We start from the raw sequence: 288,358 nt of genomic DNA on the forward strand, positions 1-288,358 counted from the left end.
CATTGTTAGTCTCTTTTTCTAATATGATCCTTTCAGGTTATACATTTTACTCTAAATACAGCTTTAGCTACATCCCACAAGCTTTCATATGGTTACATTTTCAGTTTTTTAGGTGTAAATGTTCCTCATTGTCATGATTATTTCCTCTTTGTGAAATCATTAGTGCTGGTTACTGACATGTCCAGCTCTCCTCTTTGGTCAGGTCCCTATCCCAAAGTCAGCCATGGCAATGGAGGTCCTTTGGCCAACATAAGATGAGTGGAAGTAATGGGTGTCATTTTGGGGCAGAAAATTTTAACAGCCACATACTCTCCCCTCCACTACAGCAACTGATTCCATGCCAGGTGGCAGAAGCTCAATCAGCTTGGGTCTCAGAGTGAGGAAAATGGGGAACAGAGCTCCCAGCTGACTTACACGAGAAATGTACCATAAATGGGAAGTAAACCTCCATTGCTTTAAGATCTTGAGATATTTTAGGTCTGTGCATTATTGTGGCATAATTTACACTAATCTGACTCTACCACAGTCAACAGAAGTATTTTTCCTTCTCTCTTTCTGATTTTCAAATGTATAGAGTAGTTCCGAGTATCCTTTATTTTTCAAGTTTATACCTTATTGGAGAATGGTCAGAGAATATATCCTATATGATACTAAGTCTTTGGTATTTGATGAGATTTCCTTTGTGGGCTAGAAAACCATTGGTTCTGGGGTTGTATATGTGTGGTGCTAGTGGTAAAGATCCTGCCTGCCAATGCAGGAGACATAAGAAACACAGGTTCGATCGCTGGATCAGGATCAGAATCAGAATCTGCCTTGTAACACGGTCCAGATGATTTGTATGGACCTTGAAATTTGAGAAGCCCTCGACTAGGGAACAGCAGCTTCCCAGGTGGTGCTAGTGGTAAAGAACCCGCCTGCCAGTGTAGCTAAACGTTAAGAGTTGAGGGTTTGATCCCTGGGTCAGGAAGATCCCCTGGAGGAGGTCACAGCAACCCACCCCAGTATTCTTGGCTGGAGAATCCCATGGACGGAGGAGCCTAACAGGCTACAGTCCATAGAGTTGCACAGAGTTGGACACAACTGAAGCAACATAGCAGTTGTTCAAACCTTCAATATCTTTACTAGTTTCTGACTTTAAATCTATCAATTACTGAGAGATGTTTTTATAAACCTAAAACCTACGGATTTTCAAGTTTTCCTTTATAAATCAATCGATTTCTGCATTAAATTATGTGCAAACAAGAGGTGAATTATTTATGTTTGAAATAAAGTTAACTTCTTTAATAACGCATTTTGTCTTAAAATCTATTTTTCAAAGTGGTTGCTTCTGAAATTACCACTGCCTGGGGTATCACTGCCTTGAGGTCACGTCATATAATGATGTCTCAGCTGGGCAGGTGTGGCAGGCACATCCAGGACCATTCATATTGATAAATTCAAGTTCTAAATCCATGTGCAACAGGCCTCTCTTCCTTGTCATTTTTCTGTACTAAGGGTTGATTTTTCTCTAGTTCCCTTGAGTGACAGTAAAACTCTTTGGCAGTTTCAGCTTTAGGAAAGGGAATTAGTTCCAGTTCTTCAGCTCAGGCAGGCTCACCATGGGCTCCTCTCCCATCCCTACATCCCTACATGTAGCCACAGCATCAGCCCATAATCTTTCTCCTTTGGTTTTCACAGCCCCGCCCACTTCTCCCCCTTAGGACTTTATTTACTGTAACTAGTACTTTTAAGAGTTTTCCATTGGGAGGATGTTAGGTTATTTACTAGTGCCAGCAGAACTAGAAGTTGCCTTAATTATATTTTATAACTCTGTGTCCATAACACTTTTGCCTTTCTAAGATCAGTAGGCTGAAAGCAGGATTTCTGATAGGATAGAGAAAAGAGAACTGTATTCCTCTCATTTGGAGGATCTTTTTAGTCTATCACCTCCAAAAAAGAGGACAATAATTACTATCACACCCTAATTTTTTTTCTCTTTATGTTTTCCCTGTCCCTCTGTTTTTCCCTGGAGGCAAAAACTAGAAATAGGAGCTTCAGAGAGCTCAGAAGGTTAAACAGTGAAAGAATACTTCTGATGATAGCAACAGAATTCTTTCATTGAATTGACATTTATTAACATTTAAATAGGGCTTTCATGGTGGCTCAGTGGTAATGAACGTGCCTGCCAATGCAAGAGATACACGTCTGATCCCTAGGTCAGGAAGATCCCCTGGAGATAGGAATGGCTACCCACTCCAGTATTCTTGCCTAGAGAATTCCATGGACAGAGGAGCCTGGCTGGCTACAGATTTAAATAAGCCAGGGCCTGAACAAATGCTTTACACACGTTCTTTCATTGAACCTAGAAACCTTACGAGCTACTGGACCTGAAGATGCTAAGCAATCTGCTCGGGTCCACACACTGATGTGGTAAAGGTCCCAGTTTTAGTCATCTGAAGCCAGAGCCTGCCATGGCCTGCACTCTTCCTCCAACGTTCCAATTTGAATGTTGAAATTGCTATTCTTTACTTAATACCCCTTTATCTTCTTACCCCAACACAACATCTGCTTAACCTTTTCATTCCTTCCCTTGTTAGAACGGCAAAGGAATATGATGCAAATACAGGTTTCTGGAGGATAACTCTTGACTGCACTGCAAGACCCAATTCAGGTGACACCTCCTCCAGGAGGTTTTCGTGATTGCCTGCAGGGTAGTTCAGTAACCTTTCTGGGGTTCCTGTAAGCATGCAAACTACAGTTATTTTATTTTTATGAGCCTTTCCTATTGGTCTATGATCCTCCTGTCTGTTGAGACAGTCACCTGCTCTTTTTTGTATCTCAAGCACATAGCACAGGTCCTGGCACATAGGAGACACTTGGTAAACATTTGATGAGTGAATGAATGAATGAATGAAAATTATCTTTCAGGGAAATGTATATATATTTATATTTTAGCTAAATATATTTCCAAAGATGTAGATGTTTATTATTCTTTAAAAAAATTGATTCTCCTCATGTCCTGAAAACATTCAACAATCTCTCTAGAGATGCATATTTTTCTGATTTATATGTTAAGTCTGTTTCAAAATTGCTAAGGTGTCGCAAGAGAAGTGTGGATGTACCTAGAGTCTATGACCTTACTCAGTGCAGTGTTTTCCCAGGCCTGGGGTGGTCTGCGGCCTCCTGGCTTCAGTTCTTCCTACGTGTCTTCCATCCAGTTCTGAGGAACATTCTGTTTTGCCCTGTGCCCAAGGAGTGCTCTCCCCTATTGTGACAGCATGACAACCAGATGGTGCTTCCTCTGTGGGTGGCCACTCCAGGAAACCCTGGGAGTTTTTGCAAACTGATGCATTTATCCTGAAAGCAGCGTTTTGGCATCTTTGTATTCTCTCTGTTCCAAAAGGCAACTTTCACGCGAATGCCCTTCTTTAAAAAAATGGAACAAACCCAGGCACAGGTATAAATCCACCTGCCCATGGCTGACCCTGCAGGCAACTTTGCTTCCCACTCATTAAAGGTTTCCCACTTATTAAAGGTGATGAACCGTCTGGTTTTCTCAGAAATCGCATCAAGATGTCTCAGTCACCCAACTTCTATTAAACCATGCCACGCTTCGTGCGCCAACGCCTGGCTGGAACCGTTCCTTTTCTGGAAAAAAAAAAAAGAAAAGAAAAACCACATATACTCAGGAACTCAGTTCTTCTTAATTGGCCCCAGATGGGATGTGTTAGTATCCCTCCTCTCATTCCATCATAAATCCTTGTAATTAAATAACAAATACTTATTACTCTTGCGCACGCAGAAGCCAGAAGCAGCTTTTCTCAGCATAGGAAAACAAGGGGTGAGAGCTGAGAAGACAGGGATGAGCAAAGTGGTAGTTTTTTCACACTCAGGTGAAGCAGAAAGGTTACAGTTAAGGTGAGCACAGCAGGCTTGTCTGAGGAAGCTCCCTGATCTTAAGTTTCTGCTCTGTTGGTTGAGCAGAGAAAAGAAAGCTGCACGGTTAACAGCATAGACCTTGGTCAGACAGACCTTGCTTTGAACCCTATCTCTGCCACCGTGTAGTTGCTGTGTGAGGTGAGGCAAACCACCTAACCTCTCTGAACTCCAGTCTGCTCATCAACAGAATGATGAAAAGAATTCTTCCTACATCGCAGGGTTGTTACAAACATTTAAATAAGAAATCCGTTAGGCCATAGGCACAGTCTTCTCCAGCACTACAATTCCAAAGTATCAATTCTTTGAACTGGAGAAGATTCTTGAGAGTCCCTTGGACAGAAAGGAGATCAAACCAGTCCATTCTAAAAGAAATCAACCCTGAATATTCATTGGAAGGAACTGATGCTGAAGCAGAAGCTCCAGTACTTTGACCACCTGATGCAAAGAGCACACTCATTGGAAAAGACCCTGATGCTGGGAATGATTGAGGGCAAGAGGAGAAGAGGAGAGACAGAGGATGATATGGTTGGATGGTATCACTGACTCAACGAACATGAGTTTGAGCAAACTGAGGGAGATAGTGAAGGACAGGGAAGCCTGGCGTGCCACAGTTCATGGGGTTGCAAAGAGTCAGGCATGACTCGGTGATTGAACAACAACAACAGTTGGCACAGTACTTGTGCCAACAATAGGCACAGTAGTTGAAACATAGTAACTATAATTAATCATCCCATGCAATAAAAGCTATTGTTATTATTATTTAAGGAAAACAGAACCAGTTCCATATAAAGAGGACATGGACGATTTTGTGAATCTGCACGAATTCACACGAAGTGAATTTGCAGTTCAGAGCCCACAGACCAAAATAGTTTCTCATCCATGGTCTTATCCTGATGCCTATCCCTCCCCACTAAAGAACCACCACCTAAGGGCCTTTTTAAGACATACGTGTGACTAGATTAAGAAATTATGAGGACTTTCCTGTGGTCCAGTGGTTAAGAATCTGCCTTCCAATACAATCTCTGGTCAGAGAACTAAGATCCTACAAGCCACAGGGCAACTAAGCCCGTGTACCGCAACTACAGAGCCCATGTGCCGCAACCAAGACCCAAGACAGCCAAATAAATAAATATTCAAAAAATGTGAAGCTGAGGCAGGCAGATAAAGCAAGAGCTATTTTACACATTATAAAGGAGTTCTTAAGGGGACCAAAACTCATTAATTAATGGCCAGGGTCGCATTGGATAGAGCTGGCTGCTGAGAGAGAGGACAGGCAAATTTCGATGAGGGAAAAGGGCCAGAAAGAGGTAATGAATGGCTCAAGGCACAGAAAATACTGTAAAGGGGAAACTTAGGAGATTAAGTCACCTGTGGACCATACAATTAAAAGGGTAGAAAGGTGCTGAAAGGGCACTTGGAAGGGAAGACTGGAGTCCAACTTGGCCAAGATAAAAACTTTGCTTTAGGTGAGAACTCAAGAAAAGATAAATATTTTGGAAACTGGAGCCATTTCTAAGATTCCTATCGAATGATCTGATTGTGTAAAAATTCATGAGTAAACATGAATCCTCATCCTGTATTTCATTTCAGGCTTAAGTCAGGCTGCATTTAAGAAAGAAATGCAGGAAATCTTAAGCCCCTGTAGTGAAATGAACTAAAGTCCTGATAAGCAGTGCCCCGGTATACCGCAGCCCATCCAATCTCTGGACCTCGCCCCAAGTTTATTCCTCAAGTCAGGAGCTGGAGGCTACTCTTCTGCAGGAAGAACTACCACAGGAAAAGAGAACTACCAAGCCCCCGGCCTGAACAATTCAGCTGCCCAACAATATGTATTGTGTTCATATTCTATTCAAGACAAAGGAATTATTCCCAGTGAGTAAAACTGGGTTAGTAGGTAAAAGCTATTTGGAGGTGACTTGATCCAATACCAGCAGAGGCATCTTAACAGTAAGAAATGTTCAAAGTCAGGCTACAAAGTATTATGATTTCCATCAACAAATGTGTCTCAAGCAGAGGCTGGCTTGTAGAAATTCAGATTTTAAAGTGGAAATTGGAATCAACGAATTTAAATGTCCCAGCTCTATAAAATAGAAGGTGTGGCCTCTAGTTACAACAAACTTACAGTTTAACCAAGAAAGGAGAAATTGTGGAACTGTTAGCAGATCCAGACTGAAGGTCTAAAAACTCAGGACAGTAATTCCTAAAAGGAGCTCTCCAGGGAATATTCAAGACAAACCTGAAATTCCTTCCCACCTGAAGAAAATTCATTCCTCTGCAGAAGCAATAATTAGACTGGACTCCTGGTAGTGAGGATAAAGATGAAGTACACATTTGATTCATAGTCAGAGAAATTAGTCTACAAACTCTCAGGCAGTGCCCACCAGATTCTTACTTAAATGAAGTACAGAGCCTAATGCTTGCCAATAAAAAAATAATAATAACCTCAGATAAACAGGAGCTTTGCCATCTCGTGAGAAAAATCAGATCCGCTTGGATTCTGTCTTCTGTGTTTGTGCACACTACGAATCTATTGTCAGTATTTGACTTTGCAAGAAATTAGAATTCCAAGTTGTGGCTTTCCAAACTTAAGTTTTAAGTCAGAAGATGGAATCTGTGACCTCATGATTTCTCAGGGGGGTTGAAATCATTACTTATTCATTCTTTATTTCTGACAGTGTCTAAGGAGTAGAAAAAGCATTCTTACTCCTCCTAAGATGCATCAGCTTGAAACAGGAGCTAGAGATAAAAGTTAACTAGGGCCTTGTTACTCAGCATGGTCCACAGACCAGCAGTCTTGGTATCACCAGCTTCTCCCACCTTCATCCCCATCTCCAGGTCTGCTGAATCAGAATCTGCCTTGCACCACAGTCCAGGTGATTTGTGAAATTTGAGAAGCCCTCAACTAAGGAACAGCAGTTTCCCAGGTGGCGCTAGTGGTAAAGAACCCGCCTGCCAGTGCAGGTAGACATAAGAGACGTGCGTTCAATCCCTGGGTGGGGAAGATCCCCTGGAGGAGGGCACAGCAACCCACCCCAGTATTCTTGGCTGGAGAATCCCATGGACAGAGGAGCCTGGCAGACTACAGTCCATGGGGTTGCACAGAGTCAGACATGACTGAAGGGACTTAACACGTTCTCATGCAACTAGGAAACAGTGATTCTGTTGCCCACTTTCTGACCTTCACTATCTGAAAGCTTTAAGAAGAAACAGTGGCCTCTGGAAAACAAAAAAGGGAGAAAATTACTCCTCTTGTAATCATTAATGGAATAATTGATCAAGTCACTTATATTGTTATAGCAAATTTCCTACACTGCTAACATGGTACAGTTGTGCTTGAAGTGGGCTGGCAGAAACTGGTTTGTTCTGACCCAAATCAGCTGATTAGTCTCAGCTTGTTATTAGACTTCAGTGGAAAGGATAGAAAAACCTCCAACATGGGCTTCAAAAAGGAAAGGCAGCTGTTTCTCATTCATTCTGCAATGAATGAGCCTATAACAGGGCTTCATCCTTTATAACCTGCAGTCTCCTGCCTCCCAGTCAGCAGAGAGGAATGCCTTCTGGCGAGGGTTACCCCTGAGATGTCAAGAGTCACAGTGAGAGCTTGGGTGTGCCAGCAAAGGGGAGCTTTTTAAGCCTTCAGGTAATAGAAGTATACAAAACAAAAGTAAAGTGTTTCCTAGAACCCTTCCTCAATTCCAAAAGGCCACAGGTTGCAGCCTTTAGGTCTAACAGAAGTTTTTCAGGAGGAATGATGAATACTCCTTATGTAAGTCACAGACATGCCCCCGTTTTTAAAATGTAAAGTTGGGGAAGTCAGAATTTGTAGGAGTACATCTCAGAATCCAGAGGATGTAGTAGACCAGTCCTTGACAATTTGATTGGCCAGGTTTGCTCATGGATATTAGTAAATCAGTCTTTAGATGGCTCCCTGCAAGTGTATATGGTGTTCATCATTTTCTGCAGGCATCTGTTTTGCTGTGAGACTGAAATACAACCCAAAGAACTGCTAAGAAAGAGAAATATCAAGACTCTACTTTCTCCAAAGAAATCTCGATTAAAAATTAGGTAAGTCTCAGAGTTTCACGCTCCTGCAAAACTTTGATTTTTGTGAACTAGGGTCTGAGTCTGGTCACGGTGATGAAGAAAGACCGGCTGACCATGGGTGTGTATGTGTGGGAATGGTCAGAAGCAGAGAGAGAAACTGAGGTCCTAAAAGGGAACAAAAATTGTCCCGCAAACACAGTGAGTCAATGAAATTCTGATTCCCTTAAGATGTAAGGTCCGTGTCTTTCCCTCTATCGTACCTCCTCCTTCAAGCCATCCTAGGTTTTCTGGTGGCCAACACTCAAATTCCTTAAATGAGTATGAGTCCTCTCTCTCTCTAGCCCCAGCCTGGAGAAAAGCGCAATTAAGAACTGCAAGGAGTACCATCAGGAAATCCAGAGTCAGAGTTCTCAGTGCTGCCAAAGTTAGACAATGCACTTCCCCATCCTGCCTGTACAAAATCCTCAACCAGCCACCGCCACATGGCACAGAATGTACAATGAGTCACTTTGCTGCTCAGGGAAAAGCACTTTCTTCCTATGGCCCTTTTGAAAGTTTTCTACCTTTTTTTTTAAAAAAAACTTTCCAATTGATTGTGGAAAACCTCTGTGTTTATGTAAAAACTTAATTTACAAAAGAAGAAGTCAGAAGGAAGAATCTTTAATGTTGAGTAGGGACTTCCTGGCAGTCTGCTGGTTAAGACTTCGCCGACCAATGCAGGGGGTGTGGGTTCAGTCCCTCGTCGGGGAGCTAAGACCCCACATGCCTCTTGGCCAAAAAAGCAAAACATAAAATAAAAGCAATATTGTAACAAATCCAATAAAACTTAAAAGGTCCACCTCAAAAAAAAATCTTAAAAGTAGAAAGAAAAATATGTCACCATAAGCCCTGGTCACATTTGCTTTTATAGGCATTTATCTGCATTTTTAAAAAGAAAAGGAAAAATCTAAGTGGCTATTTATAAAGGGCAAAAGCTTTTGGAAGAATTCCTCATAGAGGTCTCAGGCTTTCCTGGAGACACATCACTGGTTTTTCTTTCCCCTGAATCCTAAAGCTCCCTCTAGTGACCAAGAACTCAACACCGTCTACAGGTGGGGGAGAATAAACGTTTCTCTAAAGCCTCTTGCTTGCTCTTGATTTCACCTGGAAGTTTCTATGGCAGTTTATACATGCATCTCATCATTTGCCAAGAAATGGGAGGAACTATACATGTTCTTTCCCCCCGTTTAATAGATAAGTAAACTGAGGCTCAAGACTTGTACAAGGTCCTTGGCTGATAATAAGAGGACTTGGGCTCCAATTCCAGTTTCCTGGGTTCTGCTGCTCTCCTCGCGTTCTGGAACAATTGTGTAAACTTATACATGAATATTCTCCTAGAAAGCACTCACGGAAACACTTTCAGGGATTTATAGCAGTGATTCTAGACTGCCTGGATCCTTTGAGAACCTGATGTGAGCTATGGGCCCATACCTACACATTTTTCCATACAACATCAAGAAATCTCTGGACCACCCTAAAGGGTATCCACTGACCTTCTAGGACCCCAAGGACCCCATGTTAAGAAGCCATCGACATTACCTGGGTATAATCTTGAGCTATCGAGAACTCAAGGAGTATGAACTTTGACGTTCTTGACTCTTTCCCTTCATTGTTTTCCATGCTCATCCAGTTATCACTTCAGCACTGTTCAGAGTATTTAAGAGGATTGAAAAAAATTTGCTAACATTTAAGGAAAAGCCTGCGGATGCTGCCATCAATGCATTCTAACATTCCCACAGGCATGCCTGGGATTAGTGGCAAACTGAGATGTTTCTAGGAAAGTAGCAATTTGAAAGCATTTTTTTTTTAATATAAGAGCATACCACAGTCTTACCGGCTGGCTCTGTGGAGAGTCTAAACAAGCAACATGGTAAATACATGAAGAGCTTTTGTCAGTGAACAAAAACCAGTACTGCCTCCAAATTATTAACTCTTTTCATCCTGGCATTTCTAATGACTTTGGAGAAGGCTGAATGAACAGTGATGGTTTTCGTGTTCACTTAAGTCTTTCCACTTAAGCTCCAGGAGGGTGGAGACCATGTCTCTATTGATCATATTCCCAACATCCAACATGGCCCCAACCTCATACACACTCAGCAGATAGTTATTGAATGAATACATGAGTGGTCCTCATTGAGTCAGTCCCTCTGGGAAACTGCTCATTTCCCTCCCTAATGAATCAGTGGCCTCTGGTGTCCTGAGACATTCCCTAGAACACTCCACACAGGCAACCTCAGGCTCCAGATACTTGGCTGCTCTTAGGAAAATTCTGTTCTCTATTCTGGGACCTACACCCACAGGCTAGACTGGGCTACAGACAAACCTAAGCAATAATAACAGCTTCCCACCTTAACCCTTCTAGAAAAGGTGTCACAGTTTTTAATCAGCACTTCTATATGTAATATCCATAAAATATTAGGTTTGCTGTGCTAATTGCTTGTTATTAATATGCATTAAAACAAAAGCAAAACTATTAAAATGAAAAAACCTTTGCATTAAAACAAACTCATAACTATTACAGTCTTAAAAATGACTCTACCTTTGTACTCAAGAAAATTGCCTTCAAGTGTCATCAGTTGCATAGCTGCTCCACTTTGTGCAAGACCATCCTAAGCCTTCACTGCCCTCCCCAGCCCTTCTACACAAACCTCCCCTTTCATTCCCAGAAGGCTCCCCCACCTCCTACTTTCTTAAAAAGGGTCCATCAGACTTGAATTCCATCAAGCATCTCCTCGGACCTTCCCACTCCACACACACCCCTGAGATCACACTGTCCGCTCTCATCCTTGCTTCTTCCTGCTTTGCTCCCAGAGGAGGAGTCGCCCTTCTTTCTGCCCACTTGTGTGCCGAAGCCCATCCCAATGCATTGCCTCAAGGATCTTACCCACAGATTACCTTCACTTTTGCTAATATCTAAATTATTCTAATTTGTGAAGTGCAGCATGTGTTCAGAAGCACATAAGCGTATCTCTTCAGGTTAAACAGTAAAATACAAGAATGTGTGTGCTTTATCACTTGGGTTAACAGAGTACCTAGTACCTTCAAACATGTGCTGTGTCTCCATTATCTCTCTCTGCCATTCAAGAGTCCGCTCTGGCTTTTCTTTTTATGGTTTTAATGCCTACCTGTGTGTGTATGTATGTAGACTTAAGCAACGTATTACTTAAGTTTTGCTTAGGTTTAAATTTTATGTAAATAGAACCATACTAATTTATATTCTGTGACTCACTTCTTGTATTCAATATTCTGTTGAGATTTACCCATTTTGGTGTGCATAGTGATAGCTATTTATTTTTGCTTCTTGTTTATTTCATGACTAATCTTCAAGGTTCCTTCATTTTTATTTCTGAGGAATATTCCATTACATGCCTAATCTACAGTTTATTGCATCTCTGTTGTTGGGTATCTGAGCTGTTTTCAGATATTGTTTTTATTGTGTTATTATAAGCACAATTAATATTATTTTTATTAATATTTTAATTTTAATAATATTTTAATTAATATTAATATGTGCGTCCTATCACATATTAAGTATCTTTTTAGTGGCTTTCAAAAAATTTTAACATGACTCCTAAAAAAGACATTTTATAACATACCCTGAAATAATTAATGGAATAAAAATCCCTACTATGAGCAATCCAAGAAATCCACAAAACGATCCATAACCTATCAGCAACGCATTCTGATTATTTCTATTCTGTTCTGTTTAATTCTGTCATATTCTCTAGGTTTCTTTTTGTTTGTTTGTTTTAAAAGAACTGGTTCACCCACCAATGTGATCTGAGCTTGATCAAGAAAAATTAAAACTGCATTATGACATACACCTAGGAGTAACTGCTGGGTTGCAAAGCACGTACAGGTTTCAACTTTCCTATGTAATGATAAACCATGTTCCAATGGCACTTTCTCAGTTTATAGACCAGTAGGACATGTAAATTACATTGTTCCCTGCCCTTCCTAATTTGGTGACAAGTGTATTTTTAAAAAATGTTTTCTAACTTCATGGTAGCTCATTGTGGTTTTATTTTGCATTTCCAAGATAACTAATGAGACACAGCATATTTTCCTATACCAGTTGACAATTTGTGTTTCTTCTTCCATGAAATGCCAGTTTATATATTTTGGTGACTTTTCTATTAGGATTTTTTGTTGTCATTCAGTCGCTCAGTCATGTCTGACTCTTTGCCACCCCATGGACTGCAGCACACCAGGCTTCACTGTCCTTCACAGGCTCCTGGAGCTTGCTCAAACTCATGTCCATTGAGTCGGTGATGCCATCCAACCATCTTGTCCTCTGGCATCCCCTTTTCCTCCTGCCTTCAATCTTTCCCGGCATCAGGGTCTTTTCTAATGAGTCAACTCTTCTCATCTGGTGGCCAAAATATTGTAGCTTCAGCATCAGTCCTTCCAATGAATATCCAGGGTTAATTTCCTTGCAGTCCAAGGGACTCACAAGAGTCTTCTACAACACCACAGTTTAAAAGCATCAATTCTTCTCCATTCAGCCTTCTTTATGGTTCAACTCTCACATCCATACATGACTGTTGGAAAAACTATAGCTTTGACTAGATGGACCTTTGTTGGCAAAGTAATGTCTCTGCTTTTTAATATGCTGTCTAAGTTGTTCATAGCTTTTCTTCCAAGGAGCAAGCGTCTTTTAATTTTATGGGTGCAGTCACCAGCTGCAGTCATTTTGGAGCCCAAGAAAATAGTCTGTCATTGTTTCCATTGTTTCCTCATCTATTTGTCATGAAGAGATGGGACTGGAAGCCACGATCTTAGTTTTTTGAATGTTGAGTTTTAAGCCAGCTTTTTCACTCTCCTCTTTCACCTTCATCAAGAGGCTCTTTAGTTCCTCTTTGCTGTCTGCCATAAGGGTGGTATCATCTGCATATCTGAGATTATTGATAGTTCTCCCACAATCTTGATTCCAGCGTGTGCTTCATCCAGCCCAGTATTTCCCATTGATGTCAAATAAGCAGGGTGACAATATACAGCCTTGACGTACTCCTTTCCCAATTTGGAACCAGTCTGTTGCATGTCCAGTTCTAACTGTTGCTTCTTGACCTATATACAGAAGTCTCAGGAGATAGGTAGAGTGGTCTGGTATTTCCATCTCTTTAAGAATTTTCCACAGTTTGTTGTGATCCACACAGTCAAAGGCTTTAGTGTAGTCAATGAAACAGAAGTAGATGTTTTAGAGTGTATCTATTAGGATACCTATACCGTATATAGTCCCTATATTTTTGAGGTGCTGATCATTTGTTGGAGATGAGTTCACAATATCATCTCCCACTCCATGGCTTGTCTTTTGACTTTCTTTAATGTGTGTTTTTTGTTGAACCAAAGTTATGTGATATACTTGAATCTATCAATCTTTTCCTTTATGATCTGCATTTTTAATGTCTTAAGATTTCCTTCTGTATCAAGAAATTGTATAAAATTACATAGGCTTCTAAACATTCTATTCACAGTTAAGTCTTTTATCACTAAAAGCTGATTTTCAGCATGGTACAAGGCAGTGAACCCATTTTAATTTCTTAATCTTCATGAATTGTACCATCGACATGCATTGAATTGTTGATCTTTTACTCAGCAGTCTGCAATGATTTCATCAAGAATCAAACTTGCATGCATGATTGGTTTGTTTCTAGAGTCTATTCTGACCCACGGATCTGTTTATACAGTATCTTGATCATTAGAGCTTTAGTCCTAAATCTGGTAAGGCAAGCCCTGCCACATCTTTTTCTTTATAAGTTTCTAATCTATTTTGGAACTTGTTTCTCTTCCACATCATTTTCGACTTGCTGTTTCAGCTTTCTCATAAAACCCATTTGGATTTTGATTGGAATTATATTGAATCTACCAATAAATCTGGAGTAACCTGGCAACTTTACAGCTCTGAGTTTTTCTATTCAAGATTATGGTATATCTCTCCCTTCACATAGGTTGTCTTTAATGATATTCGATAGTGTTTTACCATTTCCTCCATGAAAGGGTTTATATTCCTTAGAAGTGTATACTTTATGTTGACATTATAAAAAGGCAACTAACTGATCACTGCTGAGTAATTAGAAATGTATCTGGCTTTCCTATATTGACACCATATTCAGCCACTTTGCCTTACTCTCATTAAGTAAAATGATTTCTGTAGAAACTTTTAGAATTATTTAAAATCAGTAACGATCCTTTTTCTTTCTAGTCTTTGTAATCGTTATTTCTTTTTCCTATTTTCCCTACTGGCCTGGATATGCAGCGGATTCAGGTGCTAGTCAACCTCGGTTTTCTTCCTAATCTTAAGGAAATACTTTTAACATTCCATCATAAAATGCTTTTGCTTTAATGTTTTTGTAGTTGCCCTTATCAAATTGTTTCTTTCTGTAGTAAGAGTTATTATTTCAGCTGTCATGTCTGATGATCCTTATTTGTGGCTCATCTTTTCCGTGTGTGTGTGTGTATGTGTTTTATCTTAAGATACTACTGAAGCATAGTTGAGATCAACTAAACTGCACATATTTAAGATGTACAATTTGATCGATTTTGACATATGTATAAGTTGACCCTGAACAGCACAGGGGTTCAGGTGCTGACCTTCCACTCAGTTGAAAAACACCAATAACTTATAGTTGACTCTCCATGTCCATGGTTCCTCATCTGTGGATTTAACCAATCATGCATTGGTGCAGTACTATAGAATTTACTGTTGGAAAAACAAATGGATCCATGCAGGTTCAAGTTCAAGGGTCCACTGTATACATCTGTGAAGCATCATCACAATCAAAATGGTGAACACATCCATTACCTCCACCCCCAGATTTTCTTCTGAATCTTTGTGAATCCTCCCTCAAAACTTCCCTGCCAGGCTTCCCTGGTGGCACAGTGGATAAGAAGCCACCTGCCAGTGCAGGGGACATGGGTTGGACCCCTGGTCCAGGAAGATCTCACATGCCATGGAGCAACAAAGCCTGTACGCCACAACTACTGAACCTGTGCTCTAGAGCCCATGCGCTGCAGCTACTGAAGCCCACAGGCCGCGAGCCTGTGCTCTGCAACAAGAGAAGCCTGTGCCCTGCAACTACAGAGTAGCCCTTGGGCAGCAATGAAGACCCGATGCAACCACAAATTTAAAAAATAAATTATAAAAAAAAATCTTCCCTGCCAATTCACACCCCTATCTCCAAACAACTACTTATTTTTGTCAGTAATGATTAGCTTGCATTTCCTAGAAGTTTGCGTAAATGAAATTGTACTGTGTGTATTCTTTTGGGTCTGGCTCCATTCGCTCGGTATATTGTGACGCATCCACAGTGTACATCTATAATGTATTCTCCTTTTATTACTGAGGAGTGTTCCATTGTATGATACACCACACTTATTTATTATACAATGATGGACATTGATTTATTTCCAGGTTTTGACTATTAAATCTTCCTTAGTCTTCTTCTGGGGTGCAATTATAATAAGTTACTTGGAAACTATTTGATTCTGTTGGTCTTGCTTTTGAGTTTTGCTTTGTGAGACTACAAAAGCATTCATTCTTGGACTAATTGTGTCCAAGTTTTCTAATTGTGCCCATTTTTGTGTCCAGTTTTACAGAGGCAAAACTCTTCTGAGTACCTTCCCAGATGGCTAGGATTACAAGGCTTGGACTCTGGTGGAATCAGGAAGTATTATCAGCACTAGGTGAGCCTTGGGGACTGTATCCCCTAATCATTGTAGGTGGCTCTTTCCCCAGCATCAGTTAGTTTGCTCACAGGCATGCACTAATCAGTACTTATCTGAAAACTTTAGGAGGACTCTCTGCAGACCTCCAGAGTCCTCCTTCTGCACAGCTCTCCCCTCTTCTGGGCTTCCCTGATGGCTCAGTGGGTAAAGAATCCTCCTGCAACACAGGAGATGCAGGTTTGATCCCTGGGTCGTGAAGATCCCCTGAAGGAAATGGCAACCCACTGCTGTATTCTTGCCTGGAAAATCCCAGAGGAGCCTGGTGGGCTATGGTCCGAAGAGTTGCGAAGAGTTGGACGTGACTGAGCGACTAACCACCCCCCCCTCTAGTATGCTGCCATGTGATGTCCGTCACCTTGACCTCCCCAGACCTCCAGTTCTACCTCCTCACCCCAAGCCAACCACTGCCCTCACCCTGGGTTCACATCCATGTACCTAGGCCGGGCATTGTTTTCTGGCAGTAATTGAAGCAAACACAGGGCTTAGCTAGCTTGTTTCCCATCTACTGGAGATCACTGTCTTTCACTGACTAATTCCAAAGTCTGGAAAACTGTTGTTTCTTTTTTTTTTCCTATTTTTTTTTTTCAGTTATTCAGATGGGAGACTATCTCAGGCCCCCGTTACTCCATCTTGACCAGAAGCAAAAGTCTTGAATTGGTGTCCTTATGTATTTTCTGACTTGTAACTGTGAGCTGCAAATTTTCCCTAGAACTTTGGGAGTTGATTTAGGGCTGATTTCCTTCAGAAAGGAGTTACATTGCTTTTGTGAGCAACTTGGAAAACACTACAAGTTAAGGACTATTTTAAAATTAACTTCTTCGAGTTGTGCAAACAGGTATGTACTCACAAATTCTCAGGGTGGTATTATCCACTTCCACTCAATGCAACTGTTGAGAGAAGAAAGAAAATACCTCTTTGTACATGGCAAGATTCATCTTTTGCTCACTCACACAGAGTTTTCGCCTTTGGTGTCTACATCTACACATGTTTCTTCTGGGAATGCTGCATGGGCAGGACCTAGATGTCCTGCCCTGTGCCCCACATCCCATGCAGCCATCAAAACAGAAACCCTGGTATCACCAAGGTTCAGAAAACCTCAAGACAAAAGCCAGAATTGGGGCAGGTTTATCAGCCAGAGTTCCTCCTTTCATGTTGTTTCAGGTGCTTGTAGGTTCCCCCCAGTTTCATGTCAGTTCAGCAGTTTCTTTTGAAAATTTTCAGTCTTGAATTTTAGCTATTTCAGTTTCAGAATGTCTATTCTGACATGCCGATGGACTCAGGACATCTCCAGTAAAATTGATCTTTCGCAAATCAACTAAATGATGACCTCCACCTACCAAATCCAGTAGACATTTTGATTTATGATCTTACTTAACCAATGTGTAATAGCTGGCACTTCTGATCATTCTCTGATCATTCTCTCTTCTTTGGCTTCTTTTATGTCATTTCTCCTAATTCTGTTTCTGCCTCCCAATCATTCCTTCTCATTGGATCCTCTTCCTCTGTTTATTTAATACCCTGCAAAGGTTTTTTTTTTTTTTTTCCTGGTTTTTCTCCTTGTGGCATCATCCTTTGCCAAGCCTCATGAACCATATGCCATACACCAGGTGTCAAGCCCAGAACCACACTTCCTCTCTTCCTCCCTTGTAAGTAAAAGCCCCGTTTTTATCTGGTACTATACTGCTCAGAATGACTTATTTCTCAGTCTTCCTAGCATTTAAACAGAGCCATGTGACTAAGTGATGACCCATGATGTACAAGTGTTGTCTGGCATTTCCAGAAAAACTTCTTGAAGGAAACCAACGTAGGGGTTTATCTCTGTGCTTTGGTCTTTTCTCCATCTTCAGTCTTGAAACATGGGCATAATGATGACTGGAGGCCAGCATCCATCTTGGAACAAGAGGTGACTTTGAGGTTGGAAGCTATGTAGCAAGAGAATAGAGTGGAAAGGTAGGGGCGTAGGTCCCTACTGACCCCGTGGAGCCATACCAGCATAAACCATCCACCTCTGGACTCCTTCTAGAGGACAGAAGTAACCTTCTGTGTTTAATCCTCTGTTATCCTGGAGCACAAGGGGATTGCTACTTGTACTACAGAAGTGCTAAGTGATACTTCTGCCAGCTCTGAAATCCCAGTCACCCTAAATTCTTTTCTTGACTTTCACATCAGACACATTCTGCTGATTCTGACCCCCAAATATCTCTCAAATCTTCCCTTACTTTTCCTTTTATACTACCCAAGTCTGACTTCTAAAGACTCAATGTTTACACGGTGACTATTTTTTTAAATTAATTCTTATTGCAATATAGTTGCTTTACAATTGTGTTTCTACTGTACAGTAAAATGAATCAGCCACACATATACACATATCCCCTCCCTTTTGGACTTGCTTCCCATTCAGGTCACTACAGAGCATTAAGTAGAGTTCCCTGTACTGGATACTATGTTCTCATTAGTTACCTATTTTATACATGGTGTCAATAGTGTCTGCACAGTGACAATTGAAATAAATTTTCTAAAACATAAGCCTGTTGTCTTGGAACCATTTAAAACTTACACAAGTTGATTATCTATGAAATAAAGTCTAACCCCCTTAGCATTGCTTCCTTAGCCCTTCACAGTCAGACCTACCTTCTTTTACTTTCCTTCCCCTTCAGACTTGACTGCCAATAATACATTCTATGGTAGATTCTTGTTTGTTAAATATACCAAGTGGCTCCATGCCTTTATGCCTTTGTCCACATTGTACATGTGGGATGTCTTTCCTCTTTTCCTCACCTGCCTACCTTTTTTTCTTTTAATTTCCAATTTGTATATAAGCTCATTCAGCTGCTATTCTTTGATGCTTGCATCCTTCTTCCCCATTTCTTCCTCCCTGCCATCTCTACATCTTGCACATATTTCTGTCACTACATTATTATGCCATAATTTTTGCTTATGTTTTTACCTTCTATACAAGGAGTCCTGAGGATAGGAAAAATACCCTACTGATCTCTGTGAGCCCAGCAAACAGAATAGTGAAATTCCAAGCTTATAATATTGGTCTAAAACTACACACTGAAGAAATGAAGCTGTTTTATGAAAATTCATAGGAATTGATAATTAAAGCATGATAATTATGAATTCTCAAGAAAAGATGTTTTCTCTAAAAACTGAAGAGCTGGGTCATGGTGTTTTTAATGTCATTGATACAGACAAAAATCACCACTAAGTTGAGTATGGGGCTTCCCCGGTGGCTCACTGGTAAAGAATCCGCCACCATTGCAGGAGACATGGGTTCAATCCCTGGATTAGGAAGATCCCCTGGAAAAAGAAATGGAAACCCACGTCAGTATTCTTGCCTGGAAAATCCCATGGACAGAGGAATGTGGTGGGCTACCGTCTATGGGGTTACAAAACAGTTGGACACAACTTAGCAAATAACAGCAGTAAGATAAGTAAGGTAAAAGCATCTACCTAGAGGAGGTGTTGAATGAATTCTGTGAGCTATGATCATAAAAGATTAGCAAGGTGCTCGGAACACAATAAATGTCCATTGGCTTTAGCTATCATGATTGTGATTATTTTTGATGTGCAATTCTGTCATACGTCATCAAAAAAATTGTCAGTGTTCGAGAAATCTTCATTGGTTAGGAAGACATTTAAGACACTTAATGTGACTGTTGGGAAATTAGTTTCAAAAATGTAAAAAATAGGGACTTTCCTTCCTAAAGAGAGTATATGACATAGCTTCTTGAAGTGGTAGTTATTGTTTGGAAATAAGAAGTAACCATCTATTTGCATGAGACCATTTTGTTGTTGAAATCGAAGCCCTAAAACTAGTTCTGTGACCCACCTTTATTTTTCAACCTGCATGAGAAGCCAAAACGCTGAATCAACTTTAAGAACTCAAACCATATTTCCAAGAAGTTGAGCTTGGGTGTTTGCTTGAGTTTTATATAAATGTATGTATAAACAAAGCAATGTTTTAGCAGGATATGGGAGTAGTGTGCGTGGGAATTTAAACAACAGACACATTGTCTAGGTTTTTTCTGGTATGAGAGATTAAAGGAATGATCATAGCTTCACACATACTGCCTGTTTGTGCAGTAATTATGCTTTACAATTGGTTCTGGTTTCTCCATTAATGCCAAAGATTCTTTTTTAGAATGTGATAAACCTTTCTGGCTCCAGTGTACCAGTTCCAAACATTCCTTGGACTTTTTATGCTTAATGATGGAGTTTTAAAAGCTATACTTTGTATAGCTTTGTATGTGTGTGTGTTGGCTGAGGAGACAGAAAAGGAAAAGAGAAAATGGGTTGCAGAGGACTGACTATATTTTAAAAAGCAACTCACATGGCAGTCATTCATGATCAAAAACGGTAGATTTAAAAAAAAAAACATACAAAAGAAAAACAGTCCCCAAACATAATTTTAAGATACTTATTAAACTCATTTAGACGACAACAAAATCTAGTTACACACAAACGTGGATGCCTGTGTAGGTCTGATTGTTATTCTCCCTACTTTGCCTAGGTTTATCCATTTGACTGTCTCCTATGAGGAAAAAGTAGCAGCAATTGTTTCAACGTATCATTTGCAACAGGATTGAAATTGACTTTGCTCAAAATTAATTTACTTTTTTTTATTTCATTCTGATGCCTAGGTTTAGATTACCCTAAATAGGCCCCATGAATCTTGTAGTTTTCTTACTCTTGTCCTTCTCCAATATAAAGGCATCATGATAAATGGAAAATATTACTGATATTCTGATTCACAGCCAACACTTCCCTTTCTCTAGGTACCAATAACAGTATTTCAGTGCCTATCATATGTTAAGTGTTATGATAGGTATTTTGAAACCCAGTTCAACTATTAACTAGCAAGGTAGTTTCTCTACACTAATGCTTTCTTGAGCATAAAACTGGAGATAATAAAAGTGCTTGCATAAGGAGTTGTATAAATTAACATAAAGTGCTTAGAATAAAGCCTGGTACGTGGTAAACACTCAGTAAATGTTCATCATTATTATTTACTACTATTTATATTCATCTTAAAACCACCTTTAGAAGTAGAAATTATAATCCCATTTTATAGATAAATACATTGAGGCTCAGAAGCTAAGAAATGTGCTCAGTTACTCAGCTGATAAGCCTCAAGGCTGGAATCTGAAATCATTTCTGCATTCCTTTGAAGCCCGTGTTCCACATTATGCTGCCTTGCTCCCTCAATCTAACATTTTATTCTCGCCTTTGGCATACAGTCATAACCCTTCTGTGCCTTAGTTTCCTCATCTGAGGAACAGCAGATATAATAGTGCCTACTTCCCAAGGTTTAGACTAAGCCCTCAGCGAATATTACTACTCTGACATTTGTCCCGGTGATGACATTCCTTTATAAAACTTAGGCTAACTTGAGACTTTCTATGCAAAGTTAAGGAAAAACACATAATTGGTTACACAGTAAAGTGATGGCCAATTTTAACCTCATCTTTTACTCAGTGACATGATCATTATGCTAAAAGTCCTTTTAATCTGCTTAACATTTTATTCCTAAATTTCTCTTTGAACCTCTCTTGGAAGAACCCTAACATCTTTATGTAAGAATAACAGACTCGAACCACCTGAAACAACAAGAGTGGAGACTTTTTTAAAGGGGATCTGTTTGTTCTGGAATACCATGAAAGAAGGCAGCTAATTCAGCAGATTACTAGCTTCAAAGCAGTTCATTTTGACCAGCTTGGAAGCCCAAACACCTCATGGTCAGCATACAAATGTGAATTTAACGACTAGTTTGACAAGTGCACTATAAAAGCTGTATGAAAGAGAAAAGAAGACAGTGAGGGGCCAGGGAATGAGTGAAAGCTTCGTTTTGAAGGGAGTCTAGTTTACGATTGCTAACTTGTTATTTCAACAGCCAGAGTTCATGCGTTCTGCTGTCTAGTCTGGATTAAGCTGTTACTGCTGGTTGGATTCTTTTTTTCTCCCCCTGAAACATGACTTCATCTTTTTTTCTTAAATGGCTAAAAGTATTTCAAATGACATTCTAAAACCCAGAGGACCAAACAGGGCATTCTTCAGAAATAGGCTTGTCAGAACTAAAACTTGTAAACACAAAAATGAAACTGCTATAAGAAATTAAGTACCAAATTTTTCATCAAAGAATTACTTATCATATGTGGCATCATCAGCTCTTGATTATACATGTTAGTGGAGGGGACCAGTGGCCCAGATAATCAAGAAATCATTTATTTGATTTTGGAATGTGGTGCCTTTTTTTTTTCTTTTTTTTTCCCGATCTTGGGTATATCTGGAGTTCTCAGGATTAGAAATGGAAACAAGTGAGGAGGTCACCCTGTTTAACTCAAGGAACCAGGAAAAGCCACCCAGATTCTCGACCTTGAACTTGTCTCCAGCTTTGCTTTCAGTTCTACCAGAAGTTAAGATTTCTTTGCCAGACTACCAACTTTCCCTTTTTCAGCCTGCAATGTTTCTGGCTTATATTTTTTGTTAAGTGAAGGAGAAAATACTGTTTAGGAGTGGAAAAACTTCCCTTTCTAGTGCTAATAGGAAGACCATATGATGTATGAAATAAGAAAAAAAGGTACTGAATGATCTGAAATGGGTTACTGCATTCTGTACCCTCACTTTTCTTCCTGCACAAGCTGATTCTAATGAAGGTGAAATGCGATCCAGGGACAAAGCCCTTAGCCTAATCTTTACGTATTCAGTTCTGTATAAATGACAGCTCCATTTTATTGACTTGAGGTTGAAGGGAGCTTTACTTCTCCTAAATCATATGGCGAATTATCAATCCATAAGAGAAGAATTAAATATAATCCTACAGGAAAAATGTAAACATTTTTGCAGAATAAATGAAAGGCACCATCGCTCTACTAGTGAAACATTTACAAGTGATGTACTTTAAAACTGCAAGATGTCAAAAGGTCACAAGGGAGGAAAACATTGTAATGCAGATGAAAAACACCAGAAAACTCCTGGTTTTTTCAAACAAAAAGCCCTCTCTGCTGCTTGTAGTTATTTCCTTTTATTATCCTAAATGTAACAAACTTGTTTCATTTTAATTACTTGCTACAGAAAGTAATGTATTGTGTCACTTCTGTTTGGTGATCATTTCATTATACTGCTGGATTATTTATTAATGGTTTATTAATTCCCTGACATAAACATCTGCATTATCTGAATGCAATACCTCTCCTTAAGTCATCCCAGAACTTGTTCACAATAGCAATAAATGATGCAGAGTTTTAAAAATATATAAATTGGAAGGTGTCATGCAGTAATACTTCAATTGCATTTTCTGCTTTTGGAAGAGAAAGTAGCATTTAATAATCTAATTATGTCCTAGGCAGTAACTTGTGTTGATCATAGACAGTGGTATTTTTTGATGATTTTATTGTTTCACCTCAGTAATTCTCAGGTTAGTCAGGATTTGTTATGCTTCTAGGATATTAATTCCATGCCATTAAAACTATACAACATCTGTAATGTTCATTTGTAGATTCATGCCAAAAGATTAACTTCCCAAGTATCAAATTGAAATGATCATTCATTAACAATGTGGTTTCATTGTGTATTATCCCTGTATCCAACTTAAGTTCAACTTCAAAATCAACCTGAATTATTCCAAATGAAGGTATTAGCTTCTTACCAAGCATTCCCAGAGGTTCTCAAAATTTACAGTACAGAACACTGGAGTGGGTTACCATTTCCTTCTCCAGGGGATCTTCCCAACCCAGGGATCGAACCCAGGTCTCCTGCATTGTAGGCAGACGCTTTTACTATCTGAGCCACCAGGGAAGTCAGCACATAATACTCCAGGAGAGCTTTTTTAAAATGCAGATTCCTGGGTTCAACCATCAGACTATATTGGTATATACATTCAAGGGTGGGGATTAAGGGTCTCTGTTTTAACCAACACCATAGACAATTCTCATTAAGATGGTTTGCAACACATTTTTAGAATCACCAACTTATACATCTATTACTTGTGAAAAGGAACTTAGTTGCCATACCTATAATACAAAACTGTTTTTCAACTTGCTGTTATTAATCCTAAGGGTAAGTACTACACTGAAATGAATTTAAACACTCTGAAACTTGTTCAACTTAATACTGAGAAGTTAGCCATGCTTAAAGAGACTTTACTTCGTGAGTCACTGCTTCAAATATTTATTACATATGCTCTGCACTGAAGCATATAAAAAATAAACAAACTAGATTCTGTTCAGCAGGGCTTTCTAATCTAGTTAGGGAGGTGAGATACAACCATAAATTACTTAGAGCGCATGATTAAATGGCAAATAAGGGGAATTCAGAGGGGTACTGGGAGTGATTGAAGTGGGGAAAAAAGCCCTTCCCATGAGTAGCAGGGAGGAGAGAGGGTGGTAACACAGACCATGAGGTTAAAGAAAGTCAGAGGAGTGACTATACATTGGAGTGATTATACTCTTGCACTGCTAGAAACACATGACATCTCTGCAATGCATATTTTGCTTCAGAGTTTAGAGATGCCAACCATAATTAAACCCAGATGCACACATCCAGTCACTGCTTACTGTAAAAGGGGAAAAGCTCTAGGCCCAACTTTAAATTTTCTCAAACTGCCCAATTTTTTAATGTCAAAGAAGAAAATAAAAACCCTCATCCTTAATCAATATTTATCAGAGAATGAACAACATTGAGGAAGAAAAGGCCAAGAAGTTTAGTGTAGAGGCAAGTTTTTAAGAAAAATTAAAAGTTTTCATCAATTCAAGTTTTGTGCAAAGAATGTGTAAGAATGGAGGGGAGATGAATATATCCAGCCCCAGGATATAGACCAGAAAAGGTAAATGCAGAAGTCAGTGGGGGCAATGTGAGAACGCAAATCAGTGAAGCAGGCCAGGGTGGGAAGCAACAGGCAATCTGAAGACCTTTGGCTGAAATAACCCTAGTGTCCATAGAAAATATCAAAAAAATTTATTCATTCAAACAAAACCCTAGACACCAACGTTCTTGGCAGCACTACTCATAATATTGTAGTCAAAAGGTTAGAAACAAGCAAGTGTCCATAACAACATAGAGTGGATAAACAAAACCTGGTAGGTCCACACAATGTAGCATTATTCAGCCAGAAGGAAAGGAGTGCTGCTGTATGCTGTAAGACTGAGCAACCTTGCAGAAGTATACTATGCGAAAAAAGCCAGGCATAAAAGGCCGTGTATGACATCATTCCATTTATATGAAATGTCCAGAGCAGGTACATCCAAGAGGACAGAAAGCAGATTGCAGCTGCTGGGGGAAGCAAGTGATGGGGAGTGACTGCTTAACTGGAAAAGTTATACTATGGGGGAGATAAAAAGTTATTTTGGAAATAGAGGCGGTGGTTGCACCATTATGAATTTGGCACACTGTAAATATACTAAAAGAAACTGAATTGTTCACTTTGAAATGATTACTTTTGTCATGTGAGTTTCATCTCTATTTTGAAAGACTTGTATACAACCATAGGCTTCCCTGGTGGCTCAGATGGTAAAAAATCCGCCTGCAATGCAGGAGACCTGGGTTCGATCCCTGGGTTGGAAAGATCTCCTGGAGGAGGGCATGGCAACCCATTCCAGTATTCTTGCCTGGAGAATCCCCATGGACAGAGGAGCCTGGTGGGCTACAGTCCACGGGGTCACAAGGAGATGGACATGACTGAGAGACTAAGCACAGCACAGTATACAACCACAACAACAACCCAGGAACAGTGGCATATCTCATAATAGGCATCTAACTCCGGTTCAGTTCAGTTCAGTCGCCCAGTCATCTCCGACTCTTTGCGACCCCATGAATCTCAGCACACCAGGCCTCCCTGTCTATCACCATCTCCCGGAGTTCACTCAGACTCATGTCCATCAAGTTGGTGATGCCATCCAGCCATCTCATCCTCTGGCGTCCCCTTCTCCTCCTGCCCCTAATCCCTCCCAGCATCAGAGTCTTTTCCAATGAGTCAACTCTTCACATGAGGTGGCCAAAGTACTGGAGTTTCAGCTTTAGCATCATTCCTTCCAAAGAAATCCCAGGGCTGATCTCCTTCAGAATGGACTGGTTGGATCTCCTTGCAGTCCAAGGGACTCTCAAGAGTCTTCTCCAACACCACAGTTCAAAAGCATCAATTCTTTGGTGCTCAGCTTTCTTCACAGTCCAACTCTCACATCCATACATGACCACTGGAAAAACCAATCTAACTCTTAGTCCTTGCCAAATGCTGCCATGTCACAAAGTCTTCTTGGTGCTGTCAGATCTTACCATTTGAAAAATAATAGAAACTCAGACTTTCATATAAAAACTCACTATTTTAAATATTGGCAAGCAATTCAAAAAATTTGAACTGTGCCAGCCAATGAAAACATACCCAGGGCTAAATGCAGTCCATGGGCCACCAATTTGTAAATTCTAGCATTGCCCACTCCAATTTAAATCTGGATATTTTTAATAGTCTATAAACTCACTATATTGTTTCAATATGCAATTAAATATTGTATATTTAATTATTAGAGATGGGTTAATTAAAAAAAATAATTGGGTTTCCTAAATATATATAAAAATATATGTGGACTTTTTTAATAGAAGATACTATAATATAAAAAAATGAACTTTTTTTCTCCCAATGACACCATGAAATTACAGTGCCCTTTCATGTCTTTAATCTGAAATTATGTATTTTTTTCTCTGTGGATGATATTCTGTTGGAAATATTCCAAAAAACAAGTTCTTCTCTGCTCAGCAAAAGCATTATGTTGAATGAAATGCAACCATCCATGTGCACTTAAAAACTGACTTCTTAACCTTGATCATTATTCAATTTGATCTTAGTTCTGTTTGACACATAAATAGAGTAAAGCCCTTATTTTAATAAATTACAGGTATATATGTATGTGTGCTCAGTCATGTCTGACTCTTTGCAACCCCATGGACTGTGTAGCCCACCAAGTTCCTCTGGCCCAGGTATTTATAACTATGTTTAAATGTTCTCCTACCAAATGACAAGCTATTATGTTAAAATTTAAGAATAACAAAGAATACAATATTTATAAGAATAAACCAAAAATTTCAAAAGCTCTGAATTTATAAGTATGAATTTCAGAGGCCACATATATTTTAACTTTTCATGTTAAAACAATTTCAGGTGAGCTTTTCTATATACGCTTCACCCATCTTTTCCTTAGATATAACCACAGTATATTTATCCAACTATTTTAAACATTTATATAACCATGGTACATTTACCAAAACTAAAATATTAACCTTGGTATAATACCATGAACTCAGGAAATCAGCTATAGATTTTATTCAGATTTAGTTCCAAGATCTAATCCAGTTCAGATCAGTCGCTCAGTCATGTCCAACTCTTTGTGACTCCACGTACTGCAGCATGCCAGGCCTCCCTGTCCATCATGAACTCCTGGAGTTTACTCAAAGTCATATCCATTGAGTAGGTGATGCCATCCAACCATCTCATCCTCTGTCATCCCCTTCTCCTCCTGCCCTCAATCTTTCCCAGCATCAGGATCTTTTCAAATGAGTCAGCTCTTTGCATCAGGTGGCCAAAGTATTGGAGTTTCAGCTTCAACATCAGTCCTTCCAATGAACACCCAGGACTGATCTCCTTTAGGATGGACTGGTTGGATCTCCTTGCAGTCCAAGGGACTCTCAAGAGTCTTCTCCAATACCACAGTTCAAAAGCATCAATTCTTTGGCACTCAGCTTTCTTTATAGTCCAACTCTCATATCCATACATGACTACTGGAAAAACCATAGCCTTGACTAGATGGACCTTTGCTGGCAGAGTAATGTCTGCTTTTTAATATGCTGTCTAGGTTGGTCATAACTTTCCTTCCAAGGAGCAAGCATCTTTTAATTTCATGACTGCAGTCACCATCTGCAGTGATTTTGGAGCCCAAAAAATAAAGTCTGCCACTGTTTCCACTGATTCCCCATCTATTTGCCATGAATTGATGGGACCAGATGCCATGATCTTAGTTTTCTGAATGTTGAGCTTTAAGCCAACTTTTTCACTTTCCTCTTCCACTTTCATTAAGAGGCTCTTTAGTTCTTCAATTTCTGCTGTAAGGGTGATGTCATCTGCATATTTGAGGTTATTGATATTTCTCCCAGCAATCTTGATTCCAGCTTGTGCTTCTTCCAGCCCAGCATTTCTCATGATGTACTCTGCATATAAGTTAAATAAGCCAGGTGACAATATACAGCCTTGACCTACTCCTTTTCCTATTCAGAACCAGTCTGTTGTTCCATGTCCAGTTCTAACTGCTGCTTCCTGACCTGCACACAGATTTCTCAAGAGGCAGGTCAGGTGGTCTGGTATTCCCATCTCTTTCAGAATGTCCACAGTTTATTGTGATCCACACAGTCAAAGGCTTTGGCATAGTCAATAAAGCAGAAATAGATGTTTTTCTGGAACTTTCTTGCTTTTTCAATGATCTAGTGGATGTTGGCAATTTGATCTCTGGTTCCTCTGCCTTTTCTAAAACCAGCTTGAACATCTGGAAGTTCATGGTTCACATACTGCTGAGGCCTGGCTTGGAGAATTTTGAGCATTACTTTACTAGCATGTGAGATGAGTGCAATTGTGTGACAGTTTGAGCATTCTTTGGCATTGCGTTTCCTTGGGATTGGAATGAAAACTGACCTTTTCTGGTCCCATGGACACTGCTGAGTTTCCCAAATATGCTGGCATATTGAGTGCAGCACTTTCACAGCATCATCTTTCAGGATTTGGAATAGCTCAACTGGAATTCCATCACCTCCACTAGCTTTGTTTGTAGTGATGCTTTCTAAGGCCCACTTGACTTCACATTCCAGGATGTCTGGCTCTTGGTGAGTAATCACACCACTGTGATTATCTGGGTCGTGAAGATCTTTTTTGTACAGTTCTTCTGTGTATTCTTACCACCTCTTCTTAATATCTTCTGCTTCTATTAGGTTCATATCATTTCTGTCCTTTATCGAGCCCATCTTTGCATGAAATGTTCCCTTGGTATCTCTAATTTTCTTGAAGAGATCTCTAGTCTTTCCCATTCTATTGTTTTCCTCTATTTCTTTGCATTGATCACTGAGGAAGTCTTTCTTACTCAAACGGGTATATCTTTCCTTTTCTCATTTGCTTTTTGCTTCTCTTCTTTTCACAGCCATTTGTAAGTCCTCCTCAGACAGCCATTTTGGTTTTTTGCATTTCTTTTTCTTGGGGATGGTCTTGATCCCTGTCTCCTGTACAATGTCACAAACTTCCGCCCATAGTTCATCAGGCATTCTGTCTATCAAATCTAGTTCTTTAAATCTGTTTGTCACTTCCAGTGTATAATCATAAGGGATTTGATTTAGGTCATACCTGAATGGTCTAATGGTTTTCCCTACTTTTTTCTATTTCAGTCTGAATTTGGCAATAAGGAGTTCATGATCTGAGCCACAGTCAGCTCCCAGTCTTGTTTTTGCTGACTGTATAGATTCTCCATCTTTGGCAGCAAAGAATATAATCAATCTGATTTTTGTATTGACCATCTGGTGATGTCCATGTGTAGAGTCCTCTCTTGTGTTGTTGGATGAGGATGTTTGCTAAGACCAGTGTGTTCTCTTGGCAAAACTATATTAGCCTTTGCCCTGCTTCATTCTGTATTCCAAGGCCAAATTTGCCTGTTACTCCAGGTGTTTCTTCACTTCCTACTTTTGCATTCCAGTCGCCTATAATGAAAGGACATCTCTTTTGGGTGTTAGTTCTAGAAGGTCTTGTAGGTCTTCATAGAACTATTCCACGCCAGCTTCTTCAGCATTACTTGTCAGGGCATACATAGCCTTGGAGTACCATGATATTGAATGGTTTGCCTTGGAAATGAACAGAGATCATTCTGTCATTTTTGAGATTGCATCCAAGTACTGCATTTCAGACTCTTGTTGACTATGAGGGCTACTCCACTTCTTCTAAGGGATTCTTGCCCACAGTAGTATATATAATGGTCATCTGAGTTAAATTCACCCATTTCAGTTCACTGATTCCTAAAATGTTGACGTTCGCCATTGCCATTTCCTGTTTGACCACTTCCAATTTGCCTTGATTCATGGATCTAACATTCCAGGTTCCTATGCAATATTCCCCTTTACAGCATCAGATCTTGCTTCCATCACCAGTCTCATCCACAACTGGATGTTGTTTTTGCTTTGGCTCCATTTCTTCATTCTTTTTGCAGTTATTTCTCCATTGATATCCAGTAGCATATTGGGCACCTACCGCCCTGGGGAGTTCATCTTTCAGTGTCCTACTTTTTGCCTTTTCGTACTGTTCATGGGATTCTCAAGGCAAAAATACTGAAGCGGTTTGCCATTCCCTTCTCCAGTGGACCACATTTTGTCAGAACTCTCCACCATGACCCAAGCATCTTGGGTGGCCGGCATGGCTCATAGTTTCATTGAGTTAGACAAGGCTGTGGTCCATGTGATGAGTTTGGATAGTTTTCTGTGATTGTGGTTTTCAGTCTGTCTGCCCTCTGATGGGGAAGGATAAGAGACTTATGGAAGCTTCCTGATGGGAGAGACTGACTGAGGGGGATACTGGGTCTTGTTCTGATGTTCTGATGGGGCCATGCTAAGTACAATACCATGAACTCAGGAACTCAGCTATAGATTTTATTCAGATTTTTGTTCCAAGATTTAATCCAGGATACTGCAATTGTGTTTAGGCTCCTCTGTCTTTCCTTGTGTTTTATAACTTCAACTGTTTTGAGAAATGGTCAGGTTTTTGTACCATGTCCCTCTATGAAGGTCTGTCCAACATTTTCTCATGAGCAGACTGTAGTTACTGATGTGAGGGGAAAATGCCATAGAGATGAAGTGCCCTTCCAGTTGTCTAGTTGTATCATTATCGAGGAGTCTATGATGTCAATTTATGTCATTACTGGTGATATTAACCTTGATCACTTGATTAAGGTGCGGTCAGATGTCTTTATATTCTCTTCCTCAAAAGTGAGATGCCAAGTCCTGCCCACACTCAGTGGGAAAGGAATTAAACTCTACCTTCTGGAGGGAAGAGTATTAAAATATTTATAACTACTACAGTAATGAATGACGCTTTGTGGGGAGATAGAAGGCAATGGCACCCCACTCCAGTACCCTTGCCTGAAAAATCCCATGGATGGAAGAGGCTGGTAGGCTGCAGTTCAAAGTCAGACACAACTGAGGAATTGCACTTTCACTTTTCAGTTTCATGCATTGGAGAAGGAAATGGCAACCCACTCCAGCGTTCTTGCCTGGAGAACCCCAGGGATGGTGGAGCCTGGTGGGCTGCCATCTATGGGGCATGTACTCTGGGGCATGCACAGAGTTGGACACGACTGAAGCAACTTAGCAGCAGCAGCAGTGTAAAACTATGCAAATATCCTGTTTCTCCTAAAAGTTCATCTGCTGACATTAGCACTCAGCAGTGGATCTTGCCTGTAGCAATTGCTACTGTGGTGTTCTAATGGGGATTTTCTGTTTCCCTCATTCCTTCTACATTTATTAACTGGTGTTCTTTTTCTGTGCTTGTGTGGTCAGTTGTGTCCAACACTTTGCACCCCTTTGGACTGTAGCCCACCAGGTTCCTCTGTCCATGGGATTTTTCAGGTGAGAACACTAGAGTGGGTTGCCATTTTTCCTTCCCTCAGGGAATCTTTCTGATCCAGGGGTTGAATCCATGCCTCCTGCGTCTCCTGCACGGCATGCAGATTCTTTACTTGCTGAGCCACTTTTTAAAACTGAAGTATATTTGATAAATAAGTTATAGGTGTGCAGTATAGTGATTCATAATTTTTAAAGGTTATATTCCATTCCTAGTTATTATAAATAAACAAGCGATTATAGTAAAACCCAGATGCAACTAATAATATATTTCTCTTGTTGTCCCATGTTGTATCCTTGTAGCTTATTTTATGGGCTTCCCTGGTGGCTCATGGAAAAGTGAATAGCTACCCACTCCGGTATTCTGGTCTGGAGAATTCCATGGACTGTATAGTCCATGGGGTCGCAAAGAGTTGGACATGACTGAGCAACTTTCACTTTCACTGGTGGCTCAGATGGTAAAAAATCCTCCTGCAATACAGAGGACCTGGATTTGATTCCTGGGTTGGATAGATACTCTGGAGGAGGGCATGGCAACCCATTCCAATATTCTTGCCTGAAGAATTCCCCATGGACATTGAGCCTGGCAGGCTACAGTCCATGTGGTCGCAAAGAGTCAGACATGACTGAGTGACTAAGCACAACACACAGCTTATTTTATATATAATAGTTTGTACCTCTTACTCCCCTCCCCCTTATAATGCCCCTTCCACTTCCCTCTCCTCAGTGGTAACCAGTAGTTTGTTCTCTATATGTGAGTCTGCTTCTTTTTTGTTATATCCACTAGTTTGTTGTAATTTTTAGATTCCACATGTAGACAAATACCATACACTATTTGTCTTTCTTTGTCTGACTTATTTCACTTGGCATAATATTCTCCAAATCCATCCATGGACACTTAGGTTGCTTCCATATCTTGGCAATTACAAATAATGCTGTTGTGAATACTGGGATGCATATATCTTTTTAATTAGTATTTTTGCTTGCTTCAGATATATACCCAAGAATGGAATTTTGGGTATTATGGAAGTCCTATTTTAAGTTTTTTGAGAGACATCTGTACTGCTTTCCACAGTTGCTACATCAATTTACATTCCCACCAACAGTGTATGAGGGTTTTCCTTTCTCAACATTGTCACCAACATTTGTTATTTGTGTTCTTTTGAGGATAGCTATTTGGACAGGTGTGAGGTGACATACCATTGTGATTTTAACTTGCATTTCCCTGATGATGACTAGTGTTGAGCATCTTTTCATATTCCTGTTGGCTATCTGTATGTCCTCTTTGGAAAAATGTTTATTCATTTCTTTTGCCCATGTTTTGATCAGTTTTTTTTTTTTTCAGTTGTATGGACTATTTACATATTTTGGATATTAACCCCATATTTGTCATATCATTTGCAAATATTTTCTTCATTGGTTGTGTTTTCATTTGGTGATTGTTGCTGTGCAAAAGTTTGTAAGTTTAATTAGGTCCCATTTGTTTATTTTTGCTTTTATTTCCTTTGTTTCAGGATATGGATCCAAAAAATATTGCCACAACTTATGTGAAAGAGTGTCCTGCCTATGTTTTTCCCTAGGAGTTTTATATATCTAGTCTTACACTTAGGTCTTTAATCCATTTTGAGTTTATTTTTGTATATAGTGTTAGAGAATGTTCTATTTTCATTCTTTTACATGTAACTATCCAGTTTTTCCAGCACCTCTTATTGAAGAGACTGTGTTTTCTCCATTGTATATTGTTACCTCCTTTGTCATAGATTAATTTAACTGTAAGTGTATGGGTTTATTTCCAGGCTCTCTCTTCTATTCTGTTGATCTATTAATATGTGTCTGTTTTTGTGCCAGTACCATACTGTTTTGATAACTATAGCTTTGTAGTATAGTTTGAAATTAGGAAACTTGATTCCTACATCTCTGCTCTTCTTTCTCAAGATTGACTCAGCTATTTAGGGCTTTATGTGTTACCATACAAATTTTAAAATTATTTGTTCTTGTTCTGTGAAAAATGCCATTAGTATTTTGATAAGGATTACATTGAATCTGTAGATCTCCTTGGGTAGTATGGTTATTTTAACAATATCAATTCTTGTAATCTAAGAACATGGTATAGCTTTCTATGTGTTTGTGTCATCTTCAATTTCCTTCATCAGTATCTTACAGTTTTCTGAAGATAGGGCTTTTACCTGCTTAGGTAGGCTTGTTCCTAGGTATTTTATTTATTTTGATGTGATGGTAAATGGGACCGTCTCCTTAATTTCTCTGAGAGATTTTTGTTAATGTGTAGAAATGCAACACTGGAGAAGGCAATGGCAACCCACTCTGGTACTCTTGCCTGGAGAATCCTATGGATGGAGGAGCCTGGTAGGCTGGAGTCCATGGCGTCACGAAGCGTCAGACACGACTGAGCAACTTCACTTTCACTTTTCACATTCATGCATTGGAGAAGGAAATGGCCCACTCCAGTGTTCTTGCCTGGAGAATCCCAGGGACGGGAGAGCCTGGTGGGCTGCCGTCTATGGGGTTGCACAGGGTCGGACACGACTGAAGCAACTTAGTAGTAGTAGTAGTAGTAGAAATGCAACACATTTCTATATATTAATTCTATATCCTATGAACTTTACTGAATTAATTGAGTCCTAACAGTTTTCTGTTGACCTCTTAGGAATTTCTAAGTATAGTATCTGCCATCTACAAAAAAGGGCAGTTTTACTCTTTCCAATTTGGATTCCTTTTATTTCTTTCACTTATCTGATTGCTGTGACTAGGACTTCCAAAAATATGTTGAGGCATCTTTGTCTTGTTGCTGATCTTAGAGGGAACATTTTCAGCTTTTCAATATTGAGTATGATGTTAGTTGTGGGTTCCTTATATATGGCTTTTGTTATGTTGAGGTGTATTCCCTCTATGCCCACTTTCTGGAATTTTTATCATAAACAGATGTTGATTTTTTTTGCATCTATTGAAATGATCATATGGGTTGTATTCTTCAACTTATTAATGTGGTGTATCATATTAATTTATTTGCAGACACTGAAAAATCCTTGGATCCCTGAGATAAATCCTACTCAGTCACAGTGTATGAGCTCTTAATGTATTGTTTGATTTGGTTTGCTAATATTTTGTTAAGGATCTCAGCATATACATTCATCAGTTATATTGGCCTATAATTTTCTCTTTTTTTGTATCAGTGGGATACAGATATCATAGAATGAGTTCAGAAATGTTTCTTCCTCTGTAGTTTTTTGGAATAGTGTGAGGAGGATAGGTTTTAACTCTTTTCTAAATGTTTGGTAGAATTCACCTGTGAATCTGGTCCTGGACTTTTGTTGGGAGTTTTTAAAGTACTGATTCAATTTCATTACTGGTAATTGGTTTATTCATATTTTCTATTTCTTTCTGGTACAGTCTTGGGATATTGTACCTTTTGAAGAACTTGTCCATCTCTTCTAGGTTGTCCATTTTATTGGCTTATAGTTGTTCATAATATTGTCTTATCCTTTGTATTTCTGTGGTATTTGTTGTAACTTCTTTTTCATTTCTGATTTCATGGATTTGGGCCCTCCCCCTTTTCTTGATTCTGGCTAAATATTTATCAACTTTATCTTTTCAGAGTTGGCTTTTAGTTTTGTTGACCTTTTCTGTGTATTTTAGCCTCTATTTCAATTTCTGCTCTTATTGTCATGATTTCTTTCCATCTACTAACTCTGGATTTTGTTTGGTCATCTTTCTTCAGTTTCTTAAGGTGTAAGATAATGTTGTTTGAGATTTTGTTTCCCGAGCTAATCTTCCCTCTTAGAACTGCTTTTGTTGCATCCCATATGTTTTGGATCATCGTGTTTTTGTTTTCATTTGTCTCTAGGTATTTTTTAAATTTCTTCTTTGATTTCTTCAGTGACCCATTAGTTGTTCAGTAGCATATTGTTTAGCCTTCATGTGTTGGTGTTTTTTGCAGTTATTTTCTTGTAGTTTATTTCTTGTCTCATAGCATTGTGGGTTAGAAATGATGCTTGGTATGATTTCAGTTTTTGTAAATTTATGGAGGTCTGTTTTGTGGCCTAGCTTGTGTTCTCTCCTGGAGACTGTTTCATATGCACTTGATAAGAATATGTATTCTGCTGCTCTGGGATAGAATGTTCTATTATATATCAATTAATACTGATATATTACCTGATCTAGTGCATCATTTAAGGCAAGAGTCTCATTGATTTTCTGTCTGGATGATCATCCGTCCATTGGTATAAGTGGAGTGTTAAAGTCCCCTACCATTATTGTGTTACTGTTGATTTCCCTTTTATGCTCCTTAATATTTATTTATAATTGGAATTCTTTCATAGGAAGATTTCTCCCCCCTGCACATTTATTTACTTAGTAATCTGTTATGTATATGGATCCTTGGATAATTACTTTGTTCTCCAGATTATAATTCAATGTTATTTTCTATTTACTTTGTTATTTTCTATTTAGTCATTTACTTTGTTCCAGTTTTGGCCGTCAGCAGCTCTTTAAGGCTGGCCCCTGTGTCCTTTTGACATGCTCTCATCTCTTCCTCACCCTTTTACTTTCTAATACTGTATGTTGTTCCAGGCTTCTCTAGTATGTTTCTTGCCCTAGCCCGAGAATCAAATAGCCATTTCTCCAAGGAATTCTGGCTGTTTAAATTTGTTGAATGGCATTTAGAAACCAAGATGGGTGTGTTCACTGCTACTGGGTGCCAGTGCTTCTCAGCCCTCTCAAGGAACAGGGTTGGGAATTACATCTATTGCACTAACCAATACAAACACACCTATCTACATTTATATCTATACCTATTTATTTGTATAGTAAACTCTAATTCTCACCTTCATCCCACTTATTTATCATTCCCTTGTCTACTTCTCTTAAAAAAAAAAAAACAAAAACCTGGCACCTGGCTCTCATTATCTACAATTGCTGGCCTAACCCTGGCAAAGTGTGTTTTTTACATACACTTTGTTTTTACATACAAACCCTATGTAAAGTGTCAAAATTGCCAAACTCTACCCCCAAGAGAAGAAAATTTTACTACTGTTTTTGTACAGTTCTTTTTGTCTTCATCCTTACAGGATCTATGCAAAACATTGTTTTCCAGTTATTTAGGCCAACTCCTTTCTTTCCTTCCACTTCAGAAAAACTCTGTCCTGTGTTTGTAACATAGTTAGATTCATTTGTCACAGTCTGCATTCCATCCTGGATTCCCCTGGTATTCTGAGTTTTTGTGTTTTTATTGCATGCAGTAAAAATTTTTCTTGTGGTGTATAATTCTATGAGTTTTGAAAAATGTATATAGTGATATTATCTAATACCATAGTACTATACAGACCAGGCCCATCATCCTAAAAATTCTGTTGTGCTGTGGGGACAGCATTTTTAATTATTTATCTAGACTCATACCTCTTTAAAAATCAAATATGCAAGTGATTAAAATCACTTTTAGACTAATATTTTTTCACACTATCTTTAGTTTTTTCTACCCAAAGTTGATGTTATACTTTAAGAAATCTCCATTATTTATCAAATTCTAAAATTCTCTCTTGAAGAGACATTAAACCTCAGTTGCTAATGACACATATGGATTAACCAAAGTGCATTCTATAACCCAAGTCCATTTCCCAATGTGCCCAATCCATTCCCCATAGAGTCATTGCAAAACCTTTCCATGGTGAGCCAAAGAAAATCAGAAAAATAGGTACAAAAATAACTTTATAAATTGCAAATACAGTATTTTTTAAAATTCTCCAGTATTTTTTGAAGTTTCCATATTGCTGCTCTTCTTTTGGGCTGAGATTGACAAAAGTTGACTTTAACACAGCTCCCTTTTCTCATAAAATTTTAACAACCATGTTTCTATTTCTGAAAACTGAAATGTGTTCACTACTTTCCTAAATTCTTTAATTTGAAAAAGGAATGAGTGAGGGTGAATCATTTAAAAGAGGTAGAAGTCAGAAGCCAGACAGGTAGAAATGAGGTTAAGTCATGCTTGCTGGTTAAAACTCTATAAGAGGACTTTTTAGAAGCCAAGGCACAGAGAAGTACAGAATGGCTAGCTGGCCTGAATTAGTGACTTGGTTAGTCAACAGACAGGAATCCAGAAAATATTCAATTGTTTAGAATGGGCAAATTAAAAGCACCAAAGAATACTTCTACTCAACCTTTTGCTCCTAAGATGGGTAAAGTAGAATATTTCTACTAGAAATCTTAGACCAGCTAAGATATGAGTAGGGGGAGGAATAACTCCTAGTCCTCAAGTATATCACCTGTCCTCACTGCCTGTTATCTGGGAATTCATGTATACACTTGAGTGGGGATGCATGTAGCGGGTGGTAGAGTGGATTAGAAGAGGTTGTATATAAAATTGTGTGTGCCTGTGTGCATTTTTTCTAAGGACTCATCAGATCTGATGGATTCATCAGATTGTCAAGTTTCTGAGTCATGTAAAAAATGTTAAGAAATACATGGGTTTAAGTTCTGGCTGGAGGGGTTAGGATCTCCATACATGTCTCCAATCTGATTCTTCCTGGGATGCTGCTTCCCAGGAGCAGGTGTGCCACCTGAACTCACAGGAACATCCCAGGATCACTATAGTCTGAGCCTTCCTGGAGAACTGGCCCCACAGTCACTCCCTGCTTCTTCAAACACTCTTGACTCTGATTTTTATAACACCCCTTCTGCAAACCTTCTGTCTCCTGAACTGGCATCTCTTAACCACTTCATGTTTCCTGAAGGCCGAAGTTGTCTGTTAAGTCGCTTCAGTAGCGTCAGATTGTTTGCAACCCTATGAACTGTATCCCTCTAGCTCCTCTGTCCGTGGGATTCTCCAGATAAGAATACTGAAGTGGGTTGCCATTTCCTTCTCCAGGGGATCTTCCCAACTAAGGGATCAAACCCACATCTCTCGTGTCTCCTGCATTTGCAGATGGGTTCTTTACCACTAGCACTGGCCACCTGGGAAGCCCAATGTTGTCTAGTAATGGGTTATCTATCCTTTTTCTTTCTACACTTTTTCCCTTGGAGCATTTATCCATCCTTCTCTTATCCATTTTTCTCCAGCATGTGCTGTAATTTTGTATTTCCATGCTGGGATATTTCCATCTGGATACACTGCACCTTACTCAAGTTCACTAAATGTAAAACAACAATAAAATTCTGTGATTGAATAAAATTACCTTTCAGTCAGTTCAGTTCACTCAGTTGTGTTCAACTCTTTGCGACCCCATGGACTGCAGCACAGCAGACCTCCCTGTCCATCACCAACTCCCAGAGTTTACCCAAACTCATGTCCATTGAGTTGGTGATGCCATCTAACCATCTCATCCTCTGTCATCCCCTTCTCTTCCTGCCTTCAATCTTTCCCAGCATCAGGGTCTTTTCCAATGAGTCAGCTTTTCACATTAGGTGGCGAAAGTATTGGAGTTTCAGCTTCAACATCAGTCCTTCCAATGAACACTCAGGACTGATCTCCTTTAGGACGGACTGGTTGGATCTCCTTGCAGTCCAAGGTTCTCTCAAGAGTCTTCTCCAACACCACAGTTCAAAAGCTCAGCTTTCTTTATAGTCCAACTCTCACCTCCCTACATGACTACTGGGAAAACCATAGCTTTGACTAGATGGACCTTTCTGGCAAAGTACTGTCTCTGCTTTTTAATATTCTGTAAAAGTCTCCCAATATTGATATTTTAAGATTCTAGTTTCTGTTAATTATAATGCCCTATTCTGAATGACTTGGGTTCAATCTGAGTAAATGTCGTCAAAGTATTTTAAGAATTTTAAATCTAGAAAACATACAGAATGGTGAATTGAGACCCCTTAAAACATCTAATGACAGCAAAATATTGCACGATTGAGATAAGTACACAGGGTCCTGGATGATGAAGGAAGGATCCCAACTCAGCCAAACTGGGGGTCAAGGGAAGCTTTGCTGCTATAACCCCAGAGTTGAGATTTAATGGCCACTTTCAAAACTTGAAGTCAGTTTAAGGGACACCATTGCAGAGGAAAGTAAAAGGTGAGGCATTCTTAAAAAAAAAAAAAAAAAAAGTCGGGGTGATGAAATAAGCAAAGGCATAAAAGATGGGAATAACATGGTTTATACTGGGAACTTTCAGAAGTTGGGAGTATAAGGAGTCAAAGTACGAAGGTGAAAGATGAGATAAGGGAGACAGGGCGAGATGAAAAGGTAGTCCTGTAGTCTGTATTAAGAGTTAAACCTCTTGGATGGAAAACACACATCAGGGTGGCGGAAGGGGTTGTTCTTATTGTTCAGTCCCTAAGTCATGTCCAACTCTTTGCAACCCCATGAACTGCAGCACGTCAGGCTTCCCTGCCCCTCACTGTCTCCTGGAGTTTGCCCAAGTTCACTTCTATTGAGTTGGTGATGCTATCCAACCATATCTTCCTCTGTTGTCCTCTTCTCCTCCTGTCCTCAATCTTTCCCAGCATCGGGGAAACATTTTCCAATGGATTGGCTCTCTGCATCAGGTGGCCAAAGTATTGGAGCTTCAGCTTTAGCATCAGTCCTTCCAAAGGGTATTCAGGGTTGATTTCCTTTAGGATCGACTGGTTTGATTTCCTTGCTGTCCAAGGGACTCTCAAGAGACTTCTCCAGTACCACAATTTGAAACCATTTGGAGGTTTTTGATTCAAGTAGTGTTGAAGCAGCTTGAAGGATTTTGACCATTACCTTACTAGCATGGGAGATGAGCACAATTGTGTGGTAGTCTGAACATTCTTGAGCACTGCCCTTCTTTAGGATGGGAATGAAAACTGACTTTTTTCAGTCTTGTGGCCACTGTTGGGTTTCCCAAATTTGCTGACATATTGAGTGTAACACTTTAACAGCATTATCTTTTAGGATTTTAAATAGCTCAGCTGGCATTCCATCACCTCCACTAGTTTTATTGACAGCAATGCTTCCTAAGGCCCGCTTGACTTCAGAAGTCAAGTGGGAAGGGTACAGGGAGAAAAAGCAGTGGTGTGGTGAACATATTCCCCAAAATGCCCACATGGAATGCTTTTCCAATACTCTGACACTCTTCTTCCAGGGGGAACATGTCCAAATAGGTTGCAAATCACCACATACACTGCTTACTGAAGGACATGCCTCATGCGATGAACACTACAGATGCAGTGGTGATGGTGGGAGTTGGAGGCAGTTAAAGGCAATGCTGGAGGTATGAGGGGCCATGGGAGAGCTAGAAGCAGACCTATGACATGGTCAGATTTGCATTTCTGAGAGGTCAACAGTCACTGAGGATAAGATAAACAGGAGGGGATAAGATCACAAGCACTGTGACTAGATCGGAAACTGGTGGGTGCAGTCATCCACTTGAGAAATGACTGGGAGAAGGGATGAGAGACGTCAGATTGGAAAAATACTAAAGACAGTGGTTTCCAAGCTTTTCTTCATATTGGAATCTTTGGGGGAGCTTCAGAAAAAGCTTATGATTTCATTGGTCTGGGATGTGGCCTGGACTTTTTAAAAGCTCCCTGGATGATTCTAATATACAGACACAAGATGGGAACCATTGATTTATGGAGTAAAATCTGCAGAAATCAGTGACCGATTAGACAGAGTTGAGAATGTGGGAGAGGCACGTGAAGGATGGCTGAAGCCTGGGATTCTAGCACTGGACGCCTGCCAGAGCTGGGAGAATAGGACCAAGGCCTGATCCCTACCCGAGCCTCAGTTCGCAATTGAAAGTGCTTTTAGAATACTGTCAAGCATGTCACAATACAGCAATGTTCCTTTTCAATTGTGTTGTGACTGTAACACTTGGGAAAACATTAACTGCCAAGGCCACTCTTCCCACATGCTGGCCCCTCCTGACCGAGCATGGCAGGGGTTCTAAGGCAGATCGGTAACCACAGCTGTGGACTTCTCTGCAGGGCAGTTTGGAGTGGGAGATTCATTGTCCTCACTAAACTTTTCTTAGAACTGCAGTGCAACCAAAGATCCTTCCTTCCCTCTCTCCTCCACAGCGGTCAGACCTACATCATGGTGTGATAGCTGTCCTGGCCAACTCTGAATCCTTCCCTGTTTTCTCTCATAGGCTATTACTCAAATAATCCCTTGCCTAGTTATGTCTTGGTGTCTATTTCTCAGAATCCAAACTAACATAAGATTATAACTTTATTAAATTTTAATTTTTCTCTTTGAATCTTATGAAATACAGGAAACAACTCTCCCTCACTTCAGTCAAAGACAACCTAAACAAGTTTCCAAGGAGCACATTGGCGGCACTTCAAATTTAATTAGGCAAACCAACCTAGCCAGAAAAAAGCCAAGACATACCAAGACTTTCCCTCATCAGAGTCACATGGAAGAGTTCTGCAAAGTCTTAACAAAGAAACCAATTAAAGTCTCCACATCTTGAAATGACTGACATCTCATAAAACATACACGTATCTGAAAGTACTTCTGTAACTTTCAAAGACAAAATGTTTCATAAAGCATTTGCAAAGAATGGCACCACAATGCAGAAAACATCATAGGGAGAATTCCATGAAGAATTCTCAATTATGCAACTTGTTGGAAAATTTGTAGCCTCATATACTGCCAGGAATTATAATGTTACTTCTACCCATAAGTAAGTACATATAAGTAAATGATAATATGAAGCATCTTCCATGTGTCAAACATTGTACAAGGTACTTTACATGGTATACTAATCTTAGCAACCAACTTATGGAGAAAGGATTATTGTTTTTTTTTTTTTTTTTTAAAAAAGAAGAAAAAACTGAAGCTTAGAGGTAGAGATACATCTAGTTCCCGTGGCCTAGGTAGCAGAGCATATATTCAAACTCAGGTGAATCTTGATTGCTCCCTGCAGTCAGGCTGCCTTCTGGCAGAAGTTGGACATAGCCCATAGGAAGGCTCCCTGAAAGCAGTTGTTTCTAGGTCACATTCTAAGAGGGAAGGGACGTTGCCCTCATCATCCTTATCAGGGAATAAGCAGTGACCTAGGTCCATGCTCTAAAAATACAAAAATGAACCACACAGAATAATAGAAGCCTGAAGCAGAAAAGAGCCTTCAAGATCATCTAATGTTAGACAATAAAAGAATCTGAGAATTTCCTCTAGATTATGAGACAGACATCTTTTAGATTTACCTCTGTGAGCACTTCGCATCTCAGCCTGCACCCAGAGGGGAAAGCCCTTGGCTGATGGAGTGGGAGGTACAAATCGGCAGGTGCTGGATGGCTGTTTTGGTAAATTTATTCAAACTAAGGAAACATTCTGCTCCCATGCTACCCTGCATGGCGGCCACCAAAGAGAAACAAAGATGGCTCCAATCTCCTTCTGGCCCTTGGGTGGTTCTCAGGACTCTGGAGACGGTGGCAGGGGACAAGCGCCTCCTTTCTTCCACGTTCCTGTGCTACTTCTATCAGCTTAGAGCACAGGAGTGAGAAGAGGAAGGGAGGTGGCTCTGTGGTTTCAGGGAAAGGAAAGGGCAGTGTTCCTAGCTGACTTTTTTCTCCTGCCCATGAGCTTTCTCCCCACTGACAGATAATTGAGTATTTTCCCTTCTCCAGTGCTCCTACCTCCCCTTCCAATTTTAAGAGGAAATTCAAGATACCACCGCCCTTTCTGAAAAATTTTCTTTCTCAGGCAGGCTGCCACTATCAACAGTAGTAGGTAAATATTCACTATAAAGCTACTTTGTATGGTTGTTTTTTTTTTTTTTTCTCAAGCCAACATATGAATTTAATTTAGAATATTAATGGGCATGGTAAACACTTGAATATATGTTGTGTTTTCTTTTTTGGATAAAAAAAAATTTAGTTTAAGACATAAAGTATAATTTATGAGCATAAACTACTCAAAGCTTTGTTATGCACCTGGGCCATGAGTAGCAGGAGAAGAAAGTCTGAAAGTCCAGTCTTTGAATTGCTAATGAGATCACCAGGGATTTCTTTTTTAAATAAATAGCCCCATCTGTATTCAGATGCTGAGGCCACAGAAGGTGTATTTTTATCATCAAACTTTAAGGTTTACTTACCCATGAAAGTATAAAGATTTTCTTTAGAAATGACTAAGATTTTAGAAATTTCCCTTGTAACTTTGTAGCTGTGTTCATGTATATGAGCCATCTGAAAGTCCCTTTGATGTTCAAAAGCTCTCATTATCACCTGTCTTTGGTCTTGGAAAGAAAGGTTACACATGGAATCACATTGTTCTAAGCCCATTTCTTACTCTCCAGCGCCAACATAATTAAATGCTGAGCCTTGTTTATTCGAGCTACTTATTTGAGACTGCAGTCAAAACTGAGTCTCGGCTTAATCACTTCCTCCTCCTGGTAGTTTTTCCTGACCCCAGTAAAGGTTAGCTTCCTCCGGAGGTAGCCTCGTAGCTTGTGCTTTAGGATAAGGACTGGTTTACCGGTCATCTCCACTAGACTGTAAGCTCTGACAGATTCAAGTTTAGGCCTTGAATTAGGTGCTGACCGCTGCATCCCAGAGTCTAGCAGTGCTAGAAATGCAATGAACACTAGCAGCATGAGCAAACAGAAGGCTCCCCACATTCCATCCGAGCCCGTAGGCAGCATTTTAAAAATAATTTTGTATTTATTTATTGCTGTGCTGGGTCTTCATTGCCATGTGGGCTTTTCTTTAGTTGTGGCAAGTGGGGGCTACTCTTTGCAGTTTGTGGTTTCTCCTTGTAGTGGTGTCTCTCGTCGTGGATCAGGGGCTCCATGGCATTTGGGCTTCAGTAGTTGTGGCACATGGGTTCAATAGTTGCGGTTCCTGGGCTCTAGAGCACAGGCTCAGTAGTTATGGTGCTTAGCTGTTCCAGGGCATGTGGGATCCTCCTGGATCAGGGTTTGAACCTGTGTCTCCTGCATTGGCAGGTGGATTCTTTGCCACTGAGCCACCAGGGAAGCCCCACCACATTTGGTATTATGGAACCATGAACTCTGCCTTAAAACTTCCCTGTCTCACAGTGAGAACACCTCCTTGTACCCTCTTCCCACCTTCCCCATTGATTTCCCAGTGGCTTCTCTTCCTCTTTATATCCAAATCCCTATACTTTCAAAATTGAAGTATAGTTGATGCATAATGTTTTAGGTGTACAATATGGTGATTCACAATTTTTAAAGTTTATATTCCATTTATAGTTATTATGAAATGTATAGTATATCCTGCATACTGTACAATATATCCGTGTAGCTTATTTTATACCTAATAGTTTATTCCTCTTTTTCTTCTCCTCACTTCCCTCTCTTGACTGGTAACCACTAATTTGCTCTCTGAATCTCTGAGTCTCCTTTTTTGTTACAGTTCCTAGTTTGCTGTATATTTTAGCTTCTACACATAAGTGATATCATACAATGTTTCCCTTTCTCTAATTTTACAGCATAGTGCCCCCCAATTTCATTCATGTTGCTACAGGTGACATTTTATTCATTTTTTATGGTTAATAAAAAACACACATTTTTACGTGTGTGTGTATACTGTATTTTTATCCAATCATTGCTTGATGGACACTTAGCTTGCTTCCATATCTTGGCAACTGAAAATAATTCTGCCATGAACACTGGGGTGCATGTTTATTTTTTAATTATTAAATTTAATTTTTTTTTTCAAAAATATATACAAAGGAGTGGAACTGCTGGGTATATTTAGAAATTAATTGTATTTGGAGGGCCCTCCACAGTTTTCTATAGTGGCTGCATCAATTTACATTCCCCAAAACAGTGTCCTAGGGTTCCCTTTTGTCCATATCCCCACCAGTATTTGTCAATTTTGTTCTTTTTGATAAAAGCCATTCGGATGTGATGTGATGTTTTACTGTGGTTTGATCTACACTTTGCTGCAATGTTGACCCTATTCATGTGCATGAATATTTTTGAATACTACGGAACAACGGATTGGTTCAAAATTGGGAAAGGAATACGTCAAGGCTATATATTGTCACCCTGCTTATTTAACTTACATGCAGAGTACATCATGTGAAATGCCAGGATGGATGAAGCCCAAGCTAAAACCAAAACTGCTGGGAGAAATATCAATAACCTCAGATATGCAGATGATACCACCCTTACAACAGAAAGCAAACAGGAACTAAAGAACTTCTTGATGAAGGTAAAAGAGGAGAGCGAAAAAGCTGGCTTAAAACTCAACATTCAAAAAACAAAGATCATAGCACCTGGTCCCATCACTTCATGGCAAATGGATAGGAAAACATGGGAACAGTGACAGATTTTATTTTCTTGAGCTCCAAAATCACTGCAGTGACTGAAGCCATGAAATTAAAAGACGCTTATTCCTTGGAAGAAAAGCTTTTACCAACCTAGATAGCACATTAAAAAGCAGAGACATTACTTTGCCAACAAAGGTCCATATTGTCAAAGCTATGGTTTTTTCCTAATCATGTATGGATGTGAGAGTTGGATCATAAAGAAGGAGTGTTGAAGAATAGATTCTTTTGAACTGTGGTGTTGGAGAAGAGGTTATTGATATTTCTCCCAGCAATCTTGATTCCAGCTTGTGAGTCATCCAACCCAGCATTCCTCAAGATGCACTCTGCATAGAAGTTAAATAAACAGGGTGACAATATACAGCCTTGATGTACTCCTTTCCGAACTTGGAACCAGCCTGTTGTCCCACATCCAGTTCTAACTGTTGCTTCTTGATCTACATACAGATTTCTCAGGAGGCAGGTAAAGTGGTCTAGTATTCCCATCTCTTTAAGAATCTTCCAATTTCTTGTGATTCACACAGTCAAAGGCTTAAGCATAGTCAATGAAAGCAGATGTTTTTCTGGAATTTCCTTGCAAGCTTTTTCTATGATCCAACGATTTTGGCAATTTGATCTCTGGTTCCTCTAAATTCAGCTTGTACATCTAGAAGTTCTTGGTTCAAGTACTGTTGAAGCCTAGCTTGAAGGATTTTGAGCATTACCTTACTAGCATGTGATATGAGTGCAATTAGTGGTAATTTGAACATACTTTGGCATTGCCTTTCTTTGGAACTGGAATAAAAACTGACTTTTTCCAGTCCTGTGGCCATTGCTGAGTTTTCCAAATTTGCTGGCATACCAAGTAGAGCACTTTCACAGCATCATCTTTTAGGATATGAAATAGCTTAGCTGGAATTCCAGCACCTCCACTAGCTTTGTTCATAGTGATGCTTCCTTAAGGCCCACTTGACTTCACACTGCAGGTCTGGTCTAGGTGAGTGATCACACCATCATGGTTATCTGGGTCAATAAGATGTTTTATGCACAGTTCTTCTGTGTATTCTTGCCACCTCTTCTTAATCTCTTCTGCTTCTTTGAGATTGATACCATTTCTGTCTTTTACTGTGCCCATCTTTGCATGAAATGGTCCCTGGTATCTCTAATTCTCTTAAAGATATCTCCCGTCTTTTCCAGTCTATTGTATTCCTCTCTTTGGATTGGTCATTTAAGAAGGCTTTCTTATCTCTCCTTGTTATTCTTTGGAACTCTGCATTCAAATGGGTTTATCTTTCCTTTTCTCCTTTGCCTTTCACTTCTGTTCTTTTCACAGCTATTTGTAAGGCCTCCTCAGACAACCATTTTGCCTTGTGTTTCTTTTTCTTGGGGATAGTTTTGATCACTGCCTGCTGTATAACATTACAAACTTCCATTCATAGTTCTTTAGGCACTCTGTCTATCAGATCTAGTCCCTTGAATCTATTTGTCACTTCCACTGTATAATCATAAGGGATTTGATTTAGGTCATACCTGAATGGTTTAGTGATTTTCTCTACATTTTTCACTTTAAATCTGAATTTGGCAATAAGGAGTTCATGATCTGAGCCACAGTCAACTCCCAGTCTTGTTTTTGCCAACTGTTTGAAGCTTCCCCATCTTTGGCTGCAAAGAATATAATTAATCTGATTTCGGTGTTGACCATCTGGTGATGTCCATGTGTAGAGTTGTCTCTTGCATTGTTGGAAGACAGTGTCTTCTATGATCCATGCGTTCTCTTGGCAAAACTCTATTAGCCTTTGTCCTGCTTCATTTTGTACTCCAAAGTCAAACTGCCTGTTACTCCAGGTATCTCTTGACTTCCTACTTTTGCATTCCAGTCCCCTATGATGAAAAGGACATCTTTTTGTGGTATTAGTTCTAGAAGGTCTTATAGGTCTTCATGCTGCTGCTGCTAAGTTGCTTCAGTCATGTCTGACTGAACCCAGAGATGGCAGCCCATCAGGCTCCTCCATCTATGGGATTTTCCAGGCAAGAGTACTGCAGTGGGGTGCCATTGCCTTCTCCATGTAGGTCTTCATCAGTTCAGTTGCTCAGTCGTGTCTGACTCTTTGCGACCCCATGAGTCGCAGCACGCCAGGCCTCCCTGTCCATCACCAACTCCCGGAGTTCACTCAAACTCACATCCATCAAGTCCGTGATGCCATCCAGCCATCTCATCCTCTGTCATCCCCTTTTCCTCCTGCCCCCAATCCCTCCCAGCATCAGAGTCTTTTCCAATGAGTCAACTCTTCGCATCAGGTGGCCAAAGTACTGGAGTTTCAGCTCTAGTATCATTCCTTCCAAAGAACACCAGGGCTGATCTCCTTTAGAATGGACTGGTTGGATCTCCTTGCAGTCCTAGGTCTTCACAGAACCACTCAATTTCAGCTTCTTCGGCATTAGTGATTGGGGCATAGACTTGGATTACTGTGATGTTGAATGTTTTGCCTTGGAAACAAACCGAAGTCATTCTGCTGTTTTTGAGATTGCATCCAAGTACTGCATTTTGGACTCTTTTGTTGATTATGAGGGCTACTCCATTTCTTCTAAGGGATTCTTGCCCACAGTAGTAGATATAATGGTCATCTGCATGTGAGCTTGTTGATATTTCTCCTGGCAATCTTGATTCCAGCTTGTGAGTTATCCAGCCCAGCATTTCCCATAATGTACTCTGCATATAAGTTAAATAAGCAGGGTGACAGTATACAGCCTTGATGTACTCCTTTCCCAATTTTGAACCAGTCCGTTGTTCCATGTCCAAACTGTTGCTTCTTGACCTACATACAGGTTTCTCAGGAGGCAGGTAAAGTGGTCTGGTATTCCCATCTCTTTAAGAATCTTCCACAGTTTGTTGTGATCCACTCAATTAAAGGCTGTAGCATAGTCAATGAAGCAGTAATAGATGTTTTCCTAGGATTCTCTTACTTCTAGTATGATCCAATGGATGTTGGCAATTTGATCTCTGGTTCCTCTACCTTTTCTAATTTTAGTTTGTACATGTGGAAGTTCCTGGTTCACACGCTTCTGGAGCCTCGCTTGAAGGCCTTTAAGCATGCTAGCATACCTTGCTAGCATGTGAAACGAGTGCAATTGTGCAGCAGTTTGAACTTTCTTTGGCACTGCCTTTCTTTGGGATTTATCCCACTACTCTGTTTTATTTTTTTATAGCACCCAGAGACAAATAATTTGTTTATATATTTTAATATCTGTTTCCTATCACTGTCATATAGTAACTTTTGGGCAGCAGGGATCCTCTCCTATTCACAGATTAACCTTTGACATCTAGAATACTAACTTGCACAGTACTCGGTAAACACTTATCAATGCAATTTGAAGACAGTCTTCACTTTTTGCCCTTAGCACAGCTGTTAATGAAGTTCACCTTAAGTGCTAACAAGTTAACTTATTTTTGATATATCAAGAGTCAAGATTGGTATGTTAACCAAAGTCAGGTACTATGTAAATTAATTATCACTAAAGAAAGAATACTGGTACATCTTATCAGAATTGTCAGCATACAAAAAAAGAAATAAACTTGCATTTTTTGGTACTTCCACTTATTTTACATTGCCACAGTAAGCGTCTATAAATTAGATAAGGTACTGAACATTGAAAAAAATAAGGTACCTTTGAGATAAACAAACATAAAGCCAGGTCTGTAATGCCTGTATTCACGAATTTGCTGATGCTATAGGTTATCTAGATATTTTAGAGCAGTTCCAAAGTAGTAGTAGAAGTCTAAGAGACAGTTTAAAAACCTCAATAGAACTTTCAAATATTGTTAATATAGTTTATAATGCCTATTATACCTAGTATCTTGACTTTAAGAAAAATTGATTCCATTTAAAAACACTAATCTAGTAATCGGTGTATTGATTGAAGAAGTCTTTGATGAACAAAAATGGACTTTCAGTAATAAATGTTTGGCAGTCAAACATCTTTTAAAAATGAACCATTTGGGTTGTAAAACAGGTTATCACAAGTCCACAGGATCAAGTCCAAATTCTGCAGTATACAGAGCCTTTTTACTCTGACCCCTGCTTCTTCCCCAGCTACTTCTCATCACATATTCATGAATGTGGTCAGCCTCATAACCATCTAGAAAATTCCTGCTTATCTTTCACCAACTCAAATGTCACCTTCTCTTTGTAGTTTTTCTTAATCCCTTCTCAAGCTGAACTATCTTCTTTCTGTGTTTCCAGTTGAATTCTGAGCATGATTTTAAGTAAACTGTACTACAGCATTTACTCTGTTTTCCTGGCTAGGTTATAAATGTTTACTGGATAAAATATATCATTCCAATTGCTAAATAAATATGCAAACATCTGCCTCACATGTTCAACTAATATTGGTCAAACTAATACTGACTGAATGAACAGTGTTAGTAGGAGGGTTATATCTAAAAATAGCCTAAATGACTTAATCTGCTGTGTGAAAATAAAGATTTTTTTTAGATAGAACAACCATACCTAAAACCCCCAGGAATACTGGCCTATGTATGCTATTTTTCACATGCAAGGTTATTGCTACCTTGGCAAATTCTACATTCTCAGTACATAGGTGAATTTGGTTGAGTAGAATGATCACCTGGAAGTTGCACTATATCTAAGAGGTTATGAGAAGGATGGTCAGGTCTCTTAAATTTCAGCAACATTTTGACACAATAAACTCGACTGATTCCTCCTAAACTGTTCTCCACTTAGAAGTGAAAAAAAATAAAACAAAACCAAATGAAGATGGCTGAATTGAATGAGCATTCAGCCTGAGTGCTCAATCCTTATGGGGCTCACAGACCTCCATGAGCAAGAAATTTTTTTTAAAGTGCGTTTTTCTAGATTTCTGATGATATGAATACCCTTCAAAAATCCCATTGCTGCTTCCTGGCATTGACCAATACCATTGTAAGGTTAATCACCAAAAACTTGGTAGATGACTAACCTCGCAGAAACATGGAATGTATTCTAAATAGGAATCACTTTTAAATGAACTTACTGAACTTTTATATTGCCACCACAAATTTTCATTTCTTGATGGCCCCCTAAAAAAAGATACAGACTTTTAAAATTTAATAAGAAGGGCTGAGTGCTATTTTAGTAATGTTTTGATCTACTTTCCTTAACAAGTATTTATTAATAAAGATTTATTTCAACTTTAGTAAAACATGACTTAACATTTTACATTAAAAACTAAAACAGACATTTCTAATTTCAAAATTAACAACCTAATTATAATGTGTAAGTATATGTACAGAGTATAGCAAAATATATTAGTGTCCAAAGATTACTACAATCAATTAAGATTGAGAGCCCAAAACAATGTTTATAAATTGTCCTTTCAAAACCCAACCTTTATTTCTCCATTACCAAACATGATTCCAGTTAGTGATTTACAAATATTTATACAGGGAAAAACATACTAAAAGTCATCAACAAAGGCTGTTTTTGATTACTCCGGGATTCTAACTCATTTTAGATTCTTCTAAGAATTATTTTGAGCATACAGTTTAGAAATGCTTGTTTCAATGACTTATTCTTACTATGTTCATAAACACAAACACATAACATGTGTGTATGAAAGAATACACAAAAAATTGTTTTATTGGTATTTAGAGGGTAGTTTTAATATAAGCTAAATATAAACACAATTGTTAGATATTCTGTCACTTGTCTTGCAAAACAATATTCCAAGATCAACCTTGAAGCATATATAAAAATGAAAATGAATAAAATATCATCCTTAATTAACTCTAAGGACTCCATATACAAATGCAAAAATGTGAACTTAACAATAATACATCAAATGTTGAGCTACTAATAGTAGAGCAACAAAACAACAATTTTATATAGCTCCAGGTAAAAGCATGTAATTTCCCACATCTACTATCTTTGTATTTTGCACAGAGTTCCAAGGCAAAGATTGCTTCTAGCTTTATGCATTACCAGAGAGGATGCCCTGTGTGGCTGGCTTATCACAGGCCTTTTAGTCTTCTTTCCTGATAGATCCTTCACTTCTTTGGCAGGAGGCACAGGAATTGGTTTCCATGGAATTGGGTTATAAAAGGCTGGTTCTGGATAAGAATTCCCACTGTAAAAACCTAAAATTATTTAAAAATCAGAATAAAACAAGAAAAACTTTTTGAGATCAAAGGAACTATTTTTAAACTCATAGAAAAACGTTAAAATGTTAAAAGGGCAAAAATATCACTGACAAACCTGACTCATTTAAAACGAACTCAAATATTTTCAAACAATACTTTTCAAATACAGTAATGTTATAGTAAAAGTTAAAATATAAATGATAATTCTGAATATTCAAAGAACATTAATGTTCAAAACTAAAAACTCATACAACATTTCTTCTAAAAAGTTAACTTTAGAACCCTTAAATTAAACAAAATCTTCATTTTCTTATTTCAGTCTGGGAAACTTCTGATTATGTACTAGTTTCCCTAGTTGGACACTAAAGCTTGCAGGAAAAAACGTATGTTGCATATGTAGCTAAAGTGAATCAAGATTGTGGTTCAGAACCACTGAAATTCTAAATCATTGTCACTCAAATTAAGCAGATTTCATACACTCTAGTTTTGTAATTAAGAGCAGTAGGGCATTTGCAGACAACAATGTTTATTATAACACTTATTTAAGCACAAATTTGGTAAAATAATCCATTATTTGGCAATTAAGTTCTAGTCAATACATATATTCCATCCAAGTTTTAACTTTACTATCCAATCGTTTTGTTGAAACCACTACTTATTTCAAACAAGAGAGCAAAATAAAGGAGCAGACTGCTCGGTAGCTGTAGTGGATGACCTCTGTGACATGCAAGAGAGGCCTAAGTCCTGACAGAAGGAATGTGTCATTCGGACACCGGCAACCCACTTTGACTGCATACATATGTCAACACACACTTCAGCACGATGGTCAAAACAAAGTCTGGAATATGTTCTATTGTGTGAACAAAACAGAATGGGAGTATTTTTAATAATAAATCACTTAAAACGAGTGAAGGCAGCTATCAGCAAGGTATGAGCTTCCAACGTGAAGTACAAAGGAAAACACACATTGCCACTTATAATCAGACCAAGCCAAAAAAGCCAACCAGGTCTGTGTCTGGTTCATGTGCCATCTAGTATTCCACCCTGCAAAAATAATGAGCCAAAGACACTGGGAACTCTGCCTCAGAGAGGTTAGAAAAGGGAAAGAAAATGATCCCTTAAATATATCCTGATTAAGGCTTTAAGATCCAAGGAATGTAAAAATTTTACTTATTTCTTAACGTTAGAAATCATTACTTTGCAGTTTTGCCACTGTTGCCTTTAAAATGTATCTGAGTTTAGAGAATGACAACAAATTTGTAGTATCTCCACAGGAACACAGTATGTTATAATCTTCCAGAAAATAGTAATTTGAAAGAAAAATAATTTTTACACACTTCTATTTCTGTCAAAAGGAAACATAATGTATAATATTCGCTCCTGCAAGCCATATTTATGTAAGCCACATAACATAAAAACCAACCTGTGAGTTTTCCATTGGCATAACCATAGCTCTTCGCAGCTGGACGAGGTTTATTTTTTGCATTTTCCAACCATTCCTTAAACTTTTTTTCTGCTATTTCCTTTTTTTCCTGTAATTCAGCCTGCCGTTGTTTTTCTTTTTCCTTAAAATGACAAGACCAAAGAATCTCCAGGGATATTCTGTAACTAAAAGTTCTATTCAGAGTCTACTGACTTGCTCCCCAGTAGCTCCCCATCCCAACGGCTTACTGATCAGAAACACTGAATCATATTTCTATAATTAGAGAGCAAAATTTAACAAGATCAGGGATGTGATATGAAAGTGGCTGCCTCTAAACAATGATATTAAATCCAAGAAGAAAAAAGCAATTTGTTCTTTTAAAATAGAACAGTAATTTACAATAATGTAATAAAGCTTTCCATAAAAGTACACTGAATAATATTTAAAAGCATAAACAACAGCAAAAAGCTTGCACCTGACTGCAGGAGTATCAATAGGCTTATTAATATTTATCAGTCTAAGAAAATCACAAATGCATATTCATTTATGAAGCTTAATCATAATATAACAAGTAGGGATAGCTACATGTATTTGTATTATGCTAAGATAATGCCAATTTTCCATTAGAAATTCTTTACACAATATAGTTGGCACATATAAACACCAAGTTGTGTATTCTAACTGATCACCTTAGCAAAATTACCTTTTCTTTCTTCTTCTTTTCACATTCTTCAGCATTTTTTTTCTTTAACCATTCTTGATATTTTTCCTTTGCTTTTTCTTGTAAATGTTCTTTCTCCAGTTCCTTTGCTGCTTTTTCTTTCATTTCCTTATTAATTTTTTGTTCCCTTTCTTTTCTTTTCTTAAATAAAAATGAAGGAATTTTCATTGGAATCTGTAATCATTCTTATACAAGGAAAGTGTTACAGACAGTAATTTTCTAAAAACAGTGGTAACATAGTGGTTGACACAATGTGGCTTATGAAAATATATAACACGCATGAACTTACCTGATCAATTTTAGTGTACCAGCTTGAGTGTGTATTTCATGATGGCCTAACAAAGATCTTGTTCAACAAAGTATATTCAGAGCCTGGAACAGTGTTAAGTAAATAGTAGGTGTTCTATAAAGATTTGCTGAATAAATGAGTGAACAGAAATGACAACCTGTTAGACTGTCTTGAATCTTAGTGTTTTTTTTCTATATATATATATTTTATTGAAGTATAGTTGACTTACATGTTTCAAGTGCACAGCAAGGCAATCCAGCTATACATAGACACATATATTATTTTTGAAATTATTTTCCACTGTAGATTATTACAAGATATTGACTATAGTTCCCTGTGCTATACAGTAAACCTTTGTTGCTTATTGCATATCTATTTTTTTAAATTAGAAATCTAGCATTCTAGTCATACGGAGTCAAACAAGTAGAATCAAAATGTCATAAATTTTTCAGTTCAGCAAAAATTTGTAAATTTTCTAAAATACATATAGTATACATATTATTTATATATATATGTATACAAAAGCTTTCCTACTATGCTTGAGAAAGAACATCAAAAAAAAACAGAGAAGAGATGGAGAGATTGGAAAACATAAACTAAATGAAATGGGAGCACTGAATATGAAATAGAAAAAGTGAACAAACTAGATAAAAGATCATCACATAGTCCAGTTGCTTTTAAACATGACTGCTTATTAGAAACATATCTGGAGCTCTGGAGGAAAAAAAAGCAATACCTGGGCATTTGTGTTTTTCAAAAAATGGATAATTCTGATTTTAAAAAGTGACTGCAGGTTTTTCTATTAAATCCTAGTTTTGGTGACATAGAGTTCTATTATTTTTCTGTTGAACAATCATGATACAATGGTATTAAGTGAATAAAAGATACATAATCACAACAGTAAAAGATATTTATCATTTTTCACAATCAATAGCCAGACAAAAAAATAAAAGGTAATTACAACTGCAAGCCACAACAGGAACATGATTAGCTTAACAATATAAAATAATTACATCCATTTGGAGAGTCAAGCAGAACAAAGTGGTAAGTGGAAATGCATACATGCACATGTCTTCCTCCACCCAGCCAGTCTATGTCTTTTGGTTGGTGCATTCAATCCATTTACATTTAAGGTAATTATCAATATGTATGATCCTGTTACAATTTTCTTAATCGTTTTGGGTTTATTTGGTGTAGGTCTTTTCCTTCTCTTGTGTTTCCTGCCTAGAGAAGTTCCTTTAGCATCTGTTGTAAAGCTGGTGTAGTGGGGATAAATTCTCTTAATTTTTGCTTGTCTGGAAAGCTTTTGAATTCTCCATCAAAACTGAATGAGAGTCTTCGTAAGTAGAGTATTCTTGGTTGTAGGTTCTTCCCTTTCATCACTTTAAATATATCATGCTATTCCTTTCTAGCTTATAGCATTTCTGTTGAGAAATCAGCTGATAGCCTAATGAGAGTTCCGTGTATACTGTCATTTTTCCCTTGTTGCTTTTAACATTTTATCTTTGTCTTTTATTTTTGTCAGTCTGATTACTAAGTGTCTTAGTGTGTTCCTCCTTGGGTTTATCCTGCCTGGGCCTCTCTGTGCTTCCTGGACTTGGTTGACTATTTCCTTTCTCACATTACAGAATTTTTCAGCTATTATCTCTTCAAATATATTCTCAGGAACTTTTTCTCTCTTCTACTTCTGGGACCCTTAAAATGTGATTGTTGATGTGTTTAAGGTTGTCCCAGAGGTCTCTTAGGTTGTCTTCATTTCTTTTCATTCTTTTTTTTATATCCTGTTCTGTGGCAATGATTCCCATCATTCTGTCCTCCAGGTCATTCATCCATTCTTCTGCCTCAGTTACTCTGCTGTTGATTCCTTCTAGTGTATTATTTACCTCTATTTGTTTTTTAGTTGTTATAGGTCTTTGGTAAACATTTCTTGCATCTTCTTCATTGTTTTCCCGAGATCCTGGATCATTTTCACTACCATTATTCTGAATTATTTTTCTGGAAGGTTGCCTATCTCCACTTCATTTACTTGCTTTTCTGGGGTTTTATCCTGTCCCTTCACCTGGGACATAACTTTCTGCTTTTTCATAGTGATTAACTTTCTGTAATATGGTTTTTGTTTTAGCTACTGTGGGACTGTGCTTTCTCTGGCTTCTTCTGTCTGCCCTCTGATGGATGAGGCTAAGAGACATGTGTAAGCTTCCTGGATGGGAGGGACTGGCAGTGGGAAAAACTGGGTCTTGCTCTACTGAGCAGGACCTGGCTCAGTAAAGCTTTAATCCAATTATCTGCTGATGGGTCGGGTTGCACTCCCTCCCTGTTAGTTGTTTGGCCTGAGGCGACTCAGCCCTGGGGTCTATGGTAGGGTTAATGGAGAAGTCCAAGAGGGTTTACACCAAGGGGGACGTTCCTGGCCTGCTGCTGCCAGTGCCCCTGTCCCTGGGGTGAGACCCTCCTGACCCAGGCCTCTACAGGAGGCCCTCCAACACTAAGCAGGTATTTTTGATTTAGTCTCCGGTGGGGTCACTGCTCCTTTCCTCTGGCTCTTGGTGCATGCAAGGTTTTGTTCATGCCTTCCAAGACTGGAGTCTGTTTCTCCCAGTCCTGTGGAAATCCCATAATTAAATTCCGCTGACCTTCAAGGCCAGATTCCCTAGGGATTCCCAGTCCCTTTGTCAGATCCTCAGGCTGGGAAGCTTGACGTGGGATTCAGAACCTTCACAACAGTGGGAGAATTTCTTTGGTATTAGTGTTCTCCAGTTTGTGGATCACCCACCTGGCAGGTATGGGATTTGATTTTATTTTGATTGTGCCCTCCCTATCACTCGCTGTGGCTTCTTCTTTGTCTTTTGACGTGGGATATCTGTTTTTGGTGGTTCCAGCATCCTCCTGTTGATGGTTGTTCAACAGCTAGTTGTAATTCTGGGGCTCTTGCAGGAGGAGATGAGTGCACATTCTTCTACTCTGCCACCTTGAACCAGAAGCCTGAATCTTAGCGTTTCTTAATGGATGTTTACCCTCACTCTAAAATAGGAGCCACATAGGTATATATTTCCCAGACAATTTGCCAATATGAATACTTGGATAAATCTTCACCATAAAAGAGTTACAGAGGACCAATTTTAGCCCATTAAATACTGTTATAAGGGCACATACAGACAAATCTCTGGCTAGGCAATTCTTATAAGTCTTACATAGATCAAGGGTTGGCAAATTATGTCCTGCAGGCCAAATATGGTCCATTACCACCTGTATTTATAAATAAAGTTTTATTGAAATGTGGCCACACATATTTATTTACATATTTATTGTCCATGGCTGCTACTGTACCACAACAGCAGGGTTAAATAGTTACAACAGAGACTGTATGGTCCACAAAAACTGAACTTTATTTGACCCTTTGCAGAAAAAAACCTGACATAGATTATAACTGAATATTTTTTCCTTTTCTCACCCAAAGGATAATCTACCAACACAGTGAAATTCTAAATAACCAATAACATGGCTAGCTCTCTTTATCAAAGGTTTAGAAAATAATCTGCAAGGCATAAAGTGTATGTAATATAAATGTCATATATATCACCCTTCATGGAGCAAAGAAATATGAACCAAGAAATTCTTCTCTTGAAAGCATCTTGTAGAATACTTCAATACAAGCAAGTCAAATAAGATCCAAGTAACAAACATCAAGTTATATTCAACATATGTGCAGTGCTGTGCAAGAAAAAGTGAAAGGCACTCAGTCATGTCTGACTCTGTGACTCCATGAACTACACAGTCCAGGGAATTCTCCAGGCCAGAATACTGGAGTGGGTAGCTTTACCCTTCTCCAGGGGATCTTCCCAACCCAGGAATTGAACTCAGGTCTCCTGCATTGCAGACAGATTCTTTACCAGCTGAGCCACAAGGGAAGCCCAGGTATACTGGAGTGGGTAGCCTATACCTTCTCCAGTGGATCTTCCTGACCCAGGAATCAAACCAGGGTCTCCTGCACTGCAGGCGGATTCTTTACCAACTCAGCTATCAGGGAAGCCCCTGTACAAGAAAGGCAGGGGTTAAAAATCAAAGCCCAGGAATCCCTGGCAGCTCAGCGGTTAGAGCTTTGAGCTTTCACTGCTGAGGGTGCAGGTTTAATCCCTGGTTGGGGCACTAAAGATCCCCCAAACCTTGTGGCAAGGCCAAAAAAAGAAAAGAAAATCAAAGCCCATCATTCCCCAAGTTGCTATATTTCCCTATTGTTGGGCAGCCAATACCTGTAAAAGGAAATCCTTTCTTGCTGAGAACTCAATATCCATTAAAATAACACTGGAATTTAACTACTTCCTACAGTCAGAAAATCCACAAGATTAAAAAGGATCTTGCAGCTCTATCGGACTCGTAAGACTCCTCCAGAAGCTCATCAACAAGGAGTCATCCGTCAGAAAAAAAAAAAGGAGTCAACCAGTCTCTACACTATTTTCAATTTTTGACAGCTAACATTTATTCAGTGCTAAGTCTGCCTGTTACTGTTCTGTACATTGTATACATATACACTATGTCAGTTAATTCTTAAAAGCACAATATGAGAAAGATCTCATTTTATAAATGAGGAAACTACGGCACAAAGAAGTTAAGTAATATGCCCAAGGTCACACAAATGGTAAATGAAAGATCACTACAGATCTCTCATATACATATGAGATAACACTGAAAACAATTTATTTTTTGGCCAATAAATCCAATTTAAAAGAGACATTAAAATTCCTGAAAAATACACCACTTTTCAAAACTGATTCAAAAAGAAACAGAGTAACTGAAGTAACTGTTATAAGTAATTCTACTTACTAAAAATAATTCAGAATTTAAAACTTTCATATAACGAGAACTCCAGCTTCCAATAGTGTCACTGTAGATTTTATTACACATTTAAGGAAGAAACAGTACCAATTACCATACAAATTATTTTAAAAAACAGAAAAAAAGAACACAACCAAGCTCATTTTAGGAGTGCAGTATTTCTCTAATATCAAAACCAAATATGAAATAAGAAAATATTAGGAATAAAGCAAAATAACTCCTTTCACCAAAACATGAAATACTTAGGGATATATTTAACAAAAGACATTTAAATATACCTGTACATTGAACTTAAAAAAAAAAGCTGATTGAGATAAATATGACCTAAATAAATAGAAAAGAAAAATCACACTCATAAGTTTATATTATTAAGATAGTAATTTTCTCCAGAATGATCTATGTGTTCAATGCAGTCCCAATAAGTATCAGTCACTATTCAAGCAAGCATGATTAGAGAAATTGATAAGCTAATTCTAAATTGTATATGGAAAGGGTGCAGAGCAAACAAAATAATTCTGAAATAAAGAAAAAAGATGGAAGACTTAGAGTATTTGATTAGAAGAATTTTAAATTAAAAATTACTCTATAAAGCTACAGTAACCAGACAGTGTAGTACTAGCATAGATCAAAGGAACAGAACAGAGTCTAGAAACAGACCCAAACATATTTGCTCAATTAATTTTAAATGAAAGTGCCAAGATAACTGAATAGAGAAAAAGATTATCTTTCAACAGTGTTAGAATAACTGGATATCCATACTCTAAAAAAGTTAACCTTGACCCTTAATGCATGCTATCATTAACATTAACTCAAAATACAAACACAGGCAAATGCTGAAGTTATAAAATCTCTAGAAGAAAATGATGGAGAATATTTTTTACAATCTTGGCATAGGCAAACATTTCTTCAACAGAAAGCAAAACCCACAAACTATAAAAGAAAAAACAGAAATACAGAACCTACCCCAAATTTAAAATTTTTGCTCTTAAAAAAAATACCATTAAAAATTAAATGGAGGAAATATTTACAATACATGTTACAGGACTTAAAGGAATATAAGAAGAACTCTTACAACTTACTATTAAGACACACAAAATGGGCAAAAGTTTAAACACAAACAGAAACTCCACAAGAGACATAGAAATAGTCACCAGTGTTATGGATTGAGATCTGCCCTGCCAAAACGCATATGTTAGAGCTCTAATCCTCAGTGTACTGGTTTTGTTGTGTTTTAATTGGAGTGTAAGTGATTTACAATGTTGTTCAGTGTCAGGTGTACAGCTAAGCGATTCAGCTATACATGTACATACATTGTTTTTAAGATTCTTTTCTCATATAGGTTATCACAGAATTTGAGTATAGTTCTCTGTGTGATACAGTAGGCCCTTGTTATGTATAGTAGCATGTGTATGTTAATTCTAAGAGGCTGATTTACTGTCCCATTCCCCCCAGGTTTTACCTTTGGTAACCATAACTTTGTTTTCAAAACCTGTAAGTCTGTTTCTGTTTAGTAATAAGTTCATTTGTATCTTTTAAAAAAAATTTTGATTCAACATATGAAAATATGTAAATCTCTGCTCCAAGCATGTTGTTTCAAACAGCATTATTTTATTCTTTTTTTGTGACTGAGTAATATTCCATTGTAAACATACCACATCTTCTTTATCCATTCATCTGTCAATCGACATTTAGGTTGCTTCCACATCTTGGCTATTGTAAATAGTGCTGCAATGAACACTGGGGTACATGTACCATTTCAAATTATGATTTTATTCAGACATATGCCCAGGAGTGGGATTGTTGTATCATATAGTTCTATTACTAGTTGTTTTTTTAAGGAACCTCCCATAGTGTTCTCCATAGTGGTTATACCAATGTAGGAGGATTCTCTTTTCTCCACACCCTCTTCAGTATTTATTATTTGTAGACCTTTTGATGATGGCCACTGTGACTCATGTGAGGTGATATCTCATTTGTAGTTTGGATTTGCATTTTTCTGATAATTAGTGATGTTAAGCATCTTTTCCTGTGCTTTTTCACAATCTGTGTATCCTTTTGGGAGAAATGTTACTGGCACAGGTGATTCTCAGGTCTGTGCCCCACCACTTGGGGCCATCTATGTATCTTCTTTCAGTCTGTATGTGTCCCTAGATCTGAAGCAGATCTCTTATAGATAGCATTTATAAGGGTCTTATTTTTGTATCAATTCAGCCTGTCTTTTGGTTGGAGCATTTAATCCATTTACATTTAAGGTAATTATCAATATGTATTAATATGTTCTTATTGCCATTTTGTTAATTGTTTTAGATTAGTTTTTGTAGGTCTTTTTTCTTTCCTTCCTTTTTTGTTCTCTTGTGATATGATGACTAACTTTAGTGTTGTTTGGATTCCTTTTTCTTTTTTGTATATCTCTTGTAAATTTTCAGTTTTTTATTCCCATGAGATTTTGATATAGCAGTCTGTACACATACAAGATTGTTTTATGTTGCTGGTCTTTTAATTTCAAAATGCATTTCCAATATCCTCCATTTGTACTGTCCTCACAATTGCTGGTTATGATATCATATTTGTGTGTGGATGATTTCCTACCTTTACTGCAGTTTGCCTTTACTGGTGAGCTTTCCCATTCATAATTTTGTTTCTAGTTGTTGCCTTTTATTTTTCACCTAGAGAAGTTCCTTTAGCATTTGTTGTAAAGCTGGTTTGGTGGTGCTGACTTCTCTTAAATTTTGCTTGTCTGTAAAACTTTCGATCTCTCCATCAAATCTGAATGACAGCCTTGCTGGGTAGAGTATTCTTGGTTGTAGGTTTTTCCCTTTCATCAATTTAAATATACCATAGCATTCCCTTCTGGCCTGCAGAGTTTCTGCTGAAAAATCAGCTGACAACCTTATGAGGATTCCCTTGTTGCTTTTCCCTTGTTTCTTCTAATATTTTCACTTTGGCTTTAATTTATGTCAGTTTGATTAACAGGTGTCTTGGCATGTTCCTCCTTGGTATAAGCTGCCTGGGACTCTCTGTGCTTCCTGGATTTGAGTGGCTGTTTCCTTCCCATGTTAGGGAAGTTTTCAGCTATTATCTCTTCAAATATTTTCTCAAGCCCTTTCTCTCTTCTCCTTCTGGGACCCTTATGATGCAAATATTCATGCTTTTAATGTTGGCCCAGTGGCCTCTGAGACTGTCCTTTCTTTCATTCTTTTTTCCTTTGCTCTGTTCCACAGGAGTGATTTCCAAGACTCCATCTTCCAGCTCACTAAATTCATTTTTTCCACCTCAATTATTGTGCTACTGATTTCTTCTCTTGTATTTTTCATTCTAGTTATTCTATTTTTCATCTCTGTTCTTTAAATCTTCTTGCTCTTTGTTAAATATCTTTTTGTATCTTCTTAATCTGTGCCTACATTCTTTTTCCAAATTCTGGCATCATCTTTACTATCATTACACTAAATTCTTTTTCAGGTAGGTTGCCTAAATCCATCTAGATATCTTATGGGTTTTTATCTTGGTCCTTCATCTGGAACATATTTCTCTGCTGTCTCATTTTTGTCTAACTTTCTGTGTGTGTAGTCTCCTTTCTGCTGGCTGCAGGATTTTAGCTCTTCTTACTTCTGGTGCCTGCCCACTGGTGGAAAGAGTTGGGTGTGTCTCTCTGGTGAGCAAAGCCTTGTCAAACAGTGTGTTTAGAGGGAGCTGTGAGCTTGGTACAGCTTTAGACAACCTGTCTGCTGATGCGTAGCAATGTGTTCCTATCCTGCTGGCTGTCTGGCCTGAGGCATTCCAGCACTGGAGCCTGTAGGTTGTTGGACAGGGCCAAGTCTTGATGTCAAAATGGTGACCTCTGTGAGAACTCATGCCAATCAATACTCTCTCGGGCCACTGCCTCCAGTGTCCTTGCCCCCAGCTCAGTGATCCATGGCCAACCTTCATACTCTCCAAGACTCACAGGTAGGTCTAGCCCAACCTCTTCTACTTTGTGTTGGATCCCAGTGTATGTGAGCCCTCTAAGAGTGGAGTCTCTGTTTCACTCAGTCCTGTGGAGCTCTTGCCCTCAAGCCTGCTGGTCTTCAAAGCCAAGTGCTCTGGGGGGGTTCCACCTCCTGATGCCAGATCCTCAGCCTCAGGAGCCTAAGATGGGGCTTAGAACTTTCACTTTTGCAAGAGAACCTCTGCAATATAATTATTTTGCAGTTTTTGGGTCTCCCACTCGTGAGGTCACTAAAGTATCTCTCTAATTGTCTTTTTTGGCTTCTTCTATGTCTTTGAATGTAAAATATATTTTTTGGTAGTTTCCAGTCTTCTTTGTCAATGGTTGTTCAGCAGTTTGTTGTGCTTTTGGTGTTTTCGTGAGAGTTCAGTTCAGTTCAGTTCAGTTGCTCAGTCGTGTCCGACTCTTTGTGACCCCATGAACAGCAGCACGCCAGGCCTCCCTGTCCATCACTAACTCCCGGAGTTCACTCAGACTCACGCCCATCGAGTCAGTGATGCCATCCAGCCATCTCATCCTCTGTTGTCCCCTTCTCCTCCTGCCCCCAATCCCTCCCAGCATCAGAGTCTTTTCCAGTGAGTCAGCTCTTCGCATGAGGTGGCCAAAGTATTGGAGTTTCAGCTTTAACATCATTCCTTCCGAAGAAATCCCAGGGCTGATCTCCTTCAGAATGGACTGGTTGGATCTCCTTGCAGTCCAAGGGACTCTCAAGAGTCTTCTCCAACACCACAGTTCAAAAGCATCAGTTCTTTGGCGCTCAGCTTTCTTCACAGTCCAACTCTCACATCCATACATTACCACTGGAAAAACCATAGCCTTGACTAGACAGACCTTTGTTGGCAAAGTAATGTCTCTGCTTTTCAATACGTTATCTAGGTTGGTCATAACTTTCCTTCCAAGGAGTAAGCATCTTTTAATTTCATGGCTGCAGTCACCATCTGCAGTGATTTTGGAGCCCAAAAAAATAAAGTCTGACACTGTTTCCACTGTTTCCCCATCTATTTGCCATGAAGTGATGGGACCAGATGCCATGATCTTCATTTTCTGAATGTTGAGTTTTAAGCCAACTTTTTCATTCTCCTCTTTCACCTTCATCAAGAGGCTTCAGCCCCTAGCCATCTCCTGTATCAACAGAGGAGCATATATTAGGCTGCAGAACACAGGGCAGTGGTGCTGACCTTCTCTGCAGTTTACTCTCCATTTTGCCTTCTACAAACCAGTTGCTGTGCTCTCCTCCTAGGCTTTGAATGTCCCTCTCCATCCAGGCTTATCCCCCGCCAGTGAAGGCTCTCCCCAGGGTATGGAACTCTTTCCTCATTCATAGCTCCCTCCCTGGGGCGCAAGTGTGTCCTGATTCCTTTCCTTTTCTTTTTCCTTTGTCCTACCTGGTCATGTGGAGGTTTTCTTGTCCTTTTGGATGTCTGAGGTCTTCTGCTGGCATTCACTAGATGTTCTTTGTAAATCATTCCACTTACTGATATGTTAATGTTTTTGTGAGAGTAGGTGAGCTCCCCTACTACTCCTCCACAATCTTGATCCCCTGGCCTGATGTTGTACTTTGAGACAGGACTTTTAAGTCACTCAATCTGTGCTATTTTGTTATGACAGCCCCAGTAGACTAGTAGAATAAGCTTATGAAAAGATGCTAAACATCATTAGATCTCAGGAAAATGGAAATTCAAACAATGACATACTGCTGCTACTTAGCCAGTCATGTCTGACTCTCTGTGATCCTATGGAGCCCGCCAGGCTCCTCTGCCCATGGAATTTTCCAGGTAAGAACACTGGAGTGGAGTGCCATTTCTTACTCCAGGGGATCTTCCCGACCCAGGGATTGAACCTGTATTTCCTGCACTTGCAGACAGATTCTTTACTAGTGCCCCCTGGGAAGCCCAATGACATACTACACGTAACAGAATGATTTAAAATGAGAAAGACTGATAATCTGGCAAGGATATGGTACACTTGGAACTGTCAGATATTAGAGGCAGGAATATAAAATGGCAGAAGCACTTTATACGAAATTGCCGATTTTTTTTTTTTTAAACCTAAAAACCTACCATACAACCCAGCAATTCAGTTCCTAGGCATCTACCCAGGAGAAATGAAAGCAAGTATCAACAAAAACACTTGTACGTAAGTGGTCACAGAATTTTACTCATATCTCCAAACTGGAAACAACCTAATTATCCATCAACTAGTGAATGGATACATAATTTGTGATACTGAGCAATAAAAAGGAACAATCTTAATATAAGAAATATTAGCAATTTTTAAAAACAAAAGTAGCCTGGGACTACCCTGCTGGTACAGTGGATAAGAATCTCCCTGCCAATGCAGGGGACACAGGTTTGATCCCTAATCCGGGAGGATTCCACTTGCAGAGAAGTAACTAAGCCCATGTGCCACAACTACTGAGCCTGAGCTCTAAGGCCCATGAGCCACACCCACTGAGCCTGCTAGCCCTAAAGCCCGTGCTCTACAAAAAGAGAAGCGGCCGCAATGAGAAGCCCACACACTGCAGCAGACAGTAGCCCCTGCCTGCCACAACTAGAGAAAGCTCTGCACAGCAACAAAGACAGAACACAACCCAAAATAAAAATATTTTTTTAAAGTAGCCTGATGCTAAGGAATATACATTTAGTGATTCTATTTGAAATTCTAGAAAAGGCAAATCTTATCCATAGGAACAGAAAGCAGACCGATGGCTTCCATAGAGCTGGGGTTAGGTCGGGGGTAGGAAGCAGGGGTTAAATGCAAAGGAGCTCAAGGGAGCTTTTTGGAGTGAAGAAAGAGTTCTCTCTTTTGACTACGGTGCTGGTTTTATAAGTACATATCTTGTCACACCTCATCAAACTTAAAATAGGTGTATTTTATTGTATGTAAATTATAGCTCAATGAAGTTGATTTTAAAACATCAGACAGGCTCTCTGCAGCATTTAAACTACAGAAGAGGGAATGGAATGTCTTTAGTTAGCAAAAGGATACCAGAACAGGCACTCAGAGAGAAGTACCGAGAGGGAATAGCCAGCCACTAAGTGGCTTCAGATTTTCTGGCACTCCAGTTCTACACCACACAGAGCACAACAATACATCTTTTTTTTTTTTTTTAAAGATGGTGCCTTGAGAGAACGTTTGTTTCTTCCAACTAAAGGAAACTAACAAACCTGAATTTCTATTTTGATTCCTTCAATAGTACCTGGCACATAATAAAAGTGTTGAAGGCATCAATGAGAACTGATGACAGTTATCAATCATATGCTTGTTGGCTTGAATTAATTTTTGACATTAAAAAGCAGTTCTTTGGTTTAAAAAAAAAACTTTAAAAATAAATTTAATTTTCAATGAAGGCAAATACCCTTTTACAAAATATGTGGTAACACACAGTAAAAAACAATCTAAAAAATAAATTAGTATGGCAACACAAATATCAGAGTACCAGATGAGATAAGCCCTTTATTTGAAAAAAGCTTTACAAAAAAAGAAACCAGTCACAATAAAAGAAACCAGCTTTGCTAATGGATACATAAATTCTTTTTGTCTGATTTTTTGATAGAACACAGTGAAAATGACTTAGAGAAAATAATGCCACAGATATAGCTAAAATGTGAATGAGGCTGGAGGCAGCAGAGGACCACACACCATGAAATGTAAACAGAGGGGAAAAAAGCTAGATGCCAGACAGGAAGAGAAGAACCAGAAGAGCAGTCTTTACAAATAGAGGTAAATATAACCAAGGTTGAAATAAGAAATCTGAGCGTTCTTAAAGGAAAAAAACTAGAGTATCCTAATTATTCCTTAGCATGCATAAGAATTCTACAGAATAAGTAAATTTAATTTTTATTTCTCAAGGTTCATTTTTAAACTCTTCTCAACCTTATGGAATCTTGCTTTTGCTAATTAGTGATTTATGTCAGGGCAAGCCACCTCCCTCCAAAAGAAAGAAATTTTTTTCTCAAATAATTGGATTAGATCTACCACCACTAATTAAAACAGGGAATGTATCATCCCTACATTCTTAGACAAACAACAACTATGTTTGACTGGCATGGTAAAATGAGCTTAATGGAGTCAGAAGATAAGAGGAGCTTTTAGAGGAGAGAATATACTTATACAATACACACAAAACTGGTTTATAATTATACACTTCAAGAAAGTATCACTCAAGGCTTAGTAGTGGTCATACAGGCTTATTTTGATTTTGGCATTTTTTCACAAAGAACTCTCTTATTGTGTTATGGGATGTAGCAAACTTTAAAAAATAATTTACTTAAGTAAAGAACAACAAATATATTTATGGTTATAACACACACATGTCTAGCCAATTCCTTCTTACAATATTTGGATGAAGAAAGCTATGTAATCTTCAACTTACTGGGGAAGTATTTACTAGGTACTCTTATTAATACCACTAGGCACTACATTCAACAACAGCTAGGAACCAAAAATAATGTAAAACTTTTGGTTTACAATTTCAACATCTAACTGCATTCATGAACCTGGACATTAATAATAAAAGCAGTACCACTCCAAATATGCAAAAACTCACAACAGGAAACAAAGTGACAAGATAAATATTTTTTTAAATTTCTAACTTGTGATCTAATACAAGAATGTATTCAAATTCAAAGGAAGATGATACATTTATTCATTCAATAATTTATCACCTCCAAAATACTATGTATATGTTTGCGTGGTCCTCTCTCCATTCGACCCACCCTGCCCTTCCCCACTGTGTGCACAAGTCTGTTCTCTCTGTATTAGACAGCCAGTGGGAATTTGCTGTGTGGCACTGGGAGCTCAACCTAGCACTCCGTGACAACCCAGGGGGTGGGAGGGGGAGGAAATGGGAGGGAGGTTCACGACGGAGGTGACATATGTATACCTGTGGCTGATTCATGTTGATGTATGGCAGAAAAAGCATTATGTCAGAGCTTATAATAGATAAAAAGTAATACAAAAATAACTCCTTAGTTACAAAACAGAGACTCACAGACAGAGAAGGAACTTATGGTCCCCGGAGGGGAAGAATGGGGGGCAGGGACGTTAGGAAGTTTGGGATGGACATGTACACACTGCTACATTTTAAATGGATAGACAAGGACCTACTGTATAGGGAACAGGGAACTCTGCTCAATGTTATGTGGCAGACTGGATGTGAGGGGAATTTGGGGGAGAATGGATAAATGGATAAATATGTATGGTTGAGTCCCTTCACTGTTCACCAGAAACTACCACAACATTGTTAATCAGCTATACCCCAGTACAAAATAGAAAGTTAAAAAGAGGGGGAACCACCTAAAAAATAACTCCTATCCTGAAGAGTCTTAAAATTACATGAGAAGTGAACACATATGCATAATACAGGCAGCCACAAAATATATATATAACACATGGCAGTGTATGATAAAGTGATGTCAATTAAACAAGGATTCAGAGAATACTTCATGTAGGAAATACTTTCAGTTGGATAACAAAAGGAGGTGAGTGAAAATCGCTCAGTCATTTCCAACTGTTTGTGACCTCATGGACCATGCTCCTCTGTCCATGGGATTCTCCAGGCAAGAATACTGGAGTGGGTTGCCACTTCTTTCAACAGGGGAACTTCCCAACCCAGGGATTGAACACGGGTCTCCTGCACTGCAGGCAGATTCTTTACCATCTGAGCCACCAAAGGTAGGGGGGAAATGTGATGAGATCCCACATTGAGGAGATAATTATTTAAAAAAAAGTGAGAAATAGAACAGAAATGTTCTCAAAAGTTCTTGCGAACACATATTCCTAGGGGCTTGGAGCACAATCCAAAGCCCAATATTTCTTTGAATTCTACTGTGTATTTTAAAAATTCTATAAAATTTATGTTCTATACTATTAAATATCTGTGCTTGCTTTAGCATAAAAATAACATTTTTCTTCTCAATATTTTCCAGCAAAACTAATACACCAAGAAGATGGGCCATGCTTATCCTGAATGTGCTCCCCAAAGATGCCAGTCAGAGGCTGACAGTGTGGAAGGAAGAAGAGCACAGGTGAAGGAGACATGGTTCAGAGCAGAAGGTGTTTACCCAGCCCCGCCAGAACAGTTCACATGCTATTCAGAGGACAGTAGGGAATGACAAAAGATGTGTTTTTGAACTGAGGAATGACATTTGGCTTTTTGGCAAGATTTCTCTGGCAAGGATACAGAGGATGAAGTCAAATCTTGGGTGGCTTTTAAGCATCAAGATACTGATTTATCTGCTGGATAACTGAACAAAGAGGCACAAATCCCTGCCCTTATGGGGCTTACATTCCAGTATGGGAAATAAACAATGAAGTGAAGTGAAAGTCTCTCAGTCATATCCGAATCTGAGACACCACGGACTGTAGCCCACAGGCTCCTCTGTCCATGGAATCTTCAGGCAAGAATACTGGAGTGGGTAGCCGTTCCCTTCTCCAGGGGATATTCCTGACCCAGGGATCCAACACAAGAGAATTCCAATTACGTTTTGGTGACTGAGAAGTTACACTAAGATCAGAAATCAAGGAGTCAGGACGATGGTTCTGTCAGAGGAGAATGGATAAAAATGGGTTGTTTTAGATTTGCAGGCCCAGAGGTGCCTACCTACTGAAGAGATGAAAATCCAAGGCTCTAGGAGGTCAGGTCTGGAGATAGTAGACTTCATGACTACCTGCAACCACATCCAGATGGAAGCCACATGAGGGAAAAGGGAGAGAGCAGACAGCAAAGGACAAAAGATCTGACAGACATCCCTGGTGGGGAGAGGTTGGGGTGGGGCGGAGAGGGGGCAGAAACTAGGTCAGAAAAGGAAGAATCCAAGAGAAAACGAGAAACGCGTAGGAGTGACAGGATGCAGACTACAGATGAGAATATGTGTGTGCCCTTTTTTCTCCTTACCTGTTCATTCTTTTTCTGAACCCATTCCTTGTGCTTCTCTTCAGCAATTATCTTTCTCTTTTCACGGTCTTCCACTTCTTTCTTTTTTTCTAGCTGTTGATTTAATTCCTATAGATTTTATTCAAACAAAAGGCAACATTTAATAGAAGTATTCAACCTTGCATATTAAAAATAAAAGTCTGAGGTTAACCGAATTAAACAAGAATATAGTTTCCTTTATAGAAATACACCATTAGTGACAATAACTTACTTAAGTAACTAGTTTATGATGAAAGGAAAGCACTGGTAAAAAGTATAAGTCATTTTTTAGAAATGCAAATAATTGCTTGGCAGCAAAACACTAGTTTCTTAGACTAAACTTCAGCTAAATTACCCTCATTGAAATCAACTTTCCCACACATAAATTTTGGCATCACTGTATGCTACTGGCAGAAGCTCAAGAGAATTGCAACTTTTTTACAGTTATAAAAAGCTTCTAGATTCTTGATGAAGATAAAGGATAGGAATTAAATAATCCCTAAATTAAACTTTTAATTCAGAGTTATGCCAAAGAAGAAATGTAAAGAAGCCATTCAATTTTTTAAAGGGAGTAAAAAAAAAAAAAAGGATCCAGATTTTCGTTCACTGATTTTATAGCTGTTGGAGTGTAAAACAAAACCACATTCATATCCTAGATTATTTAACTGCCTTGCTGTCACTCGAATCTACACGTTTGGGCATTTCCTCGGGAGAAAGAATGTGGGAAGTATGGCCAAATAAAACTACAAGCTGAATGCCACCACTCTGTCACTCACCAGTTAGATTACTGCATTAGTGGAGAATGCTGTTCAAACTAGACTCCTAGGACTCTACCACCATAATTACCGGTTATTTTTCTTCTCTCTCCTTAGATACCAGCAATCGGATACTTCTACATGTCTTCCACTGGACCTCGCTCCCTATTCCCATGCCTCCCTTTCCCAAGGACCTACCTACCTCAGCAATGGGTGGCAGTGGGAAGGACAATTTTTCAATTGTCAGATAATTCCAGTGCGTTAAATGAAATGAAGATAAAACTTGACACCAAGAACACATCTTACGCCTTTTATAACAACTGGTCTCAGGATACCTGTCTTCCATGATCTCTCATCCCCAAATCCTTCAGCATAGGTAACAACTGTCCTCACTCATTCAGTCTCCCAACTTTTCAACACTGTACTCCCCTACCCCCCAAGTAAAATATCCATCTTGCTTTTTAAAGGATTCTCCATTACCTCTGCAGCTGCTATCCCTTGATTATTCACTTATTTTTTTAACGGAGCACCTACTATAAAGATAGCAGGGATGAAATTCCAGAAGTCTCTGACCTTATCTGATTCTGTATACACAAAAGAATTAAGTGCTGTGTTGTGAGGTACTGTGTAGAATAAGAGCTCAGAAAAGGAAAAGGAAGATGAGAGGAGAGAGTAAGGTCCAAAGTAGTAAAAGAAAAAAAAAAAAGCACCATGAGAGGAACAATGAGGAAATAGCTTGACTACAAGGGGGAGGAGTGAAGACTAGAAAATCAGAGTGTGGTATTAATACTAACTAGACAGGAAAAGGTCTTTTGAGACAGGCAAAGTAAAGTAAACACTGTGGAGTAGGAATACTTGGCAAAGGGAATGATTCAGAACTCTCAATGGTAAAGGCTGAAAACTGCATTTGAAGGGATCAGAACTATTCTGAGGGAGACAGACGAGGAGGTTGTCACAGTATATGAGTTGGAAGGAGATATATATGAGTCTGGACTTGGGTCAGGAAATAAGGGAGGGATATACTTCTATGTATATGTATACACATATATAGAAGTATATCCCATCCCATATATGTATACATATACATAGAAGTATATCCCTCATTTCCTGACCCAAGTCCAGACTCGTATATGTATATACATATATATACATATACATAGACGTATATCTACATATGTATATACATATACATATATGTATATGTATGACAGGCCAGATATAGATTTGACAACCACATTTTCCAAAAAAGTCTTAAATTTTATCGTCAAGAAAAGTAATGATTTAAATATACAACTAAAAATAGGGTTGATTACTTTTATGAACCTTTTCAGATTCTTCATATAATTAAGCTCAAAAGTAAAGAAACAAAAATCAGACTTTGTATTCTGATTTTATGGTTCAAAAATTCTAATGTTGATATAAGAGTTAAAGATGAAGGAAGGGTCAAAAGTCTCTAGAAAATGCTGCCGTTGACCCAAACAGTGCTCTAATCTCAGGGTGTCTGTACAAGCAATTTGCCACCTCAGAATACACATCACATTCTGAGAAACAACCCTCCTTCCAAGGCTGGCCCCTCTCAGAATTTCCCACCCTAAATGCCTCCATCTGTTTACCACCAGAGCAAGTTTCTACCAGACACTGCTGGAGCCTTCTCTCATAAGGCCCTGTGTCGTCTTCTGGTACACCACTGAATTTCAACAGAATTATACATCTTCCCACAGAGTAAACACTTGATTACTGAAAACCAAAATCCAAAGAGGATCCTAAACATGGATTTTTTATTTCAATAACTTTTGCCGACTAAGGTAACAATCAGAAAAACTGAGTTTCTGAGTCTCACCAACTCTATATCCTGCTCTTTTCCTTCATTAAGCACGGATGAATAAAAAGGGCAAAAGCAAGATGGTGGGAAAAAAACAAACCTGGATTATTCACAAATTAGATAACTTTTATAGTTTAGAATAGACTGTACTAAAATGTTAAAGCAAATGTCAAAAACAAAAATTATCCAAAGGCCATAAAGAATTTAGGTCAGTCTGCTAAAGAATTGTTTTTAAATAATAAAAATTTAAGTAAAACTTATATGCCTTACAAAAACAACATACTAGTTTTTCACAATACTAATGTTAAATATTTACTATTTTTATTACTTCAACAGTTAAAATATAAAAAAAAAACTGTAAACATAATTTTGATGTGTTAATCTTACAGGGACATGTGAAACAAATCAAAATGTTGCTAAAATCAAATTTATGAAAGGTGATGAACTTTTTAATGATTTAACTACCTTTAAATTTTAAGAGTTCAAGGAAGACTATATGAAAGCCAGTGTACACTTAAAATTAAATACTGAGTCTGACCCATTTATTTCTAAAATGCACCTTGGTATTGTGGAAAAAACACTTATTAAGTTGGAAGTCAAAAGACCCAGGATCCAGTCCCAGCTTTGTCACTAACTGAAACATTGGCAAAGCTACTCTCTGGCCTTCATCTTTTATTAGGGATCTGAGATGAATTGTTCCTTGTGGTTAAAAATCTGAGATTTTAATGATATGATTTATAAATAAATCAGAGAATACAGTAAATAAGAACAGAAAAGTAAGGAAAGCATGACTTAGAAAATTAAAACAAAAGGAAAGGCATGAAAAAAAAATGTGAATACCACAATAGCTCAAAGTAAGTTTATACCAAAGTGAGTAATTTATCTGTATGTTATGATGTCTCTGGGATGACTGATACAGTTAAGACTCATGCTAACATATTTTAACTGCTTCAGAATTAAGTAATGATGTAGCCATAAGAAACGTCCAGCTACTAAATATATGAAAAGGCTTTAATCTTTTAACCAATTATATTCTGCTACATGCTTATTCACTGAGGTAGGAAATTTTTTTATTCATTATTCTAAACTGTTCTCTTATCTTCAGCAGTTATTATCATCTCCTTTAACACATAACAAACAACTAATTTTTACAAAGTGATTTCTATATATTAGGCCACATCCTGCTGTTCACTTAGTTCCCAAAACACTATGAGGTAAATGTCACTCTCCCCTTTCACTGATAATCCAGCAGAGAAAGGCTAAAGAGCCAAGATCTTAGTTTTGAATCCAGGATGTACGACTCAAGAATTTATGTTTTTAACCACTCTAATATTGTCTAACATCTGTCTAACATCTCTTATAGATGAAGAGACTGAGGTTCAGAGAAGTTAACTTTTCCAAGATCACAGATTTACAACAGCAAGACTAGAATTTCAGCCTAGTTCCATGTTACTCCAAAGCTCAGAGTTTCTTATAATTTCTGTAATTTAATTACATTAATTTATGGTGTGCTGACTTAAAATGGCTTCAAGTGACCCTCCTTTTCTTAGGATAACAAGTGACTTCTAGTGAGGCTGGAGATAAAGCTAAATAACATAAACTGAGCTCCACAATACCACTGATTCACTAGATCAGTGTTTTGCAAAACTGAGATTCTACAATCAATGCATGGGTTATGACTAGCTTTAAAAAAAATTAGAATATTTCCAAGTTCTCCACAAAATTAAGCTATTTCAGATATATACATAAGTGTGTATATATGTATGCATTTGTGTGCAATGAAGAAAAGCAGATTTCTCAGTGTGAACAAATATTTTGAAAGGTACAAAATTAAATAATTCCAGTAGTCATGTATGGATATGAGAATTGAACCATAAAGAAGGCTGAGTGCCGAAGAACTGATGCTTTCAAACTGTGGTGCTGGAGAAGACTTTTGAGAGTCCCTCAGACAACAAGGAGATCAAACCAGTCAATTCCAAAGGAAATCAAGTCCTAAATATTCACTTGAAGGACTGATGCTGAAGCTGAAACTCCAATAGTTTGGCCACCTGATGCGAAGAGCCAATTCATTGGAAAAGACCCTGATGCTGGGAAAAACTGAGGGCAAGAGAGAAGGGGGCAACAGAGAATGAGATGGTTGGATGGTATCACTGACTCAATGGACATGAGTTTGAGCAAACTCAGGGAGAGTGAGGACAGAAGAAGCCTGGCGTGCTGCAGTTCACGGGGTCACAAAGAGTAGGGCTTAGCAACTGAACAACAACAAACTCAACAATGGAATTAGTAACGTTAAAACTTAAGATTGAAGTAAGAAAATTAAGCGTCTGGGGCCTTAACAACAGATGAATTCTGAAAATAAATGAAAAAGCATTAAGAAGGCTATGACTGAGGAGAGTGGCCAAGATGGTGGAGTAGAAAGGCCCTGGGCTCACCTTTTCTCATGAGTACACTCAAAACCACAACTCTATACAGAACAACTGTAGATGAAAAAGGCTGGAACCTAAAGACACAAAGAAGGAACCATAATGAGACAGGTAGGAGGTACAGATTCATATTACCCCCGAGGATGGGCAACCCACAAAGTAGAGAATAAGTATACTGCAGAGGCTCTCACACAGGAATGAGAGTTCTAAGCCCCATGTAAGCCCTGCAGTCCAGCACTGGGAAGACAAGTGCCGAAAGCATTTGGCTTTCAAGGTCAGTGGGCTTACTTGCAGGAGCCCCACAGAACTGGGGGAAAAGAGATTTCATTTTTAAAGGGCACATACAAAATATCATGTACAATGGAACCAGGGCAAAAGCAGTAATTTGAAATTAGCTTGGGCCAGACCTACCTACTGGTCTCGGAGAGTCCTCTAGGCAGGCATGAGGTGGCTGTGACTTACCCTAGGGACACGGACACTGGTGTCAGGCATAGCTGGGGCATTCAGCTGCATGAGCTGATGGCGGCTGCATCTTGGCCCACTATCACCAAGACCTGGGCCCATCCAACAGTTTGCAGGATGCCTTAGGCCAAACAAGTAACTGAACAGAGACACAACCTCACCCACCAACAGGCTGCTTAAAGACTTCCTGAGCTCACAGTCACCACCAGACTAGGCCCTAAACACAGATTTCCTCACCAGGGTGCCAAGAGCTGGGTCTGGGCCCTTTGCACTGGGAAGCTAACATGAGCCTCTCGATCACCCCACACACCAGGAGGGCAGACACCAGAAGCAAAAAACTATAATACCACAGCTTGCACACTGAGTCCAGCAACAGCAGGTCAGACCCTACCCTGGGACCAGCTGGGCACTGGCCCTGCCCACTAGCAGGCCAACAAAACTTGGGACACCCCAGCCCCATATCCAACTGTGTCAGGAACCAGCCTCCAACACCAATCATCTAAAATGAGCTCTGGGATCCCTGGGCCCTGAAACCAGGCTCTAGGACGCAGCTCTGCCTGCAGTGGTCCTGCACTAACCCTAGGATCTGGCTTCACCTGCCAATAGGTGGGCAAGAGCCCCAGAGTCTTCAGGATACTAACTCTAGCCAACAGTGAGCCAGCACTACCCCCAGACTCCCTAGGGTTCTGCAACAGCTGCCTCATGACCAGCTGACACTAACGAGTAGCCAGCAGCATTCACACAAGGCAGTGCCTGGCAACCAACTAGACTAGCAGCCAACCAAGCCTACCAGACCACTCACAGTCAGCCTGCCACAACAGAAGGGCCTATGCAGGTTTATGGCTTAGGTAACAAGAGGAGAGGGCACTGCTGGAACAGGAAAGACATCCCCTACAGAAAGTAGTGACTCCAAAGTCCAAAAAGGTAACAAAGCTGCCACATACACAAAAATACAAATACCAATATAGACAAAATGAGACACCACAGGAGTATGTTCCAGATGAAGGAAAAAGATAAAACCCCAAAAGAAGAACTAAGTGAAGAGGAGACCAGCAATCTACCTGAGAAAAAGTTCACAGTAGGATCATAAAAATGAGGGAAAGAATTGGGAAGAAAATGGATGCACAGAAAGAGAAGTCAGAATTTTTTTAACAAAGAGAAACTATAAAGAACAGCTGAACAGAGGTGAAGAATACAATAATTGAAATAAAAAATACACTAGAAAGAATCAACAGTACACTAAATGATATGGAAAAACGAATTGGTGAGCTGGAAGACTGAGTAGTGAAAATCGCTGCCACCGAACAGACATCTGGGACAGCATCAACATACAAATACTCATATTATAGGGATCACTGGAGGATAAGATAGAAAGGGCCAGAGAAAACATTTGAAGACGTAATAGCTGAAAACTTCCCTAACCTCAGAAAGAAAAATGTCACACAAGCCCAGAAAGTGCAGAGTTGTCCCAATACAGGATAAACCTAGAGGAACACACCAAAACACATTGTAACCAAAATGTCAAATATTAAAGATAGAATATTAAAAGTAGCAAATAACATACAAAGGAACTCCTATAAGGCCATCGGCTGAGTTTTCAGCAGAAACTCTGCAGGCCAGAAGTGAGTGTCATGGTATATTTAAAGTAATGAAAGGCGAAAACCTATAACCAAGAATGCTATACCCAGCAAAGCTCTCATTCAGATTAGATGGCAAAATCAAAAGATCTCCAGTCAAGCAAAAGTTAAGAGAATTCAGCACTACCAAACCAGCATTACAACAAATGTTAAAGAAACTTCTCCAGGCAAAAAAGAAAAGGCCACTACTAGAATCAAGAAAATTAAAAAACGAAAAGCCTCATTGGAAAAGACAAACATACAGTAAAGATAAGAATCCATTCACAAAGTTCGTAGTGAGGTTACAAGACAGGAGTAATAAAGTCATCTGTATCCACAATAAGCAGTTAAGGGATACAAAAAACAATTAGATGTAAAATATTATGTCAACAGCAGTAATCATGAGGGAAGAGTACAAATGCAGGGTTTTTTAAAATGCATTTGCAATTAAGAATTCAGTAACTTAAAAAAGACTGCTATATAAAAACTTCATGGTAACTGCAAACCAAAAATGCATAATAGATATATATGCAAGAAATAAGATGGAATTCAAACAAAACACTAAAACAGTCATCAAATCACAAGGGGGAAAAAGACCTACAAAAACAAAAACAATTAACAAAATGGCAATAAAAACATATATATCAATAGTTACCTTAAATGTAAGTGGATAAAATGCTTCAACCAAAAGACACACAGTGGCTCAATGGATACAAAAACAAGAAGCATACATATGGTAAGACATGACTACATAAGACTCATTTCAGAATCAGAGATGCACACAGACTGAAAGTGAGGTAATGAAAAAACATATTCCACGCAAATGGAAATCAAAAGAGAGCCAGAGCAGCGATACTCACATCAGACAAAACAGGCTTTAAAATTAAAGAGACAAAGAAGGATACTACAAAAGACAAAGAAGGATACTACATTATAATCAAGGGATCAATCCCAGAAGTAAGATATAACAATGGAAAATACATATGCACCCCAAATAGGTGCACCTTAACATAAGGCAACTGTTAACAGCTATAAAAGGAGAAATCACCAGTAACACAATAACAGTGGGGACTTTGAAACTCCACCTACATCACTGGACAGATCATCCAGATGGAAAATCAGTAAGGAAACACAGACCATTAAAGATAAATTAGACCAGACAGCCTTAATTGATATTTATAAAACATCCCTATGAGAGCATCAGACTATACACTCTTCTCAAGGGCACATGGAATATTCTCCAGGGTAGATCACATGCTAGTCCAAAAAGCAAACCTCAGTTAATTTAAGAAAACTGAAATCATATCAAGCATTTTTTCTAGCCACAACACTAAGAGATTAGAAATCAACTATAAGAAAGAAACTGTAAAAAAAAAAAACCACAAATATGTGAAGCATAACAACATGTTACTAAACAACTAATGAATCACTGAATAAATAAAAGAGGAAATTGGGGGGAAAAAAAACCTACAGACAAACAAAAACATGATGATCCAAAACCTCTGAAGCTTTCTACCATAACAAAAGCAGTTGTAAGAGGAAAGTTCATAGCAATACAACTGTACCTCAGGAAACAAGAAAAATCTCAAACAACCTAACCTTACACCTAAAGCAACTGGAGAAAGAACAAGAAACAAAACACAAAGGAAAGAAATTAAACAGATCAGAATAGAAATAAATGAAATAAACATGAAATTGATTAAAAAAAAGATCAATGAAATGAAAAGTTGGTTCTTTGAAAAGATAAAATTGATTTAGCCAGACTCATCAAGAAAATCCCATGGATGGAGGAGCCTCGTGGGCTGCAGTCCATGGGGTCACTAGGAGTCGGACACGACTGAGCAACTTCCCTTTCACTTTTCACTTTCATGCATTGGAGGAGGAAATGGTAACCCACTCCAGTGTTCTTGCCTGGAGAATCCCAGGGACGGGGGAGCCTGGTGGGCTGCCGTCTATGGGGTCACACAGAGTCGGACATGACTGAAGTGACTTAGCAACAGCAGCATCAAGAAAAATGAGAGGGATTTCCCTGGTGGCCCAGCAGCAAAGACTCCGCACTCCCAAAACAGGCAGACTTGCTGGGGGAACTAGATTCCACATGCCGAGTTTATATGCCACAACTTAAGATCCTGTATGCTGAAATAAAGACCTGGCATGCTGAACTGAACTGATGCTGAAATAAATAAATATTTTTTAAGAAGGAAAAAAGAAAAAAAAGAGGGCTGAAGTCAATAAAATTAGAAAAGAAAAAGAAGTCACAACTGACAATACAGAAATACAAAGGACCACAAGAGACTACTATAAGCAACTATATGTCAATAAAATGGACAACCTAGAGAAATGGACAAATTCTTAGGTACAATCTTGCAAGACTGAACCAGAAGAAATAAAACACATGAACAGATCAATCACAAGTACTGAAATTGAAACCATGATTTAAAAACTCCCAACAAACAAAAGTCTGCACAAGATGAATTCACAGGTGAATTCTTTAGTATTAAACATTTGTGGTTGTTTAGTCACTAAGTCATGTCCACCTCTTTTGTGACCCCATGGACTGTAGCCCACCAGGCTCCTCTATCCATGGGATTTCTCAGGCAAGAAAATACTGCAGTAGGTTGCCATTTCCTTCTCCAGAGGATCTTCCCAACACAGGGGTCAAATCCAAGTCTCCTGCATTGGCAGGTGGATTCTTTACCACTGAGCAAACACGTATAAAAAAAGAGTTAAACTAATCCTTCTCAAACTATTCCAAAAAACTGAAGAGGAAGGAACACTCCCAAACTCATTCTATGAGGCCACTGAATATCAAAACTAGACAAAGATACCACCAAAAAATATATTACAAGCCAATATCATTGATGAACATAGATGCAAAATTCTCATCAAAATATAAGCAAACCAAATCCAGCAATACATTAAAAGGATCATGCACCATGATCAAATGAGATTATCCCAGAGATGCAAGAATTTTTCAATAACCACAAATAGTGTGATACACTACATTAACAAATTAAAAACTAACAACCATATTATCTTAATAGATGCAGAAAAATCATTTATAAAATTCAACATTCATTTATGATTAAAAATAACTCTCTAGAAAATGTGTTTAGAGGGAACCTAGCTCAACATACGAAAGGTCATGTATGATAAACCCACAACTAACATCATACTCAACAGTGAAAAGCTGAAAGCATTTCCTTTAAGATTAGAAACAAGATAAGAATGACCACTCTCGTCACTTTTATTCAACAGAGTTTTGGAAGTCCTAGCCATAGTAATCAGAGAAGAAAAAGAAATGAATCCAAACTGGAAAAGAAGTAGTAAAGCTGTCACTGCAGATGACACAAGACCACACACAGAAAACTCTAAAGATGCTACCAGAAAACTACTAGAGCTCAGCAAGGAAGTCAGCAAAGTTGCAGGACACAAAATTAACACACAGAAATCACTTGAATTTCTATGCACTAACAATGAACTATCAGAAAGAAAAATTCAGGAAGCAGTCCCATTTACCATACCATCAAAAAGAAATAACATACCTAGGAGTAAATTCTCCTAAAGAGGCAAAAGACCTTTGCTCTGAAAACTGTAAGAACTTGTTGAAAGAAACTGAAGATGACCCAGAGAGGGGAAGATATAGCAAAAGTATGTTGTTGGATTGGAAGAATCAATATTGACCAAATGTTATACTATCCAAAGCAATCCACAGATTCAATTTAATCCCTATCAAATTATCAATGACACTGTTCACAGAATCACATCAAATAATTTTAAAATTTGTATGGAAATACAAAAGACCCCAAAGAGTCAATGAAATCTTGATAAAGAAAAATGCAGCTAGAGCACTCAGGTTCCTTAACTTCAGACTATACTACAAAGTCACAATAATAAAAACAGTATATTACTGGAACAAAAACAGAACTACAGATCAATGGAACAGGACAGGAATCCAATAAACAAACCCACACACCTATGGTCAATTAATCTATGACAAAGAAAGTCTTTAATATATAATAGAGAAAAAGTCTATTCAGTAAGTGGTGGCAGGAAAACTTGACAGCTACATGTAAAAGAATGAAATTACAACAGTCTCTAACACCATATACAAAAATAAACTCAAAATGGATTAAAGACCTAAATATAAGACTGGATACTATAAAACTCTTAGAGGAAAAGAAAGGCGGTACACTCACTGACATAAACTGCAGCAAGATTTTTTTCAATCCACCTCCTAGAATAATGAAAATAAAAACAAAAAGAAACAAAAAGCACCTAATTAAACTTAAAAGCTTTTGCACAGCAAAGGAAATCATGAACAAAAAGCCAAACAGAATGAGAGAAAATATTTGCCAGCAAATTGACCAACAAGAGATTAATTGCCAAAATATATAAACAGCTCATCTAGTTCAATAACAAAAACTAAATAAACCAATCAAAAAATGAGTGGAAGATCTCAATAGACATTTCTCCAAAAAAGACATGCTATGCTATGCTAAGTCACTTCAGTCGTGTCTGACTCTGTGTGACCCCATAGACGGTAGCCCACCAGGCTCCCCCGTCCCTGGGATTCTCCAGGCAAGAACACTGGAGTGGGTTGCCATTTCCTTCTCCAGAAAAGACATACAGAAGGCCAAAAAAGCACACGAAAAGATATTCAACATCACTAATTATTAGAGAAATGCAAAATCAAAGCTACAATGAGGTATCACCTAACACCAGTTGAAATGGCCATAATCAACAGGCTGACGCATCATCAATAAATGCTGGAGAGGGTGTGGAGAAAAGGAAACCCTCCTACCCTGTTGGTGGAAATGTAAATTGGTACAACTACTATCACAAACAGTATGGAGGTTTCTTAAGAAATAAAAATATAATCATGTGACCTACCAATCCCATTGTTCGGCATATAATCAGAGAAAACCATAATTTACAAAGATACTTGCACCCCAATGTTCACTGTAGCACTATTTACACTAGCCAAGACATGGAAGCAACCTAGATGTCCACTGACAAATGCTGCTGCTGCTGCTAAGTCGCTTCAGTCATGTCCGACTCTGTGCGACCCCATGGACTGCAGCCCACCAGGCTCCTCCGTCCATGGGATTTTCCAGGCAAGAGTACTGGAGTGCCATTGCCTTCTCTGCCACTGATAAATGAATGGATAAAACAAGAGGTAGTACATATACACAATGGGATATTACTCAGCTACATAAAATAATGAAATAATGCCATTTGAAGCAACATGGATGAACCTAGAGATTATAATTCCAAGTGAAGCAAGTTAGACTGAGAAAGACAAATACATGATATCACTTATATGTGGAATCTAATAAAAAAGATGATACAAATGAACTTATTTACAAAACAGAAACAGATTCACAGTCTTTTGAAAACAAACATATGGTTACCAAAGGGGAAAGAATAGGGGGAGGGATAAATTAGGAGACTGGGGTTAACAGTCTCCTAATTTATATACACGCTAGAATATTCAAAATAGCTACCAACAAGCACCTATTGTATAGCACAGGGAAATTTACCCAAAACTGTGCAATAATTTTTACGGGAAAGAATCAGAAAGAGAATGGATATATAGTATAACTAAACCACTTTGCTGTACACTTGAAACTAACACATTGTAAATAAACTATACCCCATAAAAAATAAAGATTAAATTAAAAATTAAGGATCATACACCATAATCAAGTAATACTTTTCCCAGCTATCCAAGGACTTTTTAATATCCACAAATCAATTTGATACACCCCACTAACAAATTAAATTATAAAAGCTTTTTGATCATCTCAGTAGATGAAGAAAAAGCTTCCAATTAAATAAAACATCCTTTTACCAAAAAAAAAAAAAAAAACCTCTCTAGAAACTGGGCATGGAGGGAACATACCTTCAACATAATAAAGGTCATGTATGACAAACCCTTTCATCAAGAGCCTCTTGATGAAAGTCAAAGGGGAGAGTGAAAAAGTTGGCTTAAAACTCAACATTCAAAAAATGAAGATGGTGGCATCTGGGCCCATCACTTCATGGCAAATAGATGGGGAAACAATGGAAACAGTGACAGACTTTATTTTGGGGAGCTTCAAAATCACTGCAGATGGTGACTGCAGCCATGAAATTAAAAGACGTTTGCTCCCTGGAAGAAAAGCTATGACCAACCTAGACAGCATCTTAAAAAGCAGAGACACTACTTTGCCAACAAAGGTCCATCTAGTCAAAGCTATGGTTTTTCCAGTAGTCATGTATGGATGTGAGAGTTGGACTATAAAGAAAGCTGAACGCCAAAGAATTGATGCTTTTGAATTGTGGTGTTGGCGAAGACTCTTGAGAGTCCCTTGGACTGCAAGGAGATCCAACCAGTCCATCCTAAAGAAAATCAGTCCTGAATATTCATTGGAAGGGCTGATGCTAAAGCTGAAACTCCAATATTTTGGCCACATGAAGCAAAGAACTGACTCATTGGAAAAGACCCTGATGCTGGGAAAGACTGAAGGTGGGAGGAGAAGGGGACGCCAGAGGATGAGATGGTTGGATGGCATCACTGACTCAATGGACATGAGTTTGAGCAACCTCTGGGAGTTGGTGATGGACAGGGAAGCTTGGCGTGCTGCAGTATGTGGGGTCACACAGAGTTGGACACGACTGAGCGACGGAACTGAACTGAATGACAAACCCACAGTTAACATCATACAAAACGGTGAAGATCAGGAAGAAAACAAGGATGTCCATTCTCGCTATTTTCATTCAACACAGTTTGGAAGTCCTCGACATAGTAATCAGACAAGAAAATGCAAGAGAAAAAAGGGGAGGGGGATTTGAATTTGAAAGGAAGACATAAACTGTCACTGCAAATGACAAGATACTATACATAGAAAACCCTAAAGATGCTATTATACTGGAAAACTACTAGAGCTCAATGAATTCAGTAAAGCTGTGGACACAAAATTATTATACAAAAGTCTGTTGCATTTCTATACACAAACAAGGAATTAACAGAAAGTGGAATTAAGGAAACAATCTCACTTTCCATCTCATCAGAAAGAATAAAATACCTAGGAATAAGGCTACCTAAGGAGGCAAAAGACCTGTATTCTGGAAAGTATAAGACACTGATGAAAGATACTAAAAGGACACAAACATATTGAAAGATAGACTGTATTCTTTGATTGCAAGAATCAATATTGTTAAAATCACCATATTACCTTAGGGAATCTAGACATTCAATGCAATCCCTATCAAATTACCAGTGGCATTTTTCAAAGAACAACAACAAAATTAAATTCATATAAAAACACAAAAGGCCCTGAATAGCCAACACGATCTTGAGAAAAAAGAACAGAACTCGAGGAATACGCTCCCTGATTGCTGACTATACTACAAAGCCACAGTAATCACAAACAGTATCGCACTGGGACAGAAACAGACTGAGAGCAAGAGAACAGAACAGAGCTGAGAACAAACCAAAACACCTAGAGCCAATTAATTCATGACAAAAGAGGGAAGACTACACAATGAAGAAGACATTTCTTCAATAAACGGTGCTGGGAAAACTGGATACCATCTGTAGATAAATAAAATGAGACCATTCTCTGACACTATATACAAAAATTAACTCAAAATGAATTAAAGACCTAAATGTAAAGCAAGATACTATAAAAACTCTTAGAGGAAAACATAGGTAGATATAAATTGCAGCAATATTTTTTTAGATCCACCTTTTATAGTAATGGAAATACTAAGCAAAATGTAGTCATAAGCAAAAGCAATTGTTTAAACTTAAAACCTTTTGTACACTAAAGTAAATCATACACAAAATGAAAAGACAACCCACAGAATGAGAGAAAATATTTGCACCTGATACAACCAATAAGGGATTCATTTCAAAAATACATAAAAAGCTCACACAGTTTAATATACACAAAAAGAAACAACCAAATCAAAAAATGGGCAGAAAATCTAAACAGACATTCTCCAAAGATATACAGATGGCCAGCAGGTACATGAAAAGATGCTCAACATCATTAATTATAGAAAAATGAAAATTGAAACTACAATAAGGTATAACCTCACATTGATCAGAATGGCCATCATCAAAAAGTCTACAAATAATTAAATGCTAGAGAAGATGTGGAGAAAAAGGAACCCTTCTCCACTGTTGGGAAAAATAGAATTGGTGTCCCCACTATGGAGAACAGTATGGAGGTTCCTTAACTAAAAATCGAGTTGCCAGCAATTCTGCTCCTGTATATACATCCAGAAAAGATGAAAACTCAAATATGAAAAGATAATGCATCCCAATGTTCACAGCAGCACTATTTACAATAGCCAAGACATGGAAGCAACCTAAATTGTTCATCAACACGAGTGGAAAAAGAAGATGTGTGTGTGTGTGTGTGTGTGTGTATATATACACACCAAGGGGATATTACTCAGCCATAAAAATAAATGAAACAATGCCATTTGTAGCAACATGAACAGACCTAGAGATTATCACACTAAGTGAAGACAGACAGACTGAGAAAGACAAATATCGTATGATAACACTTATATGCAGAATCTTGAAAAATGATACAAATGAATATATCGGTCTGGTTAAAAGGTTTACTCAGGTTTTCCATAAAATGTTATGGAAAAATCCAAATGAAATTTTTCGGCCAGCACAATATTTACAAAACAGAAATATACAGAAAACAAATCTATAGTTACCAAAGAGAAAAGCAGGGGGAGGGAAAGATGGGAAGATTAACATTAATAGATACATACTACTATATATAAAATACATAAACAGCAAGGATTTACTATATAACAGAGGCAATTATAGGCAATATCTTATAATAACCTAAGGGCAAAATGGTTGTCTGAGGAAGCCTTACAAATAGCTGAGAAAAGAAGAGAAGCTAAAGGCAAAGGAGAAAGGGAAAGATACACACATTTGAATGCAGAGTTCCAAAGAATAGCAAGGAGAGATAAATAAGAAAGCCTTCCTCAGCAATCAATGCAAAGAAATAGAGGAAAACAACAGAATGGCAAAGACTGGAGATCTCTTCAAGAAAATTAGAGACACCAAGGGAACATTTCATGCAAAGATGGGCACAATAAAGGACAGAAATGGTATGGACCTAACAGAAGCAGAAGATATTAAGAAGAGGTGGCAAGAATACACAGAACTATACATAAAAGATCTTCATGACCCAGATAACCACAATGGTATCACTCACCTAGAGCCAGACATCCTGGAATGTGAGGTCAAGTGGGCCTTAGGAAAGCATCACTATGAACAAAGCTAGTATAGGTGATGGAATTCCATTTGAGCTATTTTAAGTCCTAACAGATGATGCTGTGAAAGTGCTGCACTCAATATGCCAGCAAATTTGGAAAACTCAGCAGTGGCCAACTGACTGGAAAAGGTCAGTTTCCATTCCAATCCCAAGAAAGGCAATGCCAAAGAATGTTCAAACTACCGCACAACTGCAGTCATCTCACACGCTAGTAAAGTAATGCTCAAAATTCTCCAGGACAGGCTTCAACTGTTTGTGAACTTCCAGATGTTCAAACTGGATTTTAAGGCAGAGTAACCAGAGATCAAATTGCCAACATCTGTTACATCATCAAAAAAGCAAGAGAGTTGCAGAAAAACATATATTTCTGCTTTACTGACTACACCAAAGTCTTGGACTGTGTGGAATACAACAAACTGTGGAAAATTCTTACAGAGATGGGAATACCAGACCACCTGATCTGCCTCTTGAGAAATCTGTATGCAGGTCAAAAAGCAACAGGTACAACATAGAACAACAGACTGGTTCCAAATCGGGAAAGGAGTACATCAAGGCTGTATATTGTCACACTGTTTATTTAACTTATACGCAGAGTACATCATGAGAAATGCTGGGCTGGATAAAGCACAAACTGGAATCAAGATTGCTGGGAGAAATATCCATAACCTCAGATATGCAGATGACACCATCCTTCTGGCAGAAAGTGAAGAACTAAAGAGCCTCCTGAGAAAGTGAAAGAGGAGAGTGGAAAAGTTGGCTTAAAGCTCAACATTCAGAAAATTAAGATCATGGCATCCGGTCCCATCACTTCATGGCAAATACACAGGGAAGCAATGGAAACAGTGACAGACTTTATTTTCTTGGACTCCAAAATCACTGCAGATGGTGACTGCAGCCATGAAATTAAAAGATGCTTGCTCCTTGGAAGAAAAGCTATGACCGACCTAGATAGCATATTAAAAAGCAGAGACATAACTTTGCCAACAAAGGTCCATCTAGTCAAGGCTATGGTTTTTCCAGTAGTCATGTATGGATGTGAGAATTGGACTGTAAAGAAAGCTGAGAGCTGAAGAATTGATGCTTTTGAACTGTGGTGTTGGAGAAGACTCTTGAGTGTCCCTTGGACTACAAGGAGATCAAACCAGTCCATCCTAAAGGAAATTAATCCTGAAGATTCATTGGAAGGGCTGATGTTGAAGCTGAAACTCCAATACTTTGGCTATCTGATGCAAAGAAGTAACTTATTGGAAAAGACCCTGATGCTGGGAAAGAATGAAGGTGTGGGGAGAAGGGGATGACAGAGGATGAGATGGTTGGATGGCATCACCGATTCAATGGACATGAGTTTGAGTAAGCTCCGGGAGTTGGTGATGGACAGGGAAGCCTGGCGTGCTGCAGTCCATCGAGTCACACAGAGTCAGACACGACTGAGCAACTGAACCGAAGTGAAAACAGAAAAGAATCTAAAAATGTGTGTGTGTGTGTGTGTGTGTAGAGAGAGAGGCTTCCCAGGTGGCTCAGTGGTGAAGAATCCACCTGCTAGTGGAGGAGATGCAGGAGACATGGGTTTGATCCTTGGGTCAGGAAGATATCCTGGAGGAGGAAATGGCAACTCACTCCAGTATTCTTGCTTGAAAAATCCCGTGGACAGAGGAGCCTGGCATGTTACAGCTCATGGGGTCACAAAGAGTCAAATAACAGAGCAACGGAGCACACACACAGGCATATATACATAAACTGAATCAGCTTGTTATATATCTGAAACTAACACAACATTGTAAATAAACTATATTTCAATTTAAAAGATGGAAAAAAAGACTGTGACTAGCAATGATATCAATAACAATACCAATAAAATCACTAGCTATCCTTACACTTTGTCTCATTTAATCCTCTAAAACATTGTGACCGGGTAGTATTATTTTATCTGTACTGTAGAGATGAGGAAATTGAAGTGTAAAAGTTTAAATAAGCCTATCTGACATCAAACCATAAGGTTTTTCTCAAGTCCTAGCCCTTCTAAGTAGAAACAAGTACTACAGTGTACTTTTCCAGGAATAAATTTGTATTTAGAATACAAAGTATACTTCAATAGGGAAAAAGCTCAATGTACTGGTTTCTACAATTATCTGAATCATGTCAAGAACCTGGCTAGAAAGCCATCACAGAAAGAACAACTAGTTTCAAAACTGAAATGGAAAATGTACTCCAAAAAGATCATGGAGGGCAAAGCTTTAATTCAAGGATTTTTACAGCAATAGGGATACTAATAGATTAGTAGTTGTTTTTATTGCTGTGTTTTTATTTTGCGACCCCATGGACTGTAGCCCACCAGGTTCTTTTGTCCATGGGATTTCCCAGGCAATAATACTGGAGTGGGTATTGTCATTTCCTTCTCTAGGGGATCTTCCCAACCTAGGAATCGAACCCATATCTCCTGCATTGGCAGGTGGATGAGCCACCAGGGAGCCCCTAAGAGATGAGAATAAATTTAAACACACAACAATAGTAAACTGGTTAATTATGTTCTATTATATATATGATACATTTTAAATATATTTTAATAATCAGCCATTTTAAAAGGATATGAAAATATTTAATGATATAGAAACATATTAATAATGTAATAGGCAGAAAAAAACAGGTTACAAAAGAGTGATCATATTTATTAAAAACAAGATATATCCCTCACCACACGCATCCACCTGGTTTCTGTGTTTGGACAGAGAGAATTCAGATAACCTAGATGCTGGAAAATCCTATGGACGGAGGAGCCTGGTGGGCTACAGTCCATGGAGTCGCTAAGAGTTGGACACAACTGAGCAACTTCACTTTCACTTTCATGCATTGGAGAAGGAAATGGCAACCCACTCCAGTGTTCTTGCCTGGAGAATCCCAGGGACGGGGCAGCCTGGTGGGCTGCCGTCTATGGGGTCGCACAGAGTTGGACACGACTGAAGCGACTTAGCAGCAGCAGCAGATACTGGAGGATTTCAAACTACCCAAATCTATTTGGCTGCTAGGTTCTAAATAGCAAACAGTAAGAGTTGAAAGAATGACGGATTCATGTGAAAATGTATTTTTTTGAGTTTGGAGAGGGAGAGTTCAGAGAGAATTAAAAATACAAAAATGCCTAGAAGCAAGGCAGGGAGGTAAAGAGAAACTAAGAAAACCCAAAAGCCCCTCAGATTCCCTTCTCCCAGCATAAACTCACTCTGGGGCACAAGCTCTGAATCGTATAGGGTAGACTTCCTGCCTCTACTTCAGTTTTTATTTCTCTCCTCTCTTAAAAATTGTACCAAATATATGAGGCTGACTGTACCTTAGTTAAACATACATATGGTGACACTCTGTATGAATATATATTTGCACATATGTTTTTAAAAAATTTACAGAGAAGAAAATCTGGAAGGCTACATGCCATACTACTAACAATAGTTTTTAAGGAACAAGGTTGGAGATTTTAATTTCCCTAATTATGCTTAGCTGTATTTTCCAAATGTTCTTATAATCTGGAACACGTATCATTTCTCTAGTAAGCTATAAATACGGATACAGCAAACTGATACCAAAATATGCTAAAACTTTGTCGTGAGGGATAATAACATCCTGATAATAACATTCTGATTTTGACAGCAGCTCAACTTTGTGAGCTTGTGGATTAAATAGAAAAAAGACTGTCTAGTTTTACCTCTAGAGCCTTCTGTTGCAGACGGTCACGTTCTACTTTTTCTTTGCCAACAAACCACACTTCCCACGGTGTCAGGCTGCTTTCTGGTAAGCGCACCTGCTTCTGTTCTTCTTGGTTATCTTCGGATCCAACTGTGCTATTACAAAAGAGAGGATACTACAGACCTTGCACTCAAAACTCTATGACTTAGCAGTCAAAATGATTTAGCTGCACAATAAAAGTAGACTTCCATGATACACTGACAATACTGTGATTTTTTTATATGTAAATATACACTTAAGAAACTAAGAACAAGAGTCCATTGTTTAAATTAGTTTATCCTTTAGACAGCCTCTGAATTCTCTAATCTAAAATCACACCCCGTCCATTTGCCTCAATTACAATAATTTTTTTCATTCTTAAACATCTTATGCTTGGACAACTAATTATAACACATGATCCTAACCAAATCCTGGTGCAGACTTTTCCCTTTTCCTCCTTTAAGTAGTTCACAAAGGAAAGAATACATACATACCTACACAGTGAGGATGGTAATGCCAATGTGGTAACAATTACGTTTTTGGTGTGAAGGGTGGAATTCCGTTTTTGGTGTGAAGGGTGGACAGAGTTCTTTATACCCTCGATTTTTCTGTAAGTTGGAAGTTGTTTTGAAATAAAAAGGTACATAAAGTATATCGCTTTGTGTTCTTTAATGGTTTGGTGGACTCTATTTTGCCAGTTCTCAGACAAAGTGGCCACGATTTCCCCAGAGTTGTCAGTCTGTCTCTTCTGGGTACATGGAAAAGTAACCATTCACTCGAGCTCAACAGAAAAGGGAAAGGGAAGTACTTGTGAGTGCATACATACATACAGAACACAGGACTTGGCCAGGTACAAGACCCCCAAAGGAAAAGGTGAACCATTAGTGCCCATGGAAAGAAAGGCTGTTCAGGACATGAGGCAGCGAGAGAAAGACTAGGTTACTATAGATTCAGCCCCTTTTTGTCTCTTTAACATTTCTGCTTCAGGCAACCAACTGCCTCCCCTATGGCCATGCTCAGCTTTTTCTGCCTCGTAACTTCCATTTACTTGGTGGTGGTGGTGGTTTTTTCCCCTATTTTTGCACTCATTCATGCAATTATGGGATTTGTGTTCTAGTGGGAAAGGAACACTGTTGGTATGTTGTTTACTTCCTATATATCTTTCCTTCTTAGTCTTGCAGAACACTGCCTCATCCTCCCATAGCTTCATCGGTCATGAAGGTGCAGAAGAGGCCCACTCCAGGCATTTCAGGCTAGATCTTACTCCTGAGCTCCAAACTTTTATTTTCTACCATCAGATAGATGGCTTCACTTAAATATCAAACTCAATCAATCCAAAACAAATCTAGTCACCTACCAATCACTCACTACCCTCCTCCCCTAATCCTACCTCAGAGAAGAGTACCAAGACTCACCCAGTTAGCCAAGCCAGAAACACAGATCCTTGACTCCTGCTCCCCAACCACATTTGGTGCCACTCCCTCCCACACCTATACAATTCAGTTCAGTTCAGTCGCTCAGTTGTGTATGACTCTTTGCGACCCCATGGACTGCAGTACGCCAGGCTTCCCTGTCCATCACCAACACCTGGAGCTTGCTCAAACTCATGTCCATCGAGTCAGTGATGCCATCCAACCATCTCATCCTCTGGTGTCCTCTTCTCCTCCTGCCTTCAATCTTTCCAAGCATCAGGGTCTTTTCCAATGAGTCAGTTCTTCCCATCAGGTAGACAAAGTATTGGAGTTTCAGCTTCAGCATCAGTCCTTCCAATGAATATTCAGGACTGATTTCCTTCAGGATGAACTGGTTGGATCTCCTTGCAGTCCAAGGGACTCCTTTAAGAGTCTTTTCCAACACCACAGCTCAAAAGCATCAAATCTTCGGCGCTCAGCTTTCTTTATAGTCCAACTCTCACATCCATACATGACTACTGGAAAAACCATAGCTTTGACTAGATGGACCTTTGTTGGTAATGTCTCTGCTTTTTAATATACTGTTTAGGTTGGTCACAGCTTTTCTTCCAAGGAGCAAACGTCTTTTGATTTCATGGCTGCAATCACCATCTGCAGTGATTTTGGAGCCCAAGAAAATAAAGTCTGTCACTGTTTCCACTGTTTTCCCATCTATTTGCCATGAAGTGATGGGACCAGATGCCATGATCTTAGTTTTCTGAATGTTGAGTTTTAAGCCAGCTTTTTCACTCTCCTCTTTCACTTTTAAGAGGCTCTTTAGTTCTTCTTCGCTTTCTGCCATAAGGGTGGTGTCATCTGAGTATCTAAGGTTCTTGATATTTCTCCGGGCAATCTTGATTCCAGCTTGTGCTTCTTCCAGCCCAGCGTTTCTCATGATGTACTCTACATATAAGTTAAATAAGCAGAGTGACAATATACAGCCTTGCCATACTCCTTTCCCTATTTGGAACCAGTCTGTTGTTCCATGTCCAGTTCTAACTGTTGCTTCTTGACCTGCATATAGATTTCTCAGGAGGCCCAAACTATCAGGGCCCTAACCAAAGGTAAGAGGTAGAGAGGTGGAATAAGGAAAAGTTCTAAACACTTTTCTTTCCTGAAAAGAGGTACTGGATTTTCTGAAGCATTTGAGAACAATCACTGCATCTATCTGTTCTCTAGGAAGTGGGAAATAAGCACGCCTTCAGCAGACGTTTATTGAACACGTCACAGGCATCTGACCTTGCCACCCACAGGCCTGACAACTCCTGCATTTTTTCCAGACCACGTCCTACCAATTGCTTTGAATCAGTGGGGATGAGCTGTGATAAGGTAGGCAGCTAGAGCCCCGGGGTGTTACCAGCTCATTTGGGCTTTGGCTAGGTTTGACATAAATACAACTAGCTCCTCCCATGGTGAGCTCCATTTGGTCAGGGCTTTGGCTCTTGGAAGCTAAAGCAAGGTCTTAGCAGCAGAGCTGCGGATGGCCTCTGGATAGCCATCATTCCCGGGGCTGCTCAATTGGCTACATAGCGCAGTCCTGCTGATTAAGCTCCGGATTTTCCAAAACCTTAGAATTTATTTTAAAAATCACTGGGACCAGGACTCCCTGGTGATCCAGGGGCTAAAACTGTACTCCCAATGTAGGGGACCCAGGTTCAATCCCTGATCAGGGAACTAGATCCCACATGCTGCAACTAAAATCAAAGATCCTTTGGGCCACAACAAAGACCCAGGGCAGCCAAATAAATAATAAATATCCTCCTAAAAAATCACTGGGACCAACTCAGTCCTGAAGAATCTGTACAAAGGCCCACATGAAAATGGACTCCTTTGAAACTGTTTCTTGTTGCTACAAACTGTGTGGACAAGTGGCTTGCTTGCTCACTGTTACTGATCTCCATTCCTACCAATGTACTTACTATTACTTCTCCTTCTTAAGAGACTCACTGTTATAACTGTGTATGTGAGTCACTTCATATGGCCTCATATTCAATTTACTCACCCCAGGTATGCATGCCTTATAGCTACTGGGGCTAAATGGTTGCCTACACATAAAGCATGGATTCTCTGGTCTGTATTTCTTAGATCTCCTGTATAGAAAGTGAAGAGGAACTAAAAAGCCTCTTGATGAAAGTGAAAGAGGAGAGTGAAAAAGTTGGCTTAAAGCTCAACATTCACAAAACTAAGATCATGGCATCTGGTCCCATCACTTCATGGGAAATAGATGGGGTAGATGGGGAAACAGTGGAAACAGTGTCAGACTTTATTTTGCGGGGGCGGGGGGGGGGTCCAAAATCACTGCAGATGGTGATTGCAGCCATGAAATTAAAAGACACTTACTCCTTGGAAGGAAAGTTATGACCAACCTAGATAGCATATTCCAAAGCAGAGACATTACTTTGCCAACAAAGGTCCGTCTAGTCAAAGCTATGGTTTTTCCAGTGGTCGTGTATGGATGTGAGAGTTGGACTGTGAAGAAAGCTGAGTGCCAAAGAACTGATGCTTTTGAACTGTGGTGTTGGAGAAGACTCTTGAGAGTCCCTTGGACTGCAATCCAACCAGTCCATCCTAAAGGAGATCAGTCCTGGGTGTTCATTGGTAGGACTGATGCTGAAGCTGAAACTCCAATACTTGGCCACCTGATGCGAAGAGCTGACTCACTGGAAAACACCCTGATGCTGGGAGGGATTGGGGGCAGGAGAAGGGGACGACAGAGGATGAGATGGCTGGATGGCATCACCGACTCGACGGACATGAGTTTGGGTAAAATCTGGGAGTTGGTGATGGACAGGGAGGCCTGGCATGGTGCGATTCATGGGGTCGCAAAGAGTCAGACACGACTGAGCTACTGAATTGAACTGATACTGCCTTGTAAAGCCTGGCAATCAGAACCTTGTAAATGCTTTCTGAAGTTGACATAATGAGTCTAACTCTGAATGCACCTGCATCACCAAGCCTCTCTAAGAAAAAGATATTCCTGCAGGGATAGGCCCTTTGCTCATATTTCTATATACCCAACAATAGGCATGTAGCATAGGCAAGAGAAAACATGGTCAGTATACCCTGGTACTAGGCCCAGCTCCTCTAATGACTAGGTGGAAGCCTTCGAAGTAGACTTTTTATCTGTCTTCTCAGTCACAGCTTTGTTATCTGTAAAATGAACGGCTTAACCTAGGCTTTAATTCCAAGAGAGTAGAGACCATGCCTGTCTTGTTTATAGGCCCTTACCTGGTGGCTCACACACTAAAGAATCTACTTGCAATGAGGAAGACCTGGGTTCAATCCCTGGGTTGGGAAGATCTCCTGGACGAGGGCATGGCAACCCACTCTAGGATTCTTGCCTGAAGAATCCCCATGGGTAGTGGAGCCTGGTGGGCTACAGTCCATGGGGTCGCAAAGAGTGGGAGACGACTGAGCGACTAAGCACATATAGCACAAACTAAATGTTTGCTGAAAGAACAATTGTAGAAATAAATTTAGATGACTTTAATAATCCCTTTGATTCTAGCATTCAATGGCTTCTACTTTTAGTAACTGCTAAGAGCAGACCTGACATTATCTCTGGATGCTGAAGTCATTGATAACCCCAAAGCTTCAGCTTTTAAGCTATGACATAAAAAGTATACTGCTTACTACAACCTACTTCACCGACAACCAGATTTTTTTCATAATCGCTACAAGTGTTACTAACATGCAGTTAACCACATTTGGGAGTTAAAGATTTGAACCAGAGTTCTAGTGTCCCCACTCTGACTTTTGAGTGTTCATAAAATGCCTGAAACTGTACCAATTTTGTGTGTTTAGTGCTCGCTTCTTGTGTGTTTAGGTGCATTTCTCCGGGGAGGAAGATTGTAGCAACCATCACATACTCAGGAAAAGGGGTTAAGAACGATGGAAAAATCTGTAGTCATGAGTAAGAACCGGCCCAAGACTCTGGGCCAAAAGGAGCAGCACCTGCGGCTGCAAGTGCCCGCGTTACCTTTTGAGAGGGAAGACAGGAGGGTATCTGGTCGCCAGACCAAAGTACTTAGTGGGGTCTAAGGAATCTTGAGGGGGCTGTATCTCGGATTTACCTGGTGCACCCCTGTAACTCCACTCCTCTCAGGCTCTCCACCTTGGCCTCTGAGTCATAAGCATCTTCGTCCACATCTTCCTCCTCCTCCCCGTCACCATCGTCGTTGTCAAATGGGAAGCTCTGGTGGCCGAGGGGAGACAACAGCGACAGGGTGGAATTGCTGCAGCTCAGCGGTGTCGACAGCGAGCACACCTCCACGGCCTCCAGGCCCGTCCCCCCGGGGCCTACCATGAGAACAGGGAAGCCCGAGGAGGGCCGAGACCCGGACCTGCAGTCGGCCATGAAACGGGGTTCGAGAAGGGGAGAAGCAGTCCCCCACCGCCGTGCGGCCCACATCTGGCCCGCCAAGTTCAAACCGGCGGAACGGCGGCGGGGACGTGCTTTCCCAACAGGCCTCGCGCGCGCCGGCGCGGCCAATCCGGGCGGGCGCGGACTTCGCGTTGCCGTGGCGACGCGTGGAGGCCTCCTGGGCTTTGTCCCGGCCTGCAGAGCGTGGCTTCCTGCTCCCGTCAGTCTTCTGGGTGTCCTCCCTCCTTCCCAGCCTGTATCTGCGCTGGTGCTTGTGAATTAACCTCGCAGACGAGGTCCCTGCTCTCGGCTCACAGCCAGGAGGGCCCGTCCGTTGTTTGCTGTGGTTCGTTTGGTACAGAAAATGTGCTGTTACTGAATAAGGCAGATTCTTTAAAGCGGAAAGAGGCAGAAGCCAAAACTACCCCCATATCATTACAAGATCAGGGTGACAAGGATCAGTCACGATTTCTGTCAGCACATGGCCACACACGGCTGTATTTTAGGAAAAGGTGGGGGGCGGGGGGCGAACTTTATCCAAGTTTACAAGTGTATCTAAAGATACACTTCTGGTACAATTTTTCATTATTTTTGGTAGTACCTCGTCTGCCTAGCATCACCTCGGCTTGCTGGCATCTTACAGGAACTTGCTTATTCAGGTGAATATAAACATATATATGTATAAGCCTTTACTTATACAGGGCCTCTCTGAAACATCTAGTGTACTGGGGTCTGTACTAAAAGCCCTGCAGTCCTCACTCTTTCCTAGTGAAGAGTCATACCATTAAAATATCACGTGATATGTATACTATGAGGAATGAAAAAAATTTGTGGGACTTAGAAAGGAGCACTCTCCTCTCAGGGATTGAGGGTGGGGATGAAGGTAGTAAGGGAGAGGTAATAGACACTGAAGTTAGTTGCTTTATTCATGCTAATAAATGGGCTTTGTCCAGCTCATAATGCATATTGCTAGTAGAGATATCACACGATGAAAACAGACAGTGGCTAAAACAGCACAGATTTGTCATTGACCAAGGACTAATACAAAATCTTCAATGACATTTAGATCCCCAAATAATTATATACAGTAGAAATAATAGTAACCAAGGGCGATTTATAGTTAATAAAATACGACATGGTTAAAACCCTTTAAATGGAATGTAAACTTTGTTAAAATTTTCGGTAAAAATGAAAATGGAAGAAAACTGGAGCAATTTAAATGAGTGATGAAATTGATGGAGGAATAAAAATGGCTTGAGTTTTCATTCTCTTACCTAATTATTCAATAGTGTCATGTCTGGTTAAAACCTTTTAGGTAAGGATGTTTAGAATTAATAAATTAATTGATTGATGCAAAACAGTATCACCCTAGGTCACTTTAGGGCTTCATAAGGGAGTAAACTTGAGAAGCTGTTCCCAACAAACATCACCCCATACTACTGAAGCATAGTAGGAAAACAAGTTTCAGTATGAAAGGACCTGGATTTGAATCCATGGTTTTTCTCTTATTTGCTAGGTTTCCCTCAGTAAGTTTCCCTGGAGAAGGAAATGGCCACCCACTCTCATATTCTTGCCTGGGAAATCCCAGGACAGAGGAGCCTGGTGGGCTACAGTCTATGGGGTCACAGAGAGTCAGCCACGACTGAGCAACTAACATACATCACCTAAATAAGCTGTTTGGCCTTTCCAAGTCCTTACTCATTCCTCTGTAAAATAGGGAAATTCTGTAATCTGTTTCCCAGTTATATCATCTTATTCTCAAAACTTCTAGTGCAGAATCAGATAAGAGAAAATGGTAAATGGTAACTTGTGTCATATAAGCTCCAAAACTTTCCCACTGTAACCTCTTACTATGGGAATCTAAAATGTTTTAAACAAATTATGCCCTTTCCTGGATGCCTCAGAATCATTGAATACATGACCAAGTATTGCATTATGTTGTAACAACTCTGGAACTGTGAGGCAAAGAGTCACTAGCTTTGGTGCTTGAACATCATCAAATCCTGTGGTCTCGTTTCTTACAGCACCTTTTCATTACTGGGACTGAGAAACCATAATCAAGTTTGGTAGAATTATATAAAATGTATAAATAAGGTCAAAAGAAGGCCACTCCCTTAAGTTTCAGGATGTTGACTTAGTTACTTCTCTCCTTACTACTCACTTATTTATATATTTATTTTCACTTTCATGGTACATTGGGGATAATTTCTGCTTTTTTGATTGGCACTGTAATCTTGTGTAAGTGAAAAGAGAGACCTTTGCTTGAAAATCTGTTACAAAAGTAACCTTATTACCAGTGAGTGCTAAGGCAATATATTATATACTAAAAACATGTAGTCCTGGACATATTGAAACATTTTCAGATGAAACAAAATGTCTAGGATTTGCTTCAGTGTAATCCAGGGGGCAGAGGGATTCCAGAAGATGAGTGAATGGGATAAAGAAGAAATGACATTTACCACGTGCTCTTGACAACTGCCAAAGTTGGATGATGGGTATGCGCAGTGAGGGCCGAGAGCGTAGGAAGAGGGGTAATTACAGTATTCTACTTTTAGTTATGGAAATTCCAAACATATACTGAAGTTTAAAACAAAAACAAACAAAAACAAAAAAATTAAGGGGAACTGGGTGCTGGTTTGGGCTCTAATTTGCTGTATGGGTCAGATATTCACTTAAATTTCCTTAGGCCTTCTATTTTCCCATCTGTAAAATGAGGGCTTGATAATTATGAATACTGAGTGAGTTCTAAGCACAACAGTCCCTCCTTATCCATGACGGTCCCAAACTCCCAGTGGATGCCTGAAACTGCAGATAGTACCAAACCCTACAAATACCATGTTTTTTCCTACACAGTTTCTTTTTTTTTTTTTACCTTTTTATTTTATATTGAGGTATAGCCAGTTAGCAATGCTGTGATAGTTTCAGGTGAGCAGCGAAGGGACTCAGCCATACATATACACGTATCCATTCTTCTTCAAACTCCCCTCCTATCCAGGCCGCCACATAATATGAAGCAGAGTTCCCTGTGCTATAGAGTAGGTCCTTATCCATTTTAAATATAGCAGTTTTATTTATCAATTAGGCCCAGTAAGAGAATATCCCAAATTACCAGCATCACTATTCTCATGCTTTGGGGACCATTACTTGAACACAAGTGCTGAGAGTCAGAGATGGCTAAGTGACTAACGGACAGCGAACGCTGGACAAGGGACGATTCGTTTCAGAATAGACGAGTGCACGATTTCATCACACTACTCAGAAGGGCACACACTTTAAAACTTATGAGTTTATTTCTAGAATTTTCCACTTTAATTTTCCATTTTTGGACCATGGTGGACTACGGACCACTAAAACTATGGAAAGTGAAACCTCAGATAAGACAAGAAAGGGACGCCTATTGCATTTTGGCAATTGACTGTATCTGGGATATGCAATTTCTTTAAAAAAAATCACATTTTGGCAATTGACTGTATCTGGGATATGCAATTTCTTTAAAAAAATCACGTTTTGGCAATTGACTGTATCTGGGATATGCAATTTCTTTAAAAAAATCACGTTTTGGCAACTGACTGTATCTGGGATATGCAATTTCTTTAAAAAAATCATTTGTTTTTCATGAGTATTGTTCAGCCTTAAGATACAATAAAACCTTACTTCTAAATTTCAGCAAAGTGTTCTCCCAACATTTCTTCTAGAACTCTTAAAAATATTTTACTTCAGTTCACTTAGTTTAACACCAAAACAAATTCATTAATATACCTAGTTATAAATTAAGGCAAAATAGATTGCGTTCCAGAAAGTTTAATGATTCAACACACTGTATACAGTATTTCCTATCATATGTATAACACAGTTTACCACATATTTTCAGTACCTGCTATTCTATTGTTTAAATGAAGGCAATGAAAGTATTCAGTAACAAGACTTTTGAAGAAAAAACTTTTAGCTAGATTTTTTTTACCAAGTTATGATTTAATATTTATCAGATGTGTAAATATACAAACATGATGGCAATTTTAAAAACTTGTGAATAGTTGGCCTTACAAAATTACAACACACTGTAAATAAATCCCTCCCACGTTTTATACAAACTACATGATTTTGATATACAAAGATTCTGTTTTTATTACACTGACAATGTACAACCAAGAGTATTTACAATGCAAAAAGTATATAAACCACAATTTAACATTCTGCTACTGGCAGCCACTATAGTTTAGGAGGTAGCTTTAATTAAACAAAATGAACAGAAGCCACGTTTCCCAACTTGTGTTCTAAAAATAATTTACATAAGATAAAAATTCATTATATGCACATTATATACAGTTTAATTATTAAACTGCAATCTAGCTTAATGTTTTTAGTATCTCATGAACAACTAATATGGCAGTGGATTTGCTATTGATTTAGCATACTGTTCAAAAAAATGTATTGAACATTTGTCACTTTAAGACTCCACATAATGACATGTCAAAAGTCCATAGATGACTATCAAGTACAATTTTTAATTTTTAAAGACACAGGCCTCAGCTTTATGCCTTTTTTTCCCTTAGTGACATATTTGTCTTGTCTCACAAGAACAGTTTCAGAGCTGTTGCACAGGCTCTTGTAAATCAAAGGAAGGGAAAATATATGGTAGCGTCCACATAAGAGCATAGGTTCAGGAGAATCCAGCTCACCAAGAAATAAACGTAAGTGCTTTGTGTCATAATTACTCCCGATTTCTCCCACCTTAGTTGAAACCATTTGCCACAATTTACTTTCTGTACAATTCAAGCTACAGGTAGATCACATACCAACAGAATTGGAAAATACTGATAGAGCCAATGGTATTAGGAAGAGTTTTATCCATGAGAACATTATACTGCTGCTCCTACTGCTGCTAAGTCGCTTCAGTCGTGTCCGACTCTGTGCAACCCAATGGACGGCAGCCCACCAGGCTTCCCCGTCCCTGGGATTTTCCAGGCAAGAACACTGGAGTGGGTTGCCATTTCAATGCATCAAAGTGAAAAGTGAAAGTGAAGTCGCTCAGTCATGTCCGACTCTTTGCGACCCCATGGACTGCAGCCTACCAGGCTCCTCTGTCCATGGGATTTTCCAGGCAAGAGTACTGGAGTGGGGTGCCATTGCCTTCTCCAGGGAGAACATTATACGGAGCCATCACCTCCCTCAGATACTTTTAAAATCCCCTGTTAGTAATTTAGCCAAATCTACTAAAATCACACAGCAATGAGCCCTTTACTTTGTCCTAATAGTATGATCACAAAGCACTGAAGAAAAAATTACTGATTGAAACAAAGCAATGCATAATGACTGAAGACAAATGTGTTCAGTTATTCTTTTAAAATCTAACAGTTGTTAATATTGTTTTAAAAACATCTTCAGGTTTTAGATTTCAATCTCTTACACAAAATTGATGATTCTATTATGTCAGAGATGGATTAGAAAAATGCAAGAATTTAGTGCCTACAGCCACTCTCATGGTCCTGTCTGGGAAACGATTCCCCCCCACCTTCTTTTTTGGCCCTGCAGTAAGTTGTCCTGAGATTAATGATGAAACATTAGGTAAAATTAGCAAGCCTTTTTCTTCAATTATATAAAATCACCATTTAAAATATTCTTAAAAAATATTAACAGCTGTTCTCTATCTTGTGCTTAATTCAGAAACAGGTATAAATTTGCTCCTTATGGATCAGAAAAACCCAACGTTATACTGCTACGATATACATAAAATCTTTTTCAAGTTAACTATTTGTTTCAAATAGACTACACATTGCTTGGACACTGCATTTTGTCATCAATCAATAGTTCAGGCACTTGTCCTTTGCAAAGGTCTGGTTGAAGAAATAACTGCCACCTTTCTCCTTCTTCTAAGTGACACCAGGCAGTGATCACTGAAGTGCTTCCCAGATGAGAGATCAGACTAGGGTTCATTCTTACAAACACTGTGATTTTGGTTGATGGGAGAAACAGTTACCAACACATGGATTCAGTCTTTAACTCTTGGGAGATTGTAAGCATAGCGCACCAAAGGGAATCCTCGACTCTGATAGAAGCAGGCTCTTCCGCAAGCCTGAACCTGGTCAGAACTGTCTGAGACAAAGGAATCTTCTTCATCAGCATAATCAGAGTGGGCAGACTGCGTGCCACAGTCGGACCAATAGCCGTCTGGCCTTTGGCAAGAACCCACTGTCAAGGCAGGACAGCTGTGTGATTTTATTAAGTGTTTGCAGGACACTGGCTTTGTCAACAGGAAGGCTTCGCAGCAGTCACACACAGTCAGGTTGCCCTGCAGATGTGAGTACATGCCGCAGTCATAGTAGAAATCCTGCTCCACACAACCAGCTTGGCTGCTGATGGAAACTGAGGCCGATCCGCTTTTCTTGGAAACATGGCGCTTCAGTAACTTCCAGTCTTCTTTAAACTTTGGGTTGAAGAAGACATAGAGGACTGGATTCAGGCAAGCAGGCAATGGGAAAAATATCAGAGTAACAGACTTCATTATTTCGGGACTGATTGAGACGGCGGTGATCAATGGCGCAAAAGAGAAAAATGCCACGGGGCAGAAAAAGATGCAGTTGGTGAAGATGAGCCAAGCCACATGCTTAATCATGCTAGAGTGTGAGTTCTCAGAAAGGTCTTCTTTTTCCAAGTTGCAGTAGAGTTTAGTGTAGATAATAGCCATTAATAAAAATGCTAGTGAGTTTAACAGCACTAAAGTTACGGTAAACCCTAACGATGGGGTTTCTCCGGTGGGAAATGGCAAGCATAGAGGGGATGCGGAATACTCCCCTCTATGGAAAAGGGGGAAAGAGCCTGCCACTGCGGCCCCCAGAAAAGCCAGAAGGGCAGCAATCCGGAACTGTCTGAGGTGATTGCTTTTCCCATTTTTCATCATATCCTTTGCAGATAAGCTTCTTTCGACGGCTGCTAACATTAGTAAAAATATGGCGCTTTCTGAGGAGAAAACGGCAAGAAACCCAGCTATTTTGCAGCCGCTGCCTATCTCCCACCAAATGCCAAATTCAGCAAATCGGCCCCAGGACACGGCATCCAGAAAAGTTAAGATTCCGGTATAAGCTCCCATGAATAAGTTAGACACAGAAATCAGGCCTATAAACAATTTGGAGGAAGGCACTGATGTACAAGATGCAAATGTTGTTAAAATGACAAGCAGGTTGAAAAACAATGCAACCAAGAAAATGAACCACACAGTAAGACGGATCATCCAACTTCCCAGCAAGTATTCGCAGGGCTTAAAAGCACCTAAAATGAAAGAGAGAAAAGACAGTTTATAAAAGACTATCTTCCATAAGATATGGCTTGAGAAACTAGTAATAGAATAATTAATCTACTACCAAAGTGAATTGACCCAGACTGAAAAGATTATCATTTCTTAGGCATCTAATCACTGGACTAGGCTATTTAAAAATGTATTTTAATATGTTATCTTAATATATATTTATTTTATTAACTACTTGGTAAAGTCATACAGTGATATTTAAAGGAAATTTTTCACTTTTTCTCATACTGAAGTTAATATGCATATCACAGTGACTGGTATGTGAAAGTTACTTCATATGCGGCTTAGAATCAGATACACTAGGGTTTGAGTTTAGGGTTTATAACTTGCTGCTTTTAAGAGGGCAGCTTAAATCTCTATAAATTTCATTTTCCCACGTGTGGATAATAACACCTATTTCATAGCATTGTGTAGCTTAAGTAAAATTACACACACAAGGTACTTAACCAGGCTACTGGGTACATGGTTGGACTTCAAAAAATGTTAGGTCCTTATCTTCTTTCTTCCCAGTTCCTAATATACTTTATACTAATTATATATGATACATATATGTAACATATTTTATACATACTTCTTACAGCCTTCAAAAGCAATCTGATGAAGCAGGCTAAGATAAATATAATTATCCCCATTTTTCATGCAGAGGCTTCAAAGTGTTTGGTAGACCTGATAGAGGTCTTTGAACAAAATAGTACAGTGAGAGCTAAATTACACTGATGTTAACAAATCATGTAAAACTATATCCAATAACACCCTGCATCACTTAAACTAGAACTGCAAGAACTAATTTAGTAGCTGAGTTGCATGTTCTAGCAACTGACTTTGGCATGCTAGTTATGTCCCAAATGACAACTGTTTTATTTAAAGGTTAGTAAAGAAAAAGAAAATGTCTGCAGAGCACAAGAAAATGTGTTTGATACATCCTATAAAGCATCTTTATCACTGAGATAGTCACAGACCTAACATGCCTGAGCTGCACTATTTATATCGATTTGACTGAAGAAACTTATAAAAAAATTTTTTTTTCTAGTTAATTTTTTTATTCCCCCCTCAGGGAAGTGTGAAGAGGAAGCTTTTGCCTTTATCTCTGAATCTGAACTCATCCTTCTATAAGGAACAAGGAGTAGCTCACATGACCCGGGAGAATAGGACACCCTTTGGAAAGTGTTTGACTAGTGGGTGGAATTACTTTCCCTCAAAGGCCTGGGAAGTCGGCTCCACTCCTCTGTCTTGGAAACCTGCTGCCTCCTCCGGTTTTAAAAGAAGGTTCCTGCTCTCTTCACTTCCTGCTACTGTGTCACCACATGGCTGTCTCTGTGTTACTACATCGGAGTGGAGTTGGGGAAATAGGTTTGCCATTCACTCCTATTGCCACCTGGGGAGATGAGCTCAGACCAACTTTCCTCCTGGCTGACCCCCAAAATTTAAACTCTGAAAGAAAGAAATGGAATCTCTGCATGTTCATGTCTAGACCCCCCTTTAATAAAGACTTTCCCTTCCTTAAGTCCAATGCAAAAACCCCAGCAAACAAGTGAGTGAACTACAGCCCTTGACTTCTAACAATCAATACCTTTTATAGATTTTATAAATGATTCTGGTCAACCCCATTCACTCACCTGATTGCTATAAACTTATTCTCTATACCAGGAACTGTGCTAAGTATTAAAAGAACATATACACAGCCTCTGAAGAAGCTCACCAATTCAGTAGTAATCATTAAAGAATTTATAATACTTATGATTCTGAGTTATAAAATTAATGTTCCAAACATCCAGTGTGATTAAATAGGAATCTACTTCATAGCACACAACTTAGCCATCTAAATTTATTTTAACAGTAAAATTATAAATCCATCTCCTCTGATAGATTAGACAGAATATCACAGTCACGACCTAATACTGAATTGTGGTGTCAGTTTAGTAACTCTCCCAAGTCTACTAAAGTTCAGTGAAGTAAAATAGAAAAGTAGACAAGGTTGCATTTAAAAAATAAAAGGATAACACTGAAAGTCCTTATAGACCAGTAACTTCTGGAACTATCCCAGGGTTAAAGTTGCATGAAGAAAGTACCTCTCCATCCTTAATGTGTGTAACCCGCATCTGGGGAGCTTGTTAACACGAAGATTGAGTCATGGGTCTGGCCCGAGATTCTGCAAGAGATGCCTAAGCTCCTGGTATACAGACCACAGGTGAATCAGGTCTTATGAAATCATCTACTCCTACTTTTGTTACAGAAATCACATTTATCCCCGGAAGTTTTAGATACATTTGCCTAATGTTCTTTTAAAGCAAGAAACTGCAGCCAAATGTACTGTGCTTACCTGTCGAAGGTGTGCAGTGTATAATGATTTGACTGTGTTCCTCATTTTCAGCACTGCTGGTGACACCTGCCACATCACTGAGACCTGAACATATAATACAAACTGTTCAATTCAAGCTTCAGGCAGATTAAAAGATTACAACACTTTTCCGGCAGTGTTTTCTCTTGTACATGATATAAGTTCAGTGTGCACCACACTTAATAACATATTAAAGATGTCAGGAACACAGTACACAATAGCCACAGATTTTTCTCCACAGATTTCATATTGATCCTTCACAAACTGATTACAATAACACAGACTTTGATTAATGCTGTAGAGTGCTCTGTTTTTAAAAGTTCATGCACTTGCCTTTATCCTTTGACCCACTGTGGTCTTGCAGGCTGTTATCTTCTGTGTTTGAATGTGTATAAGAGTCACAACCCCAAAATGCACAGCACTGATAAGCATATGGTACAGATAAAGACCTGGAAAAAAATGGCAAAATCTATGCTGAAATACCAACTTCACAGACATGCTTTTGTTTTGTGAAAGGTAAATACTTTAAACTGGTCCTTATCCTCCCTGGACTTAGTTTCCTCATTTGTTGAAAACAAAAGGCTCTAATATCAGGGGACACCATGAGTTTCTCCAGTTAGATAAGGTATGCTTTGAAAAACTGAATTTGAATCAAGCCATCTCTAAAGCTTAATAGCAATACTGCAATTTAAAGAAAAATCTTATCAGACTCCTTTATAAATGAATTAACCACACCCAATGTATCATATGAAACTGGTAGTTTCATTTAAAATTATGCTCCAGTTCGTTTGTGACTTTACCCCATTAAATGAATTCACATTCTCATATAAGTATAATGAAAATATTTATTCTCTTCTCCCACGATAATATTCCCAAGCCCTCTCTCTACTATGTCTAATGAGGTCTCTGCTCTAACTCTGTCTCTATGAAGTATTTCACATTGTATCAGTTTTCTATAGGCTCACAAGTGGCTTCTGCTATCTTGTTGCAGATGATAAATCCCCTTATACCTAAAACCATTCTGATGAAGGGCTATATTATCTCTTTGACAGCATCACAGGCTGCAGTTCATGTTCTCAACAACAATGGAATAGTGCTCTATTTTTTTTCCAAATTTGTGAGGATTGAGGTTGAAAATCTGGGAACCACAGCAAAAAAAAAAAAAAAGAAAAAAACCCAGGATACTCTATAATCTGAAGGCCTACCAAAACTTCCACAAAAAAGAAAAACACACCTGAGATTAACAAAGTCTTTTGCTGCTAAGGCTTCTTTCAGCTTGAAGTTGCCCACAAGTTTCAGTTGATTTAGCCCATTTAGGCCTTCCGTTGGAAATGAAGTTAATTCATTGAAACTTACATCTCTAAAAGGTGAATAAGACTTCAAATTAACTCCTAAAACACAAGTCTGTACATGTATTAACATCATAAATACTAGAGCTTTAAGAAGTTTAGGTGAGGAAAAACCATTTCAGAAGCTGTCACTACATCATAGCAGATTAGCATTTATACAAAGGAGCACTCAACAGAAAAACGATTTGGGTAGGCAATGCTAAAACACAAGTTTCTGTAGACTATTCACTACTTTCATGATATCCTTGCAAGAAACTTACAAGTTCGTTATTGACCCAAGCTTGGCAAAAGCTCTGTCATCAATTTCATGGATCAGGTTTCTACTAAGATCTCTGCAATTATAAAAATAAATTGTTAACTCCTTTCAAATAAACTCAAAATGCAATTACTTTGACTACACTTTAGGATCTGCTGCAGTCATAATAACCCTGATAAAATAACAAAGATCTTTAATCCTGCTCAACAACATTTTTAATATTTATGTTGAACCTCCCCTTCACAACAATCTATTTCTTGGAATGTGTTCCAGGGAGGAGTAATTTCAGTTGGCATCTGTTTCAAAACAGTTGTGAATTTTCTCCTCCTTATCATTCTGGTACCAGTTCAAAAATACGAATGATATGATATAGCTTCTGGTACTATTAACTAGGTGAGGCAAAGCACAGCTCCTGACAAAGCTGAAAATAAAAACAGGCTTAGTGTTGTTTGCATTCTCAAAGGTTAGCGATAAGGCCCTTCGGGAAGACAAAGAATCAATACGCAAACAAGAGCATTCCAGAAGGGCTTCAGATATCATTTTTCCCCCAAGCAGGAAAAAAAAATCCATATCAACACCAGAGCCACATACTACATTCAGGAACACACCCTATGGAATTCTGATATTACAGAATTAATAGAACAGAGAAATAATCTGCAGTCACACTTACAGGGAGCCTTAATGGAAATTTAAAGATAGGATAAATTCATTCCATGACACATCTCCTGGATAACAGGAAAATTCGACAGACTTGGTTCCAAATCATGGCAAAGCAGGGTAGCTTTGCATTGTTGTCACTTATCGGTGCTCTGGAAGTGACTGCATCTGGGAGTCAGTCCCTTTCCCTATGACTGCCCGGACTCACAGGAAGCCTATCTGCCTCAAGGCAAGATCCAGAAACCCAACAACCAATAAAGTATTTTTCTAGTAGAACACGTGTGATTTCTTAATGGGGATCTACCAGAAAGCATGATATATTAGTATCTGTAATTTCAATTCACTGTCAATGTTTCCAAGTTTTTTCTATATTAAGAAAAAGTTTCCTAATTAAGTGTATTGTGTCTTCTGCATTGCATGAAAGCACTGACATGGTTTGTCTTAGTCATCTCTATATTCCCAAGAGCTTAATAGAGTACGAGGCACAAAGATGTCCTCCAATACAAATCACTTTTTAAATGAGTGTGTCTGCTGCATATTAGCTGTGTTTGTCATGATAGACACCAGTACAGGGGTCAGCAAACCTCTTCTGTAGAACACCAGGTAGTAAATATTCTTCACCTCTGGGGGTCACATGGTCTCTACTGCAACTATTTGACTATGCCATAGCATGGTGAAAACAGCTTCAGACAATACTTAACCAAAGGGCATGGCTGTGTTCTAATAAAACTTAGTGGACAGAAACAGTAAGCAGGTTGACTGTAACCACAGGCTATAGTGTGCCCACCCACCGCCTAAAGAGCTGGCAAACTCCATTACTATGACCGGAAAATACACAAGGAGCATTCCTCAAGCTACACACACTATATTCTTTTGACTCACAAATTTCATCAATTAGCTAAGGTTTAAAAAAAAAAAAAAAAAACACTGAAAAGAAATTAAAGTACCACATGGTAAAGTTTGAAAAATAGTATTTATGCATAATAAATCATATTTAAGTATATTTACTAACATGGGAATTGTAATGATATATTAATGTACAGCTTGACAACAATTTTATTTGCCTCTGATAATCATAGAGGAACTTACAGAATCTTTAGGGATGTCAGGCCTTGAAAAGTATCTTCCTTTATTTGGTGGATCTGATTTCGCTGCAAAGAACTAAAAAAAGAATAAGATGAAAGGTAAAAAAAGAAAGAGAGATAAACAAGAGAATTTCTATTTTGAAAAATAACATTTCTTAATTAACTTTTTCGAAGTTTAAATATTCATTCACAAGTAACACTAGTTGATCTTGTTGAAAGTAAAGAGAACTGTTGTTGCCTCATCCGAAGGATGAAAGGACTAGACTAATTGGTATTACGCCCAAAATGAAGCTAACAGTTAAGACACACTACCTAAATTCCTCACCAACCCCACTCAGGAGTGAGAGCAGAAAAACAACACAGTGAGGAAGGACCCAAGACACTATCAGGCTTTCAAAAGATACGGAATAACACTAGTTGCATATGATAAGTGAAAGAAGACAATCTAGAAAAGCTACGTACTGTGATTCCAACTAAATGACATTTTGGAAAAGCCAAAATGATGGAGACAAGGAAAAAAAACAGTAGTTTCCAAATCTTAGGGTGGTGAAATGACTCTGTATAATACTATCATAATTAACACATGTCATTATACATTTGTCCAAATCCACAGAATGTTCAATACCAATTAACCCTAATTAAACTATGTATTCAGGGTGATAAGGATGTGTCAGCGTAGGTTCATAAATTATAACAGAATCCTATTCTAGTGGGGAATGTTGACTCGGGGTAGGCTATGTACAGATGAAGGCGGGGAATACAGGAAATCTCTGAACCTTTTGTTCAATACTGTTGTGAATTTAAAGCTCAAAAAAATAAAGTCTATTAGGAAAAGAAAAAGAAAAAAAAAAGGACCCAAGACAATATAACCATGTCAAGTACTGCAGAAAGGTCAGAGGAAGGAGGAGATGTTCTAAAACATGGGAGTATTAGTTCCTCCCTTTCTTGACCCCTCAGTCAACTCCCACCAGAGCTGTATTATATAGCTACATGGTGGGCATCCACACCTGGACCAGTCTTTGGTTGGTTGGTTCTTCCTACTGCCCTCCTCCCATACAGTCTCACAGACTGCCTGACAGATGGGTGCCCAGCAAGTGCTAGTCACATGAACACACCTTGTGCCACTGAACATTTATTCACAGGAATACCTGATTCATGCATTTCTAAGACCTTAATATGAAAGCCATTTATTTACAATAGGAAAGGCTTAGTGAGTTAACAGTAGACCATAGCAAAAAAAGTAAGTCAAAAACCAACTTACATTTCTTCCAGAGCATGGCAACCATTAAAGCTTGGAAGGTCTTTTATACTATTGTAAGACAAGTCCCTTAAAACAATGCAAATGGAAAATGATCAATTAATTTTATGTTATCAGAATACTATATTAAGACAGCTGTACTCAGAAGCATCAAAAACAATGCTAAGATCTGTTATAAAGAGATATGGCTGAACAAGAAAAGAAACGTTGTTTTCCTTACACTTGAAAGCTTTCCAGAGTACCTTAGAGATAGAACAAGCTTAAAATGGGCAAACTTTGAGTCCATAATATTGAGTATAGACAATATAAAATATTTTAAAACATTAAGAATATAAAATAAATATGAAAAATATAGTACAGGAAATACACAAAAATTAATTATGTTCACTTGGTAGAGATACGGATTTTTTAGTTTATAATTTTATAATATTGTTCTACCATAAATAATGCCCATGTTATTTAATTAAAAAGCTAGACAAGGAGTGGTGTGTGCACTCATATTTTAAAAAATACTTATATTAAATAAAAAATGGGGACTGGTTAGCTCTGTTAATCCCACTGCAGTTTTCCCTCAATGATATCATTGTGCTTGATACTCCATGACACCATTTAATTCTTGCTTGCTTGATCAGTCACTTATTTTGTTAGTATCTCTCACCACTGAACACTTATTAACAACTTAGTAACTTAACTGTTTTTGTGACCTTTTTTCATGTTTTATTTACTTTTAATTTTCAGGGCAGCTTCGAGATTTTGGAAAGCTCCAATGCTTAGCTGGTTTCTGATCCAAGAAAGATTTGGGCTCTTACTTAGGTCATGGTGAAAGAGCAGCATACACAGAGGTAACTACCCTGGGGTAACTAGAATAAGGATGAAGGGTCAGGATAAAAGAAAAGAAAGAGCCTGGTATGTTTTCACTTTATTCAAAGCAGAGTCACAAGATGGGAGTCACATACACATAACTGTAGAACAAAATTCAAATAAACTTTACCTACCCAGGGGGATACCAGAACACCTGCTCATTTCCATGAAGGGAACGAATAAGAAATAATTACACCATAGTGTCACCAAATGAAAACAGTTTATTAAAAATAAAACTCAACCTATGTGAAATACATAAAAGAAAAGCAGGAGACGGGGAGAGGAATCCAACTTACAAAGTCCTAAGCCTCTTCTGTTCCTGGCACAAATTACTGGATATGCTGCTTATCTTCGTACCTGTCAAGGTCCTGTGGGAAAACATTGTTTGTCTAAGAAATGATTCAAGTTGAGATGGTAAACAAAATGCTGTTCTCACAGAGAAAAGTACACATTCACATATTTGCATATGGACTAGAGTCCATGTATCCCACTGCCTCAGTTCAGTTCAGTTCAGTTCAGTCGCTCAGTCGTGTCCGACTCTTTGCGACCCCATGAATCGCAGCACGCCAGGCCTCCCTGTCCATCACCAACTCCCAGAGTTCACCCAGACTCATGTCCATGGAGTCAGTGATACCATCCAGCCATCTCATCCTCTGACTACTCCCTAAAGTGGGGAGAGGAATGAACCCTCTAATGCAGAGAAGTTTTGTGATAAGATGTTCATAGTGTCCAGAGGATAAGCTTGAGTTCTCATGTGGACCAACAGGAAAAAAAACGAATCCATAGTTACAGCTGACCATGGTCACCTGCAAGACTGTCACCCCCTCACACCCAAAATATGTGAAACCAAGTTATTATCCTGCCCCCCAAATCTTGATTCTGTCTACTATTTCAATCAACCTGATTCAATATTCTGAAATTTTCCTTTAATCCCTGCATGATCAGGCCCTTCAAAATGGCTGCTCTCTGTACAATCCCAGCCCAACCAGTACCTGCTTCACCTACATGCTACTCACATAACTGGCCTTCCTACATACTTGCCCCAGGCCTGGGACAGTGAAGGGCGTGCCCCTCTGCTGGTTTCCCTGGTAACTGATGAGCCAACCTGATGTCTATTCCTGTCAATATAACTTGTAATCTCCCCTTCCCCTCCACCACCCTGGGGAGCAAAAACTGCACCATGTCCTGTCAGCTGGGTGCTGGTGGGGTGTTGCTCCAGGATCCTGCTTCAGACATGTAAGCTCCCCCATTCATTAAACCACTGATGTCTCTATTGCTGACTCTGGGCTCTTTCTTCAGTCTTGAAGCTGGGCAAGTGCAGGCCCTAAAGACCTGTGGGGTGCAGCCCAGTAATCCATCTTCCCTTTCTATGTCCCCATCTGCACTCAACCATCAATTTCTATTCTTTATTCTGTAGATCTCAGCATCTGACCCTCTTCATTTTTACGGCTACTACGCAGATCAACGGTGAAATGATGCACACAGGGACGGAGGAATCTCAGGCCACACAGAGGAATTCCAGGGATGGATTGAAGACACAGAACTCTCATAGTCAAATATGCTCACTTAGCGAAGTGGAGTATTCCCATGGCCTCCTTACCATTCTAGCTCTAGTATTCTCTTCTTACCCTCTTCACACCACCTCATCTAACGTTTTTAACATCTCCAAACTGCCATGAGAGTTGAATTTAAATTCCTTAGCTCAATGCTTCCTGACTTCTTTTCTTACATCTTGGCACACATGAAAATTGTAACCTATGCAGCACACTTGTGGTCCTTGTGGCAGAGACCCTAGCCACATCAGACCCCACATGGCTTCTGGAGGGCTGAGGTCATCAAGATCTTATATGCACCTGCAACCTATTCACAGGCCACCCATTGAGAAGCTCTGCCATAACCAAATGTTCAATGTTCAAGGTTTGTCATTTTAAAATTACAAGCCCAACAGTTTTCCAAATTTCTCCATATCATTCCCCATACTATTATAAACAAGTCTAGCTATTTTTGATCATCTGTATGTCATACTTAGGCTTCCTAGATGGCTCAATTGTAGAGAATCTGCCTGCCAATGCAGGAGATAAAGGAAATGCGGGTTCAGTCCCTGGGTGGGGAAGATCCCCTGGAAAAGGAAATGGCAACCCACTCCAGTATTCTTGCCCAAGAAATCCCATGGACAGAGGAGCCTGGTGGACTATAGTCCATGGAGTTACAAAAGAGTTGGACACAACTTAGCAACTGGGCAGGCTATCAGTTCAGTTCAGTCACTCAGTCATGTCGAGCTCTTTATGACCCCATGGACGGCAGCACGCCAGACTTTCCTGTCCATCACTAACTTCCAGAGCTTGCTCAAACTCATGTCCATCAAGTCAGTGATGCCATCCAACCATCTCATCCTCTGTCATCCCCTCCTCCTCCCACCTTCATTCTTTCCCAGCATCAGGGTCTTTCCCAATGAGTCAGTTCTTCGCATAAGGTAGCCAAAGTATTGGAGTTTCAGCTTTAGCATCAGTCCTTCCAATGAATATTCAGGACTTCCTTTAGGATTGACTGGTTTAATCTCCTTGCAGTCCAAGAGACTCTCAAGAGTCTTCTCCAACATCACAGTTCAAAAGCATCAATTCTTCAGCACTCAGTTTTCTTTATAGTCCAGCTCTCGCATCCATACATGACTACTGGAAAAACCATAGCTTTGGCTAGATGGACCTTTGTTGGCAAAGTAATGTCTCTGCTTTTTAATATGCTGTCTAGGTTGGTCATAGCTTTTCTTTCAAGGAGCAAGCATCTTTTAATTTCATGGATGCAGTCACCATCTGCCGTGATTTTGGAGCCCCCAAAAATAAAGTCTCTCACTGTTTCCATTGCTTCCCCATATATTTACCAAGTGATGGCATGCATGCCAAGTAATTTTCAGTATTCCCCATTTCACTAAGGCTTGCTTTTCTAAATAAAAGACCCAGCTCAGTGAAATCTAATTTTGAAACACTTCACCTCTTCCATAAAACCTCTTCTGATAGCTTACATGGACTACTCCAATTCTGAACTCCTAAAGCACTGCTCCTAATCTGGTGCTTACTTACTGCCTTCTATTTTCAGAGACTTTTTCAGATTCTACCTCCACATACTAGGCTATACTCTACCTGAGCTGACTGATTCCAAACCCAATACCATCCATCTCTATGCATGATATTCACAAAGCAAGGATGTAGGAATCAACATTAACTCATTAGTATCACCAAAAAGCACTGGCAACCTACTAGCAGGCCAGTGTGCTGTTATCCTTACACACCCTCGCTTCAGAGAGCCACACTTACAAACTCTCCAGACGGACAGTTCCAGTCAGATTGGGGAACCGCTGCACCATGCTTGCACCACGAATGACTCTTTAAGAAATTGTGAGAGAAAAAGTAATTTAAAATAATGAAGTTTCATAGATAATATTTTAAACTTATTTTTGAACCAGCTTAAAATTATAATACCACTATACCTAAAAAGATTAGTTTCTGAAAATGTGATCATTTTGACCAGGTGTTCATGAATAAATAAGAACCACTGTAAATTTTCGAAACTGTATTTTGGACTTCCACCAAAGGAAAAGAAAATAAAAGATACTGTTTTCTAGAGTTACACTAATAAATTCTAGTTTTCCATTAAAGCAATGGTATAAATATTCAGGTTGTTTTAAAATTTCTATAATACTTACAAGGAATGCAGTTCAGACAAATTGTGAAATGCTGAGTTCCCCACAAAAGAGAGAGGATTATCATACAAATGTCTGTAAAAATAGCCAAAAAAACAGAGTTTCCATGTGTTCACAAAGTTAATATATCTAACAGCCTGAATTTTCATTCTTCATCCAGATGTTTGGCCTTGTACAGACACTGCTTTACATGATTACATACTAAAAGAAAATTTCAAACTACTTACATAGTTTTTAAGAGTGGATTACCATCAAATGCTCCATCAGGGATAACAGAAATAGAATTACTATGAAATAACCTACAAAGATAGAAGAAAAATATTTTGAAATGCTTATTCTCTTGTGAAATAAGTTAAAACCCAAATATCTACTACAATTCAGTAGTATATAAAATATAACTGATAACAACTACATAAAAATTTCAACAATGTGATGAAACCAAATTTTTAATTCCAGCTCATGTTTTTCAGGACCATACCTAATTCTCTCTAAACCCACTGCTTAACCTATTAGTTGGCAGGTCCTTTATATACTTTTAGCTTGCTTCATCCTCAAAGAACTTTAGACTGCAAGAATCTTAGGTACTCTAACCTCAAAATCCCTCTCATCATTGCCTCCATTGAGTTCTTAAGCAACGCATCTCGGAATATTAGCCATCAACTCATGACACACAATCTCAATTACATCATGTGCATTCTTATCTCTGACCTTGACAAATCCAACATCTAAAATGCCCCCTCATCTCTCGTTTATCTGAACATTTCCATTCTTTCAAGTCCAGTCAAATTCCTTCTCTTTGGTGATGTCTTTTCCAATGACCCCAAGCCTCAGTGAGGTCTTTTTCTGGAGTGATTTATTGATCCTATTCATTCAGCACTTATTTCCACCTAGAGACTACTCTTTGTCTGTCTTACATAGTCAGCCTCCCCAATGGGACTAAGACCACAGCTCCTACAAAGCAGAGACTATACATTATGACTTGTTTCACTAGAATCCAGACTTACACAGTAATCTATGCTCAAAACTGTCCAGGTTAGCTGACATAATCCAGGCTGTATCATCGTGTGTGTGTGTATGTGTGTGTGTGTGTGTGTATTATGGAACATGCAATGGAACAATGATGTTCTAAAATCTCACTGGTGTAACATTAAGTTGTGAGTTCTAGGGATATTAAGGCATAGACAGAGGAAAGCAATACTCACAGCTCTTTTAGGCTGGGGAGAGCTTTAATAGCCTGAGGAAATTCCCCCAAATTATTATAGTTCAAGTCCCTAGAAAAAATTGGGAAAATATGTAAGAACACTGAAGAGGGGTCACAATTTATAATATATATATTATATTATATATAATATATATATATAAATATATATACATATTTATATATATTTTTAAATAAATATATATATATATATATTTTAAATATATATATATATTTTAAATCACATCCTCTGGATGGTAATCTTTCTTTGCCAACAACTGTCATTCCATTTAATTAAATTTACACTTTTTCTTAAAATATTGAATACAAAAAAGAATCTTAATTCTTCATTTTTAAACATTTTTTTACAACTTTATTTCACTGAATTTACCATAAAAATATTAGGATTTTACTGTCTTTTTTTATTTTTTAAACTTATTTTTAATTGAAGGATAATGATGCTTTAAGTCAACAACTTTAAAAGTTCAAAGAATTCTCAGAATCACGTATTACTGGTGCATTAAATAAACAAATCACCTGAATGGCAGTTTTCCATAAAATAGAATGTATTGACTATCCATTTATACATGACAATAGCCTGAAACTGAGGTTTCTATTTGAGGTTTAGAGTGAAATTCTGGTATGAGGGTAGCTGACCTCAGCCCTACTATCAGCAGGATAAGAAGGACTCAGATGGGTTCATACAACTACAGTCCTCAAGTAAGTTAAAAATTGTTGAAAAAGCTGCATTAATTAGGAAAGAGAAAAGCCATAGTGATCTGTACTTTTAAAAAATCTTAATTCTGAGTATATTTAAACTTTCATTTCATTTAACCTAGAGAGAATGTTCACATATGATCAGCGACTGATTTCAGAATAAGAGTAAACAAACACTCAGCTCCTTGGAGACCTATTTTATTCTCCTTTACCACACAGAAAAGAGTGGTAAGTTAAAAAATCAACTGGAAAGAAAACATTTAATTTTAATATAATTTGGAATAATATACACAGTTTAGGATCAAAAGGCTGGCCCAGTCTTCTTTTCCACTGGCATTTACATACTTAGGAAAGAAGAACTGGGTTGGTCAGTTCTTCAAGAGTTTCCACTTTCAAATACCCACTGATGTTTATATCCTTTAGTGGTTTAAACAGGAAAGTGAATTAATAAAGTACTAAAAGAATTTAAGTCTTCTCATCGACTGGACAGTTAACCAAAAAGTCAATTAAACAAAATACTGATATTACAAACCCTAAACATTTCAATCAGGTGTTACTTACCCATCTAACTGGGACACTCTCTGAATCATTCACTATACCACAATGGGAAATACTAAAAATCTCCTAACAAAGGCCACTGATAAAATCAAAACAGCAAATACAAAGGTCCTAGTCTTGTTTACACGCAGCTGCATCATGTCATGGTACAGCAGACAGTTCAAACAGCCAGAATTCACTCTAACAACAGAAGCAACAACAAAAGTATCCTAAGCAAAATGGAAACCCTCATTGCATTTAGCAGATAAAGGTTGAGACAGTATTCAAGCCCACTGTTAATTAGCAAAACAGCTGAGATCACGGAGAAAACAAAGAAACAAACCAGCTTTTCCAGAATCAATTTTATAAGGTTCCAAGTTCTGAAACTGTCTATCATACGTTGTAATAGAACCAAAATTTCTGAAAAGGTATATAGCTTGGCAGACTCAGCTGTTTTTACCATGTCCTTTTGTAAGAAATATCAAGCTCATTCTTGTGCAACTTTTTAACCAGAAACCTAGATTAGCTTTCATGACTGTGTTAGCTGAAGGCAAGACTTTAGTTGTACATTAAAACAAATTAATTATTATAGCAAATTAATAATGAGCTGAACTCAAGACCATTACTTTTTTTCTGCAGTGAAATGCCCAACTGCACCATCAACATCCCAAATGTGATTATCCAAAACAGAAATAAACTTACAAGGTCTCCAGGTTATCAAGTCCATCAAAACAGTGTTGACCCAGGCTTTTAATTTTATTGTTATGAAGATGCCTATGGAAAAAAGCATCACAATGACTTTCATGTGACCTAGTGGCAATTATTATCATGTTTAGATGTCTAAACTGGTAGTGCTTAAAGGAATGGTGCAGCCAAGCACTGCAACACTCGACTAATAGAAAACAAACGGCACTGAGTAGGCATCTCTTGATAAACATGGTGTAAACTCAGATTCACTGAACACAGGAGGCCAATGGAAAAGAAGCATCGCTCTAGTGGAGAAGGGTTACACACACGGAAGATTCTTGAGAAGTTACCCATATCCAAACTAAAGTTTTGACGCACTTTTCATTATATGAAGCGAAACTTTGATGAATTCTCCCATGAGGACGTTGGGGAAATGTCAGCTTCATAAGGGAGAACTGGTAACAGATTTTACAAAAAATGCCACTTAATTATGTCCAAGCTTTTGAAGATTAAAAACAACAGAGAATCACATACTCCTTGAATAGACAAGTTGGTAAAGAAACATGAAATATCACTGAAACTTGTTTTCTATGCGCGTCTCCAAAAGAATTCTGCTTCTTTTATCACTGAATGCACAGCTGGGACACAAAAAGCCATACAAGGCTTTGCTGCATGACCCACTTTCTTCTCCTGACTACAAATGGCCATTTAACTTCCAGAGATTCAACTGTTATCATCAGCCATTCATTTTTAAATTATCCTGATCTGTATTTTCAAAAGTCAGCACATGTAATTTTGTAAAAATAGGCAGCTCCTCCAAACACCAGCTCTCCAAGAACACAATTCAGTGAGGTTCCTTCAAAACAATTTTCCACAAGAACTCTGCTTCTGCCCCCAAATTAACACAAATATATGGTGTTAAAAGGGATGGATACTCACAGAACCACCAGGCTGGACAGGTTGGTAAACGCAAAGTCAGGGATGCTGGAGATCTTGTTGAGTGCCAAGGTCAGCGCCTGCAGGGTGGGCAGATTGCTGAGCGGATGCACTGGCACCTCCGTCAAGCTGTTGTCATCCAGCCACAAATGCCGCAACTGAGTGAGTCCCTCAAAGCTGTCCTCGGGCACCGAGGTGATATGGTTGGCATCTAAACGCCTGACAGAAACAACAATCGCCTTCAGCAACGCTTCTAGTGGAATGAGTCAAGCCAAGTCACACAACTACTCAGCGTTCCAAAAAAAATGTTACAAAAATGACCATAGCCACAACATCCTTGATTTCTTTCATTTTACTAGAAGTTCTTCCCAAATCTAATATTTCTAAGACCAGCATGGGAAAGTCAGTTGTTTCCCTTCCTTCATAACAAAGAGATGTGTAAAAATCTGAATTTTTGGCTAAGCGTAATTGTATGGAAGAATGACATGTTTATATATACATATAATATACATTATATACATATATATATATATATGAGGTGTTGTCTTCCGGGCTGCAGTCCTCATTTTGCCCCAAATAAAACTTAAATTGCAATTCTCAAAAAAAGAAAAAGAAAGGAACCATAAATCTCAAGCTTGACTTTTATGTTACAGAATGCACTTATCAAAAATACAGAAAAACAACAAGAAGAAACTAAGCTGAGCAAATAAACTACTTTACTTACAAATATAATATCTGATATTAAATTTAATTTCTATTTTGACTTGGTACCAAAGGGGAAAAAGTAAGAACATAATTAAAAAAAATTTTTTTCTATATCAACAAACCATTTAATTAGATTCTCAACAATCCTTATTACTACCAGGCAAGTTAAAAATATGTGTCACATACCACCAAAGCAACCCTCTCCTCTTCTCTTAGGTATAAGTACATTTGAAAAATTAGTTTGCCAAAATTAACAGATATTAAGAAAAGGGCCAACTATCCATAGAAAAAATTAAACAGTTCCTCTGATCAACGTGTTTGTGGCTTTTGAGTTACTTCGATTTTTCCCCAAATTTTGGAACTAAGGACACTTTACTAATAGGATTATTCATTTTTAAAAGTTAAATCCCCATCTGAAAATCTGAGAAGACTAGTCGTAAATGTTAGTGTTGACACAATCAGGCATAATTGTTGGAATACCTGCTTTTAAACACAAACATAAGCTAGTAATTAATATGTTGAGGAACTGCATGCCCTGGGCAAATCTCAATTTTCTTCACAAATCCCTTGTTGATATATCTTCACCACTTAAATCCATGTCTTAGAGGCTTAGACCTCTTGGTGAAAATTAGTGAACACACACACACACACACACACACACGAAGTGGGTGCAAGGTGAAAATGGCAGCCTGTTTTTGAAGAAATCAGTTTTGGCAGATTTCAAGTTCAGGAAGTTCTGACTTTAGAGTGGTTTTCATGCTTCCAGTTTCTCTACGCTGCTCTAGCTTCAGATCCTGCCATAATTGTCCCTTCCCCTCCAAGTAAGTGCTGAGCCCCTGCTCCCAACTAAGTGCCCCAGATCGAAATGCAGTCTCCTTCCCAAAGGCAGACTGCTCGAGGTCAAAGACCCTTGGTCCTGGCGGGGATCTGATGGAAGCTTCCTTTTTTGGTAGTCAGGATAACTGGAAGAGCACTAAAAAGGAGAGAGCTCCAGAAACTGAGCAGCTGCCTTAAGAATCCACTTAAAAACAAAGAGTTTTAGGCGTGTTTATTCCTTGGAGTTTCTAGAACCTACGCCTTGAGAAAAGACAGGCATCCTTTATGTAACAGACCGGTAATGTGCTGGCTAGAGTTGCTTAGCAGATCCACTTTATTGAGTAGACAGCAGTGTGTTCAAAACACACACATTCACACACACACACATACACACAGATGCACACACTTCACAGACTCAAGGTACTTCTATTTAGGGAGAGAGATATATATTTTGAGTGGAGAGGAGTTAAAGACATTTATTTCACATTCAGACATCTGTACATTTTCTATAAATAAGGTGGAACTGAAATACAACCATACAATTAACCATATAATGTCACTAAATCATACAATTAAATTCTCCTTGTAGCTAATTTGTCTGCAATTCACTCAACACATGTAAACTGAGCATCTTGTTAGGCACAAAAAAGTGAAAATGGTGCACACCACATGCATGAGGAAGAGGCACCCACACTATAACTAACACACTGAAAAATGAGTGCAAAGTGCTTACAAAGTGTTATGAAGTAAATAAACAGGGTACTGAGATAAGGATTAGCAGGGGCTGCAGGGGAGGGTAGCTTCTGAAAACGTACTGAATAGGAAAAGCATCTCTAAGAAGGTACCATAAGCAGATCCAGAGCAAGGGGCCAAGGAAGGTGGGCAAGGAGTGTTTGAGGCAGTGCAAACAGTGAGGGCAGAGGCTCAGTAGCAGAAACCAGCTGGTGTGGTCCCAGCAACTCCCAGAAGGTTCTAGTGACTAGAACACAGCAGGAAGAGAGTGGAGGGACCAGGGAGACCCAGGTGGGATGCAAATGGGGACCAGATGACACAGACCCCTGGAGGCCAGGTGAGGAGTTTGGATTATATTTTAAGCACAAATTGAGATCCCTCCCCAGTTTCTCAGCATTATAATAGTTTAAAAGTGTAAACTGCTTATGTTGTAATAATGAGATAATATTCATTAACATTCACAAAAATAATGAGCAATGCTTCCCACACATACAACACTCCATTGGCCTTAAGTCCTCTCTGTGTTAAGAAAAATAGCTACTAGGGATTGCAATGTACAACATGATAAACATAATCAACCCTGTTGTATGTTATATATGAAAGCTGTCAAGATGGTAAATCCTAAGAGTTCTCATCACAAAGAAAAAACGTTTTTTCTATTTCAAGTGTCTATATTAGATGATGGATTTTCACTAAACTTACTGTGGTATAATTGAGTTGGCCAAAAAGTTGACTCAGAGTTTTCCATAAGATGTATGTTAAGTCAAATCATTATGCTGTACACCTTAAAATTATACAGTGCTGTATGCCAATTATATCTCAATAAAACTGGAAGGAAAAAAGATGTGGCAAAATACTATAAGAAAAGTTGTCCAGGCCTTTTAAACAAAAGTCCAGTGTTATACACACCACTTGGGCTCCTGCCGAATTCTGTGCCACACCCCACCAAAGAAAAGGGTGGTCTTCACTGAGCAAGATAACTAGGTGAGCTCTGAGCTAAGAACAGTAAGGAAACTACCTTCTATGCAAAATAACTATAAACAATAAATGCACAGACACAATTTCCTCTGTTAAAAATTTCCCCAGATTATAAAGTCAGCCATAAAAAATCAAAAGGAAGAACTTTGGGAAAATGGAAATCTTAAATAAAAAGTTAATGAGAAAAAGGATTTGGGGTGACTCAAATGGTTAATCCTTATGCCTCAATTCACATGGGTGTTGGTGGCACACCCATAAATATAATGAGTTTGCACTTACACCAAGATCAACGTTTCTCAGAGAAATGGTCTTAGAAAAGCGTGCATTTGTACCAACGATCTACGCTATTAAAATTCATCATAATTAATAGACCAAAAAAAGAAACAAAAACTAATTCTTTCAACAGTGGCAGTAAATAGCATTAGATATCTCACAAAGTGAAGAGATTATGTGGCGTAAGTTATTTTACCATTTCAGCTCCATTTGGCAAGAGATAACTATTACTTTATTTAAGTGCACTTCAACTGTTAAACAGTTAACAATGTATTGACTGAATTCCCTTACTATTTTTGTCTTTAAAATGTGCTTCTATTCCCTATTCTCAAAAGCCTGTTTTATGTTTAACTGAGACTCAACATAGGTTTTTTCTCTTGCCTTAAATGAAATGACAGTAACAATTCTATGTGTATTTTCTGATGAATGTCTATGCTACCATCAACACTTGTTCAGTATAATCAAAAGCTCCCCCCTTTTCTCTCTACTCCTCATTTACCAATAATATAAACATTAAAGTATTATATTCTGTTACCAGTTTAAAATATTTAAGAAATTTTGTTATGGTAGAAAACCTAGGAAATTTAGTCACTGAAATCCTCTAATAGTCAATATAAGTGAGAATGACTGTAAAGAAAAAATTGTTTTAAATTCTAGTGGAACAAATTCTGACTTGTCATTTTAATATCTGACTCAGGCAATGCTTTAGCCATTTTCATAGCTTCATGGAGGGCTGTTAGGTGAGCTTTTCATTAATATCTACAATTCACTTTCAGCTTTTACGGCCATCATCACCCACTTGAATCAAGCCACTTCTGGTCAATTTCAAGCCCTAATGAACTTTGCTCCTTCTAAGCACTATTTCAAAACCATAAGGAAACCTTTCATGTAATTCAGGTCTGAAGATCAGATTTTCAAACTGACTCAAGTGCTGATAAGACTGTTTTACACCAGGACAGAATTTCAATTGTATCTAACTTGACCACTACACCCACTATGCTAACAAACCCATGAACGTTTCCTTCTTAAATAAAACAGCCCTGACATATAGCTCCTTGTATTTCTGATATACATTAAAAAAAAAAAAAAAAAGCCCCAATGCCTTTATTAAAAAAAATAGTTTAGCTCCTCTCCTTACCCCAACCATCCATCCCAATTTTGGACATAATTTAAACTACGCAATGCACTTGGCCGTGATGAGCACAGTATCCTTGGTTTAAAACATTACTTTAGAGGAAAAACCTACTATTTCTGTGAAAAAATCCTTTAAATCATCTAAATTACCAAAAATGCCATGTGTATTTTAATGCACTTAAGGATGACAAATCAGAAAAAAAAATCTATTTGTGTATTTTCTTGGTAATTTTTCTAACGTTCAAAGATTTTAGCCTTTTCTTTTTCAGCCTTCCAGCTAGACAAAAGGATTGAATATTTTGATCATTAAGTCTTGGGAAATAAGAACAATTCTGTATGAAGGTTCTGAAGGAAAACAAATTCTGAAGAAGCAAAAGAAAATGAGAACTATTTAAAATGTCTAATGAATTCAGATCCAAGGGAGGTGAGATGGGTCTCTTTGTGTACTTCTGTCTGAGGTTAGAAATGGTGTGGAGGCAGTGAAACCACATTCTTTAAAGGAACTCACTCCAATCTATTCACCAAAAGAATCTATTCAGAATCCTATTCAATTAGTTATGACAAATTCTTATATTCCATAACTTGGCATTTGGGTGAAATGAGCTACTTAACAAATTTCTACCTTAAATAAATTTATATTGAAACCAGAACTTAAATGGTCAGTACCCCAGATACCTTTTATGATATTAGATATATTTTAAAGTTTGGCCTTTATAGCATATGCTATGCTTTATTAGTATATATTTTCATTTCCACATTCACTGCCCATTAACTATAAAAATATCTAAAGTCAAAGGTAATCTATAATTTACAATTTCCAGTGATATGCTTTTGGTTCAGTTAAAAATTATTTTATATTAGCCAGTGGAGGGGATGAGCCAGTCAATCATTTTCACCTAAGTCTTCCCTAGCTCACTTGCATTTCTACTAATGCTTACATTCACAGTTATCTCAAAGGGCAATTTAAAAACCTATGGGATAGATTAGTATACAGATATGTGATGTGGTGACAACCTAATTATATAGCCCAGAACACTTAAGTATGGTCTCTACTTCAGTTTTTCATTTAGTGATTCTCAGAACTTGTGTATACACAAGGATGATCGGAGTAAATTTTTTAAAATACAGCTTCTTGGACCCTACCTTTAAAGAGACAATATCGTGACTCTTGGGATACGGCCTAAGAATCTGTATTCTAGCTATATCCCCCTAGTGATTTTGCTGTGGGTGGTCTAAGTGCCACACTTCAAGAAACTAGGCCTTAGTCCCACTGTATTTAGTATTAGGACACGAACTGAAGCAATGCAAATTTGTGTTCATTACTGTAGTAGAATAAGAAACAATGAAATTGCTTGTTATAAAGAATACTTTTTCATTACTTTCAGACCATTCCTTCACCTAGGTAGGCAAGTTTGGTAATCTAGCAATCGAAAGAACAGATGAAATAGTCATCACCATTATTACTATTAATAGATTCTACAAATGTTTATTGAGCAACTTACTACAGGTCATATATTGTTGAAGTGCTTTTCACGCATGAACGTACATGGTAGGTAATAAGCAAACGACTCACAGAGAATTTTAAATAACCTGTCCAACATCACACAGCTAACAGGTGGCAAGAGTGCGGATTCAAAACCAGACAGGCCTGTTCCAGAATTCTAATTAATCTGAACTTATCTGAACTCCTTTTGAGAGCAATATAAATATTCTGACAGATAAATACATGAAGGGCTTCTCTTAATCTTGGGAAAAGATTACAATAACCACATGCTTCAGTTCAGTGCTCCTATCTCTTCTAAAAATCTAGTCCCTGAAGACAGAGAAACCAGATCTTTTAAGTCGGGGATGGGGAGACTGGACGCTAGTCCACAACATGCATTCTAGTTATGAATAAATATTTGTCTATTTAACATAAAGATGGTTGTTTCTTTAGACTCTTCTGTGGGTTTGCACGTTCCAGTGATACTACTGCTGCTCACCTGATCCCCCCACTCTAGGGAGAAGTGGGGTATGCATACCCAAACCACAGAGGCAATGACTCCCGTTCTCCAGGTTCATATACACACACACACACATTTATATGTGAAAGAATGCAAACAAGAATAAAGTTAAGTGCTACATGAAAAAGCTTTTGAAAATAGTGGCTAAACATGGTTAAAACCAAGAGCTGAAATCTTTTTTTTATTGAAGTATGACTGATTTACAATGTTGTGCTACTTTCTGGTATACAAAAAGGTGATTCAGTTATATATATGTATATTTCATATTCATATACATTTCATATATTTTTCCATTGGGCTTCCCAGGTGGCGCTAGTGATAAAGAACCCATCAGCCAATGCAGGAAATGTAAGAGATGCGGGTTAGTTCAGTTCTGTGCTTCTCAATCTTTTCTAAAATCTAGTCCCTGGGTCAGGAAGATCCCCTGGAGGAGGAAATGGCAACCCACTCCAGTATTTTCTTGCCTGGAGAATTCCATGGACAGAGGAGCCTGGTGGACTATGGTCCATAGGGTTGCAAAGAGTTAGATACTACTGAAGCAACTTAGCATGCATGGTTTATTATAGCATATTGAATATAATTCCCTATGCTATACAGCAGGACCTTGTTGTTGAAGAGCTGAAATCTTTAATATTCCACATCAAGCCAACTTTGCCTTGGGAAAAAAAAAAAAAACAAGAAGACAGCACAGGCAATTAAATTGCCGTCCCTTACACGTGTTCAATGTCCACAGATAAAGATCTACAATCACTGTGCTCTGATGATCATTACCACCCGAAACAGAAACCTCTCTGTGGCTGTTTCTTGAGTGTCATGGCACAAGACTCTAGGACTTCAGTACATACACAACTCTGACTCCAAAGAGAGTGTAATCACCTGCCACATGCAACCTTGTAGCTTTCTCCCAGCCTTGGAGATGACAGGATATTTCAAAGGACATTTCCGTAACAGCAGCCAGTCATTCCCATTTTTATCCCCAATGAGAGGGTACATCTCTTCTTTCTCTAGGATTCCAGTTCTGTACATATTTAGCAGCCTGAGTGGTCTCCTAATGATGCAAGGATGCAGAAAACCAAAAAGTTTACTTACAAAGACTGCAAAGAGCTCAGTCCTCGAATGGCTTCGCTGGGTACTGTTTTCAACTGGTTGTTCTGGAGGGTTCTGGAAGGAAAACTTGGGTTAGTGAATAAGAAGCAATTGCGACCATTTTTTCTTAGAAGAATTTAAAACCATTTCTTTAAAATAAAAATCTTTCCAATAGCAAGAAAGGGAGAGGAGTCAAGGTGGAATGCATCCAAGATAAGAAAATTGCCAAAGAGTAAGAGGCATTTGTCATTAAAGCCAGAAATATAGTAGGCTGATTTCTCAAGCCACCTCCTAACACAGACGTGCTGGATCATCTGGGATTGTTTTATCACTCTTTCTCAGAAATTAAGACACCCTAATTAATATTCATCACTGAGGCACCATGAGTGTTAACTGGGACATATAACAGGTTAACTGGGAGGTAAGGACTTTCCTGGCGGCTCAGTGGTAAAGAATCCACCTGTAATGCAGGAGAAGTGGGTTTGGGTCAGGGCGATCCCCTGGAGAAGGAAACGGCAACCCACTCTAGTATTCTTGCTTGGGAAATCATGGACAGAGGAACCTGGTGGGCTACAGTTCACAGGCAAAAGAGTTGGACAGGACTGAGTGACTAAACAACAGCAACGGAGCAAGCAAATCCACTAGAATCCCTAATGCCTGGAATAAAGCATTATTCTAGAAAAATCATCTGGAATAAAAGCAGAGTCCAGAAACATGGACATTAGATAACTACAATCCTGCCCAGAGGACAGCAGATTCTGAACTCTTAGGAACAGTGGCCATGTCCTCAGTGAATACAGGGCTGAGGTAGAAATAAAACTTTGATTATCTAATTATCGCCAACCTGGAGAATGGAGGTATAGACCAGTAGTGAAAATGAAGTCTTTACTATTTTTGCCTAATGCCCTTCCTGGTCACATTAATAAAATGACTACCTGATTAGAATCACCACCACAGAATGGAATGGGAAAAGGCCCATCTAACTCACTGAACCAGAGAGGCTGAGTGACTTACAGACGCTTCCCCAGAGAGGTAGTGGCAAAGTGGGGCTGGTGATCGGTTCACCTGCTCTCCAACCTGCCAACCTCCAAGCTCCTGCTCCCTGCCAGGAATTTACTTCCTGATGCCTCACAGGCTATGTAAATCTTCAGATCAGATCAGATCAGTCGCTCAGTTGTGTCACCTCAGTTCCCTTTAGCTCTAAAATGATTTTTACCATTTGGAGCTCTTGTAAGCTTTTTTGCCTTTAGGGTCAGCAAATTCAAAATTCTTATAGCTATTAATATAATAAGAGCAGAAACAATGCGGGTGGGTGGAGAGAAGTTGAAACAAAGCTTGCCAGTGACGTTTAAATATGATTTTGATTCAGTGCTTTAGCTACACATAAAGCCTAACGTTCAACTGTAATGCACTGGAGTTCAGAATACCTATTATTTAGACGTTAACTTTTGTTATCTAGACCCAAGTTTGCCTAAATCACACTCTAGCCTCCCACACTACCCATTGGCCTGTCCTTAAATCTTTTAATCCTGAACCTAAAGAAACTGTGCTTAACCTAGCTCCAAGCATGTTGACTACGCAGAAAGAAAATACACAGCCAGCTGTGAAACTCTAAAATTGCATTACTTACAGAACTTTGAGTTCTTTCAACCCCGACAAGGCCTTTGGGTGGATAAAAGAAAGGTCGTTGCCAGCCAATCGTCTAGGAAAAAAAAAAAGTAGCAAGAGAAAAATAGTAACTCAGATTCTTAAAATTCAGAACTCACAATAACCCAATCATTACTGAAGCTCTACATTAAACATCTTTCAAACCTAACTGACATTAAACATGGACTTAAACCTTTGCTAAAGCGATCCCAAGGTTCTTCCAATGAGATAAATGCCTCTAGAATTTTTAACTCCAATACAATAATTTAAACAGGCACATTTTTATTCTGGTGAGGTCAAGCAAGCCAAAACACATTAGACCAAATTAAGTTTGCTATTCATGGTCACTCTCTGCAGCTTGCAGTGTTTTCCAAGTGCCTCACAAATACAGAGCCCTGGTATACAGCAGACAGGAGCTTTATACCGATCAGAGCAAGGAGGAATGAATGCCTTCGGGAGGCATCCTGTTACTTCTCCATAACCAAGGGCAGCATATTCCACGCAAAAGAGAAGCAAAAAGTGAAAGTTACTCTAAGCAGAACTTCCCAAACAAAAGCATGTTTAAAAAAGCAAATAAATTTTTTCCTAAGGAAATTTCAAAGTGACATATTTAACTGCGAGTTAAGAGTGAAGTAAGAAAAGGCTAGAATTCCTTGGGTAAGAAAGGCACACACAATTCAGAATGAGCCCCGCAATTTAGACTGAGTCCCACTTTTTCTACCATGTTCCCAGACACTCAGACACGGGAGGAAAAGTTGGATAGAAAACTTCAGGGAAAAGTGAAAAGCAGGACAGCAACTCATGTGAGTAACTTATAAACAGGTGAACTGCAGGTAGATTTAAGCACAGTTGACCCTTGAAACACAGCAGGTTTGAACTGCATGGGTCCCCATCCATGCATTTCTTTTCCAATAGTACATACTACTGTACCACAGAGCCCATGGTTGGTAGAATCCTTGGATGTTGAGGAACCTTGGATAAAGGGTGGGGGTGACTATAAATTATCAGTGGATTTACTCATGCTGTTCAAGGGTCAGCTGTATTGACTTAAAAATGATAGTTATGTGCCCAGATGATTAAACATAGGACTTTTCCAATTTCCTGGTTCCCTCCAGGGCACTCTCCCAAGCAATGAGATTTTATATGTATGATTTTTTTTTTTTTTAATGCTCTCTCCCCTTCACATCTTGGGATCACAGTCATCAAGTCATATTATTTTCTCCTTGACAGGGTCTATTTCTATTATCTTTTCTCTTCTTTCTGTAAACACAGTGCACCACTCCCCCCACCCCCCACCCCCAACCCAGCCTTGGTCAGCAATTCAATCACAAATGAGTGCCTACTCAGCCCCAGGGAAATGACATCCTCTTCTTAGACTTCAGGTTCCCCTCATTTCAATCTGCTCTTAGACACCCTGATTCTAGGACATAACGATGGCTCCTTTACCCTTCGTAAACTTTAAGTCACAGAGATGGGAAACTGTTTTTTAGATGCAATACTCTCTCTTAGAAGTTTTCATCCCAGTTAAAATACAAATAGCCCTGGAAAGGATAACACTTGATCATTTCTTAGTATTAACACAGTAATTGGCATGGAAGATGTGTGTGTGTTGGGGGGAGTGGGAAAGTGAAAGAGGACTCAGAAACCCAAAGAGTGAGTGTGTAGAATTATTTCTTCAGTTGCAAGGACAACCATGCCAGGTTCCCAGGCAGCGCTACAGTTTTAACACAAGGTTCATGCTCCTAAACTAAATCCTCCCTAAGAAGCTGTCTCATCCTGCACAGTTTCTCACAAGGCACCCTAGCACCAGGCTCTAAACTGCATGCCTGTCAAGGGCATTCCTCAATCCAGGCTCACAATAGTTTACTGCAGATCATCAGCCTCATGGCCTTTCACCTCTCAGGTTTCACTATACGGAAAAGAAAAGAAGGGACTGGAGAAGATGGTGTTAAGATTTTTCAAGGCTTGTATTTAAAACTATTCCTGGAGACTTCCCTGGTGGTCCAGTGGTTGAGAATCTGCCTTCCAATGCAGGGGACACAGGTTCGATCCCTGGTTGGGAAACTAAGATCCCACATGCCACAGCTAAGACCCGATGCAGCCAAATAAATGTTTAAAAAATAAAACTATCCCTCCCCAGCAAATGGTCTGAGTTCTGAACTAGCCAGCTTCGCCACTGTATCTTTAAATGCTTCACCTCATGACCTAACCTTTACTTCTTAAATTCCTGACTCCAGTGTGAGTGGTGCCGAGTTTTGCAGTTGTGTCCGTGGACAGTTGTGGGGTCTTTGTGACCCCATGGACTGTAGCCCTTCAGGCTCTTCTATCCACGGAATTCTCCAGGCAAGAATACTGGAGTGGTAGCCATTCCCTTCTTCAGGATATCTTGCTGACCCAGAGATCAAATCCTGCGTCTTGTGTCTCTTGCACTGGCAGGTGGGTTCTGTACCACGAGCACCACCTGTGTCAGTCAGTTCAGTTCAGTCGCTCAGTCACGTCCAACTCTTTGTGACCCCATGAATCGCAGCACGCCAGGCCTCCCTGTCCATCACCAACTCCCGGAGTTCACTCAAACTCACGTCCATTGAGTCAGTGATGCCATCCAGCCATCTCATCCTCTGTCGTCCCCTTCTCCTCCTGCCCCCATCCCTCCCAGCATCAGGGTCTTTCCCAATGAGTCAACTCTTCGCATGAGGTGGCCAAAGTACTGGAGTTTCAGCTTTAGCATCAGTCCTTCCAATGAACACCCAGGACTGATCTCCTTTAGGATGGACTGGTTGGATCTCCTTGCAGTCCAAGGGACTCTCAAGAGTCTTCTCCAACACCACAGTTCAAAAGCATCAATTCTTCAGCACTCAGCTTTCTTCACAGTCCAACTCTCACATCTATACATGACCACTGGAAAAACCATAGCCTTGACCAGATGGACCTTTATTGGCAAAGTAATGTCTCTACTTTTCAATATGCTATCTAGGTTGGTCTTAACTTTCCTTCCAAGGAGTAAGCATCTTTTAATTTCATGGCTGCAATCACCATCTGCAGTGATTTTGGAGCCCAGAAAAATAAAGCCTGACACTGTTTACACTGTTTGCCCATCTATTTCCCATGAAGTGATGGGACCAGATGCCATGATCTTAGTTTTCTGAATGTTGAGCTTTAAGCCAACTTTTTCATTCTCCTTTTTTACTTTCATCAAGAGGCTTTTTAGTTCCTCTTCACTTTCTGCCATAAGGATGGTGTCATTTGCATATCTGAGGTTACTGATATTTCTCCCAGCAATCTTGATTCCAGCTTGTGCTTCTTCCTGTCTTCAAGAAAATTAGAGATACCAAGGGAACATTTCATGCAAAGATGGTCTTGATAAAGGATAGAAATGGTATGGACCTAACAGAAGCAGAAGATATTAAGAAGAGGTGGCAAGAATACACAGAAGAACTGTACGAAAAAAACTGGGAGCTTCACGACCCAGATACTCATGATGGTGTGATCACTCACCTAGAGCCAGACATCCTGGAATGTGAAGTCAAGTGGACCTTAGAAAGCATCACTACGAACAAAGCTAGTGGAGGTGATGGAATTCCAGTTGAGCTATTTCAAATCCTGAAAGATGTGCTGTGAAAGTGCTGCACTGAATATGCCAGCAAATTTTGGAAAACTCAGCAGTGGCCACAGGACTGGAAAAGGTCAGTTTTCATTCCAATCCCTAAGAAAGGCAATGCCAAAGAATGCTCAAACTACCGCACAATTGCACTCATCTTAGTAAAGTAATATTCAAAATTCTCTAAGCCAGGCTTCAGCAGTACATGAACCGTGAACTTCCAGATGTTCAAGCTGGTTTTAGAAAAGGCAGAGGAACCAGAGATCAAATTGCCAACATCCTCTGAATCATGAAAAAGGAACAGAGTTCCAGAAAAACATCTACTTCTGCTTTATTGACTATGCCAAAGCCTTTGACTGTGGATCAATAAACTGTGGAAAATTCTGAAAGAGATGGGAATACCAGACCACCTGACCTGCCTCTTGAGAAACCTGTATGCAAGTCAGGAAGCAACTGTTAGAAATGGACATGGAACAACAGACTGGTTCCAAATAGGAAAAGGAGGACTCAAGGCTGTATATCGTCACCACCTGTGTAACTTCCCTCAAAAACTTCAGTTCTTACCATACACATGCTTTGTGTGGTCATTAAACAGGCTGTCTTCTACTCATTGTTTCTAGCACGTTAGTCTTACAGGCCAAATACAAAAGCTTCTAAGAACAGGTCTTGCATTTCACAATTCTGTCGCCACCCACAAGTGTGTCAACCCAATAGTCAGAAACTGCATTCTCAGCATTTCCTCCCTGAAAACAGATAGCATCCCAGAGCCTACCTTAGTGCAGGCTTAGGACAAGCCCTCTCAGGGGACTTTCTATACCCCAGACTCACAAATTACATTCAACTGATAATCCTCAGAGCTGGAAGGCAGTGTTCAAAAGGTCACACTTTATAAGATCAAATTGGATCATAAGGAATAGAAGGGAGAACAGATTCCATTGTCCCCAGGGTGGCAAGTGACTATTATCTGAAAGATCAGCTTTAAAAAGCTGAGTCCACCAAAAAACAAACACTGTAAACAGACCAAGGCTGTCACAGAATTTTATCTCTAATATTGGTTTTGAATGTTCCCCTATCTATGGGCTTTCCTTGAGGAGTTCAGTCTATTGTATTGAAAAGAGGGGTTTCACAAAGTGTGATTACCTTTACTTGCCAACAGAAAAGAGTGCTGAACCACAATAGCCAAAATATTTGCTTCCCTTTCCCAAGGATCTGCCTCTTTATACTTTATAAACCCTGGGAAAACTAAAGGAGCCTAACCTCCAAAAGCAGGCTACTCACACCACTCTGATTACTTGGTTCCTTACAAGAGTAAACAGATCAAGTGGAGCCTTTGGGAATGCATCTACCCATGTTTACCAAGCAGCTGGGTTAATGAATAATAAACACAGCAGCTTAATAAGGCCTCTGCAGCTTCAGCAACTGTTCCCTCCCAAGTCTCTTTACACGTTGCTTATTTTACGAGCCACTACTTCTTTTTTCCCCCTAGTACTTCTTATAGTAGACACTATGGATGCTTCATGTCCAAAAATTCACCGCTAGGAGAGACCAAAGTGAATAAAGAATGGGGTTAGGGACAAAGTCCCAAACCCTGGAAGGAAAAGCCTACTGTGTCAGGTGCCCACAGTAATTGCAGGCACTGAGTTAGGTGGTTTACATTCTTGTCTTTCAATCTTCTCCGGACAGGGGCCCTACTTCTCTGGGTCCCTGAGAGGTTAGGTGACTTGGCAGAAGTCACACAGCGGGTAAGCAGAGGGGCCAGCATTCCAGTTTTCACAGAGCTGGCTCCAAGGCTTATCTGTGTCCTTCGGCAATTCGATGCCTCTGGTGTGTCACCAAAGGTTGGGAAATAATTCCCAGAAGGTGAAACACAGTGGACCTGGGTGAGTTAATAGCCTTGGTTGAGGATCAACAGCTCTCAGCAGAGCAGAGCTCACAGTAGGGACTGAGGCATCAGGAGCTCAGAACTGCAATTATGGAGGAATTTCCAACAGACCAACGGGGCATCCTCCCCACAGTGGAGATGAGCAGCAGCAAAGTGGGGTAAGATGGGATCCCTGGGTGGCTAAGAGTGGCAGGCAGCAAGCCCTAAACTCATTCTGACTCTTTAGGATACAAAGCACTCTCCACTGTGCTTTTCCTCAGGCAGTAAAGAATCTGCCTGCAATGCAGGAGATACAGAAGACGCGGATTCGACCCCTGGGTCAGGAAGATTCCCTGGAGGAGGAAATGGCAACTCATTTCAGTAATCTTGCCTGGAAAATCTCATGGACAGAGGAGCCCAGCAGGCTACAGTCCAAAGGGTTGCAAAGAGACACAACCGAGCGACGAAGCACACCACAAGCTGAGGACCAAGAGATGGCTGATCTTGAGGAAATATTTGCCACCCACAGCCCTCTGCCAGCAAAGGCCAGCTCCTTCCCTTTCTTGGTCTGCATTGGTCTGTGCCACATCCAACAGTTTTCTCTGTAACTCACTTCATGAGGACCTACTGGCTGGCTCCATAAAATTTTTAATTAGATAAATGATGATACTTGTATCTTTTACTATTATTGTGATGATTATGAAGCGCTAATGGCGCCCCACTCCAGTACTCTCGCCTGGAAAATCCCATGGGCGGAGGAGCCTGGTGGGCTGCAGTCCATGGGGTCGCTAAGAGTCGGACATGACTGAGCGACTTCACTTTCACTTTCCACTTTCATGCATTGGAGAAGGAAATGGCAACCCACTCCAGTGTTCTTGCCTGGAGAATCCCAGGGACGGGGGAGCCTGGTGGGCTGCCGTCTATGGAGTCACACAGAGTCCACACGACTGAAGCGACTTAGTAGTAGTAGTAGTAAAGGGAAAAAAAAAAAACCTCATTATAGCGAGAACATAAGAGTGAAATGAAAAGTGGTACCATTTTCTGCCACTAATGGTGGGCGGTCCCAGACATCACCAACCCTCCTCCCCTCGTCTGCACCCCTTCCCCCCACTGCAGCTCATCAGTCTCCAAAACCCATAGAGAACCCCGTGGAAGGTCTCAATCCATCCATTCTTACCTTCCCTGCTTTGCCACCCGAGTCTAGACCCTCATTTTCTTCCTCCTGGATTACTGCCATGAACCTCCATGAGATTCTTGCCTCAAACCACTTCATTGTAATACTGGGAGATCTAAATCTTAAAAAGCACAACTGAGCATTTCCCCAAATGCTTCTCCCCACTACAACTGAATCAGCTAGACCTTCAGTATGATCCTCTCCTTTCTCACCTTATTCCTGAATGTTCCTTGTATCCTACGTTTTAGCAACACCCTGCTTTCCACCTCAGATCCTCTGTTCATGGCACTGCCTTCATATGAAATACCCACACTCCAGTCTCTGCCAGCTGAAAACCTTATTCATCATCACTGCAAGCTGGATGTTACCATCAGTGTGGAACTATTACGATATTCCCTTTCCTGGATTCCACAGATTATTTTAGACAAAGCTCTCACTGGGTGCATTTTACTTTATTATTATTAAGTTGGTGTATCTCCTTCAACTGTATTTAGGTGCCTTATGGACAGGACTAGGTCATATTCACTTTGGATCCTCTTGTGTGAGACCTTCAATGAAACAGACACTTGGTGTTTGCTCTAATGCCTCAACTAAGCCCCAGTATAAGACCAGATTCAAGAAAAAGGTAACACTGCTACTTTAGGTATGGGGGAAAGCTGACTCATGATCTTGACTTTTCTGCAGGTTTTCTCCTTTTGTTTCATTGCTACTCCCCAACTCCCCTCCAGTCTCCTAAAAGGACAGAACTACTTGGCTTGATCTGAAAGTGCTACAGTAACAATGTTCTTTCTTAACATGTTCTGGTAGTATATTTTCTTAAGCAAAAGGGGTGGACCTTGAATATGAGAACACCAGTCTCCTGATCAACAGTGTTATCTCAACACAGGCTGGGGTTGTACACACGATCACACAGAATTAAAACGAGTCTAGCAGGACTTCCAACGGGGACACGGTCTACCTCAAGGCAACTCCTATTTATTCTGCTTGTTACAACAGTCCCAGAAGCAGAGACTGAGAGGAGAAAGACAGAGAGAGGGTGGAGGAGAGGGAAACAGCAATCCATTAGCCTTCCGCACTCCCATCGGACTTGGAACTGTTCCAGGAAACAGGATACAAGTGGCTCAGCGAATAATGTCTTTCTGAGTCTGTTTTGGGTGCATTTATTATTCATAAGGACCAAGGATTCATGTTAGGGGCTCCTTCTAGGGGAGGCTAGAGTTTGCAATTATATTCTTGATTCTTAATGCACATGCTACATGATATTTTCTATCTGCCAACCCTCCCAGAAGTAGGAAAGCTGGACTGGCCCTGGTTAAATGGACACTGATCCACGGTCATCCATGCCAGAGGGTTCATACCTTCATGAGATGTGCTGAATTAGACTGGGATTTCTTCACTTGGGAAGTGGTTTAAAAGAAACACGAGAGGCGGGTGTGAACTAGAGGGTACGCCAATTGGTGTTATGTCTCTGAGAAGTGCCTGGATTTAGGTTTCTTCTTGTCTGGGACAGAAATGTCATTGTGGCCATTTGGCTGGAATTCCAGCCGGGAAACAGTAGGGTAAGGACTGCACTATCCACACTCACTAGACACATGGACTGAGCTGGGGGAGGGCGGAGAAGGGGTCAGAAGCTTCCAGCAGCTGTTGTGAGGAGCCATGGGGAGGAGTGAGAAGAGGGAGGCAGACCAACTGCAGCAGGAAGGCCCGGGCCTGAGCACACTCTGCACGCAGACAATAGCCAGCCTGGCCCATGGCAATTTCTCTGTCACCTGGTGGACAGGTCCCGGCCGGAGGTTACAGAGCCACAGTCTCCCAGCCACTCGTGTGCCTCCTGCTCCTCTGCAGAGGTGGCCACCAGATGGTCTGACCTTGCGGCAAGTCCTGAGAGAAAACAACTGTGAGCACCACCCTTCCCTTCAGGGGGGCCCCACTGATCTAATCCCCCGAGGCCACGGCTCCTTGCCTCCCTCTACATTTCTTTCCACAGCTACGTGTCCCTACCCGATAGAGCTGCATTCAAAGCCACACACATGACCTCTCGCAGATGGGACCCAAACACCTCCAGGCTGCCCCTCCTGCGATGCCATTAAATTCTCTCAAGTGGGTGGATCTGCATGGCGTCACGCTCCGTGCCAAGTACAACAGACGCAACCACCAGCCCATGACTCTGCCCTCGGAGATGGCGTTTCCAGTTCAACACCGAACTGGGCAAGGAAGGCCACGGGAGAGCATCCAACAGGAGGTGAGCAACCGTCTCCTATTAAATATAATTGGACATCAGCAAGACCCAAAATGTATGCAACAATTTTGAAAGAAAAAAAAAAAAACTTATAATGCATACCTCTAATAAGTCCTTAATTATCTATTTATTTGTATCTTAAGGTATGGGCTCAGAACTCTGCTGGCTCCTGTGAAAAATTAAGAACTCAAGAAGGGGGTGGTGGTGGTGTGGGGGGTGGTGGTAGAGAGTTGCTTTTATTTAAAAAAAAAAAAAAGACCAAACACTGGCAATCTAGTGATTACGACTCCAGTGGTGGGAGCTCGGGCTCAATCCCTGGTTGGGGAACTAAGATCTCATGCTGAGCAGGGTGGCCAAATGTTAAAAAAAAAAAAGAAACAGAGTGTTCCCTGTTAGGGATATTTGGTATCAGTACATCTTAACAAAAACTAACACTTGTGTAACAGTTTACATTGTCATTACCCTACTATGTCGCAGTGGGCCTGCTCTTATTTTTTTTAACAGATGAGAAAAGTGAGCCTCTGTTTCCTCTGTGCTTTGTCTAAATTCCTACGAGCACTGCTAAAGAATGTAAATCTTAGACATTGTATAAGGTAATCAAAATAAAATAATGGAAACTCTAGAAACAGAACCATGTTGCTTTGTGTTATTTTCTACAAATGACTTTCAAAGGACCAAAGTGGCTCTTTTCCTAGTGAATACAGAAGGCCAGCAATTGACTAGCATCCTTGATAGGTCTCCTTGAACATGCTTCCTACCAAGGCTAAACAAACTTTATCTGATACAGTAGAGCAGAGAGTCCTGAACCCACTAATAATGTTTTACCCTATTTCTTCTCATACCAGGGAAGAATTTTATACTTTCATACAACTTTCATGGAAGTATATATAAAAATTAAATGTTTTATAAACATGCCTGTACTAAGAACTCTCATTATGGAAATTCCCAAGGTTTTTACTGTAGTCTTCCTTCACAGAGAAGGGGAAAACTATTTCATATACATATATATATATGTAAAATATTATGTATTTGTGTTTAAATGCACAAAAAGAAAAGCAGCAATGCTTAATCAAAAATAAGCTTGTCCTTGCTAAAACTCAGGCTATAGCCCCTTTAGAACTCCACCATATACTAAAAGAGCTTTATTCAATTCAAAGAAACTTAAGTTATCCTGGCACCCACGACCCTTTTGTATATGCCACTTCCTTGTATAGTCAGTAACCCATAGAAGGCTTTATTTTATAGGCAAATCAATAAAAACCCTGGCAGCAGTGACAATTTCCCGAGCAAAGTTTATCCTGACAACCCAGTCATTTATCTTCTGGCACTAAACACACAAAATATCCACCCATATGAGGAAACATGTTACAGAGTAAGAAAAAAATTTACTGCTAACATAACCAGCAAATACTGACCTTCTACTATAAGCCAAGTACCACAGGTAGGGCAAAGTAAGTACTGAATTTTCCCAAGACATTTCTCATTTCTTTTAAATAAGGATAATTCATTAAACATAAACCTTCAATGGAATGCAGTTTTTATACAGGCTGATAAGGTTTATTACTTCAATAAACTCAAAATAAGAAGAGATCCTTTGTCTTAACCCCTCCCTCAATTTCAGATTCTAAAATGTGGTCACTGTCACCAAAGATCATGTGCAGCAGAACAGTGACCGTAGGTGCTGCACTTGGAGGAGAGTCTGTGGAATCGAATAGACAGGTGTGGACTGACTCACCTGGAACACGAAATAACAAGGCATTCAATCTAGTGCTAAATGGGGAGGAGCAGAGAAGGTGCAAGAGGAATCTGGATAAGGAAGACCAGGGAAGACTTTTTAATAGCAGAAGGGGCTCAAAACAGACTAGATAAAATGAGTAAGATGTGACTAGGAGAGAGAGGAACCACGGCACACACTGTTGGTTGCCTACCAAATACCAGCCCTGCCTTCCTGGCAGAGCTTAGGTTTGTTCAAATGTGACTCACCTCCATGAGTAAATTCTGATTGGTCTTAACCAATCATGCTGAGAAAAGAAAGTACATACATATACTAAGAGAAGAGTTGAGAAGTGTAAACAACAAAATGTTAACCATAGGTATTTCCTACGGTAAGATACAGGTCGTTTTTCCTCCCTTCTCCTTATCTTCCTATGCATCCAGATTTTTAAAAATTGAGTACCCATTAATTTTAGGATTATTTCCTTACAAAGCCAAGTACATCGATGATACAAGTATTTTTAGCATGTCTAACATAATCTTTGATGTATGCATAAAAGCCAACAGGGGCAAATGATGAACAAATTCTGAATTAAAATTCTACTACAGAATAAATCATGGTTGACTAAGAGTGGACAATACATGAAAGAAATGACTTTGCCTATTTCCTTACTGGAAAATTCAATCATGCTCGTAGAATATTAAAGACATTTTCACTTACTTGTAGACAGTATTACTTTTAGTCAAAGAACAAATAATTAGCTTTGATTAAAATAGTTAACGGAGAAGGTGATGGCACCCCACTCCAGTACTCTTGCCTGGAAAATCCCTTGGACGGAGGAGCCCAGTAGGCTGCAGTCCATGGGGTCGCTCAGAGTCGGACAGGACTGAGCTACTTCACTTTCACTTTTCACCTTCATGCATTGGAGAAGGAAATGGCAACCCACTCCAGTATTCTTGCCTGGAGAATCCCAGGGACAGGGGAGCCTGGTGGGCTGCTGTCTATGGGGTCACACAGAGTCGGACACGACTGAAGCGACTTAGTAGCAGCAGCAAAATAGGTAAATGCGCCAGCAAATTGTGGTTTCATTAGCCTCTCTACACTTTCTGAATTCCATGTCAAACACTGTAACAATGAATTGTTGATTCTCCGGCTTGATTTCCCCTAGCTGCTTATGAAATACTAATTTAAACCCCAATTCTGAGTATATCACATGTTCTATCGCCTCTACTTCTAAGCTGCTAAGCACTGAAAGACAAAGGTTCAGAGCCTGTTGGTTCCACTATCAGTTCTTTGGGAGGCTTCTTCCTCACTCCAGGTGGTCCTAGTGGGGATAAGCGGAGGGCCCAGGATGGACCACACCAACCCAAAGAGGAGAGTGGTTCAAGGACAGCACATGGGACAGGTCTGGCCAACTAAAGTCCTCTGGAGATTTTGCTGCTAAAAGCAAAAAGGAAGATTTTACATGCTCATCTCAGATCTCAAGATGCAAAGACTTACGTGGGGCTGTTGAAGGTTATTTTACCCATTATATGGAGACAGGCTAAATACCACAGGAAAGAACAAAATCAAAAACACTAACATAGAGACAACTGAAGCTGAGAAATGGAAAGCATGAGAAAACTCTCACAACTGTGAAACCCCGAGATCCAGGACCATCTGAAGCCAACTCCATCTCTAGACTTCCTAGATCTACCTGAAACAATAAATCCTCTATGATACCTCAGCTGGGGTTCTGTCTCTTACACCCTGTGGACTCCCGTCAGGTAATAGACATATTTCAAACATCATTTTCTCTCTCCAAACCACAAACTACCTACTAGCAGTCCCCAAACGTCTGCTTTAAGGTGAACTTCTTTACCCCAAAGGCACTCTCACAACTCTCAGTAGAGAGGACTCCTAAAAAAAAAAAATTAAATGCAAGGCCTTTTGTTATGATCTGGCTGTAGGCACCTTTCTCCAGCATGTCAATGTTGATCCTTCATTCCTTGTGAAAAACCTCCCCTCCCACAGCTCCCAGAGCACGGTTCTGCCCTAGTTATCCTGCCCCCCTGGCACTTGGTCTTCTTCCCACACCCTGATTCAAGTGTTTCCCAATGAGTTGTCTTTGGCCCTCTTCCCTTTCCTTCTGCCCTCTCTCCTTTGGCAAGCTCTTTCTACCTAATGTTTCCAGTAATCCCCTCAAAATAAAAGACTCTAAAATCTATACCCATGAAACTCCATTCTAGACTCCCCACCCATCCATCTCAAGTCTTGACTCCACATCTGTATTTCCAGATGTCCCTATGCCTCTCTCACCTAAAATCAAGCTGTATATTCAGAACTGCACATACTATCTTCTCTTCTGGACCAATTTGTCTTACTGCATGGCCTTTAGTTTTGTCAAAATACCACCAAATTCCTGGTAATCTACAAGTGAAGTGCTGGACTGGACTTCCCTGGTGGTCCAGTGGTTAAGACTCCTTGCTCCCCAATGCAGGGGGCCGGGTTCAATCCCTAGTCAGGGAACTAGATCCCACAAGCCTCAACCAAGAGTTCGACTGCTGCAACTAAAGATCCCGCATACTGCAACTACAAAAATAAATAAAATAAAAGTGAAGTGTTATTGACAACAACCCCTGCCGTCCCAGCTGAGACGTCCTCTTGAGTCTATTTGCATAACACCTTAGGCCAAGTTTCCTCTTCCCTGTTACTAACTTTCATCTACCTGAGTTCAGAGTCTCATAGTTCTCACCTGGACTACTGCCATTATCATCTTCATCTGCTTCCTTGCACGCACTCAGTCCCAAGCATCCTCCTCTGTGCTACAAGATTACGTTTATATGACAGAAGGTCACGTCTGACCAAGTCATTTCCTAGCTCAAAATTCCATAGCCACACAACACCTGACCCTCCTCCACGAGTCTGCCAAGAAATGTCCTCAGCCTGGCCTTCGACTCCTTTCAAGGTTTCCTTCCCAGAATTTCCTTTCGGAAATCCTTTCTAAAATCAAACCAACAGAAATCCTTTCTAAAATCAAACCAAACCCTGCACTCCTTCTTCCTGTCCCAGTCTATTTCCATATCTTTGCTCATCCTCCTTTTTCCACATCTCCTCATGAATAACTCTGCCATCCCTTGAGGCTCTCTCTACCAATGCCAACTCTTTGATGAGGCCTTCCTTAATCTTTTTTGCTAGAAGTTATTTCCCTTCCTTTCTCCTTTGAACTCCCATCACTCTACTACACCATTCATCTCTCTGGAAGGCAAGAACCTCAGCTGACTTCAGCAATGCACACAGCGCTCTACCTAACACCAGTCTGATGAATCAATGAACTGTCTAATGAAGTCCTTCCTTGTTCTTTTCACATCTACACTGTCAGATGTGGGACTGAAATCAGACCCATTACTAACAGGCTATGTGACCTTGGGACAACCTCAAGAAAAATTCAGCTTCCTCGTCACCAAAATGGGAATATATATAGCCCACAGAGTTTTATGAATTCAAACAAAACAATCTTGCTCTAGGACGACCTGTCTGGTACACAGAAGGTCCAGTAAGTACAGGATCCCTCCCATTTCTCTTCTCACCCTTATAACCGAATCTGAGAGGTCCCCACATCATACACAGGAAATGGTGTGAGTCGGAGAGCACCCATACGCCTCTGTGAGATGACTACACAGTTTCCAACAGCAAATGTAGGGATCTTCACTACCAACTCATCCTACCAAGACACTATAAAGTGGAACAAGAGAATTCCAAGAAAACATTTTGAACTGTCAAATATCACAGTCAAATTTATCAGAAATCACAGGGGGAAATTATTACAGTTGAAAAAGCTTATCTGAGAAGCCTTCATCAAGGGAGTAAACGTTAAGTGAGTCAAATGTTAGTTTGGAAGCAAAGGAAATTCCTTGTAAATACTGGAAGAGAACCGAGTCTGCTACTTTCTAGAGCTCTAGACAACCCAGTAAGACTATTTGAAACTACTTCTGCATCTCAAATACCAAAGGTGATGGGACATAGTGGACATGGCATTGAACTAGGTAGGTCTCATTCTGGCTCGGATGCATGCTAACTGTAGTGCTTGGAACTTGCCACTCATCTACTGTTGAGCCTTGATAGTCGCACCTATAAAATGGTATGGCTAGGCCAGAAAACCTCATTCTAGGAAGATCTCTTTGTTAATAAGTTTTCTGTTCAATGACCTTACTAAGGGATCACCCCACTCCAGTACTCTTGCCTGGAAAATCCCATGGATGGAGGAGCCTGGTAGGCTGCAGTCCATGGGATCGCTAAGAGTCGGACACGACTGGGCAACTTCACGTTCACTTTTCACTTTCATGCTTGGAGAAGGAAACGGCAACCCACTCCAGTGTTCTTGCCTGGAGAATCCCAGGGACGAGGGAGCCTGGTGGGCTGCCGTCTATGGAGTCACACAGAGTCAGACACGACTGAAGTGAGTTAGCTTAGCTTAAGGGATATGTTAGGCAGCCAACCATCTTTGACAGTTAGCTTGGGACATACTTAGCATTGTAGATGAGAGTAAATAGGTGTCCTCTTAGGCTTGCTTCCAATCCTATGCCTCTTGAGACAGTATCACAGCTTAGAAATTAAGACGAAATACTTGAATCAGATCGACATGAATTCAGATCCTGGCTCTGCTATTGACTATATGACCTAGTGAGTTTTTCACCTCTCTAAAGCCTCCTTGTCCACATCTATAACTTAGCATGATGATATATAAGAATCTTGTGAGCAGTAAACTAGATTATATGCTCTAAGTTTTTTAGTACATAAGAAACTCTCAATAAATTTTGGCTGCCATTATTATTGCTACTGAACCCTAAAATAACTTCCTTTTGCCAGGCTTGATTGATTTTAATTATGTGTAGTAACTCAAATAGCGGAGAAGGCAATGGCACCCCACTCCAGTACTCTTGCCTGGAAGGTCCCATGGACTGAAGAGCCTGGTAGGCTGCAGTCCATGGGGTCGCTAAGAGTCAGACACGACTGAGCAACTTACTTTCACTTTTTACTTTCATGCATTGGAGAAGGAAATGGCAACCCACTCCAGTGTTCTTGCCTGGAGAATCCCAGGGACGGGGGAGCCTGGTGGGCTGCCGTCTATGCGGTCGCACAGAGTCGGACACAACTGAAGCGATTTAGCAGCAGCAGCAACTCAAATAGAGACCATAAAACTTAGTTTTAGAAAATCGAAATGGATTAGCAAGACATAGCAACCAGGTGCAACTTGTGGTTCTAAATGTATCCTGAACCACAATTCTACTTTTTTTTTTTGCTAAAGAATATTACTGGATTAGCTATCAAATCTGAATAAGAATTACAGACCAAATAATACATAGGAATCTAGATTTCTGTTTGATAACTGCAGTGCAATTATTTAAACAAATATCCTTGTGTTTTTGGAATAAACAATGCACTATTTAAAAGTAAAGGAGAATTCAACGATTGCAACTTACTTTCAAATGGTTCTGAAAAAAAAGTACACACATTTTATATTGTCTGCATGTACCTGTGTGTGTGTGTGTGTGTGTGTGTGTGTGTTCAACTACTGGCTAAAGTATTTATAACTTTTAATTTTAACCCACTCTTTATTCTCCTGTTGAAATTACTTAGTAGTTCTCTTCTGTAAAGTAATATCTCTACTAGGAATTAACTGTCCTACAGACGCACCTGCCCAAAAAAACAAGTAGTCAGAGAACTAATTTTCACTTTAGCATTGTAAAGAGTTCCAAAGTCCATTTTGAAACAGATAGAACTAGCCTAGTCTTATAGTATGTATTAAACAATAACTGTACAAGTGCCAAAGCTGGCAACAGTCTCCACTGCTGTTGCAACATCTAAGCTCACAGTAACATTCACGGATTTCTCAGTGGGAGCCTATGGAAAGCAGTTGGATACTCCTTCTCCTGTTTCTAATTAAATCAATTTCACAACTCCACATTTCAGCCATTCCCTAAATGGCTACCAATGCCCTGACAGGTCTCAAGGACAGCCAAAATACTATGGCAGCAACGTGTAGTATGGAGGCTTCCCTGGTGGCTCAGAAGTAAAGAATCCATCTGCTAATGCAGGAGACCCGAGAGACCCAGGTTCTATCCCTGGGTTGGGAAGATCCCCTGGAGTAGGAAATGGCAGCCGCCTTCAGTATACTTGCCTGAAAAATTACATGGACAGAGGAGCCTGGTGGGCTACAGTCCATGGGGTCACAAAGAGTCAGATGTGATGGAGTGACTGAGCACACACAGCATCACATCAGACACCAACTTTGTGGATGCTAAATGAATATTTTCCAAAAATTCTGCCTTTCCTTTCACATCACTAACAAAAATCTATAAGGGCCCATTCCAACTCCTATCTCCAAGCCAAACAACCTCTCCCCTAAATACTTCAAGAAAGACAGCAATGTTTAATCGGATTAATGAAATCTACATTACTCATGTCAATGTAGCACTTCATGGTCACAAAGCATTTTTACATAAATAATTCCCTCTTCCCTTTACAATACTACTGTGAAGAGTCCCATTTTAAAGAGTAGGAAATTGAGATGTGAAAATCAATAGACTGTTTCAAGACTACACATTTTATGTAATGAATTTAGGGTTAGATCCTATGTTTTTGGATTCCCAGAGAAAGAGAGGGGGAAAAAAAAAATCAGTGAATGGCATCTAGTCATTCAGGGAAAAAAAATCTTAGTCTCCTCCCTATCACTTACCCTCATACCCAATTCAGCTCCTTCAGGATAAAGTCTAAACTCCTTAGCTTAAAAAGTCCCTTGGTGATCTGGCCTCATCTCCTCACATTTCTCTACCTTTCAATATTTCACATTTCTCTATTTCAGTGGCAATAACTATCATCTTGTGTCCTAACACTTCTGAAATGTCTACCTCCGTGCCTTTGCACATGCTATAAGGTTCTTCCTGGAGTACCCTGACTACCCATCCTCACCCAGCTAATTCTCATGTGTCCTTCAAGACTCAGCTGAAGCTATTCTGGAAAGCCTTTCCCAAATCCTCCAGTCTCAATAAACAGGTTACTTCAGGCTTCCACTGACCCTGTGCACACTAGGACAATCTTCACCATGCCACACCAAGTGTTAGCTCCACTCTTCCCCTGGACCCTTGCTGTCCAAATGAACTTTCTGCAGCGATGGAAACTGTCTACATGGGCACTGTCCATCACAAGAGTCACGAGCCACAGGTGGTTACTGAGCACTTGAAAGATGGCTAGCTCCACTAAAAACTGAGCATTTATTTTAGTTTTAATTATTGTAAGTCTAGATTTAAATAACCATCTGTGGCTAGTGGAAATGGTGCTGGACAGACTGTCAACTCCAAGGACAAAGACCACACTTAACTTGTCTTGGTGTCCCTGACACCCATCAGAGGACCCAGCACAGAGCCGGATTCAGTGTTTGTCGAAAGAACAAGTGAATGCGTAAACATCTATAAACACTTCTTAAGTTGGGAACTGATTCCACCCAATACTCCCAGCATTCTGAATTATCATATAAAATTCAGCCAAACCAGTCACATCATGTAAAGCACACCTCATTAACTATTGTGGAAAAAAAAAAAAAAAAAAGCCCTCAGTAAATCACTCATTTCTGTTCCGGGCACTTCAGCTTCACAATCACTCTTAAATGACTTCCAGATGACTTTTGGACAAAGGGTGATGCTGTTTCTGGAATATTACAATACTCCTGGCAGCATCATTTTGGAATGTCAAACTCTGCTACGGTGTTTTGTAAAGAAAAAACACAGGCTTTTTACCCTGATTCCATTAACATGGAAAAGAAATTCCCTCAAATGCCTGTAAGTATACCCAGCATGTGAAAGACTATTCTGAAGGACTCTTTAAAATTAACCATCAGCACTCCTGACCAAATTCATTTCTGAAATCCTATACAGTATTTGCAGGAGCCATACAGACTTCATAGGATGGGCTTTCTTGCTGCCATAAGCAGAATGTGAAGCGAACAAAACCTCACTACAAAAGACTAGCCATCAAATCCAATTTGGTTCCAATTAAAACTCTCAGTTGACAGAATTTGTGAGCTTGATATATGCTTGGTCATTTGAGAGTTTTATGAAATCCAAGATGCGAACTTCACAAAGCAGAGATTAGCCAGGGTGGACTCCATATCCAGGCGCTCACCACCAATCCCTCCAAGGGGGCTGGCTGCCAGTCAAAGGCACTGACAACGTGGTGTGCACACGTGGTTCACCAGAGCAAGGAGGCTTCTCCACTTCTCGCCCAGTGCGTCTCGTATCTCTGGGGGCGATCCAACAGCTGAACCCATGCTCATGAATGGCCTTTCACTGCGTGATTCCTTCTGTAAAGGGAGACTAATCCTAAAGGCTGAAACTATATGTGAAATGAAAAGAAATAGCTGAGGCATCTTTGAGCTTGATTGGGAGGGTGGGAATTTGGGGGCTTCAAACACACAGCTCACTGCTTTTTCATTCAATGTAAATGTCTAATTAAAAACGAAGAGCTATTTCTTACAAAGGAATTAATTTCATTCAAGGGGGGAAAAAAAAAAAAAAAACAGGCAAAAATAAAGTAAAACATACATTGAAACCTTGTAACCCATGACAACAATTGGTATACAAGCTGCTGCTCCCCGTACCCCACCCCCACCTTAAGCACTTTTAAAATGATGAAATAAATACCAGCCAGCATTTACATTACACTCACCCTGCTTCACGCACTGTCCTAAGTATTTAACATCTATTTTAATTCATTCTGTCTTATCTGCACCTTATAGACAAAGAAACTGAATCGAGGGAGGTTAAATAACTTGACCCAGTTCACAAGCTTGGAAGTGGCAAAGAACCTCTGCCCAACTTCTGCTGTGGGAACATCACGTTCAATTAAGTAGTGTGGGAAGAAAAACTTCTTAACTTCACTAAATCCTTAACTGCTGTTTCAACAGTGTCAGAAACTGGGAGCACAACCTGCCTGTCTTATTTTCGATTCCGAGTCCCCATGTGCAGGGAGGGGCCGACCTAAGATAAGAGAGACAGTCACTGACTTGGATCTAAAACTCAACAGCTGGCTGTAGGGCACAATCCGTAATATGAATTTAGATTCCTTCAGGGCTATAGCTCTTTGATGTTCTTACCATCAAACTGTCACCTTCTTGCCTCTACATATTACATAATCCATTAGCTTAGCTGTTTTTAAAGCCCTCCATTTAACTCAAGTCAACTATGACTTTATTTTTCGTCTGAATTCTTAAAAGCTATTGATCATTGCCAATTCCTATAAAATCTAAAAGTGCTTATTTTGATGATGAACTTTAAATGGTGTGGAGAGAAAAACAAAATGGAGGTTACAGGTGGAAAGAACTTCTCCCTCATGTAAGCTGTTAAATTGGAAATGCGAGATGACACCGCCAAGTTCAGAAACAGGCTTAACGTTAAAGGTGTTCTCAGAGACCCGAAGGATGTTCCATGTCTTCGCCCCTCTCCCAAAGACCACCTGCCCATGTCCAAGGAAAGTTTTCTGCTGGCTCACATTGAGGTCATCTGCTGCATCATGACCCTGAAATGCTGTGGATTATTCTTTACGGTTCTATTGCCCACACAGCAACTCCTGTGGCAATCATGGTAATTACATAGCAGGCTCGTTATCTTGGGAAAGCACTGTAATTAACCTGTGTCACTGCCTCATTCGTAGTCATAACAATTGCAGCAAAAAAGTCCCATGGAAGTAGCATTTTTCATCCTGACTTTCAAAAATAACTTCAGCGATCACATTTCTTAAAAACTCAAGTCTGCTTCCCCCAAAACACATGGTTTCCACTATTCTGAGGCCACTGAACCCAGTTCTCTGAGTGTCCCCTGAGAAACAGCAGACAATCTCTGTTGTGAGAACTTCCAAAGAGAAAAGGAGAAATACTCAAATAAACAAAAAAACAGTTCTCAAAAGAATACTTACAACTCCTCTAGAAAAGGGAAGTTCTTAAATGCATCTTCTGGTAACTGAGTAATGTTATTCATGCTGATATCCCTGGAAAACATAAAGTTAAGAAGATTGTTAATTATGTTATATTATACTTAAAGCACTTAATTCGACGGAAAAATAATTAGGTGATAAAATTTTGAAAAGAAGCAAGAAAAATAAGCATAGAAGACAGACATAGGAATAGTCATAATTTAGCTTCAGAATGCAATGTTAAGAAAACAGAAAAGTTCAATGTTTTATTAAAAATTATACCCCATCATTTATGCTATATCCAGATCCTGGGTTTTTGCCCTTTAAGTATTCTTAGGGGAAAAAATGTCTCCAACTACCCACAGTGAGTGAGCTGGTGTGGCCTTTCAGGGCTCTGGTATTCAAAGTACTGTGTACCTGACAAAAGTAAGCAAACGAATACCCAGAACTTGATAAAAGAGATCTACAGCTACGGTGGCTTCTTAAGCCACTGTCAGGGATAATAAAACAGGTCCTAACTGTACCCCAGTCATATTTTCTGTAAAACCTATAAAAGTCCTCCAGGTAATAGTTGTAAGTAGATTTCATTTTTAGCCTATGAATAGATGCAGGCTGCAAACAAGTGCGTACATGACAGGTATGTGGTCCACTTCCAGTTTTTCCTTAAAGAGACAGCAGCAAGGAGGGTACCCACTCGACAACAGAACTCAACAATTAACTAGTTCAAGCAGCTGAACAAAACACTTTATTAACCATTTTCTTCTTCTCTGACAGCTGTCTTTTGGCCTGGCTTTCTCCTTCCACACTCTGCTTAATCTGGACAGTGTGATACGCAGGTGAAGGCAGCCTCACCAGGGACAGTCCCTGCAGGTTCTGGGTTGCCCGCCTCACCCAGGTCCCCCTGCCTCTTTTGCTGTTGTTGCTGCTGCTTTGTCGCTAAGTCATGTCTGACTCTTTTGCAACCCCGTGGACTATAGCTTGCCAGGCTCCTCTGTCCATGGGATTCTCCAGGCAAAAATACTGGAGTGGGTTGCCATTTCCTCCTCCAGGGGATCTTCCTGACCCAGGGGTCGATATTGCATCTCCTGCATTGGCAGGTGGATTCTTCACCACTCAGCCACCAAGGAAGCCTGCCCCCGCCTGTTTATCTGCTGTTAAACTCTGTGGTTCAGCCCACAGGTCTCTCCTTTCTATAAAGCACGATAAAAATTCACACGTGACTTTCCCATGACTGGATCAGACAAATGGGTCTAAGAAAGTGGAAGAGAAATCAAGCACACAGAAACCAGCTGACAATAATACCACTTTCTTTTCCTTACTCTGATCAGGTAAAATTTTCCTTTAAAGGACACTGAGTATCAACATAGGTCAGTCCCTTCTCCCCACCTTCCCTCTCATCAACAGTTAAAAGTGGAATTTGCTTTCCTTCTTACTAGCCTTTCTCAAGGCATGTTTGGGAAACATTTTGGCTTGGGAATAATAATAACAATGCAGTAGCAAAAACAGCAGGAGCAGCTGACATGTCGCAAATACCGATCAGGGGATAAGACTGCACGTTGATCTCATTCTATGAAGGGGGAAACTGAGGCTTCCTGGGGCAAAATAACCTCCCTGAGGCCACCAGCAAGTGGTATAACAGGACATGTGAGCTCCAGAGCCCAAGATCTTAACTCCAAACTTCGAGTCTTTTAAAACATCATTTGGATCCTGCTACTTCGCTCCAGTGGTAGTCAGGACATAAAGCAAATCCTGAGTCCAACCAAGGTTAAAAAGAGGGGGGGACACTGCCCCCAAGACCTTGGCAAGATAATCAGAGGATCTCAGGAAGAGCGCTTCTGCTTGAAAATAATAATAATAATAATAAAACTATAAATAGCTTTAGCTATTGAAGAAACAAAATTCTGAAAATTCTCTGGAGATGAATCCTCTGACCAAAGGGGTTCACATGCATTCCAAAGTTGTCTATCATTAAAAACAACTCAAATTCTACTAAAGATAATTTATAAGAAAATAAAATTAATACACTTTTCTAGGAATTATTATTTTTAAATACAGGCCCTGATACTAATTTAGTTAACTATTATTATCCCTGGGGAAGGGGAGGGGGGAACCTTTTATTTCTCATAAACACTGGAACAACATACTAGAGAAACAGCACCCCAACAGGGGTCAGAAGGAATATTATTTAATCCTGGGCCATGGTTTGCTTATCTGTAAAATGGTGGGGGTGGGGAGCTGCACTGATGTACTGAGGTGCTTCCTGGCCTGACATATACTTCCATGATTCACTTTTTTTGGTAGTTTTCATGGAGGTGCTCACCCTCCCTGATGAAAATACATGAGGTTCACGGACCCTGGTGGCTCAGAGGGTAAAGCGTCTGCCTGCAATGCAGGAGACCTGAGTTCAATCCCTGGGTCGGGAAGATCACCTGGAGAAGGAAATGGCAACCCACTCCAGTACTCTTGCCTGGAAATCCCATGGATGGAGGAGCCTGGTAGGCTACAGCCCACAGGGTGGCAAAGAGTCAGATAGGACTTCACTTTCACTTTCACCTGATGGAAAAGGCAGCTTTCTGAAAACTGGCCATAAAGCAACATTTAAAGACTCCTGGTTTGTCATTATAAAACAACTGAACCACTTCCACTGGAAACACATTTCAGTTCAGTCACTCAGTTGTGTCCGGCTCTGCGACCCCACGGACCGCAGCACACCAGGCCTCCCTGTCCATCACCAACTCTCGGAGTTTACTCAAACTCATGTCCATTGAGTCGGTGATGCCATCCAACCATCTCATCCTCTGTCACATTTACCTTTAACCAAAACACATTTACCTTTAACCAATAAAATAATTGGTAAGAACACAACAAAACTTTTAATCACATGGAAAAGCAAGCTAATAAGTAAGCAGCGATTCTGCAAAATATCACACAATTTTGGTGTTCTTTAGTCATTCCAATTAACAGGGAAAAGGAGGACAACCATAATTTCTTTATGAAAGGAGGTACTCCATACCATTTCCTCTAAATTTGCATGTGCGTGTGCTCAGTCATGTCTGGCTCTTTGTGACACATGGATTGCAGTCCACCAGGCTCCTCTGTCCGTGGGACTTCCTAGGCAAGAATACTGCAGCAGGTTGCCATTTCCTCCTCCAGAGGATCTTCCCAAACAAGGGATCAAACCCATATCTCCTGCATTGGCAAGTGGATTCTCTTACCACTAAGCCACCTGGGAAGCCCTTCCTCTAAGTTTGGGACACCTGAATTCAGGTGAGCATCACAGCAACAGAAAAACTGACTAACTGCCTCAGCAGAAAAAGACATAATTATAGAAGAATTTACACCACACTCTTCCCTGAATTCCAATTTTGTAAAATGCATACACCTATATAACTCTCTCATTTTTCCCCCCTCAGAGTAACAAGACATAACAGGTAGTTTTGCTGTGAGCTATAAATGCAATTAGTGGGACTCCATATTTACAAACTAATATGTGTTAAACACACTTGGTGAGGGTTTTTTTTTCTCCCAAAGCTTCAGAGTCAGAAGCAACACTTGTTTCCAAACTGATCTGAATTTCACATACTATTTTTTTAGGTGTTTTCCTTCATATTTTCTGGGCCTCACTTACAAAGCATTTGCAAGTAAGGAGGAGAAAAAGAAAAGAAAGGGAGGGGGGACCTGCAAGATATAATCTCCAGAGAAGCTCTGGAAACATGTGGTTACAGAGTATAAGGTGGGTGGGTACTCATTTAAAATAATGAGGGCTAATGGTGATAAACAACCTACAGACAGCCCCAAGAGTAGATTCCAGACCCGACATCACCAGCACCGGCACGAGAGCTCCAGGCTTCGGATGCTGGGGGTGATGACTTAACTGTAACAATTTACAAATGGAAGCCCTAAGCCAATAATTACAAATATATTGGGCTCATGGGCCTATAAATTACTGAAGTACATAAGTAAAAGAAAATGATACAGAAAATTTTTAGCTAGAAGATAACACCCCTAGGTCAGTGCTTTGACATTCATGATGAGCAACACAATCTTGCCAGGAACATCTGTAGTTATACCCGGAGATTTGCAATCCTGGGTTCCTATGAAGAAAATAAGTATAAGGTAGAAAACAAATAATCTTATGAGGTCAGAGACCACCAACTCAAAAGCCTCCAAAGAGTGATTTCAAGAGAAAGGATACTTGGAGCCAACCTGGCATAAACGGAAGGGCACAGGCCTCGAAGATTAAGGCTTTCATATGGATTCACCAGCATTAGCTGTGTGATCTTGGGCAAACTGGTCATCTTTTCTGAGCCCTGGCTTCTTCATTTAGATAAAGGAGGCAGTAGTAACTAAATCCTGTAGCATTCTGTAAAGACCAGAAAATGTCAAGCCACGTTGCTGTTGTTCAGTCAGTAAGTCCAGCCCCATGGACTGTAGCCCACGAGGCTCCTCTGTCTATGGGATTTCCCAGGCAAGAAAACTGCAGTGGGTAGCCACATCCTACTCCAGGGTTTCTTCACGACCCAGGGATCGAACCTGCATCTCCTGCATTGGCAGGAGGATTCTTTACCACTGAGCCACCAGGGGACCCCATGTCAAGTCACATATAAAAAGCTAAATAAGTAACAGGTGTTATGTCCTCCGCTCCTAGAAGCTGTGTGAATCCACTGGACCGAGAGCCAGCAGGCCAAGCACCTCACTGCCTTTGGTGGCCTGCTTCCCCAGAAAAGAAACCACTTTTACACAAGGGAAATACTAAATGGTGCAGAAGGTCTAGAACCTGGAGTTGTTCCTAACTGCAAAACTGGATTCTAAACTCCAGAATTCCAGGAGTCAAAGATGTTGAGATAGAAGAGCCCTTGAGACCAAAGAACTTTGCTTTAAAAAAAGTAAAATGTTGAGGCCTGGTTGACGACAGAGAAGGAAGGGAGACAAGGGAGAGAAGGAGGTAGGAAATTACATCCTCATAGGAAAATTGTTAGAAATACAGGAAAGATAAGAGCCATTTTCAAATGGCTTTGCGCCAGGAGGACTTTGCACCATAAGTGATGAAGCAGGCGATAGAACCCAGAACTTTTACTTAATGGGGGGAAATGCCTGAATATATGTTTTCTATACATACTGGTTCCATAACAGATTTCTTTATAATTTAGGCCTCTCAAGGTATACCAACTGGAACAGGGCATACGCGTATCACACCCAATGTAATAGTCCCCAGTTTTTACAACAGAGATCAAAAATGCCAAAGTACATCACCCCACTAGGAAAATAAAGGTGAAACCTCCAATACCAGCAGTCACCGACTTCAAAATTGACACTGAAACGGTGCAATTGTTTAATTGAAACTCCTAAATCTCCTCAGTGGTTAAACTATCCTTTTTCCACTCATAAAATTCACTAATGCTAAAGCATCTACTGAGTAGAGAGGAACATCAAGTTTCAACAAGATACCTTTTAAAATCCCTGTAAAATGCTCCCGAAGCGAGCCCAACCTGTTTGCTGATGGCCCAGAGAGTACCACCGCGGACTTCGCCACCGCATGCTTGCTGGTCTGGGCCTTTTGCCATAGGGTTATTTAATTTTAAATATACTGTGATTGACCCAATGTTATCTAACTTTGAATAAACCCTCCTATTTGTGTTAGATAAAACTGCACTTTTGCTGCCACGGTGTTAGTAATAACGCAAATATTACCCGGCCAAATGAGAAGTCGATAAATTATGTTTAATAAATTACAAACAGCTTCTACAAAACACACCATTCTCTAAACCGTTCCACAGAAAATGGTGGTGATGTCCTGAAACTCAGCAGACACATGCTGACAATGATAAAGAACTAATACTATTCCAATGACTTTTCGAGGGTCTTGTCATCCACCAGAAGTTTTCAGGCCCACAGATGTCTACTGTGTGAACAAAAATGAAAAACAAACTAAATTTGAAAAACGTCCCTGGTGGGACACACTGGAAGGGAAGGTCTCTTTCACAGAGAAGTGATGTAGACGCACACACACCACCAAGGTTCTAGACAAGGCGTATGAAGAGCTTAATTCCCCCTTTTCCCCTCTCAGTATTTGTTTATCGATTCAGCTGTGCCAGGTCTTAGTTGCAGCACGTGGGATTTGGTTCCCTGACTGGGGGTTGAACCCAGGTCCCACGCATTAGGAGCTCAGTCACGGCCACTGGACCAGCAGCGCAGTCCCAAGTTTAATTTCTTTTCTGACAGGATTCTGAACCTTTGGGCAAGTGCTCTCTTTCACTCACCACTTTTATAACAAAGCAACCAATATTCGCTGTTTTTAAAGCACTGACATACAGAGAAAACCATCAACAATATCAATACCCAGGAATGACCACTGTCCTATTTTATGGGAGATATTACAGGTTCTTTTTCTATGGATGGTATATATTTTCACCAATATGAAATGCTATCATTCTAAATATGTGGATCTCTTGACACTTAGGATTCTTCACTTGCAAAATGGAAAAAAAAAAATTCTCTGAAAATATCTTTTAAGGAAAGTGTATTTAATATATATCTCGATGCTATTTTTTGGCAAGCCATACATCATGAGAGGGATCGCCTTTGCACCCGGAAATCACTGTGCCAAAAAGAAAAGAGATAAGTCTCTTTTCCAGAGACAAAGAGATACACTGTCACCTAGTTAACAAATGTGTACAAAGCACACATGTAAGTGCAAGGCCCTGCACTAGGATGGTGAAGTTTTTATACCAAAAGATAGGTTCACAGTTCTCTTACTTTCTTTCAATTAAAATTCATCAGTCTGCTCTATTCTTACCTGGCTATTACTGCTGAAGACATTGTTGCAAAGTGCAATTAAATTTAACCTTTCTAAAATGCATTCTTGCATTTTGGAAACAATAAGAACAGCTACATATGTGTAAAGATACTGCTCTCTAATTACACTGCAGAAATGGGGCCAAAATAGAATGGGAGCCATTTTAGTCAGAGTTTGCTCTGAGATATTTTTTAACCTTACGTCTTTTCTCACTGCTAGATGGCATGATGGACACCCTTCTGATGCCGTGTAAAATGCTTCCACTCTAATTTTAGGCAGCAGGATAAATTGGCTCCATACTATCTGGCATCTTCCCTGGTGTTTCAAGCATAAGGGCTCAGTGCTTCCCAGCAGAGAGAATCCAAAACGGGATTTCTTGAGCCTTACAAGAGCCTTGCAAGATGTAGAGAAGAATGCTGAATTTGTCTTATAATCATCTACTTTTATGGATGAAAACCCCTTTTAGCATTTTTAAAGACTTTCAAAGCTCCATTGCCACTGTTAAGAATATAATAAAAGACAAAACAAACTGGAAGACAACATTTGCAAAACACATCTGGGATAAAGGACTGTATTTATAACCTGGAAAGAACTCTCAAAAGTCAATAAAAAATCTGATTTTTCAATGGGCAAAAGGTTTGAATAGGCCCTTCACCTATTACACAATGACAAAAGATTACACAAATGGCAAAAAGCATATAAAAAGATGTTCAACATTAGTCGTTCAGTTCAGTTCAGTCGCTCAGTCGTGTCCGACTCTTTGCGACCCCATGAATTGCAGCACGCCAGGCCTCCCTGTCCATCACCAACTCCCGGAGTTCACTCAAAGTTACGTCCATCGAGTCGGTGATGTCATCCAACCATCTCATCCTCTGTCGTCCCCTTCTCCTCCTGCCCCCAATCCCTCCCAGCATCAGAGTCTTTTCCAATGAGTCAACTCTTCACATGAGGTAGCCAAAGTACTGGAGTTTCAGCTTTAGCATCATTCCTTCCAGAGAAATCCCAGGGCTGATCTCCTTCAGAATGGACAGGTTGGATCTCCTTGCAGTCCAAGGGACTCTCAAGAGTCTTCTCCAACACCACAGTTCAAAAGCATCAATTCTTTGGTGCTCAGCTTTCTTTACAGTTCAACTCTCACATCCATACATGACCACAGGAAAAACCACAGCCTAGACTAGAAGGACCTTTGTTGGCAAAGTAATGTCTCTGCTTTTGAATACGCTATCTAGGTTGGTCATAACTTTCCTTCCAAAGTGGAAGTATCTTTTAATTTCATGGCAGCAGTCACCATCTGCAGTGATTTTGGAGCCCAGAAAAATAAAGTCTGACACCGTTTCTCCATCTATTTACCATGAAGTGATGGGACCGGATGCCATGATCTTCATTTTCAGAATGTTGAGCTTTAAGCCAACTTTTTCACTCTCCACTTTCACTTTCATCATGAGGCTTTTTAGTTCCTCTTCACTTTCTGCCATAAGGGTGGTGTCATCTGCATATCTGAGGTTATTGATATTTCTCCTGGCAATCTTGATTCCAGCTTGTGCTTCTTCCAGCCCAGCGTTTCTCGTGATGTACTCTGTATATAAGTTAAATAAGCAGGGTGACGATATACAGCCTTGACGTCCTCCTTTTCCTATTTGGAACCAGTCTGTTGTTCCATGTCCAGTTCTAACTGTTGCTTCCTGACCTGCATACAGGTTTCTCAAGAGGCAGGTCAGGTGGTCTGATATGCCCAACTCTTTCAGAATTTTCCACAGTTTATTGTGATCCACACAGTCAAAGGCTTTGGCATAGTCAATAAAGCAGAAATAGATGTTTTTCTGGAAGTATCTTGCTTTTTCCATGATCCAGCGGATGTTGGCAATTTGATCTCTGGTTCCTCTGCCTTTTCTAAAACCAGCTTGAACATCTGAAGTTCACACTTCATGTTTTGCTGAAGCCTGGCTTGGAGAATTTTGAGCATTACTTTACTAGCGTGTGAGATGAGTGCAATTGTGTGGCAGTGTGAGCATTCTTTGGCATTGCCTTTCTTTGGGACTGGAATGAAAACTGACCTTTTCCAGTCCTGTGGCCACTGCTGAGTTTTCCAAATTTGCTGGCATATTGAGTGCAGCACTTTCACAGCATCATTAGTGAAATGCAAATTAAATCACAATGAGATAGCACTCAGCTATTAGAATGGCTAAAATGCAAAATGATGGACAGGTAAGCCTGGCATGCTGCAATCCATGGGGTCGAAAAGAGTCGGACACGAATGAGCAACTGAACTGAAGTGAAAATGCAAAAAAATAAATCACCAGTAACAAGTGCTGGCAAGGATATAGACAAACTGGGATTCTCACACACTGTTAGTGGCACACCCACTCTGGAAACAGTATGGCAGTTTCTTATAAAATTAAACATACACTTATGACCATGAACAAGGTATATGGGACAGGAGAAAGGCTGACTACAAAGGGAAATGAAAGAACTTTTTTGGCCCAGTGGAAATGGTGTATATCTTGATTTGCATGGTGTGGTTACATGGTTGTATACATTTATCAAAACTCTCAGAACTGCATGCTAAAAAGTAAAAGTACATATTTTACTGTATGTAAATTAAACCTCAAGGCCTGTGTTGGCCTTCACAAATAAGTATGTGTACATGATATTATCTTTTCACATTTCTCCCACAGGAAAAATAATTCATCCTGAGGCTAGAAGTCCTCTTTTCCAACCCTGCCCCAAAACCAAACAACATGATGCACAGCACTGGTTTGGCTTGAGAGTCAGGAAACCTACAGAATTTTTGTTTTTGATTTGCTTTTTTGGTGTTGTTTTGGTTGTTTTTACATCCTCTGCTATCTACCTGGAGGGCACTGGACCAAGCCTCTTCATTCTTTCTTTATTGAGCACCTGTTAGGATTGTGACGGACTGTGTGCTGGGTCCCGGATAGACAAAGACAGGTAAGATTACCCTAAGGGTGCTCTGCAATAACAAAGCAATAAATAAATACCATGATCTGCATGGTACAGCAAGGGAAGATGGTCAGCCTAACTGGAGCCAGAGAGAGGCTTCCAGACGCAGGGCTGTGGTACTGAGGTAGAAAGGTCAGATATTCCTTTATAGAGAGCTGCTATTTCAATCTGTGGTCTCATACATTAGGTCAACACTGTTTTTCAGCAGAGATGCAATTGGCTTTTGAGCAAGATGATTCTTCATTATTCAAGACAGTCTTGCTCACTATATAGTACCTGGCACCCCGGTCCTCCAATGCACTAATCAGTGCAACTAACAACTTTCCCCAAATGCTTCCAAACTTCCCGTAGGAAGCTGGCAGCACAGAGAGGGATCTGAAATCCATTCAGTAAGTGACAATGGCATTTAAAAAAAGAAATAAAAGGAATAGTTGGGCTTTCCTGGTGGCTCAGACAGTAAAGAATCTGCCTGCAATGCAAGAGACCTGGGTTCTATCCCTGGGTCAGGAAGATTCCCTGGAGAATGGCAACCCACTCCAGTATTCTTGCCTGGAGAATTCCATGGACAGAGGAGCCTGGTGGGGGTCCATGGGGTCTCAAAGAGTCAAGACACGAGTGAGCAACCAAGACTTTCAATTTCTCAAGGAACAGTTAATCTCAAAGTTAAACATGTCACACAGACAAAGAATAAATACTATTTCATGACAATTATTTAGATTTCATATATATTTTGGGCCATGGTGTAAAACATAGTTGTCACTGGATTCATAGGAAAAAAAAATTGAAAGCCTCTGAATTGATAACTTGTTTGTTTGGGTAGAGGGTGCCTTCTACACAGTTCAGTTCAGTTCAGTCACTCAGCCGTGTCTGACTCTTTGCGACCCCATGGACTGCAGCACGCCAGGCCTCCCTGTCCATCACCAACTCCCAGAGTTTACTCAAACTCATGCCCATTGAGTCGGTGATGTCATCCAACCATCTCATCCTCTACCATCCCCTTCTCTTCCTGCCTTCAATCTTTCCCAGCATCAGGGTCTTTTCCAAGGAGTAGCTCTTCACATCAGGTAGCCAAAGTATTGGAGTTTCAGTGTCAACAGCAGTCCTTTCAATGAATATTCAGGACTGATTTCCTAGATATCTGGTTGGATCTCCTTGCACTCCAAGGGACTCTCAATAGTCTTCTCCAACACCACAGTTCAAAAGCATCAATTCTTTGGTGCTCAGCTTTCTTTATAGTCCAACTTTCACATCCATACATGACTACTAGAAAAACCATAGCCTTAACTAGGTGGACCTTTGTTGGCAAAATAATGTCTCTGCTTTTGAATACGCTATCTAGGTTGGTCATAACTTTCCTTCCAAAGTGGAAGTATCTTTTAATTTCATGGCAGCAGTCACCATCTGCAGTGATTTTTCAGCCCAGAAAAATAAAGTCTGACACTGTTTCTCCATCTATGTACCATGAAGTGATGGGACCAGATGCCATGATCTTCGTTTTCTGAATGTTGAGCTTTAAGCCAACTTTTTCACTCTCCTCTTTCACTTTCATCACAAGGCTTTTTAGTTCCTCTTCACTTTCTGCCATAAGGGTGGTGTCATCTGCATATCTGAGGTTATTGATATTTCTCCCAGCAATCTTGATTCCAGCTTGTGCTTCTTCCAGCCCAGTGTTTCTCGTGATGTACTCTGTATATAAGTTAAATAAGCAGGGTGACGATATACAGCCTTGACGTCCTCCTTTTCCTATTTGGAACCAGTCTGTTGTTCCATGTCCAGTTCTAACTGTTGTTTCCTGATCTGCATACAGGTTTCTCAAGAGGCAGGTCAGGTGGTCTGGTATGCCCATCTCTTTCAGAATTTTCCACAGTTGATTGTGATCCACACAGTCAAAGACTTTGGCATAGTCAATAAAGCAGAAGTAGATGTTTTTCTGGAACTCTGTTCCTTTTTCATGATTCAGAGGATGTTGGCAATTTGATCTCTGGTTCCTCTGCCTTTTCTAAAACCAGCTTGAACATCTGGAAGTTCACGGTTCACGTACTGCTGAAGCCTGGCTTGGAGAATTTTGAGCATTACTTTACTAGCGTGTGAGATGAGTGCAATTGTGTGGCAGTTTGAGCATTCTTTGGCATTGCCTTTCTTTGGGATTGGAATGAAAACTGACCTTTTCCAGTCCTGCGGCCACTGCTGTTTTCCAAATTTGCTGGCATATTGAGTGCAGCACTTTCAAAGCATCATTTTTAAAGGATTTGAAATAGTTTAGCTGGAATCCCATCACTTCCACTAGCTTTGTTCATAGACAGTGGGAATATGTTAAATGAGATAAAACTAGAGGGGTCAACAAGATAAAACTATACAGGAACTGAAGTACTAAAGCAGAATGGATATAACTGGCAAAAGAAGCTACCAAGACAAGCAGAAAATACATCCCCAAAGGCCTCTGTGAATGATTTCAAGAAATCACAACTTTATTCCGAAAGAATGGGAAGCTACCAGAGGAAGACTAAGCACGTCACATTTGCTGTAGAAAGATCGTTCTAGCAGCCATCTACTGCCATGGGGTGGAAGGAAGGGAAGTTAGGAAGAAGAAATTCCAGCTCCTCTGGAACTCAGCTTCCTCTGCTGTAAAATATCCTGTACTTGCTAACTTCGAAGGTCCTTTTAAAATCTATCATTATGACTTCTACTTCGACATTCCTGCTCCTGCACATTCCACGCATAATTAGTAGAAAATAAGAAACCCTGTGATTCACATTTTTCCTATATGTGCAGGCTACATTTGCTTATGTTAGCAAGTGTGTGTATCAGGACAGACTTAAACATACCCCCTTCAGAATTACAAGGGTTCAGCAATTAAGAAAGACGCATGACTTCATTTCCAAAGGTAATATTTTATGCCGTAATTGTTTATAGTCTCGGTGAAGCAATACAGTCTAGGAGACACTGAAGGGTGTGTTCTTCAAGGAGATGCTAACCCAACAAGGTAGAAGACAGAGAGAGCAAAACAGAGGTGCGTAAATTTCATACTGCAACAAAAGTCATGTGTCACTTACATTACACATCCTCAAAAGAGTAGCTTTAAAAAATAAAGCCAGTTAGGCTAATTCAATATCTTTTCTAATATGGAAAGAAATTCTGATTGTTTTTGAGGCTTTTTTGCTTTTTGTCATTTTAAACACAGCCTGTTTTCAAGTGTGTCCTAAAGGGGAAAATGTAAAATGTTCTAAATCTAGAGCAGTGTTTAGTAAATGGCAAAGAACAATTGAATACCAAAGACAAAAAGAACATTATTTTCTTTTGTATAGTTTGAATGAGGACCCCTAGCATCTGGCATCACATGGAATAGACAAGGGTTAAACTGTAATATTCCTTGTTTTCTTGCTACTTAACGGGCATTCTCAGACATTCTCTGGGTGTCAACAGCTGTTCTGGTAACCCTAACGATGACAAAACAGTGCTCATTACCAGCCAAGACACACAAACAAAATGCTATTTCAATAGTCCATTTAACATCAACAAGAAGCATTGTAAGGACTGTCGTCCGGGCTGATTAGAAACACTCAATTACTTCATCCTAGCAGACAAAATGCACTATTCATAAAGAAATCAATCCCACGGCATTTATTATGGTAAATATTCTAATTAACTAAACGGTTGCTGTTTTATTATGGCTACACTTATTAACACCACTGATAGGAAAACATTACTTCATGGTCCTTGCCTTTAAACGTGCACACCCACCCAAGAAAACTGTTTAGACGCGTATTTTTTAAAACTTCAGCTCACAACCAATTAATGGATGGTGAAATCACTTTAATGGGTCAGAGCCAACTTTTTTTTTCAACTAAGATATGAAGGAATAGAGAATAAAACAGAAAAACATCAGAATGCATCAAATGTAATTAAGGTAAGTACTGTCTCAGGAAATTTTGTTTCAGCAGATGTGGGCTTCGGTCTTCCTGATTCATACACAGAGTTTAGTTTCAAGTTCAAGTATACTGTCCGTGTGATATAGTGAGAACCATCAGTTCAAGAACTTGGCTCTTCAAGCCAAATCTTTTTATTCCTCCTGCCAAATGGATTCAAAACTACAGCTGCTTCCCCAGCACCACCAGGTAGAATGGATATAAGGAACCTTTAAAGCAGTCCTTTAAGTACGCCCCAGCACCGTCATACTTCAGTGACAGCAGTTTCTAAAACAGACAGCAACAGTTTGAGAGAAGGGTCACATGGCCACCCCGAACTTTCTTCATTAAAAAAAAGGCGGTGGGGGGGGGGGTGGCAAGGAGAGGCTGTTAGTATAGATAAGTGGCAAAGATTTTTTAAAAATAATAATTCTAATACCAAAATCAGAAAAAAAAAAATGTACCTTTAGCCCCACCCCCTGATATCTGGGGAGGTGAGAGGGGCTGCTGATTTGAGTTCAACTATGTGTGGCCAATGGTTTAATCAATCACACCTATGTAATGCAGCCACCAAAAAACCCCTAAATGAGGAGGTTTGGAAAACTTCTCAGCTTTTAACATATCCACGTGCTGGGAGGGTCACGCCCCCCAATTCCACGGGGACAGAAGCTTCTGTGCTCCAGACCTTTCGGAGGAACTTCATCCTCTGTACCTCTTCATCTGGCTTTTCATTTTAAATCCTTTATAATAAACCAAGGATAATAAAAATAAATTAATTAATTTTAAAAATTGCAAAGGAGAGACAGACATACAGGCACACATTTAAAACACTATATTACACTATTACTTTTCAACTGTTTCAACATAACTGTCAATAAATCAGCTGAGTTTGCTAAATTTCTATTTGTTCACCCTGGGCTCTGGGGCTTCCCTGGTGGCTCAGCAGTAAAGAATCTGCCTGCCGGTGCAGAAGGCAGGTTCAATCCGTGGGTTCAATCCCTGGGTCAGGAAGACTGCCTGGAGAAGGGAATGGCTACACATTCCAGTATTCTTGCCTGGAGAATTCCATGGACAGAGGAGCCAGGTGGGCTACAGTCTATGGGGTCGCAGAGAGTCAGACATGACTTAACGACTAAACAACATCAGCAAACCACATCCTGGGCTCTATCCAGATTTCTAGAAGTAGATAACAGCATGATAATTTTTCACTTACTGTGTATAGTGAAAGTGAAAAGTGGAGTCGCTCAATCGTGTCCGACTCTTTGAGACCCCATGGACTGTAGCCTACCAGGCTCCTCTGTCTATGGGATTTTCCAGGCAATAGCCCTAGAGTGGATTGCCATTTCCTTCTCCAGGGGATCTTCCCAACCCAGGGATCAAACCCAGGTGTCCCATATTATAGACAGACGCTTCACCGTCTGAGCCACCAGGGAAGTCTGTATGTGTCTAAGATGTTTATAAATAATCTGACAAAACCATGCTTTACTAATGTAGTGACTTAAAGGTTTAAAACAACAGTAACAAAAACTATACTCCAGTACACCCCTTCTAAGGCCCCAAATCCAAGAGACGCTTCCCAGCAAGCACTGTCTGCACATCCAATAATCAGCCTGGGCAATAGGAGGCACTGACCTCATTATGTGGAGGCAAGAGGAAAATTTCAAACCATGAGGCAGCTTACACCCCGAGGCCAGCTACCAGCGGTCAAGGCCTGAACCCAGGGGCAGACGCTGGGGTTTCACCATCCCTACGATGCCGGTTCTGTGGGGCAATCGCTTCCCTTCAAGCCAGGAGGCACGCAATACCTCCTCAAACACACACTACACACCCTCTCTCTTCTCCTCTCTGATGGTCATCTTTTTAAAGGGCTTGTAAAATGTATTCTATGCTTAGAGGAGTGACTCAAAATTGTAACTGGGATGACACAACCATTTCTGTTGACTGCTAGACAACAGACACTGATGATGACAGTTTACAAAAAGTCATTCAGGACATCCCCTTGGGAATGACCTACAACTCATTTAAGTCAATGCAGAAGAAGCCAGGCAGTCAAACCTGAGACGATCCTGCATCTTTGAGAGCAAATACTCTCAACTCTGAGGCTTTGTAATACTTGTGGACAGCTCCATTTTTTTACAAGTCTTCACATTCTAAAAAGGCTGGGACACAAAACACTTCAGTGTCCTTTTGAATTTCGCAATCATTATGGGTAATATGGTCCTTTGTTTTTTTATCCTGGACAGAAAACAATGGGCTACCCTGAAATCTATTTATTAAAAAAAAAAGAGAGAGAGACATATACACTAGGAACCCCAAAGCACAATACTCTGTAATGACTTATACGGGAAAATAATCTAAAGAGTGGATATATGTATATGTATAACTGATTCACTTTGTTGTATACCCGAAACTAACACAACATTCTAAATCAACTATACTCAAATAAAAATTAAAAAACAAAACAACAAAGGCATGACGGATAGTTTAAAAAAAAAGGTTATTACTTTAGAATGTCTACCTAATAAAATCTCTCTGTTCTACAGTTGACTTGATGTTTTATTGAAGCAGTTTTGCTGAAAGTTGAAAAGAAATAATGTCTTAGAAAATAAATTCCTATAAGGAAGAGGATATTTAATGCCCTTGACCTCCAGGGAAATCAGGCACACACTTCTGATTCATTTGTTCATCAGTGCAGGCGTGCACACACACGCACACACACAAACATGTACTCTCTCCACATAAAGAGCTTAACCATAATTGAGGAATGTTTAAGATTAGGAGGTCAATTCAGGTACCAATAAGGAGGTTGACAACACATTCCAGTCTGCCTTGGACAATCCCAGTTTATATCTATCGTTTCAGCATAATTATTAATAGGGCTCCTTTTCACTTTCAAAGGTAAGGTCATCTGGGTGATAAATTGAATTATCATCCATTAACAGCCATAGGTATGAGTGAACAGTGTTGAATGAGTTGCGATGGGAAGAAGTGGAAATCTTGGTTTGGATTGCCTTGGGGAGGGCTTAAATAAAAGGCTAATTCCTCATTTGTAAAATATTATGAGAAAAATAATAACATGGAAAACATCTCATTGAACATCTGTAGCATTTGTAAATTATCACTTTGATCAATTTTCTGCTCTTCCACTTAGACCTTATGCTCCACGAGGGCAGGCCCTGTGTTTTGCTCACAATGGTATCCCAAATCTTCAGCTCAGTGTAGTCACAGTTTAATGAATGACACGGCAGACACTACGTTAAATTGTCTATCAGTCGCGTAACAAGTCCTTCCTGAGCATTTCCCAAAAAAGAGAAATGCTTAAAAAGGCTTAGTTTCCCACCTATCTAAAGACGGTCAAAGACCTGGCTGCAGGAGAAAAGAAAGGAGGGGGCACATAAAATATCTTCATCCTGACAGCTGACATTTGATCTGCTCCCGGGACAGACACCAAGAGCACATTGCTTATGGACAGCAAAGAGCGCTAATGACCGACTTCCTCCCACAGGCTACTGCTATAACCAAGTACCAACCTCACATGCAAACGCATTTGGGGGGAAGAGAGCAAGGCGTTCATTTCAATACAAGTTCCTGGGTTTAAAAATAGCTTGGGAGGAATGATTAAAATTGGATTTCAGTAACTAATTTTTCTTCCTCAAAAATTCAAAATACAGGCTTTGTCCTAAAAATAGTATCTCACAGAACCACTAAACTAGAAAGCAGAGCGGTTAAAAGTTTCTCCCAGAAGCCTGACCAAGAGCCCTGTGTTTGAACACAGCTCTGCCGGCTCACCGGCTGTATAACCCTCAGCAAAATCCCCTAATTTCTCTGTGCCTTGGTTTCTTCAAGCGTCAATGGGGATAACACTTCTGACTTTAGAATGTCGCTGTGAAGATTAAAGGATGGAACCTCTAGCCAGGGCCCAGTACAGTTTCCTAGCCCACAGCAAACAATGAAAGTCAGCCATTATTATTTTTACTATTATCATCATTCCTCATCACCATCTGGTCTAACCATCTCATTTTAATAATGAGGCAACTGAGGCCCAGAGGGGTTAAATTTAATTAATCAAAGAAACCAAGATCAGAATTAAAAAGATAAATCCAAGATCAGGGTTCCTTTTACTACTGTAAACTGGAAAATACTGCTGTAATATTTTAACAGTATGCTCTGGGACTAGGGAAAATAACTTCCCCAGAAACATATTCAATGGTGCTTAGACTCTAAAGTTAATAGGTAAGAGCTGGTTGAACCCCTCAACTGTAGCTCAACTAATAAGCAAGGGAGACAACCAAAACACAGAAAGAGACAAACCAATGCATGAAAAGTCTCTTCTTATATAGTAAGGATGCTAGTCCTTGAAGAAGTCTTAAGCTTAAAATGAGGCTGGGAATTCCCTGGCGATCCCAGTTGTCAGGGGTTCATGCTTCCACTGCCAGGAGCATGGGTTCAATCCCTGGTCAGGGACCTAAGATCCTACATGCCTTGCTGCAAGGGAAGCAGCCAAGCAAAGAAGTATGTAAATAAATAAAATGAAGCCAAACAGTAAAATGAAATTCTGGACACCTTTATGGAAGGGTTGATATGTTCAGTTTTATGTAAAGAACTCACAGTTTGTTGTTCAGTGTAGCTTTATTGGCTTGCTGGTTAAAACATTCCCTCTTAACTTAGGGAGACAGGAAGGAGCTGGATGCAAATCAGGTAAGAAGGTAGGGAGGGCAGGACTTCCTGGATGCTAAAGAAACAGCCTGCGTGAAGGACAGAGCTGTTCAGGAAACAGCAAGTACGCTGGCCGGGCTGGGATGCAGAGTTCACAGGTCGGGGCAAACCCAGAAGGCTAACACAGGCTCATATTACAGAGCACACTGAATGTCCATAGAATAAAGAATTTGAGGACAGAGACAAGGAGCTATGGAAAACTGTTTAAGGAAAATAAAGAAGGCTGCTTTGCAAAGAAAGTCTAGTGGATGGGCACAGTGTTTACTATTGAGGACCTTGATTGGAATTGCACGCTGACACGCTGTTGCTGGCCCGTGCTTAGTGGGGTCAGAAGCAGCATCGCCATGAAACGGATTGCTATGGATATCGTAAGAATTCGATGAGGTTATGATGCATGAAGCCACACAGTACTCTCTTCATCAGAGCCCTTGGGAAAAAGTTCTCTCTGACCTCCATTCCAAGAACAGCTGTGTTTCTCCTGCACAGCACATCTTTTCTATCATATAGACAATGTGCAACCACAGAAATGGATTCTCTCTTCCTCTTCCCATCATCTCTTAAGATTCTCTGAGCCAAAACTGTAACCTTCCCTTTCGCAAATGTATATACAGTAGATAAGTAGATTCAGGAATTCCTGTCTTCAGGTGGTATTTTCCATTCCTAACTGAGGGGTGGGGGACACGTCTTCTAACCACTTACTTTATATTTTATCTTAAGCATTTTTGTAAAAGTTATTTTGGATTCTTTTTGGAATAAGGAGGCTAACAATAGTATTTTGTGAGCACTCTCTCTGTGTCTGGCACTCCGAAGTCAACAAATGTACAAGCCCATTTGGGTGGTTTTATAAAAGGGCGATCATAGATGCGAGAAGGTTGAAGGGGAGAGACACAACGGCACAAGGGCCAGTGAGGAAAAGCAAGAAAAGAGCCCCCTCTGAGGCAGAACCAACAGAACGCAGTGACTAGAGGCTGGGAGAAAGGAAAAGCTGAACCTTGAAGAGGACGCTGACATTTTTCTGTTCACTCATGGATCTGGGAAAAGGGTCCTGCCATCAGTTGAGGACCTAACAGGAGGGTCAGAGAAGGCAATGGCACCCCACTCCAGTACTCTTGCCTGGAAAATCCCAGGGACGGGGGAGCCTGGTGGGCTGCAGTCCATGGGGTTGCTGAGGGTTAGGCATGACTGGGCGACTTCACTTTCACTTTTCACTTTCATGCATTGCAGAAGGAAATGGCAACCCATTCCAGTGTTCTTGCCTGGAGAATCCCAGGGATGGCGGAGCCTGGTGGGCTGCCGTCTATGGGGTCACATAGAGTCGGACACGACTGAAGCGACTTAGCAGCAGCAGCAGCAGGAGGGTAGCGTGTTGGCTCTATCAGGTCGTGTGGTGTTCTGTATTGGATGGTAACAGATGCCAGCCTAGAACTGAGGCACCAGGGAGGGGTAAAGACAAGGGAGAATGGAAACTCCCAAGTGGGTGGCACTGCCCAGAGAGCATGAACAGAAATCAAAAATGGCTGAGAAACAAGGGTTTAGAAATAACTCAGTGGAGACATGGATACGTATGGCTGAGTCCCTTCGCTGCTCACCTGAAACGATCATGACTGTTAGTCAGCTATACCCCAGAATAAAATAAATAGTTAAAAAAAAAAAAAAAGAACTCAAGTAGAGGAACAGAAGAAGGAAGGGAATGATCAAGAAGAGAAGGAAAGAATGTGAAGGAAAAGCTTCTAAGAGATCAAGTAAATACACTGTCCGATGCTGCTACGTATCAGGAAATAGATTAGCCACAGGATTTGGTAATTAGATCATTTGTCAATAGACTTATCATAGCATAAATCTCATAAATACTAACCATGACTAGAAGTTGTTTTTTTGTGTTTTTTTTTTCCCCCCTAACTTTGGCTCCAGGAATAGAACAAAGAAAGGGAAAGAATTTCCTGAGGTAACTGGGCAAGATTTAAAAGAGAAAAGGAAAAGAAGCACAAGGTTTAGAGAGGATGTGTGTAAACATGTGAGAAAGAGACCGCCTGAGGTGGAACTGACTGGGCTAGGATGCCGGGAGCTGAGGACAGGGGACCTACAAAATGACTATTCCTCCCGCTGGGATGAAGGGGCAAGAGAGGGAGAGGCGTGGGATCCCCCAGCAGAGAGCAGGTGGGGCTCCCGGCTGACCATTCTTTGGGGCGCAGCAGTGTAGACAGAGCCCCAGAGTCCATGACGTCCTGGCATCTATTCCCTCATTCTCTAAGTCCAGAAGTGTTGACTCCAGGCTCACTCTCAAACTGAGTGTACTCCTTTCCTACAGCACCTCACAACTACACTTCTCTTCCCTCGTGTGTTTTCCCAGCTCTTTCTCAGCTACAGTAATTAATTCAAATACACCATCACTTAAGTGCCAATCAAAGCTCCATCGAGATCTAAGAAGAACAATAGTCTGCTTATATGCACAGTCTATTAATTTAAATTACCAGTTGAGTCACTACATGCCAACAATTAAGCAATGACACACACATACAGATTATACTCCACATGAATATAGCTGTACCAGAGATCTCAGAGAATGAGCTGTCCTGATAGCTGTCCAGATAGCTGAGGGTCTGCCCGTGGGGAGGACAGGGCATTTGGGGGAGGGGATGCCAGCATTCAAACAACTTTTGACGATGACTTTTTAAAATATACCCTGTCCTTCTCTGCTTTCTCAAACAGCACATGTAAGATATAATTTAACTGTTTCATGGGACTCTGCAATGAGCATCCATTGCTGTGATAAACCACCAGACACAAAAACAAGACACATTCCTCTAGCTCCTAGCTGTTTCTTCCCCACCCTCATTGAAGCCACCCCCATCCCTCACGGACCACTGCAGCAGCCTCCAATCTGGTCTCCTTGCCTCCATGCTTCTCTTTTTCCAATTCAACCTGCAACTTAGCAGCCTAAGCAAGGAAACAGTTTATGCCACTTGTCTCCTTACAGAGCCCTACATGACTTGTCCCCTGGATCCTCCCCAAGCTCATCCCAAAAGATTCAACCCTCTGCCCCCAGCTCACCCAAGCTCCTTTCTGTTTACCAGTCCAAGGCGCTTTCCCAGCTCCCCTCAGGGCAGGCTTAATCTCATCTTCTGGGTTCATCTCAAAGGTCAACCTTTAGCCCGTGACAGTGGATCCCAGTTCACTCTGTCACCACCCAGTTTATTTTCTCTTTAGCTCTTACCATTTAAATAATCTCATTCTTTATCTTTTCATTTATTCTATTTTGGCCACAACACGTGGCATGTGGAATCTTAATTCCCCAACCAAGGATGGAATCTGCGCCCCCTGTTTTGGAAGGCAGTTTTAACCACTGGACCACCTGGAGAAATCCTTTCAATTATTTTTTATGACTCTCACATAGCACTTACCATAAGCCGGCCCCAGCACTCAACCCGGAGTCCTCCAAGCGTGGCCCAGTATCACTTAGGAATCTGACGGACAGGCACATTCTCGGGTTCCACTACAGACCTACTAATCAGACACTCCAGAGATGTTACCAAGCTCTCTGGAGACTGTGATGCACATTCAAATGTGAGAGCCACTGCAGTACAGGATACTATGGGGCCTGCTTAGGTAGTCACGGTCTTCCTCACCAGAAATGAACATTTATAAGGGCAAAGATCTAGTCTGTCTTGGTCACCACCAATCTTTTAATTCCTAGTCTAGGACCTAACGCATTGTGGGGATTTCAAGGTAGGAAGTCTATTGTTATTCAACCCCCCAAAGACACTGGCTTAGCTCAGATACCTCTTCCTTCTGCTTCCTTCTGTATTTCCCCCCATATTTCTTAGCACTCAGGATACAACGATTATCTCTTTGTAGATCTGACTAAACCAGGCAAGGTGACCAATCCTCAGAGCATTCTGGCCACATTGTAGGAGCATACCAGTTTCAGGCAGTCAAACATAATGGGTAAAAAGCTATTAACAGCTTTGCAACAAGGCTGCTGCTGCTGCTAAGTCACTTCAGTCGTGTCCGACTCTATGCAACCCCACAGACGGCAGCCCACCAGGCTCCCTCATCCCTGGGATTCTCCAGGCAAGAACACTGGAGTGGGTTGCCATTTCCTTCTCCAATGCATGAAAGTGAAAAGTGAAAGTGAAGTCGCACAGTCGTGTCCGACTCTTAGCTGCTAGGGTTCAAATCCAGGCTCCACCATGTATTAGCTGTATGAACTTCAACAAACTTCATCAACTTCTGTGCTTCAGCTTCTCATCTAAAAAACAATGAATAAGGCGCCTACCTCAGAAGGCTGCTGGGAGAAGCACATAAAGTAATACATTTAAAGTGCTGAGCTCATGCCTGTTGTACAAAAAGCACTCCATACTCACATACACATCACACTCTGCCAGTTACCAGGCCTTGGACTTTAGCAAGCTCGTGGCCATGGTAGTTTAGCACTGCCCCTCTCTCATAGACAAAAGATAAAAAGACATTCCACGTACCAGGAGCACCGATCCTACTTAAGATGGGCTATCTCTACTGTTCCCTAAGTATCTCTCCCACAGAGACTTTTCCACCTCCACACTCTCTCCCCAGCCCCCACTTCTGACTGTGTGTTCAAGTTGCTCAGAAACAAAACAAGTACAGCAGTACCTTGGTATCCAAGGGGTTGGTTCCTTGACCCATGGTGGACACCAAAATCCACAGAAGCTCACATCCCTGAGTCTGACCCCTCTGCATCTGCAGATTCAACCAACTTCAACCATAAACATGGTACAAGATTAGTGTTTGGTTGAATCCGTGGATGTGGGATCCATGGATTGGGAGGGCCAACAGTATTTGCCTAAAAAATTAAAAATTTTTCTGGTAGAAAATTTGAATTTTATAACAATTGAATGCAGCTGCACAGAGGCCGTAAAGCAACAATATTTGGAGAGAAGAAAAGTAGTTGATCTACTCTAGATAAAAGTGTCCCCTGGAGAAAGTCGGAAGGCAAAATTCAAGAAGGAAGATCCTGCAAAAGCAGCCCATGTTTGCTCTTCAGATCATATAAACAGAGGAAGACAAAGAAAACCAGAAAACATGAAAGATTAACTGGCAGGCATCAAAGGAGTTTTACAGGCACACACAGCTTACTTACAGAGCAGCAAGTATCTTAGTCACTGAGAATATCCAAGAGCATCATTCAGTGGACCACTGACAAGCCAGCATCCTTGCTCAAGAACTTGCAGGAGCTCCCTGTTCCCCATGGTGCCAAGTTTAAACTCTCCTCCGCCCACTGGAAGTTGAGACTGTCTATCAGCTAACACCACCTTCACCTTCTTTTTCTTCCCACGTTTCACCTACACACACCTGTTCTGATTATGTCCTCCCTGCTCAGACCCCTGAGCCCCATCCCCTCCCCGCCACTGCAGACTAAACCTTCCCACTTCTGTCCACAGGAGACAGTGCTTCTCAAAACATGGGGCCAGCGTGTAACCTGTCAGCGAGACACAGTGAGACCACAGATTATTCAAGTTCACCTTGGAGCAACTTGACAAAGTAATTTCATGCCTTCAATCAAACAATAACAACTTCAGGTTTGTATTTTTCCATTCTACTTTTTTTTTCTTTTTTCTGCTCCATGCAGCTTGTGCGCGCAGCTTGTGGAATTTCAGGTCCCCAGCCAGGGACTGAACGCACATCCTTGGCAATGAAAGTGCAGTCCTAACCACTGGACTGCCAAGGGATTCGCAATTTTTCTAAAAGTTAATCATTATTATATTTTACAAAAGTATTGAGCCACACTGGATTGGTGGAAATGTAAAGAACAAAACTGGCCTCCCACCACAGATATTTTAAGAAATGCTGCAGTAATGTGCATCACGGGACACACTTCTACTCTCTTCTCCTACAACCTACTCTAATTTTCAGCAAGGTCGCCTATAAAATACCCTTCCTGAACAATCCCACTCAGTGTAGACCTCCTTCCCAAAGTCTGTACCCATCATTGTCTCAGCTGCAGGAAATTCTGTAAGAAACTAAACAGAAAGACCAAACTGATCACTTGTAAATTCCTTGTGCTAAGAAGCCCTGTTTTATTTAACACTTCTCTGCACCACTGCAGAGCACAGAGGCAGCACAGTGTCTGGACCAAAACCAGATTAAAAATGGAACCCAGTTCCCAAGGGCCATCACCAAACACTGGCCACGTGGCCCAAGACAAGTCCCTCAACTCTTCTGCCTTTCCAATTTCTCTTCTGGGTGTGAGGCTGACATGGTATGCAAAGCCTTCTCAACTCTAAAATTAAATGATGTCCGTTTGTTCTTAGAAAGGCTCCGGGGTTCCTCACGGGCAAATGGGAAGGCATCTGCCTCCACAAGGCTGGGGAGGCACAAAAGCATTTTGAAAACTATAGAGGCCGAGTGAACTTGAGGATTACTACTATTAACTCTGCGTATACTAAGATGCCCAGGTGGAATGCATGAGCTAAATACAGAGACTTCATGCAGCCTGCCTCCAAAACTGAAGGCTGGGATGGTGAGGGGCCTCAAAACTCTGACTAGGGGAGCCACAGAAAATACAGGCTATCTGGGTCTGGAGAAGATGATCATGAAGTGAGGAAATGAAGAGCTCTCATGGAGATCAGAGAAGATGTAGATGGGCAAAGTAGGTACAATGAACAGATGCAATAGATGGGAAAGGAAGGAAGAAAGAAAATTTCAAGTTGTCTTACATAGGCTTAGTGTTGTGTCCCCTTGTAATATTCATAACAACTCTGGCCTTACGTACCCAAGGTAAAATAAAATTTGGAGTAGAAGCCTTCAGTCTTTCCATTATACCACATCTGTGAGGCAGAGAATATCACAACATACAACATAAAAGGACACTGCTCAGTGTCCTTTAGAGCTGCTCAGTTAGAGAAGGCATTGCATTGTTGCTGGAGATCTTGGGCAATGGCTAGAAGACCATCTGTCAAAGACACAAGAAAGGATGCCTACCATGAATTCAACTCTTAGAATTTTGGTACCTGAAATCAGCAGAACTTCCAACCCTACCCCTTAAAACCCACGCAACTATCTACAAAACATCTATTATAAGGATATGGGGGCATTTAATAACAAAATAAGCCAAAAGGATGTAATCATAGAATAAAAGATGGTCCTTTAAGACAGAGATTCCCAACCTTCAAGATCTAATGCCTGATGACCTGAGGTGTTGATGTAACAATAACAGAAATAAAATGCACAATAAATTTAATAGTTTTGAATCATCCTCAAACCAGCCCCCTCACCCCATCTGTAGAAAAAATGCCTTCCACAAAACCAGTACCTGGTCCTCAGTTGGGGACCACTGCTTTAAGCTGACTAAAAGACTTACTTAAAAATCAGAGCACTACCCCTAGCTTTCATATTTCACCATGCAATTTGTCACAGAGGCCATGGGGAACCAACACCATTACCTCCGATGAACTTTCTGACTACTTACAACTTTTAAGTAGTTTTTAAGTGGTCAGTTTTTCAAGGGTCAAATTCTAATAACAGTATCACCGTTTTTAGATAATATGCTTTGACCAAATACCACTTCTACTAATCAACACTACTTCCAATGATAAAAAGAGCTGGCATTTAGTGCCAGGAGCTGTAACAAATGATTTGGACACCTTATTCTCACAACGATCCTAAGAAGCAGGAACCATGACTATACTCACTTTCCAGAATTGGCAATGCAACTGTCCAGGTATCAAGCCAGGATTTGAACACCCAGACAGCTTGTCTCCAAAACCCTGTCTCCATAATCACTACACCGTCTAAGGCTTAAAACACACACACACCCTGAAACTAACACAATATTGTAAATCAACTATACTTCAATAAAAATAAAAAAATAAAGTACACACACACAACTATCGGGCCCTAACAAATTATTTTAAGAAATGTTCTAAAACCATTTACTTATCCAGGAAATTTATCCTATAAGAATGGGAATGTCCTTCGGTTTGGTAGAAGGTGAAGGCACTTTATAATTAAAACATTTACTGCATTGTTTTTCCACCATAGTTTTTCATCATATATATGGGAAAAGAAACAAACAAACAGAAAAATCTCAGGAAAATAAATCATGAGAGCAGTAAAGATGTTTTCTAAGAGCCCTGCAATTTTCATAATTACAGTTTACAATACTGTCGTGAAAATCGCTAGAGAAGCATTTGCCCTTGTCACAGGTGTTAATATTGTTTGCTCATAATGTTATCATGCAAATCACATTCCTGTAAGTAACTCCAGGCCTACATAGCATGTGTTTGCAAATCCTGTATCTGTATGATGGACTTCCTGCTTGGCTGTGCAGGGCAAGCAGAAGAAGGGGGTGGGTGAGGCGGGGTGTTGAAAGGAGGCTGACGGGGTGAAAGTCGGGTGACATTAAAAAACTTGGCACACATCTGTCTGTTTGGTTTGATTACTAACTAGTTTTAATTTCAAATAATCCCCCCCATGCTTTATTTTGGTTCTTCCGCTATTTCTACCCAATATTTAGACAGCAACACAAGCCATTAAAAAGTTGGGATGGATCTAAAATCTGGGGGATGGCAAAAATGAAACGCTTGGCCCAGAGCGCAAACTGCCACTTTTGTGGCTGCACCAGGCAACCAACGTAAACATGTCAGTCCGTCCAAATATACACACGCTCCTCTTTAGTTTAAAACTGATTTTGCATCTTAGTAGTTTCTTCCTTAAAAATAGCCAAGACACCATAAGGTCTTGGCCAATTTTTTAAAATAAATTGCTATTTTGAAAAGAAATCATCATTAGCCACGTGTGGTGGATAGATCCTCGACACACTGCTGTTTTCTAGTGTTGAAAAAAGTTTCAAAGTGGTGCCTCAGAGCACCCATTCAAACCAATGTATCTCCATAATGGGTGCTTTTTACAGTCATTGCCCTGAGTTAATTCCTGGAGAAATGGAGTTTTACATACTTGCACACCAGACAACAGTAGTTGGTCAAAGATGCTCAGCAAGAGGCTGAATTCCAATTATTTTGTACCTTTGTTCCCACAAAGACCCTTAGACTTGTCCTGATTTTTAACTATTTCTATGGTCAGACATACCTACACAAACAGTTTGGAAGGGGGTGTGTGTGTGCCTACGAAGTCGCTTCAGTTGTGCCCAACTCTTTGTGACCCCATGGACTGCAGCCCTCCAGACTCCTCTGTTCATGGGATTCTCCAGGCAAGAATACTGGAGTGGGTTGCCATGGCCTCCTCTAAGGGATCTTCCCGACCCAGGGATCGAAACCATGTCTCTAACATCTCCTACATTGGCAGGTGGACCATTCTTCAGTGCCACCTGGGAAGCCCAGTTTGGAAGGGTAAGAAGGCAAACCTCTCACGTATCTAGAGTGCCTGAAAGCAGTGGTTCTCCCAGTGTGCTCTCAGGATCAGCACCACCCAGGGATGAATTCAGTTCAGTTCAGTTCAGTCAGTCAGTTGTGTCTGACTCTTTGCGACCCCATGAATCGCAGCACGCCAGGCCTCCCTGTCCATCACCAACTAACTCTTCACATGAGGTGGCCAAAGTACTGGAGTTTCAGCTTTAGCATCATTCCTTCCAAAGAACACCCAGGATTGATCTCCTTTAGAATGGACTGGCTGGATCTCCTTGCAGTCCAAGGGACTCTCAAGAGTCTTCTAGGGATGAATTAGAAATGCAAATTATTGGGCTACACCCAACGTCTGCTGAATGGGAAAGTTTGGGAGTGCAGCCCAGCTATCTGAGTTTTACTGACCCTTCTGGTGATTCAAACACACATTTAAGTAGCACCACTAAGAACCAATGCCTGGATCTTAACTTTTATATCATTTAAATTTCACAACAACCTTGTGAGGCAGACAAAGCTGGGATGGTATCCCTTTTTTAAAATGGTGAAACTGAGGCCCAGAGCAGTCACCTGACTTACCTCGAGAGATACAGCTCAGGAAATGGTTAGAATAAATTAGTTTTTTTTTTTTTTTTTTTATCAAGTCACGTGAATTACATTACAGGTAATGTATTTAGTATCATACCTGTGAGGGGCTGGAAAAAAAGTTGGGGATCACATAGCCAAGTAGCAGATGAGGCAAAAAGAACTCAGAGCAGTTCTGACATCTGAGTAAGACCACACAGTATCACAATGGAGAGCTCCTTCTCCATCAAGCCATTCCATCCGAGCAGTGAGCCTCTAATAATTAACCAGCTCCTCAAATGATGAGTCGCTTTCTATCGCCCTGAGGTTCATGTGGTAAGTATTTAGTTTGAGACCTATTAGGTATTTCACTGGAGAAGGCAATGGCACCCCACTCCAGTACTCTTGCCTGGAAAATCCCATGGACAGAGGAGCCTGGTAGGCTGCAGTCCATGGGGTCACTGAGGGTCGGACACAACCGAGCGACTTCCCTTTCACTTTTCACTTTCATGCATTGGAGAAGGAAATGGCAATCCACTCCAGTGTTCATGCCTGGAAAATCCCAGGGATGGGAACCTGGTGGGCTGCTGTCTATGGGGTCACACGGAGTCAGACACAACTGATGCGACTTAGCAGCAGCAGCAGCAGCAGCAAGTATTTCACATACACACACATAAAAAAAAAAAAAAAGGCATTGACGACTAAATAAACTGTTCTCTTTAAACAAAAAGTCACCTTTGATAAGACAACAGGATAAGAAGGTTGAGGAGAGAGAGAGAGACTGAAGGAATGGGTGGTGGACCTTAATCTAACCAGAAATGAACAAATGATGAATAAAAAAGTAAAAGGATCCAGGAACTTGAGAACTTAATGAGGTTGAAAAATCTGAGTAGTGACAGTCATGGAGACACTCAGCTAACTATTATAGTAACAACAGGTATGGTCAAGAGGTATTTAGCAGCTTGGGGTGTTAGCAAGGTCCAGGCTGTGGCCATGGGAGGGAATGGCTACAGTGGAGCTGATCAGGGCTCACCATTTTGATGGGGAGAAATGAAATGAGAGGCAAGGGTGTTGAAGGCCTACGTGGGATAAATGATGACTCGTGAAGAGTATAGGGGTAGCAGAAATGAGAAGACCCTGAGCTTACCACCTAATTCTTTAGAGGGAGCCAAGAGATTAGTCAGCTGATGACAGTCCTAAGGGAGGGTTCAGAACTGAAGGTCATGTACCACACAACAAACAGAGATTGTAAATGAAGAGGGAAGCCTGATGACCTCCAGTCCAGGCAAGAACGTCAATGTTACTCTCTTAATGGTGTGGGAAGATGAGCAGCATCTAACCAAAAGGCTGCAGGCAAGCAGGGTCCTCAGGAGAGAACCAGTGAAGAGGCTGAGGATATAGGAAAGTGTATCAATCTGAGAAGGAGAGCTAGAAAGAACATGAGGCAAAGGTTCAGAATGGAATAGAGGAATGGGGAACCAAGTCATGGAAGAAGAGACACACGACCCAGCCCCAACACCACCTCTTCGGAGAAGTCTCTAATCACAGCAAAATTACTCTCCCATGGGGATGAAAATCTATGCCAACACCCCAGCAGACCTCAAACCAAACTTCAATATTAAAAAGCTTGTCCAAATGAAACTTAATCTCATGTGGCTACACAGATTATCTACATTGCCATAAAATTGTATTTTATTCTGTGGTACAATGTGGGGGGGGCCTCACCCTTCCATTTTAATATAGTGATTTCTACATAGTTCTTCAGAACCACCTATGAGGTAATCATCTTCCAAACAAACCTGCAAAGTGGAAAGTGAGTTAAGTGTTATTACCACTATGTTGCCAATAAAGAAGCACAGAAGTTAAGTGACTTTCCCAGGGTTACTGAGCAAGACAGAGCCAGGCCTGAAAGGACTTCTAAATGAATTATGACAATCGTTCTCAAAGAATGAGTCAATACTCCAGGATGTTCCCAGATGGGTTTACAAAGCTGGGAGGAGTCACACTGATTCTGCCCTAGACCAAGGATTAAGAGAGCGTTACAGAAGGAAGCCATTTATGCTCATCAAATTATCCTTGAAAACCCAACCCTCTGCTACTAGAAAATCTGCTAAGAAAAAAACACATTGGGTAAAAAGCAAAGTTACTGAACTCCAGCCCCTCGGCTTCAGATTTAGGTATGAGGTGACTTCTCATAACTAAAAAGGGAAAGAGAATTAACACAGACCAAACATTTATCACTGAACCAAACTTGGGTCTGCTGGTCTGCCATGCAGCAAAGCCAGTCTACTGACACCAGGTTGTGGTGAAGGAAAGTAGAGAGTTTATTGCAAGGCGCCATGCAAGGAGAACGACAGATGGTGCTCAAAAGACGTAAACTCCCCACTGGCTTTCAGGAGGGTTTTTAAAGCAATATTTGGAGTGAAGGCTGCAGCTTGTGAGCTTTCTTCTGACAGTTTGGCGGTGAAAAGGTAACAGGGTGGTGATGTTTTTGGAATCTTCACCATCAACCTTCTGGTTCCAACCAGTCTGCTGCCTAAGTGATTGTGGTCAGCACAGAGTCAACATGCTCCGCCTGAGTGACAGTCTAGTTTCTACAGAACAACTCAAAGATAGAGGTCAGATTGTTGTGTATATCCCTTGAGGAGGAACTAGGACTCTATTTTATTGCTGAACAATTGTTCAAGCTATCATTACTTTTCTTTTAATCTCTTTTCCTTTGCTTTTGCACTCCCTCACTTCCCTGATAGTGACTGCTTGAGTCTGTTCTTTGGAATTCAGGCAAGGCCTAGGAGACTAAAGCCTTTTTCTTACAAATAAGAAACAGGGGACAAGGAGGGGCTTTTGTATCCAGGAAGGCCAGGCAGAGTCCTGCTTACTTTCAGTCCCCACTTTTTTTTTCAGTTCAGTTCAGTCGCTCAGTAGTGTCTGACTCTGCAACCCCAAGGACTGCAGCACATCAGGTTTCCCTGTCCATCACCAACTCCTGGAGCTTACTCAAACTCATGTCCATCGAGTCAGTGATGCCATCCAGCCATCTCATCCTCTGTCGTCCACTTCTCCTCCTGCCCCCAATCCCTCCCAGCATCAGAGTCTTTTCCAATGAGTCAACTCTTCGCATGAGGTGGCCAAAGTACTGGAGTTTCAGCTTTAGCATCATTCCTTCCAAAGAAATCCCAGGGCTGATCTCCTTCAGAATGGACTGGTTGGATCTCCTTGCAGTCCAAGGGACTCTCAAGAGTCTTCTCCAACACCACAGTTCAAAAGCATCAATTCTTCCACACTCAGCCTTCTTCACAATCCAACTCTCACATCCATACATGACCACAGGAAAAACCATAGCCTTGACTAGACGGACCTTTGTTGGCAAAGTTATGTCTCTGCTTTTTAATATGCTGTCTAGGTTGGGCATAGCTTTTCTTCCAAGGAGGAAGCGTCTTTTAATTTCATGGCTGCAGTCACCATCTGCAGTGATTTTGGAGCCCCTTTTCTTTGACACTCCTCAATTCAAGGGCAGCACAAGAAAGGGCATAAAGTTTTGGAGAGAGAATTTAATCATAAACTCAGCAGGGGGACTGGGTTTTAGGGAGACTCAGTTTCACATTTCCTATGGACCAGGCACTGTGCTAGACACATAACAGGCTCAGCTCATTTCATTCTCACAACTACTCTGAGAGATAGATATTGTTAACTCCAACTAGAAGAATAAACTGAAGTTCACCAAGTTTAAGAAACTTGCCTAGGGAGACTGGACATGGTGACTTGTCCAGTGCACCAGGATCCTGAAAAGATAAAAATGAAGACCTAGAGTCTTAATGAAGGAAATCAGAGCTGACCCTGGTGCCCCAAGCCACATCTCCCGCCCCATTATCTAAGAGTGTATTAGAGCAAAGTGGATCCTGAGTGCTGACACCTGTGCCCCTCCCCTAGCTCTACCCCATTATTACACGTTCATTTAATACCAAGGCTCATGGGAGATTCCTCCCAAGTTACATTCCTATTACAGAAAGTAAGAGAGCCTGGAAGTTTAAACCAATGAGTAGGTGGTCTCTTCATGTGCCCCACTTAAGTAGCTCATGTATCAAAACAGCTTGAGACCCAGGCAACATCACTCCATCTTCCACTAATTACTCTACAACTTTAACAAATAAGGGAGAGGGAGGAGGTATTAAAATTAAAATAGGGAAAATTGAAGCAGCTTACATATGTACATGTTAACAAAGAGCTTATATAACTTTAATGTTGGAATCTCATACCTAAAAAAAAAGCTGGGCAACACACTCCAGTATTCTTGCCTGGAAAATCGCATGGACAGATGAGCCTGATGGGCTACAGTCCATGAGGTCACAAAAAGTCAGACATGACTGAGCAACTGCACACACATGTACATGTATTACACACACACACAAATACACATAGATATTATTTTTTAAAAGAGAACTGAGGAACAGCTAGAACATGAAAATCACCCTTTCACGATAAATTCCAGGGCATATTCATAACAGGAGTCAGACAGATTTTGTTTTCCACCACATAGTTCTATAAAAATAAACTGTCATCACAACATCCTTGTGGTAGTAAAAGGCCATATTTGCCTGCAGTTAAATCCAACAGCAGCTGCTCTATGGAAAAAGACGGCCCAATAATTGGCTTCTTTCACCTCTGTTAATCACGAACAAAAGTGTCATTCAGTTTCAAAATGGACAAAATGCTCCAATGGATGGTCAGCTAGCTGAGCCAATGGGGTGGAATAACAATAACCCTGTAGCATTTTCCTTTTTCCTTTTGTTTGGTCTTTCAAAGCCCTTAATTAAGACCTGCACAAAGCGCCCCTGCAGGCCTTTTTCAATGAGGCATTACACGCCTGTTTTCTTGTATTTAAAGAAAAAAAATAGCAGGGATTTTCTGAGACACATTAAACAGAATACACAATTTCCATTTATTTGCAACTGAAATACTGTTAAAATTTTAGAGCTTAAATATTATCATCAGTAACAAAGCAAGTTCTTTGCATTGCAGGCTTGGGGAACGGAGGCTGAAGGAGGGGCTGTTTAGAGGGGGTGGAGGGGGCGGATGTGTGGAAAGCAGGGGCTGAAGCAGGAGAAGTGCTGTGCAACAATTTCTCCAGAAATAAAACAGTTAGCAGATCTCATTTAGAAAGATCTAGATCAGGCTCCCAAACCTTTCATTAGCTTCACATATACACACTGAAAGAAACAGCAAAACTCAAGAGGTATTCTTAAAGCGAACAGCCAGACAACAGAGACAAAAACTTGGAATTGAAACTGCTTCTTACAAACTCCTTAAACATCACAGAGAAAAAGATAAAATCTTTTTACAGTTAAGCAATCTTGGTAAGAACTTTGTGCAGTTCTATAATTGATCTCTGCCTTTCTCTCGCTCTCATTTTGCACCCCCATCCTGGCTTTAACAAAGCTTCACGTATCATGGTGGATAAGCATCAGAATGTCTAGCTTTTTAAAAATCTCCATAGCCTAATTAACTTTTCATTATTCAATTTTCTTCTTGCACAACTTAAAAAAGGCCGTTGTGTTCATTTTTAAATGCTCTGAAATATAATCTTTCCGGGTTGGAGGCTGTTCTCAAAGTACCTAGTCCTGCCCATAATTTGTTCCCCTTCCCTCCCCCTCTCACAAATATCCTGAGTGACAGCTTAATGTGACAGCTTTCTTGCCACAATTCACTGAAGGGGAGTGGCAGGTAGGGTTCTCAGAGAACAAATACCTAACAAAGCCATCATTCTGGGGAGTTACTTCCAAACTGTCAATCCAATCCATCAAGTCGAATGTGCTCCACTATTCTCTTGTAAATGTGCTTATTTCAAACAGGGCAGAACTCGGGCAGCTGCCCCACAGAAGACTAAATGACCCAACTCAAATGTCACCTCTCCTGCGAAGCCTTCCAGCTCCCCAAGGCAGAGCAAGTTCCCTTGCTTTCCGCTCCCACACGCGTTTGTTCACCGCCCCCCATGGCACTCCCACGCTGTATTTTATTTGTGTTTATGTCTTCACCACCAAACCGGATCACCCATGGTTGATCCTCAAGCCAGCGTGGCTGAGTGGAGGAGGGCGCATGCTCTGCAGTAAGACTACTGGGTTCAAATCCCGGTTAGAGATGAGAAAACATATGACCTTGAACATGTGACTTAACCATTTTGTGCTTCAGTGTTCTGAGCTTAAAACGGGGATAAAGAATACCATTCCATACAGCTGTTGTGATGATCATCAGGTGAACTTGCAGATGTGAAGTTTGCTGAATGTCTGGCACACACCGGAGCTTGGTCAATATTAAAACAGGAAACATCATCCTTATTTTCTCCCCTCCCCCTAGAAAACTGTAGCATGGTTGGAAGCATACGCACACACTCAATGTTCATGGAATCAACTTTTGCTAAGCGTATTAATTTACTAACAAAATGTCAGATTTCCAAAGGCAATCTTTCCCAGTCTTTCAACATATTCAACATTGAAGAGTATGCTAAACACTGGGCACAAACACAGGCAAGGGAAGAGCTCAAGAGATGATGAGTGAGACTTGATTCCTACCTTCATGGAGCTTATAAGCAATTCTGAGCATGAGGCATCTGGAGATACATCTCTTTGATACTAATGCTTTCACAATATATTTGCCTGACCCGAATTTTCTCAACAGTGGAGCATGTATTACATCATCCAGTATTTAAGAGACTTATGTATAACAATGTACCTCATTTTGCGAAGGGAGGAGGAAGGAAGAAGGATGTTGTATGTCACATATTTCAATGAAGCCTGTAATTCTTACTAATCTTCATGCTAATACAGCACGTGCACTGGTTCCGGATCCACAGCCTGTCCCAAGACAATCAATAGACACTGCTCTCTGGAGCCCTGGAAGAGTCAAAACTACTTAGGTATGAAATTTAAAAATTCGGGTCAGGAACAAATGCGTAGCAAAATTCTTGTTTCCGTCAGGCTCTTTTCAAAGACTTCACTGTTAAATACAGAATCACTTGTTTAAATGTTGCAATTCTAGGAAGACCTACTTTAGTGAAATCATTGCTCATTAAAAACCACTGTTAAATTAAAATAAAACAGTGTTTTAGTTGTCATTTAGCTGAAAAGTTTATGGAAACAAAATGATTTTGCTACACATTTGCCCACGACCCAGTTTCTTTTGTCGTAAGACACTAACTTCATGAGAGTCTGAATAAATGCATGAAAGTTACCAATAAATACCTGCATGTGACAATGTCAGGCAGATTTCCTGTATCCCATTGTCTTTAGAGGAGAGTAATAACTGAAAAACAGAAATTAACTCCTTAAACCAAACACTGGAGCAAGCCCCAGGCACGCAGGGTCACTAGTCCTTCCTTGGTCACAACATCTCTTTTCACTCTCTCATGGATACTGCAAACTCAAAACAACCCACAGTAATTAATTTTGGTGCTTCTCTTATTTTTCCATGGAAGTATGCAAATTATGGGGGAAAACTCAACCTAGTTGACAATATCTGATCACAGGTTAACGAATCTCTACTAATAAATCAAACTGTGTCAAGTCTTAGTTTCATCATCCAAGAGAAAGTTGTGTCCAGCATCTTAACACTGTCCAGGTATTTACTGGCTGTCTGTACGATAATCAATGCCTGCTTAAATAATCCTTAATAATTCCTGAGAGTTTAAAACGATATTGTTGAATTTATTATAGTATCAGGATAATTAAAGTTTAGCAGAAATCCATCTGAATTATCGTGTGAAATTTTGAAAACATCATTTATGAGCAAAATTTTGTTACTTGAGATGCTACCTAAGAGAAATCAAATGGCAAATGTCTAAACTATTTTAAACTCTTAAAAAACTCTAGAAACTATACTGCAGGAGGGCTTCAATTTTCTGCTATGCTTCCTGATAGATTTTTTAACAATTGGAATGGCTTTATCAGCTATTCAGTAAGTATTCCTTCTGAAGAATTGATGCTTTTTAATTGTGGTGCTGGAGAAGACTCCTGAAAGTCCCTTGGATACCAAGGAGATCAAACCAGTCAATCCTAAAGGAAATCAACCCTAAATATTCACTGGAAGGACTGATGCTGAAGCTGAAGCTCCAATATTCTGGCCATCTGATGTGAAGAGCTGATTCATTGGAAAAGACCCTGAGGCGGGAAAGCTTGAGGGCAAGAGAAAGGGACAACAGAGAAAGAGATGGATGGATAGCATCACCAACTCAATGGACATGACTTTCGGCAAACTCCAGGAGATAGTGAAGGACAGGGAAGACTTGCAGTCCAGCAGGGTGCAAAGAGTCAGACATGACTTAATGACTGAACAACAAGTATTCCTTCTACTTACTCCTTATGTTAAAAACGAGTTGGTTCTCCTAACAACTGATCATTTAAGGCAAAAATGTCCTGTAAGCATGGAAACCAAAATTGTTTATTGATACATAAACCTCCCTTAAAAACATCTTTAACTAGTGAGATACATGTGATATTCTCTAACAGTGTAGCCCTACCCAAAACAGACTGGCATACAAGCAAATTTATTGTAAAATATCCAAAGGCCCACGATACCATTGTTATTTGAGAACTTCTCTGAGAAAAGCTGAGCAGTTAACATTGTTTACATAAATGGGAAGGGATAGAATTTTGAAGCTGGGTGACAGGGACCTGGAGAGGGCAGTTCTAAAACTACGCTGCCCACTGTGTGATGTTCAGTTGCTCAGTCATGTCCAGTTCTTTGCATCCCCATGGATTATAGCCTGCCAGTCTCCTCTGTTCATGGAATTCTCCCAGCAAGAACACTGGAGAGGGGATCTTCCCAACCCAGGGTTCAAATTCGCACCTCCCGTGTCTCCTGCATTGCAGGCAGATTCTTTACCACTGCCCCACCTGGGAAGCATCATGCTGCCCTCTCCCCCCACACCAAAGTGACATTAAACCATTCAAGCCTTGTTAAGTGTCTATAGAGACATGGACATATTACTCTACATGAAACAAAGTCCTAGGTAGAATTAATACTATTTCTCCTGGAAGAATATTTTCAATTCCTTGCAACCAATAGACACTTTCAATTCCACAAACTTCCACATGGGAAATCAAACAGAACTTCGTATCTGTTGTTGCTATGAAATTAAAAATAATAACAATACTCCCGTGGAAAATTTTTCATGCATCTCCATTCCATGCCTTAGGGTCCTAGATGTAACTAAACTTATATTAAAAACTAAACAAAGACATCTCTTTGCCAACCCTGCACAAGCCTCTTGGTTTCATCCTGAAGGTCTGAGCCTCATCTTGACAGTGACCTGTTACATAATGATCCCTATACTGTGACTACAACACATGACTGTCTCACAAAACACTTCTTAAAAGCACTCAAGTTTGCTTTTAAGAGTCTAATCTTATTTTCAAAGTTGGCACAACCACTCACTTAAAATAAGAGAATGTCAACTTGAAAAAGAGAGGCTGCAAGAGAATTATTTAGTGCCATGTAGTCATCAACTTCTCTGCCTCCAACTTCAGACAAATGCATCGCACCACTGCTCTAATGAAGAGCATCCACCAGGCACATCACACAAGAAGTGAGGCCTAAGTCACTATGTCAAAGGTATAAATTATGGTCCAAAGACAGCTCCAGGCACTGTTGAGCTTGGAATTGCTTGCTGAGCAACCATGTCGTTTCGAACAAACTCAGTGCTTAAGAGGCTAAAGGGCAGTGGAGGCAGTTATTGAAAGGAAATTTCTCCACTAGGCCAGAAAGGAATAATTAAGCCTTTGCTAGCTAAATCACATCACTGGGGTTAACAATGAAGTAATCAAGTGTAAATGGTGACAAAGCCCATCTATAGGACTCATGAAAGGAAATTAAGGTTGTGGGTAATCTAAACTATTATTGCTTAAATACCACAAAAATTAGTCCCAAAAACTTCATTCATCTATCCTCTCTTTATACAAATGTGTGTGCTTTTTGTGGGAGGCAAGAAATTGGTTAATCCAGCAATTAAGGCAAATATACTGAATCATCTGAAGTAAAACACCACTCAGCTACTAATTCACAGGCAGAAATCCAACATGATTCCCCACAATGCTTAGACTGGACCAAGTGCTCAGTAATGAAGGACCTTCATAATAGGAGATGCATATGGGATTTATTCAAATAGATGGCTAAAACCATCCAAGTGATAAATCTAATGCATACTTTATATATTACATTTCCTATGCTGCAGGGCATAGAAGAGCATTCACACACACACACAAACACACGCACAAAGCAAGGTGGAAAGTGGGGAGACAAATTTAGGGGGAAACATGAAGGACAGGCACATCATATCCAGAAACTGCTCGACAGCAATTAAAACTGGCTAAGCTCTAAAGGGAGCACAATACTGTGGATCTGATAGTTAAAAGGTCTAGATTCAGACTTCAGCTCTGCAACCTCAGGTTATTATGTCACCTCAGAGACAGTTTTCTTATATCAGGAGGGAGGAGACCAAGATTTCTACTAAGGTTTCTCAAGATTTTAAACTGATCTGGTGCAGTTGTTGTCGTAATTCTTAAGATTGTTGGAAATAATCTTAAGACTCACCAGAAGTTGCGAAAATAGTACAGAGGTTCCTATGCATCCTTCACCCAGATTTCCCAATGGCAACATCTTACATGACCAGAGTACATTAGCTAAACCAGGAAATCTACTTGAGTACAACACTATAGTGGGCTTCCCTGGTAGCTCAACTGGTAAAGAATCTGCCTGCAATGCAGGTTGGGAAGATACCTTGGAGTAAGGGATAGGCTAATCACTCCAGTATTCTTGGGCTTCCCTTGGCTCAGACGGAAAAGAATCCACCTGTAATGCAGGAGACCTTGGTTCCATCCCTCAGTTGGGAAGATCCCCTAGAGGAGAGCATGGCAACCCAGTATTCTTGCCTGAAGAGTATCTTGATTTCTAGCACAGAAAGTCCTACATCTCAGAACTCAAAAAGTCCCATTTGGGCATCCCTGATGGTTCAGATGGCAAAGAAACCACCTGCAATTCGGGAGACCTGGGTTCAATCCCTGGGTTGGGAAGATCCCCTGGAGAAGGAAATGGCTACCTACTCCATGTTCTGGCCTGGAGAATCCATGGACATCAGAGGAGTCTGGCAGGCTACAGTCTACTGGGTCGCAAAGAGTTGGACACAACTGAGCGACTTTCACTTTCACAACACTATTATCTTAAACGACAGACCCTACTCAGATTCCACAACTTTTTAAATGCGCTCATTTTTTAAACCACAAGTATGAATTTATATAATCACCACTGCAGTCACTATAAGGAACTGCTCCCTCGCCACATAAAAACAAAAATACGGGCATATTACTCTACTTGAAACAAAGCCCTGGATAGAATGAATACTTTCAATTCTTCCTGGCAAAATATTTTCAATTCCTTGCAGAAAATAGACACTTTCAATTCCACAAACTTGGAAAATAAACATTAAAACCTCCCATAATGTTATGGCTGTTCAATAAAAAATATTCTCAAGGAAAACTCTGCTCTCACCTCTAATCCTCACTTTAGGGCACTAGACACAGCTACGTGCTCAGTCATGTCTGACTCTTTGTGACCCCATGGACGGTAGCCCGCCAGGCTCCTCTGTCCGTGGGGTTTTCCAGGCAAGAATACTTGAGGGGTTGCCATTTCCTCCTCCTTCCTAACCCAAGGATCAAGCCTGTGTCTCCTGCATTGCAGGCAGATTCTTTACCGCTTGAGCCATTGGGGAAGCCCAGAGGCAACTCCACCTATGCTAAAAACTAAATGAAATAAAATAAAGACTTCTCTTTGCCATCACGGCCCCATCACTGTACCTCTTTAGTCTCACTGTTCTCCTACCTCTAACCCTAGCCACCACTGACCAATTCTCCATCACTCTAAAATTTTGTCATTTCTAGGCTGTTTTAAATGGGATCATGCAGCAGATGTAACCTTGAGGCTGGTTTTCTTGCCCAGCATAACACCCATGGGAACTATCCATGCTTATGCACGTATCAACAGCTGGCTATCTTACTGCTGTGTAGTAGTCCCCTGTATTGATATACCAGTTTATCATGGCATGTGCAAATACACGCAATGCACTCATCTTTTTCTGTTTTAACTAAATTCTAATTATGGGGTGGGGAGGAACTTTTAAAATCTAGTTTTGCCATTGCTTAAGATGGGTTCATATTCCAACAGATACTGACTGACTCTCTTAATCAGTAATTACCTTAATCACTCTGGGATTCAAGGCTTCCCTTGCAACTCTTAAATAGTGATTCCCCTTCATCCTGTTTTATTTTTCTTGATAGTACTTAATATTAGCTGATCTTATATGTTCGTTGTGTTTATTTTTTTACTGTCTACCACCACCCCTACCCCAGCCCAAGCCAGCTAAGTTACATGAAGAGAGGCACACTGTCAGATATTGTCAGATATGTCAGATATGTCTGACAATATCTGTGTCTCCATCTCTAAGAACAATTCTTAATACGAAATACATGCTGAACAAATTAATTTTTAAAGCAATGACTTATTAACCCAATAAGTAAATATTACTTTCGAGCTTATTTCATGAACTATTATACCAATACTAACAGCTCTCAGAAAATAGTTTGAACTGATAAAATTATTCACACAAAACTGTTTTACTCACCTCACCTACAATTTCAATCAAGTACTGGACCCTGAGAGACTGGACAATAAACAAGGGAGAAGCACAGAAAATCTCACCATCCGACAAGCATAAGCCACAGGTAACATGTCAAAGTCTCATTAAATATTAAAGATTTACATAATCAAAGAAAAGACCATCTACTCTGATAACATGCTTCCTTCTCCTTTGTTTTGTCAACATACACTGGAAGGCTACCAATGGTTCTGGGCAAGTCATACAACTAAATGCAACTGGATTTCTTCCAGGTTAAATGGAGACCGTCAACGAGACCAACAGTCTTCTACCAGTTCTTAAAAGAAGTGAACTTTCAAGAAAGGAGGGAAGGAGAGAAAAATATCAGCAAAAATTTGGTTATGATTCATGTAGTTGAAATGCTGAAAAAATACTAAATAGATACAAGATCTTTAAACATGTAAATATATGTATGTGTATGTAAATATACATATATGTGTGTGAAAGTGAAAGTGTTAGTGGCTCAGTCCTGTCTGACTCTTTGCCACCCCATGGACTGTAGCCTGCCAGGCTTCCTGTCCATGAGATTTCCCAGGCAAGAATACTGGAGTGAGTTCCCATTTCCTTCTCCAGGGGATCTTTCCAACCTAGTGATCAAACCTGCATCTCCTGCGCTGTAGGTGGATTCTTTAATATCTGAGCCATATAAATACATATAAATACAGCCTCTGTGCTGAGTGGCTTATAACACACACAAGATTTTTAGGACCGTTGCACCAGAGACCTTTAAGATTTAGAAGGGTCTGAATCTACATTCTAAGAAGCTGAGAACACTTCAAGCCAAGAACAAACTGATTTAATCTCTCCAGAGCTAACTCCTCATCTATAAAACAAGTAGTTCATGATATCCACCATACAAAGATAAATGCCTACCTCTAAGAAGAGGACTAAAAGACACTGTCCCATATAACCCACTCAACCAAATAATCCTGGTCTGAAAAAGCAAGATCCAGCATCTCATCCACAAAACCTTATTTATTACCTGTGCACCCTCACCTCCCCCCTGCCCCCAGGGGTTTCTCCATCTATCAAATGGAAAATAAAAGCATGTGCTTTAGAGGGCTGATAGGAGTATTAAATGGATAATACATGCAAAGGCGCTTCACCAATGCCTGGTATTCAATGACATTTGTTATTTTTAGCATCTATGTTCATAACAAGATGATGATAATGGTTTATTTGTATGGCAAGACAGACCATGAAGCAGCTCTTCAAGACAAAGAATGCAACTTCAGCGAAATAAAATTGCAAAATGCTTCCAGAAGACCACCTGCAGTGTTACCAGGTAAATGACCCTCCGAGCTGGGGGCTGGTACATTCAAAATCAAAACTGTGGTCACAGATTCGGTCGTGAACAGCCCTGCTGTTAAAGGAAAGAGCACACAGATTCAAACAGGAACCCATTCAGTCTGTAAAATATTAACAGCTTAATAAACATCAGCTCACAATCCAAAAACACGGTGTTCAAGTCAACTGAAGAGTACCAGCTAAATTAATACCAAGTTGACTACATGAAATGCCTTGAGGGGGGAAAAAAAGGCTCATGGGTGATTCACTTTTATGCTGACTTCCCTATAAAAACATCTTCAACAGGAGAGGCAGGAAATTCCAGTGAGTGAAAGGGGGCAGCTATATGGAAACCATCATACTGCACACTTTGCTTTCTAATTTACTTCAGGGCTTTGGTTTAAAGAAGCACATTCAGAAATTTGTTTCTCCTTAAGAAACCAAAAAGTGAGTATGCTGACAGATTTGATCCTCATATACCATTCGAGGGAATTCCACACAAAAAAAACCAAGCCAAAAGTCACACAACTAATATTTATTTTCCTGACATGGAAAAACACTATTAACATAGAAAACGATGTGAAAGCTTTTAAACAAAGATGTACAGAAAGCAAGGAGACCAAGTGAGGGAGACTTTTTTTTTTTAATTCTGCTATGAATAAAACATAATTTTACCTGGTAAATTGATTTTTTTCTTTTTTTGGCCAAGCTGCATGGCATGTAGGATCTTAGTTTCCTGACCAGGGATCAAACCCATGCCCACTGCAGTGAAGTGTGGAATCTTAACCACTGGCCTGCCAGGGAAGTCCTGAATTGATTTCTGAACATAAGTTACTCCTAAATCAAGTGACAGTCTCCCACTGCGTGTACACATGTACATGTGTATGCTTTTTGAGGATACTTAATTTTCAATTCTGTTTTTCTCCCCCTGTAATAATCTGTAGCTTCTCACCATTTCTTTTAAATTTTAACCTTTACCTTTTCTGAAACTGTGAACTCTCCAAGTTAACTACAGGATGGACAAGTAAATACCAAACACCAACTACCACCCACGAACTGGGATGTCAGCACAAGTTACCTAACCCTTTCCAACTTCGTTTGCTCAGCCATAAAATGGGAACCATGCCACGTGTAACATGCCAAAGACACAAGAAGGCCTAGCAATTCTTTACCAAATTTCCATTTTTTTGAATCAGACTTGCCAAACACAAATGCACTAATAACGCAAAGTTTTTTCACTGTCAGCAAAATGCTCCACTTTGGTCTCATTTCCACACGAATCCTTGGGGTATCACAGTTAACTGCTGGGTATCAAAAAGAAGGCTGAGAATTCTACTTTGGTAAAAGCACAGACATTTAAACATAACCAATCTTTAGCAACTTCTGCAAATGCCACATACATACCATGTTAACAATAATATTGAGGCTATAAGTAATTCCCTGGAGAAGGAAATGGCAACCCACTCCAGTATTCTTGCCTGGAGAATCCCATGGACAGAGGAGCCTGGTGGGCTGCAGTCCACGGGGTTGTAGTAATTAGGGATACCAATTACATAATTAGGGATACCAAACCTCTAAGACATTAAAATCTAGACCAACATTCTCTTATTAACATATACTTACCATATGCCCCAGGAGCTCACTTCTACGTATTTATACAAGTAAAATGAAAACCTCTACATGTTCATACAAAACCCTTATATAAATATTCATAATGGCTTTATTCTCGTTATTGCCAAGAACTGGACAAACAGCAGATGTCCCTCAACTGTGGCATTGATAAAAGAATTGTGGTACATCCATATAACGGAATACCAGGGAAGCTGTGGTGGCTCAGATGATAAAGAATCTGCCTGCAAAAAAAAGAAAAAGAATCTGCCTGCGATGCAGGAGACACACGTTCAATCCCTGGGTCGGGAAGATCCCCTTGAGAAGAAAATGGCAACTCACTCCAGTATTCTTGCTTGAAGAATTCCATGGACAGAGGAGCCTGGCAGGCTATAGTCCATGGAGTTGCAAACAGTCAGACATGACTGAGTGACTAACACACTACTCTACTAAATATAATGAATACTCCTTGACAATAAAAAGGAATATTACACATAGAAACCCAACAAGATGGTAACGACATGGTAGAATCTCAAACGCATTACGGTAAGTCAAAGAAGCCAGGCCCAAGACTATAATCTGCTGCTTTCCATGTACCACTTACATTCTGCTGCTGCTACTGCTGCTAAGTCCCTTCAGTCGTGTCCGACTCTGTGCGACCCCATAGACGGCAGCCCACCAGGCTCCTCCATCCCTGGGATTCTCCAGCAAGAACACTCGAGTGGGTTGCCATTTCCTTCTCCAATGCATGAAAGTGAAAAGGGAAAGTGAAGTCGCTCAGTCATGTCTGACTCAACGATCCCATGAACTGCAGCCTACCAGGCTCCTCCGTCCATGGGATTTTCCAGGCAAGAGTACTGGAGTGGGTTGCCATTGCCTTCTCTGACTTACATTCTGGTAAGTGCAAAATAATATGTGACCCAAGGCAGAAAAGAGATCATCAGTTGCCAGGGACCAGAAGTGGGGAGACAGGTTGACTACCAAGGGCACAGGGGGGGTGATGGGGATGTTCTAGATCTGAACAGTGTTGGTGGTTATATTCCTGTACACTAGAAAGGGTGAGCTTTTAAGATTGAGAGGTTTAGGGGAGTTTTCTCCATGAATTCATAGTTATGAAGATCAGTTAAGCAGTCAAAGAAGGAAGACAGAACACCAGTTATTTTAGAATAAACATACAGAGTCACTAACAGAAAGTGAGGGGAACCTCAAATAGACTCATTCATGAATAATTGGAAAACCAAAAGTTTTTAAAATATAAACTCCCAAGAACTTCTTAAAATGTAACTTTCCAAATTTAAAGGAAATGTATCATAATCAAGCACTACAAAAGGAATTCATATAAGAAACCATGAAAGGCAGCAATGTCTATTTAGCATGTTGATTTACAGCAAATGTTCAGTAATGAGAGCAAGAACCATCAGAAATATCTTCTACATAGCTGAGTCCCTTTGCTGTCCACATGAAACTATCACAACATTGTTAATTGGCTATACTTTAATATAAAATTTTAAAAATGTTTTAAAAGGAAATACCTTCTAGATGAGATGTATACATTTAAATATTTGCCTCTCTCAGGGATAAAACAGGGATAAAACTCACTTCCTTTTCAAGCTGTCATCCACTCTTGACAAAACCAGCCAGCACGTCTAAGAAACAATAGAACTAGAAATTCAAGCTCGGGTAACTTAAGGGCTGGAAAGGACCCTGACGAAATCTATGTCGTTATTTCCTCTGCCAAAGTCATGAATCTTCCCATCTTTGGTGTCATAGGGTGCTGCTTTTTTCCACCCCCTCTTCTGCAATGCCACATCAGCCAGGGTAGTGCCAAGGGCAAATTCTTTTAATGCAGAAGAAGACCTGAAAAAGACAGCAGTTGATTTACCCCTCTTTTCCACATTCTTGGCCCTCTCCTGCTACACCTGCCGACAAGCCTCCACACTGTGGATTTAGATGCCACAAAGCAAAGCCGTTAATGCTCACTGAACTGAAACCAAGTCCCCAGTAGAAGCTGGTGCTATGCGACAGAAACCTTAAAGGTCAATGTGGTGGGCCTTGGCTAGCAGGAGAATGATCAATGGACCTCCTTCTGCAGATTGACAAGAAGATAAACATCAAGGCCGACAGTCCTCAAGGCATATTCTATCATTCTATCCATCAAACGGACGCCACATATCAAACCTGGGAGAACAGCCTTAAAACATTCCAAATACACACACAAATTCCCTTTGGTGAAATAACTGACCTAGTAGAAAACCCCACTATGGAAGCTGGTCATATAAAGTTAATTCAAACTAATATTAGACACTGATTTATCCAAAACATGAGATTGGCTTTCCACAGAATGTAATGGGGCTTTGGGAAACACAGTCTGATTGCTAACAGCAGAGCCTGTGGTTAGCACACAAACTTGCCAACTTACCATGAAGGATGAAGCCTTCTGCTGCATGCCCTCACAGCCCCAGACTGTTTGCAAAGGGCAGGGATGAAATATTCCATATGTTTTCTTTGTCAGTGACATGGCTATTGAAAGCAAGGCCATGGTAGTCTCCCTGCTGAGGGACTGGGTCAAGCTATTCATGTGTAACCAGGCAGATGTCAAGATGGTAATGGGAAAAACATCTCAAACATTTTTTTTTTTTTTTTTTTAGAGAAAGAGACTGGGGTAGAAAATGCACAACTGTATTTGAAACCCTCAGCCAATCTAAATAGGTTTTTAGCACTTTTGCATGTGTTAGCTGCTGCTCTGGCTTTACTATTCATTTTCAAAAATCAGAGCTAAACTGAAACCCAGAAAAGTTTTTAAGGTTTCTGAGAAAGATTTAAGTGTGCTTACCAAGAATGTCATATAACTTTTGAGCAATGTGTGAAAGATTTTAAAGAAGGGATTTTAGTTCTAAAATTACTCCAAGGATAATAAGCTTTTCTTTATCCATAAAACACAAGCATTGGTCTCAAACATTAAAAAAAAACCAAAACACAGGTATCCAATAACAAGTAAAATATCAAAGTACTTAAAAGAGAAAGTAATCTTATAATCTGCATATTGTTACAAAGTGATATGAAGAGACAAGAACCCAGCTAAACTGTCAAACCTGAACAAATCTTATCCATCCCCAATATGGAAAGTGATGAGAAACTGCTGGGCACTCACTGGCATGAGGTTTCTTAAATTTACTGCATGAAAATCCTCAGTGTTCGAAAGTCTGGAAGCAGAAAATGAGTATCTAGAGATTACATCTTCTCCCCTGGTGGTCAAATGGTTAAGAATCCACCTACCAGTGCAGGGGACACGGGTTGGATCCCTGGTCTGGGAGGATTCCACACGCTGTGGAGCAACTAAGCCCACAGCACAGCACAACTGCTGACTCCGCGCTCTGCAACATAAGAAGCCGCTACAACGAGAAACCCACGCACCGCAAGGAAGAGCAGCCCCCACTAGAGAAAACCCTCATGCGGCAACGAAGACTGCACAGCCAGAAAATAATTAATTAAATTTAAAAAATAAATAAAGATCACACTGACACTGTCTCAGGTTACCTGCCCATTTACTATGAGGAGAAACAAGGTGTCCCCCTATTAGGAGAGCATCCTTTGACTTGACCAGCCATCTCAGGGAAGCAATGGCCAGCCAGAGACTAAGGCAAGAAAGCATGATTTTCCCTGAGCTCTCTCCTCTAGAGAAACTGTAACCTCCAACCATTAGGCTTTCTTGTTGCAAAGGGAGCAGCACCACCTACAAGAAGGGATCTTGATAAAAACATACACATTGTCCTTTCTCCACCAGGATCTTTACAGTTTTCTGAATGAAAAGTCTGCTAGCCAAGGAGACATTTTCCCATTAGTATGAGGCTCACTGTGAAGTTTCCAACAGGCTATGAACCTGATATACATTCAAAGAACCAGAGAAACAGAGTTTAGAATTCTAAATCTAAATGACTTAAAGGGATAGCACACATAGACAACTGCTTAGTCACTCGCCAAAGAAATGACATAATGTAATGGGTCCTTCAGTTCAGTTCAGTTGCTCAGTCGTGTCCGACTCTTTGCAACCCCATGGACTGCAGCACGCCAGGCCTCCCTGTCCATTACCAACTCCCGGAGTTTACTCAAACTCACGTCCGAGTCAGTGATGCCATCCAACCATCTCATCCTCTGTCATCCCCTTCTCCTCCTGCCTTCAATCTTTCCCAGCATCAGGGTCTTTTCAAATGAGTTAGTTCTTCACATTGGAGAAGGCAATGGCACCCCACTCCAGTACTCTTGCCTGGAAAATCCCATGGAGGGAGGAGCCTGGTGGGCTGCAGTCCATGGGGTCACTAAGAATCAGACATGACTGAGCGACTTCACTTTCACTTTTCACTTTCATGCATTGGAAAAGGAAATGGCAACCCACTCCAGTGTTCTTGCCTGGAGAATCCCAGGGACAGGGGAGCCTGGTGGGCTGCCGTCTATGGGGTCACACAGAGTCGGACACGACTGAAGCAACTTAGCAGCAGCAGTTCTTCACATCAGGTGGCCAAAGTATTGGAGTTTCAGCTTCAGCATCACTACTTCCAATGAATATTCAGGACTTATTTCCTTTAGGATCTCCCTGCAGTCCAAAGGATTCTCTTGCGGTCACTCAAACAGGTCATGCTGAAATTTCTTACATATGACCCTTGAAGTCAAGTGAACTCCTTTTGCAGATGGAAAAGCCGATGGCCCAAGGGATTAAGTGATATCCCCAGGACTTCCCTGGTGGATATCAGGGAAGCTTCCAGAAGTAAAGAATCTGCCTGCGTGCTGCAGAGCAGCTAAGCCTGTGCTCTACAACTACTGAGCATGTATGCCTAGAGCCTGTGCTCTGCAACAAGAGAAGCCAAGAGTTACCTCCACTTGCTGCAAATGAAGACAGCCCACACAGCAACTAAGAGTCAGTGTGGCCAAAATTTTTTTTAATTCTTTAAAAAAAAAAAAGTGATCTCCCCAAGTGCGCAGATTGAGGATCTCAGAGGTCTTGATTCCTGGAAACCACACTTTCAAAAATTAAACCATTTCTGAAGTCTTGTTCATAAAAACAGGTGCATAAAAAGAACACTGAAGAGTAGACAGTGACATAAAAAACTGGATTATGAGACCATGGATCCAAAATGACCTTGAGGAGAGCAGAAGACCAACCTGAAAAGTTTTTCTTTGTTACAAAGATAAGAAAACATTAAGATTTTAAAACACACACCACTAATCAAACGAGACGAACTAGCAGTAGCACCGAATAGATGAGAAGTGGGATTATAATAAACTGCTAAGTTCCAGTTAGTAAATCCACATGTAATGTTTTTATAATAAGTGAAAGCGCTAGTCACTCAGTCATGACCAACTCTTGGAGACTCCATGGGCTGTAGTTCACCAGGCCCCTCCGTCCATGGGATTCTCCAGGCAAGAATACTGGTGTGTGTTGCCATTTCCTTCTCTGGGGGATCTTTTCAACCCAGGGTTTGAACCTTGGTCTCCTGCCTTGCAGGCAGATTCTTTACCATCTGAGCCACCAGGGAAATCAAGCTTTAAAACATGATACTAAATGTTAAAATGCATTGAATATTCCTTTCTTAACTCTGATCAAATTGTAGAATTCTGTACATGCTTGATGTGAGATAAGCAGAGCCTGAAAAGGAGGTCTCCTCTCTCCTGAGAAAAATCTAGTCTGCCAAGCCCTTCTCATAGTATCCATATCATTTATATACTTTCTCTGAGGGCCTTTTAGCATGAAGCTTACCTGGTAGGTAAATAGGTAAAGCCAGAAGTTAATCAACATCATAGCCCAATCTCCACTGTTTCAGAGAGAAGACTGCCAACTTGGAACCACACCTCCTACCTTGCACTTCCAAACAAGAAGTGTGAATCAGAGTGAAACTTCTGATGGCCAACTGTCTATCTCGCTAGGAAAACAGCTCCAGTCAAGCTCTTCAGGGCAGTCAGATGTCACCACTTGTACTGGGTGACTGTGGCTTATACTGAGAGCTCCATGTGGGTCCTCAGACCCTGGAGGGAATGGACAAGTGGGGTCCCAAGCAATCCTAGGCCCATTCCTCAGTCATGCTTCCCACAGCACCAAGGGAAAGGTGCCATCTCCTTGCCAAAGTTATGTTGCCCTACCTGGGAAGGAAAATTTCCCCACAGAAGACTTTAAAAATATACAGGAATGGGGAGAATCCAACTTACAATTTTTCTGGATCCCAGGCTCTGAAATCTGATTCAAAGAATAAAAATATTCTGCTGTCAGTGTGCATTTCCATTCTTTTAATGGTCAGTTTTATATTTAAAACTTTGTTTAAAAAAAGCTACATTCTCCTAGGGTAAAAATAAAGGCGGGGGGAGCTAAAACTCAAGGAGATTACTTAACTTTTTACTTGATTCAGAATACTTAAATACAAATGAAACATGAAGGATAAAGTATCATTAACTATCCCATAATAGATTAAATATGCTTTCCCACTACATGTTTTCTCACTAGCACAGACAGCAGACCAGACTGGGATCTAAACGTATACCGTCTTGGTCCAGCTGCCTCCCAAAATATCTATGGTTTACATTTCCTTACAAGGATATTCTTATATTCTTAATGGGCCAACATAGCTGCCAAGAGGGGTGGTTCAATGTTTTTCTCACAAGATCTTTCAGTACAGTAAAGCTAAGAGAACTATCAAAATATACGTTTTTAATGTTCATTATACTCTTAGATGGACATACCTGAACCCCAATCATTTGCATTTAAAATAAGAGATGCCAAAAGACAAATCTTACTGCAGGGGTGGAGGGACTAGGCTAGCATGCTCTTTTAACTAGTAAAATATGTAACGGTATCAAAACATACTTTAGAGACTAAAAACAACCACCCATTCAGAGTTTTAACTGCCTGTACAGGACGCACAATACTTCTATACATTTGCTAAAAACAGTCCCAGCCATATAAAAAGTTTAATAACAAATATTTGTCTATGGGTGGGTGATTTCAGAGTACACTACAAGATAACCACATCTTGCCATTTAAAGAGGGTATTTGAGTAGTAACTTGCTCAAGTCTTTAGAAAGTTGAGATGTTACTAAATGTATATGAACTAGAAAATCATTTCTAAACTCAGTTTTGAATTCATTCAATTTCAGACAGTAGAGCGGATACCTGGCCTGCTGTCTGCCCATCAAGTGTTGAAACACAAAAGAAATATCTGGGAAGGCAAACAAATTAATTATTGTGTAAGAGTACTGATTTGTTAAATGCCTTAACTGTTTTTTCTTCACTGACAGACTTTAAAGCTAAAGTATTTTATTATCCTCAATGAATCTTTCGAAAAACTACACTTCAATGAACAAAACTGGGGGGAAAAAGGGAAAAAATTAGCCATACCCTTGTCTATATAGGAAAACAAGCTTTTGGCATCGCCGAAAACTTGAAGGCTGCAGGAGGCAATTAAAGAGCAAGCTAGATAATACATTTCTAAAGTCAAAACCTTGATCTCTAGTTTAAAAAAAAAAATGAAAAGAAAAGCTGTCTTATCAAGTTACATTAGTTACATTTTCCAGAGTTAAAGGCACATTGGGGAGGGTTTAACTTTTAACCCAGGTATACTGATAAATACTGAGCTTTTATGGAAATATATCTTTTTTTTAAAGAGAAAAAGTGAAAAACAGTCTTGGAAAAATTTCAGAGTCACTGAAAGAGTCTTACAACTTGCTAGACAATCTATACAGATTTAGAGAGACTGAAAGCAGTGAGATCCATTAGTCACCAATATCCATTACTTCTTGATAAGAAAAACGGGAATAAAAGGATAAATAAGCACAACCAAGGAGACCAAAGACCAAAATCCAAACTCGCAGGCTGTCAGTGCTTTCTACTATAAAGATGACTAAAATAAGAATTTGAGAGATAACCTGACAGAGGCCAAGAAAATGCCCAAACTTGCCTGGATCCACCTACTAGTACAGAACTTTGATCTTCCCTAAGAGATTAAGTTGTCAAATGTTACCTTATGACTCTAATGGTAAGAGCCAAGTGCCTGGACATTAAATGCTTGTGATACCATAACTGTCATTAGCATTGAGTTGGGCTGAGAATCATAAAATATTAGTGGTTACCACAAGCCTTCAGGAGCCCCAGAAGGAGAGTCACTGGTTTAAACCCTGGGTACAACTCAGACCACACCCAGCACATTGTTGCCTTGTGAGGCAGTGTGTTTCCCAGTCAATGGACACATTCCAGTAGAGTTGGACAATTGGAGAAGTGTTCTGGGGTGGGGGAGAGATTTCAGGATTGAGACACCTACACTACTCTTAACACAAGAGAGAGATCAGACAAACGTATTGGGAAAAACTCAAATCAAACAGAAAGAAAACTCTTGGCAGTAAGAGTTGTTTACTTCCTTATTCTCAGGTGAAGAAACCAAGGCCCTGAAGGGTTAAGTATGTCACCACTCAAGGTCACCTGTGTGATTTATTGACAGATCTGGAAACCAGCTTTCTGTATTCCCAGCAGAATGCTCTTTCCTCTTGAATTGAAAGAAAATCCAGCAGTTCACTAGTTTGTGGAATGAAGGACCTGTACTTAAAGATGTTCATATATTGCCCTTGTTTAGAACAAAGTTGCCTGGTATATAACACAAATACTTCTCTAGAAAGACAGCCCACAGAAAATAAGCTAACAATGAAATTTACAGAGAGTAATTCAGACACCAAGATATCAAGACTTGACCATCAAAAAAGGCATAAACATTTAGCCACTGATTACTGACCTACCTGGGAATACAACTAACATTAGAGGAAACATAAGAAAATATTTTCAAATAATACTGTTAAAAGAAAGGTGCTTGGTATCATGAAAAAAGTACACCTTAGGGAAGAATTTGAGATGATGCTTCCCAAAGAAGAAAAAACAACAGATTATTTTTTAAAACCCTTCAAAGCCCCTCAGGTAACCATCAATTTTATATAGAAAGCTTGCTAACCTGCCTCTGTACAGGGTACGCACACTGTGAAGGCTGGAGAGATTATGACTAATTACATGGAAGTGAGGACGTTGAGTAACTTTTTGTACAGTATCCAAATTACTGAAACAGAGTGATTTTATTTTCCAAGTGTGAAGCCATACCGACAGGAAACAAGCGGGGCTATTCTACCCCAGCAAAGCGCCTTAGCTAGTCAGGCATTCTGCAACAAGTCTCCATGGCAAATTTCCTAACACACACTTCTAAACACAAAGAACTCTTCCTCAGAGTGAGTGGCAATAAATAGGCTTGTGCAACTTCAACTAGAAGGATATTCAGATCCTTCTGGGATCTTTTCACGAAAGCAGCAGAACGCTATAGTCACCTTGCCATCCTAAAATTGTGAAAGGATTATAAAATCATAGAACATCTGGAAGCTACAAGCAGCCTAAATAGGACCTAGGGAATCCAATGACTTCATTTTTCCAATGAAAAACTGTCACCCACCTCCCGAAAAAAAAGGTAGAATGACTTGCTCAAGGCCACCCAATTACTGAGTAGCATGGTAAGAACTATTACGGTCAAGAGCTCAAACCCACTACCCTCTCCACAAAGCCACAGAAACAGCCTTTATAATCCTAAAACTATGCACCAGATATAACCTAGGATGTGGAAATTTGTGTCCCTACAGGTCTCAAATTTTGTGGCCACACAAACCAGAGAACATACATTCACAATCCCTTCCCCACCTCCACCGTGACTTCATCTCTTTATCTCCCCATCAAGAATCTTGGAACACAGGTGATTAAGACAGACCTTATTAGATCTAATAGAGGAATAACCTTGAATCTTTTTGATTAAAAATACACGTTGGAATTTTAATACTAGTCAGAGCACTTCCTTTCAAACATGTCAGGGTGAAGTGTGACAAGCCATTGCACTGTGACACAGGATGGGGAACTGCTGCTGCGAAATATAAATAATCACTACAGGTGCAGCCGATGCTGTGAACACAAGAATCTCATCAACAATACTGAGGATTAGATCTGATTTTGCCCCTAGACTTGGATAAAGCAGCTTTCGGCAGGAAATAGACACTGTTAGACTGAACAAGTTTAAACGAGCCTGAAGGAGAAGAAGCAGGTAGCCTCCTCACTCTGGGGCCTTCTCAGATCTGGACAAAAGGCTAAATGCTGAGAATGTGGAGTTTGGCAATCCCGTGTGGGAATGAGGGCTGAATTCCAATCCCCAATTCTGCCCCTTGGTGTGCCCTGAAGTCCTTATTTATTCACTGCAACATTTTTAAAGTGCTTCTTGGGTACCAGGCTCTGTGCAGCTCCACATTGAATAAAATAAAATCCCTGCTCTGTCGACCAAGAGTCTCCAATATGGGATGTGTACACCCCTGAGTGAGGTGAAGGTGAGATGCCACTGATGAATGACAAAAAAACACAAGAACTGATTTAAAATTATAGTCTCATCGTTTTGACTTCTATTTTTGTGATTACCATTTTACAGATAACTAAATAGGCCTTGGTGCCCATGCTCCAGAAATTAGAAAATCAGTCAATCAAAGTTTGGGAACCCTTGATCTAGTCCCTTGGTGTGTAGCTTAGGCTCACCAAAGCTGTGATGGGACAGCAAATCAGAAGTACTTGCAAACAGACCACGGGTGATTTCAAGATGTCTTGTAAGATCAATTGTTGAATGGGCAGATCATAGCACCCACCCCTCCCCAATGTGGCTTTTGAAGTCACTGATTTTCCAAAATGCAAATATACTGACCTTGTGACGCCCTTTACATGCACTGGTCATATAACATATACTTTTAAGGGTGAAATGGAGAGTATTCAGGTGAAATAAGGAGTTGTCAGGTGTATAATACTCTACAGGTCACGAAGTGAAGAAGAAAATGTAACACAAGTGCCCACTACCACAGCTCAGAAAGTGCTACGATGATGCTAGTTTAGGCAATCTGATCTGGACTGGTGCCAATTATCTTCATGTTTCCCAAGCCATCCACAGTCACTTGTGTAAGGCTCAAAGTCAAAAACAGGACATTGGTGAATTCTAAAGAAAGATGTCTGATGCTCTACAGCAAGGAGTGCACTCTCATAAAAATGTTGTATTTCTTTGTGCTTTTTAGGTAATAAGGTAAAACAGCCCTTTTCCTTACAGAGCAGGCAAGACTAGTCATTAAAACTCAAGGAATCTGCTCACAAGTTCTTTTCAACTGGTCAAAATAGTAAAAGTATGCTTTTCTCTCTGGGGCTTGAAAGAATTGTCAGGGAAAGGCACCTCTTCTGCAATGAATTCCCTAAAAGTTTAAAGAGGTCTTGGGGAAAAAAATAGTCCCATCCCCTCTACCTAGTCTTCTTTCCTTCTGGTTCCCCACTCCCACCCCAACTTTTCCACATAATGTATCTTTTGTAGGCAAAATGCTCCTCACTGCAAAGTTAACATTTTTCATGGAAAAGTTAAATTTCACCTTATTGAAGGAAAATGACTTCAATTATGTAACTTCAAGCTGAAAGGAGGGGGATAAAAAAAGAGAAGGAGTGGTGGTGGCCAAAGAATGACACCGGTTCCAAGGCAACTGGCCACAATACTCAAAAAAAAAAAAAAAACACCCATTGGCAGACGGCAAGCAGAACAGTTCCCACCACCCACCTGGAGACAGCAATACTCTGGCCTGAATAGAGAGGATTCTCCATGGGGGTCTGCTCTTTCCAACTGTCTACGTCTAAGAGATCCCCCTCAGGAGGTATAAGGTAAAAGGAAATTCCCTTTACCCAAGGCCTTTCAGAACCCCTTTCTCTCTCAGTTCTTTCACTGCCCTTGATTTAATCTGGCCACACAGCACAAGGAGGAACAGGAGCCTACCCCAAGCCCGGCACTCAATTATCCTACTCTTTCTCTACGGAGGCCATTTGCCAATGCCACCTCCGGCACCTATTTCAGATTCTTCTTCTCTGAAGCGAATGTCTAAAAGCAGAGACTGTCCCCATTTGTGGAGAGGGTCTGTGGAATCAGAACCATTTGAGCGACTTCCCCAACCTCGGGGAGCTCAAAAGGAAAGTTCTCCTGGTTAAGCAACAACAGAAAACGGCTACCTTTCGAGACGGGCAGAGTTTATGCTCTAGTACTTTCATTTTCCTCCAGTATCCTGTACTTCAGGTCAGCATTCCTTCTTTAAAAGGCCTTGTTGGGTAAGAAGACTAATACATTCAGAGAAACCTGCAATTTCCCCTCCTTCTCCCTTGTTTTGGCCTGGCTTCCCCGCGCGCTCCAGAACCCCAGGCGCTGGCTGATGAGTCCGGAGTGCAAGCGGACCCAGGTGCCAGGTTGCTCTCCCCGGACAGAGCCAAACAGGAAGGCCACTGGCCCTGACTACCGTACAGGTGTTTCTTCTCCCCACATGCTGGAACTCGGGAGGCTCCAGGTGCTTCCCCACGAAAACCTCCTCGGTCTCAGACTCGGGCCAAGTTCGAGGCGCCCTCACCCCTAACGCCTGCAAAGCTCTTGCCAGCTGAGCAGGGGGCCCGGGTGAGAAGAGAAAGTCGCGTGAAAAGGTTGCCAAGGGCAAGCGTTTCCAGATTCCTCTTTCCTCCTCGGCCCCAGATGCACTTGAGAGTTAGGGGGTGTGGGGGAGCTGATGATCGTGCCTTAAAGCCTGGGGAAAAAAGCTACACGGGTCTCGGACCCGGATTGGCAAAGCTGGGGAAGCCCGTGGCGCTGGAGTGAGTGCCAAAGAGGTGCCGGCGCCCCCTCCCCGCCCCCCCTCCTCGGCACATTGCGGGGGGTGGGGGTGGGATGGGATCGGCCACTGGCTCCGCCCCCCGGCGCCCTCACCCCGGGCGCCCCCGCAGCCCGACTCACAGCAATTGGGTGAAAGCGCTGAGCCCCTCGGGCACGGCCGTCAGCCCCTTCCCGGAGCAGTCCACCCGACGGTCTCCGTCGCAGCTACAGGGCGCCGCGCAGAGAGGCGGCGCCGCGCCGCTGGGCTCGGCTGAGCCGCGCAGCCCCAGGGCGAGGAAGCAGAGCAACCCCAGCGGGCCCGGCATTGCTGCGGCCGCCACCCGCGCCGGCCTCTCCCGCGGCGCCGCTCGCTCGGCGCGCCTCCGCCGCCCTCCGACGCCCCCCGCCGCCCTGGGCGGCAGGCCTGCGGGTTGGGCCGGGGGCTCTCCTCTCTCGGCAGTCACGCGGGCTCGGCTCCTTCAACAGTCCGCGGCAGCAGCGCAGGAACGCGGCGCTCCGGAGTTTCGCCCTTCCCGCTGCTCCATGGAAGCGCAGAGGCAGCCCCAGGTCCTCCCGCGGCTCAGGCCAGCCGGCCCGGCCGGGCGCAGCTGCGGGGGCCGCGCTCTGCCATCGCACCCGCCTCCTGGTCCCCGGCCTCCCGCCGCAGCCGCTCTTCAAGGTTGCGGAGCGCAGACTTCAGCCATGCCGGCCCCTCGCCCCAGCCCCCGCCCGGCTCTCGCACAAACACCCAGGCTCTTTCTCGCTCTTCTCGCAGCCGCGGCTCGATCTCCTCCCGTCCTTTTTCCCTTCTAGGGTTGCACGCTCGGGTTCCCAAGCCCCCAGCCGCTGGGTTATGCAAATCACTTAGGTACATGCAAAACTAACCCCTCTCCCGGAGCGCCATTGGCCGGGGGAGGTCTCTAGCTCATTACTATGCGAGGAGAGGAGCCACCATTGGCCGAGAGTGGACCAGAAGGGCGTGTGTATCGGGCGTGAGTGACAAGGTGGTGGTGGTGGTGGTAGTTCTAGGCAGAAATCCCTGACTTGGCTCGATTTGCGTGGCAGGTTGTGGATCGAAGGTAGAAGGATCTGAAGACGTAGAATCTGGTTTCCCCCCATACACACACTTGTTTTCTTCCCTCTGCAGAAACTGGATCTCCTAAATTGGACGACCTGAAAAGTAGAACTTGCCTCCAGCGTTCAGTTAAGTTTCAAATGACTGTGCTGCTCCAAATGGTGAGGACTCTGGGAGCTGTACCAATGGGGAAAAGATTTTAAAGAGGATGGAACAGGCTTCTCTTAATCTGGCATAAATATTTAAGTTTCACCTATATACTAAAATTAAAACAGTGTACCCCCCACGAACCTCTCCCTTCACCTAACGTCTTTATACCTATCTCGATATGCACTGAGTAGCTAAGTCTTAGCATTAGCTATCCACTATATGGAGTTTTGGTGACCCTCGACGCAGACTATTTTCTCACCTACTTCAAAACCCTGGAACACAGGAATCTTGTTAGGGTCAACAGAAGTGATGTTTCTGAACACTGGACAATTTTTCCAGACGACAAAACAGTGCTAGTAACTACCCTTGAGAAGCCAGCAGCAACTTTGGTGTTATTATCAGTATTCCTTCCTCTTCTGGACTTTTATGGCATAATAGACCCCACGTTATTGGTTTTTTGGGGTTTTTTTTATTATTGTTGTTTGTACCAACTAGTGCTTTGTAGGCACCTCCTTTCTTGCTGTCCACTATGATTTTGAGTTATTTTTCTCAATTTTGAAGACATTTCCCACACATATTTTAAGGTAGGCAGAGTTAAAATTTTCACTCTCATCAAGTTGATTACTCATGTCATATAAGTAAAATTAAAGAAACTAGAAATAAGTTGATACAGACCCGAAAATTTTAAATGAAAATTTTCCATCATCCTTACATTCAGATTTTAAAATAATGCCAGTTGGGCATATGAGTAACAATAAATTCTTGTTTGACATGCTTGACAGTCAAATAAATACAGATATGCCTTGAATTTAAGTTTTAGGAACGACCTGTTTCCTATAGTTGTAGGTTTGAAAGAGAATTTAAAGGTAGCTGGACAACCCTCTGGTTTTATGGATAAGAAATCGGAAAAAAAAAAAAAAAATCGGAAGCTTGCAGATACTGTGCTCTGTCCAATATCATCACAGAACAGCTCCTGGGCTCCTGGTTCCTTGTATGGTACCCTTGGAGCCTTCTCTAAACTGGATTCCATTGTCTAAATCACTTCCATTATTTGCTGGCAACTCTGAGGAGCAAGTGAAAACTGTTAATTTTGTTTCTTTGATTCCTTTAACACTTCTCTTTCATTACAACAGAATTTTCTTGCCAAGATATCATTATCTTCTTTTTTTATAATAATAATATGTTATACTGATTGATCTTATTTTGGCCAAATAACTCGTTTCCTTTCTTTAAACTTTAGTAAGCATAAGAATCACATGCAAAACTTGACTAAAACTGCAAAACATCTTAATAGGCTTTAAAGCCTCGAAATCAACGTTTTGATGCATGTCAAGTCGGGAACTTTATCCTTTGCTTTCAAGGAATAAGATCTTAGGGCTGGGAACTCAAGTGAAAGGAGAGATTTGGATTTTGGAAAAGGGAGAGATATAGATTTTATTGAAGAACACATTTCTATTATCTAGGAGATGAAGAAGGTAAGAAAGGAGGATTCAAATTTGCAGCTTGTCTAAGAAGAGAAAATATTACGAACAAAGGACATGGGTAGAGGAAAAAAAGAGGTAAGATATGTTACAGTCTTAGTGTTTCATATAGTTGCTACATTATGTATGCTTTGCTTTAAACTGGCCAATTAGTCTTCGCTTCTTGGATAAGATGCCCGAAGAGAGAAAAAAAACACACCCTGATTTTTAAGATACTATCCCAGATAACTAGAGAAAAATGATCAGCTTTTCCATAACCCTTAAGGACCTGGAATGATATCTAGATGAACCAAAATTTGATGCAGACAAGAGATAAATTTAATAGAGACTCTGCCTGCAGACTGGTTCTTCTTTCTAGCTTTTCATGCCATGGATGAGTAAATAGGTAGCATCCACAGGCTAGATAAGAGGAAGTGGAGCAACGAAGGAGGCGTCCCTTCCTGGTGATGCTCATCTTGGGGCTTTGGGGCAGAGGGTACAAGGTGTGTTGACTCGTGGACAAGCTGGACTTTGGTCCCACTCACCCTCTCACCCATTCTTACAAATACAGACCTATGCAAGTGTATGCTTCTGCAGGCTGCTCTATTAAGGAAACAAAAACAGAGATTGTGAGGGTTCTCTGGGAGTGCTATAACGACTAAATTAAAAGTCCTCGAATGTACAGAATTTCACTTTTTATAAAATACTTCCAAATGACAAAAGAAAAAAAATCTAAGTTCACAGCAGTCAGCTTAAGAAATACAGTGTTACAAATGTAGTTGAAGTTCCCTTTGTACTCCTCCCCAATCATATTCCTTTCCTTCTTTCTTTCCCTGGAAGTAAGCCCTTGCCTAAACTTCATCATTAATGCCCATGCATATTTTCATGCTTTTTGTATGTGTGCATCCCTAAAAAGAATATCATTCTGTATTCTTCAGCAACTTGTTTTCTTCAACCTGTGAGCTTTGTCCATGTTCATGAACTATGTGCTATTGTTAATTCATTTTCATTACTACATAGTATTCCATTTAAAAATAACTCAGTATTTATTTGTCCATTCTATTTAAACTTTTGGGGTTTTTTTCTAAAACTACTACCATGAATATTCTTGTTCAAGTCTCCTTTTTCATATATGCAAGAGATTCTCTAAAATGTATTTTCCTTTATATATGTGTGTGTGTCTAGGAGTGGAATTTCTGGGTCATAGCTTAGGTACAGGAGAAGGCGATGGCACCCCACTCCAGTACTCTTGCCTGGAAAATCCCATGGACAGAGGAGCCTGGTAGGCTGCAGTCCATGGGGTCGTGAAGAGTCAGACACGACTGAGCGACTTCACTTTCACTTTTCACTTTCATGCATTGGAGAAGGAAATGGCAACCCACTCCAGTGTTCTTGCCTGGAGAATCCCAGGGACGGGGGAGCCTGGTGGGCTGCCGTCTATGGAGTCACACAGAGTCGGACATGACTGAAGTGACTTACCAGCAGCAGCTTAGGTACACTCACACACTCACCATTATTGGATGTCAAATGGCTTTCCAATGTGACTGTACTTACTTGTCCTTCCTTCAGCAGAGAATAAGAAACCTCATTACTCTACTTCCTACCAATACTAATGTTTTAAGACTTAAATATTTGTGAACCTGATGCACACCAAATAAAATCAAAGTGTAGTTTAAATTGAATTTCCCTGATTACAACTGCATCTTCTCATGTATTTATTGGGCATTTGGTGTGCTCTTCCATATACTGCCTATTTGTTTCCTTTGCCTGTTTGTTTTCTGTTGAGTTGCTTATATTTGTTTTTCTAGTTTAGGGCCAGACAGTAAATATTTGGAGCCTTGTGGACCACATGGTCTCTGTCATAACTATTCAACTCTGCCATTGTAGCACAAAAGCAATCATAAATGATATGTAAGCAAATAAATGTGGCTGTGTTCCAATAAAACCTTTTTTTTTTTTTGGCAAAAACACATGTTGGACTAGTTCTGGCCCGTGGGCCATACAGTTTCCCAACCCTGTTTTATAGGTGCTAATCCTTTATTGAAATCTAATTATTTTTTAAAACCATTTGTAGGATTATGTAAAATTCAGAAAGACACGCCTCAAATGTAACCGTCTTTCCTTGCCTGTTGACATTAAGCACTTTTAAACTTCTGGTCTCCGTGGTGAGCTCATGGTGAAGATTATATTGCAGGAGCCCTTAAGAGTCCATTGCAAGCTTAAACATGCCTCTCTTTCTAGAATGAATGGTGTACAAGTCGTCCTGGATGCTTAGGGTTTATGGTACCTCCCATCCAAAAGACACTCCAAATATTGACCTGATGCAGTCACATGATCGGTGAATAATAGCTGTTGACTTTATGAAAGCATCCGTGCCAGACCCGCCACCTGATGTTTGAAGCTGTTTCGTTGCTGTTGTTTAGTCGCTAAATCATGTCCGACTCTTTGCAACCCCATGGACTGAGCCCGCCAGGCTCCTCTGTCCATGGGGTTCTCCAGGCAAGAATACTGGAGTGGGTTGCCATTTCCTTCTCCAGGGGATCTTCCTCATCCAGGGGTCCAACCCACAACTCCTGCAGTGCAGGCAGATTATCGCTGAGCCACCAGGGAAGCCCTCGAAGCTGTTTATGTTATTAAAATTATGTATGTATCTATACATACATACATATTTATGGGTTTTTATATGTACATATACAAACACAAGCTTGAATCAAGATTGCTGGGAGAAATATCAATAACCTCAGATATGCAGATGACACCACCCTTATGGCAGAAAGTGAAGAGGAACTAAAAAGCCTCTTGATGAGAGTGAAAGAGGAGAGTGAAAAAGTTGGCTTAAAGCTCAACATTCAGAAAACGAAGATCATGGCATCCGGTCCCATCACTTCATGGGAAATAGATGGGGAAACAGTGGAAACAGTGTCAGACTTTATTTTTCTGGGCTCCAAAATCACTGCAGATGGTGACTGCAGCCATGAAATTAAAAGACGCTTACTCCTTGGAAGGAAAGTTATGACCAACCTAGACAGCATATTCAAAAGCAGAGACATTACTTTGCCAACAAAGGTTCGTCTAGTCAAGGCTATGGTTTTTCCTGTGGTCATGTATGGATGTGAGAGTTGGACTGTGAAGAAGGCTGAGCACCGAAGAATTGATGCTTTTGAACTGTGGTGTTGGAGAAGACTCTTGAGAGTCCCTTGGACTGTAAGGAGATCCAACCAGTCCATTCTGAAGGAGATCAGCCCTGGGATTTCTCTGGAAGGAATGATGCTAAAGCTGAAACTCCAGTACTTTGGCCACCTCATGCGCAGAGTTGACTCATTGGAAAAGACTCTGATGCTGGGAGGGACTGGGGGCAAGAGGAGAAGGGGACGACAGGATGAGATGGCTGGATGGCATCACTGACTCGATGGACGTGAGTCTGGGTGAACTCCAGGAGTTGGTGATGGACAGGGAGGCCTGGCGTGCTGAGATTCATGGGGTCGCAGAGTCGGACACGACTGAGGGACTGATCTGATCTGATCTGATACATACATAAACACTTCAAAACATAATAGATTTCAGGAAATAAGGAAAGAATATCAAGTCTAATCCCTACCCCTCAGACAACTGTTATGTCCCTACTCTAACAACTGAGTCCTCAAGGTAAATGCTTGTTTCTATGCTCTGCTGCCTCCACATCTGGATCCAGGGCTCTGGGCTGGTGGAACTCCCACACTGGGCCTCAGAGGCTTGCAGTCTTAGTGTCTCACTTACTTGTCCTTTTCTTTGGAGTCTCAATGTCTCTAGAGTGGTCCTGTTTTGCACAGGAAATAGCATCTATTTTTTAGGGATAAGTTTAAACTACAATGATTATCTTGAATCACACACAAAAAATAAAAATATCAAATTGTTGAAAAATTAAAACTATCTTTTTAAGCCATACAAGTGGTCAAACTTGGGCTTATGGGACCTCTTTCCTCTGCCACCTGTGTAGAACTGATGGACCTTGGCACGTGGTGACTGGCAGTAAGGCTTCTGGTGTGACTGAAGACCATTCTTGAAACCAGCCCTTTTCAAAACATCACCTCAAAATTTCTTAAGTTTCTTGACCTGGTCAAATATCCTGCAGTCAGATGTCCTATTCAGTACTTCTAAAGACCCGTATTGACCCTAAACTTCAAAATATTAGGACAAGTATCAGAAACATTTTCCTATACACAATATACCTAATATATATTCTTAACCCTTTCTAATTCTGATTTTCTTTTCCTTGTATTTCCATTTCAAATCTACCCCAAGAAGAGAATGAGAGTCGGCAACAATTTCTGAATTACACAACTGCTCGTAGATCCCGAGGTCCATGTGATAATAATCTACTAATCTACAATCTACTAATCTACATAATCTACTAATGATAAAAAGAATGAGGCAAAAAAAAAAAAATTAAATGAGCATTAAAGCAGCCAGGCCTTATCACAGAAAAGTAAAGGGAGAAAAATCAGAGTAGAAAACTGTGAAGATTATCACCTAGTCATGCTGAGCATTTGCTCCGGCCAAAGTTTTAACATAAAGTTCAGACACAGAATGTGGTTCCTTTTCACTCCCTCAAAATTCCAAATAGAACTTTAAACGTTTTGGAAAGACCGTAACATGAGACAATTATTTCAAAGAACTACATGCAAAGTCTCTGAAGCCCATAAAGGACATGGATAGAAAACCAGCACTCGGGGTGGGGTGTGGGGTTGAAGACAGTTCTACTGCTGAAGTGTATCCTTGAAAGCTCTTCCTTGTCTACAAGAACATACATGCAAAGAAAGCTAGGAAAGAAGGCAGTAAGAGACTGTAGACTCAAGGAGAAGTTGTGGGAAGAGGTGGAAAGAATACTTCACATTCTGTAGATTGTCTTTCTTTTCCTGTTCTGGCTCCTAATGCTGTCTCAAAAAAGACTAATTGGGTAAACACATCTTAGGTAATTTCCTTTCTTTTTGTCTAACAACAGCTACCATCACTCTCTTCTAATTAAAAGGAGTGGCAATCAGAATGAAAATTTTAACAATCCCAAGGTTTCTGAAAATGTCTTTAATATAATTTCAAAAATAAAAATTCTGAGGCAATTGCTCTAAAAATTCAGACAAATTGCCAACCATCTATAATTCTCAGGATTACCTGAGGAAAGAGGCAAAGCAAGGGAGGATGTGGAGACTGGATCGAGGGGGCTGGATGTTAGGGTGATGACAAAAATGCTTTCTTGGGGTCTGGTTGACAAAATCTGGTACTATTTATTACACTCCTTTTTTTTTTGCCTCAGGTTAGTGTTAAAATATATGAATTCAGTTCACAGAACACATATGAGCAAAGTTAAAATTTTTCAATATGAAAGAGAAAATGGAGGACCTTGAGGTGTTAGGAAAACACATTATATTCACTTTTCCAGTTTGTTCCTTTTAGTCCAAAATAACACAAACTTGTCAAACTTTTCGACTTTTGTGGGGAGTTTTTATTTTTCCCCAAGGAATAGTTACCATACATCTAACACCTCAGACTCTACTCTCTTGGGGACTGAGCAGTTTCGATCAATTCACAGGTAAGTCAGTGGAGAAGACTTTAGACATACAAATTCCACCTCCATTGATTCTAAAATAGTAGGTCTGGGATGGGGCCTGAGAGTCTCAATATTTTAAAAGTTCCGCTTCTGATGTAATTTGCCACCCAAACTTATGAGTCTCTGCTACAGGATTCTTTTGGTCCTTTGAGAAGCAGACACCCATATAGGATTGCTTATGCCAAAGATTCATGAGGGGAAATGTTAGTGAAGAAACATGGGGAGGGAAGTATGGGAGACTCTTAGAGCCCTGAGATCTTATGATGCAAGTTTGACCCCAGGTCAGAGAGGAAAGGAAGGAAAAGTGGTTGGATGAGTCTCTGATGGCAGTGCAGTTTCATCAAAGCTTGGTACGTCCAATGGGGAGACCCTAAGACAAACTCACCCATCAGAGGAGTCCCGTGCCTCCTGCCTTAGTATTTCTGCTGCACTGAGTCACTGACTGGGACCAGCCTCTGGGAACTATGGTGAAGAACTTCCCAGCAGGACTGTTAGTCAGTTAGTCAACCTATAGTCAGAGATTGGAAAGGTGCATTTTCTTGGCAGCCTCAAAATAGAAGGTATGATTTGGAGTCCCACTGTCAAGCAGCTTACAATTCAATTTAACTTATAGAATTAATAAATTTAGGCTTAAAAAGGACCTTAAGATCTGTCTAAGCACCTAAGGCTTAAAAATGTTAAACAGCATCTCTGCTTCTTCTGGATATGTCTATAGTCAGCATTAGGGCTTCCCTGTTGGCTCAGACAGTAAAGGATCGACCTACAATCCAGAAGACCCTGGTTCCAGAAGATTCCCCTGGACAGAGACATGGCAACCCACTCCACTATTCTTGCCTAGAGGAGCCTGGCAGTCCTGGCAGTCCATGGGGTCACAAAAAGTTGGACACAACTGAGCAAACTACACCTCACACATGGTCAGCATATTCACATCCTCATTAGGGGCTGACTCCATCTTTGGATGGTTCTGGCTGTTAGAAAGTTCTGTCTTATGTTGTGCCAAACTTTCTTCTTGATACTTGTGAAATCCTCAGAAACAGAAGGATCTCTGGAGATCACCAGTTAAATCTCATTTACCAGAGATAACTGAATTACTAAAGGCAGCATACCTAGTCACTGGCAGAACTGGAGCTAATATCTAGGTCAATTGCTCATTCCACTCTATATTTGACTTGACAATGTATTTTTAATTTGCAAGGAAAGGAGAATATTAAAAAAAGTTTAGTGTCATACAAAGCAGGTTAATCGTAATACCTCAGTTTTTTTATTTATTTAAAGGAACTTACCAGGTCCCTCTGAAATGAATTAAAAAAAAAAATCTTTTGGCCACACCTCACAGGATGTGAGATCTTAGTTCCCCAACCCAGGATTGAACCCATACCCTCTGCATTTGAAGTGTGAAATCTTAACCACTGAACCACCAGGGAAGTCCCTGAAACAACGTTTCTTTTGATTAAACATTGTATTTGAATTTGAGTGAAGATAATCAAAAGATGTAAAGCTGAAAATAATTTCCAGCCAACTAAAGTTGTTCATATTTAGAAGGATCAAAACAATGCTGAATCAATTGTACTCCTCTCCCACCCCTGGAAACCTATATACTGAATAGTATCTATGTAACTTATTTAGGTTTGTTTTTCTTTTAGAATGTGTTTAGAAAGTTTTTTTCCCACATTTACAAAGCTTTGAATTTCATAAAATACATAGAAATACTAATCTTGGGCTTTAAAGAAAAGGTTGAGTACATTTTAAAACTTACACCTGATCCCTGGTGACTCAAATGGTAAAGAATTCACCAGCAATGTGGGAGACCTGAGTTTGATGCCTGGGTTGGGAAGATCCCCTGGAGTAGGAAATGGCAACTGGTCCCAGTTCTCTTGCCTGGAAAATTCCATGGACAGAGGACCCAGCCGGGCTACAGTCCATGGGGTAGGTCGGATACGACTGAGCTCTTCACTTCACTAATCTTTAGTTAGCAAGAACTATTAATACTAGAAAATTCTTACATAGTAACAACAGCACGTTGGTGCCACCTTGTGGTAGAACATTAAAAGGTAGGAGGAAAAGGTTATGTAGAGTTTAATAAATCTGTGAGGTTCTAGTTACAGGAGGAGGTGGGGAAAAAGGGGGGACGTGTGTGTTACTGACTCCCTTTATCAGTTTTAAAAGAAAAGTATTCGTATTATAAAATGTCACATTGGATTTTAAGAATTCCAATTTTGCCAATGTTTTCAATTTTTAAGACTTAATGTGGTTTGAAACTTTGTGTTTTAATTCTGTTTCCAACATTACTTACGTGTTTAGATGTTTATATCGAGGTTTTACCTCTATCTCAGTGGTTACTTCTAACTGCTTCTCTTGGAAGCACTCACACCATGGGAGACTGGTAAGTCTGGGAAGAAGGAAGAAGTGTTTCTATCTCATATCTGCCCTTCTGAGGATGGTATCTAGGGCCCTGAAGAATGGGCATGATGAGAAATCAGTCATGGTCCAGATGAGGAGGTTCGATGTGGCAAATTTGAGGAGCACATTTTCTTAAGCCTAAGGTATGTATGCCTGCCCTGTCTTTAACAGAAAGTAGGCTCCTGGAGGCAAGGGCTTTGTCTTTTTTCTCTACTGCACCCCTACCCTCTAAGAACATGACTGGCACAGAGAAGATATTCAATAAATATGTGGAGTAAAAACAAATAAATAATAAAGGCGGTATCTTGGCCCACATCAACCAATTCATTGATTTCCTCCCACATTCAGAACTCTAGAGGGGAAGAGAAACACTCTTTACTGGGCCGTATCAAAACACTAGTTTCCCCGATATTCACATGGGTAACTTCTTCAGTTCACACCATTCAGGTTTCGGTTCAAACATCATCTCTTCAGAGAGGCGTTTCAGTCCTCTTTCTGTACAATAGCACCACCGTGTTCTTTCATGTCATTCTCTCAGCAAGGATGGACTGATTGTCTGCCACATGCCAGGCACTGGTCTGAGCATATGGCAGGAAACAAAACAGAGGCTTGCCTTGCTCTCGAGAAGTTTATGATTTTGTGGAAGTAGTGGGCTGACAAAATAGACAAAAACATTATCAGATTTCAGGCAAGAGAACATCAAGTGTAAAGGCCTGTCATGTTGGAGAAAGGGGAAGAGTCGAAGTGGAGAGGGGAAAGAGTGGAGGGCTTCAGAGGGAGCCATATAGTATGGGCTGGGGGTGTTATGGTGAGGTGCTTAGATTTATATTCTAACTATGGTGGGGAGTCAGTGGGTATGTTAAGGGTGATTTATAGAAAAGGATCATCAGCACAGAGTAGGTGCTTAAAAATTGATACTAGTACTCAGTCATTGCAAGCATTATGTGAAATACTGTATGGAGGTTGGTGCTGTAAAGAGGTTCCAAGGAAAATTAAGAAAAAAAACTAGCTGCTTAGATACGGTGGGTCCGTGTCTCTGAGCCCACCTTGGACAGCCCAGAGAGAAAGGATGGTAGCATCAGTGGTTTTGAACCTCGAGTGATTTTCATGCTGCTGAGTCTTTTCTCTTTGGCTTTCATCCTTCTTGCCCTCCTGGACTTCTTAACACTCATTACCACCTAAAAGTATGTTGCTTTCTTGTTCCTATGTATATGTGTGTGTATGACACAGGATTCTAGCTCAAAAAAGAAAACATCTAAACCAGAGAAGGCAATGGCACCCCACTCCAGTACTCTTGCCTGGAAAATCCCATGGACGGAGGAGCCTGGAAGGCTGCAGTCCATGGGGTCGCTGAGGGTCGGACACGACTGAGCGACTTCACTTTTACTTTTCCTTTCATGCACTGGAGAAGGAAATGGCAACCCACTCGAGTTCTTGCCTGGAGAATCCTAGGGACGGGGAAGCCTGATGGGCTGCCGTCTATGGGGTCGTACAGAGTCGGACACGACAGAAGTGACTTAGCAGCAGCAAACGAAAAATACCAAGAAACCTAAGAAATAGAGAAAAATATATATCTATGTATGTATAACTGAATCACTTTGCTGTACACCTGAAACTAACACAACATTGTACATTAACTTTTTTTTTAAGTCATTCAGTTGTATCCGATTCTTTGCGACCTCATGGACTATATATAGTCCATGGAATTCTCCAGGCCAGAATACTGGAGTATTCTGTATACTATTCTGTATACTGGAGTATAGCCTCTCCCTTCTCCAGTGGATCTTCCCAACCCAGGGATCGAACCCAGGTCTCCCACATTGCAGGCTGATTCTTTACCAGCTGAACCACAAGGGAAGCCCACATTACTATACTTCAATTAAAAAAAGAAAGCTATTGGGAATTCTCTGGCAGTCCCAGTGGTCAGGACTCTGCACTTTCACTGCCATGGCCCCAGAGTCAATCCCTGGTTGGTTAGGAAACTAAGATCCTGCTAGCTGCATGGCTCAAATAGAGTGGGTAAACAAGATCCTACCATATAGCACAGGAACTATATTCAATATGTGATAAAACATGATGGAAAAGAATATGAAGAATTTTTACATATATGTATGACTTAATCTGGAGAGGGCAATGGCACCCCACTCCAGTACTCTTGCCTGGAAAATCCCATGGATGGAGGAGCCTGGTGGGCTGCAGTCCATGGGGTCGCTAAGAGTCGGACATGACTGAAGCGACTTAGCAGCAGTAGCAACATGACTGAATCACTTGGTGTACAGCAGAAATTAACACTGTAAATCAACTACACTTCAATCATTTTTTCTAAAAATGAATGTAAGGAGGGGACTTCCCTGGTGGTCTTGTGGTTAAGACTCTTGTGTTTCTACTGCCGGGGGCAGGAGTTCAATCCCTGGTTGGGGAACCAAGATACTGCATGCCGTGTGCTGTGCCAAAATAGAATACGGGAGAGGAAAAAACCAGTAACTGCACTTGTGGCACTGGGGGAAAAGTATGGGCTTTGAAAACAAATTTGAGATTGAATCTTGGCCGTGTTGATCACTAACTGTATGATTTTGGAAAAACTATTTGATTTAGCTGATTCTGTGAAAGTTACGTGCACCTATCTTGATGCGTGTATTATCATTTTTATGTGTAGCTCAGTTGGTAAAGAATCTGCCTGCAGTGCAGGAGACCTGGGTTCAATCCCTTGGTTGGGAAGATCCCCTGGAGAAGGAAAGGGCAACCCACTCCCGTATCATTGCCTGGAACATTTCATGGACAGAGGAGCCTGCTGAGCTGCAGTCCATAGGGTCGCAAAGAGTCGGGCACAACTGAGACTAACACTTAGGGTAAGTTCTTTATCTACTTGCAAAATTATGAAAAGTAAGCCAATTCAGCAGGGTATACGAGTCACCATACTGTGCTAGGTGATGGGGGAACAAATGTGAAGACAGTAGTGATCCTTCTTGCTGTCACTGGAACTTAAACTTTAATGCGAAAGCACAATTAAGCACATAATATAAGCAAAGAAGGACTTCTCAGGTGGGCTGAGTGGTTAAAAAACCCGCCGGCCAATGCAGGAGAGGTGGGTTCAATCCCTGGACCAGGAAGATCCCCTGGAGGAGGAAATGGCAACCCACTCCAGTATTCTTGCCTAGAGAACTCCATGGACAAAGGAGCCTGGCAGGCTATAGTTTGTGGGGTTGCAAAGAGTTGGTCACGACTTAGCAACTGAACAATAATAATAACCAAGGAAACAAAGTATTGTCCTATTAGCAGAGGATGAGGAACCTACCTTTAGATGGAACAGATGGTGACTCCAACCTATACCTGAATGAGGAGCAGCCAGCCAGCGGAAGAACCAGAGTGTGAGCCTTCCAATGAGGGAACTGGTATGGAGTAAAGCAACTGGAACGCTGGGATGCGATTTGAGGAAGGAGGGAATGGATTATGCAGGACCTTTTAAATCATGGCAAGGGATCTAGATTTTATCCTAAGCACAACAGAAAGTTTTAAGGAAAAAACATAATCTATTATGACTGAAATAATGCTTTGCATCAAGTGTGCATAAGCAGCCAGCACAAACCTTTACCGGGTGAAACACCCCTGCTGCTGCTGCTAAGTCACTTCAGTGGCGTCCAACTCTGTATGACCCCATAGACGGCAGCCCACCAGGCTCCCCTGTCCCTAAAATTCTCCAGGCAAGAACACTGGAGTGGGTTGCCATTTCCTTCTCCAATGCATGAAAGTGAAAAGTGAAAGGGAAGTCGCTCTGTCATGTCTGACTCTTCGTGACCCCATGGACTGCAGACTACCAGGCTCCTCCGTCCATGGGATTTTCCAGGCAAGAGTACTGGAGTGGGGAAACACCCCTGGCCAGAGACAAAAGCTCATCACATTCCCATCAGAACAAGGGCCATGCAGAAATGCCTCTTCTCAGTGCTGAATATTTTGCCACTGCAAACTCCTGCAAAGTCCTTGAACTGAGAAAGATACAGCTAATGCAATAACTGGCAGTCTAAAATGGGGAAAAACTCAAGTTCTGAGGGGCTTATGAGCCCAGGAGGCCACTGGAGGCAGAAGTCAACTACAGATGTTGTTTTAAGAAAGCATTTCAACCACAGCAGAGAACCCCTTCCCTCGCTCCCAGAGGCCAGGAGTCTTACCCTTTCTTCACCAAAACCATTTCCACTGAGACTCTCTGACTGTACACACAAGCCACATTTTGCTTCAGCACCCATTTTCAATAGCAATGCCACCAGAACCTGGGTTCTTATGTATCTGCTTTCTAGGGCTGCATAATCAAGGACCACATACATACTGGGTGGCTTAAAGAAATTGACTGTTTCAGTTTTGGAGGCTAGAGTCCGAGATCAAGGTATCCACCGACTCGGCTCCTTCTAAGGCTCAGGGAGATAAGCTGCTCATGCCTCTCCTTGTTTCTGTGGTTAGTTGCTGTATTAATAGAGCTATCACCCCAATCTCTGCCTTCATCTTCCCATGTGTTCTCCCTGTGTGTGTCCAGATTCTCCTTTCCTTATAAGGACACCAGCCATTCTGGAATTGGGCCCACCCAATCATCACACTTTCATAATTTCTAAAGACCCTATCTCCAAATAAAATCACATTCTGAGGGGTTAAGGTGCTAACGTGTATTTTGAGGGTAGGGAAAACAGACAATTCAATCTTTAATATAACACAAAGTCAAAAGTTAGCATCTAAACTCTGGGTTCAATGTACATCAAGTAAGAGATACCAGAAATAAAAACTTTTCCCAGGACTATTTCATGCTTTCAGATCGCACTTCCTTGCCAAATAAAAACAAAGGTTTGAGCTTTTGAGTTTTCATACTCTCTGATGAAATGCAGTTACTGTCACATAAAGGGACCTCATGTGTCACCAAAGGCCAAAATCTTATAATCTGATTGTTTAGAACAATTCTGGAGAGACTTAGAATCCTTCCAAGCTTTCTCTCCTAAACTTTTAAAAGGACCAAATCAGATCTTGACTGTGTCCAAAACACACTTTTCTATAGTTGATGAGAATCAGGAGAGCTTACACACAACTTCTTGGTGTGAAGTGCTTGTGCTTTTTAAAATATATTTAAATCAAAATAAAGCTGACAAATGGAATCTGTATGAATTTATTTTTTTCTCTGTATATAAAGTAAGTCCTAAAGATTTCATCCGGTTTTTTGCCAACAAAGAAATAAATGTAAAAAAAAACCTGGGCCACCACTTCATCATATTAAAAGCAGAATAACCAATGATAATGAACAAAAGCAGAATTTAAAGATTTATAGAAAACGGTATTCTGGTCTACTGAAATTCTGAAGAAACTGAGGGCTAACAATGTGTTTCACTGCACCCTTGGTTGCCTGTGTATTTTTCTGCCTTTAAAAAGTTCACTATGGTGAATTATGCCTTGTGTTGTCTGAGGCCCATTCCAGCAATCCATTATCTTCAGGTCATATCTCCCTACAAATTGTTTTTCTGATTGAACAAATCTCTTACTGGGACTTATTTTCTTACAAGTTTCATTCTGAATGTGACCTCAACTCTACATCCCCCAAACTCCGCTTTATTTCAGAATTCCATGAGTTTCTTTGATCAGAATGAAATCTGAAAATTCCTATAAATCTTGTTTACTTTCAAGCATAATTTAAAGGTTAGTTATCTGTCTTCCAGGCATCAAAAATAAGAACTTGCTGGACTCCCCTGGTGGTCCAGTGATTAAGAATCCACATGCTAATGCAGGGCATACAGGTTTGATCCCTGGTCTGGCACCCTGATTCCTGGTCTGATCAGGTCCTGGTCCTGATCCCTGGTCCTGGTCCTTGGATCCCTGGTCCTACATGCGGAGGAGGAACTAAGCCCGTGCACCACAACTTCTGAGCCAGTGCTCTAGAGCCCACATTCCACAAGAGAAGCCACTGAAATGAGAAGCCTGCGCACTGCAACCAGGAGCAGTCCCTGTTCTTGGAAACTAGATAAAGCCTGCACGCAAGCAATGAACACCTAGAGCAACCGAAAATAAAAAATAAGAACTTGCTAATTTTAATTATTTGGCCACAATGTCTCCCTTTAGCTAATAAGACCCTAAAGCTATCATACACAAAAGTAACAGCAAACATAAACAGCACTTACTATGCAGGCCATTTTCTAAGGGCTTTACAGATCATGATATGACACTTACAGGCATCCTCACCACACACGACAGATGAAGGAACTAAGCCACAGAAGGTAACTCACAGAAGGTTACAGTCGTGGTGAATCTACAATTCAAATCAGGGTTGTCAGGCTCTAGATTCTGTGCTCTCAATCACATGCCAGACAGCCCTCTTGAAATAATAAAACAGAATCTTTATTCTCTCCAGTTATATTTTAGGAAAGGCAAAGCAAAATGTAGGAATTTGAAGTTTCATTCCAGTAACCACCTGAGTATGCTTTTGCCTCATTTAAGTTATTGTATATATATGTTTCAGAAACACAATGATTGTGTAGTTACATCAATATTTTTTTAAATCCAAAGAACCAAAATATAACTAATACAAATTTAGTAAGCCTTAGAATCAGAATTGATAAATGAAGTCACCCACTGAAAAAGTGTTAAATCTATTTTGGCTACTATATTCCTTTACTTCAAACTTAAAATAGAAGCATATTGTTTATTGATGCTTTTAAAAACTATATCCATATACAAATTAGTCCGGAAGTTCTTGAAAATTAATGAACGAGCACTTTTCCACTATTTCATCATTATAGAACTACAACAACCTTTGAAGAAACACTATTAGTGACATTTTGGACAATAAAAAGTATAAAACTAGACTGTTAGCGAAGGAACAACAAAATATGTTAGAAAATTCATAAACGTACATTTATTCAGGAAACACAATTACCAGAGTCCTTGATATTTCAATGCTCATTCCACATAATAAAATATTCACAACACATAGTCTTGTAAGTCTACACCAAGTCATGCTGACATTCTTTTCAGATAAGCCATAGCCATTTCTTCTATTAAATGCTATAATATCCACTTATAGTGTAAACAAAGTACTTGAGCCAAACTATTTAAGTACTTGAGCAAAGTAACTTTCAAAAATTTAGAAGAGGAAGACAACGATTAAAAAAAAAAAAACAAAAAAAAAAACCCATCTGAATGATCAAACCCCAAAGAATGAGGCCACTATAACCTAGTGTTATACTAATGGATAAAATGGCCATATTAAGACAGTTCGTAATTATCAATGAAAATATTATTAAATATCATCTACAATTTTTAAACATGCTTTCTCAAATAATAGACATTTTTGAAAGTTTTAAAGGCAAAGAGGGCAGAAAGGTGACAGACATTAAAAACTTCCATTTATACTACTGGTAGATTTTATTTAAAAAAAGAAAGAAAAAGTTAAGCTGTAGTTACTTCCCCAATAAGGAATGCCAAGTACCTTTATTCCTAAAGAGATTACTAAGAAATATAACTGACCCTTACATTTGTAGCCATTTAGTAGCAGCTGTAAACTGAATTATTCTGACATTTCCAGAGTCCAGTGTAATTAGAGCATGTCGTAAAGGGGGAAACAGTGGTCCTCAACCCTAGGTGTCCTTTAGAACCAGTTGGAAAGCTTCGACAAAATAAGCATCTGGCCCCACCTCAGAGACTGCAATTTAGTTGGATGGGGTAAGACTCAAGTGTCATCATTTTTTTTGAAGGCCTGCAGGGTGTTCTAATATGCAGCTAAGGTTGAGAATCACTGAGTCAACTTATTTTGAAATACCAAAAAAATAAATGGAAACTGGGGAGGGAAGATATAATTTACAAATCAAATATCTATTATTTACTATGTCTTAGTTATGTTCATAAACCATACGTTTATAAGATGAAAACTCCCCTCATTTCCTCACTATACTAAATCACTATCATACATCTTTGCCACTGAATGACTGCATTTTCCTATGGTCATGATTTAAAATTCTGGGATATACTATGAAAACTGCATTAAGGAAAATAAACTACTGCTACTCATGCTCAACAGGAGCAAGCAAAACTACTGTATTTGGCTCTTTTAAGCTATCCATATTTTAAAAATTATAAATAAGTGCCAACCCACACAAAGAACAGATTGTGGATTACTGTAGAAGAAACAAAAAATAGCTTACTCAACTTACTAAGTTTCAACACCAAAAAAGATTTAACTTGGCTGAAAGTTCTGAAACAGCTGAGATACTGAACCAGGAAGCTATAATTTATAATGAAATGTTGACACACCCTTAAAAGCTACTGCAGCTGCAGCAATACTAAAATAAGATTTCTTCAGGGTTTATTTACCCTGTAATGCAAGAATACAAGCACAACAATAATATTACTGTTTTTATATGCACCAATACCTCTCTTTAATATATAAAGCTCTACAACAAATACCTCTAATAATTTTACATTTAAATTAAGTCCATAATTCTTCTACCCTACTTTGGTCTCAACATTTTAAAAACATCAATTAATTTTGGAAATATACAATTCAACAACATGATCCTATCAATAACAAGCACATTTTGTAGTGGACTAAAAACACATTCAACCATGCAATCCAGTGTTCAATACCTAAAAGATAAATAACAATGCTGATTGACTTTTATTCTGAAATCACTGAAAACTGGAATAATCTTTTTAAGACTCACAGTGCTCACAAACATGCAGAAAAAGATACACATTTCTATTCTTCCTGAAGGAATGTCACAAAATGCCCACTCTTTACACAGGGTTGATAATTATTGTAAAGTCCTTATATATTTCAATCCATTATTTTCTTTCTAGCACCTGTCACTTAAAATTTGTAAAAGCCAGCCAAATGTTATGTCTGAACATGAACCTTAACTCTCAATTTCTGCCTTTAGAAAGACCTCAGTCACAGTCATCCACTAATAGCTGCCTTTCAGTAAAACAGTGACATCCAGTGGACAAATGAAAGTATCTCAGAATTCTCATAACAACTTTAATGTGAATCAGTTCTTACTCATTCTGACAAAGTGTATGCAGATTCTTATGAAATGCATCACATCATAATTTCTATATATCTTAAAACATATCTTTTTCTTACTTAGTATCAATTTTTTAAATTGAGCTATAACTCTTGAGGCTGGCGAGGTTATAAGTATTATTTTTTCTCCTTTGCTATATCCCATCACAAACTAACTGGCTCATCTCTAGGAATGGAAGGATGAAAAATAAGATATATTTAAATAACAATGAATAGCATTAAAAAATTTGCAAAAGAAACCTAAACCTTTTTTGCATTTGTAATTTATGATATAGTTGAATATAAACAGAAAGATGTAATCAGTAATGCAAACAATCAAATTACATTCTCTTGCCTCACTGCTCAAATATTGTGAAAGAATACATATTTTAGCAATGATTGTATCAGTGTTTAAAAACTTTTATAAATCAGTACAAACGAATATTCATTATATATTATGTTTAAATAAAAGTAAAAAACTTCCACTGTGCTGAGTTATAATTTACCATTAATTATATTGTGTGTGTGTTTCAAATACAAAATGCAGCAGTGATATTAACAATGGATTCATAGTGTAATGAACTGCTGAGACTGTTATGTGTAATTTCTTGGAAAAGCATAAAGAAATGTTACAGGTTAAAAAGAAAAAGAATGGAGAACTGTTCTTTTTAAATAAGCAAATAAAGAAAACCTTTTTTCCTAAAAAAAGATTTAAGAATGTAAAAGTACATTTTAATATTAAAAAAGCATTTTTAAAAATCTATAACAACTTTATGACAAAATCTGCATTTGTTGAAAAAGGCCTGTAAAAACAGCAGGACAGAACTGCCCTCACTACCTTTTTACTTATTCTTGTCAGAAAAAAGTGTATGCATCTCTGGAACCATAAATGATGTTAAAATAGGTATTTATAAAATGGCAAGGAGGATTTCACGGGAAGTTTGTTGTTGTTTTTACAATCACTGGCATTGTGGCCATCAGTAGGTCACAAGTAAAACTTCTCTAGCTAAAAGCAAAATGGAATATAAAGGTTTTAACGGCCATTAGGTCTGTTGCCTGCGTTTTGCTGATCGCATTTTTTCAAAGCGCGACTCCATCTCTTCCAAGACCTTGGGTGTATACCGCACTACTAATTTAACCTTTCCCTGCGCTGCTTTCAGCAGCTCTACAGCTTTTTCATGATGCTCTCCTTCAACACTCTACGAAAAAACAAATCACAGACACAAACACAATTAATATCTAGGTTTTGTACGTAACTCAAAATGAAAAACGTTTAAAACACACACAAGTAAAAAAATGTTAATGTTATGGCATTTCAAACTATAGACCTATGAAATAATCTTGCTTTGTCATTTTAATTAGTGTAAAATTATCTGCTAAATCATATTCTGTCTGCAGTCCAGGAACTGGTTTTTAAGTTACAAATACCTAGCATACCAATCTACATGCCCTATTATTTCACTAGGTCAGAAGTAAATCAAGCAATTGCTATTTGATAAAGTTAAACCGAGGAGAGGCTTTCGATTCAATGTACTGCCTTAACTACTGAAGAGCTTAATAACTTCATAAAAACCACACTAAGCACTGCTAATTTACATCGGAAAGAAGCAAAACATACACAAAGTGCTTCAAAAAGTATCACTCCACTAAAGAGCAGTGCCTAAGAGTCTTCCAAGGGATTTCTAAACTACAAAGCTGCTTGGTCTTTCCCTGCATCTTCTGACTTTCTTGGTGGCTCAGACGGTAAAGAATCTGCCTGCAGTGCAGGAGACCCGGGTTCAATCCCTGGGTTGGGAAGATCCCCTGGAGGAGGGCATGGCCACCCACTCCAGTATTCTTGCCTAGAGAATCCCCATGGACAGAGGAGCATGACAGGCTGCAGTCCATGGGGTCACAGAGTCAGGCACGACTGTTTCTATAACTCAAATACACCCCCAAGTGGTCAAGTAGAAATAAAATGCATCCCTACCACTCCATTAACAGAAAGGAGCTGATCTCCTCGCTTGAGGCCCCCATGTCTATCAGCAATTCCACCTGGAATTATTCGAGAGATATAGATTGGAGAGTTTTGTTCTTTGCCTCCCATAATATTGAATCCAAGGCCTTCTTCTGTTTTTGGCAGCTCAACAACTCGAGGATGAGAATGCCCTTCACTGGCAGCAAATGCAGCAACAGTAGCCTGAAAGAAAATTTCACATATTTAAAAAATAGGACCTTTGTTTACTTCACTCTTATGTCCCTTTTTAAAAACCACTTCTTCTCTTTTTTTAAATTATGAGGGTATGGTAACACATTTACAGCAGATTTGAAAAATACAGAACCAAGTTACACACAGTCCCACTACATATTTTTTTAAGTAAATTTTTTGTTGGAGTTTCAATATCAAACTCTCAAAAATTAATACAATGATAGAAAAGTAGGAGATAGTAGACCTGAAAAGCACTACGAACAGATTCAACATAATTAAGATTTATACAATTTTCACACAATTGCAGAATATAAATTCTATTCAAGTTCCCATAGACTATAAACCAGTAAACAACTGAAACATATCCAGGGACATGAAACAAAATAGCAAAATTTCATGGTTTATCTAAAGGTACTGAAATCATAAGACTGTTTTCTTATCACTGTGGAATCACAGTGATGATAATTATAAATCAGTATCAAATTAAAAACCACTTTTGAAGTATTTTTGATGTCTGAATGTCCATAAATTCACTGACAGTGAAGGTAAGCTAAGTAGAAGGTGTTTTTAAGAGGACGACTGGAAAGCTTACTCTGGGATTATGCAGAAAGTGCTGAGGTTGTTCAGGTCACTCCTGGTCCTTCCCGTGCCCAGAACTTCTGTGCAGTGCTTGGCAAGCAGGCCTTGCCAGGAAGATGAATGCTGTGCACACTAACAAGGAGAACCCCCTCTCCTCACATGCCACCGACTTTGGGGCTGGTCAGCCTGGTATGTTCGGGGGATCTGGGGTGGCACCACCCACGTGTGTAACCTGAACGTGGGCAGGTGTCCTTTTATGCAGGCATTCTGGCTGCTGTACTATTTGCACTGTATATTAACACATACAGAGCCACATCTTTCAAATTTAGACTAATTCAGAGGAATTCTAACACAAAGTTGAGAATTCGGGTTTCATTTTGCTTTTAAATGTAATTAAGTAGTCTGGTACTATTTTTTTGTGTATTAGATCAGGGTGTATGAGAAACAGGGGAAGGAAGAGAGAAAATCAAGATTTGCTGAATACTCTAAGCTCTTAAAGAGGCTTCACTTTATAGATAAAGGAACTAAGGTTCAGAAGTTCAGGAGGCTGTGAAAGTCAGGAATTAAACCCAAGTTTTAATTGTTTTTTCCCACTCTGTCAAACAATACCCACATGACTCAACAGAGAATCCAATATTGCCTTTTGTGAACCAGTTAACTATCAATGAATAGTTACCTGCTAATGACTAGTTTCAGTCTAAGCCACTTACTACTAACAGTAACTTATTCTAACCCACGTACGATGAGATGACTAGAGAGCATCATCGCTTCAAAGGACATGAATCTGAGTAAACTCCGAGAGATAGAGGAGGACAGAGAAGCCTGGTATGCTGTAATCCGTGGGGTTGTAAAGAGTCAGACACAACTTAGTGACTGAACCATCACCACCACATATGATGAACAGAGACCAATGCTTGAATTATTTGAGGAAAACACTGGTACAGAAAAATATATAAAACCTGCCACCTGTAGCTCTGAGGAGGTAACCTCCTATTTGCAGAGTTAAGGTTAAGGAGAAAGTGAATGGCAACATAGGGGAGTACCTCAGATCTACCATTTACTATTTGTGTGATTTGAAGCAAGTAATCTAATTTGATGCTTCCTCACCAATAAAATAAGACTAATAATCCATACCTCAGAATTTTGATGAATATTTACATAATGATATATATATTACTTACAGCAACCACATATTATATATGTTATTTGTGTGTAAATATATTTTAATGTATCATCTAGACTGCATAAAATATGTTTTGTAAAGCCAATTAAAAAGTCCTACTTTTCAGTAATCAAGTTTAGTGTAACTTGAAAGGTACTATTTGTTAGTTTTTAAAATTAGTATTATGAAACTAATAACTTCACATTTTAAATCTCTAATATGTGATGCATCCTCTCACTTTCAGTAAATGAAAAAAATGTACCTTTGCAGTTGCATTAGCTCTCACTTCAGGACTGCTACTGATGTCCACAGTCTCGTAGACATGTTCATATACCTGCAAAACCCAGTTATCACTGTGATGTTAAATCTCAAAGTATAACACGCTTGAGTTCTTTTTAAAGTTAATGAATGTGTCAAAATTTCAGAAAAAGTTATGCATCTTTGTACCATGTTTTTTTGTTAGAAATTCCAAAAATGAGAGGGGTGGGTTCTAAAGTTAACTTTAAGAAACTACAAACCCAAATTTGAGAATGTTATCTTACCCTAAATAACACAAGTTTATTGTCAACTTTAATCCCATTTACTTACCTCTCTTACAGCATTGCAGAATTCACTCTGAAGGACTCTTTGTAGAGCCTGAAGTTTCTGTGGTGGTACCTCGCCACTTCTTTGCAGTTTTTCCAACAATTCAATTGCTCTACAAATATCTAGAGTTAAACACACACCAATAGATAATTTTCTCTAAATGCCTCTGTAACAGTGCAGCATTTAGGATTTATTCCTCAATGGCTAACAAGAAATATATAGAACACAGAGGAAAAAAAAGCCTAAGAGTATGAACTTGCGTGTGGGGGGGTTCATGTATGGAGGGTGGGAATGTAAAGCCTGAGAAGAACATTAAATTTCACAGCAGATTAGGAAGAAAAACTGATGTTGAACATGCATAAAATCTGAAAAACCGTATCTTTAAGAGACACAGGAAAACAAATATAAAGTCCTAAACATCACAGGAAAGAACTGGAGCTCAAATGTGACAGACACATGAAGACTGTAGTACTTGAGAAAAGCTGACAGCATTATCAGAAGCTACTTAGTCAATAAAAATTTACCTACCATCATTAGTAACCAAAGTGCTGAGCAGTATAAAACGCCATGTGCTAACGAAGTCACTATTTCCCAAAAGAAAACTTAATGTATATGTACATACAAAAACTCTTCAGTAACATGTGCAGTTAGTTACTGGCAGGAACAGCAATTTAAAACAACGATACAAATGAGTAAAATTAACTGGTCTGCTTTCAACTTAGGATCATCACACAGTGTTTTAATTAAGACAAGCTCAGTCAAATACATGTTTACAAAATACAAAGCAATTAGTTTGTGAGTCTGGTATCAGTAACAGCTGGGTGATCTTGGGCAAGTAACCTTAAACTCCTTGTGTCTGTTTTCCACTATAAAATGGAAATAACAGTATCTCCTTTATAACAATTACATGACCAATCAAAAAAAAAACATGGTAAGAGCCTGGCATGTGGCAAGCATAAATGTAATGTTACATTAGCACCAATTAATAAGAAACATTAAGATGTTCTACACTTTTATAGAAATATATTAAGTCTGTTAGGCAGTTCTCATTGGGAAGTATCAGGAAGTGATTTACAAATTAAGAAACTTTTACAAGATTCAGTCATGTTTCATACTATTTCTCCCCTGATTTTTTTAACCACAGGGGACTAGAGTACTTATTCTAAAGTTCCTTCCCTCCTCTTGTCTTAAGTGGAAGAAATTCCAAATTTCCTATTATACTAAAGGATTGAACTTTTCTCTTTATAGAACCAGTATGGCTGTCTTTGTTTGCAGCTGGAAAATTGGGAATAAATGCAGTGAAGAAAGAAGTAGATTTTTCAATTTCAGGTAATAGAAGCTTAAACTGATGTTAATCCAATGCAGGGGAAAAAAACTTTCCCCATTCTCATCTCCCACCATCAGAATAGCTGGTGAATGGGGAGTGCTGGTTCATCAAATATTCTGACCTACAAAATTATAATATACAAGCTATATGAAAATTTCCAACTAACAAAAAATTGAAAAAGTAAAATATCCTTTACCGAACCTAAACTGTACCCAGTATGTTCTCAAATGTGTTCCACTAAATCTTGTTTCAATGTCTTTGAAGGCATTCAGGATCTTGATCATATGAACTAATTTTATACTATAGGATTGCTGGGAGAGTTTCTTAATAGAATCTGTTAAACAGAATGCTAAGAATCAGAGTGGATGTAATCTTTCTTATCCTGCTAAATGACATCCACTAATAGCTTATCCTCAGGTTCTGAGCACTCTTACTGTGGAACTGAAATGAACTCTGAAACAGGAAAAAACAAAAAGCCATGACTACCAAAACTAAATGCCAGAGGTGAAGCTTCACACTTTGTACTGCACTTAACAATACAAAAGACTGCCAACATGTTAGAATTCTACAACTAGTTTCCAAAGAAAAACACCTACTTCAGTTAACACCAGACAAATCTGTTTCCATCTACAAAGCACAGTGTCATTGTGCTTGGAAGAACATGTCACAGGCTTAGGCCTAACTTAGCAAATCTTCCCAGAGTAAGCGGCTGCTCTGTCAAAATGATACTTTAATTAATGGTCTGGTGGGCTGGAGGAAAACATTACTTGTAAAGAGACTTACAAATAGTGAATACCACAAGGAATAAATAATGTTAAATGTGCATGGGTCTGTGTAAAGGTATGAGGAAAGACTCCAAAATTCAATTCTAAAAATGTATCCCTTCTTAGAGCAGAAGCTACTTAAATATTCAGACTGTAAATGCAAATGTTAATATTTAAAGATACTGTCAATCTCCATCTTATACTTTGTTTACTACTAGTACTCAAAATGTCTAGTTTTACTTTTTGACTCTTACTGATGATTTCTAATACAGGTGTGTCAAAATTATACTTGAAATTATATGAAATAAAGAATTTGGGGAATAGTGGAATGCTAAAAAACTGCAACAGTACGCTTTTAGGCTCATAGTCTTTTACTTCACTGGCTTTTCGGTTTTTAATTACTTAGCGAACAGGTTTTATTTTCCTTGACAGCTCTAAAAAGGAAGCAATCAACCAGTTAGCAATCACAGGATTTGTGATGAAGAATAATGCTGCACTTTACCGTAATTTACAATCACTATTCCTTCTAGTTATGCAACCTTCTTTCCAGAACCACAGCAGAAGGATTGTTTATAAAGCACCTTCCCCGTACCCGGGAGGGGCACCACAGGCAGGAAATATCCCCAGTACGTATACAAGCGAGGTTGTGGTGGAAGTAATGATGGCATTTGTGCATAAATGAGAGGGGGTTTGGTGGGAACGCGCTGCGTGTCAAGGCTGGGTGAGTAAAGGCGGGAACACTGTGTATGAACGCGTCAATACGGGCAGGGCGTGTAGCCTGTCCGAACTGGGCGTGGGATATTTGCTCAGCTTGACACGTCTCTGAACGCAAAGTAGGCCGTGCCCACCCAGGGAGCGCGTGTACAGCGTGTGTCTGCGAATGCAGACAGGTGGTGGTAAACTATGCTGTGCTCCGGGATAGTCCGTGTGAGCACAGAAGGGGTCTCAGGATCAGTCAAGAGCGTCAAGCCCCCTCCCCGGGCCCGGCGCATCGACATCGGTGGCCACAGGCGCCAGCGCGAGGGAAAGCCTGGTTCGGGGTCTCGGAGCTTGGCCCACTCGCCCCCTTGGACGACAAGGCACTCCCCTACCTCCTCCGCCCACGTCGGTCCCAGGCTCGGCCCCACTCACCCCTCTCCAGTCGCACGGGCTCCCCCAAGGCCGCCATCTTCTCCCTCTGCCTGCAGACCCACAGGAAGTGACGGCAGAGGGGCTGCGGTGGAGGGGCGGGGCCTAGCGGAGCCGGGAGCAGGTATCGCGAGAGCGCGAGAGGTGGCTCTGGACCTCGTGAGTCTTCCCGAGGTAGAGTGTATGGGTCGTGGGCTTCCGAGGACAGTCTTGTGCTGCACTTCAGCAGTCTTAAGATTTTGAAATCTCTCGGCCAGGTATAGTTTAAAAGAGTCCCTTTCCCGACTCTTGCCCCATTCCTGGGATTCGAGCCATATTCTTTTCCCTTGGAACCCTTGGTTTCACAAGGTAGAGTTTGGCCTCTAGTTCCAGCTTGACTGTTCAGGGCCCTGTGAACTTGGAGTGCTCACTTATCGTTTTTTTGGCCTCAGTTTATCCCTCTGTCCTACATAGAAGTTCTGTGTCTGAGTTCTTAACATTCTTAAGCAATGAAATTGGGTGGTGGTTAGTTGCTCAGTCCTGTTCAACTATTTGCAATTCCATGGACGCTAGACCACCAGGCTCCTCTGTCTATGGGATTTTCCAGTCAAGAATACTGGAGTGGGTTGCCATTTCTTCAGGGGATCTCCTCGACCCAGGGATGGAACCTGCAGCTTCCTGCATTGGCCGTTGGATTCTTTACCACTGAGCCACCAGGGAAGCCCCTAAAATGACGAATTAGGAATTAAGTAATATTCTGAATACATTATAGATTCTTAGGGCCACTTTAAATTTTCTTGACCAAGAAAGCTTTAGTCCTTAAGTGAAATATTAATTTGCCCAATATTTAGAGTCCACTAACATTTATTCGAGTGCTAGTCTATGCTGATAATCAGTTAGTTGGGTGCTTTCACAAACAGCTTTTCAACAGTTCATGACAGGATTGTTTTAACAACTTCCTAGATGCCCCCATCCACTGTTTCCATTCAACATAATATTTTCTTCTAGTCCATCATGAATGCCGCCATCACACTTTTTGTTTTCCCCTTGAAATTTTTCAGTGGCTTCTACCTTTGTTTCCTGTTTCTAAAGTTGTGTGTGTGCTCATTCGTGTCCAACTCTTTTCGGGCCCATGGACTGTAGCCTGCCAGGCTTTTCTGTCCACGAAATTTTCCAGGCAAGAATACTGGGACAAGTTGCCATTTCCTACTCCAGGGGATCCTTGGGACCCAGTAATCAAACCCATGTCTCTTGTGTCTCTTGTGTTGGCATGCAGATTCTTTACTACCGCACTGCTTGGGAAGCCCAAAGCTTTGTGTACTGTGAGCCTAACTCATCTGTCTAACCTAATTTCTCTTTATCCCTCAAATGGAGTAGACACTCCAGTAGAGGAGGAATATTCAAAACCATGTTTCTTCTTGTTTCCAAGTCTTCATTTCTGTTTTCTTAAATGGATCACCCTTCCCCATCTCCTCTGGCCCTCTAGGCTATATACATCCTCAGACTGAACCCATCCTCCAGGGCTATGAAGACATGTCACTTCTACTAAGCTTCCCTTTCTCCATCCTCTTCTCCTTATTGGTTCCTAATGGCCCTTATAGCCTGCAAAAGTATTCACATATTTATTTCTTATTTATTGTTGTTAGTTGTTGTCACCAATGTTCAACAAATGTTTATTAAATGCTTAATGTCTATCAGACACCTTGCTAGGCACTAAGAATGCTATATGGTATATGGAGAAAGACAAATGCAGACAATCAAAGATTTTCTTTTCTTCCATTCTCTAGCTCCTCTCCTTTGATAACTCTATTTACATGTATATTCCCGTGCCTGACATTGTTTACAGCTCATTAATACTCTGTTCATTTTAGCTTTTCAGGGTTTCTGTTTCCTTTTTTTCAACATAAAATATTCTCTTAACCCCATCTAGCTCATTTTTCATCTCAGATATTTGTCTTTTTTATCTTCAGCAGTTTGATTTAAGGGTGTGTGTGTGTGTGTGTGTGTGCATTTTCCATGTACTCACTTAACATGCTCAATATTTCCTCTAGCTTCTTGAACATACAGAATAAAATTATAATGACAGTTTTAATGTCTTTGTCTATAAGTCTGTCATCTGTGCTATTTCTATTGATTTTTCTCTTAATTATGGCTTATGCATGCATACTAAGTTGCTTCAGTTGTGTCCAGCTCTTCGTGGTCCTGTGGACCACAGCCTTCTGTCCATGAGATTCTCCATACAAGAACACTGGAGTGGGTTGCCATGCCCTCCTCCAGGGATCTTCCTGACCCAGGGATTGAACCCTCATCTGTTGCATCTCCTGCTTTGTCAGGCAGATTCTTTTTCCACTAGCCAAACCTAGGAAGCCCATAATTTCTTGCCTCTTGCATGATTGGTAACTCACTAAATAAGTAAGGCTAACCATTGTGAATTTTACATTTGGGGGAGCTAGATATTTTTATATTTGTGTAAATATTTTTTGAGATTTGTTTTGAAATGTAGATGGGACACTTAAAAATAATTTTGTTTTTTGAGGCTTAATTTTAAGCTTTGTTAAATGGAACCAGTTCAGTCTTTTGTGAAGGGCTCATTGTGTTCCACCTCTGAGGAAATAAATACCCTTCTAAGCTCTTTACCTCATGCCACATGAATTGTGAGGTTCTACTCTGATTGGCAGGGGTTTTCCAGGCGGCACTAGTGGTAAAGAATCTGCCTGCCAATGAAGGAGATGCAAGAGACACAGGTTCAGTCCCTCTGTATGGAAGATCCTCTGCAGAAGGAAATGGCAACCTGCTCCAGTATTCTTGCCTGGAAAATCCCATGGACAGAGGAGCCTGGCAGGTTACAGTCCATGGGATCACAAAGAGCAGGGCATGACTGAGCATGTGCGCACACACACACATACACACATAAAGATACACACACACTGATTAGCAGGAATAGGAACTAGTCTTATGAACTGGAATTGTGGATTGTTTGCTTTGTTCCTTTCGAATGATTGCCTACCCTTGGTAATCTCTTAATACATATAATCATTATAAAATTTCTGAATTCCAGGGATAAGTAGAAGATCCTCAAAATTTTCAGAACGGATGAAAAGAATAAAAAGTCACATTCTAAAGAATTGGGACTCAGAACACTACAGATTGCTAATTATTTGAAGCATAGGTAAGGAAGAAAAAGTATTAGAAGCTACTTCTGAGTGGAGAAACTATGATTCAAATTAATTAACACATTTATATTCAACACACAAATGAAAAGATCAGTTAATATGTGAGGCGAGTTCTCCTAAAATATCCTTCCCTAATTCATATACCTTTGAGATTTAGAGTTAGGAGAGGTCTAGAGAGTTCCAACTGCTTCACTTTACCGAAAAGAAGACTGATCACTGTTCTGCAACTCGAAGGAGGCAGACCTGCTTTTGTTCTTATGGTTCTGCTAGATTATTAAATCAGCCAGCTTCCTAATCAAGAATTACTCTCCTGTGGAAGCACTCTTCATCACCTGTTGCTTGCTCACATTACTTCCTGTCTCACAGATGAAGAGGAACACTCAAATTAGAATAGGAAGTCTGAGTCTAGACAAATCCCAGTGAAAGCTAAATTATGCAAATATCATGTTTGTATAAGAAATGAAAGTCCTAAGTAGATTGTAGGTGTAAGAACTTTCTTAAGACACTGCAAGAAGAATGTACTAAGACAGCATCAATCAAGAGAAAACGAGTGGGTGGGAACATTGGGGATGGGAGGCCATCTGGGGAACCTAGGAGAGTAGAAAGTAGTATGAGGAGGTCAGACACTCCCAGTGGAAGGTTTTACTATTTCATTGCCTGTTGAATTGTATACAAATAGGTCGGACACGACTGAGGGACTTCACTTTCACTTTTAACTTTCATGCAATGGGGAAGGCAATGGCAACCCACTCCAGTGTTCTTGCCTGGAGAATCCCAGGGATGGGGGAGCCTGGTGGGCTGCTGTCTCTGGGGTTGCACAGAGTCGGACATGACTGAAGCGACTTAGCAGCAGGCACTACTATATAGAATACGTATTTAAAAGAGTTACATCTTATTACAGAGTAAAATATTACTCTTACATAAAAGGACCTATTCAGGCTTCTATAGGTACAATTAAAGTCTCAGTTTTCTTTCTTTTTCCAACTGAGTTTCTATAATACACACTTCAGAAAAGTACAATTTTAGACAAATGGCTTTCTTTATTTGAAGTGAATGTGAAGTGTCATATGTGAAATAGCTTGCATTTTAAATAAACAATATATGAAAACACTTGGTCTAATCAATTAAACACCACAATATGGGGAAATCTCTTCAAGAATACCTTTAGAAGGGAATTTTTCTTGGTCACAGATCTTAGCTCAGAACACAAAAGCCCCATCTCAGAGTACCAGAAATCTAAGGTAAACCCTACTTGTTATTAGAATGAGTTGCAGATTATATTAAAGTGTAAGGGTTTACTTTTTTTAATGTCAGTTGTTTCATCATCACTCTACAGTACATGTAAAGGCACAGATTGATGCATTTTTCTGGCATCTTCCTGACGCACCCTTGCCCTAAATAAATCTGTTTGCCAGGATCTTGTCGCTTAAATTAGCCATCTCACTCTTGGTCCTGCCAACACAGGCAATTGTGCCAATGTTCTCAGCATTTACTGGCACATGAGCTGTTGCCTTTTCTTTGGCGTTCTATGTGTACCTAAGGCCATCATCCTTCCTTCACAAGACATCAGTCTGGCTTATGTGTCAGTGAGACAGACTTCAGAATTGTTTGGACTCACTCTGGCCCTCTCCAGGGTATGCATCCTGCACGATGTATTTTCAGGCACACACTATATTGTTCAGAATTTGTCGTGCACATACTTGCAGATTGGCAGAGCCACCTGCCAAAGATAAGAACCTTTTAAGTTGTTGTCAAACGTCATAAAATGTGTTCCATGATTAATTTTGTGGGCACAGATCGGTTTTTGCATAGAGTCCAAAATTTGGGATATGTCACAGTGACTAAATGGCACCGGCATGCTGAATGAATTTGGAATTTGTTTTCTCAAGTGTGGGAGCAAGCACACAGATGGGCTTAGATCCAGTGGTGCTGCTTGGAATTCTCATTATAGCAATGATGTCACTTGTCACGTGGACTGGGTGATAATGCTGCCAAATTATGGACAAAGAAAGGCAAATAACAAAGTACAGAGGCCAGGGGAGAGGATTTATGGTAGCACAGGAAGCTCTCACTATTAGCTGACCTCTGCTCAGATGACATAAACATTGTGTCAGGGCTGCCAAGAATAAACTCTAGAAATACAAGCTGGGAAGGAAAATTCCAACTAAAAGGGCTTTGTAAGAAGGTCCTATATAACCTAAATCTTCACTTCACAGACAAGATCAGTGAAAACAAACATGCCCTTACGTTTTTGATCAGTCTCTGAAAACAAATCTTTGAGCTGCAAGCAGACTCAAAATCAAACCAAAACCAAGACATTTTGCTTTATAAGAAAAGCTTTGTGGACACACAGTCAGCAACCCTGCTGGGAGATGGAAAAACAAAAATTTATGTTGGCAAAAAAATACCAAGTTAGCACATCAGAATTATCTGCACGGCTTTTAAAAAAGTACATCTGTTGTGTAGCTAAAGCAATACTTAGAGGGAAATTTATAGCTATCAAAGCTTATGTTAAAAATGAAGAAAGACCTGAAATCAAAACCTAACCTTTTCTCTTAAGAGGTTCAAAAATGAAGAGCAAACTAAATCCAAAATAAGTAGAAGGAAAGAAAAATAAATATTAGAGAATTAAAAATATACATATATACACACATATGTGTTCATGTATATGTGTGTGTGTGTGTGTGTATATATGTATATATACATGAGAAAAATAAATGAAAATTTGGCTCCTTGCAAAGATCAAGAATGTTGACAGACCTTTAGGTAGACTGATCAGGAGAAAATGAGAGAAGATTTAAATTACTAAAATCAAGAATAAAAGAGGGAACATTACCATTAACCTTATAAAAGAGTAAAGAGAATACTATGAACAACTATTCATATACATATTTACTTACTATATATTATATATAAATAATATCTTTATTCATGCCATCTAATTTAGCTAATTTATAATATGTATAACAGTGTGGATGAATATGTGTATGTGTGTATATATATATTTTTTTCAATGTCAGAGGCCTATCACATAAATTTTGATTCAGAAAGTCTCAAGTACAAAAGGAAGATTTGTATTTGGTGGTTTTTGTAATGTGTTCTCTTTCCTGAGAACAACTGAACTAATGCATAGTAGTTATTCAAAAGTATTGTTGAATTACAATTGAATATGTATTAGTTATTATAGGTGCAGCTGCATATAAACACAAAACTTCAAAATAGCTGTGCATTTAAAGTAAGTAAAAGAAATCCAGAAATATGTAATTTGGGGCAAGTATTTTATTTTGAATGACAAAGGGCCCAGTTAAAAATCTCAACTTTGTCCCCTCAGGAAAAAGAGGAAAAAGAATGCTGGGATAAGCCTCTAGAACAAAGGTCCCCAACCATTTCGGCACCAAGACAAGTTTTGTGGAAGACGATTTTTCCAGACTGAGGGGTGGGGAGTGGTTTTGAGATGATTCAAGGGCATTACATTTATTGTGCAGTCTATATTATTATTACATCAGCTGCACCTCTAATTATCAGGCATTAGATCCAGAGGTTGGGGACCCCTGGGCTGGAAAATTTGCCAAACCGTTCCACAACTTTTAAAACTCAACTTTAAACTTAGTTCCTGGAATATTCTAGGTTGATAGATTGTTTTTTTCCCATTAGAAAATTTATAATTAATTCAATTAATTAATTAATTCAAAATAATTTACTCAGCAAGTGCTATGAGACAAAAGGCCAGATGTGCTCCTACTCTCAAGGAACCCTCAAGCAATTTGGACAATGAAATCTACACAAACGAAACAATCCAGAAATGCTTTCTACCGGCATTTACTGAAGCACTATGTTTTACGATTTGGCCCACTACTTTATATTTACACTTAAGCTTTGAAAAATCATTTAGTCAGCAAACGGACTTAAACTAAAATTTTCATTGAAATTAACCACATTACTATGTTAGCGAAAATTGAGTCTGAAAATTAACATTTATTCAATCACAAACCATTCCAAAATGTGAAGACATAAAAACAAACAAACGAACAAAAAATCCCCCAAACTCTCCAGAATCCATTGTTTGTAAAACTTCTTATAACTTGTTAGGTATGGACAGAACTTTGCAAAACAGCATGAGAATAATTAGCTTCTCAATCTTTCAACTGATGTGTCTATCAAACGGCTAGTTAGGGACTACAGCCTTTATCACATCAAGTCTGCAAATATGTCCCGATTACCACTTAACAGCCTCTTGATGAAGGTAAAAGAGGAGGGTGGGAAAGCTGGCTTAAAACTCAACTGTGAAAAACAAGATCATGGCATCCAGTCCCATCACCTCATGGCAAGTAGAAGGGGAAAAAGTAGAAACAGTGACAGATTCTATTTTCTTGGGCTCCAAAATCACTGCAGATGGTGGCTGCAGTCAAGAGATTAAAAGATACTTGCTCCTTAGAAGAAAAGCTATGACAAACCTAGGTAGAACATTGAAAAGCAGAGATATTACTTTGCCAACAAAGGTCTGTATAGTCAAAGTTATGGGTTTTCCAGTAGTCATGTATGCATGTGACAGTTGGACCATAAAGAAGCCTGAGAGTCAAAGAATTAATGCTTTCAAATTGGAGTGCTGGGGAAGACTCTTGAGTGTCCTTTGGATAGCAAGGAGATCAAACCAGTCAATCCTAAAGAAAATCAGCCCTGAATAATCATTGGAAGGACTGATGCTAAAGCTGAAGCTCTAATGCTTTGGCCACCTGGGGCAAAGAGCTGACTCATTGGAAAAGACCCTGATGCTGGGAAAAATTGAAGGCAGGAGGAGAAGAGGGCAACAGAGGATGAGATGTTTGGATGGATCACTGACTCGATGGATATGAGTTTGAGCAAACTGGGAGATATCGAAGGACAGAAAAGTCTGGCGTGCCACAGTCCATGCAGTTGCAAAGAGTTGGACACAACTTAGTGACTGAACAACAACAATGCACTATAGTAAAGCATTATACTGAGTCCTAGAGATACCAGGAAGATGCATCCTGCTTTCACAGAGGTCACGAAACCCAATGAAAGGGGATATCGGCATAGACATCAGATCAACCCCAGAATCAAAAGACACATGGTGCTAAATGTTTTTATTATTTTTTTTATAATGCCTCTTCTCAGTTCATTTTTTTCCTTCTTAATTTAATTTGGCTGTGCCAGGTTTTAGTTGTGGCACTCAGGATCTTTAGTTGTGATATATGCGCCCCAGTTCCCTGACCAGAGATTAAACCAAGGCCCTTGCATTAGGAGTGCAGAGTCTTAGCCACCAGACCACCAGGTTGTTGCTGTTGTTCAGTCGCTCAGTCATGTCCAGCTCTTTGTGACCCTATGGACTGCAGCATGCCAGGCTTCCCTGTCCTTCACCAACTCCCGAAGCTTGCTCAAACTCATGTCCATTGAGTCAGTGATGCCATCCAAACATCTCGTCCTCTGTCATCCCCTTCTCCTCCTGCCTTCAATCTTTCCCAGCATCAGGGTCTTTTCCAATGAGTTGGCCCTTTGTATCAGGTGATCAAAGTATTGGAGCTTCAGCTTCAGCATCAGCCCCTCCAATGAATATTCAGGATTGATTTCCTTTAGGATTGACTGGTTTGATCTCCTTGCAGTCCAGGGGACTTCAAAGAGTCTTCTCCTACTCAAAGGCATCAATTCCTGAAGAAGGGAATGGCAAACACTTCAGCATTCTTGCCTTGAAAACCCCATGAACAGTATGAAAAGACCACCAGGGAAGTTCCCTAAATATTATCATTTCTGTTCTTATTGCTTTAGTTGCACAGGTTTTAATAGAGTAATGTTGTATAGTAAAGAGTGGGATAATGTGATTTCTCATCAAGGGTAACCAGAAAAAAAAAATTCAAAGAGCAGGGGTTCTCAAACAGAGGCTATTTTGGAGCCCAGAGAACATTTGACAGCGTCTGGAGATATTTTTAATTGTCACGACTGCAGATGGTGGGATGGGGGTGAAGATTGCTACTGGCATCTAGCGGGTAGAGGCCGGAGATGCTGCTTTAGCATCTCACAATGTGCAGGACAGCCCCCTCAATGAAGAATTATCCAGCACAAAATGTGAATGGTGTGAGACCGAGAAACTGAGCTTTAGCAAGAAGGAAACATTTGTTGAGCAATGATCAGAATGTTGACAAGTGGGTAAATGAGGAATGGGAATGAAAGAGGGCTATGTGAGCAAAGCCAGGCAGGGGAAAAAACATACTCCCTGTTTAGGAAATGAGGAGGGCTTCAGTGGGGGTATGGATACGCACCTGGGGTTAGGTGGGTGTGGAAGAAAATAAGGGCTAACCTTTAGGCTGAGGTGGGGACTTCCCTGATGGTCCAATGGATAAGACTCCACACTTCCACTGCAAGAGGTACAGGTCTGATCCCTGCCCGGGGAACTAAGATCTTGCAAGCCACATGGCTGCTCCTCACTCAGATTTAGGCTGAGGTGGATTTTGGGGGCTCCTGAATGCTTGGGTTTATCCTTTGAGCTAGAGTGAGCCATCAGAAGATCTTAAAAACTGAACAACGACAATTAAAACTATATTTTAGAAATATAAACAGAGAAAGAAACCTAGATTCTCATAGCAGATAGTAAGAAAATTCCTTTGAGAGAGTCACCTTTGTTTGAGCATTGTCTGTTAAGCTCCAGTTTTTAGAAAGTGCCAACACTGCAAGAATGGAGAAATTCCACATAATTGGACCAGGGTGAGGTGGTATGAGGTGATATAGGATGGGCGGTGAGATGAGAAGGGACAAGAGGGTAGGGGAGAAAGACACTGCTGAATTTTTTACTCTGAAATCCTTCCCCGCAGCCTCTGAAGAAGCTACTGTAATATTTACAAAAATCACAACATGCTTGTTACCTTTGAATTTCCTGTGGAAGATGACTTTTGGGGGGTTGAAAGAGCATGATGGTGAGAATGGGATCCCAGTGGCTAGAAACGGGGCAAAGGGTTTGGATGCTTTTAGAATAAGCAATTTCATCGCCCACTCCTTCCTTTCACGTTCTATAGTCTTGCTGCTCACATCTTCTCATGCTCCCCTAACAGTCCAATGTTTACCTGCCCTTCTTTCTCCATGACTTGCTTTTCTTCTCTGATCACCCTTTGAAGCCCACTTCTAAAGGTCTATTCCCTGTACTTCACTTTTACATTACCAATATTGTGTTGTGTTTACTAACATATTTGTTTTCTCCAATCAGATAGTGAACGCTTAGGTTCACTAGAAGGATAGAGATGGTATTTCATTCTTCTTTGACTTTCCAGCAGGTCACAAAGTATCTGGCATGTTACCCAAGCTCAGTGATCATTCGTTGTATGAAATGTGGGTGAGGCTGGTGAGTGGTTTCTATGGTTTCAGACAGTAGCTCTGGACCTAGCTTGCTTTTACATGGCTGTTGTTAAAATGATACTTTCCCTTCTTATTAATTTTCTGTTTTGAACTTCATCTCCAAGCTTAAATATTTCCTTCCAATGGATGATATCTATCAGGAGGAAAAAAACCCATAGTATGGTGTTAAGCCTGAGTGAATGGACTAAAATCAGGTTTCAATATGCTTTTTAGAAAGCTTTCGTGTTATTAATTTAACATCGACCTGCTTATTAAGATCCCATTATTAAGGAAACGATTGTAAAAATCATTAAGAGCATTTCTACAAATCTAAGCCACTGAGTCATCCTGCTGGTTCTCAATGAGCTTGGGCTGAATATCTCTCATTCAGAGTAGTGGGTAAAATTTTGTTTTTCTAATCATCAGTAAACATTTATCTATGGGCTGATTTTTATGTATTTTGGTTGTTGATGTGAAGAAGGTTCTATACAGGAACAGCTGCTGTACATATGGGACAGTGCCCAGGTATGGTTTTTGAAGACCCTTTCCCAAAACATCTTTCCCCACACTGGTGGCATGCAGGGTCTCTGGTCTCAACACATAATAAATATTTCCATTGAGTTAAAGCATGAAGTCTCTAGTCATATTCCCTCCTTTTGGATTAGAGTATAACTCTTGTGGTATCAACAACCTATATTTGCAATGTGAATTTGGAGTGGAATTCTGGACCTAGAGGTAGGGGAGATGTCTCTTGGGTTGTCATTGCTTCTATCAGATCAAGTTTTCTTCTCTCTTAAATAACTTTGGTGTGAAGTTTGTGACATCATTACTAGGTACCCCTCATTATTGCTGTCAACTGCTGACTTGAGGACACTCCCCACATTCCTTACAGATTTAAGCTCTGAGCTCACTCTCACTTATTCCAATAATAAGCCTATCATAATTCTTAGATCCAAGTAAATGATCATTCTGATACTCTGGCCTTTGACTCCCATGACCTCTTCTCCTCTAATGACATCCTTCTCTCTCAACCTCAATCACTCATTCCAACCCCTGACCCCCAGAATGGACCACTCATCTCCTCCCCTAGACCTTGCTATCTCCCATATTTTACTCCCAAATATCCCACTTTAGTATCCCTACCTCATATCCTTTCAGTTTTCTGTCCCTCCCACTCTGACTTGAAAATACTTTGACCAGACAATTCATTGTCTGGTCACACCCCACATATCCTAACTTACCTCCTCATCCATCCTAGATTTTATAGTTTATCCTAATAATCACTTATATTACACAGCAGCTCTTGGGCACTTCTCTTACTTCTTTGTCCTTCTTTGGCGAAACTCCAATCCTGGTTATCTACAACTCTCTTCCCACTCTGCACGTGTTTCCTGGCTGCTGAACTTGGCTAGAGGAAAATACCCAGTGTTGCTGCATGGTCTTACTTTAAATTCATGAATCAGTAAACTCAAGTGGGCCCAGCAATTCTAACTCATTTCCCCAGGCTATTCACTTTTACTTCACAAACACGATTTCAAACCTTCTTTCCCTTCAAACTCTCAACACTTTCTCCTTCTTCATCATTCTCATCTAACGGCCTTGATTCTTTTTTCACTGACAAAATGGAAGCAATCAGAAGTGACTTTCCATGTGCTGCTTCCACCACTTCTACCAACCTACTAGCATCTATGCTCATGTTCCGTCTGCCATTCGGTTACTCTGAGCATGTCCCTCCCCTTATCCACCAGTCTCAGAGCCCCATATCTACTCAAGGAGATTACTTTGGTAATTTTTCTCCAGAAATTTTGGAAATGCTCTCTATTCTTCTTTATCAGTGCATTTCCATCAGCATATAAACATGTTATGCTTTTCATAGTAACATGCTCTCCCTTGACTCAATGTTTCCCTCCAGCCACCTGCCCATTTCTCCTATTCCCGTTCCTATGGACAGAAGAGCCTGGTAGGCTACAGTCCATGCGGTTGCAAAGAGTTGGCTATAACTAAGCATACAGGCAGGCGCGCGCGCGCACACACACACACACACACACACCCCTTCAGCATTCTACCAAAACAGCCCAGGTCAATATCTTCAGCAGTTTTCATGTTGTCAAAGCTAATTGTCAATGCTCAGCCCTCATCTCACTTGAAACAATTGACCATTCCCTTTTTTGGAATGTTTTCTTCATTTGATTTCTGGGATATCACCTCTGGAGTCTTCTCTGACCTCATTGGACACCTTTCAGTCATATTTAATGGTTCCCCTTTTTTAAAAAAAAGATTTCTTTATTTATGACTGCAGGGGTGTCTGCCGCTGCATCCAGGCTTTCTCTAGTTGCTGAGAGCGGGGTCCACTCTGAGTTGCAGCGCATGGACTTTCACTGTGGTGGCTTCTCCTGTTGTGGAGCACAGGCTCTAGACACGTGAGCCTCAGTAGCTGCAGCACTCAGGCTCTGTAGTTGTGGCATTCAAGCTATAGATCACGGGCTCAGTAATTGTGGTGCATGGGCTTAGTCGCCCATGTGGGATCTTCCTGGAGCAGGGACCGAACCCATATCCCCTGTGTTGGCAGGCAAATTAAAAAACAACAACAACAACAACAACTTAATTTATTGATTTCTTTTCGGCTGCACTGGGTTTTGTCGCTTTGCTAGCCTTTCTCTAGTTGTGGCAAGCAGGGGCTACTCTCTGTTACAGTGTGCAGCAGGCAAACTCTTACGCACTGCACCATCAGGGAGGTCCTAATGGTTCCTTTTTATCTCCCTGGGCTCTTAATTTTGCAGGTCCCCTAGAATTCTACCCTTAAACTTCTTTTGTTCTTTGTCTACTCTTACTGTCTAGATGATCTTCTCCAGGCTTATAACTACGTCCTAAGCTATATTAGCATCGTCTGATAGAAATAGAATGTGAGCTACCAATGAGTTTTAGATATAATTTTGGATTTTCTAGCTGCCTCTTTTAAAAAAGTGAAAAGAAACAGGTTAGATTATTTTAATAACATATTATTTAGCTAAATTGTAGCCAGTATTTTAACATATCAATATGTAATCAATCTTAAATTATTAATCAGATGTTTCCCATTCCTATTTTCATACTAACACTTTGAGATCCAGTGTGCATTCTACAATTAGAGTACATCTCAATTTGGATGAGCCACATTTTTTTAAAGACTTGTTTTTTTAATCGAAGTATGATTAATTTACAAGTTGCAAGTGTATTGCAAGGTGATTCACATATATTCCTTTTCAGATTCTTTCCCATTAAAGGTTACTACAAGATATTGAATATAGTTCCCCTTGTTATACAGTAGGTCCTTGTTGTTTAACTGTCTTATATATAGTATTGTGTTTATGTTGATCCTAAAGGACAAGCCAGATTTTAAGGGCTCAGTAACCACGATGACTACTGTATTAGACAGCATGGTTGTCCATAGATGCTGAATACTGGCTTTTATTGAGTGAGATGAAGAGTCATTGGAAAGTTTCAAGGAGGGAAATAACTTGATTTTTTTCTAGAAGATCATTCTGGCTGCTGAGTTAAAAATAGACTAGATGGGAGCCAGGAGGAAGCAGATAGATCAGGCAAGAGGCTAAATGTGTGAAAAAGAGGAGGACACTGGGGAAATTATACTTTAGGAAATGTAGCAAGTGGTTATATTTTGAAGGTAGAACAAAAAAATTTTCAGATGGATGTTACAGAAAGTAAGGAGACCAGAGTGACTCCTGGACTTTGTTTGTTGTTTTAAATTGCGGTGTAGTTGATTTACAATGTTGTGTTAGTTTCAGGTGTACAGCAGAGTGAATCAGTTATACATATATCTGCTCTTGTTTTAGATTATTTTCCCACATAGGTCATTACAGAGTACTGAGTTCTTTGTGCTGTATAGTAGGTCCTTTGTTACTTATGTGTTCAATTCTTTGCAAACTCATGGACTGTAGCCCACTAGGCTCCTCTATCCATGGAATTCTCCAGGCAAGAACATTGGCGTGGGTAGACATTTCCTTCTCCAGGGACTTTATATATAGTATTTTTGTATATATCAATCCCAATCTCCCAATCTATCTGTCCCTCCTGGGTTTTTGACCTGAGCCACTGGAAGAATTGCAAGAACAGAGCTGTCTTTAAGCAAGCGGAAGGGAAACTGAAGATGAGCACGTTTGGAGAAGGCAGATTGGTAGCTCAATTCTGGATTTGTCAAGTGTGAGGTTTCTATTAGACAGATAGAAAAGAGAAGAAGATAGTTTCAAATAGTGATATATATCATGAAAAAAAGAGAACAGCTGTAGAATGACTGGGGAGGTGCTCCTTAGGTGGGCTCATCAGTGGGAGCATCTCTGAGTCAGGAACAGTTGAGCTGAGTCTGGAATGATGAAGCAAAAATCTGAACGAAAAGCATTTCCATCAGAGGGTACTGTAAAAACAAAAATCCTGAGGCAGGAACATCTGAGGAAAAGAAAAACAGCCAATGAGTCTGAAGTGAGTACAATGGAAAGATGGGGCGGGGGGAGGGGGTGCAGCCATCCAGCGCCTCGTCAGATGTGGTGGAGGAGCTGGGGTTCTGTTTTACACGCACTGGGAAGCTTCTGGGAGGTTTCAAGCTAGACGTGGCATGATCTGATTTATGTTTCACCAAGAAAACTCTGGCTCCTAAGTGGTGAATGGATTTATATTATATTACATTAATTATTATCATTATTCTTATTATAGGGGATGAAAGTAAAAGCAAGGAGAGCAATCAGAAGCTTTTCCAGTAACTGGCTAAGACTTCATGGCTCTTCCCACGGCACAGCTCTACCTGTTTTGTACTGTCTTTGCCTGAGTACAAGGTATTTCTGGTGGTCGAAAATGAATATCCCTCCTCTCTCTATCCTCCCCATGCCCAGCACTGTGTCCTGCTCACATTTGTTGTTGTTGTTCAGCTGGTAATCAGTTCAGTTCAGTTGCTGAGTCATGTCCAACTCTTTGTGAGCCCATGGCCTGCAGCACTCCAGGCTTCCCTGTTCATCACCAACTCCCAGAGCTTGCTCAAACTCATGTCCATTAAGTTGGTGATGCCATCCAGCTATCTCATCCTCTGTCGTCCCCTTCTCCTCCCACCTTCAATCTTTCCCAGCTGCTGCTGCTGCTGCTAAGTCGCCTCAGTCGTGTCCGACTCTGTGCAACCCCATAGACGGCAGCCCATCAGGCTCCTCTGTCCCAGCATTGGGATCTTTTTCATTGAGTCAGTTCTTTGCATCAGGTAGCCAAAGTATTGGAGTTTCAGCTTCAGCCCCAGTCCTTCCAATGAATATTCTGGACTGATCTCCTTTAGGATTGACTGGTTTGATCTCCTTACAGCCCAAGGGACTCTCAAGAATCTTCTCCAACACCATAGTGTGAAAGCATCAATTCTTCGGAAGTCAGCCTTCTTTATGGTCCAACTCTCACATCTATACATGACTACTGGAAAAACCATAGCCTTTGACTAGCAAACTTTGTCAGCAAAGTGATGTCAAGACCCAGTGTGTGTTGTTGAGTGCATTATAAGGCTCTACTCATCAAGGCTCAAAAGCAATTTTTGCACATATTTGTCTTTCTTATATGTTTACATTTTGTCTGTCTCTTAATTGAAACTCAGTAACTGTTGTCAGGGTGGGGCAAGGCCTCTCTTCAGATAACTGATTTACTGAAAGGGACCTTGAAGACCCAGAGGTAGTAGGGAGAGCATTGGCCTTGCACAGGTGGAGGGTAGGGGGAAGTCAGGGAAGGTGGGACGCGTGGAAAGGAGAGAAGCGGGTAGAGACCTCAACCTTGAGCATGTCAGAGACAGATCTGGCCTGGTCTTTAATTTGGCCCAGGGCTGGTGGGTGGTGATGTGATCCCTCTGTGTGGCAATGACTGAAACAGTTTGACTATCGCGGGACCATAATCCATCATCCAAATCCTTCATTAAGAAGGTCTTGCTGTTCAGCCTTGTTCAAAACCAAGCCTAGAGGAATTTGCCATCCAGCATCAAAATTCTCTCTGTTGATACTGATGCTGCAAGTCCCAGCAAACTCAGGACGGCAGGTTGAATCCAAGCTTTCTGGCGCTCTTCCTTTCCTGGCTGGGACAGATGTCCTTAGGCCTAATAGCAGCCTGGCAGAGGGCTGAAAGCTGGGCTGACTCTCGGCTTTGCTGCATGTGCTGGGTTTGAGTTTGATTCTATCCCACAGATGTTTGCAGACCAGAAGGATGACATTTTGGCACTGAGATAGAAACCCAGGTGTCTAGCTGGTTTTCAGTCTCAAAAGGCTTGTTCTTTTCCTTTAAGTCTCTGCAGCCCTTTGGAATTCATCTCTCATCACAGAGAAGTTTCAGTGCCTTTAGATTAGGGATCTACACCCACAAATGATGATCCACTGGACTCTGATCCTTGGCCTTGGAGAAGAGCCAACAGAGCTGGTTACAAATTCATTGTTAATTACTGTGTGTAATCACAGTAGATCCAAGTATGGAGACACCCTACTTTGTTATTGTTTGGGAGCTGAGATGTGTATAAAATGCTTTTTAAAAGTATGCCATTTTTGCTTTCTAATTAGGATACAGGGGTTTGGAGTAGCCCCATTATGCTGTTATTTAATCATGCCTTTTCTGAGGAGGGAGGAAAGGAAAAGATTTTCCTTTTTCTCTCAACAATTACTCTCATTTCTGCATTAAGAGGGTGGAAACTCGGTTCCTCCCTCATCCCCTTCAGGCAAAGAGTCTATGGCTCAAATTCACAAAGGTTGTTGATTTTGACTTTAGGTTGCCTTGTTCTGTTTTTCCCCTTCTCTGCTGCTCCCTAATACAATAGGTAAGTTCTTTTAGCCAACACTCCCTAAGGGTGGGGTAAGAAAGGCAGTCCATTTAAGTTTGTTTGTTTTTTTTTAAGCTTTGGGTGATCAGCTTTTATATTCGCCAAAATCAGCCAGGCTGGTGGCATATTTTCCTTTGTTGTTACATTTGAGCTGAACTTAGAGTCTAAATGGTGCCAGAACGGATCATATCGCTTGCATTCTTGTGCTTGCATTCTTGTAAGGAACTGCAAAACATTCCAGGTTTGAGAGCCAAAAATCTCCTGGAAGATGGCTTGCATGGGGATGTCACTGCTGCCATATTAGCCACTCCCTACTTTGCTAAACACTTGCATTTCTTATATACTGTCCCACCCCACAGAGCAGAGGTCCTCAATATTTTTGGCACCAGGAACTGGTTTCTTGGAAGGCAATTTTTCCATGGACTGGCGAGTGGAAGGGGGATGGTTTTGGGGGTGATTCTCTGAAGAAGTGTGCAACTAGATCCCTTGCGCATGCAGTTCTCAGTAGGGTTTACATTCCTATGGGAATCTATTGCCATGGCTTATCTGACAGGGGGTGGAGCTCAGGCAGTAAAGTGAGTGATTAAAGTGGCTGTACATACAGATGGATCTTCACTTGCTTGCCACTCACCCCCTGTTGTACGCCTGTTCCTAACAGGCCACAGAGCAGTACTGGTCTATGGCCCGGGGGTTGGGGACCCCTGTCACAGAGAACTGATGAGATTCTAATATCATTCTTGCCCATCACCTCCCTCTTTTGAGAGGAAGTCAACATTTCCCCTTTCTTACTATGCCCTCCCATTCATACTTTCTTACTTTACAACCTGAGCCTCAGTTTCCTCATATGAATAACAGGGACAATAAGAAATAACTGGCATGCTACATGCCACAGAGTTGTTGAGGATCAAATGAGTCCATGGCTATGAAAGTGCTTTATTTCTACAAACGTAAACCACTGTCACTATCATTTGCTTACTGTCCTTTGTTAGCCAGTGTTAGAGAGGAAGAAATTTTCCTCTACCCTTCTGGGGTTCTTCTGGCTATTCTAAGAATTAAACTGACATGAGACAGGTTAATGGGAGAAAATCAGATAAAAGTTTAACAACATCAAACCAGTCAATCCTAAAGGAAATTGACTGTGAATATTCAAGGGAAGGACTGTTGCTGAAGCTCCAATACTTCAACCACCTAATGTGAAGAGCTGACTCACTGGAAAAGACCCTGATGTTGGGAAAGATTCAAGGCAAAAGGCAAAGGGGGTGGCAGAGGTTGAGATGGCTGGATAGGATCACTGACTCAATGGACAGGAATTTGAGCAAACTCTGGGAGACAGTGGAGGACTGAGAAGCCTAACGTGCTACCGCCCATGGAGTTGCAAAGAATCAGACACGACTTAGCAACTGAACAACAGCAACAAATACGTGGGAGAGACCCAGGAGAATTGTGTAACTTGCAAAGTGGCCGAAACTCTCACCTTAAAGAACATATTCAGCTGAAGACAAAGGACTATGTTGGGGTTAGTGGTTTAGGACTTCAAAGGGGAAGAAGACAACTGATATGGAGATGGAAAAGCAAATGCTTGGTAAACACATGTTTGCTGGGCATGCAGAGAAGATGGGACACAGATAGGGATTTTAACAAGCAGACTTTGCTTGGTTCCTTTCTGTCTGTATATTTAGTTTATGCTATAGTGCAGGGGTCCCAACCTCTGGGCCACAGATGGGTACCAGTCCTTGGCATGTTAGGAACTGGAATGAGGGGCACACAGCAGGAGGTGAGCAGAAAGCAAGAGAATGAAGGTTCATCTGCTGCTCCCCATCACTCCCAGGACGACCTGAACCACACACCACATCCCACTGCCCCACCCCCGGCTCTGTAGAAAAATTGTTCATGAAACCAGCCCCTGGTGCCAAAATGGTTGGGCACCACAGCTATATAGCATTATAAGGTGACAGCTCCCTTCCTGAAAAAGGTCCTCTATCCACATTCTTTCGGCAATTAGGGGAAAGGTCAAAGTTTCTTCTTGAGCCTTTTGGGTTTTCATGTGAAATAATCCACATGCCAAAGAGACACTTTGAGGAGGCAAACTTTGCTCACCTCCACTAGCTACGTGATGTAGCCTACCTTGTGTTTCAAAGGTGGGAGCTCTGTTGGTCCTGCTAAGTTGAGGGCCATTTCAAAGTCCTGAGACAAGGACCTGATATGAAAGTGTATAAGGAAAACTTCTTGTTGCATGGTTGATTCATTTACTATGCATGTTATTTATATTCTTTTCACCCAGGCATGGGTTGAATGTGGCTGCCCGGACTGTGAAATAAAAGGCAGCATCATAAGTCCTTTGGGGATCAAGCTTTTCCATCCAAATGGCCGCCACTCAAAATTGGATTTCCCCTTGATTCTCAATAAATGGAGAACAACAGAATGTGATTTGTTCTAATTATATAGCAACAGGAATTCTAATCATTGCTTTACAAACAGCTGCTTTTGTGTCATATTAATGAGTTTTGAGGGGAAGCGTTCTGAGCCTTTGTGGCATATTCTTTGTTTTCTCTATTTGATCCCCTTGCAGAAGATGGATTAACTGAGGGCATGAAAATGAATGTAAACTCTCCAAAGCTGTAGAATTATTGGCTGAGCTATGACAGCTTCTCACCTCCTTCTTCATTTACACATTTTAAATGTTTTCTACAAGCTTGATAAAATATAATTAAGTCTATGTTTACAATTTTCACACTGACTTTTACTTTATTTTTGGTTAGTGTTCACTGTAGGTTTCTGAGGACTTAAAGTTACCTGCTAAAACCTGCATTCTCTGTCCCGAAAAGAACGTTTAACCACTTCTACCAAGTCAGATCTGCTGGGTGAAGCACATTTTGACACAGGAAAAAGCACAAAGAAGTGGTATTCATCAGTGTCTACTTTATGTGGGGTCTCATGCTAGGCTCTCTAAACAGGTCATTTTATTTAATCCTCACATCAACTCCACAAATTATGTAAAATTATTTTAATTTTATTGACAAGTGCACTGAGGCTACTAAGTTACATCTCTAGGACTTCTCTACCTACGAAATATTTAATTCCCTAGATGTTCTGGTCTATGGCATTTACATTTTTGAAATAGTTATAATCTTTTCAAAATTATAGTCACATCTTTCCCCACTTGACAGACCCCACTGTCTTTGATTTTTTAAAAAAGTATATCCTCCATCTACAAAGTAGTAGTTCAGTTCAGTTACTCAGTTATGTCCAACTCTTTTCGACCCCATGGACTGCAGCAGGCCAGGCTTCCCTGTCCATCACCAATTCCCGGAATCTACTCAAACACATGTCCATTCAACCATTTCATCCTCTGTCGTCCCCTTCTCCTCCTGCCTTCAATCTTTCCCAGCATCAGGGACTTTTCAAATGAGCCAGTTCTTTGCATCAGGTGGCCAAAGTATTGGAGTTTCAGGGTCAGCATCAGTCCTTCCAATGAATATTCAGGAGTGATTTCCTTTAGGATGGACTGGTTGGATCTCCTTGCAGTCCAAGGGACTCTCAAGATTCTTCTCCAACACCACAGTTCAAAATCATCAATTCTTTGGTGCTCAGCTTTCTTTATAGTCCAACTCTTACATCCATACATGACTACTGGAAAAACCATAGCTTTGACTAGACAGACCTTTGTTGGCAAAGTAATACCTCTGCTTTTTAATATGCTGTCTAGGGTGGTTGTAACTTTTCTTCCAAGGAGCAAGTAATAGAGACTTAGTTATATTCTAAAAGTTAAATATAAATCTGCAAAAATGCTAATAATACAAATAATTTATTAATAATTTTTCATCAAATACAAAGAATATTAGTGGTCCTGCATATATCATTTTGTGAAGACTTAGCCATTTTAATTATGATTTACATCAAATATTTCAGACTGCATTTTATGGTTCTAATAGAGTATGAAAATAGTACTTATCATTATCCCTTGAATTAAAAGATTCTCTGGGTACAAAGACTTCCGTGTGGCTGGGAAACTACCAGAATGCACGCTGATGAAAGTATATTCAGGAAGTACAGAGACAGTCCTGTGGTCTGAAGCTTTCATTTCTGAAGTCCCATCAGTGTATCTGCCTCTTCACAGATGAGAAGGCTGTATTATCTTTGTTCAAGGTAAGCCCTTAATGTTATCTTTTTCAGTCAAATCTAGCCACTTAACCACTTTGAGCACCGAGCCATCACCCCCTAGTGGAAACTTGCAAATGACATTTGTACCTAGAAACTGAAGGGCAGAAAAGCAGATGGACCACCACCTTTTCAATTGTTTTCTGGGGAAGGGAAGAGAAAACTATAATTTGTTGCACAAATACTCCATACCTGGCTTTCCCAAATGACATTATCTGATTTATATCTCATAACAATCCTGCAAGGAAGATATAATTATCTCCATTTTTTTCAACAAGAAGTGGTTAAGTATCTCACTCTAAAGTTATGTAGAGGCCCAGATTTAAACCGAGATCAGTAGTATTTTTCTGCTACAGGTATATCAGTAGTTCTTATTGGGGAGGAACAATTACCAGGATTTTCTTCATAGAAGAGTTATCAAATACAGCAGAACAGGTAACTTTTAAAAATAATATGAAACAGCAAGGACCTACTGTGTAACATAGGAAACTACATTCAGTATCTTGTAATAACCTATGATAGAAAAGAATCTAAAAAGAATACATATATATCATATATATTCCTGTGTATCTCTCGCTTTATAATCCAGGTCTCCTGCATTGCAGGCTGATTCTTTACCAGTTGAGCCACAAGGGAAGCTCAAGAATATTGGAGTGGGCAGCCTATCCTTTCTCCAGTGGATCTTCCCGACCCAGGAATTGAACTGTGGTCTCCTGCGTTGCAGGCAGATTCTTTTACCAACTGAGCTATCAGGGAAGCTCACATATGTAAAATTTGGAGATGAGTGAAACAGTGTCTATTTATTTTATTTATAATTTTAGATGACATAGGTATTCATAATGACATATCATAGAAAAATATTTATTCAAAAACATGGCTTTTGTGAACTCAGATTTTACCACCCTTTCTCCATGGGGTCTCAGCACTGACTACCCAATGCAATCTCCCTGGAGGTTTAAAAACTTCATGATGCTTCCTGGAAACATTTAGGTCAGATCTCTGGGATTGGATACCAGGCATTAGTGATTTGCAAATCTTCCCTAGGGTTGAAAGGATTAAAACCTCTTATGTCATCCTTCTGAAAATGTGAAGAGTAGTGACCTATTGGAAGGGTTGGGTCTGAACTGAGAAAGCATCTGTAAAATGTACTGTTTCTTTAAGTATCTCCTCTGCACCCCTAGTCGTTCCTAATATCACTATTATAGAGTTAGACACAGGAAGCCCTGGCATAGCCCCAGCGAAGAAGCTGAATGCTTCCGATTGGATGGGACATTACTGGTAATGGGCAGTCTCATTTCTGAATTGAATCTGAGTGCTGGGAAAGCATATTGGCTAACGTTTCAGTCCTTTGGTTGAATCTATATATTTGACAACAAATGCTGGCTCTTGGGGCTACACAATTCTCATGTCTTTCCATTTCCCCTCACCAGAACAAGCTCCCTCTATGTATTTTTTTAACTTTTTATTTTGTACCGGGGTATAGATGATTAACAATGTTGTGGTAGTTTCAGGTGAACAGCAAAGGGACTCAGTATACATATGCATGTATCCGTTCCACCTCAAATTCCCCCTCACCGCACCCCCCCATACAGGGTGCCACATAACACTGAGCAGAGTTCCACGTGCTATATAGCAGGTGCTCGTTGATTACCCATTTTTAAATATAGCAATGTGTACATGTCCATCCCAAACTCCCTAACTACGCCTTCCCTCTATCCTTACCCCTGGTCACCACAGGTTCATTCTCTAAGTCTGTGACCTCTATGTATTATTTCCTCCAATGAGGAAGAGGAATGCTGTCAGTGACCCTTCTCTTCAGCTATAGGCTGCCTCTCTGCGAGTTGTAAGAAGGCAAAAGAGAGTAGGTAGTAAAGACGAGAATCCTACTTCTATGAAGGTAGCCTGTTCTGAAGGCGGTCAGTTTTAGAGATGAAAACCAAGAGTACCAGTGGGGAGCAGTAATAATACAAGGGTAGGATGTGTTATAACTTTTAAAACACTTGGGTATTCGTCACTTTTCCTTTGAACATTTCAAAGAGATTGATGGAACAAATATCGACAGCCTCATTTTAGGGTGAAGAAACAACAGGGATGCTGTTGGTGAATCAGTTCCCCAAGAGCACAAGGACAAGAACCGAGGTGGGACTAGTACCTGGATCTTCAGGTATTACTCACCTTGAGCAGCGTAAAGGTCATATGATAAACCAGGAGTCCTCAGATCTGCCTATTCACTAGAACAGGTTTGGAAGATCATAAAATAATACAATTACCTAAACACACCTGGGGGGCTCTAACTCAAAAGGACTGCAGCTCGGGGAATCTGTCATTTAAAATAATTTCCCTGTAGGTGTTCTCAATTCTGACTAAACTTTACAATCACCTGGAGGCTTTAAAAATAAATCCTCTTGTCCAGGTTGTACCCAAGACCAATCAAAACAGAATTTCTAGTGTTGGCACCCAGCATCAGGTTTTGTAAATATTCCCAGGTAATTTCAATATGCCACCAAGCCTGGGAAACACTACTCCAGACCAGAATTTTACAAACTCTTTTTTTCCCCTGAATTTCATCACAGCAGGTAGGGAAAGACGCATGTAGAATTGGGAGTGAAAAGACCAGCATTCAAGTTCTGTTTCTGCCTTTTGGGAAAGTCACTTCATCTCTGAGTCTCAGTTTTCTATTTTATCAAATGCAGAAAATGATTGTACTTTCCTTGCAGAGATACAAGGAGAAGTAGATGAGATAATGGACACAAAGTCGCAAGGTACCACCAGTTATCAGCTATTCCTATCACTTTCCAAAGAGCTCCTTTAAAGAACATGTGTTTTTTTCACCAGCTGTTCCCTTTGTGTCTGAAGGTCCCATCCTCAACCTTACAGAGAGTTAGACCTCTAGGGAGCAGAGCTGCATCTGTTAGTTTCCACTCATAAAAGAAGGTTTGGAGATTAGGAGAATGTCCTCCAGGCTTCTTTTCGATATTGCTGTCGGCATGTTCAGCACACTGGAGTTATGAATCTGCCAGTTTGCTAAATGTTTACTCAGAAGGGCAATTTTGTTTTCATAATACAGGAACACTTTAGCTATCACTATTCACCTTCCCCATTTCTCCATCTAGCTCAAGTTCCCCTGAATGTGCCCCCAAACACCTCTTGTTTAGTCCCATTCAGCAAATTAGGGCAGGTTCTAGTATGCGTTTATTATCCAGTAAATGCTGAGTTCACTGTAACCCAGGCCCACTGGAGAACAAATAAACCCATACCATAAACACCCACTCCTTGGCCTAACAATTTGTACTGGTTAGAACGGAATCTTCTAATATTAGGAGTGGTAGCGTGAGGATCATTTCATAATGGCAAACACAGGCAAAAGCAATCATGAAATTATGGATGACTCACTGTCAGAGGAACTCTTGAATCATCTTGGTCAACCCCCTGGATTCATCGGATGGGGAAACTTTTGCGCCAAATGCATACTGTGCTATTTGTCTTCTCTCTGATTGTTATTGCCAGCTTTGTCTTGACCATATCAGATATATTTTTAAACCTCTTACAATTCCCTCCTCACTAAGTAAAATATTTGTGTGTGTGTGTGAATACCTTGCTCTTCTTATATATTTCCTGGCTTCTTTTGCAAACTACACAATGAGTTGAGGACACAGATTACATCTTCTTTCTCTTAAATAAAGTAGTACCTGATGCATAATACCTTTTCCTCTGACTGACGTGGGAAGCCACTGGAGAACTGGATCTGATGGATGTTTAAAAGCATCCTTCTGGCTGTGTGGTAAGAACAGTGGATGGGAGGGTAGGGGTGGAAATGAGAAAACCAGTTGGGAAGTTATGTCAATAGGACAGGTAGCCCAGACCATGACAATGGAAGAGGTGGAGGTAGTAGAGAAGGAAGAAGTCTGGATAAATTTTGAAGGTAGAAGTAATGGGATTTGCTCTCAGATTGACTGGGTCATGAGGAGAATTAAAAATTACTCCAAGTTGTTTGATCTAAACAGCTGAGGGGATGGACAGATGGGGTTGCCAGTGATTGAGATGAAAACATCCAACAGAGAGGATTTGTGGTGAAGGGGAAGACGATGTGTCTGTCTCTATCTATCTGCCTATCGATCTATCTAATAAGACCAATATTATATATGAGATCAAAATACAGAATAAATAATTTGCTGATAGTCTCATAGCTAATATGCAGTGATTTGACATTTAAAGTCTTTTAGACTTCAAACCCCTTACCCAGCTAGGCCCTTCTCATATAGGTATTACCACTTTTAAGTCTCACAATGACTTTATCCTCATTTTTCAGTTTAAAAAACTGAAGTTCAGAGAGTTCAAGTAACTGGCTTTAGCCATGTTAAGAGAGAAAGCAGAGATTCAAATTTGGTTTCTGATGCTCACATCTATATTCTTTCTATGAAACTATCCTCCCTATTATCTATAACTTATAGCAGGGGTCCTCAACCTCCAGGATCTAATGCCTGATAATCTGAGGTGGAGCTGTTGTAATTAATAATAGAAGTAAAAGTGAACAACAAATGTAATGCCCTTGAATCATTCAAAAACCCTTCCTCCTCCCCCTGGTCTGTGGAAAAATTGTCTTTCACGAAACTGGTCCTTGGAACCAAAAAGGTTGCGAACTACTATCTTATAGGATAGTGGCAGAAATTAAATGTGTCTACCCAGTACATACAATGTCTGACACATTGTATGTTTTAAATAAATGATGACTATTGCTGATTGATGTAGATTTCATTTGTATACATATTGTGTTTCCCCCAAAGGAACTGTTTTAAGTTTATTAAAACATAAGGCTTAAAGTAATTCTTTTGTAGCCTCAAACACACCAGAAATATTTATTAATAGTTACTGAATGAATCACAAAGTGTGCAGCTGAAACAGTTACAAACAACATACCATGGACACTTTCACAATGAATATGGGTGTTTCCTAGTAGAAGAGACATAAAAGTAGAAGTGTGTGTGACTGAAGATAATACATGGGGTTACCAGAGTGCCTTTTAGTAAAAATGATAGAAAGCCTTGCAGAAGAGGCCACCACTCTGCTGCAGAGAATGCTTTGTCCTTTGCTCCCAAACAACTCTTACCTATTATAACTCTAATTAATTTTGCACTGGACTATCTACAGTTTTCCCATTTGGAATCAATTTATTCCCCTCTTTCAAACGAGGTGATGGGTTCATTAATTTACCAATATTCTTGCCTGTATTCAAATTAAATCTGATGCACCCTAAGACCAGGTCTGAGTATTTTCCTACCACACAAAATTTTCCACAAAAGTTTTTAAAAATAAATATCATTATATTCTTGTCTAAGAAGAAAAGTTCTCAAATCAATAACCTAAATTCTCATTTAAAAAAAAAACAACTAGAAAAACAGGAATAAAATAAATACAAAGAAAGCAGAAAGAAGGAAGTAATAAAGGTAAGAGCAGATATCAATAAAATTGAAAACAGAAAATAGAGGAAAACAATAAAACAACAATGGCTGATTTGCTGAGATTAGTAACATTGACAAGCCTTTAACAAAACTAACAGAAAAAAATAGATAAGACGTAAATTATCAATATTTGGAGAAAGAGGGGGGATATCACTACAGATCCCATAGACATTAAAGAGGTAGAAGGCAATGGCACCCCACTCCAGTACTCTTGCCTGGAAAATCCCATGGACAGAGGAGCCTGGTAGGCTGCAGTCCGTGGGGTCGCAAAGAGTCAGACATGCCTGAGTGACTTCACTTTCACTTTTCACTTTCCTGCATTGGAGAAGGAAATGGCAACCCACTCCAGTGTTCTTGCCTGGAGAATCCCAGGGATGGCGGAGCCTGGTGGGCTGCCGCCTATGGGGTCGCACAGAGTCGGACACAACTAAAGTGACTTAGCGGTAGCAAGGGGATACTAAAAACAACTCTATTGACATAAATTTGAACACATAAATGGAATAGAATAATTCCTTGAAAACAACACACCACCAAAACTCACACAAGATGAAACAGATAACTCAAATAATTCTATACAAGTTAAAAAAATTGAATTTGTAGTTAAAAGTTTCAAAAAAAGCAATCTTCAGGCACAGATGGTTGCACTGGCACATTCTACCAAATATTTAAAGAAGAATTAATGCCAATTCTATATGATCTCTTCCAGAAATTAGAGGAGAACACTGTCAGCTCAGTTTATAGGCCAGCACTACCAAGTTACCAAACTTAGACAAAGATAGTACTACAACAAAACAAACAAAAATCCACTGCAGGCCAAATATACCTCATGACCATAAATGCAATAGAAGGAAAGAAAGTGAAGTCGCTCAGTTGTGTCTGACTCTTTGCGACCCCATGGACTATAGCCCATCAGGCTCCTCTGTCCATGGGATTCTCCAGGCAAGAATACTGGAGTGGGTTGCCATTTCCTTCTCCAGGGGATCTTCCCGACCCAGGGATTGAACTCAGGTCTCCCACATTTCAGGCAGACGTTTTAACCTCTGAGCCACCAGGGAAACCCAATAAAGCTCCATAAAATACCATATTAAGAAACTGAATATAAAGAACAATCATATGATCATATCAAATACAGAATCAGTATTTGACAAAATTCAGCATCCATTCATAAGAAAGACTCTCGGCAGTCTAGGAATAGAAAGAAACTTTCTTAACCTAATAAAAGGCACCTAGAGAAACACCTAGCTAACCTCATACTTAATGGTGAAGCACTGAATGCTTTTCCCCCTAAAAGTATGAACTATGGAAATATATCCACTTTCAACACTCAACATTGTATTGGATATCTTAGCCAGTATAACGTAAGAAATAAAGGCAAGCATATTTTCAGATGCTAAGATTCCCATGCAGAAAATTCCAAGGGGAATCCACAAACGAATTCCTAAACTAGTAAGTGAATTTAATTAGATTGCAGGATACAAAGTCAACATTGTGTTTGACAACTAGAACACCACTGTAATGTAAAGACTTTCAGAGTAAGAGCCCAGGGACATAGCTTTAGGAGTGAATGAAAAGTAAGGGAGCATCTTCAGAAAGACTTGGCTTACTTCAATTTGGATTCTTGAATAAGGTTTTGGTGTGAAGATTACTCTCATCTCAAATCACCAAGCCAAGCTAAATTAGAATTTCAGTGAAGCTTTGCATTTCTGGCAAAACATGAAGCCAAGTAATAATTATGTGTGTTTAGGGTTTAGACACAATCCTTTTCTTTTTTTCTTTTTTGAATTAGCAGTCAATCCAGCACTGCTAATTGAGCACTGACAGTGTTGCAGACAATGAAAGATGTTAAAGATGCACAAGAAATTAGAACCCAGTTTGTTTAACCTATCCTCTTCACTTGAAAGATGAAGAAACTGAGACTCAGAAATGAAGCAATTTGGCCAAGATTGTGCTTAATCTGCTTTCCTCCTCTCCCACTGTGTATTTTGCTAGTTCTTATATTTTTCCCTTTACACAGCGCTCTTCTCCACCACAAGTATAGTATACGCATACAGTAGATACTCACAGCCTATTTTGGTCCTTTTCTAAGTGGATTTTGTGCAGCTGGGTGAACCAGAAATTTATGGGAAGAGGGGGTTACTGTCTCTGGCAGTAAATGGGCAACAGATTCAGTGTGTACAGGGCACGAGTGTAGTATTGATGGATTCATGGGTGTGTGCTCAGTCGCTTCCAACTCTTTGCAACTCCGTGGACTGTAGCCCACCAGGCTTCTCTGTCCATGGAATTCTCCAGGCAAGAATACTGGAATGGGTTGCCACTTCCTCCTCCAGGGGGTCTTTCTGATCCAGGGATCGAACCCACAACTCTTTGCACTGGCAGGCAGATTCTTTACCACTGAGCCACCTGAGAAGCCCCTGATAGATTCATAGACTTGGTATCAACAGAAAGAAGAGATCCAGGTACATTCAGAGGTATTTGCAGGTTCTGTTGCAGATCACTACAATAAAGTAAATATCACAATAAAGTGAGTACATGATTTTTTGGTTTCCTGATGCACATAAAAGTTATGTTTACACTATATTATAGTGTATTAAGTATGCTAAGAAATTTACATACTTTAATTAAAAAACACTTTAATGATAAAAAATGCTAACCATCATCTGAAAATCCAAGGTTGACATGAACCTTCCATTTGTATTAAAAAAAACAAATGCAATATCTGTGAAGTGCAAAAAGCAAAGTGCAATAAGATGGGGTAAGCTTGTGCAAGGATATGGACAAGCATTAAAAAATATTTAAAAAACATTTATTGATGGATTTATTCAGCCATGCCAGGTCTTAGTTGCAGCACATAGGATCTTTTTCGTGGCCTGCCTGATCTTTCGTTGGCATGCAAGCTCTTCATTGCAGTGTACAGGCTTCTCTTTAGTCGTGGCGTGTGGGCTCAGTAGCTGTAGCATGGGCTTAGTTGCCCTGTGGCATGTGGGATCTTAGTTCACCAACCAGGGATTGAAACTGTGTCCCCTGCATCAAGAGGCAGATTCTTAACCACTGGATCTCCAGGGAAGTCCCCAGACTGCCTTTTGAAGGCAAAACAAGACCTTTGGCAGAAAAATATTGTGATTGATATGTACACATGAACAGATATTTGATTCTCCCTCTAACTGGACACTATCCTTCTATCCATCTTTGCTAAAACACTGAAAGTTTCTGTGGTTTACTCTCATAAGAGAGATTGTTCCTTTAATGTAATTCCAAATAGTATTTTGGGGGAACATTGTTAGAAGAATTTTGCTAAAAGATCTCTTGGAGAGGGAGAATGGATAACCCTCAATGAGAGACTATTTTGACAAGTGTAGTGAATACACGTTTTGGTGTTCAAGTTAAATGGTGGATCTCTTTGCTTGAGTTCATTGTTGCCTACAAGATGCATAACCTTAAATAAATGTCCTGATCTCTCTAAGCCTCAGTTTCCTCCACTATAACATAGATAATGTGTAAATACTGAAAAGAATACATAGGCTGTCCTTCATATAGGACCAGGCTTATTAAATGACCAACTTAATGAATGTTAGGTTTTATTTTTATTATTAATCAGGAGTGCAGCTCTCTTCTGTAGGAAATGGCGGAAGATGATATAAGCCAATATTTTGGACACAAATAGTTCCTGTTTTTTGTAAATGGATCTTTATGTGACTTAAGCTGGCATGGCTAAGCTTCTCTCTGGGAATTGGAGACGTATTTAGAGTTGAATACAAAAGCCTGAGCTCAAATGGGATAAATGATGAGAGGATACTAAAGATATAAATGGACAGACACTCTACAAGGGAGTTGGGGGTGGGGCAGAGGCATTATTTGTCACGTGACATCAATGTCCCCAGTAGACTGGACCAGTGGGAGGAGGGGAGATGGGGTGGCAGTTATTACTGTCAAAGGGGCCTGAAAGCAGAGAGCAGGGTGATGCTGATCTACTTTCTTTAGGATGATGAGGATTATAATGTTCTAAGAGATCACTCCAGCTTCTAAAGAGAAAGTAGCCAGATCTCATCCTCCTGTCCCTGAGAATTTATGGCTTTGGATGCCACCTTTCCAGTGCTTTTTTTTTTTTTAAGATTTTTTTATGCAGACCATTCTTTTGAAAGGTCTTTATTGAATTTATTACAATATTGTTTCCATTTTATGTTTTGGTTTTTTGGCTAAGAGGCATGTGGGATCTCAGCTCCCCAACCAGGGATGGAACCCACACCCCCTGCATTGGAAGCATGGAGTTTTAACCACTGGACCACCAGGGAAGTCTCTTTCCAATTCTTTTTATTCATCCATTCCTTTTAAAAAATTCATTGAAAATGAAGATGACAAGCTTAGAGGTGAATATGGTCACTTCATGTGTTTGCTGTAGATTTGTTCTTGGACTCCGAAGTAGGAAGGTGATGGGATGGGGATTGCAATTTATATTCTTTTCATCAATCACTGCTGTCACTTGGATGTTTAATGTATGTGTGCTTACATATGGATGTACCCAGACAAAAGATGCTCTATAAAATTCATTTATGAGGGCTCATAGTTGCATTGCTCAAAAAAAAAATGTCTGGCCTAGTCAGGTTTTTTTTTTTAAATTTTTTATGGGATTTGTAAAAAACTGTGTATCAGCACAGTTACTTCTCCCCTGAAAGTAAAATTCCTGGGTAGATCAAGAGCTCATTAAGAAGGCCCATTGGTCCTCAGCCCTAACGGGACTGTAAACTCAGCTCTACAACTTAAAAAAAAATATGTGCCTGGCCTGGGCTCCACTCCACAACATTTAAATTAGACTCTCCAGAAGTAATTTCCTTTAATTTACTCAAAGAATCTAAGATTCTAAAAAATAGAATTGGCACAACATTTATGTTTCTTACAACAAAATTCTTGGTATAAGGTATTTTCCCTGAATAACTTTTAGAGTATTAAAATTTTGCGAACTTTGACCTAGCATATCAATCTTGAAGAACAGGGCAGGAGGAAATGGTCCTGGATGCATGCAAAAATTTATCAACCATGAGTCACTGAAGCCATGTTTTTAATGTTAATTGTAAAAATTGGAAACTACCTAAATGTGTAACAATAGTTTTTTTTTAAAAAGTTATGATACAACCATTTAACAGGCTACTTTGCAGCCATTAAAATAAGGTTATGAGAAATCCTTAATACATACAACATGCATACAATTCCATTAAGAGAAAGATGTTACATGTACAGTGAGGAGTACTTTGTAAAAAAGGACATCATATACATAGAAAAAAACTGGAGGAATATATTCTAAAATAGTAACATTTATAAGATGATAGGATGGAAAATAAGATGATTTTTATAGGCTTCTAGGCCTAACATTTTCTACATCAAGCATACATTGTTTTTTATAATGAGAAAAAAACTTAATATTATTTTTATGATGAGAAAAATGTTGTTAAGTCAAACACAGTCATTTATATGAAAACATTGCTCTGTGGAGTCACTGATTTCGTGTTTAAAGTAACCCACATTTCTCATTTTGTATATGCTACCTGTGTGGATGGATTCCACAGGTAAAATTATCTTACAGTAACAGCTTAGGGAGATCCAACCAGTCTATTCTAAAGGAAATCAGTCCTGAATATTCATTGGAAGGACTGATGTTGAAGCTGAAACTCCAATACTTTGGCTACCTGATGTGAAGAACTGATTCCTTTGAAAAGACCCTGATGCTGGGAAAATTGAAGGTGGGAGGAGAAGGGGATGACAAAGGATGAGGTGGTGGGATGGCATCACTGACTCGATGGACATGGGTTTGAGTAAACTCCAGGAGTTGGTGATGGACAGGGAGGCCTGGTGTGCTGCAGTCCATGGGGTCGCAAAGAGTCGGACATGACTGAGTGACTGCACTGAACTGAACTACTTAGAATTTTCTCTGAAGGTAACCATAGGCGGGTCCATAACATCACCCTGGTTTAGGATGGAGAGTCTAGAACAATGACTTAATTTGGCAAAGACAGAGAAAGATGGGATTTTATGCTGCATGACTGGTTTCTGCAGTTGTTCTGAATTAATAGGCTGCTTTCTTCCTTAATGATTTATAATGAGGAACAGCTGCTCTGTTCACAAGGTTTCTTCCTCCTGTCAACTCCCCACTCTTGGAAGTCATATCTATCTTTGTAGTGAAGAAATGGGTAGAAAAGATAAGGAGGGCTGGCAAATTTATGTATGTCTACTTTGTTTTATTTTTTAATAGTATTCTGCTTTAAAACACCGAAGTGGGGATTTCCCTGGTGGTCCAGTGGTTAAGACTCTGCACTCCCAATGTAGGGGGTGCAGGTTTGATCCCTGCTCAGGGAACTAGAGCTCACATGCTACAATTAAGAGCCCACGGGTCACAACAGATATCCTGGACATGGCAACAAGGACCCGGTGCAGCCAAATACATAAATAAAATAAACTCTAAAACACGAAAGTGAAGTGTCCTGTGGGATGTGGTGGTAGAGCATTAACATCTTCCTATAAAATGTCTTTCAACATTAGATTGAGAAAACACAGTAATGTTAATCAACTGGGCATTGATGTAAACAATCATATTAATAAAAATGAGCACACTCCCTTCTCCCAAACCAACTGGCGTTCAGATCAGCTAAGAAGCCAAGGATGCGTTTAAGGCTGCATTGTCTGAGGACATATCCCTGTCCTGTGTGAGAAGACGAAATAAAGAGTGCTTGACCTTAGTAACTTTGTAGGTTAAAATGAGAACATAGTCTCACTCCTTTGTATTGATATACGCTTCTTAGTTATGTATGTTTTTAAAAAAATTTTTTAAGTATTTTATTTAGCTGAGCCAGGCCTTCCTTGTGGCATGTGGGATCTAGTTCCCTCACTAAGGATCAAATCTCAGGCCCTCTGCATTGGAAGCAGGGAGTCTTAGCCACTGGAGCACCGGGGAAGTCCTTGGTTATGTATGTTGAGATCAGCATATTCCCAAACTGATGGAACCAGAAAGCCCCCACGACCCCTATAAAATGTCTTTCAATATTAGATTGAGAAAGCACAGTAATGTTAATTGACTGGGCAATTGATGTAAACAATCATATTGTTTACATTCTCAAAGGAATGGTGTATCTCAAAGGGGTGGGCCTCTGCTGATACCTTGAGGAGTTGCTGATAACTTCCCCAATCTCACCTCCCCACAGTCACTACCACCCCATGAGTGGAGACTGGGTGAGCTTCGGAGAGGGCAGAATTTGACTGTTGAAGATGAATCTCAGAAATCATCTGCCTACTCGTGTAACTTCCCAGATGATGAAGCTCGCACCAGGTTAGCCAAGAACACCCAGAGTAGGAATGGTGGAATTCAGATTTTGCTAAGCCCATGTTCTTCAAGTGATTTCTTTCCCCCATACAGAAAACAGGAGGAACTGTAGGGAAGAAGACAGTGTCTGTTCCCCCAAACTCAAGGGTTGATGTGAGATCTCATAGAATAGTCACTGTGGGGAAAAAAGGAGGGGGGAAATGGCAGGGGAGAGGGATTGAGGGGAGCAGAACAGCACAGTTGCCAAGCTCAGGTGTGTGGTGACCAGGTCAGTCTGGGGTGATGGGAGCTCAGATGGGAGAGAGGACCAACTATGAGAATGTAAGGGAAGATTTTACCACATTTGGATATAGGCCAGCTTCCTCTGTTCTTTGCTAAATTAAATGAAATAAAAAGCCCTTGGCAGCATCCCTAACATTTGGTAGAGCCTCGGTACACAGGAGCTTTTACTAACCACAGACTGGACATAATACAAGCTACAAGTGAGAGAGTCCCAACACTTGAATAAGCCTTAATGAATCTGCCAAGGTCCCATTGTTAGGCTGATTCTATATTTTTGTGGGGCTAACACAGAGCTAAAGGCATATCAAAATAATGTATTATAATGATAACATGTTTTTAGAACATATTAATACTTGCCCTTAAAAACGTTGCTTTATCACTCTCTGTCAACATATGTACATATACACATACACATTCAAATCTCTTATATATGCACAAGGCATGTTCGCATTATCTAGAAGTAGATACACATGTACCAAGCTATCATCAAGTTTATATGTACTTAAGGCCACGTGAATTTTATCTAGGTATATCTCTCTATAATGTACTATATGTCTATATGTAAATCTATATATTATTCTATCACCAATCATGAATTTCTGGCTACCACAGGAAATGGTCTGTGTATTTATGACCAATACAAGTACAAAAGATTTTACATATTTAAATTGCATCAGTACATAGTCTATGAATAAAAATGACATTACTTAAAATATGGCCTTTGACATTTACATAATGCCTTCATGATTTTTGAATAAAAACTGATCTATACATTCATTTTGGGGAAATAAGTTTTATAAATGTGATAAATGAGTTTTTCCCCTCAGTCCTCAAAATGACAGTGTAAGGAAATGGGATTTCTTTTGCCTGAAGATGAAACTACCCGAGGGGTATAATATTTCCAGAATGGATATTATAGAAGTGGTGGGAAGCTGCTGTATTTCATTTCCAATGAAGCCACAAGAACATGATTATAGCAGGAAGTTGTGGTTTGGGCTTTAAAATGCCTTTCCTGTGAGGTAGCATAGAAGGAATTTATGTATTCTCTCTTTTTTTTTTTTTTCTGTCTCAAAAAGGCAATCAGTTATTTGAGATTAATTAAGTCAGCCTATTCTGTAGCCCTGTTCTAAGAAGAAATGTCTCCATCCTTCTCTCAATAATCTCTGTTGAGGTGGTGGGTGGGTGGAGGAGGCAAGTTTTATGTCACCATGACTCTGGTACTATTTTCTTTTCCCCCAGGAACACCAGCTGATGGGATCAGAGGTGGGAATAGTAACCAATAGGAACCAATCAGAAAGTCTGAGACATCATGTGGGCTGGCATTAAAATTTGAGCTGGACCTATCCTATTTACTTTCTCAAGAAATTGCTAGAATGTTTGCAAATAAAGCAATTAAGGGATTAATCTCCAAAATATTAAAACAGCTCAACCAACTCAATATCCAAAAAACAAATGACCCAATCAAAAAATGGGCATAAGTTCTAAATAGACATTTCTCCAAAGAAGATACACTGATGGCCAAAAAGCACATGAAAAGATGCTCAACATTGCTAATTATTAGAGAAATGCAAATCTAAACTACAGTGAGTTATCACCTTATACCAGTCAGAAGGGTCATCCTCAAAAAGTCTATAAACAAAAAATTCAGGAGAGGGTGTGGAGAAAAGGGAACCCTCCTACACTGCTGCTGGAGAATGTAATTTGGTGCAGCCACTATGGAGAAAAAAACAGCATATGGAGGTTCCTTAAAAAGCTAAAAATAGAGCTATCATATGACACAGCAATCCCACTCCTAGGCATATATCCAGAGAAACCATAATTTGAAAAGATGCATGTACCTCAATGTTCATTGCAGTACTCTTTACAATAGCCAGGACATGGAAACACCGAAATGTCCATCGACAGTCACGTGGATGAAGGAGATGTGGCATATATATACAATGGAATAATACCTATAAAAAGGAATGAAATAGTTCCATTTGCAGAGATGTGGATGGACTGAGAGACAGTCATGCGGAGTGAAGTAAATCAGAAAGAGAAAAACAAATACCAGATAATATTGCTTATAGGTGGAATCCAGAAAATTGGTACAGTGTGAACTTATTGGCAAAGCAGAAATAAGTACACAGGTGTAGAGAACAAACCCACAGTTACCAAGGAGGGAAAGAGGAGGGGGGTGAATTGGGAGATTGGGATTGACATATATACACTACTACGTATAAAATAGATAAATAATGAGAACCTACTGTTTAGCACAGGGAACTCTACTCATTGTTCTATGGTGACCTAAATGGGAAGGAAATCTAAAAAAGAGTGAATATATGTATATGTGTAACTGATTTACTTTGCTGTCCAGCAGAAAGTAACACAACATTGTAAAGCAACTATACTCCAATAAAATTTTAAAAAGAAAACAATAAAACAACTACAAAAGACAAAAAAGAAAACAATAGAAAACATGCATTTTAACAATGGCAGCAGAAGTTGAAAAGAAGCCATTAAAAAGATGAGAGTTGTGACCAGCCATTTACTTAAAAAAAAGCAGGCAATGAGTAAGCAGAGGAAATGATGGCTAAAGAAAGGAGATTGAAGAGAGAAAATTAGTAAGAGTATCCACATGACTGAGAGAGCTTCCTAATTCATGATGCTTTTTCCAGACTATTGTCAAGCACCCTACCCCCTTTCTCCTTTATTTATTTTTCTTTTTTATTTTTTTCCCCCCTTTCTCCTGAAGGAACTTGAGTGTATCAGTTGGATGATTTTGGCCACAAAGAATAGAAAAGCCAACTGAAGTTGATTTAAGCTAGGGACTATTTATTATCTCACATAATACAATGTCTGGAGACCAGGATGGTTTTTAGGGATGGTTCTGTGATGTCATCATAGACAGAGTTTCATTCTATAAAGACAGAATATATAGTATAGCTATTTTATATACTCAACATCTTGGATTTTGGCAAAGGCTTGTCCCATCACTGATGCCAGATTCCTTTAACAGCACCATTTATCAACCTGATTTTCTCAGAGAGATATCCTCCAGATCAGATCAGACCAGATCAGCCGCTCAGTCATGTCCGACTCTTTGCAACCCCATGAATAGCAGCACGCCAGGCCTCCCTGTCCATCACCAACAGAACCTCCAAAATGGCACCAATATAGGCTAATTTCTCTCTAGGCTCCCCCGCCCAGTTCGCATCCTGAAGTCTGTCTCCACCATCATCCTGGAGTCTCCTGGGTCTATTTTTTGTGTCGAATACCCTGCTTCCCAGATTTCTTATCTTCAATTCTCTTGGTTTATTCGCTTGGTAGAGTAAATCCTCTAGTACCTTTCAGAGACAGGGTACACGGGAAATACATTTTTTGAGACCTTGAATAGTTGCAAATATCTTGTTGTGTTCTAATATTTAATAGTTTGGCTGGGTATATAGTTAGTAATTTTCACTGAGAGGTTTGAAGACTCCACAACCTCCCAGCTTCTTATGTTACTGTAGGGAAATCCAATGTCATTTTGTTTCTTGTTCCTTAATATGTAATATGATTTCCTCCACCTCTATAAATAGACTCTCTTTATCCCCAGTGCTTTGAAATTTCATGATGATGTGTCAATGTCTTAGTATAGACCTATTTTTATTATTTGGCACTTTCATGGACGGAGGAGCCTGGTAGGCTGCAGTCCGTGGTGTCGATAGGAGTCGGACACAACTGAACAACTTCATTTTCACTTTTCACTTTAATGCATTGGAGAAGGAAATGGCACGCCACTCCAGTGTTCTTGCCTGGAGAATCCCAGGAATGGGGGAGCCTGGTGGGCTGCCATCTCTGGGGTCACACAGAGTCGGACACGACTGAAGCAACTTAGCAGCAGCAGCAGCAGCAGCAGCAGCAGCAGGACACTGAGCCTCCCTGGTAGCTCAACTGGTAAATAATCTACCTGCAATGCAGGAGATACTGGTTCAATTCCTGGGTCAGGAAGATCCTCTGGAGAAGGGATAGGCTACCCCCTCCAGTATTCTTGGGCTTCCCTGGTGGCTCAGATGGTAAAAAATCTGCCTGCAATGTGGGAGACCTGGCTTTGATCCCTGGATTGGGAAGATCCCCTGCAGGAGAGCATGGCGACCCACTCTAGTATTCTTGCCTGGAGAATCCCCACGGGCAGAGGAGCCTGGCGGGTGATAGTCCATGGGGTCACAAAGAGTTGGACATGACTGAGTGACTAAGCACAGCACAGCACAGCACAGGACCCTAGAAACTTATAACCTCTGATAATGGGATTTTTAAAAAGTTACTTTTTCATTTTATACCCCACTAGGCTTTCTTTTTCTAGAATTCTATTATTTGGGCACTGTACATTTTTTGCTTTACTATTGCTCTTCCTCTGTCTACCTTTGTTTCACTTCTTGATCTATTTTTAGGAAGATTTCCTCAGTTTTAAAATCTAATCCTTTTATTGAAAACACTCATTTTTAATTTTTAAGAGGTATTTTTTATTCTTTGAATCTCTCCCTCATCTCTTTTGTAAAAAATAGCATTTTGTTCTTTGTACCTAGATGCAAAATACACTCCTACCTCTCTAAGGACATCAATTATAGTTCCTTGAAGTTTTTTTCTCCCTGTTATCATAGCTGTCTCTTCCAAACTGTTTTTCCATATTTGCCTTGGACTCTGTTCTTCGTGTTAGAGACTTCCTCTTATGATCCTTTACAGTCTAAGCTTAGTTAAGAGTGGGCTGCTAAAAAGCTAGTCAAAATTCTTTACACATAACTGGATCTTATTAACTGAGAGCTTCAATGCTGTGTGATCTGGCAGGGAAGATTTACTGGAGGAATCCTTGATAATACGATCTTTAGTGTTTTTTTTTTTTTTCCTTTTGTAGGCAAGATTGATTACCCAGAGAAGAATCCTGCTTGGAGGTTATAATTCTGGGGCTACCAGCTACCAGCATGTTGGGAACGCTACTTGTGGAAGAGGTCTGAGGATCGCAATAATGAGTATGTAGAATTTCACTTGATTTCCTTGGTATGCCCCACTTTACCCCCCATCTTCAACTTTTCTTGGTGTTCCCTAAATGAGAGGTTCTCTGTCCCCTCCTGGAAAGTAACCTGTTAGTATCGGAAGAGGTAATTAGATGTACAGAGGGGATTCTAGATGTCTTTTTCCCCCTTTAACAGATTTTTCAAACTTCCTTTGTTTTCAGCCTGGTCTTTACCTCTGTGACCAGAATTTCTTCCTTTTTCTGATGTTTTTGAGAATTCTTGTGAAACTGATTTTTTTTTTCTCAACTTTCTCCACTGATGGCTTAGTATTCTTACGATTTTTAGATCTGCAGTGGGTTCCTACTTTTAAATATTTAGCATTTAAAATTTTGTTGGTCTTCTACCCTACTTTCCTTGTTCTTACAGATTTATCCTTTAAAGAAAATTTCTTTACTGACACTTTTGACCAAGCCACATGGCATGTGGGATCTTAGTTCTCCACAAAGGATTCAACTGGAACCCCCTGACTTTGAAGCACAGAGTCTTAATCACTGCACAGCCAGGGAAGTACCTCATTATTGTCTTTTTAGTGGGGCTTTGGAAGGAACCAGTGGTGAATACATGTATTCAATCCACCGACTTTATTGTGAATCCTATAAGACATCTTTTTTTAAGAATGAAGACATTTTCCCAGAAGTGTCCCCATTAGACTCATTCTTTCATTGGTCAGAATGGGGCTACCTGCTAAAACCTAAACCAGTCACTGACAAGGGGAATGATGTCACTTAGATTGGCTTATACAAACTGTAGTTCATTCTTTGGGGGTAAGGAGGAGTCCCTTCCCTTATCCTTTTCTATGGAGTGTGAAAAGCAAGAGTGCTATTCAAAATACTCAGCATCAGATATAGCCTGCTGCTGCTGCTGCTAAGTCGCTTCAGTCGTGTCCAACTCTGTGCGACCCCGTAGACGGCAGCCCACCAGGCTCCCCCGTCCCTGGGATTCTCCAGGCAAGAACACTGGAGTGGGGTGCCATTTCCTTCTCCAATGCATGAAAGTGATATAGCCCAGCACCTACCAATCAGAATGGAGATGCTGCCTAATCAGAGCAAATGAAACCCTATGAATGCCCAAGCAGAATCTGATTCAGCCAACAAGGAAGGAAATGAAAGCAGATTTGTGCAGGTCCTCAAGGATGGCTGCAAAATCCTCTGTTCCTGGCACCTAAACAGCAATCATAGGGAAAAAAAGCACAAAACTGCTTTGGTGTGTGTGTGCTGTGCTCAGTTCTGTCTGACTCTTTGTGATCCCATGGCTGGTAGCTTGCCAGGTTCCTCTGTCCATGGGATTTTCCAGACAAGAATACTGGAGTGGGTTACTATTTCCTACTCCAAGGGATCTTCCTGACCCAGAGATTGAACCCATGTCTCTTGTGTCTCCTGCATTGGCTCTTCACCACTGAGCCACCTGGAAAGACCAGGTCACCTTATAAGGGTCATCCCAGCCTATAAGTTGTCAACTCAAAGAGAATTGCTCCATTTAATAATTTTTTCTTAGAGCAATCTACCAACCTGAACTGGACACCAGGGGGCTAGAATAAGTAAGTATAAATTACAGAGTTGAGGCACTTTCCAATTCTGGTATAACAGAAGGTTTTATGGACAAGGTTGCTTGAAGCCTTTAACAATGAACTTTGGAAGAAAGGTTTTGCCTCAGAGGTGTTTACAACTAATCGGCTTTATCTCATTTGCCAGCTCTTGCTTGACGTAAGTAAGTAAGTAAGTGTTAGTCACTCAGTTGTGCCTGACTCTTTATGACCCCATGGACTGCAGCCCACCAGGCTCCTCTGTCCATGAGATTTTCCAGGCAAGGATACTGGAGTGGGTTGCCATTTCCATCTCCAGGGGATCTTCTCAACCCAGGGATCGAACCCAGGTCTCCTGCACTGCAGGCAGATTCTTTACCAACTGAGCTCTTGCTTGATGATGTCTGTCTAAAAGACTAGCCTGGGACCTGACTGGGATCAGCTAGAAAGAGCACAGTGTTCATTTAGCCGTGTGAGTGTGGGTATTGGTATAGGTAGTGGAAGCACACAGGCTGTGTGTTTTCTCTCTTCTTTTAGACCATTCCCACGTGGGTCAAAATTTCATGGAATTACCTGAGCTGGAGGCTTCCAGTTGCAAATTATACCTAGGACAAGGAGATTATCTTTCTTCTTGGATGACATTCTCAGTCAAGGAAGAAGAGCATCCTGGAAGAAAAGATCTTAGTGTTTTGCTCTTATCAGGGTCAAAGGATAAAGAAGTTTTGTTGAGCCTCATCTTGAGAAGGAAGCTAGAAGACAGAGGTTCAAGGGTGTTTCAGTTACTATGAAATGAAACATAGATGAAGAACCATAAAAAGTCTCCGGAGCTCTGTGACTCACAATGCCAAGTTGACTCTGTTTGTTTCCTGGAGCTAATTAGCAGTCCAACAACTTGTGTGTTTGAGGTCACCAAATATGACTGTGGGTAGGGAGAGCGACTATACTTGAAGCAACATGATTCAAAAGATGGAGTGGGTGGTGACAGTTATCACAGGAGAGGAAAGCAGGTTGAATCTCTGGCCCCTACCGTAAAGAGGAAAGAGAATGTGAGGAAAGGCTGAGAGGGAGCTTTGGGCTGAGTAATAGAAAGGCTCTCATGCAGGTTTCCAAAGATAGTGCCTTGTACTATCTGATGCATGTTCTCACCGCAATATCATGCAATTCTCTGACGTCTCTGTGGGTGAGGTGCAGTTGACATTTTTAGCTCTGTTTTCCTAATAAGTAAATTAATTTTCAGAGAAGGTAAAGTCACCCAAAGTACACAGCTTGATAGAGTTTGGTCCAAGACTAGAAACAGGTCCACCTTACAGCTCAGGGCTATCTCTCTATGTCTTAATGCCATTAGGGACCTAAACCAGCACTTCCTGGTCTGGAGACTGTCTAGGAGTGTGAATGTGAGTTAAGGAAGAGTGTTCTAAGCAGAAGAAACAGCCCTTGTAAAGCCTGAGGAAGGAGGAAGTTGATGCTTTCCAAGATCCAAAAGCAAGCCAATAAGGCTAGAGTAAGAGAAGCAACATGACCATTGGTGTGAGTTAAGGCTAAAATATGTAGCAGTGGACAGATTGGGATGGTCCCTGAGGGCTAGTTTCCACTTCTTCAGCTAGACCTGCCTATCTCCATCAGCAGATCCCCTCCTAAATAGCATCAACAAGCTCTCTTCTTGGGTCTTTTGTTACAGAAAATGGTACCAACCTTTGAGTCACTGGTGGCAGGCTCAGGGGAGGACATGGGATTATTGTAAGTACATAACTTTTTTGGACACCAATCAGTCTGAATAAATAACATTCTGCACTTTTATGTATCATTTTTTCAAACAAATAAAGATACTGTAATGAATAAAACTAAAATTCATTTCAAAGGACTTCTGAATTGTTAGGAGCTTTGAGCTAGTGTGTGTATGAATCCTATGTCTTTGGCCTCATTGGCCTGTGACAACAAATACAGTTGCAACAGCTTTTGCTCTACAAATTGTGGCTTGAAAATTGCCCTACTCAAAATACATCCTGAGTGTTTCCATTGGAACAGGATAGGTCTCTCGGGTTTCTCATCTTGTCTCCACACTGGTTTTTCTGCTCCCCTCTGGTTCACTTCACCTCTAACCCACCTCTGTTCATTCCCACCTTCCACGACCCTACCACCACCTTGATGTCTTCCCGTCATTCATGTCTCCTCTGCTATCTTTGCTCATCCCCACTGGTCATGTCAGCATCACTACTGTTGGGTGCAAAGGCTCAGATAATTTGCCTCCTGCTTGTTCTGGAAGACCGGCATTACCTCCTGAGATTAGAGGGTGGTCTTGGGGTGGACTTCCCCTCCAGCTACCATCATCTGCCCTCTGCATCTACAGTTGCAACTGACGTAACTAGTACCAGCACAGATGCCCATTGAAAGCAAAGACTTGGGCCTCCTACCCTCTCCCAGCCTCCTCCTTTGTACCAGGGCAACTTACTCTCAGCAATGGAACTTCTCTGACTTCACAAATCCTTGTGAATCCACACAGAGGATTCCAGTCCAACTGGCTCTGCAGAAAGAGAGGAAGCTTTTTATTGCTGTAGTCCAGGCGTCAGCAAACTATGACTCAGGGGCCAAATCCATTGTCTGTCTGTTTTTCGTAAATAAAATTTTCCTGGAGTACAGCTACATTTCTTTATTTACATATTGTTTATAACTGCTTTCACACTAGAGTGGCAAAATGGAAAGGTTGTGACAGAGGCAGTACGGCCTGCAAAGCCAAACATATTTGCTATCTGAGTCTTTATAGGAAGAAGTTTGCCAGCTCTTTATCCAGTCATTAGGTCTGCCATATTTTCTGCCTGGAGACTTACTTCAGCCCAGCAGAAGCATCATTTCCTTCAGTGGAAAATTATATTCCTCCTTGCTAAGCTATGTTCTTGTCTCATGGATGCCACTTAACAATCTCATTCTGAAAATAGATGATTTTTCTAAAAGCTGTGCTTTTCAGTCTTATCGATGGCAACCTTGTTATTTGTACTTTTTGTATGAATCAGCAATAATATTAACACAATCATGTTAATAGTTTTGTTACCGATCTACCTTACTATCTATCCATTTATGTATCATATCTACATAAACATAATTTGAATAACATATACACATATACATTTGTGTAACACAATATTTCCATACAAAAATATGACTAACGTTATTGACTGAACACTGAATCAGAGATATTATTGTTTTAAATGTTGTATTTATTTAACAACTCTTCTATTATTGTATATTTAGGTAGATCACAAATTTAAACTTCTCCATGTTAACTTATATTTTCTCCATAAAGACTTCATTTTCACTTCAGCAAAAGTCCCTTGGAAGGTTCCCATTGGCCCATCTATGATCTTGTGACCATCAGTGGAGAAGTACTATGTATAGGGAATGATGTTGTTCAGTTTCTCAGTTGTGTAACTGTGTATAGGGAATAGCATTTTCTAATTGACCATGTGGGGGGTCAAAGGCCCACACTGAAATTTGAATTTGGAGTCAGCCCCACACAATATGAACTAAAAAAGAAAGGACTCTTACACAAGATAAGTCCTCTGTTGTTGTTAAGTCACTAAGTCTTGTCTAACTCTTTGTGACCCCATGGACTGCAACACGCCATACTCTCCTATCCTTCACTATCTCCCAGAGTTTGCTCAAATTCATGTCCATTGAGTTGGTGATGCTACCTAACCATCCCATTCTCTGCTGTTCCCTTCTCCTTTTGTCATCAATCTTTCCCAGCATCAGGGTCTTTTCCAAAGAATCAGCTCTTTGCATCAGATGGTCAAAGTAATGGAGCTTCAGCTTCAGCATCAGTCCATATTTCAGGGAACAAATCTAGTTCCAAATCCTTCCTTTCAGTTCACATGGTTATTTTGTCAGCACTTAACATGTGCTGAGCCAATTCCAAGATATAACAAACATAAAGAAAGGTAGATAGTGGTCCTGTGACTTCCTGATCTTAAAAATGCCAATTCTGTGCTTTATATTCACTTACCTAAACTGTTTGAGGATATTTTCATGGAATGAGAGGTGATAACTCTCTCCTACTCTCCCCTCTAGAGTTCTTTCTCTGTTCATCCTATACGCTTGTGTGCTGATGACTCCGAAATTTACAGTTTCCATCCTGTAATCCACATTGTATTCACTTCCCCCTGAATTTCTCCAGGTGGATATTCCCCAAACACTTAAAGTCCAATCTATTTAAAAACTGAACCATTTGCTTTATTGATCCTTTACCTTTTCTTCCTCCCATATTCTTTGTACTGATGAATGGCCCCATCAATCACCTCTTCAAATAAGCAAAAGTGTGAGAGTCATCCTAAAGTCATAAAATCTTCCTATATTTTTATGCTACAGCCTATCAGAATTCTGTCTCTTAAAAACATTTTTAAAATTCCTTATCTCTTCTACATTCTTACTTCCTTAGTTCAGTCTTTTAGTTTTCACAATGACTAGTCATTTCCTGGCTTCTCCCTTTGCTTTAGTCTTGTTATGACTTAATCCTTCAAGGAAAGAACCAACTGACCATCATCTTCTTATCCTCTGTTAGAAACTGATGTGAGGTGGGCGTATGGAGATTCCTTGTTGAATATACATTCACTTCTAAATAAAGAGAACAGTCAGGGCTGCATGTGTCTCTTCCTTCTGATACTCCTTCTGAATTAAGGTTTTCTCTTATCAATATTTTCCTTCTGGGTTTTAGAAAATTCTTCCAGTGCTATGGAACAGTGGTCCCCGATCTTTTTGGCACCAGCGACTGGTTTCATGGAAGATGATCTTCCCACAGATCCAGGGTGGGTGGGGGAGACAGTTCAGGCAGTAAAGTCAAAGACGGGAGTGACAGATGAAGCTTCACTCATTTGCCTGCCACTCACCTCCTGCTGTGTGGCCCAGTTCCTAACAGGCTGTAGACTCGCATACCGATCTATGGCCTGGGGGTTGGGGCCCTCTGCTATGGAAGACCCTCAGATGAGGTTTCTATTAAGACTCTGAGAAAATTGGAAGCCTTTTAAAATAAAAAGTTGTAGTTTTTCCACAAGCACTGCTATGGCTCACTTTGGGAGGTGGGAAGGCCTTCTGCTGGGGTGAGAATACAAGTCAGGCTTCTGAATTTTCATAACGGAATGTCAGTCTTGCCACCTGACAGCCTAAAACATATGCCTAAAGCATATGGATCTCTTTTCAATCAACACAGTGTCTTCACTTCCTCTAAAGAGCTCAATCTTGGCCTGACTGATACTCAGCCCTGTCAAAAAGCTTAGCTGAGAAGAGTGATATTTGAGGGATATTTGGAGCTGGTTAGTCCCTACATTTTAGCCTTAAACCAAGTTAAAATTTTGTTTGGACTCTAATTCCATTAGAAATGTCATCACTGGATAACATTTAAATAATATGCTATCTGGTTTTAGGCAGGGATGGAAAGACACGTCTACTTTTGAAGACCTACCTCTAAAGTATTTTTTGATTATTTTACTAAATGTATCATTAAGAAAAAAATGTTTCTAAAGAAGTGGAATTTTTTTATTTTATGTAATGAGAGCTATATTCGTTCTTTCAAAATAAAGTTTTGATCTTTGATCCACTCCCTTCTTCTGGGAGTAACAGTTATAAAAAAAAATAATAGTAAAAGAGAAACCTTAAATGACAATAACACTCTAAGGAATCAAAGTAATGTTTCTTTGGATCAGGAAGAGAACAGAAATACAAACCCACAAGTGGGGCCACTCCTGAGGTTCTGCTGAACTCTAGCTCTGTAAAAAGGCAGAGGCAACTAGAGTAACTCCCATGGAGTCAAAAGCTATTACGATGTCCAGCAAGTGGGGATCAGAACTGGGATCATTCTTTAAAGCTTGGGTATAGGGTACCGTTCCATGAAAGGAAGCTTACAAAAATCCCCCCTCTTGCCTACCACCACCTGAGTATCCAGAAAAGTAAGATGTAGACACAGTTTTGAAGCCAGGATGTTAGCCAAAAAGACTTTTGCCTCAGTGACCAGTGCTCTAATGTCACAATTCCTGCCACATTATCTTAACCCTATCCCATTAGCATGTCCCTATGGGCCAAAATACCTGATGTATCTTGATCTAGATAAAGATCTAGCTCTAGCTTGGAAGCTTACCAGGGTTGGGTGGGGGCAATTGAAAAACCACCAAGGGGGAAAAAAAGGAAAGAAAGGATAGAAGGAGGAAGAAACTCCTAAATAACTGACAAAACTTCCTCCTACTCAAGATAAGCCTAAAAATCTAAATTTCATTATTCATGAACAAAAAAATGCTAAGAAAAGATAGCCATCAGAATATTGATAATTTATAATGAATAAGTCATTCATTCTTTTCCAGATGAAGTGAAAATAATAGAACAACTTAAAAAGTTTTTATGGTAAGATATAAACAATAACAGTCATATCTAAATACAGCCTATTAGAAATTCTGGAAATAAAATTGCATAATCTTTAGAGAAGACACAATCAAAGCAATTAAGTAGTAAAGCAAAAAAGTAGAACTGAGAAATTTGTGGAAAAAAGCAGTTTGAATAAATGGAGGGTAGACTGAGGAGGTCTAGAAGAAGCTCCAAAAAAATTAGAATAGAGGAAAGAGTGGAGAAGGAATGGATGAAGAGATTCTAGTAAGCACTTTTTTCAATGCTGAAAATCCTCAGATTAAAAATGTAATCCATGTTCTAAGAAGGATACATTAAAATAAATGTGTGCTTAGATGTATCATAACAAAATTAAAAATACATAGAAAATAATAAAATTTATTAGTGAAAAATCAGATTCTTATAGGAATGACCATTAGATAGGCAGCTGACTTGCCACTGGCAACTACAGATATCAGGTAACAGTGGAGCTATATTTACAAATTGCTGAGAAGAAAAAAAAAATCACTCTCAATCTAGAATCTCATGCCTGGCTAAAAAACCTGAGAGTAAAATATCAACATCAGTTCTGAGACCTAAACACATTAAAACTTTCCTGCACACACTTAGGCCAATTAATCTTTGACAAAGGAGGCAAGAATACACAATACAGAAAAGACAGTCTCTTCAACAAATGGTGTTAGGAAAGCTGGACAGCTGCATGTAAGTCAATGAAATTAGAACACTCCCTCACACTATAAACAAAAATAAACTCAAATTAGCTCAAAGACTTAAATATAAGACACGACACCATAAAACTCCTAGAAGAGAACATAGGTAAAATATTCTCTAACATAAACAGAACCAATGTTTTACGTCAATCTCCCAAGGCAATAGAAATAAAAGCAAAAATAAACAATTGGGACCTCTTCAAACTTATAAGCTTTTATACACCAAAGGAAACCATAAACAAAACCAAAAGACAACTTACAGATTAGGAGAAAATATTTGCAAATGATGCAACTGACAAGGGCCTAATTTCAAAAATATATAAAGAGCTCATACAACCCAATGATAAAAAAGCAAGCAACCAAACCGAACAATGAGCAGAAGATCTAAATAGACATTTCTGGAAAGAAGACACACAAATGGCCAATGGGTACATGAAAAGATGCTCATCATAACTAATTATTAGAGAAATGTAAATCAAAACTACAATGAGGTATCACCTCACACCAGTCAGAATGGCCTTCATTAAAAAGTATACAAATAACAAATGCTGGAGAAGATACAGAGAAAAGAGAACCCTCCTACACAGTTGGTGAGAACGTAAATTGGTACAGCCACTATGGAAAACATTCTGGAGGTTCCTCAAAAAAACTAAAGATAGAGTTGCTATATGATGTAGCAATCACTAGGCATATATTTGGAGGAAACTATAATTTTCTATGTTTATAGAAAGCTGCTATTCTTATAGCAGCACTGTCTACAAATAGCCAAGATATAGAAACTACCTAACTGCCCATGGACAGAGCAATAGATGATGACAATATGGTACAGACGGAGTACCACTCAGCCATAAAAAGAATAAAAAATACCATTTGTAGCAACATGAATGGACCTAGAAATTATCATACTAAAGGAAGTAATTCATAAAGAGAAAGACAAATACCATGTGATATCACTTATATGTAGAATCTAAAATATAACAAATGAGCCCATCTATGAGGCAGAAATAGACACAGCCATAGAGAACAGACTTGCGGTTGACAAGGTGGGGGATGGAGGAGGGACAAACTGGGAGTTTGAGATGCAAATATTGAGATGATACATACGGCCAATGCAATTTTTGAGATGCAAATAGATGCAAACTATTATATAGAGAATGGATGAACAATAAGGTCCTACTGTAGAGCACAGGGAACTAGATCCCATATCCTCTGATGAACCATAATGGAAGTGTGAAAAAAAACATATATTTATGTGTAACTGAATCATTTTGCTATACAGTAGAAATTAATACACATTGTAAATCAATTCTAATAAAAATAATTGCTTAAAAAAAGACTCTCCTGGAAAGAAAAAAATTTCCTTCTCAGTAATGTCTTCTCACAGCATCATTCCCTTGGACACATGCGAATTAAGATAAATGTGGAACGTTACATATTAAGAGATAATTATCTGCATTATTTACTGTGAAATTTTTGATTGGTGGGAGTCCATCTGGACTGAGGCTCCTGTAAGTGAGTGTACAAGCCTTGGGTCTGTGTGACAGGAACAAAATAAAAGACTGATGGGAAACCAAGGCACTGGCCTCTCTGAGCCAAGTTAAACCACATGCATATTGAAGGTACCCCTATTTGCTGCACACATCCTGTTCAGGTAAGAGGAGAAATAAGAAGCTATGTACATATATAACTCAGGGCCTCCCCAATGAGAAGAATACTATTTCTCCTGAATTGTTCTATAAATCTAAATAAATGTAACAATACATTCAATCTTACTGTGTTATGTGTGTTTCATGAGTTTGATTGCCTAACTTGTGATCACTGCTAATATATACTCACTAAAAAGGAATAAAAATATTTTTCTACATACCAAGATAAAGGAAATTTTTCACTCACAAGACATCCTGAAAGAACTAGGAAAGATATGATTTAGCAAGAAGAAAATTGAACTCAGAGAGGAAGACTGTGATACAAGCAGAGAAACTGAAAAGACTCAATGAAGCAGAATCCAAAAAAGTGAAACTAAATCTGTAAACAACAGTAATAGAAAAAGGAATCTTCACTGGATACTTAGTGTTTTATAATAATATTTTTGTCCTGATTGAAATGAGGATAAAGATACTGATGCTGAACGATTTTATACTCTTCTTGAAACACTTATAAACTATTTTTAAAATTTAAGAACCACCATTAAAGGGATGGAATCCTCTCTACAGCTTTCAAATTCATTGACGAAAAAAAGGGAAAACAAAATTTTAGTAGTTCATCAGAAAGTAGGAAAGGTAACCAGAGTAACTAGAAGCAAAATGAAAGGGTAGAGCTAGATAACCGGTGTGTTTCCCTTTTTTCCAAAGCTGTCAGGAAGCCATGATAAATTTTTTTTCTCAACTGTTTCATCCTGTGTTCCTAATATGTTTTGTCTTTCCTTATACAAAATAAATTTTCATCTTTTTAACCTTCATTTAAAATATCTACATATTCAAGTTAATTTTATTTTCATATTAAAATCATAGAATTTTGGACCTGGGAAAATTCTTAGGCATATTCTTGTCCAGGGATTAAAAAACAAAGCAAATATGGTATTGTGATCTTACCTTGTGCTTAAGGCTAACATTACTAATTAAAGATAGTGTTTCTTCTCACTAATCATGGTCTTAGAGGACTTCTCAAAATGTCTTCCTACTTCATTTTGTTGGCTTGAGAGATGGAACCTATTTACCAATCCAGATAGAGTCCAATTATGTCTTTGACAGAGGAAGAAGCTGAAACAGAGAAAAGTGAGGCAACTCGCCCAAGGTCACAGAAAAACTGAGAGAAGAACTAAGCCCACCAAGTCCAGTGTTTCCTCTTCTACCTCAGACTGAGTCAATAAATCATGGAGATGTCCTCCCGTCAAAGACATTTCTAGAAACCCTAAGAATTTTGTGATTACTCTCTTGAAATCTTACTTTTAACTCTATTTTTTAAAAAATCAGTTGTAGTCTTCAATTCTGGATATGATAGGGGAAACACATTCCATTTTACTCCTCCCACTAATCACAAAAAACAAACCCTGACAAAATACATAAGCCTGGGACTTTCCTGACGGTCTACTGGTTAAGACTTTGTGCTTCCAATGCAGGAAGTATGGGTTTGATCTCTGGTCTGGAAGCTAAGATTCCACTTGCTTTGTGGCCAAAAAACCAAAACCTAAAAAAAAAAAATCCCAGAAACAATATTGTAACCAACTGAATAAAGACTTAGAAAAATAGAAAAAAATATATATATAAGCCTGAAAAATGGAGGAAGAGGTGGTAGATTGCCTAGGGACCTCAGGACTTGGGGAATTTCCTAGAAGTGAATCCCTTGTGGCTTTTTCTTGCCTCCTATTTGTCCTGTCCTTGGAACTAGAAAAGCCTACAACCTGGAAACAGATGCAGACAAAAAAAAAAAAAAAATGCCCCAAATGCAGCTGGGACTTTCCAGCCAAAGAGTTGTGAAAAGTTCTTTGTGAAAACTAAGGCCTGAGAGTCAGAAACCTTCACTCATATTTGTCTGCTCTCAAGGTGCATACCTTGAGCAAACCATGCCCCTCCTCCACCCTGATGGGCACTGCAGGGGAGAGTCCATGGGCAGGACCCTGTTGTCCAGACACCTTGCAGTAAGGAGGTAGTGGTCTTCCCCCGCAAACCTGTGGGTAGAATTCAGACTTTCATCCTCTATTAGTCTGCTTGAGCTGCCATAACAGAATACTGCAGACTGGGTGATTTAAGCAACAGAAATTCATTTTCTCATACTTTTGGAGGCTAGAAGTGCAAATTCATGCCAGCAGGGTTGGTTTCTGGGAGGTCTCTATTCCTGCCTTGCAGAAAGCTGCCTTCCTCAAAGTGTCTCCACGTGACTTTTTTTCCACACATGTGCAGAGAGAAAGGGAGTCTCTTCCTCTTTTTAAAAAGACACTAGTCGTATCGGATTCCCTAGTGGCTCAGTCAGTAAGGAGTCTGCCTGCTATACAGGAGACCCAGGTTTGATCCCTGGGTGGGGAATATCTCCTGGAAAAGGGAATAGCAACCAACTCCAGTATTCTTGCCTGGAGAATTCCATGGACAGAGGAGCCTGATGGGATACAGTTTATGGAGTCACTGTCAGCCACGACTGACTGACACACACACACAGTTCCATTGGATTAGGGCTCCACCTTTACAAAGCCACTTAACCTTAGTTACCCTGTCAAGGCCCTATCTCCAAATACAGTTATACTGAGGGTTGGGAGTTCAACATATTGGTTGCGGGTGAGCACAATTCAGTCCATAACAAACACTGTTCTTCAGTAACAAAGAGGTGACCCTCTCTAGTGGAACCTGTCTGTGGAACCCTGACCTTCATCCCTGTCTTGCACTACTGAGGAAACAAAATTGTTGTTTCATTTCATCAGAAATAAAATTTTTTGTTTTCTGTAAAATGCCTGCTAAAAAGGATGAAAAAGCAAGCCACGGACTGAGAGAAAAATATCTTCCCATCACATCTCTGTTAATGAATTTGTATTCAGAATACAAAAATACTTCTCTTAATAGTAAGAAAACAAACAATCCAATTAGAATATCAATGAAAGACTTGCATGGACACTTATCTGAAGAGGACATACTGAAAAAGTGTTCAACATCATAAGCCTCTTTGAAAATGCAAATTAAAGCTTTATGCACTATTACACACATACAAGGATAACAAAACTAAATCGTACCAATGCTGCCATGTGCTGATGAGAAGTATAAAGTGGTATAGTCATTTCAGGGAAAGTTTGACAGCTTTCTACCAAGTTAAACATACACAAACCATACGACTCAGCAAAAGAAAAGTTAGATTCACACAAAAACCTGTACATGAACATTCACTACAACTTTGTAATGGTCAGAAACTGAAAACAACTGCAAATGTCCTACAGCAAGTGAATGGATAAACAAATTGTGGTACAGCTTATACTATGGAATAATACTCAGCAATAAAGTGGAATTAATTACTGATACATTTAACAATCTAGGTGAATTTTAAAGAAACTACGCTGTGAAAGAAGCCGATCTCAAAGGGCAATATATGTTATATTTCCATTTATATAATATTCCTGAAGCAATGAAATCATAATGGTGAAGCAGGTAGTGATGGCCAGGTGCTAGCTTTGGGGACAGGATATGACTAACCTAAGGCATAAACCAGGGGAGTTTCTTTGTACTGACAGAACTGTTCTGTATCTGTAACGTGGTGATGGTTACGTCACTGATAGAATCACACGCTTGTACCCACCTCCCACCCCTCCACACATACACACAAGTCCGTGCAAAAACTGGTGAAATCCAAATGAGTTCTTTTCCTGAGCATAGTGTTGTACCCAGGTTAATTTCTTGGTTTTGGTGTCGCACTCTGGTTATGTAAGATACTATCCTTAGGGAAAATGGGGTAAGGGTACATGACAGTTCTATGCAGTGTTTCTAGAATCTCTTGTAATTGTAAACCTGTTCCAAAATAAGAAGCTGTAATTTAAAAAAAAAATCAATTGTAACACATTTTTGAAAATATTCTAGTCTCAAGCCTGGAAAACTACTGCTCTTATCTGCTATCTAACACTAGAAAACATCTACTGGGAAAGTACCTATAGGCAGAAATAAAGGCCTGTCCTAGCTACTCAACATTCTTTTTGTCTGCTTAGAGCTTAGGAGAATAAAGCACAAAAGAGGAAATGGTTACTTGAGACAATTATGGCAGTTGAGGTGGGATGGTTTTTATATACCAAGTCTCTGAGGATAAATCCCATTTGTTCATTGTAGAATGACCTCATATTGTATTATGAATTTTTCTTGCTAGGTTTTCACATCTATATTCATACAACACCTTATTCTAGGCAGTCTTCACTTGAAGATTATTTTTGTTAAAATATCACACTTCAGAAAGCTCTTTCCTATCATTTTGGTCAGTTAATTGAGAGCTAAACTGAAGGGAAACCTACATGTTTAAAATAAGCTTTTGTAAAAGTTGGAGCCGATACGCTTTTCACTATTTTTCTTACCCTAATACCTCATTAGCGTTATCACATTCCTGAGATACCTATAATAGCTAGAAGTGTAAAAAGCAGGGTATTGAGAGACCTTATGAGACTGCTTTGTGAAGCTCTCAAAAAATGTTAACTGGGAAATACATAAAACAATTCTATTTGTCAGGGTTAAGGTCATGGGAAATACATCTGTTTGCATTTGTAGAGTGTCATAGCAAAAAGTAGCGTGCAGTTACATCATCTGTTAAGCATGTATATCACAAATTGCTTGAAAGCAATCATCATAATTTTCTGGGTCCCACCAAAATGTTATGATTAAACAGCCACAACAAAGGCTGTGCCCAGAAGGCCCCGCTTTTGTTCTGAGTTGGGTTTATTTGAAGAAAATGGAATGTGATTTTAATAAGAAGCCAGGGCCGGCTCTGTCTCTTCAACTCATTAGGCTGCTGTAATGTGCATGAGGCAGGAGGGTGCCGGCAGGGGTGGGGGTGTGGACAGGCAAGGGGGAGGCTTGTAAGTTCCACACGACACCCTGGGGCTTGACAAGGGAAGAGGGGGTGACAGGTGCAGTGGAGACAGATGAAGTTCTCCATCAGATGAGTCCCATGGGGTTGGAGCCTTAGCCTTCAGGGCAAAGAACTCTCCAAGGGTGGGGAGGGGGTACACTCCATCATAGTCAAAAATTCCAGTGATACATTGTTCATGAGAAAAATCAGACAAGGCAATTACAGAAAAGAGCAGGAAGCCACCTCTGTCTTCCAATCAGATTTTCAATATTTAACCATCACCACCGAAGTACCATTGGGCTCAGTGAATTATGCAGTATCCACAGGCTGTCCAAGGAGATTTGCTCTTAATAATGGATTTTTGCATCACAGATGAATAGGGCTTTATAGTCATCTCTCTTTCCTGTGATTACCTCTGCCTAATCTGCATTTTCACCCGTGACTTTGACTTTATTATAAGAAATGTGAAAATATGAAGAATCCTCTCTTATGACCATGGTGCTCTAGTGCCCAAACTGGTTGATCCTATATTAATTAAAATGCTTGTTTGGGTATTTTGTTCTGAGTTGAATGCAGGGCTTCAAATATACAAGTCATATCCAGTCAAGTTCAAATGTGCTCTTTTGCTTGGAAGAATAAAAACTGGCACTGGCCTGCTCGGAGCCAAAGGTGGCAAGACGGAAACAGGTGTAGCCGAGATGGAGCGAATAAAAAGTGGGAATCCAAGCACATAGAACAGAGATTAGAATGGTGGTTACCAGGGGCTGGTGGGTCGGGACTTGGGGAGATGTTGGTCAAAGGGTACAAATGTGTAGTTAGAAGATAAACACTGGAGATCTAATGCACAGCATAGTAATTATAGTCAGCAATATTATATTATATACGGTAGAGTTGCTAAGAGACTAGACCTTAAATGCTCTCAACACCTAATGCTACAGTGGTAAAACTGTAGTCATATTGCAGTATAGAAATGTATCCAATAAACTCATTGTACAGCTTAAACTTACACAATGTTATACGTCAGTTACATCTAAGTTAAAATAATTGATTGTTTGACATTAAAAGAAACAGTGGAAAAAGTAAATAGCGGGAGCCTGGGGCATTTCTCAAAACAGTACTGGAGCAAGTGGTGGCTGGGAACTGCCTACAGCCCTGTG

General features: G+C 40.1%; 3 protein-coding genes and 3 long non-coding RNA genes across 28 annotated transcripts; 3 read left to right on the forward strand and 3 right to left on the reverse strand.

Moving 5' to 3' along the window:
* The first annotated feature begins 7,404 nt into the window (after positions 1–7,404).
* LOC147358339 (uncharacterized) lies at positions 7,405–71,074 on the forward strand. Of its 15 annotated transcripts, none has more exons than XR_015141597.1 (6): positions 7,405–7,558; positions 7,882–7,983; positions 15,590–15,684; positions 66,494–66,660; positions 68,868–68,994; positions 70,726–71,074. It is a non-coding gene; the product is annotated as an uncharacterized LOC147358339 (long non-coding RNA). The 15 variants fall into 15 exon arrangements; XR_015141594.1 differs by having other exon boundaries at positions 68,868–68,966; XR_015141592.1 differs by lacking the exon at positions 66,494–66,660 and having other exon boundaries at positions 68,868–68,966.
* Positions 48,775–95,829, reverse strand: CCDC34 (coiled-coil domain containing 34). Of its 5 annotated transcripts, XM_086338555.1 has the most exons (7): positions 95,463–95,829; positions 89,919–90,054; positions 69,836–69,943; positions 53,813–53,971; positions 53,110–53,251; positions 51,529–51,683; positions 48,775–50,644 (listed from the first exon to the last, which is right to left on the reverse strand). In XM_086338555.1, the coding sequence occupies exons 1-7, from the start codon at positions 95,798–95,800 to the stop codon at positions 50,501–50,503; spliced, it is 1,182 nt and encodes a 393-aa protein (XP_086194681.1). In that variant the 5' UTR covers positions 95,801–95,829; the 3' UTR covers positions 48,775–50,500. The 5 variants fall into 5 exon arrangements, with proteins under 5 accessions (XP_086194681.1, XP_086194677.1, XP_086194678.1 ...); XM_086338551.1 differs by lacking the exon at positions 48,775–50,644 and having other exon boundaries at positions 50,916–51,683; XM_086338552.1 differs by lacking the exons at positions 48,775–50,644; positions 51,529–51,683; positions 53,110–53,251; positions 53,813–53,971 and adding exons at positions 54,120–68,599; positions 69,542–69,608.
* Positions 95,830–99,537: 3,708 nt separating this feature from the next.
* On the reverse strand, positions 99,538–205,944 carry LGR4 (leucine rich repeat containing G protein-coupled receptor 4). 5 transcript variants are annotated; one of them, XM_086338545.1, is made up of 18 exons: positions 205,236–205,944; positions 148,540–148,611; positions 127,989–128,060; positions 126,362–126,433; positions 118,635–118,850; positions 117,711–117,782; positions 115,759–115,827; positions 114,784–114,855; positions 114,560–114,631; positions 114,171–114,239; positions 111,156–111,227; positions 110,002–110,067; positions 108,745–108,816; positions 107,003–107,074; positions 106,628–106,753; positions 105,727–105,842; positions 105,376–105,459; positions 99,538–103,018 (listed from the first exon to the last, which is right to left on the reverse strand). In XM_086338545.1, the coding sequence occupies exons 1-18, from the start codon at positions 205,418–205,420 to the stop codon at positions 101,742–101,744; spliced, it is 2,856 nt and encodes a 951-aa protein (XP_086194671.1). In that variant the 5' UTR covers positions 205,421–205,944; the 3' UTR covers positions 99,538–101,741. The 5 variants fall into 5 exon arrangements, with proteins under 5 accessions (XP_086194671.1, XP_086194674.1, XP_086194673.1 ...); XM_086338548.1 differs by lacking the exon at positions 205,236–205,944 and adding an exon at positions 170,313–170,407; XM_086338547.1 differs by lacking the exon at positions 205,236–205,944 and adding an exon at positions 153,985–154,115.
* On the forward strand, positions 133,515–137,507 carry LOC147358342 (uncharacterized). The gene is made up of 2 exons (XR_015141604.1): positions 133,515–133,643; positions 133,746–137,507. It is a non-coding gene; the product is annotated as an uncharacterized LOC147358342 (long non-coding RNA).
* Positions 171,204–222,918, forward strand: LOC147358343 (uncharacterized). The gene is made up of 2 exons (XR_015141605.1): positions 171,204–204,127; positions 206,242–222,918. It is a non-coding gene; the product is annotated as an uncharacterized LOC147358343 (long non-coding RNA).
* LIN7C (lin-7 cell polarity scaffold C) lies at positions 222,621–232,573 on the reverse strand. Its single transcript, XM_086338557.1, has 5 exons — positions 232,522–232,573; positions 229,303–229,421; positions 228,977–229,048; positions 226,755–226,964; positions 222,621–225,984 (listed from the first exon to the last, which is right to left on the reverse strand). The coding sequence occupies exons 1-5, from the start codon at positions 232,556–232,558 to the stop codon at positions 225,829–225,831; spliced, it is 594 nt and encodes a 197-aa protein (XP_086194683.1). The 5' UTR covers positions 232,559–232,573; the 3' UTR covers positions 222,621–225,828.
* Positions 232,574–288,358: the final 55,785 nt, after the last annotated feature.

The sequence above is a fragment of the Bos grunniens genome, chromosome 15 (assembly GCF_055505025.1).
Source record: "Bos grunniens cultivar Pamir isolate PY7600 chromosome 15, Bosgru_T2T1.0, whole genome shotgun sequence".
NCBI lineage: Eukaryota > Metazoa > Chordata > Mammalia > Artiodactyla > Bovidae > Bos > Bos grunniens.

Coding starts and splice junctions, on each gene's coding strand:
- LIN7C (XM_086338557.1), bottom strand. CDS start 232,558: ATGGCGGCCTTGGGGGAGCCCGTGCGACTGGAGAGGG. Junction 229,422..232,521: donor GCCCGTGCGACTGGAGAGGG/GTGAGTGGGGCC, acceptor GTTTAACTCTAG/ATATTTGTAGAGCAATTGAA. Junction 225,985..226,754: donor TCCTTTCTGTTAATGGAGTG/GTAGGGATGCAT, acceptor GTTTTTTCGTAG/AGTGTTGAAGGAGAGCATCA.
- LGR4 (XM_086338545.1), bottom strand. CDS start 205,420: ATGCCGGGCCCGCTGGGGTTGCTCTGCTTCCTCGCCCTGGGGCTGCGC. Junction 118,851..126,361: donor CTGAGCTCTTTGCAGTCTTT/GTAAGTAAACTT, acceptor TGTTTCTGTCAG/GCGTTTAGATGCCAACCATA. Junction 114,856..115,758: donor CTCCCCAGCCTAAAAGAGCT/GTGAGTATTGCT, acceptor CTATCTTTGTAG/GTTATTTCATAGTAATTCTA.
- CCDC34 (XM_086338555.1), bottom strand. CDS start 95,800: ATGTGGGCCGCACGGCGGTGGGGGACTGCTTCTCCCCTTCTCGAACCC. Junction 51,684..53,109: donor TGCCAATGGAAAACTCACAG/GTTGGTTTTTAT, acceptor AAATAATTTTAG/GTTTTTACAGTGGGAATTCT. Junction 50,645..51,528: donor CACACAGGGCATCCTCTCTG/GTAATGCATAAA, acceptor AAATTTTAAAAG/TCTGTATCTTTTTTTAGGGG.